Source organism: Gopherus flavomarginatus, chromosome 1 (assembly GCF_025201925.1).
Source record: "Gopherus flavomarginatus isolate rGopFla2 chromosome 1, rGopFla2.mat.asm, whole genome shotgun sequence".
NCBI lineage: Eukaryota > Metazoa > Chordata > Testudines > Testudinidae > Gopherus > Gopherus flavomarginatus.
Window position 1 is genome coordinate 322,583,081 of NC_066617.1, and position 288,358 is coordinate 322,871,438.

General features: G+C 43.0%; 2 protein-coding genes and 1 long non-coding RNA gene across 8 annotated transcripts; 2 read left to right on the plus strand and 1 right to left on the minus strand.

Annotated features, from left to right (window-relative positions):
- Window positions 1-41,156: 41,156 nt before the first annotated feature.
- Window positions 41,157-111,025, plus strand: LOC127043287 (probable tRNA methyltransferase 9B). 6 transcript variants are annotated; one of them, XM_050937274.1, is made up of 6 exons: window positions 41,175-41,239; window positions 41,896-42,035; window positions 71,053-71,139; window positions 79,973-80,169; window positions 84,165-84,338; window positions 109,677-111,025. In XM_050937274.1, exons 4-6 carry the CDS (start codon window positions 80,016-80,018, stop codon window positions 110,708-110,710), a joined length of 1,362 nt encoding a protein of 453 aa, XP_050793231.1. In that variant the 5' UTR covers window positions 41,175-41,239; window positions 41,896-42,035; window positions 71,053-71,139; window positions 79,973-80,015; the 3' UTR covers window positions 110,711-111,025. The 6 variants fall into 6 exon arrangements, with proteins under 6 accessions (XP_050793228.1, XP_050793231.1, XP_050793229.1 ...); XM_050937270.1 differs by lacking the exons at window positions 41,175-41,239; window positions 41,896-42,035 and adding exons at window positions 43,580-43,615; window positions 44,780-44,811; XM_050937272.1 differs by lacking the exon at window positions 71,053-71,139.
- A 4,167-nt stretch (window positions 111,026-115,192) lies between these two features.
- On the plus strand, window positions 115,193-154,198 carry LOC127043351 (uncharacterized). Its single transcript, XR_007772214.1, has 4 exons — window positions 115,193-115,300; window positions 139,232-139,357; window positions 140,910-141,038; window positions 154,104-154,198. It is a non-coding gene; the product is annotated as an uncharacterized LOC127043351 (long non-coding RNA).
- Window positions 142,660-160,624, minus strand: RFC3 (replication factor C subunit 3). Its single transcript, XM_050937300.1, has 9 exons — window positions 160,347-160,624; window positions 157,633-157,770; window positions 155,537-155,604; window positions 152,051-152,148; window positions 150,113-150,294; window positions 149,388-149,524; window positions 149,190-149,288; window positions 145,775-145,844; window positions 142,660-142,981 (listed from the first exon to the last, which is right to left on the minus strand). The coding sequence occupies exons 1-9, from the start codon at window positions 160,431-160,433 to the stop codon at window positions 142,790-142,792; spliced, it is 1,071 nt and encodes a 356-aa protein (XP_050793257.1). The 5' UTR covers window positions 160,434-160,624; the 3' UTR covers window positions 142,660-142,789.
- Between the last annotated feature and the right edge of the window lie 127,734 nt (window positions 160,625-288,358).

Sequence of the window (288,358 nt, forward strand, 5' to 3'; positions counted from 1 at the left end):
TCGGCATTGATGACTTCTCATCTGCTCTCAGGTCCTGGATTTTCCCCAAAGCATTTGCTTTCATTTCTTGTGATTGAAAACTTGCGTTTTATGGGATTAACAAACATGAGGCTGTTTATAGAGAGGTCATCCAAGGATCAGTTCTTGGTCCAATGCTATTTAATATATATTTTAATCAACAATTTAGATAATGCTATAAAATCATTATTGGTAAAATCTGCAGATCAGACAAAGATTAGTGAGGTAGTAAATAATGAGGACAGCTCACACTGTCCTCATACTGTTATAGAGTGATCTGAATCACTTGGTTAAATGGTCACAATTCAACAAAATGCACTTTAATACAGCCAAATGCAAGATAATACATCTGGGCACAAGAATGCAGGTTATATGTACAGGATGGTGAATTGTGTCTCGGACAGCAGTTCTCAGAAAAGGACGTAGGCATCATCATAGACAATTGCTTCCACATGAGATATGTTGCAAAAAAGGATCATGTGATCCTTGGATTTATAAAAAGGGGAAAATCAAGTAGAAGGAGAAAGTGATCTTGCCTCTGTACACTGCACTGTTAAGACCATTACTAGAAAACTGTGTCCACTTCTGGGGTCCACACTTCAAGGAGGATGTAGAAATACTAGAGACAGTTCAAAGAAAGGCCACAAAAATGGAGAACCAGCCAATAAATGTGAGGCTTAAGGAGCTCGACTTATTAATGTTACTGAAGAGAAGACTGAAAGATGATTTGACCATTGTGTATAGGTACTTACACATGGAAAAGATATCAGATAGTGGTGCCTTTTCAGTCTTGCTGACAAAGGCATAACAAAATCCAGTGGCTGAAAGTTTAAGTTAGATAAATTGAGTTGTGAAAAACAAAATCCTATCTGTGAGAGTAATTAAACATCAGAACATCATACCAGGGGAGATGCAGAATTCACTATCACTTGGAGTCTTTCAAATGAGATTAGCTGTCTTTTTAGAAAATATGTTTTAATCTAGCTTCTGGGACAAGTCTTGCAGCCCATGTATGCAGGAGACTGCAGAGGCTGGATAGTCATAGAGGTCTCTTTTGGTCTTGGAATTTGTATATCTATGAATCCCCCTGTTCATTCCCTTCCATCATAGACTATGGGGAGAACAGGATTGCCTGTATTGCCCCCAACATGCTCATCACTCTTGCAGCTCTGCATTAAGATAATGACTACAATCAAATCTCATGCTTCAGGACCTGCAGGGGTCAGGAAGGAATTTTTTCCTTAACACACAATTGGCTGGCTATAACATGGGTTTGTATTTTTCACCTACTTCTGAAGCAATAGAGATGGACCACAGCCTGGAGACAGGATGCAAGATGGGGCAGGCAAGTGCTCTGAGGTGGTACAGAGAATCCTCTTTCTAGATTCAGAGGGGTAGCCGTGTTAGTCTGGGTCTGTAAAAGCAGCAAAGAATCCTGTGGCACCTTATAGACTAACAGACGTTTTGAAGCAAGCTCATGCTCCAAAACGTCTGTTAGTCTATAAGGTGCCACAGGATTCTTTGCTGCTCTTTCTAGATGCTTGACTAGTGTGTCTTGCTCACATGCTTGGGTCATACTGATCACCAGATTTGGGGTTGGGAAGGAATTTTGCCTGAGGTCAGATTGGCAGGGACCTTGGGGGACAATTACTTTCCTCTGTAGTATGGCGTATGGATTGCTTGCTGGGATCATCTAGGCATATCTCACCTAATTGATTCCCTACTATTGCAGAGGACTCTGGTATTGTTGGCACCTCAGTCTTTTCAGTTTTCTGCCTGTGGCATATAGATTAGTCTCCTGAGGAATTAAATGCTTTGATCTGACTAAAGTCTTTGGGCTTAATAATGAGATATCTGGGTGAAATATAATGGCTTGTGATATATGGGAAGTCTGCTTAGATGACTTGATGGTGGTCCCTTCTGGCTTTAACCTCTATGAAATTATGAAAGGTCTTTTCCACAGTGTGGTTATTTAGAAAGGAATAAAATATAGTACTGTTTTATATAGTAACTTTTTATATGCAAAAAAAACACAGCACAAAATTACAATGTAAACAAAGAACTGTGCTTTGCAAATATTTTTGAATGCATTTCTAGGATTCTAATTCTATAAGGCACCTTCAAAATATCAAGCCAAACTAAGTAGCAGCTATCGAGATTCTATTTAAATTCTAAGAATGACTTTGCACTGCAGATTTTGTTTTGATACTAGAATAAAACTGCACTATGTAATTTTATTTTTTTCTTTTCTAATTGCCCTATTGCTTTTGAGAATAATGGCACTCTATTACAGCATGTGAGCTGCATTCATTTTGTTACATTATCTAAATTTGTGCAGATAGTATAAGGCCTCATGCAACTTACAAAGGGACAAAATGTTCATATTTCTTTCAATTACATGAATTTGAATGTAATAGTCACAAATGAAGACATTTGCACTTTTCTTTTTTCTAATTAGAAAATGTACAATTAATTATGTGGTTTAAATTATGATGTATTTTGTTAACATACTTCTATGATTTAATTATCAGCACCATAGATTACTTTTTTTTCTACTCTAACGTATTCAAAAGACAAATGTATAATATACATATATAAGACCCATCCTATAACATCTGTTTTTTATTGTGGTTGCTAATTTAGACCCAGATTGTCACAGAAATACAAGTCTTCTTGTACCCTCCAAGGCACCCCCACTTTTGATAGCACCCCTACTGGGGGTCTGAGCCAAAGCCCATGCAAGTTTTTTCCGTTAATTTCAATGAGCATTGGATCAGGCTTCAAGTTCAGAACCTCCCTCATGTGCCTGTGCAATTCCGTACAGCACAGCTACATATGCTTGAAACCTTGACTTGCATGTGTGCATCAATTTCTATGCTTACACTGGGCATGTGCAGGAGTGCTGCGAGGGTATGCTCTTTCATGGCACGATGATTGGTCATGAACTTCTTGAGCATGGTAGATTGCAGGGCTACTACTAGCTGGTCAGATTCTGGTACCAGATATGGACTGGCTACAGAGCTTTCTTTAGAAAGAGATATACCAGATGTGTCCTACATAAAATCCTTTAATGTACTATTGGCTATAGCTCTTACAAGCTCAGGTCAGGTATGTTGCACACAGCACCACCTAGAGGCTGAACTTGATAGTATAGGTTAAGCATTCCATCACTTCTCACCCTTTAAGTTGTAAACGTACCATTTACAAAATGTACATTATCATGCTATCTTTAAAGTTCAGTACAGCTCAGCCTAAGTGTGTCTGAATCATATTGGTTTTCTAATTACACAATCCAAATATGTAACTGTCACAGAGTTTGGGGGAGACAAGGCCCTACACCCCCGGCTTCCTGCGATTCACCATGACTCCCAGCCAGTAAAACAGAAGGTTTATTTAGACAACAAGAACACAGTCCAAGAGAGGTCTTGCAGGTACAGACAACAGGACCCCCTCATTTAGGTTAATCTTGGGGAGGCCCCAGGGAGGCCAGAGCCCCGTCTGGGCTCCCTTCCATTTTCCCAGTCAGCTCCAAACTGAGACTCTCCAACCCCTCCTCTCTGGCCTTTGTCTCTTTCCTGGGCCAGGAGGTCACCTGATCTCTTTGTTCTCTAACACCTTCAGTTGGCACCTTTGCAAAGGAGGGGCCAAGGCCATTAGTTGCCAGGAGACAGAGTGCCAGCCATTCTCTGTGCAGACAGTATCACAGGGCCTTCTTGGGCTCTGCAACAGTCATACACCCTGATCCCTCCACCTAGATACCTAAGAAATGCATAAGGGAAACTGAGGCACCTACACAGTATTCAGAGAAAACATTAAGAACATTCCCACTTCATCACATTAACAACTTGGTCATCTGACTCTCCATTAGTTACAATGACCGTCTTTGGTTGGTTTGGAATCTTTGAGTCCTCTTCTTGTACTGCACCCACCAACTACAGAGTTTGCTCTGTTGATTGTTCTTTCTGAGGAACAAACTGTAGATTATGATGTTTTCTCTCTGCTGTCGGTCTCAATCACATGTGAGCTGGAGCATAAATATTTTTTCTGTAGAAGAGATGGAGTTCTCCATCCTTTTGTCCATCCAGTTTGATGCAAACAGAGTCACCAGGTTCTAAACCTGGCAGTTCTCTAACTGAGTGATGTCTGTTATAAAAGTGTTTGTAAGCTCCTTATGCCTTTTTATCCAATTTGGCTACTCTCTTCATGTCTAGCCATTTTTGAGATAGGTTCTTTTCCAAAGTGAGAACAACAGTTCTGAGTTATCTTCTCATTTTTGCTGATGCCTGGCCACCACATTGACTGATTGGCCTGTTCACAGCGTTTTGTTAGTCCTTGATCTCCATCATGGATGAGACAGAATTTCTTCTCTCATTGCATTTGGAATTATTTTAATCATGAGTCCATTTGACTCGTTAATTGTCCACGTACCACAAAGTAGTGTTGTATGGTGTGCGGTTGCTTGTGAGTATTTGCTTCAAGTTGGGAGGCTGTCTATAAGTGAGGACTGGTCTGTCTCCCAAGATCTGTGAGGGTGAGGGATCATCTTTAAGGATAGGTTGTAGATCAAATACTCACCAGCAACCGCACACCATACAACATAAACACTAACCCAGGAACCTATCCTTGCAACAAAGCCCGATGCCAGCTCTGTCCACATATCTATTCAAGTGACACCATCATAGGACCTAATCACATCAGCCATGCCATCAGGGGCTTGTTCACCTGAACATCTACCAATGTGATAAATGCCATCATGTGCCAGCAATGCTCGTCTGCAATGTACATTGGCCAAACCGGACAGTCTCTACGCAAAAGAATAAATGGACACAAATCTGACATCAGGAATCATAACATTCAAAAACCAGTGGGAGAACACTTCAGCCTCTCTAACCACTCAGTGACAGACTTGAAGGTGGCAATTTGCAACAAAAAAACTTCAAAAACAGACTCCAAAGACAGACTGCTGAACTCAAATTAATATGCAAATTAGACACAATTAACACAGGCTTAAACAGAGACTGGGAATGGTTGGGTCATTACACTAATTGAATCTATTTCCCTATGTTAAGTTCTCCTCACATCTACTATGGGTCATCTCAATTATCACTTCAAAAGTTTTTTTTTTCTCCTGCTGATGATAGCTCATCTCAATTGATTAGACTCTTCCTGTTGGTATGTACTTCCACCTTTTCATGTTCTCTGTACGTATAAATATCTCCTGTCTGTGTGTTCCATTCTATGCATCCGAAGAAGTGAGCTGTAGCTCATGAAAGCTCATGCTGAAATAAATTTGTTAGTCTCTAAGGTGCCACAAGTACTCCTGTTCTTTTTGCGGATACAGACTAACAAGGTTGCTAATCTGAAACCTGTCAACTTCGCATTCACAGGTAGTTGAGTGCTATGCTGGGCTTCACAAGAGTGTGTCCGCTACTACCAGATTTTTCCCAGGAAAGTATTTAGCCATTGGGTTAAATCTCATTAACATTATCAATAGATGTTGGCATCTCAGTGTGAGATTTGATTCAGGTCTTATCTGTTGATGAGAGTTTATTCTCTGTTGTCAGTGTAAAAAAAATCCAGTCCACATAGATATCTGTAAAAACTCTCACATGCCCATAAGCTTGCCAGGCATTCCTTTCCAATCTGTGCGAGTGTGAGAACCAAATACAACTGGCTTCCTTTCAGAGCCATGTTGCTGCAACAGCACATCCCCTAGGCCATAGCTGCTTGCATCCACATTCACCTTTGTGATTTTGTTCACATCATAGTACTTGAGAACTGGAACTGTTGAGATCATTTCTTCTACTTTTTTGAAGGCAATTTCTTGATTTGGCCTCCATAGCCATGATGTGTAGGGCTTTAATGGTTCATTCAGTGGTTTTGTCACTGTAAAAAGATCTTGAAAGTATTGATCAAGGTTATTCAACATCCCCAGTACGTGTCTTGGTTCTATTACATTTGTTGGTACATTCAGTTCTCAAATTGCTTTTACTTTCTCAGGGTTAGGACTGATTCCATCTTTGTTTACTGTCTGTCTCATAAACTCAATTTGGTGTAGATGGAAAATGCACTTTTCCTTGTTTAGCTTCAGTCTGGACTGACAGACTAATTTTAGAACTTGTTGAGGGTTTGTTATGTTCTTTCATTGAAAACCCACATATCAAAATAATGTCCATAAACACTACAACTCCAATTGTTTTCATTAACAGTTTTGCCATCTTTCTTTGGAAAATTTCAGGTGCACTAGTAATCCCTAAAAGTAATCTTTGAAATCAAAATCTCCCAAAAGGTGTGATAAATGTCATCGGTCAAGCACTCTCTTTGGCTAAAAGAATTTGCCTGAATTTACCTGAGGCATCCAGCTCAGAGACCATGATAGCTCCTTTCACTTTGGGAAGGAAGTCATCCAGTGCTAGGATGGTTCATCATTGTCTCTCAAGGTCATTTCTACTGGATCTCCTTTCAAAAGCCAAGTATCACCATCGAGTTATTTCACCTTTCTCACTATGACCATCATGGCTGCCACACTGAGACTGAAAAGGTTGTTGGTCTTTGATCATTTGATCATATGCACTCTGAATGCATAGCTTTTGTCTTCATAAATGGTTTCTGTGATGAACTGGCCCATGAAGGTCAGAACACCTTTAGGGCTAGTCAAGGCTGTGTTAGATGATTTCAGCTCTGAGAGGGGTTGAAGGTGATTTTAAGTCCCTTCTGATATAACTGTCACATCTGCTCCTGAGTAAATTTTAAAGTCATCATTCTTTCCATGAATATTCAGTTTCACTCTCCAGGCATGCTCTGTTTCATCACATGTGATACATCCCAGAAACGATGGCTCCCTAACTGCCTTAACGCAGCAAACAGCCGCAAAATGTCCATATTTTGTGCATTTGTTACATCTCACACTTTGGGCTGGACATATGTCTCTTGGGCTACGAATTTTTCCACATCTTGTGCATTTAGTCTGAAAGGCTTTGTAGTCAGCCTCGAATTTGTCCCTCCTTGCCTCAGAGGCTTTATAATATTCACATTTAGCACTCATGTTGTGTCTGGTTTCTGTTTTTCTAGGTTTGTCTTCCTGCTTCACAAGTCAGACTGCTTTGCTATTTGAGTAGCTGTGTGTAGATTTAAATCTGTCTTTAATTGTAGCTGTTGTCACAGATTCTTTTCTGTAAAGCCAACAACCAATTCTCTGGGGAAAGTACACCCTTTCATAAACCACTTTTCTTGAGGTATAAAGTATGCATCAAACATAGTCAGAACTCTGTCACAGTAATCTGTGTGACTGTCTTCAGCAAAAGAAAAGGATTTAACGATATGCTCTTCCTGCTTTCCCATAGCATAAATTATGTGAGTGTCTCCAGTTTCCTTTATAGCAATGTGAAATCTTGCAAAATCCTGCTTTCAGTCTGTCCATTCTGAAGCTGAAGTTCTCTGGGGCACTACATTTTGATGAGATCCTGCAACCTTTGTTGCTTTTTTTCCCTCTTCTGTTTGCATCTTTTGTTGCTGCTTTTCTTCTGTTTCTGTTCTTCTCTGGCACCCATTAGGCTGCTACTAGCATGTCAGGCTCCTGTACCTGGACAGGCTACAGAGCTTCCTTTATAGAGAAATATGTTTTTCATAAGATCCTTCAATGCACTGCTGGCTATAGCTATTACCATTTTAGGTAAGATATCTTATACAAGGCACCACCTAATGGTTGAATATAACACAGTTTAAGCATTCCATCACAATGACATATTGCAATAAAGGACATAGCTCATAGAATATGTGGGTCTTTACCTCCTCAGTATTCTACAAAGGTACAGTGATAAACTAGACCAAGAAACACACAGGCCTGATTCTCCACTGCCTTGCACTTTGTTTACTCATTTATACCTGTATAAAATGAGCTTGTTTCTAGCCCCAAAGCATCTGCTTTGCACTTGAAGACTTCTGCAAAGCAACCACAAACCCAGATTTACCAGCTAGCTTGAGGATTCCCCTAGCATGGGTCAACACAGTGGCTCCTATTGTGCCTAGCACAAAGGAGTCTCATGCTTGACTGAAGCTTCTAGGTGCTACTGCAATACAAATAATAAATACCACCACCATACATGGTAAGAGGCCAGTAAATGTTCCGAGTTTAACCTTGGAATGAAATTTTAAACCTACTTTTTGACCCCTCAGAAACTGGTGTAAAATGGAAATGTTGGGAGGTTCTAAACTTCAGTGGTGCTGATTCTGAATCCTTCCCATACTGTCAAATACCCTTTAGGGCATCAACAATGCTCTGCCATCCCTGTCACTCCTGCGCCACTTTTTGCATGGTCTCTATGCTGTTAAGTCACCGAAGTTTTCCCTTGCTAAGTAGTGTTCAATGGAGGGATTCTTTGGGTTGGCCCGTTTTTGGTGTGTTCCTCCCACCACCCAATGGCACACCTCTGGCTTCATTCTTAACACATATCCCACATACTTACATCTGCTTTTCTGGATAACTTTAGAGAAAAAGGGTTGTTGAATTCTCTGACGAATCTCAGGATTTGTTATAAATTAATTCCATTTAATAGCTCATATTTTTCTAAGGAATTTGTTTTCAGAGGCATTTAGATTTCTGTTTGTACCTTTGGTGGACTTCCTGCTTTCACATCCATATGTTAACATGGAAATAACATTTGAGTTGAAGAGTCAAAATTTGGTCTTTCAATTTTAGTTTTTTGATGACTAAATGTTGTTAAAGCTGGTGAATGCAGCTACCGCCTTGCCAATTCATAACATTATTTCCTTCTGGGGCATTTTATCATTAGCTTCCCAAAAAGGGGAAAGCTGGCATCCCATATGGTGTACATTATGGACAAAATTCTGTCTGTCTTGGCATAGGAGCACTAGATAACAAAAAAGGTGCATGAGGCCAGACACAGTAAAGATCTAATTGCTAGACTTTGGGGCCAGCTGGTTCATCCTGCAGTGCTCCACGGTCCCAAAGAGACACTTGCAGCTAGCGTACATCTGGCAGCAGAAACTGGGGGCCAGACACAATGCTGTTTTCAAAAGGAGGAGCCAGGCATATAACAGAGCACACCTCCTTTCAGCTACTGCAGCTCAGCAACGCTGCCTCCAGAGCACTCCAGAGAAAAACAAGTTCATGGTCTGACTTGACTGTATTTTTTGTTTTTGATTTTTTTACACTATTTACCCAAACCTACCATTTATTTTCAAAATGGAGATTAACAGCAACTAAGTGATTATTGACATTAGCAATCATGAGACGCTGAATAGTTCCACCCATATGCACACTTTGAAAGGCTACAAAATTAATGTCTGCACACAGAAATTTAAATCTGAATTTAAATCATAGTAAAATACAGTCTTGCCCTGAAGCAGTTTAAATAGACAAGACTGCCAAAGGGCAAGAGAAAGGAAGACCTTACGTGTTGTCTTGGTTTCTTCATGTCTACAAATCATTTTGCATATTTCACCCAGGGAGACTTTTTAAAAAGAACACAGAAATCAATCCTTTCCCAGTTGGGAGGATGTGAGCTTGTGGCAGATTTCAGTTCATACGTATTGCAAATATCTTTCCCTGATAAACTTGATCATCAGGCAAACATAATTCCACTTCCGATTATATTAAGTAGAAATATACTGACCATCAAGACTAAAGTTATAGATTTATCCCTACTTTAGTGTACTTAAGGAGAAGGTGGAATACAAGGTAGATTTAAAAAAAAAGCCTAAGTTTTCAGTGGTGGTTTGAGTTATGATTGCATCGTCTGTTAGGCAAATCTCTTATCAGGATATTGACTTACTTTCCTAGTGTCTCAGGCCAACCAGCCTGATGATATATCATTTGAAAGTATATCTGATGAGTTTATTTCTTTCGCCAAAGAGTGAATGAGCAGGAAAAAAATGAGAAAGGTTAAAATATTAGTTATTGATTTTTGGCAGGAAAAATTAATAGATGTTTTTCCTCCTCTCTAGTTAAACCTATGCTCCAGCTATAGACCTTCCTCCATTTGGAAAGTGAAAGGAACATGTACAAGTCCTTAGGATTGCTTCTTTGTGTGAACCAATTAAATCAAAATATTATTCTTCATAGGAGGTTGACTTGGTATTTGGGCTGCTGGTCTAAAATGTTTCATTTCATTTATTCTATCAGGGAACTCCTGGCCCAGCTAACAACAAACTTTTCTTAGCTTGGGTTTCCAGAGTTTCACAGCTTAGCTTGATTAGAGTAGACAAATCATGATTGCATAAGAATCCAAAATAAGCTGTATATATTTTAATATGTAGCAAAAATGAAACTCAGTTATCTAGGATCCAGTCATTTTAAAACAAGTGAAATTTCCATAACCTGAACATTTCTGATTTCCTACGGGCCTAATGTGACTATTGACAGGTACAGAAAAAGCCTTTAGGAAAAAGCTTCTAAAATCTTTTTCAGATTTTTTTTCTGGCCCTGTGTGCACACATAACAAAGACGGTGCAATATAACTACTCTTTACTTACAATATTAAATTCAACTTCATTTTTCTGAGTCATAATAATGAATCACTATTAGCCTTCCATGCCTACTCAGGTGAGACCCTTTTCTTTACTTACCGGATCAGTTCATGACATGGTATTGCATTTCTTTTCTTCTCCCTAATTATTGGTTTTATATTTTTTTTAAAAAGCAGCATCAAAACAATCACCATCTAAGATCTCAAAGTCCATGCATTCCTACCTGCTGCAAAGTTTATTTTAATAGGTTTTCCTCTATAAACAAGATATTACACCTTCTAGGTTGTTCCGGTGTGTTTTTTTTTACCACAGTTTCTGTTATTATTCCCCATGTGGTTTTTTGTTTGTATTTTCAGTAATTCAAATATTTTGGGTCCAATTCACTGGTTCATTAATGTTGCTTTGCACTGCCCTAAAGTCTAGTCCATCATGATTTTGTGACTGGTATTTCCTTCACAGCCTTATGAAAAGTCTTTGTTCTGGGCCCCAATACCTCATTGCATCCTGTCTTTTTTGGTTTTAGAGTAAAAGTATTTTAAGTCACTCTTAAGGTTGTAACCAGATTCCATTACATAAGATCTATGTTTAGCCCCTCTTCCTACCCTCCATATCTTTGACTAGCAACATTGAATTGACCTGAAAACTGCTGCTTTATTCTAAAGACTAAGTAGATTTTTTCAGCAAAGATTGAGGAAAATTTTTCAGACTGTTTTTTGAGTGGCAGATCCTTTAAGATAGTCTTATTTCTCATGTTTCTTTGTGTCCCTCTATCTTAAAAAGTCTATACTAGCCCCAAAGTGGCCTTTATGCCATCTGTGAATTGTGGGAGCACAGCCTTCTGAGCTGGGTGGGCTGGAAGGGGTAAATGCTGTAGAGATAGCTTTGATGGTTCTATTCCAGCCATAAGTTTCCCCATACCAGGAGACTCTCTACAGCCTAATTAGAATAGCTTTAAGCTAGATCTGTGTTTACAAAACAGTGCCTTCTCAGTAGGGTTGCCAACCCTCCAGGATGGGTCTGTAGTCTTCAGGAATTAAAGATTAATCTTTAATTAAAGATTATGCCATGTGATTAAATCTCCAGGAATACGTCCAACCAAAATTGGTAACCCTGCTTCTCAGAGGCCACAATCTAGCCCTATATATTACATTCAAATGATAATACAGAGACAATGAAGACCTTTCATGGAGAGCTCCATTTACATGTAATGCAGTTTAAATACCTTACAAGTATAGAAGCTGATCCTGCAGTCTTTATTTACCCAAAGCTTTCACGGAAGTCAGTAGGAGTTTTGCCTTTGCAAGGACTGCAGCACTGTGCCCTTGAAAAGAAAAAAAAGTCATGAAAAAATGACCCAAGAGTAGTCAATAATACAACATACAAAACAAGAGGAAATGAAAAGCTTGGTTCTATAGGCAGGGCCGGCTCCAGGGTTTTTGCCGTCCCAAGCAGCAGAAAAAAAAAAAAAAAAAAGTGATCGTGATCAGCTCTGCTGCCACCGCTTCAGTCTTTGGTGGCAATTTGGCGGCTGGTCCGTCGCTCCGAGAGGGACTGAGGGACCGTCTGCCATATTGCTGCCAAAGAGCTGGATATGCCGCCCCTCTCCATTGGCCACCCCAAGCTGGGCTGGTGCCTGGAGCTGGCCCTGTCTACAGGGGAAGGAGTCTTCATTAAGACCATCAGAAATGCAAAAGAAATGGCAAAATTGCAACCTATTTATCTTTCATAGAAATTATACCAAACTGGAAATTGATTTTATCTTTTCCTATAAGAAAGAAAAGTTACAAAAAATGTAGAAAGCTACCATCTCATTAGCCTGCTGTTCTCAAAAACAGTTACAAGCTTTTTGTGAAGAAGCTAACCAATAGCATCAGTTATGGAGAATTTGATATAAGTACCTTGTATTTGGCAGAATTCACTCAATTTCCCATTGTCATCTTGTATATCAAACCATAGTCTTGCAGACCTTGTGTACCCAAACTCCCCTGACTCAATGGGCATTTTGGATGCAGAATGTCTACAGGATGAGACCCCTAACAAAAGAAAAGTGTTGAAGATCAAATAAGATAATTTGCCTTAGCTTTGTGTACTCATTAATACTCAAGGCTATGTTGGAAGTAGTACAAGAACAAAAAGTGGAAAGCAGGCATACCTGAATTCATAGATGTAAAGGCCAGAATGAACCATTGTGATAATTTAGTATGACCTGTATAATACAGGGCATAGAATTTCACCCAGTAATTCCTGCATCAAGCCCATTAATTTGTTGTTGAAGTAGAGCATATTTTACCATATCAACAATTCTAAAGATAGCAACAACAAAGTATTAAAAAGACATTAGAGAATAGAGGTGGAGAAAGGAGTTTGCTAATACAACTCCATCTTATCCACATTTTTCTATGCGTGCTTAGAGAAATTTTTCAGAAGGTTATAGTGCAGTAAGATTAGAGTGAGAATAAATGAAGAGTACCTATGCAGTGTGCATATGAAAATGAATTTCTTGTGTATCTAGAGGCTATATAAAGAGAGTAATAAATTACCTTTGTGCAGCAAGCAAGGAATGCAAAGCTAAAATAAATATGAAGAAAACTAAAAGTGACAAAAAACATTTATGCACAAGACAAAATAATCTTGGTAAATGGAAAGTAATAAAAAAGCTGAAATATACATTTACCTTGAGCAGCTTTTCAGTTTAGATGCTTCCGACGAAGTGGGTATTCACCCACGAAAGCTCATGCTCCAAAACGTCTCTTAGTCTATAAGGTGCCACAGGATTCTTTGCTGCTTTTACAGATCCAGACTAACACGGCTACCCCTCTGATACTTGGCTAGATGGAGAGCATTTGAAAGGATTAATTTGGTTCCGCAAAGCAAGCAAAATATCGTTTATAAAGGAAGTTATTGAATCAAGATATATTTAGCTCTCACAATGACATATGGAGGAGAGGGAAAGACGGAGGAAATAATGCAGAAGTTGAACATAGACAGAAAAAAGTATGTTACATGTTATACAGTGGAACAGAGAGACAAACACATGGATCAGAGAAAGAGTAGACGACATCACTGGGATAAATCCTGATGTGCTTGTTTAGTTTTTACCAGCAAAATACCACATCTTTTTAATTGAGTGATCAAGATACACAGGCCCAGATCCAAAAAGGCATTAGGCATATAAATACCTTTGAAGACTTGGCATCAGAGTTAACCATGTGATCTCATTGCTATTGCATTGTCCTTCCTCACCCGTTCTCCTCATTATTTATTACCATTTTTACCACTTGTGTGATGTCTGAAACTAGAGTGTAAGCACATTGGCTCAAGGTCAGGGATGATGCCTTTCTGCTTTTCCTGTGACGCAAACATCTAGTATGCTTCTGGATGCTGTAATAATAATATAAAATTAGAAGGGAACATTCAAGTCGTACCTAACTGACCAAAGAAAGGATCTCTTAAAATAAGGAATAAAATTAAGGATGAGCAGGGAAGTGAAAGAAATTAACTGAATGAATGCTTTGGTAAAAGTAACTATAGCGCCCCTCTCCACCTGGTTACCTCCTTTAATGTCAATTTGCTTACAGGTTTTGATGGACTGGTCTGGGTTCTTTCGGATCTCGCCAGCCACTCAGAAGGGTATATCTTCTTTCTTTTTTTCCTATGAAATTATTTGGCGGTGCCTCCACCTTCCTTGCTCCTTTCTGGCAGGGTCACCAGGGCAGCTTGGGCAGAAAATTCTACCTACAGAATAATCCTCACTTACTTGGCAGGTAGTTGGAGACTTCCAAGAAATAACACAAACACTACACATATGTTCAACACAATAATTATGTTAAACAGGAGACAAATACAACAGGGTGAAACGCCATTTTTAAGGTCACCGGTGCCCACACTGAAAATACCCGTGACTTGATGTAACAACTGTAAAATTAGTGTCCTGTTGGTATGCATACTTTGCTAGGGCCCTTGATAACCTATAAAATTCTCCTTTGCAGTGGTTTAGCAGTGTGGCTGACTGGCTTCTGTACAGTTCAAAGCACTCACAAGTGGGAGGAGGTGGTAAATCCCTCCACAGGTATAATATGCAGCAGGTTACAAACTCCTCAAACCCTTACTCCCTGGCTTGAGGACACAGTTCAGGGAGTAGGGGGTCCCCAAAACAAATTCCCTGATTAACTTACTAAAAGATGGTGCACTCACAAACTCCATGAATGATCCTCAGCTTCTAAGATGACATGGGACTCCTCAGTCACTGCAGAGGGGCTGCTGTCAGGGATCCTCCTCAAGCAGGAATCAGGCGGCGTCAGTCCCAGGATTTCCCCTCACCGCAAAGGGGTGCAGGGCTCAAGGTGTAGGTTATACAACTACCCTAACATCCAACTGTCGTCTCCTAGCCCAGCCTCCAGTCACACACTCTGCAGGCAGCTTCCCTGGACTAGCAGCCAGAGCAGAGCTAACCATGTGACTAGTCTCACCTAGGAAGCTGGAAGTCTGGCTGGGGAAGGAAAAACCCAGCTGAGGAATGTGCTGTCAGGTTCCTAGAAGCCAGTTCTCAGGCGGAACCCTGCCTGCAGGCCTGAGACTCACCAGCTCCCCACACAGCCAGTCCTGCGCTTGCGCTGGTTGGCTCCAGACAGACTCCAAAATGGCTTCTCCCTGGGAGGGCCTGTCACTCCCTATATGGTTGCCAGGCAGATTCTGAGTCTGCCTTGGCTCCCCCTCCCTACCAGGGACAGTGCATCTCCCTGAGCTGTCAGCAGACAGAGTCCCAAGAATCTATGTCATCTCCTTGGGGGTTACATAACTTGTAGATGAGATTCTACTAAAATCAGCTGTGAAGTACTAACTTTAGAATGATGCCATCATGAGACAGAATGGCAGCAAATTAATGATGATGAAACAATTATGCATGTTAATTGTATTTCAAACAACTTATTAGCTTTACCTAAAATTACCACATAATCTTTTATCATATGAGTACTGTCTGAGTAGATGCCACTAATATATCAAATGTCTCTGTAAGCTCAACTGCATTCTAATGAAGAATATTTTTTTCTGTTTTTCTTAAGACTCTTAGCAATAGATATTTGAATAAAATTAAGACAGCATCATTCCAATAAATGACTATAGGAAAAGTATGTGTGTGGAGTGTGGAAGGGAGGCAGGGGACCATGAGTTATTAATCATTGTCACTTAATTTAACTTTCAAAAAAAAATTGAGAGCCTCCAGGAATATGGGTATGATTCAATCCTCATTAAATCAATGGAGTTTTATCACTGACTTTAATAGTAGAGGGATCAAGTCTTGTTTGCCACCATAATCACTGTTATCACAACAACAATACTATAAACTACTTATTATTACTTTATTTTTATTGTAGTGGCACCAAGCGGCCTCAGTCTATTTGTGCTAAGTTTTGAACACGCACAGAATACAAAGATGGTCCCTGCCCCAAAGAGCTTAAATTATATTCTTTAAACAGGCAAACACTTAAAATATGAAGTAAAAAGCATATTTTCCACTGGTTTCTTTCAGTGTTTCTGTAATTTGATTTCCCAGCATCACCCCTTCTTTCAGTGCTGGTGAGAAGAAAAACATTGGATGACAGATTTTATAGCTAGAAGATCAACTGGCTACCAGATAACATTATTCCAATTTATTACGTGGTTCTAATGTCTTGTCATCCTCCCCCCCGAAAAATCTTCTCAAGGCAAAGATGTATTTTTTCCTTTCTTTACCACTAGATGGTAGTAATAGGTAGCTGCTTGCCTTTTTTTTCCTTCCTCTTTGTTTACTGTCTTTGAGCAGTGACTGAAACACTGATTCCATTTAGAATGTTTGCTGCATTTTATTCAATGATCAAATCATTATCCAGGTACTACAAATCTAATATAATTGTTGGCAAAATATCCTTTACTAGTCGTTACTAATACCTTTGTCTATATTCCTACATTCTCATTTACTGTACGTGTATCGTGAGGTGTTTTAGAGCAAAGACAAGGCCTGATCATGCCACCAGGACTCATGGGAGTAAACCTTTCTTGTCTGTGTAATCCCATTGACGATTTCCTCGTGTGAGTAAGTATGGCAGATTGAGCTCACAATCTGTAATGAATATTTCAGTACTGATGTGTTGTTTTGGCAATGGCAGTGGGTCCCTCCCTTGATCATCAGTCCCTCATTCAAGCACAAGGCCAGCGAGCCTCACTTCTTCAAGCAGTAATTTAGAAGTAAGTCCTCGTTCTCCTAGCATTTAAGGTCTGACTCTAGCTTGTCTTTCAAATTTACCACCCCCCACCGCCCCCGGCCCATACACACACACACACACACTTTTGTTTTCATTTTTTTCTCATTGGAACATAGTCAACTACAATTACCCCTTTTTGATTCTTCAAGGAAAGGCAGCCCAACCCTATGCAATTTGTAGCATGAATGAGCCAAAAGAGGGTGCCCAAGAAGTAGATCAACATTCAACACCAGATAATGAACACATCCGTTCTGTGGCCCTGTTCCTCCACTTTTGGGCAGGGCCTGAAGTCACTCAGGCCCAGATCCACAAAGGCAGTAAGGTGCCTAAGTCCAGAGTTTTAGGCTCTACGGAGATAAACTGCTGTCTCATGCTAGGCACTCAGATGCCTGTCTCTCCTAAACCCCAGTGTGATCCAGGGGAAGATAGGCATTTGCTCACCTATCTTGGGTGGAGGGCGCCATCTGGTAGGCAAGCTCGTAAGCCACTTACCAGACTGGGTCCCATTTAAAATCTGTCCAGAGGAAGAGCAGGAAGAAGTGGTTTCCACCTTGTAACTTTTAGCCCAGTTGTTGAACTCCCCTGGGGGGTGGGATATCCAGGCTCAATTCCCCACACACCTGAGGGGGAGAAAGGATTTGAACAGGGGTCTCACTTTTTAAGAGCATGCACAAACTGCTGACAATGGGATATTCTGACATGGAGCTTCTTCAGGCTCTCCTGTTGAAGGTGTTCCACTGTGGATAAATAATTAAAGAGTGAGTAGAGCAGGGGGACTGGACCTTGGGTCTCCCATGTGGGCATGCTAACCAACAGGTGACAGAGTCATTCTCGCTCTCTCTGGCTCAAGGAAATAATTGACAAGTACCTCTATAAATCACAATAGGAAAAAAATACAATAAATTATACTATACAGTACATGTAACAAAACTCCCATTGGCTTCAACAGGGCTTTGGAGAAGACTTGTATTGCACTAACTTGGGCAAGCGACATGGTCCTTGCACGCTCAGCTAGCATACTGATTCAGCATTGTCGGGCTGTCATTAAACCCATATTATGGCTCAGATCTTCATGTCTCCTACACCCAAAACTGTCAGTGATTTTTAGTGGGAGTTCAGGTGTAAGGAATGCCAAAGTGGATCCAAAGTCTGCTGTGGTGTAAACTGGCACAATTCCATTGAAGCCAGCAGAGTTACTCTATCTAACACCAGGACATAAAACTTCAGAACAGTTTTAGTTTCTAAAAGTATGTATAGGGACACTTTAGGCTCAATTTTAAGGTATGTCTCAGCTGAGCTTCATGCAAGTGAGGGCAAAGGTGCTGTCAAACTACCTTTCTACCATCTGGCATTCTCTGGCCCACTACAAACCAATTAAACCAATGGTGTAAATTAGAGCAGCTTCAGGAACCCACCACCCTGAAAGAGCTTATGTCAATTACATCCCTGCAGCTCTAACTTGCACTGGCGCTAGGTGGCTCAGACTCAGAGAGCTGCAATCCATCTTCCTCCTCTGCACATGAATGGACCTCACGCAGTTTGGAGAATCTGCCCCTAAATATTCAACCCTAACTTCTGTATTTCCTGACTTCTGATTGTTAATCTGTTCAACCTTAACATTGCAGTTTGTCTCAATGAAGTAAAAATTTTACCTTAAAGACACTGTCACTCAAATAAAACTGTATATCATTTCAAACTCTTATCTTCTGAGCACTCTGTCTCAAGTGTAATATTGCTGCAGGAATAACAATTTCATTTTGGTGCAGCCAAGAATTTTACTGAAAATTAGAGAAAAAGAAATCATAAATTTTCAGTGGCTTCAAATGCAGGAGCAGCTGCATGATTTTTAAATCGGGCATGTTTTGCTCTGGAGATGAAGCATTAATAAAACATTTTTTTAAATTGTAAAATTTTCAACATCCTCATCAACATGCATGGTACTGAATGTGTTTGACACAAACACCATCTCTTAGAAATGAGAGGAAATACAGACAACTTCAGCTGTCTCAACCCTAATTTTATTCTTTCCTATTGATAAAGTATAACTAGAGTAGAGTTCAGTGAGCTCTTGGTCACAGTTAAATATTGAAGAGGTGTTTTCATAATAATTTCTATTTTATAAACTGACTATATCAGATTAAATAACACACACTGTAATAAACATGAAGGCTCCTCTAATCCTTTGAACATATGTGCATGTACAACTTCACTCATGAGAGTAGTCCCAGTGACTCCAAGAGGCCTATACATGTGAATAAAATGTGCATACTATTGGGGCTTAAATTACATAGCCATAGAAACTAACATCAAATATCTAATTGGGCATAATTAAAATAATGGTACCTAGAGAAGATCAATAATCTTTAATTATAGAACTAATTTTTTAAATCCTATCAGTAAAACTAATGTCAAAATCACATGCCATTTCTATCCATCAGAGTATGACTGAGTACGCAGATCGTCCAAAGCTGAATTCTGATTCATTGTTTGGAGCTTTTTGATTATGTCACAGGTATACACTAGACAATAAGTATATTTCTACATGTATTGGTGTTGAAAAGGAATTAAGCCCTCACAATCGCTACCTCTGTGTTTTCAGTGAAGTCAATGGAGCTACACCAATATATACCAGCTGCAGAGCTGAGCCCACAGGGTTTCAGAGCTTCAGATGACTAAACAGAAAATCAGAAGTGACGGGCAGGCAGCCTTTAAACAGCCCTACAGTTTTAAATGAAAAGAGGTTTCAAATATTAGTATTTTTTGTAAACTTCTCACCTCTATCCCACATATACCAATGTTATCCATGTAGCAATTTACATACTTCATTACCATCTCCAAGTATATTCAGGAGATTGTAATTAGCCATGAAGTGTGCTGTGATATTTTTGCATTGATGCAAAACAAAAATAATCTTTATTAGAGAAGATAGTATGATCTTGTGTTTAAGGCATTTGCACTAGGATTCAGGAGATTTGGGCTCAATTCCTGGCTTTACCATAGGCTTCTGGGTGACCCTGGGCAAATAACTTAAGGCCTGATCTTGCTCCCATTCAAATCAATGGGACAATTCACATTCACTTTAATGGTGCAGCATCAAGCCCTTAACCTTGCCTTAGTTCTTCATCTGTAAAATGGGGACAACACTTACTTTCTCCCACAATGCCTGTCTTGTTTATTTAGATTTGTACAGCACTTAGCACAATGGGGCACTGATCTCAGATAAAGCTAGAGCTAGTCATGATTGTTAATCTTCCATCAGAATTTTTTTTAATGGAAAATACAGCTTCTACAAAACCAAAAATTTCTGCAGAAAAAAATAGATTTTGCTAAAATATTTCCTTGGAGGAGAGTTTGAACCTAATAAAAATATTTTGCTTTGCCTGAACTGGCCCCAAAATGTTTAATTTCAAGACAGTTTGACTTTAACCTGTGTTTCCCTACTGTGGTGCACTGCATCCTGGGAGTTGTAATTTGGGGCCTCGTTCTCTCCTATGGGCTGAGCTTCCTGGCTAAACTACATATCCCATAGTGCAGTACAGTCTTTCCTCTGACTAAGCAGCATGGTGCTTCATGAGAGTTACATATTTGCAGGTGCATGTAGTCCTGTCAGGGCACCTGGCCCATGTGGGAGAATGGCAGCATCAGGCAACTTGAAGAACAACTTCATGAGGCTATGTGCCAACATAGGAAAATGCAGTTTAATGTTGTATTGACTCGAAACAAAAGGTTTATCAGAATTTCCTGTGGGACGCAAATTTTGCTTTTCACTCAGTTATAGCTGGCGCCTCTAGATACTATTCTAATACAAATAACACTATATTGTTTTAAATTAATAAAATAAAAACACTTTTTAGCAGGCAATCATAGTCAATTTAATTGTCATTTGTTCAATAACATTAATACTTTTTCACTAACATTCTTATTTCTTATTAAAAATAAATTTATACTAGAATATAAAAGGAAACCAAAACTCTAAGACTGAAAATGGCCAAGTCTTCTCTGCTGACTGTGTTACATTTCAGTGCATGTTACATTTTGTCTTTGCCTGATAGGATTTTCAATGTGAATTGTTCTGTATATTGTAGGGTTGAAGTCTGCTCTCAGTTACAGCGATACAACCCCATTGACTTCACTGTCAACCCTTGAGCCTTGAATTCCATTCCAGTGACTGTGTATGTGCACAGGCTGAAGTGAAACATGGCTTCTATTGCTCTCCTTTGGGACATAATTTCAGGAGTCAGTCACAATGCCTAAAAAGGGAAATTGCAGTTGTTGTTCAATATGGTTTGCTCCAGACAATTGTCATCATTAATCAAAATTCTTGCTTTCACTGCCAGTGCGGTTACTTCTTCTGAATTGTTATTTCAGCAAGATAGAGGACAAAGAAAAGAAAAGATCATTTTAAAAAATAAATTCCAGGAAAGGTTATTATACCATGTTGTGCTATTGCTTGGAGTGCTTTAAAATTGGCAACCAGCTGATGTTTCGGATTCAGATTGCTGTGCTACCTCTTCAGAGGGTAATGATTTCACAATATAGTAAGTATAGCCTGAGGACATAATAAAAGATAATGAATCAATGTGTTCTTACCGGCAACCAGGTTTTTTCCTTCACACTGATTATGAGAGGATGCATTTTCTAAAAGGCACAGACTACTTGTAGCTTTGTGATTTATTCAATTGTTCAAGTTCTAATATCTACCTGTATGCAGCATTATCAATCATGAGGGCAGATTTTTAAAAGCCTTTTTTTTTTTTAATCTTTGATTTGTTGAAATTTGGGTCAGATAACTGACTGCAATACTAGAATACTACTAAAATAAAAAAATCAAACAATGTTTTTCACAAGCAGTGACTTTTCTTTTTTATGCCTAGGAACTTCACAGTATGAGAGATCCTACCAAGCAATCAGGCTGGCAGTTTAAAAATCAATGGATTTATCAAATGATGGAAAATATAGTAAGAAGGTAATTGGAGATATCTCCGGCCACTATGGTGTCAAAGGACTCTGTTATAGCAACAGAAAGCAGTGAAAAAGCTCTAGTGAGGAAAAGCTCGTCCTGATATTGAAATCCTGTCCCTGCTATTTTAGCAATGTGAGTTGCTTTTGCTTGCTCATTTCACATTGTTAGCTATCACACTGAAGGCAAATTGCTAATAAATGGATAAAGCTTTTAGCATCTCAAGGGTCTTATGTTTCACCTTTTCTCTAATATTATGTGTTTTGAGCTAACTGAATTGTGTATCAGGAAAAAGGAAATGGTGCTAATAACAGCTTCTACTATAAACATGAATCTGTTTATATATAAATCACAAGATAGATCTAAGATCTACAGATTTTCTGGCGGGATTGTACTCAGTGACGAAGATGCTCCCAAATCAATTTACTCATGTATTCATCCCCTGAAAATATTATACAGTCCTGTTACTGATAAGGTCACGCTTGCTTGCAGGGACACATTTTATGATTAAATCTGAGCCAATGGATCGTTGACAAACTTTGCATCTTGCCCATTGAGCTATTTGTAATAAGTTTTATTGCAATCAAGAGGATCTGAAATGTAAGAAAGATATAAACATTGAGCTTATCAATCAAAGGTGGAAAAGCTGCGCTGGATTTAGCGAGGTACTTGCAAATTTTCAGTTTCTTTATCTAACAAATTCCATACAAAAAAACTACATTAAAAGAATGTTACAGTTGCAAAGTTAGGAGATGATAAAGTGAAGGTCACCTGATGAAGGGACAAGAACCAGAAAACAGTCATGCAAAGCAAGGGAAGGCAAGATTCTGTGAGTTAGGGTAGGAGTGTCAAAAGCAACAGAGAGGGCTACATAGACTGAGGTCCACGAGCCCTGAGATTTAGCCAAGATAGGTTGTTTGAGATCTCAGTGAGAGCAGTTGTAGTGGACGGAAGGGGGAAGAAGTCAAACTGAAAGGGAACTATGATGGAGAGGGAAGATGAGAACTCAAAACAATAACTGTAAAAAATACGTTTGATAAGTTCAGAGAAGAAGTGAGCTGAGGCAGCAATTCAGGTCAAAGGTGGGTTTTGGAAGAGGGGGAGACCACAGAATTGTATTTTGAGGGTAACGGGACAGAAGATAGAGTGTTTCAGGAAAAGGGAGAGGGAAGTGGGGGGGCACAAAGGGTAGTAGATGAGTTTGTCTGTATTTGATGTGGCAGGCAGTGAGATGGAGGCAGAGAGCAGGAGAGAAGCTTTGGCCTCAGTAACATGGGCAAATGATGAATTTCTCCTCACAATTCTCCCAGGAGGCCAGGAATTGTTATCTCAGTGTCACAGATGTGGAAATGAAGCACCAAGAGATGTATTTCACCCAAAGTCACTCTGGAAGTATGTGGCAGAATCAGGGGAAAAAGCTTAGATCTTTTAGGAGCCAGAGAATGCCTTACACACAAAACTATTCATCTTTTTCTATTCGACCCCTGCCTCATTCACTACACACCACAATAATTTCATGAGAACGAGATAGCGAGTCCTTTGACACCAGCCTTATTAATGAGATAACATACAGTTATTAGTGTGGCAAATTGTTAATGATGATGCAGAAAAGGCAGAAGTGTTCAATAAATATTTCTGTTCTGTATTTGGAAAGCAGGATGATGTACTTGTATCACACAATAACGAACTACTTTCCAGTCCATTAGTAACTAAAGAGCATGGTAAGCAGAATCTAGTAGGGATAAACATTTCAAAATCAGCACACCCCGATAAATTGCACCCAAGAGTCCTAAAAGTGTTTGCTGAGATCTCTGGCCTGCTGATGATAATTTTTTAAAAGATCTTAGAATTCTGGGAAAATTCCAAAAGAGTGCTAATTTGGGCTAATATTCAAGAAGGATAAGCAGGATTACTTGAGTAATTATAGGCCAGTTACCCTGACATCAATCCAGGGCAAAATAATGGTAAAATGTACATGGGATATCAATCAATAAATGTATGGTGTGGCTGGAGCAGTGTCCCCTTGTGGACCTTCTGGGCACACTAATTCAAGTTGGGGTCTCCTGAGGATGGGGGAGGAAGTATCTATCAGCAGAGTCCACTGAGGCAAAGTCCAGCCCACTGGCTAATTGTCTCTTCAGTCAGATCCCCTTCCAGGCAGAGTTGAGGGGCTCAGCTGCAAAAATTTCTACAACACAAAAGCACACATAACTTACTAAAGGGCCATCCCCCAGTCTTCTGTGGGGAGGAGGGGCATTCCTGCCCTTTCCTTTAGGCTTGGTTCCCAAACAGTCTCTGCTTCAAGGTGTCTCACTCCTTAGAGTATCGCTGTTCCTCCCCAGTGGCTGCTCTGGCTAACAGAACTATCTCTGCAACTCCACAAGTGAAGCTCCCTTCAGGCAGAGAGGTGTAGTAAGAGGAGGCCCTGAGATACAAACCTTGGTATCAAGGCCCAGTATGAGACCTAAGGCCTCAACTAAAGTAATGGTCAAGACTTTGCTAACATAAAGCAAAGTTAAGCTGTGAGCCAGAGGCAGGCCCTGCTCACAGAAGCTGGCAAGGAAAGGGCTGATGCTGCAAAAAGAGACGTACCTAAAAGGTACTGGACAGCAGATATCAGAACATTCGCATACTTGTACACTCCACAAAGATAACAAGGAACAGGCTGACCCATCCCAATGACAGGGCCAAAAGGGTAATATGATAGATAGAGTTGTTTTGTTTGAACCAATATGTACAAGGTGAGAGGCGGCACCTTACTACATAGAGGGGTTGTACTTTGCTATGTAGAGGGGTTGCACCTCAATACGTCAGGAGTGATGTGTAACTTGTTGTACCTGTGTATAAGAATGCATCCCTGGGGCGGTGTCTTTGTCCAGCCGAGGGGGCAGTGGAAAGTCCTGCCACCGACTGAGCTGAGTCCATTGCCAGGGGGCACATACTCGTAGTATGTACTGTAGAGTAAAATCTAGAGGGAACTATCATTGTGCTTCGTTTGACAATAAACCTGGCCGAAGTGCCTTCGTACCTTACTAGACTCTGTGGTCATTGGGGGTTTTCTCGGGATCTGCTGTGTCAGCTATCTTCGAAGAGCTGGAGCAGCACACAGAGGGAACACATGCACGCAGCCGAGTGATATCAACACTGAACAGAGCAGAGCACCACACTGGTAGCATCTGACAACAAGAGGCAGAGTTCTGTCCTCTTTCTTGGCCAGTCAGCAGTCCTGAGGAGCTAGGCTCTCGCCTTTTATTCCCTCTCCAGGCTTAGCATTGGCTGGAGGTATAGTGGGGCAGCATTAGGTGGGCCCAAGGCTCTCCTTAACTCCTTCTTGGCTAGTGTGGGGCTGCTCTGCCGCATCATGCATCCCCCTCCTGACCCCATTATGGCTTTCCCCATTCCCCCTCAAAAATCAGCATTCAGGTAGGCTTTTCTGGCCCTGCACTAAACACAGAAGGAGAAAGGCTGTCGGGACAGATACCGCCTTATACATTGGGGGTTGGTGTCCTTCATGGCATGGAGACAATGGAATAGGGCATGGGCAGTGACTAAGGTAAAATAATTGCCAAGAAGATAGTATCAGAGGAAGTCCATCGCCCACTTCACAGCCAACACTTTTTCGATTACAGAGTGAGCCTTCTCCCTTGGCAATAATTTTCTAAACAGGTGGAGGATGGGGTGTTATTTATCTTCCACTACCTGTGATAAAGCAGCCCCTAATCTCACCACCGAGGCATCAGTCTGTAGCAGGAATTCACTGGTGACATTGGAGCTATACAACACTGGTTCTCAGCAGAGGTGTGCCTTAAGGGTTTGAAAGGCCTCTTCACAAGCATTGGTCCACTAGATCTTCTTCGGTCTACTGTTTTTAAGGAGATCTGTAGGAGGGGCCACAATGGTTCAGAAGCTTGGAATAAACCGTTGGTTGTATCTGGCCAGTCCTAAGAAGCAGCATACCTATTTCTTTGAAGCTGGCAACTTATCCAGCAAAGGTCACACCTTGCCCTTCCCCAGAGTGTACCTGAGGTAGGTCGTCTCATTTTTGCTCAGCAGGTATTTAGTGGGGCATGTCATTAGGCTAGCTGTCTTGAATAACTAGAGTATGGTAGTTACATGTTTTAAAGGGTCTTCCCAGATTTGCCTATGGATTATAACATCTCCTAGGTATGCCACGACCTACCCACTATGGGGCCAGAGAACCTGGTCCATCAGTCCCTGGAATGTGGCTGCGACCCCACGTAATCCAAACAGCATTGTCTGAAATTGAAGAAAACCAAAAGGGGTGGCAAAGGCTGTTTTCTCCCAGGATGCAAGTGTGAGGAAGATCTGCCAATACCCCTTGGTCTGATCTAGAGTGGTAACATACTCTGCCTCACGTAGCTGGTCAAGTAATTCATCAACACAGAGTAGAGTATGCATCAAATTTCAATATAGCATTCTTCTTTCGTATGGCTTGGGTAAGTAGCAACGACTACAAATTTATATCTAGATTTGATAGCCAGCACATTGCCGCAGCAGTGAGCTGATGAATGTACTTCAGGCCCCTGGCAAAAGAACGAAGGGGACACTCAGATATGATGTGCTCCATCGTTTGTGCCTGGTGACCATGGTTGCATACAACTGTTTACCTCATTTTCCATTAAAGAGGGTTTGTCCACATCTCCCATGAGATGTCCTGATGTGATTCAATCTGCATCAGTCTTTCTGACATAAATCAAAACCTGGTGGTTCCTTGGCAGGGTCAATGACGGGCTGTTTGTTTTGAGTGGTCAAAACACTCCATGTGACTCTCCAATGAGCCTCAGCATCGAAGCTGGATGTTAAAGTCTTGGTGCCATTTCATAGAGGGTTGCAGGATTTTAACCTTGTCTTTGACAGGTTCTGCAGGTCATCATGCAGCGGGATCCTTGCGTTTGCATTGACGTGGTTAAGAAAGCAAGCTGTCTGAGCAGATATTCTAATCTGTGGAGGCTGGATGTGTGATAGGACCAGGAGCCAGACAACTGGAGCCAATTTGAGCGACCCTGACACTATGCACACAGCGTTATTGAGTTGAGTGTCAAGGAGTTTAATGTGATTGCTGTCAGACCACACTGGAACACGATATTCAGCTGCAGAATATACCAAGGCAATTGTTGCAGTTTGTAAGGTCAGTGGACTGGAGCCCCATGATGTTCCAGACAATTTTCTGATAAGCGTGACATGAGATCTGACCTTACTGCAGGTGTTCTCGAGGTGTTGCCGAAAGGTCAAACTCCAGTTCAGAGTAACACCAAGATACTTTGGGTTAACCATGTGGCTGACGCTCTCACCGCATAACTGCACATCAAGTTTGGGATTAAATATTTTATTGTTCAGATGGAAAGCAGTTACCATGGGTTTTTTTCAGGTTAGGCCTAAGTTTCCAGCATTGGAAGTAATCACCCATTGTGCTAAAGATATCCGGTTCAGGTGCAGCTGATGGTATGGAGGCTTGTATGCTGAACAGGTAGGGCAATGTCATCCACACACATGAATTTCCTTGACTCCGTCACTGGTATAACTATAGTGCATAGATTAAAAAGTATCAGGGCCAGGATGGAGCCCTGAGGGATGCCCGAGTTAAGTTCTTGGTCTACTGATCTGGCCATTAAGATGTACCTTAAAATGGCAGTTCCTGGTCATCGCACCAAGACACAGATCATTCGCTGGCAGTGAATGACGCGGGAGATCTTGAGGAGGCGGCCCTGTCTTCAGATGGTGTCATATGCTGCAGACAGATTGTCAAGGTTCCTCCCCCACTCTGAACTTTAGGGTACAGATGTGGGGACCTGCATGGACACTTCTAAGCTTAATTATTATCTTAGATCTGGTAACACTGCCACCATCCAGAAATTTCAGTGTCTGGATCACTTCCTGTTCCCCCAAAACCTACCCCTCCCTGGGCAGCCTTGAGAGGCTTTTTCACCAAGTTCCTGGTGAACACCTTGGATCTTAACACAAGGAGAATTTAACCATCCCCCCCCTTCTTTCCCCCACCAATTCCTGGTGAGTCCAGATCCAATCCCCTTGGATCTTAAAACAAGGAAAAATCAATCAGATTCTTAAAAAGAAAGCTTTTAATTAAAGAAAGAAAGGTAAAAATCATCTCTGTAAAATCAGGATGGAAAATACTTTACAGGGTAATCAGATTCATATAACCCAGAGGAACCCCCTCTAGCCTTAGGTTCAAAGTTACAGCAAACAGAGGTAAAATCCTCTCAGAAAAAAGGAACATTTACAAGTTGAGAAAACAAAAATAAGACTAAAATGCCCTGCCTGGCTGTTACTTACAAGTTTGAAACATGAGAGACTGATTCAGAAAGATTTGGAGAGCCTGGATTGATGTCTGGTCCCTCTTAGTCCCAAGAGTGAACAACCCCCAAAACAAAGAGCACAAACAAAAGAATTCCACCCACCAAGATTTGAAAGTATCTTGTCCCCTTATTGGTCCTCTGGTCAGGTGTCAGCCAGGTTTACTGAGCTTCTTAACCCTTTACGGGTAAAAGAGGCATTAACCCTTAACTATCTGTTTATGACACGCTCCCCAAATCTCAGTGTGGAACCACACTGGCGGTGATTTCTTCCTAGAACTTTAGAATAAACAGATTAATAAAACACATGCACCTTTACATATACTACTAATTATGTAAAACTACAAGATTTTTCACATTTCAAGGACAATTTTTAACCAGTTGATTCTGGGAAACTTTCACGGGAGAGTGCATCAACTACTTTGTTAGAAGCTCCTGAAATGTGTTGAATTTTGAAATGAAAATCTTGGAGAGCTAAACTCCATCGAATAAGTTTTTTGTTGTTTCCCTTGGCAGTATGAAGCCACTTTAGGGCAGCATGGTCGGTTTGTAGCTGGAACCGCCGTCCCAAAACATATGGGCGTAGCTTTTCCAGGGCATACACAATGGCATAGCATTCTTTTTCACTGATTGACCAGTGGCTTTCCCTCTCAGACAGTTTCTTGCTGAGAAACACGACAGGATGAAATTCTTGATCCGGTTCTTCCTCCATTAAAACTGCTCCTACACCACGCTCAGATGCATCTGTGGTTCCTAGGAATGGTTTGTCAAAGTCTGGGGCCCTTAGCACAGGGTCAGACATGAGTGTTGCCTTAAGCTGGGTAAAGGCCTTCTGACACTTATCAGTCCACTTAACTGCAATTGGCTGTGTCTTTCTGGTCAGGTCTGTTAGTGGGGCAGCGATTTGGCTGTAGTGTGGTACAAATCGCCTGTAATATCCGGCCAAGCCTAAGAAGGATTGGACCTGTTTCTTTGACTTTGGGACAGGCCACTTTTGGATAGCATCCACCTTGGCCTGTAGGGGATTTATCGTTCCTTGACCCACCTGGTGTCCAAGGTAAGTCACTCTGTTTTGGCCTATTTGACACTTTTTAGCCTTAACAGTTTGTCCTGCCTGCCTGATGCGCTCAAAGACTTTTTTCAGGTGCTCCAGGTGTTCCGCCTATGAATCAGAAAAAATGGCCACATCATCGAGGTAGGCAACTGCAGATTCTCCCAGTCCTGCTAGGAGACCATCTACAAGTCTTTGGAAGGTGGCGGGTGCATTTTGCAGCCCGAAAGGAAGCACATTAAATTTATGCACCTCTGCATGGGTGATGAAGGCTGACCTTTCTTTGGCGGGTTCATCTAGCGGTACTTGCCAGTACCCCTTGGTTAAGTCTAATGTAGAGATGAACTGGGCACATCTCAATTTCTCCAATAGTTCATCGGTGCGTGGCATTGGATAGTTGTCGGGACAAGTTACAGCATTTAGCTTACGGTAGTCCATGCAAAAGCGTATTTCCCCATCTGGTTTGGGAACTAGAACCACTGGAGATGCCTATGCACTGTTAGAGGGGCGGATTATACCCATCTGTAGCATGCTTTGGATCTCCCGATCTATAGCAGCTTGGGCATGAGGAGACACCCTGTAGAGTGGGGTTCTAACTGGGTGAGCATTACCTGTGTCAATGGAGTGGTATGCCCGTTCGGTCCGCCGTGGGGTGGCTGAGAACATTGGCGCAAAGCTAGTGCACAGCTCTTTGATCTGCTGTCGCTGCAGACGTCCAAGGGTCGCAGAGAGGGTCACCTCTTCCATGCCACCGTCACTTTTTCCGTCGTAGTAGACACCTTCAGGCCATTCAGCGTCATCTCCTCCCTGGGCTGTAAACTGACAAAGCTTTAAGTCTCTGGAATAAAAGGGCTTTAGAGAATTAACATGGTACACTTTAGGCTTTAGGGTTGAGGTGGGGAATGCTATGAGATAGTTGACAGCTGCCAGGCGCTCTTGGACCATGAATGGCCCTTCCCATGAGGCTTCCATCTTATAGGCCTGTAGCACCTTTAAGACCATAACCTGGTCACCTACTTTGAAGGAACACTCTCTGGTATGTTTATCATACCAGGCCTTTTGCTCTTCCTCAGCATCCTTTAGGTTTTCTTTAGCAAGGGCTAAAGAGCGTTGGAGGGTGCCTTGTAGGTTGCTTACAAAGTCTAGAATGTTAGTTCCTGAAGAAGACGTAAACCCCTCCGATTGCTGCTTCACCAACTGTAATGGCCTCTTAACCTCATGGCCATAAACAAGTTCGAATGGTGAAAACCCTAAACTGGGATGCGGTACAGCCCTGTAGGGAAAAAGCAACTGCTGCAAAACTAGGTCCCAATCATTGGAGTGTTCATTTATGAATTTACATATCATGGCCCCCAAAGTTCCACTAAACCTCTCCACCAGGCCATTGGTTTGATGGTGGTAAGGGGCGGCAATCAAGTGATTCACCCCATGAGCTTCCCACAGATTTTTCACGGTCCCTGCCAGGAAATTAGTTCCTGAATCTGTAAGGATGTCGGAGGGCCAACCTACCCTGGCAAAAATGTCTGCTAAGGTCTGGCACACAGTTTTAGCCCTGGTGTTGCTTAGAGCTACTGCTTCCAGCCATCGGGTAGCAAAGTCCATGAAAGTCAGTATGTACTGCTTTCCTCTGGGGGTCTTTTTTGGGAAAGGACCCAGAATATCCACAGCTACTCGCTGAAACGGGACCTCAATTATGGGGAGTGGCTGGAGAGGGGCTTTGACCTGGTCTTGGGGCTTTCCCACTCATTGGCACACCTCACAAGATCGCACATAATTAGCAACATCCTTGCCCATTCCCTCCCAGTGGAAGGACTTCCCCAAATGGTCTTTGGTCTATTCACCCCAGAATGGCCACTGGGATGATCATGAGCTAAGCTCAAGAGCTTTACCCGGTACTTAGTTGGAACTACCAACTGTCTTTGAGGACGCCAGTCTTCCTGGTGTCCACCAGAAAGAGTCTCCTTGTATAAAAGTCCTTGTTCTACAAAAAACCGCCTCTTCCCGTCTGATTCCTTGATCCTCTCCCCTTACCTCAGGGTTAAAGTTCTCAGGTCCTCTGTCTCCCAGCTTAAGTAATTGCAGCCAGAACCAAACTCTGGCTATCCCTTGAGTTACTTTGGACAGAGAGGAGCATTCTTCCATGAACCTCTGGTCTTAATCAGGAACTAACCTGCTAAGCTTCTGAAGCTCCTGTGATCTGAGCCTACTGGCTTCTGATTGGCTACTTTGAGAACTCTCTAGGAAGGTCCAGAGGACCCACCTTCACTGCTCCTTGCCTGGGATGGGGAATAGCAGGGCAGTGGGGCCTCCGTTAGGGAGCCGAAAAGGCCAGGTTCACCCCATCACGCATACACACCTTTACAGACTATATTGCACAGTCCTCTACTTAGTCTGATATTGCCCTCCACCTTTTTGTGTTTACATGTTCATGTCTAATAGAATCCTAAAACATCTATTCAGTGGAAATTTTCACTCAATTTATATACTCATACATGTGTTGTTCCATGAAAAGCTAGAAGATGGTTTTATTCATTTAACATAGTCTTAAGTGCCAATGCACAAAATATGTTATTTAAACCTTTACAAACTAGCCAAATCAAATCTGATTTTCACTAGACAAACAAATGGCAAATCCATGCTCCAGGGAGAATGTCCCTGCCAAAAAAAAAGTTCAGCACCTTCCATTGAGCTGCTAGTGCTGTTCAAATAAAGACTGGGGAAAAAAATTCAGTAGCAAACTGTTTCCGGCTCCCCCCACTCCTTCCAAGCTAGAAAATGGCTTAACACTTCTTTTTTGTGGAACCTTCAGGAAAAAAAATACTGATCGCTATCTAGGAACAAGGATATTAAATTTCAGCTGAAAAGGTAAAACTTTGAAAAAATTATTCATAAGCAACTGAACATTACCCTTTGTATTGAAAACATTTAGGTAACTTTAATGGTAGGTATCAGTGCATATTGTCACCGATCACAACAAAATATCTAGATTTATAGTGGCAACAGTTAGATGTGGGCAAATCCTCTAATGGCAGCACCAACTACTGGTCATCTAGTAATGTAATATTAATTGATTCGTGGGACTAACTGGGCATCTATTCCAGTTATCTTGTTTTAAGTAAAAATAATGAGTAAGATTCTCTGCTGGCCTAAACTTGTATAACTTTATTGAAGTCAATGGAGCTAGCATGTCTTATGTCATCCAAGAATCTGGCCCTGTATTTGACGTTATTATTCTACAATCTGTGTTGTTGTTGTGATCTTCCTGAGTCCTTATACTGATAACCAATAGGAATGACACAACCTATTTCAATCTGGTTTCTTGAGATCAAAATATGTGCATATTATACAATAAACACTAACTGTCTTTCCCATTACAGTATATAATGCAATGTGAGAACAAAAAGAGGGATCTATCCTGCAAACAGCTGAATGCTTTCACCTCTCACTCTTACTGACTGCAGTGGGAGCTGAGGGTGCTCAGCACCACACAGGGCAAGAAATTGCTGCTCCCTGATAACGTTCTATGTACAATACAAAAGATTTTTATACCCTGATTCAAAGCTCAATGAAATTAATGGGAGTCCTTCAATTGTCTACAATAGGCTTTGGATTGGGCCCTTATCAGATAAGCAAATTCCTGTAACCATCCCCCATCATTTGATTGACTTCATCTCTCATATATACTCCTAAGAAATGAAATCCCCAGAACACTAAAAATTAGGCTCAGAAAACATATTGTACTCTTTATTTTGATAATTTTTTCAATACCTTTTGTAAGATTTACAGGCACCTTTCAAACCAGTTTTACCAGCCATGCAAGTTACACGCCTCAAATTTTTTTAATTGTGCTTCAAGCTACAAATCTATTGTTAATCATCTCTCTAGTCAAGTATCCATTCCTGGTAATTACAGTGTGCTTTTGTACAGTAGATTGAACAGTACACATCTAACAATACACTTCCACTATAAATCAAAGGATCAAAGTTAACATTGAATGCGCAGTGTCTGTTGGGTGGGGTGATAATGAGCAATGGAGGATTATATGTCAGTGGAGAAGTGACTGGATCCCCTGTTTATTTCCAGACATTCTAATGTTTTGTTTTGAATTGAAGAATTTAAGTGAAAAAAAATGTAACTGTGTCTTAAGGCATTCACTGCATTCCTTTGAAACACAGGTTCAACCTTAACTGCTTTTATTTATGAATTTCTCAAGTTTTCATATGAGCACCAATAGCATCTGACGTAAATGGGCATAGCTCCATTGACTTTAATGGAGCTGTGTCCATGTACTCTGAGAATGTGGCCTCCAAAGTTTAAGTTGGGTTGTCATATAAGGCAGGACCAGCCTCCTCTGGATGACCTTATGAGGCTCAACAAAGCAGAGCTCCATTCTTGCAGATTGGGTAAGTGCATAGGATGGGAGGGGAGGGAGTTATAATTGGGTGGGCGGTGAGGGAAGCGCATAGTGAAGGAGAACAGAGAGTGATGCTGATGCTTTTATTTACACTGAAAGCTCTTAAAGTTTTATATCAAAAAAATTGTAAGCATTTAAAATGATAAAAGACCTGACATCTACTCGGTCTTTATATTGCCCCCTGACACAAGCAGCCCAGGCGCAAGGACACAAACTTGGGACCTGATCCAGCATACTTGTACTCAGGTGAGTTGCCCTTATTCACGCAGAGTCCAAATGTAAAGGTTGAATTGTGATGACCCTACATAAGGGGTGGACAAACTACGATCCGCAGGCCGGATCCGACCCATCAGGGCTCTGGATCCAGCCCGCGGGACTGCTGGCCCTGTGGCACGGTGGGCCCTGCGCCGCTGCTGGAAGTGGCCGGCACCACATCCCTGCGGCCCCTGCGGAAGGGGGGCAAAGGCACTGCCCCCCGCAGCTACATTAGCTGGGAACAGGGAACCACGATCAATGGGACCTTTGGGGGAGGGAGTCTGCCCTAGCCCCTGTGTACACTGCTGCCACACCGGAGCTGCTCCAGATAAGCGGTGCCAGGCTGGAGCCTGCACCCCGAGCCCCTCCTGCACCCCAACTCCCTGCCCTGAGCCCCCTGCCACACACCTTCTGCACCCCTGTCCTGAGCCCCCTCTTGCACTCTGCACGCTTACCCCCTGCCCTGAGCCCTCATACACCCCACACCCTTCCTCTGCCCCAACCCCTTGCCCTGAGCCCCTTCCTGCACACCGCACCCCCTCCCACACCCCGCACTCCCTCCTACACCCTAACCCTGTACCCCAGCCCTACATTCATGGCCCTGCATGCAATTTCTCCACCCAGATGTGGCCCTCAGGCCAAAAAGCTTGCCCACTCCTGCCCTACATAAACCAAAAATGCAGTAAAAAGTGATAGGAGGGAAAAATAAAGAAAGATGAGGAGAAAAAGAAAAAAGGGACAAAGAGAGAAAAAAGAGAGAACAGGGGGAAAAGGAAGAAGGAAAAAAGGAAAAAAGAGTAGAGAGAAAGACAAAAGAAGAGAAATATACAGAGAATGAAGGACAGACAAGAACAAGGATAGAGAAGGGAAAGCGAAGTCCTTGCATGTAAGGTTAGGACTACTTACCTAGTATGAATTTGCAGTCTGAGCCCTTGTAAATTCCACATGATAGGCCAGGTCAGCCACTCAAAATTTAGCCTCCGATTCTGCAACTGCAGGGGAATCCCCTGAATTTAAACAGAACGCCATGGAAGGAAAGGGTCCCACACAGACAGATGAATTTACAAGACTAGGCCTTACTTTGTTGTCTTTGGTACAGTAGCTTTTTTTTGCCACATCATCAATAAATTAAAATTAAATATTGAAGAAATGCTGAAATTGAAACATATTTCTTTTCCTATTCTGGTATATTTGCTTGGTTGTTCTATAAAGAGGATTAAACAAAGGATTTACTGTAGGATTTGTATATTTTATGAAAAAAAGGTATATTTCCCTGGACAGTTTGCTTTGTTTCTGCAGATGCTGAGTTTCTTCAGTTTGACTTGTGGGTTGGTTTCAAAGGTTTTTTGATGCAAATGGATTGTTGGAGATAGTCTTCTGGATTTTTTTTACTGCTCTTAGTCGAAGATAATTCTTTCTTTCCCCACACCGGGTTCATGTGACTCAGATTATTTAACAAATGTACAACAATAACACTTAGGCCTGGTCTACACTATGCATTTAAACCGATTTTAGCAGCATTTAACCGATTTAATGCTGTACCCATCCACACAATGAGGCCCTTTATATCGATATAAAGAGCTCTTTAAATCGGTTTCTGTACTCCTCCCCAATGAGAGGAGTGGGTTAGTGTGGCCACAAATCGACAGTACCGGCCTCCGGGCGGTATCCCACAGTGCACCATTGTGACCGCTCTGGACAGCAATCCGAACTCGCATAAACAGGAAAAGCCCCGCGAACTTTTGAATTGCATTTCCTGTTTGCCCAGCGTGGAGCTCTGATCAGCACGGGTGGCCATGCAGTCCCAAATCCAAAAAGAGCTCCAGTGTGGACCGTACAGGAGATACTGGATCTGATCGCTGTATAGGGAGACAAATCTGTTCTATCAGAGCTCCGTTACAGAAGACGAAATGACAAAGCATTTGAAAAAAATCTCCAGGCTATGATATAGAGTTCACAGCACACTGCTGTGTGACAAGCGTAACGGAAAGCCAAAGAATCAAATGGACGCTCATGGAGGGAGGGAGGGGATACTGAGGACTCCAGCTATCCCACAGTCCCCAGCAGTCTCCGAAAAGTATTTGCGTTCTTGGCTAAGCTCCAAATGCCTGTAGGGTCAAGCACATTGTCCGGGGTGGCTCAGGGTATAGCTCGTCAATGTACCCCCTCCCCCCTCGTGAAAGAAAAGGGAAAAAAATTGTTTCTTGACTTTTTTCAATGTCACCCTATGTCTACTGAATGCTGCTGGTAGATGCGATGCTGCAGCAGTGAAGAGCAGTATCCGCTCCCCTCCCCGGTGGCAGACGGCACAATACGACTGCTATCCGTCATCATAATCAGCCCGTGAGTGCTCCTGGCTGGCCTCAGGTGAGGTTGGCCGGGGGCGCCCGGGGAAAAATAGGAATGACTCCCGGTCATTCCCAGTAGATGGTACAGAACGGCTGGCAACTGTCCTCATCATAGCAACTGGGGGCTGAGCTCCATCAGCCCCCCCACCCCTTTCATGTGTAAGGAAAGATTCTGTACTGCCTGGACTATCATAGCAGCGGGATGCTGGGCTCCTCTCCCTCACACCGCTTAATGTCCTGCCTGGACTATAATAGCAGCTGGAGGCTGCCTCCCCACCATTTTATCTCAGTAACAAGTCAGTGTTTCTTATTCCTGCATTCTTTATTACTTCATCACACAAATGGAGGGGGGACACTGCCACGGTAGCCCAGGAAGCTTGGGGGAGGACGGAAGCAACGGGTGGGGTTGCTGCAGGGACACCCCCTAGAATGCCATGCAGCTCATCATTTCTGCGGGATCTGATACGGAGCGGCTGTGCTCTCTGGTTCTCTGATACACTGGTTCTCTAGTACACTTGCCACATATTCTAGGCAGGACTGACTCTATTTTTGGATACCATAAAGGAGGGAATGACCCGAGGGGTCATTCCCATTTTTGTCTTTGCGCCCCGGCCGACCTCAGCCAGGGGCACCCATGACAGCAGCAGACGGTACAGAACGACAGATAACCATCATCTCATTGCCAATTTACAATGGCGCAGCAGACAGTACAGAATGACTGATAACCGTCTCTGCTGTCATGCAAAGGCAAATGACTGCTGCTGTGTAGCGCTGCAGTATTGCCTCTGTCAGCGGCATCCAGTACACATACGGTGACAGTAAAAAAAAGCTGAACGGGCTCCATGGTTGCCGTGCTATGGCGTCTGCCAGGGCAATCCAGAGAAAAAGGACGCGAAATGATTGTCTGCCGTTGCTTTCCGGGAGGAACGAATGGCTGACGACATTTACCCAGCACCACCCGCAACAATGATTTTTGCCTCATCAGGCACTGGGATCTCAACCCAGAATTTCAAGGGGCGGGGGAGACTGCGGGAACTATGGGATAGCTATGGAATAGCTACCCACTGTGCAACGCTCCAGAAATCAACGCTAGCCTCGGACCATGGACGCACACCGCCGAATTAATGTGCTTAGTGTGGCCGCATGCACTCGACTTTATACAATCTGTTTTACAAAACTGGTTTATGTAAAATCAGAATAATCCCGTAGTGTAGACGTACCCTTAGCTCATATGTAGCACTTTTCTTCTGCGGATCTCAAAGCAGCTTATAAAGATAATGAGTCACCAGGAGAGGTGAAATGGCTTGCAGGTCAGTGCAAAACTGAGAACTGGACTCGGGTCTCCTGGCTATCAGTTTAAGAGTCTACCCAATGGACCATTCTCCTACCAGAAAGGGACCCCTGCCAGCAGAGCAAAGAATGATGCAAAATAGTTATTTTTGTCCAACTGGACAGAGAGATAATTCTTCCTTAAGAAGAAGTCACTAGCTCGCTGGTCACTGCTCATATGCACAATGTCACTGTACTATATGCTACAGGATTTGCCAGTCATTTTTACACTGTGTAGCAATAAGGTCTGCAGTATTTTGTTTTACGGTGTTCTTTTGTTTTTCTACTTCTCCTGATTTGTACTAACTTTAACAACCTACTTCCTTTATCTTTTTAATGCATTAATTAAAATAATGATTGTGTTTCCTCATCCTCTTTTTAATACTCTATTAAAAACAATTACAGCAGTTCCTTGCCATTCTACATTAACCCTGAAAAGCAGGTGCCACAACAATAACTGCTATTGATACAATCATCACCTTTATATTCATGACTATCCTTTACAGTTTTGAGGAGAATTATCCTAATGGATGAGGAGAATGTAACTAACACTAATGGAATTTACCTATAAGGGATAATAGGCCTGATTCTCCATGGTCTTGCATCTTGTGTAGTCATTCACACACATGCAAAGTGGGTGGGAGTGCTACCAACTCAGATGGCCTGATTTGCTTCTCATTTCCACGGGTGCAAACCAGTAATGACTCCACTCAAATCAGCAGCATTACATCTGTGGAAGTAAGAAGAGACTCAGTTAAAAGTAAACAGCTACAAAAGACAGGAGAGATCTGTAAATCAGAGGGGCAAGCCCCCACTCACCAATCATCCTAACCTATCCCTTCACCACCTCAGTTTTATACTGTGTCAGTCTCACAAAACTGGCACAGAAATACTTTTTTGTGTTAGAGGTGTTATTAGCATACTCAAAACAGCTAATATTACATATAATAGAGATAGGAGAATATCTGCAAATGTTATAGGAAACTCCATGAAGGAAATGTTGCAGGTTTTTTGTTGAGGGGGGGAGCAGTGTTTGTTCTTCTGCAAAACTGACCAAATCTGCAAAAACCATAGATACACCAGATCTACAGGGATCTTCCAGAAGCCCCTGTGTAGAGGCCCTAGGCCTCTAAACTGTTTCTAGGTACCCTGACTAACCCTTGGCTCACTGAAAGCACGGCTCCAGTGGAGTGCTTCCACCAGGAACTAGCATGGGCCCCTTCCCTTAGGGATGGGCTGAACACCAAAGCGATGACTCTATTAGTATTAACTTTGGTGCTGAATCCTTGCAATGTTGTAAGTAGGATGATGCATGGAGAGTACCCATCCCCTCCCTCTCCTCTCAGACAGATTCCCATCTCTGTACAAGAGTTTACACTCAGCGTGAGGCAAGCATGGGAGTCAGCATTAGGTAAAAAAAGGAGGAGTCCTTGTGGCACTTTAGAGACTAACAAATTTATTTGGGCATAAGCTTTCATGGGCTATAACCCACTTCATCAGATGCATGGAGTAGAAAATACAGTAGGCAGGTACAAATACATAGCACATGAAAAGATGGGAGTTGCCTTACCAAGTGGGGGGTCAGTGCTAACAAGGCTAATTCAATTAGGGTGGATGTGGCTGACATAACCTTAGTCCCAGATTTGGACCTTAGCGTCCAAAATATGGGGGTTAGCATGAAAACCTCCAAGCTTAGTTACCAGCTTGGACCTGGTACCTGCTGCCACCACCCAAAAAATTAGAGTGTTTTGGGGCACTCTGGTCCCCCTGAAAAACCTTCCCTGGGACCCCAAGACCCAAATCCCTTGAGTCTCACAACAAAGGGAAATAATCCCTTTTTCCCTTCCCCCCTCCAGGTGCTCCTGGAGAGATACACAGACACAAGCTCTGTGAAACTACACAGAGAGACTCCCCCTCTCTGTTCCCAATCCTGGAAACAAAAAGTACTTTCCTATTCCCCCAGAGGGAATGCAAAATCAGGCTAGCAATCCAACACACAGATCTCCCACCAATTCCCTGGTGAGTACAGACTCAATTTCCCTGAAGTAAAGAAAAACTCCAACCGGTCTTAAAAGAAAGCTTTATATAAAAAGAAAGAAAAATACATACAAATGTTCTCTCTGTATTAAGATGATATAATACAGGGTCGATTGCTTAAAAGAATATTGAATAAACAGCCTTATTCAAAAAGAATACAAATCAAAGCACTCCAGCACTTATATTCATGCAAATAGCAAAGAAAAGAAACCATATAACTTACTATCTGATCTCTTTGTCCTTACACTTAGAAACAGAAGACTAGAAAGTAGAACTACTTCTCCAAAGCTCAGAGAAAGCAGGCAGGCAGACAAAGACTCAGACACACAATTCCCTCCACCCAAAGTTGAAAAAATCCGGTTTCCTGATTGGTCCTCTGGTCAGGTGCTTCAGGTGAAAGAGACACTAACCCTTAGCTATCTGTTTATGACAGTGGCCCATTTCCAACAGTTGACAAGAAGGGGGGTGAATATCAACAGAGGAAAATTATTTTTTGTAGTGACCCAGCCACTCCCAGTCTTTATTCCAGCCTAATTTGATGGTGTCAAGTCTGCAAATTAATTCCAGTTTCGCATTTTCTTGTTGATGTCTGTTTTTGAAGTTTTTTTGTTGAAGAATAGCCACTTTTAAGTCTGTTATTGTGTGGCCTAGGGAGACTGAAGTGCTCTCCTACTGTTTTTTTAATGTTTGCATTAGGTACAAAATGCATAAGTGGCTGCCTGGGGCACTACATTTTTAGGAGTGGCTCTATCTCAACTGTTCCTCTCCATAACTAAAACAAATTTTTTTAAAGCACCCCCCACCATGCCAGCAGCAACAGCAGGTCAGGAGTTACCATGACAGTGCAGCTCTAGCTTGGTTATCTCTGGCCAAGTACCCATGTCACACCTAGGACATCAAAACCTCAAGCATCAGCCTGTGTGGGACAGGGGGAACAATGGTGCAGAATTGACATTCTCCTCCCATCATCCTACAGCCTGGGTGGAGATTTGGGGAGTTTTGTCTTCTCTGCCCACAGCCATGTTGATTGGGTGAGCTTGGTGGCTGTCTGGAGGAAGGCATATCCTGGATCTCCCACATACCTCAGCCAAAAATTACATGCAGTTGTGGTGCTTCTGAGATCCCTGGTGCTGTGTAAAGATCGGAGGGCAGGACAGCGCAGGGAACTCTAGTGAGAGGAGACCAGTTTCTCCCACCCTTACTCCAACCCCATAGTACTCCTAGAGAAGGGGAAGGGTAGCAAAGTCTGCCCCCAAATCAGAATGAGTCAGCATGGCGGACTCAGGTCCAAGCTCCTCACAGAGACATGTACTACACTAAGGATAGCAGAAACTGGCCCAACGAGATCCTAAAGGTAAACCAACGTGCCCACGGCGTCAAATGCTGGAACTCCTCTTTGGGGACCTTCTCGTGAGACCTGAGCCCCTCTACGTCTGCCAAACCCTTCCCGGTCGGGATCACGTGTAGGGCGCCCCTGCAAGGTTCCCCCGGGTAATCCCCCTCGCAAGCACGAAGGTTGCGCCTGCGGCTCCGCTCCAGAGAGTCACAGGACAAAAGGCTCCAATAGGGACCCGAGCGAGCACGTAATCTAGCATGTGCACATTGTTTGGGGGCGGAGGAAGGGCGTCGCGCCGGCCGCGGCTCCGCTCCAGGGAGACTGGCCCTGGGAGCGAGCCCCACGTGGCCGGTGAAGCGCGCGGCGCCTCCAGGCAGCCCCCCGCCCGGGGAAGGCATTTGGCCAGGCGCGCGGCAGGAGGGAGTGGGGGTGAGTAGCCGCGCGGGGAGGGGGCCGCTGGCGCTGTGCGGGGCTGGGAAGGGGCGAGGAGAGAAGCACCACGTGAGGGGAGACGCAGCGGCGGTGCACTTGTGCAACGCGTGTGTGCGGAGAGGGGAGTTAGCCTCTGGGGCACAAGATCGGGGGCGGGCATAGCTTGGTCCAACCTGCGGGACGGTGGGGTGGACTTGCCCAGCGCTGTCCCAGCGCCGCTGGTGCACGGGAAGCTGCAGTGAGTAGTGCTGGGATGGCCAATTCTATCAGCCCCTCCAGGGTCGGAGCAGGGAGTTATGCCACAGTGGGTGGCTTGAAGTTCACCCGAGCAGACCGTTGCCTTGGGGAGTTGGAGGGAGCTAGCCCAGCCCTCCCCTCCCCTCGGCTCTTGTAGAATAATTTAAAATCACAGCTTTCGACAATGTAAATCAGTTCTCCTCTGCTCCCGCCGCTGCTGCTGGGAAAAGCGCAGAGCATCTAGCCCGCGTTAGCAGAGAAAGGTCTGCGTTTGCAAACTTCAGTTTTCTTCAGAAGCAGATCCAGAGGCCTTGATTCTCAGTGGCTCGGTTCCTGAAAGGAGGGGAAAGGTTCTTTGTAGGTGGGGTCCTCTAGAGCTCTCTCTAGTGTCAATTAGCATGTGATCTGCTTCCTAGGGCCCCCCAATGCCTTCCTGGCATGCCCTCTCTCTGCCCTTGGCCTGTCCCTGACATCCGATCCGGGAGCAGCTACAATGTAAGACTGCACAAGGGAGGGGCAAGGCGGTGGAGAATCAGTCCTGGGCAGGTCATCTGAGGTAAATTTCATTCTAAAATGTAAAAACAACGAGTGGGGTGGCGCCTTAAAGACTAACAGATTTATTTGGGCATAAGCTTTTGTGAGTAAAAAAAAAAACAAACCTACTTCTTCAGATGCATTCTAAAGTGTAAAGTGCATTAGTGTTTCAGGTTGGATACAAAATATCTGAAAGACATTATTTTGCATTTCTTATCTGACTTAAACACGCCTGTACCAATTTAAATAAAATACTAAAAACATAAATTTGTTAGTCTCTAATATGCCACAAGTACACCTTGTTCTTTTTGCTGATACAGACTAACACGGCTACCACTCTGAAACTAAGGGTATGGCTACATTTGGAATTTCAAAGCGCTGCCGCGGCAGGGCTTTGAAGTGTGAGTGTAGTCAGAGCGGCAGCGCTGGGAGAGAGCTCTCCCGGCGCTGCATGTAAACCACATCCCATACGGGTGTAACGTGCAGCGCTGGGAGCCGCGCTCCCAGCGCTGCTGCCCTGATTACACTGACGCTTTACAGCGCTGTATCTTGCAGCGCTTAGGGGGGTGTTTTTTCACACCTCAGTTGCAGCGCTGTAAAGTGTGAGTGTAGCCAAGGCCTAAAAACATAATTTGCATCTGGACTAAGAAAGCGTATGCTAAATTTAAGAAATAAGCTGTCCCAGGAATTTGCATTGAGCATGCTGTGTAATCTTATTTACTCTTTACTTTGCAGTATTGCATAGAAGCCAGCCAGGTCAGTGACCTATCGTGCTAGGTTTTGTAAAACAATATAGTAAATGGCAGTCCCTGTCCCAAAGAGCTTACAGTCTAAAGGACAAGATGTAACAGTATGTGAGACAAACAAGCGGGTCAGGGTGGAATGAGAGTAACATGAGGTAACAACAACAAAAAAATCCTACAATAGCATGTGCACCGTTCTTAGGCAGGAGCAACACACAGTTTCCCTTTTAAATGGGGGATTCAGCATTTGGTGGAGTGTGAATTGCAGGTTGGCAGGAGCAGAGCCTATGAGATTGCTGCCTACTGTGGTATCACACCTACCTCAATCCATTGGTATTTGCTTTTGCATGTAAGTCAATGCAGACAGGGTGAAACCCCCTTACTCAAGGTGTGGGGGGGAAAGGTGCGGAGAGGAAGTGGCTTGTGGGATAGCTCATGACAAGTGAAGCTGTGCTGCGAGATGGAAAGGGCAAAGGGAGTTGTGCTCTTCTTCTTATTAAGGCACAGATAGCTTGTATTTAACAGCTATGTTATTTTAAGTTAAACATTACACAGCAATGAGAGGCCGCTGTAGGCTTCAGGCTGCCACAATCTATGCTCCACCAATGGTTCAGAACTCCACTTTCCAAAATGGAGGATGACCTTTGGTGTCTGCCACTGCACCTCATATCTTTACACAACAATAAAGCTACTCCACACAGTGGTGGGGCAGGAGCTAGTGTGTAGGCACAGTGCTTCTGTGTACCTGTGCAGAGCTTCATTCTAGAGGCTGATCCTCAGAGCATTTCCACAACTTTGTCCCCTCCCTAACAGAGTAATGCTGGGGAAACAAAGTGCTAACTCCTCCTATCCTATTCATGTGAGTAGTCCAGTGGTTCTCAACCTTTGCAGATTACTCCACCCCTTTCAGGAGTCTGATTTGTTTTGCGTACCCCAAGTTTTAGCTCACTTAAAAAGCTACTTGCTTACAAAGTATCTCAGCACACTGTTACTAAGGCTACGTTTATGTCACGAGGGTCATGGAGGTTACAGAATCCATGACATCCAGAGACCTCTGTGACATTCTCTGCTTCAGCTCCAGGGGCTGTGGGACTCTGGAGCTGGTAGCCAGCGGGTCCAGGCAGGTTCCAGCGACAGGGGGCCTCCTGCAGGGTTCTGGTGATAGACTCCTGAGGGGGCCCTCCTCAGGGTTCCGGCAACAGCCTCATTCTGGGGGAGGGAGATGCCTTGGGTGAGCAGCTGGGGGTGTCACATTTTCTTTTTGGGAAATATGTTTACCCTGCAGCTCCCAGCTGCCATGGAGGGGTGGGGGTGCTGTAGCTTCCAGCTGCTGCGGGTGGATGGGGGAACCCCACAGCTCCCAGCCACCACAGTGGTGGGGAAACCATGGAGCTGCAGCAGCAAAAGTCACAGACAGGTCACGGCTTCTGGTAACTTTTGTTTATTGCCCATGATCTGTCCCTGACTTTTACTAAAAATAACCGTGAGAAAATTTTAGCCTTAACTATTACTGAAAAATTGTGTACTTTTTCATTTTACCATATGCTTATAAAATAAATCAAGTGGAATATAAATATTATACTTTTCAGGATATAGTATATAGAGCAGTATAAACAAGTCATTGTCTGTATGAAATTTTAGTTTGCACTGACTTTTCTAGTGCTTTTTATGTAGCCTGTTGTAAAACTAGACAAATATCTGGATGAGCTGATGTACCCCCTAGAAGACCTATGTGTACCCCCAGAGGTACACATATCCCTAGTTGAGAATCACTGGAGATAGAAAATAAATCAAAAAAATCTTCCCTCCAAGTCATGCACATAAGTCCCATGGACTTCAGAATTTGGCCCATTGGGTACAGTTTGGTTTTATTTCTCTGTCTGTGTTAGAGAAGCTAGAGGTTTCTCATGAATTTTAATTAAAGAAGATACAAGTAAGTGATTTATTTGAAATGGTCTCTGCAAGTAAGCTCATATAGACATAAATATTTGTACTGAATTAATTTTTTTTTAATATTGTGTAGAAAAAAGATGAAATCAGCGCTGAGCTAAAGAGGTTAGTGAAGCATGACATTTTAAATGGGGTATGGTGGTGGTTACAGTTTTCCCAAAAGCTGAAGCAGCTACAGTGTTCAGAACATTCGGGTTGGAAAAATATTGCTATGGCAACAAATTACTTTTATATTCACATAAAGCAAAAATAGATCTCTCTCTCCCCCCTCATATTTTAAAGTGCTTGAAAGATTAAAGGTGATAGGCAGAAACAGTTGCACTAATATATTTTTCATTTTTCTTCATTTTCTTTATATATATTTCTGTATGAATCTGAAATGCAGAAATAATTTAGAGCTAGAAGCATCTTACTACCAAAAAGTAGGAATTGCTTGGGGAAGGGGAAAGTATAATTCAGTCAGAACTTCTATTCTGACTGTGCTATAACATGTTGGGCTTTAATTTATTAAAAGAAATATTCCCAACAGCCATAAGATATAAAAAAAATTCTATATTTGGCAAGACTAAAATTATTACACTTCTTTTCTAGCATGAAAGACTCCACCCATTTTTTTATTCTAGATCAGCTACAGTGAATGTCAAACTAGTTGATTTTTTAGGAAGACAGAGATTCGTTCATTTCATCTTTTATTTTTCTTTTAAAAAGGTGTGTGACTTTCATTTTTCTAAATGTGAGCAGCTAGCAGTGCTTTGTGCCTGTCTCTCAAAAGGTGAGCCTGTGTGCAAGGGGCAGAGTGACTGAAGAGGAGCTGTAAAAAGCAGCAAAGAATCCTGTGGCACCTTATAGACTAACAGACGTTTTGGAGCATGAGCTTTCGTGGGTGAATACCCACTTCCTCAGAAATACCCACGGAAGCTCATGCTCCAAAACGTCTGTTAAGTCTATAAGGTGCCACAGGATTCTTTGCTGCTTTTACAGATCCAGACTAACACGGCTACCCCTCTGATACTTGAAGAGGAGTTGTGTGTCTCATTAGGAAATACCCAGTGTACAAGAGGCTCTCTGCTGGAGCCAAAGTGTTGGCTGCGTGCCTTGCCCATCCCATTGGTATACCTGTCAGAGGGGACATTCTGGGCTGGGGCAGGACAGGCCTGGGTATATTGGATACAGGAGGGGGAATAATGGGGTCTTCTCATGCCTTGGCTATTCTGCAACCATGCAATGTCTCATAGAGGCCACTGCATCAGTTATGCTGGCCCCAGCAGCTGCTGAATAGACAAGGTACAGATTGCTTCCCTTCAGTCCCTGTGCTCAGTTTGGATCTTTGTTAGCTGGCGATTGAGGCCCAATCTGGACAAGAGTTAAATAATTTTGTTTTGTTGGGGAAACAGCCAGAAGGAATGATTAAATACATAGCAACTCCTTTAATTCGCTGGGGATGGCTGCTACTTGTGAATCATGTTTGCAATATAGGATAGCTATTAGAACAGAGGCTACTGCTGGATGTGCAGGTAGCAACCACATCAAAAATACTTTTTACCATCTGTACCTGTTAAGGTGAATGGGACCTTCCATTTCATGCTTAGACCAGGTCATGCATATATGTGCCTTCGTCATCTTGAAATTATACTATTGTAATGTACCTTAACAGGGCCTAAAGTATATGAAGGTCTGTAGGAGAACAAAGAATAGACCTTATACAGCATTCAGATGGCATGAGTGGGCTGTAAAGACAGCTCATCATCCCATCAGAAATATGCCTAAAGGACAATGGAGAGTTCAAAAATTCTTCCACAGCCCTATCAACCTTCTAGTTAGTTTGCTGAAAAAGGAATCTGTTTCTTAATGACATTCGATGGAATTCTTAGGAAGATCCAACTACTATAAATATGTTGAAGTTTGCTCTGAGCAGAGTTAATTGCAGGATTAGGGCCTTTGTCATGTTTATCCATACCTTGTGCCAATCATATTCAAAGAGAAGAGATGGAAAAAGAAACCCTCTAGCCCAGTAGTCTCAAAGAACACCAAAGCAACCTCATGGTTGAGAGACTAGGCACAAAATTCTCCTCTCAGTTACGTTAGTGCAAACTCATTGACATCAAATAAAGGCCCCTGTAATCCTTTTCTCTTTTAGAGGAGCAGCCACTGGAGGGGGTGAGAGGGACTAGTCTTTTTACATTCAATGAAGCCCCTCTCCAAATTGCTGCAAGACTATTGCATTCTTACTCCTGGTTTCCCCTGATTCCTCCCCAACTTCTAGTGTGGTTGTACCATTGCCTTGAATGGGGTTCTACTGGTAGATCAAATGAGAATTTTGGCTCTGTCACTAAGGATGAGGGGGTGGCATAGGCCTCTCATACTCCTCCATCCCATGACCTTTTTCAAAGAAAGTGGGATGTAATGTAAGTTATCTTTTTCTCTTTGTGCCTTTTCTCCCCCTAGAAAAGGTGGTAGAAGAAGGCTGACGGCCCCTGCAGGACATGTACACAGGTACCTTAAAGCATAGCTAGGGCCCCTCACCCCACTTCGTAAAAAATAAGTTTCTCAGAGTGAGTTATAGACCAATCTTTGTCTATTTTTAATAAATATCCAAGTATCTTGTATTTACTAATTTTCATCCCCCCATTCCCTCTCATCTAGTTTTGAACAGTCCTTCAGGTACTGCTCGGCATTGCTTTTAGATGCTTAGGATTATGGTATTATGTATGAATATAATTCCATGGGGCTATGTTGCACTTATAGCCTCTTCTACTCTTTCTTTCAGTGTGGGACCCAAAAGAGTATGAAACGAGCATATTCTAGCAACAACTATAGCGTTGGCTCCCAGCAGTAATAGATTGGTGGATGCCTCTGCCGATGAGAATCAAATACACAGTGAATTTTCCCGTTTTTGTCAAATCCAACTGCTGTTATTTTATAATAGCAGAAATTACTATAAATTAACTGTATTACCACATTAATAATGCACCTGTGTGTGATAGATCTTCTTCTGTATTAGGCATAGATCAGTTGTACTGACAAACATGACAAAGAAAAAACATCTGCAGAGGTACCATTATAAACTGTTGTTGGGGTTATTTAATAGCATTGCTGCACAAGGATCTTTTTTTTGAGTTAAGCAGACTCGTGCAGAATATATATATCCCCAAATGCCCTTCTTCATTGCTCTACAAGAAATACAGTGGTATCTATGACCCTGTTTAGAGGAATAAAGCTTCTGTTTGTCTCCCGCTCATTCTGTCAGTATTCACACAGTGAGTTCAGTAAAAATCCCTGAGGTATTCCAGTGTCAGACCACAAAGCCATTTCTGCCTTTTAGAAAAATTACTGTGTTTCAAGGAATGGAGACTGTGGGGAATATTCCTGTGAAGTAAAGACTTGATGTAGCAGTGCAGATACAGGAACTGAAAGGTTGGTGGGGGAGGGGTAAAAGACTGAAACAAAAGCAAAGTAAAAGGAGAAAATACATATATTCTGATTTTAGTTACTCTTGAGAAAATCCAGAGTAACTCCATGAAGTCAATGAAGTTCCCTGGAGTAGCGCAGATCAGAATATGGCCTTGCATGAAGAAAAGGTGAGCAGTGATCAAGAGACACAGAAGAAACTCTGAGATGTACTGACAGCAGAGTATTTTGGGAAGAAAAATAAATGGGATCATGAAGTGTTCCTTCCTTCCTTCCTTCCCTGAATTTGGATCAAAATCAGACTTGCCTAAACAAGTACACATCGAACTGATGTAGCTTTTTTATAAACATTGCAGTAACTTCTACAGCCCCCCAAAGTGGATCAGGCCCTCTGTGTTAGGGGCTGTACCAACACGTAACAAAAAGAATGGTCCATGCTTCTAAGAGCTTACAATCGAAATATGAAAGAAGAGACAAACGAATAGATGGGGGAGCACAAGATAACAATGAGACAGAACTGGTCAGCGTGATAAGTACTGGTCACACAGTATACCAGCTGCTTAATCTTTGTCAAGTTTTTGTCAGCTTCTCAGAAGAGATGTGAGGAGGGATTTGAGGAGTAGAGAAGTTGTGCCTGCTTATAGCAGGGCTGACGTTCTCCTTTTGACCTGGATTCTATGCTGAACCCAGTTTTCACTGAGTTCTGTGAGGGGGCCACAGAGGAGTTGGTTGCAGCTCCCTGATTCTGGGGCCAGTTATATACTGGCCCTAAAGTAGATTAGAGCAGCCTGGGGACTGCGATAATCTTTACTGGTTGGTTATGGCTCCCAAAAGGAAGGTCTGCCAACTGGGGATTGCCAGAGCCCAACACACTCCAGCTACACTCTCTCTCTCTCTCTCTCTCTCTCTCTCCACCCCTGCTATACACCGTCCCTACAGATGTAGGAGTATTTAATATTTATAAAACAACTAGTTTCAGGTTGTTTTTGTTATTAATACTTACTACCCATCTAATCCCACAGCTGTAAGAAAGGATTGATACAGTGGATAGTATCAGTTCTGCCTGATTTTCCTCTTCTTTACTTCAGTGGAGTTTCTCCAGTTTTACACTGGTGTCAGTGAGAAAAGAATCAGGCCTAGATAGTACAGCTCATGTAAACAATTGTGAGGGGAAAAAACAACTTTTTTTTTCCTATAACAAAAAGGTGTTTAGATTTTCCATGCTTCATCTTCCTGAAAGGTATATTGTTGAACAATAATTTCTAATTGGTTTAGCTTGTGGGAACGGTTTTCTCTTGAAACGTCACATTCTTCATTGATTCTCTGTGACTTTTCAAAGGGGAAGGAAACTTTTAATGCTTCACATGAAGAAACCAGTGATATGATCTCATCAGGAGATGAAGGCGTTCAAAGTCCAGATTTCGAGTCCCATTGATGCAGAATGTTTACTTGTCAGATCTCGTTTGTTGTCAATGTTCAAATGCATGTAATTTCTTGCAAGGCAGGGATTTGGAATGTGAGGCCACAGCAGTAATGAAGGACATTTGCACGGTGGTTGAGCAGATAGTATGCTTTTTTAGAAATCAACTTAGTAAAATCAGCACAGTGCCAGCATTAGTATTCAGATAAAATTTAGGCTTCTATGAACAGGCAGTCATGCAGTCAAATTCTTAAGCGAAAACGTCAATGTTAGAGCATGCCTCTGGTGTCTCAAATACTTCCCAAGAAGAGCATGAGGTAGTTTTCAGTATGTTGGGAATGTTCAACCTTAGACTGAGATCCCATTTATCTGTAGAGCACACCCAGAAATACCGGTACCATTCTACTCTTTGACTCTTATCTGTTTGCAGCAAAGGTAATTGGTATATACTTCAACTATTCTTGTCTGACTGCTGTGCATATAGTTTCTTTAAGTCTTGTAGAAAGCCGGATTAGGAAATATGTTACTTAAAGCAGAACTTGAAACTAACAACTGTTAAATATGTCTACACTACAAACAGAAATGACAGGTGGAGACATACCCAAGCTAGTTAGCTCAAACAAAAATAGCAGTGAAGCATTGGCAGCATGAACTAGTCGCTCCACTGCCTATGCAGGGTCCTGGATAGGCTTATATAGCCCATGCTGCTGTGGCTTCACTGCTTTTACCATTTGAACTAGCGAGATCAAAGCTAGCTTGAGCATATCTCCATGTGTCGCAGTCACACTTCTGATTGCAGTGTAAACATACCCTTTGGCTGCTATGGACTTTGGATCAAATTCTGAAGTCCTTACTCAAGTCCCATGTTGCCCGCTGTATCTGTGAGCTTGCATCATATTTGCCCTACCTTCCAGCCCTGTGGAACTGTTCTGCAGGGTTCCAGCCATAGGTTGTCTTAACTTCTGGTCTCCCCCATGGTTTTGGTGAGAGAGAATCGGGAGGAAGACAGATGACTTGCAAGCCCTATCCTATCCTCACTGTTTGAGGAAAGGATGGGTCTGCTGAGTCATCTCACCCCTCCAGATTCCCTCTTCCCCAAGCCATGGGGGAAACCAGCAGAAGTTAAGACAACCTATGGCTTATTAATACCACGTTTTCCCCACTCCACACTGTGGAACATCTCCGCAGGTGGAAGGGCAAGAGACGCCCACATGGTTGCCTTTTGCCTCCTGAAAATCCCCCAGGATCTTTGCAAACTTCAGGGATTTGTGTGGTTTAAGTGGTTGGAACACCTCATTACATCTTTAGGGGGAAAACTTCCCTTTGTCCACTGTGAAAATTTTTTTTAGGAAACTAAATGTTAACTGTTGTGGACTTCTGTTCTAAGTTCATATTGCAAATTTCCAATTAGCCTCCTTTCTGGAGATAAGGAGACTTGGTAACACATTAAGAGACCCTACTCAGGGAAAAGAAGACTCTTCAAGTTTGGATTTTGAATTTCCTCATTATCATTCCTTTAGGAGGTGGTATTCCCCTGTGGAACTAATATGGGGCTTGCCCCCATAAACTTGCATATTTTGGTAGATCTTTGGAGACAAGGACCATCTGCACAGAAGTCTGGTGCCTCAGCACATCTTCCTCCAATAGAATTATGGCTCTTTCATGATTTATACTGCCAATGCCTCCCCCTAGTCATTTGGTGGGTATACCAGTGAGCCTTCAGCATGGAAAAAAGTAGTTCAGAAAATCTTTGCTTGGTTACAAAATATAATAGAAAGCAGCACAGCTGCTATAAATTGTGCCTCTGTAACCTATTAGAATTCTTTGAAAATATCCACAAAGTAGTGCATAAAAGAACAAATGGATGTAATTTTAGCCTTTCAAAAGGCTTTTGATAACATTCCTCACAATGCGCTATTAACGAAACTTGTTAGCCATGGGGTGATAGGTGAAGTCCTATCATAGATTAAAAACAGATGGGAATAAAGTGGAAGTAGGAATAAACTGTCCATTCTCAGCATGCATTGAAATTAATACTGAAGTGCACCAGGGAGCAGTACTACCAACAGGAGCAGTGTTTAATATATTCGTGATCTGGAAATGGCTTTGTGAAAAAGCGGATTCACCACTAGAGTGGCTGAGTGTAACATAATGGATCTCTGACTGGCACCCCCAGCTGATGACCTCTCTGGTCCACTGGTGGTCCACCTCTTCCCATGACTTTGCCCTTCAGCCAAGTCCTGATTTAAGTCTCTAACCCTTCCTAGCCTCTCAAAAATAAAAGTCGAGGCATCCTTGTATCAAGATTCCAGATCTGACTCTGAGCTCCATGGTCCTTGCACACTTCTGACGGGGCTCTCCATCAATCCTTATCCCTATCTCAGAGCTTCACACTGCTTTCTCCTGTGGCTGGTAGGGGAACCCAGGCCCTCCTACTATACTGGGTTCCAGTCCCGGGACCCTATAACTAGCAGTCAGCAACTGTTTCATCCAACTCCTTGCTGCTGATTCCCTGGGATTCTTCCTACTCACCCTTTCTCAGGCCTTCACCCCCCGTAGCCTGTCTAGGTTCACCCTTCTTCTCAGGGCTGGGACTATCAGCAAGTTAGGTAGGCAGACTCACGCTATCAGGGCTTGAGCTAGTGCACTAAAAATAGCTGTGGTACATTGTGTCTCAGGCAGAGACAGGGGCTAGCCACCAAGCTGAGACCCATGGGTCAGGTGGGCTTGAGAGCCTGAGTTGCTGTGTTCATTCTGCAATTTTAGCACACTAGCTCAAACCCCACTAGCATGAGTCTTATCTACCTGGGCTGGGAGCTTGACTCCCAATGCAGTATAGACGTACTATCAGGGCTGTCCCCTGGAATCCCCTAACAAACCCAATCCAAAGGTACAAAACAAACCAACTTCTGCTCTCCTCAGGGTTTGCCTTTCATGCCTCTGAAATTCCCATTGCTGTTCCTCCACCGAACAACCTCCAGCGCTTTCTCCCTGGAAGTCCAGATCATGCTTTTTTATCAGGGCTTACCACTGGAACCTGCTCTGCTTCCTGGGAATATCTCATCTCTGTCTTGGCCTCCTGCCTGACTTGTCTGTTCAGGAGAGGATCCCAGGGCTTACTCTCCCTGCTGGGTTTCCTCCTTGACCCTCCTAGTATCTTTATTCTCTGTAGTCTCAGACAGTAACTGTAGACTCTCCATGTAGCCCCCTGCTGCTTCTTGAGTTTTGTGGCATAGCTAACATGCTTCCTGAGTCTATGACCATTGTGCACTGTACTTTGTATTTTGTTCATGATTTACAGTCTCACACCCTTCCTGGTGGTATTAAACTTTTTAAAGAATTGCAGAAGAGCTTTTCTTGTTTTCGTTCTATTCTTGATAGATGTTACAAGGAAAATTGTTACATTAAGACCTGAGTTTTCTATATCAACACCTCCTTCACTGGTACAGTCCTTATAATTCCAAAGGATATGATCTATTGCGTCCTGGGTTATGCATAATTCATCTTTATGCTTGTTAATTAGAAATAAATTACTATTTAATCTGCAATGCTGTGTTAGAATTCTAAATAGAACCGCTTCAATCTTCCTCTCAGGGCCTTGGATTACATCACCATTTTCAACTGTTGGGCACACTTACTGGAATTTTTTCTCCTTCATTTCATTTGCTCACAGTTCTCGCCATTCCTTCCTTATCTTATTTTTTGATTAGGTATTTAAATTCCAGTTTGCTTAAGGGGATTCCTAAGTCAATTTGTTCATTATCAGTAGCATTTTTTGCCTCTTTGTCCACCAGTATGCTGCCTAGTATCCCCACATATGCCAGAATCCGTGCTATTACTATGGTTGTATCCAGTTGCACACCTGTTTGGTTGTTAGCAGCAATACTTCATTAAGAATATCATTTCTGCTGTCAGACTTACCACCATAAATTGCCTGCATCCCTGGCAAGGAATCTGACAGGGTGGCCACAGCAGGTGGCCACATATCTAAAGCTCAGTTTACTCCTAACATAATCCCTGTTAATTTTATATCTGTCTATATGACTGAGCTATTAACCTTGCAGCCTCCTTGAGTCCAATTGAGGGCACACAGAAGGCTGTTCCCACTCTTCTTGTTCCATGCCACGTGCATATACAGTATTTGGCAGTAGTGTCCCCATTTATCACAACTACATAGATTTGCTATATCTTATATATTTATTAATCTTCTCCTTTTTATTAATTTAATTATTCCATGTCTGCCTCGGGGGATGGTTTTCCAATGAAAATATTTTCCCATAGCTATAGATTTCGGTCTTTTTCAATCCTTTCTTTTCATTAAGATGCTTTATCCACTTCTATACTCTACTTATATGGGGAATTTTGATTATATATATATTTTTTGTCCTACCTGGCCTCCATTTAATTCCCAACAATCATTATATATTAGGTTCGTGTTGTTGTCTTTGCAATTGTCTAGTACTTTGGCCCAAAAAGTTAAGTCTAGGAGCTTCATTCTAAAAATGATAGGTATTTCACTGGCTGCTATCTGTAGCACACACACAGGTAACGAAGGCATCACATGCAATACACAATGCCTGTGCTTGGATATAGCTTAGTTTTCTCAGATTCCCATTCACTGTAGACGCAAAGGCCTGGTATCTGTTCTCAATAATTGGTCTAATTAGAGCTCTGTATTGCATTATACGACCATTTTCTTATCCACTCCCCAAAATGTTCCAGGGATACTTTTAGTTAATTCTACCTTTGCACTTATCTTGAATATTTTCAGTGTGGTCCCTCTAAGTGAGCATATCACACTTAAGAATTAGTAATTTTTTACTATATTTATCTGTTGGTTATATAGATATAACTTCAAATCTTTTCGATTTTTCGTTGTTGTGAAGATCATTCCCTTAGTTTTATCTATGGAGAACTTCAAGCCCCACCTGTTTACCCATTCTGCACTCCTTTTAAGTGCTTTTTTTTTTTTTAATGACACTTCCAAGGTTTCTGCTTTTGGTCCATATGGCACAGTCATCAGCAAATCATGTGATCCCTAGTCCTCTACTACTCTCCTTAGGGAGACCATTTATCATGAGGTTGAAGAGGGTTGGGCTAATTATGCTCCCCTGTGGAGTTGAATTTCCAGTTGAATATACCTTGGAAAAACCTTTCCCTATTTAGACTTCTATAGTTCTTTTGCTTAGACCTGGTCTACATTACAGAGTTAGGTCGATTGTAATGCAGCTTATGTCCATCTAATTACATCAGTGTACACATTGCAGCCTTGCTTCTGCCAATGTAAGTGCCCTAGTACACTGGCATAATAACTCCTCCTCCAGGAGAGGTGTAGGGCTTATGCCGGTGTAGCTAGGGCAGATGCAGTGTCTGTGTAGATGCTGTGGGTTACTTACTTCAGCTGTTGGCTGTCATTCTTGCCATTGTGGAGCTGTTAAATTGACAAGAAAGCCCAGTTTCCCCGCTCCCAGATGGGCAGCTGCCTAGTATCCCTGCTCCCAGCCAAGCTGCTGCCCATGCTCCTGTCATGCAGCCCAGGCTCCCCGCTCCCTGCTCAATATTGGGCTGCTGCCAGTGCTTCGTGCTCTCTGCTGGGTTGCCACCCGGGCTCCCAGCTCCCCACTCTGTTGAGCTGCTGCCTGGGCTCCCCACTGGGAGTCCTGCTGACACCTGAACTCTTGACTTCCTGCTTCCCGACAGGAGCATGGCAGGTGCCTGGGGTCCAGGCATGGAGTTCCCCATTGGGCACAGCAGGGAACAGGGAACCCAGGCTCCTGCCATGCTCTTGGTATGGGGGTGGGGGAAAATGGGCTCCTGGTGGGGAGCTGGGAGTTCGTAGGGGGCAGAGATCTGGAGCCTGGGTGACTGCTGTGCTCCCAGCAGGGGGGCAGATGGATTCTCGGTGGGGAGCCAAGAGTTGGAGGAGGGGCAGAAGCCGGGCTCCTGATGGGGAGCTGAGAGCCCGGGGCAGCCGAGGCTTTCAGTCCCCCACACTGCCCCTCTTAAGTGGCTGGGAGCACTCCTGGTGAGGACATGCACTAACAACAGAAGGGGGGTAGTGTGGACATGAACCACTGCAGTAATTACTGGGATGGCTATAAGTCAACATAACAGGTCAACTTATGTTTGTAGTATAGACATGCCCTTAAGAAGTCCCTTATCTATGGGCAGCATGTGAATGCCTGCTTGGGGAGGCTAGTCCCACCCAAGGCCATGCCCCTTCTGTATGCTCTGGAACCTAGAGCCCCCCCAACCACAGCCGCTGGACCCTGTCCCAGGCTGGCTAGTGCCCACAGTGCCCCACCGCGTCCCCCCAGCCCTGGAGCACTGGGAGTGAGAGCGCCGCTTGGTGGTGGTGCTGCTGCAGGCCCCAGCCCGGGAGCAGCGGGAAGGCGGGTGGCGTGGCCCCAGCCCTTGAAGTCCAGCAGCACCACCGAAGTGGAGCCCTGGGGGCAGAGTGTGGACGGGCCCACGCCTGGCTGTTTGGGGAGGCATAGCCTCCTCCACCTGCCTATGCTCTTATCCATCTGTACGTTCTTCCTAGAATACTCATGAAAGCCAGTTTATGTAGTAGTCCCTGTCTATAACCGATCATAGAAAAAGCCCATGTCCAGGAAGTTGTGAATTCTTTGGTTCTCAGGCTTTTTTATGCATCTGTTTCTATGCTTACAATGTGGTTAATCTCACTCCTAACTTCCTCTGAACCCATTTTGATTACTAGGAACCGGTTTCTTTTAGGTGGGTTACTAATCTCTTTACCATTGTTTTCATGGTTTTATCTAAACATGCTGTGAGTGCAATTAGTCTGCATGCCTCAGGTCTTGAGTGCAGTTTACCTGGTTTCCTAACAGGGATGATAATCATGTGTTTCCAGTCTTTAGGTGTTTCACCTTTTCTCCATATGTTACATATTTTCAGTATCACCATCAGGCTTCCTTCATTTAAGTGTGTAAGCATTTCAAAGCTTATTTTGTCCTAGCTGGTGCGTGCTTTTGCTCCTTAACTTTTTTTTCTTTTCTTTTTGGAGATCTCTCATATTAAAGGTTTCATTTAAAATAACTGCTGCTCCTCCCACCTCTTCATGATCTCATAATTATTATTAATGAACTTATTTATACTGATGTTTTGAAACATGGTGCCCAGATTTTCTGCCTTTTCTTTGTTGGAGCTTGTTACTCCATATACTGCAACTGCAAAGTTTGGTATTATGAGGTTCTTTATTCCGTTCAGTTTCCTAATTTGTTTATACATTGGTATCTTTTTTAACTTTGGGCAACTGCCTTACTTTTTAAATATTTCATTGTGTTCGCAATTTAAGGATTTTTTATTTTTTTTTTTGCAGTCTTATCTACTTTATTCCTTTCCCTAATTACCAATTCACATTTCTTGTTCCATCATCATATATTTTTCTTTGAGTATTGTTGTAATTCTAGGAATAGCTAGGCGGACTCTTTACGATTCTCTTAATACTAGTTCTACAGAATTCCTCAAGATCTTCATTTATAAATTACTCATTCATTTTGCTCGCTTCTGTTTCGAATGCATTTCCAATTTGCTTTTTTAGATTTCAGGTGGGGTTATCAGCTTCGTCTTTGGTATTTCCTTTTCCTGGATATATAATTAATGTTGGGAAATGGTCACTACCAATTCCCTCCTCTGTCAGGCCTTGGGAGGCAGGTCAGTCCTCACCCACAGACAACTCGCCAACCTTAAGCATATCCTCATCAGCAACCACACACCACACCATAGTAACTCTAACTCAGGAACCAGTCCATGCAACAAACCTCGATGCCAACTCTGCCCACATATTTACATCAACGACACCATCACAGTACCTAACCAGATCAGCCACACCATCACTGGCTCATTCACCTGCACATCCACCAATGTAATATACGCCATCATGTGCCAGCAATGCCCCTCTGCTATGTACATCGTCTAAATTGGACAGTCGCTATGTAAAAAGGATAAATGGACACAAGTCAGATATTAGGAATGGCAATATACAAAAACCTGTAGGAGAACACTTCAACCTCCCTGGACGCACAATAGCAGATTTAAAGGTAGCCATCCTGCAGCAAAAAAACTTCAGGACCAGACTTCAAAGAGAAATTGCTGAACTTCAGTTCATCTGCAAATTTGACACCATCAGCTCAGGATTAAACAAAGACTGTGAATGGCTTGCCAATTACAAAAGCAGTTTCTCCTTCCTTGGTATTCATACCTCAACTGCTAGAAGAGGGCCTCATCCTCCCTGATTGAACTAACTCGTTATCTCTAGACTGATTCTTGCCTGCATATTTATACCTGCCTCTGGAAATTTCCACTACATGTGTCTGACAGAGTGGGTATTCACCCATGAAAGCTTATGCTCCAATACATCTGTTAGTCTATAAAGTGCCACAGGACTCTTAGTCTGGATCTGTAAAAAGTGACAAACACAGCTACCCCTCTGATACAGACATATATATGCTTTATTCGGATTTGAGGAAAATAAGAACTATTTGGATTTATGCTAACTAGGATGGGGTTACAAAGTTTATCAGCCCCACTGGCTGGATATTATGGACACTCTTCCTCCCTCATTCCAGGGGATAGCAGTGCACAATTGTCTGGGTGTATCATGAGAGTTTACCCTGAATTATCTAGTATAAGCTGGAGTCAGAGACAGACTTCCAGACAAGATGGATTTTGCTCTGTTTTCATATGGCAGTTGCTTTGTTCCTAGAAATAAAACTTGCCCGCAGTAGTGTTAGAAGCCATTGATTCCATTGCAGTTTGGTGACACAGTGTGATCTAAATTAATAATTTTTTTACTTTGCCAGTTAATGATATTGTAGAATATAGTATGTCGGTAGAGAATAACTTTACTCATAAGACTTTTTTCAAGTTTCCAAATGCATAATGTAGGTTTGTAATTAAATGAAAGACATCTTCCCTTGTTATAAAATAATTTCTGTGCCTCCTGAGATGTAGGTTATAGTTAAGGCTTGACTGTAGTGTAATTTATATGCATACCATTATTTTGGACTGGATGGCATCAGAGCCATTCATCCTTATAAGCCCTATATTGGTAACAGCTAATGGAGATTCTCCTTTGGCTTAAATGGAAAGGGTCTCTACTTTGGGAAGAGTGGGGAGAAAAGTAACTATGTGTCTGCCTTTTGGCTCCCAGGGAGTTGGCCAGGACTTGGTGTAAGTTATTGTAGCCCATAGCTTCTTTAACCTGTGCTTGGCGTCAAGTCACTGAAGGGACATTCTGGCAGCTGAAGACTGCTGGGGCATACAGATACCATCTTTGCCCAAGGCATATCCTCTGTACTAGGGGCTGGGAGGTAAGTGATGAGTAAGTACAGTGGCTCTGTGCCCTTCAGTGGTTCCTTCATGCTGAAGGAAATTCTCTACCAATGTAGTTGCCTTTTTGGTTTTGTGTAGGCAATGTAGGAGGTCCAGGATCCGTCCCACTTTTACTGTTTTATTTATTAAATACAGTACCTTAAAGTACTTTAAACAAAAATGAGGTCTCTTCAGAAAATTCTAAGTACTGTTAATGCAAAAATGGTTAGGTTTTGTTTGTTTGTTTTTCTCTTTGTAACACTGTGTCCCACCTGGAACTTCCTGTACTGAATGGACTGTGAAAGTTATAGGGACTTATCCAGCTCTTACTAGGTCATGACATCAAAAATACCTGTCTTTCATATCATCAAGCCATTTTCAGTTGCCATGGTTGGATCCAATAGTTATTCTAGGATTATCACTTCTGTAAAGCAGGAAATGACTATTTTAGTAGAGGAGATGCATTTCAGATACCGGGAGGTCTTAATATCTGTCTAAGCAGCAAAGATTTTTCTTTTTTGCTTGAGAAACCTGGATTTGATGGCATACTGCATGGAACTTGCTCTTTAACTTCAAACAATTCTGAATATGTTGCTACACAAGAGGATATAAGTCCCCTTTATAAACTAGTTTGTAATTATTTCACTGTCTTTCTTTATTCCAATGAAGAAGAAAAATGAAGTTTTCTTTTGCCAATGTGCTAACTTCAGCACATAATTTTACTGAATTTCTGGCTCCGTACGTGCCATCTTACCCTGTTAGGGCAAGGGTATAGATTCTAAAATTTAGGAAAGATTGCACAGGCAGAAGAATTTACCATTCTTAGTATTGCATCTGTAGCCTTGTGTACATGGAATCTTTCCTTGCCCATTAGAAGTCTCCTTTATTTTGAATTTTAAAACTCTTTATTCCAAAAGGCCTTCATCTTCGTCTATTGTAATATTTTCATCTATTTACCATGTTTTATATAAGGGGCATAGAAGGTGATCAATAAACACACACTGAAGAAATAAATACATTTCCTGATAACTTCTTCTCCAATCCCACAAGTGACACTTGGTTTTGCAAGTGAATGTTTTATTAGAACTGATTCAGAGGCATTCACTTGTCTTGCAGACTTAACAACAATGCCAGATACAAATGAATATAATAAAATGTAACATGTAATTCTTTATTCCCCACACCTCAACTGAATCGCCAGACTTTTTTTTTTTTTTTAACAGAAATTTACAAGATCATACCAGGGTGGATTTGATTTAAATTAAATTGATTTAAATCATGATTTAAATCACTAGTCAGGAAGACTCGATTTAATCATGGATTTCTACATAAAAGTGCATTCTTTTTGGTTGTTATAACTTTAATACATATTCTTCATAACTCAGAGATAAATGTAGGTTTCATTTTTAGAAGGTACACACTGTACATTTTTAAGTGATTTATTTTGAAAACTTTTCAGGTTAGTTTTACAGCTATATCAGAAAACGAATGATTGTTTAGTTATTTCATTTACCAAAGGTAATTGAAGCAGATATTTATGAAGTCTTTGGGAGGTGAACTATCTCCAATTCAACAGATTAATCATTAATATTTGGAGGATTTTCTTGCCATGCTGTATTAAGAGGAGAACATTTAACTAAAACAACAACATTATGTATTCTGGATTTTTATCTTCAACATCAAACATATACAATTTTAACAAAACAAGCATATGAAGTTTTGAATTTAGTTAAACATACAAGTTTTTTAAAATCAGGTTTGTTTTTGTTAAAATTGTTTTTAACTAAAATAGTTAAATGAAATATTTAAAAAAACCAAAAGTTAAATCGATTACGTCAGCCAGGTCAACGTGAGAGACTTAAAATATTGGCTTCTGCAGCTAACTCAGTTGTCTTCTCCTTCATTTTCCTGTTCTTTCATAATCTGGAAAAGAAAAACAAACTTTCCTGCTTTCTCAGGTCCCAAACGATTTATCAGTTTGGAATGAATTAGTCCAAAGGAAGAAAATATTCTTTCTACACCGGCAGAAGAAGCTACTGCAGTTAAAAGTGAGATTATCACTTCAACAGTCTCTGAATCCAAGTGCTTAAGTGACTTCTACCAGTTCACTGGTGTGACTTTCTTTAAAACATCAGCAGCAAACATATATTTCTTGAATGGTTCACCCTTAGCTCTGAAGTTTATTACAGTTGGCATTATGGAGGGATGATTACTGGATGTCCATGTCATAGCCAACTCCTCCTCTTCAGCAGTTAAGGTTTGACCCTGGTACTGAGTATTGAGAATATTTGCAAGAAAATGAGCTGGAGATAGTGCTTGTCCCATTCGTTTTTTTAATGCTTGTAATTTAACTATCATTGTATGTTTCTCTCAAGATCGCACTCAGTTCCTTCCAAATTTCAACAACTTCAGCAATAAAACAGCTATTTCCCTGCATTATGTTCAAGGGTACAGAAATAGACTTCAGGGTACTCAGCATGTGTTCAACATTTCTCTTAAGCCCAGTGCTGAGAACTTTGTGACAGTGCCATCTATTTTTTCATGATTTTGTTAACAAACTGTCATCAGATTAGGCCAGTTCTTGATACAGTGCTCAAAACAGTCCACTACTGAGGTCCATCACACATCTTGTAGGAGAGTTAGCTTGGTTCCTCCCACTTTTTTTTAGAGCAGCTGCTACAAAGTGGTTGTTACGGAAGTATTTTGCAATTTCAACAACATTAGCCTTTATTTCTGGAACACTGAAGTATTTGGCTAGGAAGTGCATCCAATGAGCACTGCAACCATACGTTGTTAGCTTGGGACTCTCTTCTAAATCATTTCTTCTCATCTTGGATACATTTGCAGTATTGTCTGTGACCAAGCTGCATAATAGACATTTGGATTTTTTTTTCACAGTTTGTTATAGCTTTTACTGCTACTTCTTGTAAGTATTCTGCTGTGTGTGCATTTCCTGATGTATCAAGTGTTTCTGTAAGGAAGACATTCCCTTCTTCTGTTGTCACAGAAACACATACAACAGGATCGTTGTGGACATTGCTCCACCCATCAAGACTCGGGTTAATAATTTTACCCTCTAGACCTTTTGCATGCTGCTCAATTTCTCTTTCATACACTTTATCCAGCAATTTGCCTGCAACATCTGCTCTGTTGGGTGGACTGTATCCTGGTCTTAATGACTGAAGCATGTTAAAGAAGTGTGGGTTCTCAGTCATACAGAAAGGAGAGTTTGTTGCATAAACAAACTGGGCAATTTTTTCATCAATTACCTCTTTTTGTAATCTGCTGGTCCTTACCACAAACGTATCTATGGTGGTTTCTGGATGATGCAGATTCTTTTTTTCTTTTTGCTACAGGTCATATACTGTGGCAATGTGACATACATGGTGTGACTGAAACACTATCATTGGCAGATAACTCTGAAACTATAGAAAATGATGATCTTGAAGGTGGATAGTCTTCAGAATCCTGTATGTTGAGGATGGAATCTCCTAAACAAAATAAGTCAATGTAGTTACGTAATTATTATTACCGTACTGCTCATTTAATATTACTCATTGCATTCACGGACACTCAGTACTACTTTAAAGGTGAAATTGTAAAAGGAAGATCTGCCTGTTTCAGCTGTTTATTTTTTATCACAACTGCATCTAAAATGATAGTACCATAGAGTAACAACTATACTTTTTGCTCAAACATGAGAATTCAAGAATTGTCCAGAAGGAAAACAGGCAGTCCTTAAAGTATGAAATAAAGAAGTTTACCAACCTGAAGATCCTGCATGTTCAGACATGTTCCTTTCGGGCAACCAAGCCTTGCATTTCTTTGTTGAACTGTTTAAATTTGCACACATGCTTATGTTACCCACAGGTAGAGGAACTTCATTAAAATATTCCCAAACTGGATCTCTCTTATGGTCTGCTGCCATTATAGATTTTCCCTCCTAGTGAGAAAATGGCATGGTAGATCTCAAATCAATGAAGGCTACACTCAGAAAGACCTCAAGACTCCTGGAATATGCTGGTCAAACAGTTTCACTTTTGTTTCTACTGCCTGTCTCTCTCTTCTCACATTTATCTCCAGACTTCTTCTCCTTGTCCAGATCTATTCCACCACCAACAATCTTCTATTCACTGAACTTTTTGAAGCTTTGCAGTTTCAGAGAGAGGTAAGGGAGTGACTTTGTGTACTCAAATTTTCAGAGGGACAAATAGTGTTGAGGTCTGTTATTTCTCACCTCTATATATTTATATATTTATTTATTTATTTTATTAAAAACATTTTTGCTATTAACTAGCATGTTATCGTTGGAGACACAAATCCACAGTTTGAGAACTGCAAAATTAAGCCTCTCTGGTTTCCATAGCTATCTACTACAGGACCAGAATTCCCAATTTCCATTGGGATTGTGAATCTGTATCTTTTAGGCAGCTTTGAAAATCTTAGTCCATGAACCTAGTACTCCCATCTGTGATAGGAAAGGGTTAGAACATAGTTAAGTGGTGAATTCCCCCTTCCCAGGCTCCCCTCTACTCTGTCCTATCCCTGTCTTTTCTACTCCCGCCTCCACTTCTCCACAACAGCATTCAGGGAGCTGCAACATACTGTGGCTCTTTGCTGTGGGGAAGGGGTACGTTCCTTTTCTACAGCTGTAGCCAATCTTAGCCCTTCTCACACACCAGCATTGCAAAAGCTACTCTGCATGTGGGGCCCTCCAAACTTATGGAGGGGAGAGCAGAATTTCCCCCATCCTCACAGCTTGGATACTTTGAAGGCACAAGTAACTGCTTTTTATTTTAATTACTTTACATTTATTATGACTGTTTTTATTATGTTGAATAGCACCCTGGCAAGGGCAGAGAAATGTTTTGTGAAGCTGTTATGTGTTAAATAATATGTACAAATGGGACTGTAGCTGGTATAAATCAGTGTAGCTCCACTGAAATCAATTTATGTCAGCTGAGGACTTGGCCCATAACTTTGTGGTGAATACTTATGGCAATATCCTTATGTTAGTAATTTTTAGGAGTTCACTTACAGCTTTAAAAACCTGTAAAATAGAGGGGTGTTATGAAAATGCTGATAGACTTCTATAAAATATGTACAGTGCCAGATTCCTTGCTCAGTCATATTGGAATGAAGCCAGAGTAACTGTTGAGTTACGCTGTCAGAGATGAGAATCTAGCCCACAAATGATTGATGACCCTTAAAGCCTAAATATTGTTTTTGAAGTCTGTCTGGATTTCACTTTGAGTCTCTATCTCTCTTTGTATTGTGATTGTCTTGACTTGGCTTACTGCAATAATTCAGGGTTTATTCATGGCTCTTTCTTGTTTTTTATTTTTGTCTAAAGATAGTTCTAGAAGTTTTATTTTGTTTCTCTCAAGGCAAAAAGAAATGCTGCTATCTTTTCCTTTGTGTGGTAGAAACCAGTAGAGAAGAGCTTCCTTGCCCCAGAGATCTCTAGGGTTTAAGTTCTGTCTTTCTAAAGCTGAAAGGGTTTGCAAAATGATGATCCTCTTTGTCTGTTTTTATCCCAACAACAAGGACCTTCAGGCTATTCAAGTGAATATTTTCAGTCAGGTTAAATGTTGTGTTCTTGAGGCCTACAGAGCTAGAGCCTTGTGACTCAGCTGTCAGAGGTAATTCCTGCCACGAATATGGCAGCTTTGTAGTCAACATCTATATAGCAGCCACTTGGAATTGGCTGTGAGTGGAGGACAAAACAATAGGGCATGTAGATTGTATTATCAAAGGCAGCTGCAAGAGAGGAATCCTGCAGACTGTGTTTTTTTAGCATCTCCTGTCTGGACCATTTTGGAGCTACCGTTCAAGTTCTGATGATCCTTTTTGTGTGGCTGTAGACTGCTTTGCATCTTCTTTCACCTACTCTGTGCTAGTTTTCCCTCAAGCTCAGGTACTGGTTGTATATTAAATCCATTATGAAACTAGTTCTGTACTGAAATATTTGAAGTCCTGTTCTGCTCCCATTGGTGTCAAATGGAGTATAATTGGTCCCTAAATTTATCAGCTTTTGGCCCTGCTATATATCTTGTCAGGTTAGTAAAGATGTTGTTATTGAATTGAATACAAAGTCCCATCTCTTTTTCTATGTGCTGGTGTACGTCAGAAGATACAAAACTTTCAAGAATAATAGATGATCAATAAGTAGAGCCCTGTGTTTTTTTTACAAATGTGAAGTAACATGAAATAAAACAGAACCTATAAAATGAAGAAAAAACAAAGCTCTTGTAGCTTCCTGTCCCTCATGGCTGGGTCCAGTTTCTCATTCCGGGCATTGGGACTGGATAGCCTGTCTGTTACTGTATCATGGCAGGCTGGAAGGACATGGGGCAAAATTTGAGTGGTGGTGGTGTGTCGTGGCACACAGGGTTGCAGCACCACTCTGTCAAATTTGGCCCATCCACTCCCCCCATCATTATGGAGGGGCAGACATCCCAAACCTGAGTAGCACTGCCGCACCATGGACTAAGAAGCAACACCCAGTACGGGGAGCCAGGCCCAGCCCTGCAGGACAAGAGCCACTGCTGACAGCTGAGTGCAGGGTGGGCCTGCTCTGAAACCTACTCTCCCAACCCCATGGCTTTCCTACCCACCCCGATGCAAGACCTGACAGTTTTCCCTCCAGATCTCCCGCAATAGAAAAAAAATCCAACAAAATTCCCCCAAAATAAAATGAAAAAATATAAAAAAGAATTTCAGAGTTCTACCAGTAAGCTTATTCAAATGTGCAGTGCAACTGTGTTCTCTGTTTGCTTTTGATCTTCTCATCCTGAACAAAGCTACTCAGATTAGTCCACCTTTGATCATTTTGGCTTCAAAACTTATTTTTCACCAGTTCTTCCTGTATATTCATTTCTCCTGTTTTGGCCCAGATTCTACAAACACGTACGTGTGCAAGTAGTCCTTTTGAAGTCAATGGGGTTACTTCGTGATTTAAGTATTTCTCACATCTGAGACCCATCTTTGTATGCTGGAGTGGCTGGAAATAGTTCCCAGTTTGATATAACTTTGGTTTATTATGTACATTTGTCCCAGACACTGTTGTGAGATAGGTGTTCAATAACCAGTTGAGGACCTGATTCTGCCACTCTTATGTTAGATCAGTGTAACTCCCAGACTGCAGCGCATGAGCCCTGTAATGGTTCTTTAATGTGGCTTTTGTGGCTCTTTACAGTACATGATGCTAAAACACTGTGATTTAATTATTATTCAATAAAGATGCTTTTACTGTGTTATTAATGCAAGTTGATAACTTGGTTAAGTTATTAACTTATTTGCTCTGAGAATTGTATATATTTATATATATCTATCTATATAAAACTAAATATTTCCCCTGTCATGCTGTTTAAATATGAATTGTACTATGGTAAATTCACACTACTGTGCCTCTTTTTTGGATAATGTTGATCGCTAATTTGGCTCCTGAACCTCTGAGGTCTGAATATCGCTGTGTTAGTAACTTATTCTACAAGTAGTCTCATTACTACTGGGCATCAAGAAAGGTGGTAGAATCAGGACCTAATTAAGTAAGTAAATTAGGTGAAATCCGGTCCCCACTGAAGTTAATGGAAATTTTGCCATTGACTTTAATGGGACCAGGATTTCACCTCTAAGATGTATTTTTTTTTCTAAGCTGCAGAACTTTCTCTTTTCCGTCCTTAGATATATTAGATTTCCCATCTTTTATCTTCTAGGCATTTTCCTGTTCATCTTGTTTATATATTTCTTCATACACTTTCCTTCCCTCCCTCCCTCCCTCCCCATTTTGTCTGTTGTCAACTAGGCATACTGATCTTTGCTGCCCCTTGGCTACCTGCTCGACTTTATTTTTAGTGTGTATGGTATAAATCAATATTCTAGCAGACAGAGAGCAGAGGTGGCAAGAGAACCTTCTGTTATGGAGCTGTTTTACAAAAGATATGCTAAGATGGGCAATGGTTTCATTTTTAGACTAGCTTATATTTTTATGACAATTCAAACATAATTTAGACATCAGGTTATCGACTTCTGTTTCATGACTGATAATCTTAATTGATGTTTTGTACCTGCTTTGAGTTTCCATTTTACTATGTGCTTTTGAAAGCTGTGTAATCAAATAAGGTATGTAGTGTTGTGTTTATTTAAAACATTTTATTTCAGAAGCAAACAAATGGGCTGTTGCATTACAAAAGTAGTAACTGTCACAAATAAAATACAGCACTTGGTTTGACTAAAATTGTGCAAACCCTTTAATTATAGAGATGCTCTTTTAAAACTGGTTGTAAGTTTAATGAGGAAGGTCCATTCCCTTTCTGCCCACCTGCTCACATGGGAGAATATCAGGCAAGGAGCCCCTGTCACTCACCCATGGCTAGAGTCACAATCAGGAGGGTAGCTAGGGAGTGGGCAGCTTATTTGCTTTTACTCCTGTATAGATCAGGAAGACCAAATGCAATAACTGAAGTGTGTAATGGACTGATTTTGGTTCTGCACTAAGTACGATCTCAGTGCAGCCTTCACTATACAGTTGTCGTCTCCAGAATAACAGCTGTGATCAACCAGACATCGGAAGACACAGTTGAGATTGGGGATGATCCAATAGCATTCTAAAACTCTTGTATCCAGAAGACACAGGTGGATTTGTAAGAGGTGTCAGATCATCACACGCATGGGGTGGATTAACAAGAACAGTAAACAGTATCTGTTTGTAGCAGTAGAACAAGAACATAGCTGTATCAACAAAGGAAGGCCCTGATCCTGCATGTGTAATTATTGACGTCTGCTGCATGGTGGAGGAGAGGAAGCTGCTTACCTGGGCAGCTGGCAGTGTTTTCACATCTTGTTCACTGCCAAGTGCCTCCAGGAAGGAACTGTAGTTACTTCTGCATGAATTAGGGGCAATTTTTTTTCCCTTATGGCCGCTCTGAACCCAAGTGAGATGGCTGCAATCTAACAGTAATCTGTCTGACAGTGGCCCCTACCTGTGTATCGCCCACTCTGTCATCATTTCCCTCTTGTGTGTCTGCTTGTAATACTGAGGCGTTGCACAGAGATTGCCGCAGGGGTAGACTGTTGTCGACACCGACAGTGCCTCATAGTGAACCAGGGGCCTTATCCTGTATAGGGCTACCCATCCTCCGCACCTGTTGCACTCAGTTGGATGTGATCGAAGGCAGCATCTTTCAGGATTGAGTCCCAGCCAATGTTCCCTTAACTTTTTTACATCCATGTGCAGAATGAATTTTTTTATGTGTACCAATATGGAGGTGATGTTTGGCAGAGCTGGGGCTGAGGAGTTTGGACAGAGTGTGGGAAGGGGCTCAGGGCTAGGGCAGAGGGTTGGAATGCGGGAGGTGAGGGCTTTGGCTGGGGGTGAAGCCTTTGGGGTGGGGCCATGGATAAGGGGTTTGGAGTGTGGGAGGGGGTTCAGAGCTGGGACAGAGGGTTGGGGTGTAGGGGGTGAGGGCTCCAGCTGGGGGTGAGGGCTGCCCCAGGGCTGCAGGGGGAGACAGGTATTCCCCCAGCCCTCTCTCGGTGCAGCAGCTCGGGGTTGGGGAAGAGGCTCCTCTCCTGGGCAGCAGCAGCTCCGCCTGGATGGGGCCGGGCCAGACCAGGCGAGAGGGGTCCTCTCCCCGGCCGCCACAGCTTTGGCTGGGCTGGGGGAGGGGTGCCTCTTCCCGGCAGCTCCAGCAGGGGGGCTGGACAAGGCCAGGGGACAGGCGCCTCTCCCTGCCTGGGTGGCCCTTGATAGCCTGCTGCGTGGCTACACAGCTTAGAGGAAACACAGGTCCCAGCTAGAATTTGCATAATATCTCAAAACACTCATCTATGTCATATAAGGCAGGGCAGGATATGGTATCAACATAGCTGTCTTGGAACCCATCTGTTGTCCACCAAGGCAGCTGTGTTCATCAGCGAAGATGAAGTGATTAAGGCCTAGAGTGAAACTTTCATGAGCCAGAGGAAGAGCATTTTCAGCAGAAGATCATCATCTGTTGGACCTTCTTTTGGATGAAATCAAAATTAGCCTAATCCCTTACTGATTTCTGATCCCATTGCAAAATCCACCTTTACTCAAAAACCTTCCTACAATACCAGCACCTGTGGGGAGAGGGAAAGAAAAAAAAGAAAAATATGCCAAATCTAATCAGCTAAACCAGAATTGGAAAGTATTAGGATTTATGTTGTATACATTTCTGTTCTGTAAGTATGACCCTACATTCATTCTTCCTAGATATATACACTTACATTTAGTTGTACTAAAGTGTATATTGTTAGCTTGTGCCTCATCTACCAAGCATTCCAGATCACTCTATATCAGAGACTTGTCCTCTTCATTATTTATCACTCCCAGTTTTTCTGTCATCCACAAACTTTTATCAGTGATGATTTTGTTTTCTTCCAGGTCATTGATTAAAAATGTTAAATAGCATAGGGCCAAGAATCAAGCCATGCGGGACCCCACTGGAAACACCTGCTTGATGATGATTCCTTGTTTACAACTACAATTTGAGACCTATCAGTTAGCCGTCTTTTAATCCATTGAATGTGTGTCATGTTAATTTTATATTGTTGTAGCGATGGTGTGGGCTGTCATAAACAGATAGCTAAGGGTTAATGTCTCTTACACCTGGAAAGAAGTAATCTGAAACACCTGACCAGAGGACCAATCAGGAAACAAGACTTTTTCAAATCTGGGTGGAGGGTTTTTTGTGTGTGAGTCCTTTGTTCTTGGGTCTTCTGCCTGTACTCTCTCGGCTATGAGGAGTGAATTTTTCTATTTCCTGCTTTCTAATCTTCTGTTTCCAAGTTGTGAGTACAAAGATGGTTTGTTGTTTTGTATTTACGTGTCTATAGTTGCTGGAGTGCTTTGAATTGTATTCTTTTTGAATAAGGCTGTTTATTCAATATTCTTTTAAGCAAATGACCCTGTATTTGTCACCTTAATACAGAGAGACCATTTTTATGTATTTTTCTTTCTTTTTATATAAAGCTTTCTTTTAAGACCTGTTGGAGTTTTTCTTTAGTGGGGAACTCCAGGGAATTGAGTCTGCAGCTCACCAGGGAATTGGTGGGAGGAAGAAGTCAGGGGGAAATCTGTGTGTGTTAGATTTACTAGCCTGACTTTGCATTCCCTCTGGGTGAAGAGGGAAGTGCTTGTGTTTCCAGGACTGGAAATAGAGAGGGTGGACTCCCTCTGTTTAGATTCACGGAGTTTGCTTCTGTGTATCTCTCCAGGAACACCTGGAGGGGGGAAGGGAAAAGGTTTATTTCCCTTTGTTGTGAGACTCAAGGGATTTGGGTCTTGGGGTCCCCAGGGAAGGTTTTTGTGGGGACCAGAGTGCCCCAAAACACTCTAATTTTTTGGGTGGTGGCAGCTTTACCAGGTCCAAGCTGGTAACTAAGCTTGGAGGTTTTCATGCTAACCCCCATATTTTGGACGCTAAGGTCCAAATCTGGGACTAGGTTTATGACATGGGCACTTTTACCCACTTGCCACAAGTCACAGAACAAACTGGTTTGTAATCATTGAGTTATCTGAATTATTGCTAGAAGGAACTTTGAGTCCACATTTCTATCTGACAATGCCGTGTATTGACAAACCCTCAGAAATGTAGATTGCATTAGTCATCTCACTAAACAGAGAGCTCAGAAGATGAAAAATTCACCACATTTAGTTTCGTGATAATCTGCTCAGCCTACTTTTGTACATAGGGTTCTGTTTTGTTTTTTAGATACAGAGTTCTTTTTCAAAGGATTTTTGTATATGTCTCTGGCATCCCTTGAATTGTCTATCATGTCACATACTATTTTACTCAATTGACTAACTGTGTTTGCATCTATGCAAAAAGAGACCAGGTGGGTGGGTAATATCACTTATTGGACCAACACAGCTACAACAATACTCCAAACAATCTATAAAAAGACTCAGTCTTCAGTGGCCAGAGGCTCATCATATTATTTTCTTCCTCCTAAAGATTTTTTCCACCCACGAAACATTGAAAATGTAAATGTGGGTTCACTGGTTATTGAAATTTCTCATAAACTTTAATCTTTCAAGTATACTTCAGCTATGCAAAATGCAGATTCTGAGTAAATATTAGTGCAGTTAATGGAAATTGTGTAGTAAATGCTTAAGCACAAAGCTGAAAACGACTTCCTTTCTTTGTTCCTAACAGCACAATCCCCTTTCAATGCTTCAGGCGATGGGAGTGGTGCATGTGAGCAGGGGAAGGATGTCGGAGGATTTGGCCATAATGCAGCATGTAAAGAGAGATTTTTTTTTAAAAGAACCGTGGAAGAAAAAGGGCAAAATTCTTATGGATTACCGTTTATTATATTTAGTTTTATACTTTTTCATTTGTATAAACATGCCCATTTTATAATAGTACAAAGTAGCACTACAGCATTCAATCCAAGATAATCCAATTACTGTTTCACTCTGACATGTCTCACTGTTGTATAGGACAAAAATAAAAATCTCAAGCTTGATCATTCTATGGCTTTATATACATGTTTGATAATGTAAGTAAATTGTAGCAGTGTGTGGTGGTGCCCCCTCTATTTTCCTGTCCATCTCTTTAATGGTGTTACTGTATAAGGTTCTGTACCATCAAGAGATTATGAAATATTTCTTAAAGCTAAAAGTATTAAATGAACACACTTATTGCAAACAAATTTGTCAGTGTCTCAAACAGCTGGAACTTGACTTTCTTACAAGCGGTGTACCACTGTGCAGAGTTTAATTTAGACACTCGAGATTTTGCATGACAAAGAATTTGATTTTGTAGAAATCACATTTTGTAGAAATGCTGCAGGTCAGACTCACAGCTTGTTCTGATGGAAGTGCATTTTGGGGGTCTTATTTAGGTGAATGATGGTGCCCCCAAGACTCTGCACTAGTTGCCTTGTTTAAAATTTACAGGCCAGTTGGCATGCTGCTATCAGGCAATGTCAGAGTCTGCTATAATCTGGGTATTCATTTTTATGTCCATTTATTTGGTATTAATACTCTTATTTAGCTGTCCTACAGACTCAAAATGTGGCATTGTACTGACTATTTGGCACTTTGACATGTTTCTACCATGCACTCTGCATAGATGTACTGAAGAGGGATTTGGAGAATGGTTTGAAAGACTGTTACAGTTTCTCTGCCTGTTTGGGGGTTGGTTTGTTTTTTGTCTGCTCTTGTTATGATCTATATGTCCAGAATAGCATCAGCTTTCTCGGAAACACTAAGATTTGTTGCAGTGTCTCACAGTGAAGTTGAATTATACAAGTCCCTCTGCTGGATATATGTCTGGATCAGGCAGGCAATGAATGATTATGTATGTTTGTTGATTACCAGTGGTGGCTGCCATTATGTGTTTTATAAAAATTCTCTTTAGATGACAAATGAATTGGGCAGGACATCCTTTTTTTGTCATAATTGTAGTTAAATAAAATCAGAGCTTCCGTTTTAAGTTTTAACCATTAAACACCCGTAAACATCCCTGATACAAATGAAAATAAAATTGCCGTTCATACAATAAACCTGGGAGGGGGGGGCACACCAGAAATGGATACTTGTACCTAAGGGCTTGTGTACACAGAGCAGTAATGAGGACTATGGGATTTGATTTCTAAAGTGCACAAATGCACTGCACATTAATTGGACTGTATAGATCCTGCTGGTGGGCACTATTGGTTCCGTAGTACACTTTAACATAATGCTGTTTGAAACAGTACAATGTTAAAGTACACTAGAGAATATTACATAGAAATTACTCCTTACAATATATACAAAGGGAGCCCCCCAAAATGCCCCAATTTTTGGATATCTACATAAAACTCAAATTGCAAAAAATGAAATTAATAAACCCCCCAAAACAGAAGCCCATGTATACCAACCACATTAGCATTGTTTGCAGAGGTGACAAACCACATACACATACAAACCTCAAATCTTTCAGGCTCTGAATATATGAAACTTATTTGGAAGGAAACTGTTCCTGCATTGGAATCACTAGGGGGAGAGATGTGTTAATACTCATTCCCAAAGAGGCTGAGTTTGGGTGGCCTTGCATCAGTCCCAGTGCCTGCTGACCCAAGGAGTGAACAACCAAGGTTGGTACCAGATTTTGAGGATCTGCCACCAGCCCAGCCCCCTTTCTGTTGGAAGAAGAAGCAAAACCTGACCATTTGCTTAGTACCAGACACATGATGCGCCTTTAAAAAAAAATAAAAAAAATCCAGTCATCTTTGTACAATGATATTTTTATGCTTATTTTATCATTTTTAAGACAAGAACATTGATGGTACAGTTACCAGATAAGAAGAATAATTAAACAATCCTAAAAATCCTCTCGGTAATAATACCTGTTTAATAGAGAGCAAAAAAAATTGTCACTTTCTCTCACAAAGTAGTAAATTGGCTGTCAGAGAGATGTTTGGCTGTCTTTTTAGCTGCATTAGGCCAGCATTGCACCACTCTGCTGGTACAAAGCTACCCTAAAAACAAATTCACTTGCTGCTGGAAATTTCCCCTATGTAGCTGACTAGCAGCTGCTCTTATGCCACCTCTCTACAGTCAGCAGAGGTGGGAAGGCATCTCTGTGTCCTGTTGCTAGAATGGTTTGTTGAGACCTTAGGCAGCCAGGTCTCCTAAGATTCTGCAGACTGTTCCAAGCTTGTCTTGGAGGAGGGATGGACCAGTGCAGAGTAGCCCTAGGATGGGAGGTAGAGTTTAATGGTGGCTTTGGGCTAGTCTGTTTTTTGCCAAGATCCATATTTTTTGGTCAAGGTATAGTCAAGGTCCAGACTCCAGAGAAAATAATTATAAAATAATAATAAGTAAATAAAAACATTTCAGGGTGATTCAAAAGCATCTGCCCCAGCTTTGGCCCACAGTCCGCCTATTGACTACCCCTGCTTTTGGCTACCTTTGCACCTTCCCATTCTGAGTTGTACTAAGTGGTCTTGAGCTGCAGGTTAGGATCTTGCGCAAGATTTGCACAATCCTTGACAACATTCACTCCTGGAACTCTCTCTGTAACCACAAGCATTCAAATAGTGATAAAAATTTCAATTAACTAATCATTGTATAATGTGGAGGGGGCAGAGAGACCTAACAGGTAGCTCTGGGGCAAGTAAGAATTGGCATTTTATAAAATTTGGAAGCTGTTTCTCTAAAAGATGCCCTGTATCAAAAGGAAGCTCCCTTACACTAACAACTCCAGCCTTTACAGCCCAGATTAAGTCATAGGTTAGCTGAGTCAAATTGACATCATTGACTTCTACCCAAAGTGGAGAATTATTTCTTAAGATTGAAAAGAAAAAAATCCAGCCTTTATTTACAAATTTTTCAGGAACTCTCAGAAAAATAGAAATTGCATCACAGAGGAACAAATTCTCCTCTAGATCCAGAAGCCCAACCATGACCTGCCCACACTGGAGATGGGACAGGACTGCATTATAGCTGAGTGGATTGGTGTTTCTGTCATAGTTCCCCAGACAAAGTGATGTCACTCAGGCTTTGTGGGGGCTTTCATCTCATGAGGACTGTCGTAGGTTTCATAAAACATACATAAGAAAGAAATAAACAATCACTTTGAAGATAGCAGCTTATAATGAATCTTAAGATGTTTGATAAGCACAAATTTAATCTCATTTTCAATCAGATTGTGCCAAATTTAGCTAAAGATTGTAACAAATGATCATTCTGAACTGGTGCTGTGTGCCTCTTAATTTTACTTTTCACCCACTCCTTTAGAAGAGCATATTTTATTTTGTATAAAGGTAATAGTTTGTTTACTAAAAGTATTTACATTCCCCAAAGCCCTACTTATGAACCAGCATACAGTCCAAATATAATTATGATATTACATAATATGTACATCACAGAAGCAGTCTCTTCCTTAGTGATTGCTTAAGTTCCTACTGGTTCTCCATGTATAGGAACTTTATTCTAAGAATGACTTTCTGGATTGGGCCTTTACATTTGGCAGAGACAAGCAGCTACAGTCCTAAACTGGCTATTCTCTAAATAGATGCTGCTGCTTTCTTTCTTCCAGCTGGTAAGTACTCCTAACTCCTATTACATTTTCCTCTAATTTTCCTTTTTTTATTCCAGAGAAGAGGGCATTTTTACATGGAATACTTGTTAAATTATTTTGCCATTGAAGTTTGTCTTTTTTTTTTCTTTAAACATCTAAAGTAAGTCTTTGTGTCTCACTTTTACCTGTCATGTACCTATTTTCTTGCATTATTTTATATTTATTTTTAATGTGTCTCAAATAGGAAGCAAGTTTTAGGATGTTCATCCTTTGAAAGGAAGGTGTGCTTAGCAGGTGCAGACTTGAAAACTTAAACTCCTTTTTTTAAATCATAACATAAACAATGGCTTTCCACCACTCCCTTCGACTGATATCAGCCTACAAGTTATTTCCTCTTGTGTAATAAACCGATAGCAAACCTTTGAAATGATGTTTCAGGTTCTTCAAAGAACAGTTTCCCTTTTTATTTCTCTCTCTCTCTCCTCAATATATTTGATAGTACATGATCTTCCTCTTGAAATTACCAACAGCAGAGCATTTCAACTATTTCAGCCTGCATTTTTCTGAAGGCATTCCCACTCCTCCCCTCCCCTCCCAAGCTCCTACAGCAGTTTGGTTATGATGAAGAGTAATAATAGTAATTAAAAAAACCCTTCCCCTCCAAAGCTCCTTGCATACACTAATGCATGTGATTAATTTTAGGCCTATGAATAATCCCATTGAATTCACATTTGGCGAGATTACTCATACTGGCAGAGTTAAGCACCTGTATATGTGTTTGAAGAATGGTGACCTTAAGCCTCTGTAACAGCCAGAGAGGAACACATTGCTGCGGAAGAAGGACTAAAACAAGACAACTAAGAGTCATTACTATTTCTCTTTTTCTTTGTATGTACATTTCTAAGGTAGTCGTCATTGCATTATGTAGACACCATCACTTACATTAAAAAACAAAAAAAAACCAAAACCGAACAGTGGTCGTCCAGGATGAGAAACAAGCTCGCCACCTCCCTTCTATTCTTTAAGACGTTTTCTTGGGAACACAAGAATAACCATACTAGGTCACACCAATAATCCATCTAGCCCAGTATCCTGTCTTCCAACAGTGGCCAATGCCAGATGTTTAAGAACAGGGCACTACTGAGTGGTCCATCCCAGCATCTGGCAATTGGAGGTGTAGGGACACCTAGAGCATATGTTGCATCCTTGACCATCTTGGCTAATGGCCATTAATGACCCTGTCCTCCATAAAATCATCTAGTTCTTTTTTTTAACCAGGTTGTACTTTTGTCCTTCATAACATCCCCTGGCAACGAGTTCCACCGGTTGACTGTGCATTGTGAACAAGTACTTTTGTTTGTTTTTAAACCTGCTGCCTATTTCATTGGTGACTTCTTGTGTTATGTGAAGGGGTAAATAACGTTTCCCTATTAACTTTTTCCCCACACCATTCATGATTGTCTAGACCTTTATCGTGTCCCCTTTTTAGTTGTGTCTTTCTTTTAAAGATGAACAGTCCTAGTTCTTCCTTGTTGTTTTTGCTGATACAGACTATGGCTACCACTCTGAAACCTATTCTTTTCAGTTTTTCGTGATATGGAAACTGTTCCATACCCTTAATCATTTTTCTTGCCCTTCTCTGTACCTTTCCCAACTCTAATATATCTTTTTTTGAGATGGGGTGACGAGAACTGCATGCAGTATTCAAATTGTGGAGTACCATGGCTTTATATAGTGACATTATGTTATTTACTGTCTTCTTATCTATCCCTTTCCTAATGATTCCTAGGATTGTTAGCTTTTTGGACTTCCACTGCACATTGAGCAGCTGTTTTCAGAGAACTATCCACAATAACTCCAAGATCTTTCTTGAGTGGTAACAGCTAATTTAGACCTCATCGTTTTATATGTATGGTTGGGATCATGTTTTCCAGTGTGCATTGCTTTGCATTTATCAACATTGAATTTTATCTGCCATTTTGTTGCCCAGTCACCCAGTTTTGTGAGATCCCTTTGTAACTCTTCGCAGTCTGCTTTGGACTTGACTATCTTGAGTAATTTTCTATCATCTGCAAACTTTGCCTTCTCGCTGTTTATCCCTTTTTCCAGATCACTTATGAATATGTTGAATAGGATGTTATTCACTCCATTTAGGGCACCTTGCCTATACCGTACTGAGGGCTCAGGGTGTAAGGCACCTATCCTTACCCACGGAGCTCAGGAAGAAACCTGGTCAATATAAGTACCCACCCTTTCCCTCAGGACTCATGCCTCTATGGGTCTGTGGAACCTTTTCCTTGGAAGGAGCCTTACACAGTTATGCTCTAAACATTTATTTATTATCAACACACACAGAATGTATATACCAAGCAAATATCTTATGCTCACCGCTCCCTTTATACAGATAAATTTCATCTGTTGGCCAGTCAGGGTCCACTCATCTGGGGGTTCATGGCGATGCATCCGCACATCACAGTTGTGGGGTCAGAGTTCCAGCAGCTTGATGTTGCACTGCAGTCCGGAAATGATTCCCAAATAGCATTGTTTTTCACTTACATTATATAGGTAAAACTAGCTACCTCCTTCAATTTTACTGAACCTATGACATTATCCCACACTCCTAAATAAAAATTTTAGCCAATTACATACTGGCACTTGTGTCCTTCCTGCCCAAGTTGTGTTTTTGTTTTTGTTTTTACATTTTAACTTTCATGCCCAAATGATAACTTAGTTGTGACCTTCTCTGTTTATGCAGATAGTCAACATAAAGACACTGGTTGGAGCTTATCTTACAGAGACACTCAGTAAAAGGTATCTGGGTGTCTCTGCTTTACAACCTTGGTGGTTATAACACTCATTAGGGACCCCTGGTTGAGAACCACTGTTCTAGGTCAAGGCATAGTAATCCAAGCTAAAGGGGACAAAAGGATGGATAGCTGTGGCTCAGAAGTGCTTAGTGTGCTAGAATTGGCTCTGGGTGTCTCCTGTGGTAGTTGTAATGACTTCCATCAGCATGCAGGGATCATAGTTCAGCAATGATGTTATTAAAGGATTTTCATAGTGGTGATGGCCCTGATTTTGCCACTGTTTCTGACCTTGAAATTAACAGGACTACCCAGTATAAAATATTATTTACACAATGTGATACTCCTGAGGGAATTGTGTGCCACTGTGCACATGCACATTTCATGTGCTGTGCATATTTTAAATATCTTTTTGCAGAAAATAGCTTCTGCTGAAAAGCTGCTGCAGTTTCACCTTTTGCTCACCAAAGGGTGCGGTAGCACTAGAGCAGAGCAGCAGTTCTTGGCAAGCCCCAGCTATCATAGGCAAGAGAAAGAGCCTACCTTCTTCACAGTGCCTGTTGGGCAAGGTCAGGAGACAGAGTTTATGGGGAAACAGCGTGGCGCTGCTGGGGAGTTAGGGGCTCATAAGAGCTAGTGGGGGAGGACAGACTGGGGTAGTGACTGAATGGGAGTGGAGGTGCAGGGTCACATGGGTGGGGTGTGTGTGCAGAGCTACAGGGAGAAAGTGGATGACTGAGTAGGGTCACAGAGACACATGGTGACAGGGGCAGATGTGCCTGACTGAATGGGAGAGGCTAGGAGTCAGCCAGGGTCTGCATGGGGGTGCTCCTTAGCAATCCCTCCCCACCCCCTAAAAAGCCCTGTTCCATACTTTTCCCACCCATACCCAACAACCCTTCAAGTTCATACCCAGGCTCCTTCCCAGCAATGACTTCCCTCTCCCTCAGCTTCTCTGTTACCGCTGACTCCACACAAGCCTTTGCACTGCTTCTGAGAGATGCAGGAAATACAGTTCTGTACTGTAGTTAAATGAATTATTATTCAGAGTTCTGTATTAATATATGCCTAGTAAGGAATCTATTTGTTAAAAAAAAAAAATTCCTGAATCTTTTTTGTTGTCCGAATTGTTACATACATACTTGCTGACAACTATTATGAAATAAATTACTGAAATAATTGAAACTAGTTTGATTATATTGTGTTATTTTGACAAAGTATGCAGAATTTTGCAGAATTGTAAATATTTAGTTTTTTTAAAAAAAAACTTTATGCAGAATTCCCCCAGCAGAAATGTGAGTAAGTGTTGTTGAATTGGACACAAAATTAGCAAGTCTTAGTCATGAGGACAGGTCTTGCATGCTAAACACTTATTTATATCATACAATGTTGTATAACATGGGAAAGCAACACAGATTAAACAATGCTTTTTGTCTTAAAAATCCCAATTGTTTCTCTTTGTTTTTGATGGTAACTCATCCCAAGTAGAGATTCTAAACTAATTGCATAATACTACTGTGACAAAGTTCCTCCTCTATCTTGGTGGGTCCTGCGCTTATTGGCAGATTTGTTCGCTTCAGAAATTCACCACATGGGTCAGGGAACAGCCCAGCGACCTTCCTCTCTGGTAGAACCCACAGTCCAGGTCAATTCCTCCTGTCTAATCAGGAGTTTGGAGGAACCCAGGCCCACCCTCCGCTCTGGGTTCCAGAGGTTTAGAGTGCCTGGAACAACTGCGCAACAACGACAACTCTCTGGACTACTTCCCTATGGCCTCCTCCCAACACCTTCTTTATCTTCACCACAGGACCTTTCTCTTGGTGTCTGATAATGCTTGTATTCAATCCTCCAGCAATTCACCTTCCCACTCTCAGCTCCTAGTGCTTCTTGCTCCCAGCTCCTTGCATGCATACTACAAACTGAAGGTGAGGTTCTTTTTAAACTCAGGTGCCCTGATTAGCCAGCCTGTCCTAATTGATTCTAGCAGTTTCTTCTTAATTGGCGCCAGGTGTCCTAATTAGCCTGCCTGCCTTAATTGGTTATAGCATGTTCCTGCTTGTTCTGGAACTACCCCTGTTACCTTACCCAGAGAAAAGGGATCTACTTAATCTGGGGCTAATAGATCTGCCTTCTAACACTCTTCTGTAGCCATCTGACCTGATCCTGTCACACTACTTAAATTTTATGGCTGTATTTTGGAAAACGAGACCACACAGGTTTCAGAGATGACTTTTTGTTGTGTCTCCTTTCTGCTTCTTTAGGAGTATTGCACTGTGCTCGATGAGTTAGTGTAGCCTTTTTGTGATGGAGAAGGAGGCAAGCCAGTTGGAGAAGGACCATGTCCATAGTGTGTATGAGAAAATTGCTCCTCACTTCCATGATGCACGCTACAAGGCTTGGCCAAAGGTACAACAGTTCCTTTCAGATCAGGAACCGGGGAGCCTGATTGCTGATATTGGTAAGTTTTATCCCTGAGTATGACAACTTTTAAAAAAAATAATTAATTTTTTGAGTGTTGATAATGATCAAAGCCAGGGATGCCTCTTCTCTGTATTAAGCAGTACTTTTGGGGATGGTCAAGGTCACCTTGCCTTAGGCTGCAGGTTTGAAATGAGTGCTTATCTGCAAAATGAGTGTTTTGGAGTTGGTAGGTACTCTTTTAATCATAGCCTGGCTGCCTATCAAATTTGCCTCCTGCTGCCTGCTCTCCCTCTTTCTTCTATAATGGCCCTGCTTCCAGAGCCACCCATAGATACATACAAGACGTGTCTGTGCAACTTTTCCCATTACCTATTTGTGACAGAGTGTACCAGGCCTTTGAGGCCGCTTGCTCAATGGCTCATGGTCTTACCATACCCTGCCCCAAGAAAAGAGCAGTGAAGATGAGTCCTCCATACCTGCCTAGAGAGGCTGCAGAGAAGCAGCCAATCTGAGCCCAACAGGCTCAGCTAAAAGATGCTGCAGGGCCTGAGCAGGTCAGTAGGTCCAGAAGAGCAAGGAAGGGTGCTTCTTCCTGGTCACAGGAGCTTGAGAGAGAGTGCCAGAAGATGGGTTCTGGTGGCATTTGCATTTAATAGAATCATATAATAGGGTTGGAAAGGGACCTCAGGAGGTCTTCAAAGAAGGACCAATCCCAACTAAATCATCTCAGCCAGGACTTTGTCAAGCCTGACCTTAAAAACCTCTAAGGAAGGAGATTCCACCACCTCCCTAGGGTAAACCATTCCAGTGCTTCACCACTCTGAGTGAAAAGGTTTTTCCTAATATCCAACCTAGACCTCCCACCACTGCAACTTGAGATCATTACTCCTTGTTCTGTCATCTGGTACCACTGAGAACAGTCTAGATCCATCTGCTTTGGAACCCTCTTACAGGTAGTTGAAAGCAGCTATCAAATCCCACCTCATTCTTCTCTTCTGCAGACTAAATAATCCCAGTTCCCTCAGCCTCTCCTCATAAGTCCTTTTGTTGCCCTCTGCTGGACTCTTTCCAATTTTTCCATATCCTTGTAGTGTGGGGCCCAAAACTGGACACAGTACTCCAGATGAGGCCTCACTCATGCCGAATAGAGGGGAATGATCACGTCCCTCCATGTGCTGGCAATGCTCCTACTTATACAGCCCAAAATGCTGATGATTTGGTAAGAAGGAAGAAGGTCTGAGAACTTCAGCCGTTAGGTAAGAGTGAAGGAAAAGGGGCTATGTGGGAAAAGGCTCAGGTTAGCAGCAGCGAACTGGAGGCAACTGCTGTTGATAGTGTCTCTGGGTTGGGATTCGGAACAGTGGGTGAGCCCTGGTTCTCCCACTGGTGAAGTGATCTAAGCCCCAAGAATGGGACAAGGCTTAGAATCCCAAAGGCAGGGCGGGATTTAAAGGGCCCAGAGATGGGGCTGAAGACACTGCTGAAGGCAGGAATGTGTTGAACTCTTTGCTACCCCAAAACGGGTTCATCCATTTGACTTGTGTGAGTTGGCTGGAGTTTGACCATGTGAGTTAGCCTGGCTGCCTATCAGATTTGCTTCCTGCTGTCTGCTCTTCCTCCTTCTATAATGGACCTGTGTGAGTTGGCTGGAGAGCTGAGTCTCTGAAGAAGAAGAAGAAGAAGAAGAAGAAGAAGAAGAGAGAAAGAAAGACTGACACCCTACTGAAGGCACTAGAGGCCAGAAAGGCTTGCAGTATCACACCCAGCCATTAGGAGACACTTGGGAGGTGAATGTCCTGTCACTACTATTAAAGGAAAGTATGAAAGGACCAAATAGCTGAATTATGTTGCAAATAATTTTCCCTTTTTATTTTAAGATGATGTTAGTAGATATGGAAAGTTTAATATATAGGATAAATAACTCTGAAATTTGAAGTTTTCTATTTTTCTAAAGTTAAAGCATGGACCATCCCAGGGCAAGTTTCCCTGTACTACCATGCCAGTGTGCTTCCATGCCTCCAGGGACAACAGGTGCTGGCCAGCTGGTAGTTTTGCCACTGTTCTCCTTCATTCTTTAAGAAGTAACATTGTCTACAAGGATGCTAATAGTGATATGGACACCTCCCCATTAGAAACTGAACAGACCATGGAAGGATTTCACATTGACCACCAAACAGAAATCTGATATGGCCAGCTCATGACTGCTACTGACCTGTGCTGGATTCAAACTAAAAATAAATAGTTTCTCTATTCCTTTTTCAGTTTGCTAAAGTCATCTCTACAGCCTCTTTCTTTTTTCTTTCAAGTGTTGATGAAAGTGAAGTATCAATAACAATGGCTTGGGCCAAATGTGTAATGTCTGATGTTACACAGACTTCCCTACATTGCTCTGTGTGCGCACACTGGGCTTTCTGCTCTACATGTCTCTTTTCTTTCTGGGTGTTTTCATGAATGGTTGGGATTAATTTCATAGTGTTTTTTAGTGTATGGTGAACCGTGAAAACATAAGGGATACTATTCCTCTGGGGCCAGAGGCCTGTGGCTCGCTGGCTTATTAGCCCCACCTGCTGCACCTGAGAAAGAGTTGGAACTTAATTAACTGACTCTTGGAAAAAGAGGGCAGAAGGAAATGGAAAAGGGGATTGCAACAACCTCCAGAAAGCTGAGGGACCAAGGGCTGTTCCCTCAGTGGACTGCTATGGGAGCTACTGCACAGAGGAATTGCTCCAGGAACCACATGGACAGACGGGAGATACTGTGCAGTCCTTTTTTTGCTGAGCCTCCTTGGTAAGAGCTGGGAAATCTGGATTGTTGAAGTTTCTGGTGTGCAGGACAGACAGGGAGAAAGGACTATTTGGTCTCCACAGACTTTTTGAAGGAAGAGGCTGCAAGGCTTTTTTTTTTTTTTTTAATTGGTTTGTTAAGAACACTTAAACTCAACTAATTCTGCAGGAAACTGCGTCCTTGGATTCCTCGAGAGAGCTCACACAGAATTAATTTCGGGAGTGAGCTGACTCAGCAAGAAAAAAGCCTGGTTTGGTCGGAGGAGGGCACTATAAAATAGGCCTCACTCCTTTCACGTGAACAAATACATATGCATTATGAACCATCAAACTGAATTTTGCCTGTGACATAGAGGATTTGAACTGAAGTCTCAAGAAGTGAAAGGCTATTATATTAACACAATGCACGTCACTCCCTTTTCTTAATTTAATCTATGATTTCAATGACAGTCATTCAAGCAAGAGGTGAGAAATCACATTTGGTAACTTTTTAGATTTTCAAAATGTAAACAGTTTTTCAAACTGTCAGACTTAATAGTATAAGGATTCGGATACCTGAGATGAAAATGCTAGCAGTAAAATATTTCTAGTCTAAAGTTTTGTTACATTATTTCAACACAGAATTTTTGTAGTATGGGAAGGCTGTACATCTCCATGTCAGAAGCATATAGTTATGAAGAGGAAACTGCAGAGAGCTAACCGACAGAGAGTTCCAGTTGTCATGGCAACAACAATTAGCAGCATTATAGCAAGAAAACAATGGGTTTAACAGCTTGGTCTAATAGTGATTTAATTACTTAGCCTTCTAATTTGTCTGTTTGAATACACAGGAATAAGTCAGAGCTATACTGCTCCCATATGATGCTTTAATATAGTATTTTTGGTCTCTTACAAGCAGAAGTGCAATAGCGTCATTAACATAAATATTATTGATTCTGTGTCCCATGAGAAAGCCAAGATAAATGCTCTTTAGCAAACTCATCTCATCACTTAACGTCACACAGCAAAGAGCCCACTGTTGGACAGATAGGAACAGTCTGTGCTCATTGTGCTAAAATGATCTCAAGACACAATAAATTCCTCTATAATGTCATCCTGGTTTTTTTTTGGTTTGTTTTTTAAGTGGGCAGAGAATTTCAAATTATTGAGGTCAGACCCTGGCACATTTCTTTGCTCATGTCAGGAGTACATTCTCTCACATACAGAAACTGAATGATACTCTTTTCTCCTCCTTATTTTGCTACTTCAGGCTGTGGAAATGGCAAATACCTTCATATCAATTCTCAAACCTATAAGCTGGGCTGTGATTACTGCTTCCCTTTGGTGGAGTCAGCACGAAATGATGGCCATGAAGTAATGGTGTGTCATAGTCTGTGCCTGCCATATCGGAATGAGTGTTTTGATGCTGTCTTATCCATTGCTGGTAAGTTTTGTACATTGGCAATTTCTGTTGGCCAAAATTTCAAAGGATAATCATGTTTGGAGTTTCTAGGCTGGCTTCACAATCTCTGCCAAGTATTTTGGCAGAGGGCAAGACAAGATTTGGGTAGACCAAGGAAATTTTGCACCAATCTAGTTACACCACTGCAAACCCCTCCCCACTTTGCCAGTGCAAAAGGGGGCTTGCTGTGTTTTTAGTAACTTGATAGGGTAGGTTACACTTGTACACACACTGCCTACACCAGTGATTTGCAAAAACCCAAATATAGACCAGGCCTTTTTGGGCTTTTCCCAGTGGTACAAATGTAAAATGATGAACACCTGCCTGCAGGAAAATATGATGAAAAGCCACATAAGAGCCAGCAAAGGAGTCTCTGGTAAAACAGATTTATGTGGCAAGGAGTAGACTGGGCCCTGAGTTGCAGGGCCAGCATTCATTCAACCTCAGTAGTGAGAGGTGCTGTCACTCTACTGTACGGGGAGACTTTGGCAAACCAGTAAAGTGCCTAAAACCACTATGGCTTATTGTTAAAGGCGGCCTAGTCAGCAAGCTGTAAATTGGCCATTCAGCAATCTCAGCTTGACCAAGGCAGGAGGGGAGGGGGTTTTGGGTGCCACAGCAAGGGCAGCTTGACCCCACGTCCTTCCTGATAAGAATTGTGTTGAAGTTGCTGATACATGCATTTTAAAAGAGCAGGATGTGCCTCAGAAATGTCTGTTGGGGTCTCAAAGCTGCAGACTCTGGAAAAACCCACACATGGTTAATCAATAATCAGAAGGAGCCTTTTGCTTGCCCATTGGAACTGCTTGCTTAACAAGTTTTCTTTAAGGGACATGTCATTCTGTTACTAATGTATAAATAAGAGGGAAAAGCTTGAGATAGTTGGACTCTTTGGACTCTCCCTCTGGATACATCTTGCGATCCCCACCAGCAGACGGAAGATTTGGCCACCGGAAGCCTGCCGCAGTTTCACTTGAGAGCCACACTCAGCTTTGGTAATTAACAAGGGTTGGGGGTGTTTTACTAATCTTGTTGTGGACGTGTGTAAGTGCTTGAGACTAGTAAAGTTTAGCTTTAAGTGAAAACACTTGTGTTGTCCTGTTTGTCAGCCATCTATCAGTCGGATGGGTGCGTCTCCCCTGATTTCCTGACACCTCCTCGTGCAGAGTAAAAGTTACCAAGAGCGTTGAGTTGAAAGAACCCCAGGTAACACTACTAGCAAATGAAGGCTTGAGACCCAAAACTTGCCATTTTTTTTCTTGTTGTTGAACTCTTAAGGTTGCTGGCACAGCTTGGTAGGGAGGCAGGGGTAGAGGTATCTTGCTTTTTGGTTTGTGAGAAGGTGGAAGCCTTATCTTTTGGACATGTGGAAACCCCATATTTGTACATTCAGATCAGGTAATTACAAACTGAAGTGTATGTTTCTATATGCAGGAAGATGCACATGATAAGGGAACCCATTGGAGAGATGGCACTGATGGCTTTGTACACTTATACAGGGTTTTGGGTGAAGTTGTGGTAAAAGTGTGAACAACTGAGGCTAGGTCATTGTTTGCCAGATGAGACTGAGATGGTAGAAAGCAGGTGCGGCTATGTAAGCTCTTAGAATCGGCAAGTTATCCAAGAGTACTCCTAGACTACAGACTGAATTGACCAATTGTTGCTGCGTACCTTCATCAACAGGTGACTTCATGGCTGCAAACTCTTTTGAGTGCTTTCCTCTGCCTGCTAGTATAATCTGTTTTACTCAGGTTCAGCATCAGTCAGCTGTTAATGCACTAGGGCATCTTGGTGGGGGTAGTGTGACCGTATGTGATAACGTATAATATTGCCAACTCATGATTCATTTTTTTTATCATGCATCTCATGATATTTGAAGTTTTTTTTTTTTCAAAGCACAAGTTCTTGGAGTAATAGATTATGTGAGAATCTCAGCTTCTGGTCGTAATTTTTTTTTTTTTTAAATGAAGCTTCTAGCCCACATGGTTGCTGAGAAAAGCTTAAAAATGTGCACTTTAAAGGATCAAAAACCAAAAGACAAATAAAAAGAACTCCAGACATCTTACTTAAATCTCATGATTTCTAAGCCAGTCTCATGGGTTTTGGATCTGACTCAATTTATTTATTGTGAGCGATGGGTTTTGGCAATCCTGCAGACAGCCCCTCCCCCCCCATCTGAGTCCTGTTTGTCCCCACATAATCTTCTGAAGACAGATACACACCAGAGGTGATGGTAAACATTTGCAGGAGATTGTCTAGCAACAGGAATAAGGTCCTTCAGCAATGCTCAGGCCAAGACTAGACTAGAAACTTTTGCCAGCATAGCAATGTTGATTAGAAGTAACTTCATGATTTTTTGGCCACATTTCTATGCCAATAAAAGCCCTAATGTAGATGCAGGTAGACTGGCATAAAAGTGTTTTTGCCACTATAGCTTATTTTGCTCAGGGAACTGGTATAAACTATACCAGAAAAAGCACTTTTTGATCAGTACAAGCTGCATCTGCATTTGGAGGGTTTTGCAGTAAAGCTACACTAGCAAAACTTATAAGCATAAATAGATCTAGATTCCTTTCAAATGCTTAACTCCTAACAGATAAATCTTCCACAACTCTTTGCCTGCATTTGGAAAGGTATCCTGTACGTTTTCTTAGTTTACTCATAACACAATTTTACTCCAGTTTAAATATCGCTCACTGACAAAAACCAGCCCCTTTATCACAGTCACATATACTGATGGGGTTTTTTTGTGATTGTATGCATCATAGTGCCAACCCTGTCCCATTGAAATCATATAGAGGTTAGCCATTGACTTGAGTGACACATGGGCACCAATCCTACTATCTCCTCTTCTGTTAAGGAATTAATACTGTCTGAATCCACTTGGCATATCTGTAGCTCTTTCAAAATGGCTTTATCTCTATCCTAGTGAGATCATGCTCTTTATGAACATAAGAATGGCCACACTGGGCCATTGTGATATACCCCAGGGTACAATCTGGACTGCTGAATAGCTGTGTCCTGTCAGTTCTCCAGTCTGGGGTGCCTTTTACACTGCTTCACTGTGAAAGCAAACACTTCTGGCCTTGCTCACACACAGCCTCTAACATGTAAATTACTCCCAGCTATACTGCAAGAGTGCTTCAGCTAGCCATTTCTGAATTATATTGCAGAGTGACACCAGCAAATTCTTAGTCCTAGACTTGTCCCCAGAAATGTGCATCCTATACTGTTCATCTCCTTCCTTCTGTGCAGTACAAGCTCATAAAGTATGTCATCTCAACATGGTTTGTGCATAGTATTTTCTATTGTTATCTTAAATCTTCTTAGCGTATGTGCAACATGCCTCATTCATCACAGAATTTGGTCTACTGGTTGGCTCATTAGTTTCCCTGGCTTGAGATGGGTACTGATGGGGAGTTGGACGTGAATGCTGATCCATCCCCCCCATTGGGAAACTTCATTTCAGATAACACTTTAATCCAAATACACTCTGGTTTAGATAAAACAATAAAACAAGTTTAACTTCAGAAATGTAGATTTTAAGTGATTACAAGTAATCAGGCATAGAAGTCACAATTGGTTACAAAGAAATAAAAGGTAAAATGCAAAATAATGCCTAACTTATCAAGCTAAGTGAATTCAAAGCAAAGATTTTTTCTAATCACATGTTTATAGCTGTCCGACTGGATCCTGTTGGCCAGTACCCCTCCCCCAGTTTAATGATGCTCCTTAGTAGAGATGAGGGAAGAGAGGTAATTTTGTGTCCTCTCTTCTCCTTTTATGGCATTTCTGTTCTTTGAGAATTCTCTCCAGCTGGGGTTCAGGTGACAGCAGGTCTCTTTGCCAAGTAAATTTCTTGCTCACACCCTTCTTCCTGCCAAAGAACGGCTGCTTCATCAGGTGATAATCCATTTGATTATGCTCAGACCTGGCAGAGGCGTCGTTTTGCTTATTGTCTCTGAGGAACTGTTTTGTGCCTGCTTTTCTAAACTTGGAGCATGTCTCAGTAAAGTCATACAGTAGAATCTTATTATTTTACATACAACGTTGCCACCAGGGGTGAAAGTAACTTAAAGGACTTGCCGGTACTTCAGAGTCCTGAGGAGGGTGTGGCCTCCACCAGAAGAGGCGGAGCCTTTAAATCCCCAGGCCCTTTAAATCAGGATTTAAGGGGCGTGGGGCTAGGGCTGTGGTAGCAGCAGCTGGGAGCCCCAAGCCCTTTAAATCACCCCCTGAGCTTCCAGCTGCAGAGATGGCTGGGAGCCCTGGGGTTCAGGGGCAATTTAAAGGGGGCAATTTAAAGGACCGGGGCTCTAGCTGCTGCTACCGCAGCAGAGCCCTAGGTCCTTTAAATTTCTGACGGAGCCCCAGGGCTCCAGCAGCAGGGCCTGGGGCTCCAGCTGCTGCCACCCTCCAGGGCCCTTTAAATCATCTCCTGCTGCTGGAGCCCTGGGGTAGCAGCAGCAGGGCTCCAGTGGCTATTTAAAGGGCCCAGGGTGGTAGAGGCAGTGGGAGCCCCGAACCCTTTCAATAGCCACCAGAGCACTGCTGCCGCTACCTCAGGGCTCCGGCAGGCTACGGGGGTTATTTAAAGGGCCCAGGCCCTTTAAATTGTCCCCGGAGCCCTGGGGTAGCAGTAGTGGGGCTCCAGCGTTTTATAGGGCCCAGGGAGGTAACGGCAGCAGGAGCCCTGGGCCCTTTAAATCGCCACCTGAGCCCCTCAGCCGCTACTCCAGGGCTCTGGCGGCAATTTAAAGGGCCCTGGGCTCCAGTCCTTTAAATTGCTGCCTCAGGAAGCCGGTCCACCCCGGTATGGCGCACCAGCACTTGCGGCAGGGGTGACAGGTTTGTAGAAATTTTGGTAGTGCCCAGAACCTGCCCCTGCCCAAACTCTGCCCCCCCAAACTCCACCCCCCACCTGCCCAAGGCTCTGGGAGGGAGTTTGGGTGGGGGAGGAGGTCTGAGGTGCAGGCCCTGGGCTGGGGCAGAGGACTGGGGTGCAGGAGGGGTGCAGGGTACAGTCTCTGGGAGGGAGTTTGGGGATGGGAGGGAGTGTGGAAGGAGGGGTGCAGGTTCTGGGAGGGAGCTGGGGATAAGAGGGGGTGTGAAGGGAGGGGGTGCAGGGGTGAAGGATGTGGGGTGAGGCTGGGAGTGGATTTGGGGTGTGGCTGGGGATGAGGGGTTTGGGGTTTGGGAGGGGACTCAGGGCTGAGGCAGAGGGTTAGGGTGCAGGGGGATGAGGGCTCTGGCTGGGGCTGAAGATGAGGAGTTTGGGGTGTTGGAGAGGCTCAGGGCTAGGACAGAGGTTTGTGATGCGGGGAGATGAGGGCTCTGGCTGGGGGTGTGGGCTCTGGGGTGGAGCAGGGCTGGGGATGATTTTGGGGTGCAGGCAGGCTGCCCTGGGACTGGAGCCAGAGAGAAGGATTCCGCTCAGCCCTCTCTCTGCTGGCAGCAGCGAACTCTGGGGTAGGTACCCTCTTCTCCCCTGCGGCAGCACACTCACCCCCCCACTGTCACTGCACATGCTCCCAGGGCCCCTCTCAGGGCCAGGAATCCCCCACGCCTTCCCTGTGGTGGGTGCCATGCCGGGGGAGGGGCTGCCATCACATGTGCGCCTCCTCCCCTGCTGCTGCCCCTCACCGTAGCCTCACTGGGGCTGCCCCCTGCCCAGCGTGGGACAAGAGCAGTGACTGAAGGCAGGGGGGCAGCTTTACTGGTAGAGGGTCCCACCGGAACATGAAAGGGTCCGATGGGGAAGGGCAGCCTGCCCTGGCAGTTGTGGAGGAGGTTCACTAGGACTCGTGGCGGCAGTTAATGCAGGCAGGCAGCATGGAGCTGCAGGGGATGGGGAGAGACAAACGCTCTGCTCTGCGACCCAAGGAGGTACATGAGGGCAGCAAAGGGGGGCTGGGGCACACTCAGGGGAGGCGCAGGGGTGCAGCAGATGGGGCCAGAGGGGAGACCCATCCCCGAACATTCGTGGAGCCAGGCCCCTGGACCCTCAATATTGCTGGAGCCAGGAGGAAGGGTCAGAGAGGGAGAGAATGCTCCATTTTCTTGCCGGTAGCTACTGCTGTTTCTTACTGGGCCTCTGTACCGGCTTACTTTCACCTCTGGTTGCCACTCATATTTTACCAGGATAACAATGTTCAGCACATTGAGTTTTCAAATGATACCTCACAAGGCATACTTTGTACAAAATCCATTATAGTCTTGTAAAAGTGGTGAACATAGAGGTACAGTCTGTCACAACCATCTAAGCTGTTATCTTGTCTTCCGACAGTGGCCAATGTCAGGTGCTTCAGAGGGAGTGAACAGAACAGGCAATCATTGATTGATCCATCCCATTGGCCACTCCCAGCTTCTGGCAGTCAGAGGCTAGGGACTTCCAGAGCATGAGGTGCATCCTTGACCATATTGGCTATTAGCCATTGATGGATCTGCCCTCCATGAACTTATCAAATCCTTTTTTGAAGCCAGTTATACTTTTGGCCTTTACAGCACCCCATGACAATTAGTTCCACAGGTTGACTATGCATTATGTGAAGTACTTCCTTACGTTAGTTTTAAACATGCTGCCTTTTAATTTTGTTGAGTGACCCATGGTTCTTGTCTTTTGTGAAGCAGTAAATAACAGTTTCATTCGCTTTCTCCACACCATTCATGATTGTATAGACCTCTGTCATAGTCCACCTCAGTCATCTGTTTTCCAAACTGAAAAGTCCCTATTTTTTTACTCTCTCCTCATAGGGGAGCTGTTCTGTACCTCTAATCATTTTTGTTGTCCTTCTCTGTACCTCTTCCAATTCTAATATATATTTTTTGTGATGGGGTGACCAGAATAGCACACAGTATTCAAGGTGTGGGTATACAATGGATATATATTTTGATGAAATCTTGTTAAACTCTCCTATGTATTGAGTTCCTGGACTACTTGAGATGGGGGCAGTGGTGAGACCAAGCTTTTTCTTTTAATTAAGATATGCCATTTCTTTCCTTTGTATGTAAAGGCAAAGCCATCATATGCTGCTTCTCTCTCTCTCTCAGCCAGATACGCTGTTAATCTGGTAATAAATAGAAATTACTTTTGCTATCCGATCAGTTCTCTTGTCCCACTAGGAGGAAAGAAGCTGCTGGAATGAATAGCAAAGGGCTTTCCTTAAAGTTAATGCCATTATTTGAAAGATAACTTCAGTTTAATGTCATGTTTTTGTCAGTACAGCAAACTAAACATAGAGGGCCAGATCCTGAACTGGTGTAAGTCTACGTAGCTTCACTGAAATCAATGGAGCTATGCCAATTTGCACCAGCTGAAGACTTGGCCCAGTGTTACTAGGAAGACTCTTCTGTCCATGCTGCTTTTTTAGTTGGAGAAAGTTTTAACACTCTCTTAGCAGAAGTGGAAAGATCTGAATGTGTGAAATGAGAATAATTAGCCCCTCTTCGACAGTGAAATCAGAAGAGTATCAGTTGTGACTCATCGGGGATGTTATCTTGCAAGCCATGACACTTCACTGTATGGAAAAAATTTTTAGAAAAGGGATCACTTTTATAAAGGGCAAAATTCTTCTCTCAGATCCGCATTGCAAATACCTGTTGCCTAGAAAACCCTTGTAAAATGTGTTAGTTGTCAATACTACAATATAGAAATCTGTGCCGAGAAGTACTGCATTAATGGAATTCCATTCTGACATGTTATCACAATGAAGAATTTTTAAAAGCACTCTACTGAAGTTGAAAGGCCTAAAATTAGCTCCGCTAGCTGTGTGTGCACATCGTGTTCTCTCCTTTGCTCTAGCTGTCTATTCTGTATTTGTGAGCTTTAGAGAACAGGATTCTTTCATCACTCTGCCTCTTCACAACCAGGAAGAAGGCATGCAAGTTCTAAACAAAGTGCAGCATGCCACTTCTTGTTTCATGTGCTTGTGTTTGTGCTCATACAGAGACCTGCTGCCCTGCTGGGTGATTGTAAGACTTCCAAGGGAGAAACCTCAGCTGTCGTTGCAGCCCAGGTGGCAATGGCAGTTTAAAAACTGCAAAATTATTTAAATTACTGTGTATATTATAATATAGGTTAAATGTTATTTCTTTCAATAGTCCTTTTAATGCCTTCAGTGTTCCCTATGGCTTTCATGGGGATTCTTGCCTGAAGGGCAAGATTCTGATCCCAGTTACGTTAGTGTAAATCCATAACTAACTCCAGTAACTAATGCCAGATTTAAACCCGTATAACTAGGACCCTACCAAATTCACAGTCCATTTTGGTCAATTTCATAGTCATAGGATTTTAAAAAAATCATAAATTTCATGATTTTAGCTATTTACATCTGAAATTTCATGGTGTTGGAATTGTAGGGGTCCTGTCTTCAGAGCTGGTTGTAACTCTGTTGAACTTGTACGTTCTAGTGTCCCTGGCACTGACAAATCTTTGAAAAGAGGCAAGTTGTAAGGCATTTATGAAGCAAACTGTAAGTTTACTTCTAGTGGATATTACACAGGCAGCTCTGCCTGGTGCATCCTAGAAAGCTTGACCATGATATTAACTAGAATTGCTGCCTCCTCCTTCCTCTAGGAACTTACGTCAATGAGGAACAACCCTATCTCTAAGGTTCCCTATTCTGTTACAAGTAAGAGCATTGTAAAAGAAGTGTGAGCCCAGAATCAGGTCTTGTGTTTTTCCATGTTTCCATTGGACTGTCAGTGGCCTGTTAAGCTTTTTTCAATTTAATTATTCATTTTAGATTGTAATTGGTCATTGGGGGTCTTATTACTGCTGTCATGTTGACAATATATCTTTGTTTCAAATCTTAGTCACATGCACTTAACAATCTGTTACCTGGTTACTAGGGCTTGGCCATCTGTTCCATGTCATTAAGCTAAGTGACAGCTTGTTACTGACTGAGCAACTTGTAAATATGACGGTTGTCCTCCAATCGCTCACTGCGCAGAACACCACAACTGTGGCTTTGGAATAAGGAAAAAGTTTTCAGGTTTAAACAACCTTCACAAGATTTCTTCTCAAGTTCATAGTGTCAGTCTAGAAGCTCTAAGGAAGCCACAGCACAGAATTTTCATGGTATAACTCAATAAAATCACTGCCCTGCTGCATAAGGCACTAAAACAGCTCTAGTCTTTACTTGGGCAAAACTCCCATTGACATCGATAGCAGCTTTGTTTGAGAAAATGTGACTCTGGAGTAGGTTATGCTAACTGTAAGGAGAGGTAGAGGCAAACCAAGACAAGGGATGATTTTAAATTTTTTGAACTTTATAAGGGAAAACCCCAAAATTTGTACCAGGAACATAAATAATATAGAATATTTCCAAAGACTTACTGCTTAATGTGGTTGGATATTTGGCTCTGTGCAGGGGTGGCTCCAGGCCCCAGCACGCCAAGTGCATGCTTAGGGCGTCAAGCCGCGGGGGCGGCAGGCAGGTTGCCTCTGGCGGCTTGCCTGCGGAGGATCCGTTGGTCCTGCAGCTTCGGTGGACCTCCCACTGAAGCCGCGGGACCAGCGGACCCTCCGCAGGCAAACCGCCGGAGGCAGCCTGCCTGCTGTGCTTGGGGCGGCAAAATCCCTATAGCCGCCCCTGGCTGTGTGAGTGTGTGTGTGTTTGTGTGTGTGTGTGTTTTCTCCCTATGTGCTGTCCCAGCTCTGTGCAGACAGTTGGCACAGCAGACCTCGAGCGAACCGTCCAATGACCAAAGACCTGTTAAGGTACGAAGGCACCCAGTCAGATTTATTGTTGATAAAGCACGGTAATCGCACCTGGCAGACTCTATGAAGGTACTAAGACATGTATGCCCATGACAATGGACGCAGCTCCCTCAGTGGCAGGACTTTCAGCTGCCCCCTAGGCTGGCTGAAGATACTACCTCTGAGATGCATCTTTATACCCTGATAAAAGCAAGTTAGGTACTGTCCTCCTGACCTTATCTTCTAGGAGGGGTCAGTGTGTTCCTGTTATCCTCAGGGAATGTTTTTGTACCATTCTTGATATCAGGATGTTCTGGTACCACTTGATATCGGGATGTGTTAGCGTGAGTACTCAGGTACTTTGCACTTCTTAGGAATGTGTATTTCTGCAATATCAGCCCTGTTCTTGCCAGATTCCGTGAGCAGGTCCTGCCTCGTACCAGGCCTCTGATACAAGGGCTTATGTCTCAGACTCTCTTCCTACTACTCTTATAATAATAAACTACTACAGCTTACCAACACATTAACTGTTGTGAACACGTACATGCTGTGCAGTTAGTACCAAATGTATTATTATTAATGAGAGATCATTGCAGAGAAGAATCAGCTTTTCCTTTCTTTGGCTGTAAATCCAACTGTCCTGTTCTTTTGCTTCTCTTGGGTTTGAAGTGCTCCTTAGATTCGATGTTCTGTGGCTGTACCTTTTTTCACTGCGTTTATCCACAAATGGGTTTCTTCACCTTGTGGGCCCTCGCTTCTCCATTTAGGCACCTTTGAACTGTTTTCCATCAATATATGTTGAGAACAGTCATTCTCTCTGTTCATATACTTGAGATCCTTTGTGAATGGGCTTCTTGTTTCCTGCTTCCAGGATCTGTTTTCATCTAACAGACCTTTGTGATCAATTATCTTCATCAGCAATTTTATTTCCTTTCAGTTATTTCCCCTTAATACTCTCTTTCTGGTACAGCTATAGATTTTATTTCCCTCTACTTCCCTTCTCTAAAAGTGTCTGCTAACATACCCAGGTATATTTTTGTTTCTGCTTCTCCCGACCTGAAACCTTTCCTATTTTCCTTCTTTCCTCCTCCACACTTCCTAGTCCCCTACTTTTATTCTCCTGTTCTTCTTCTTCTTTTTTTTTAATCACCTCCCCTCCTACCCAGGATCTGGTTCATCCACCAGCTCACATCTCAATTCCTCTTCTTCTTCCCTAGCAGTTTTTTGTCGTTTTTTGGTCCAGCTGCCTGCCTCTGGTGGATTCCAAGCCCCCATCTCAGCTCAAGCTGCCCTTTCATTGGCTGTTTCTCATCCCAGGACAGTATTCTCTGCTGCTGCATCACAGGTGCTAGTGCCAGGGTGAGGGTTACTATGAAAGGACTGCAGGGTTGCACCCTGTATGGAGAGTGTCGTGAATAACATCAGAGCTCTTCCCTTCCTCACCTTATGCTCCATTTAAAATCCCAGCCCCGTCCTTGGGCCTACCAGTGAGCAACTCAAATTGCTCTCAAGTAGCCCTCTCATCCAATTAGATAGAGCAACACTGAAAGGGAGCCACAGCGGTCTGTGTTTAACTACTTACGCTAAACAATGTGTTCCACCTTGTATTTAGTTGTGACACTCTGAGTACATGTCCCAGACTTGAGGAAGAGCTCTGTGTAAGCTCAAAAGCATGTCTCTCTCACCAACAGAAGTTTGTCCAATAAAAGAAATTACTTCACCCTCCTTGTCTTTCTAATAGACTGTCTCAGGGAATGTCATTCAGGGCTCATACTTAGCAATAAGCTCTCCTTGTTAAAGAAAAGCAGTTTAATAAGAAGAAAGGACCAAAGGAAGGGAAGTGTATGTTTGTAATAGATTTACCATTTGAATCTACCGGTTGCCTCAATGGGACCAGTCCTGCAGACCTGACTGAGGCAAAATTTCAGTTGATCTCAGTGTAAATTTAGGATGACTAAAGATTATGGGATCAAACCAGTGTAAGTTCTTTGAGGATAGAATTAAGTAAAGAGAGAGATAAGAGGCTCAAAGAGGATTCTCTTCTCCCCCCCCTTGCTTTTTTTTAAACCCAAGTTGCTGATATTTTACAGTGGTTACCCTACCTCCCTGTGACCAGTCTTTTGCTGATGCTGACTTCACCTCTTTACAATTGCACTTAACTTTAACCACAGAGTAATCTCTCTGTAGCCAGTGTAGCCAGATTCTTAAAGCTAGTCACATGAGTAAGTACCTTGCTGAGTCAGGGCCTTAATAAACCGACAGTTTATAATTATAATTGTTTATATTAAGGTTCCATCCACGTATGTTAAGTGCTGTCCACAAATATAGGAAAAATCTAAGGTGGCAGGAATTTCACCCTCTAAGAAATTTGTAAATGGGTATGTTGTGAGGAAAGAAGTAGTTCTTGGGAAAATAATGAAATTTAACTAGTAAATGCTCTGCAGTAAGTTATTGGCATTTTAGTTTTATTATTTTTCTCTCACATTCTTTTAATACCATCATAAGGAGGAGAATAAAATTGCATTTTATTTGGAATCATACATACTGTATCTATTCCATGTGTTCCTATTACTGGAACTGTCAAAGATAAAGTGACATCTAAAGTATATATACAGTCTATAAAAAAAAAAAGGCTCTGAGATAGTGATTCTCTGATCCTTGAATACCTTTCAAATGCCCAAGAGATTTAACTTTAGTATAAAAAATTGACAAAGTAATTTCTGAATACACCATTTTCCTTGCAGTTTAACAAGGTTTAAATTGAATCACTGACCTAAAATACTCATTTTGAAAATTACCTCTTAAAAAAAAATCAAAGTTATGGATGTTTTCAGTTTTGTTCTTTGAAGACAGCTGAATGGCAAAAAAGTGTATCTTACATTGTCTGTCTTTTCTAAATAATCCCGATTAGTCACAGTATTAAATTAACAGAAACAGCAATTAATTGTATTTTTATGAAGCGAAGAAGAGGAGAATCTTTGAGATGCTGTTCTCTCCCTTCCCCCTTCATTTCATATCAGAATTACATTACGTATTTTTCAGATGTGGGAAATATTTTAGTCTTCAATTTAAATGAAAGTGCTGGGAATGAACAGTACCCAGTACAAAATTAATTTGGAATGACTTTTAGATCTGCTGGGAAGAGTTGACACCTGGCTGAAATTAAAAGGAAATTTAGAACAACTGTTAGTCTGCAAAGTAAGGTGCTGATCCTGCAAACAGTTGTGTTAAGCAGACCCCTGTCAATTAAGTTTCTCTTTGGCCATAGACATGTTACAATATACCCTACTTCAATGGGGCTCCTCATCGGTGCAGGTGTCCACACAAGTGCAGCTGTTCACAGGAACAGAACCTAAGTCAGGACAGAATACCTTGATCCCAAGATGACCATAACCAGAAAGTTAGGAAACTTTAGCTCACCCAAATCAAATGGTTATAGCCTGAATCCACAAAGATACTTAGGTGCTTAAATCCCAGCTTCACAGTAATCCACAAAACTCTTTTTCAGCTGCTGTCTAACCCCATAGATGTCTAAACTCACTTAGTGCCTAAAGCATTTGCAGTAAAAATTCTGTCAGTGCCTGTGTTCCTGCATTTGAGCATGTGCACTGATACCTCCCTCTAAACAGCCAGAGACCCATCTCCTGCCAAAGCACCAGAATGATATGTGTACCAGGGGAGGACAGGTGCTCCTCTGTCCATCTTGCCTGATCTGGTATTGTGTGCTCATAGGCTGCCTCACTCCCCACAGAATAGCTGGGGCAGGGGAGGATCTCCCTTATAACCTTTAGCCCACTGGTTAAGGTTTTCACTGGGGATATGGGAGACCCCTACTTCAGACCCACTGCCCCACCCCCAAATGAGGAGAAGAGATTTGAGGAGAGATCTGCTACCTCTCAGGTGAGTGACCTCACCACTGGATAATGGGATATTCCGATTTGGGGCTCCCTGTTGAAGTTGTTCCATGTTAATTGAATGAATAAATATTAATTGTGTCAGAGAAAAGGGAGACTCTCTATGGTCTGATGGTTAAAGCCCTTGCCTGGGACATAGCAGATCCCTCTTCATATCCGTTCTCCTCAGGCAAAGGGAAGGCTTGAACCCATGCTTGTCCACATCCCTGCTGAGTTCCATAACCACTAGGCTAAAGTTTATAAGGGAGAACAGCCTTCCCTACCTTCCCGAGCTGTTGTGTGTGGAGGTAGGCAGCTTCTGAGCCTGCCAGCCTGACTTAGGCACCTATCTCCAGGAAAAGGGTAGTTCTCCCATTGGCTAGCTGAGGCGGTTCCCGGCCTACTATGCTGGCTTTTTTGGATCACATTTCAAGGCACTTACCTCTCCCAATTCATTGTTCAGGGAGCCTAGGTGCCTAACTCAGGCTTTGTGGATCTCCCTATTATTCCTGTGATTTTTCTAGGTGCCTCGGAGTTAGGTGTTGCAGCAATGAGCACCACAGTGCCTAAGTCCCTTTGTGGCTCCAGGCCTTTGTATCTAGATTTCTCCTTCACATTGACTTGTTTGAGGGAATTGTAAAATTCATTGTCTTCCTCCTAGGACTACATGATGTAGGTTCCTAGCTTTAACCTTTCATACACCACCACTTCACAATGCTATCTTTTTTTCCTAAGGTGCCTGTCACAATGTTACCTAATCACTGAACACCAGTTACAGAGGGCATTGAGTGCTGCAGTAGACAAAGGACAAGATTTTCAAAAGAGGCTTGTGATTTTTGGGTACCTTAAAGGGACTTCGTGTTCCAGAAAGTTCTGAACACGTACCTTCTAAAAATCAAGTCCCTTTAACATGTCTTAAAGTTGAGCAGCCAGAAGTCACTAGTTACTTCTGAAAATCATGGCCAGAATTCTCAAAGCTTCCTCTTTTCCTGGTGTACAAGCTTTTTTGTTTTATTTTGTGTTTTTTTTCCTCTGCCTCCCTTTCTCTTTCTGTTTCCTTCTCTCCATTCTTCCCAGTTGTGGGATGCTCCTGCTTGAAGAAAAGGCCATCAGGGGATGAAGTTTAAAGCCCCTGTTGAAACTGAACGGTGTACGCCATAATGAGAACATGCTTTCTCCCAATGCATTTAGATTGTATATTGTAACTAACCCATTGCCATACAGAAACTTTGGGGCAGCTCCTTACCTGATGTAAATCCGCATAGCTCTGTTGACTGTAATAAAGCTGCACAGGCTGAGCATCTGGACGTTAGTGTATCATTGTAATATAAACCAGGGCCACTCAGATCCAGCCAGAGACATCAGCCAGCAGGAGCAGAAGTAAGCAAAGCAAAGCAGGAACTGGATGGAGGGGGAAAAAGGGGGCTAAGTGGGCTACCTCTACCCCCAGCGCCCAGAACTGTGCAGGCTTGAAAGGCTTCCCCTGCTCCACACTCTGAGGGAACTTCAGCCAGTAGGAGCAGAATCTTTTGGACACTTAGGAGCTTTCCACAGTTTTGACTGAACTTTCTCTGCTCTGTGCTGGTTGGCTGCTTGCTCTATCCCCCATCCCTCCCAGTCTCTTCACTTCAGATTCACTCCACTACCCCTCTTACTTTCTTCTCCTCTGCTCCCCCCTCATCCCCCCCTCATACCTCGTTCTTTCCATTTAGCATAACCACTCTCCACACACAAAATTGTCAGTCTTCCCCATGGGGCTTCAGCTGTCATTACTCCTCCCCTCCCCCCACCAGCTCTGCTGCCTGGTTACAGGTGCAGGTTACAGGCTCCCATGAATTTTTGTTTACTGTTTGTGTCTTGTCCATGACATTAACTAAAAGTAACCATGACAAAATCTTAACCTTCCTTATCATACTTGCTAATTGTTCATCCATCATTGATGTGCAGCAGCTTCTGAGATGGATCAGAGCAGCAAAGCTAAACAAGTTTAGAACAGAAATTGAATACCTTCTGCAGATCAGGCTATGGGGGAATTTAATTTATAATTACCCATGTTTAAATTTAACTGTGGCACTTGGAACAAAACCCCTACCTAGGAGAGAGACATACTGAATCTCTAACCCTCAAGATACTGGCTAATTCTAGAATGTAAAACACCTTCAGGACTACCCATTTACTTAAGAATTTCATGGAGTTACCATGGCATGGTGGAGTAGGGGAAAAGAACAGTGAGTGGGTTGTGGAGGAGATGAGTAAAAACCAATGATTCATAGAGTCTAGGGTTGAAGGGGACCATTGTGATCATCTAGTCAGATCTCATGTATCGCACAGGCCATACACCTTCCCCAAAATAATTCCATTTGAACTAGAATATATCTTTAAAAAAAAATCCTCTTGATTTTGATTTAAAAATTGTCAGTGATGGAGAATCCACCTAATATCTCCTCCACCAGTAATCAGGCCCTGCTTTACCCAGCTGCCCCATCTCTTGCCAGGAACCAGCAGCAGTCCAGTGACAGCAGAATAAGCTATGATGGGGAGAAGCTGGCACAAACATAAAAACGTAAGAATTGCCAGATTAGACCAGACCACTGATTCACCTCGTCCAGTATCCTGCTCATGAGCGGCTAGCATCAAGTGCTTCATGGAAAAGTGCACGGAACCCTACAGTAGGTAGTTACAGAATAAGGAGATTTGAATAGAAATTTTTGTCATAACCCACAGTGACTAGAGGTTTGCTTATGCCCTGACAAATGAGATCAGTTCCAAAACTCTTTGCTTTTGTGTTTTTAGCAGTTTTTGTAACACTGGATGCAACTTTGTACAGCTCTGTACAAGCTCTGAAGATGCAAGCAGTGGCAGGTGAGTGGGGACAGGCTAGTTCACTGAGAGAGAGGGCTCTCTTCCAGTGGTCATGGGGAAAGAGGCTACACTGAGCAGCTGAAAGGGAATGAAGGAAAGAGGGAGAAGAGACTGCTGCAAGAAGGGATACAGAGGAGGAGAGATGCATCAATATAGCTAACTCACTCCCCTCCTTCACCGTAGCACCCTAAGGATGAGCATGTATTTGAATGGTAGATGACCACAAGTGGCTGGGAACTTGAATGTATCTTTCTGAAAGAGAGCAGCTCTAGGACTGCAGCACCCTTAAGCACCATGCTGGGATGCTGGTTCAATACTGGCTGTAAAGTGCCACCTACTAAAGTGCTAGCACCACTTTTTGCAGCACCTAGATTTTGCCTTGGCAGTCTTCCATCCCAGAACATACTAGGCCCACCCTAAGTAGATTTGTGAGGTCTAGCACACAACCAATGGCTGTAGGGAATTTAGGTCCTACAATGTGTGTTTTCCTCTATTAGAGAGTACAGACAAGTTAACCAGTAACTTCTGTTCTTCTTTGAATGCTTGTTCATGTCAATTCAATCTGCATGGTAGCTGGAAGATTTTTCCCATAGCAGCATCCGTCAGGTCGGCCTGGGCGCCCCCTGGAGTCAAGCCTCCATGGTGCTCAATATAGGTCCCTGCCCACCCTCCACCTTCTCAGTTCCTTCTTACTGCCAGTGACGGTTAGCTGGAATGTCTCATAGCCCTTGCTTCAGCAAGTACCTCTGTCTTCGTCATTTGTATATAGTTGATCTGTAGTTACTGTAAGTCGTAGTTTAGAATTAGTTGGGGGGTCTCACCCCCACTTTCAAATCCCCAGAGCCATGGTATGCTGCAGTCCCCGGGATTTAAAAACTGTAAGATCTGCCTAAGTGCATGCCAAAGAGCAACCCTCACACCTCTTGTTTAAGGTGTCTAGGGGAAGGTCACCAAAAGGACCATTGTAAAATATGCCGTGAGTTGCGTTCCAGAACTCTTAAAGAAAGGGAACAGTGGCTTCAAGTTCTACTTATGGAGCCAGGTCTCCACCCCTTGTCAGATCTGGGGTCAGGGGACCCTGCTCCCGGCACATCCTTGTCGCCGCGGAGCACCTTGACGCCATCATCCCGGGAACTGGTTCCGAGAAAGGACTCTTCCTGAGACGTTTGGCACTGGCACAGTTCCTCCCACAGCCACTCGGAGGGTAGGCCCTGGTCTCAGTCACCAGTGCCTCAGAGGAAAAAAGCCAGAGAGAGTTCATTCTCCCCTGGCCAAATCCAAGGAGCTGACGACTGTGAGACCCCAGTCAGGCCACAGGACTAGATCCCAGGGCAGGGCCGTGTTGACTCCTGGCCAGGTGAGGCAGTTGACTCCAGGCTCCCTATGTTCACCTGATGCTAGTGGTCAGCAGTGGCTACTCTCCTCAACACAAGAGGCTTTTGTCGTACTGTGCCTCACAGTGCCATTCTCGCCCCCTAGGACAGAGATGATACCGGCACTGTCGACACCAACCCACTCCCAGGTGCAATCAAGAGGGAAGCTGGCAAGAAGGAAGGCGCTCTCCTCCATGGCATCCTCTGGCACCTGCTCCTCCGGCGAGAGAGTCCAGTCTGTCCCCAAGCTCCCAACGATCGGTGCCCCAAAGTACAGCTCCTCCATGGTCTTCCTTTTCAGAGACCTTAGAGTCCGACTTCTACTCCTATCGCTCAGATAGGAGCAGTAGCCAGGAGGTCCAGGTCGTGGTGGGAGAGATGGGCTTATCCAGCACCGTGGCAGCTGCAATGGAAGAATTCACCGCAGTGGCCCTTCTGGACTCCCTGGGCCTTCCACCAGAGCTGGGGTCCTGCTCGGCGGCGGTTTCAGTAGCTTCAGCCACCTTTATTCTGCCTTCAGCTAAGTGACCAGTCAGTGAGCTGACACCACCTCCGTTGATGCCACCGGCTGTGACACCAGCACTGGCTTCGGCGCCGACACCAGTAGTGGCATTAGCACCAACAGCAACTCCTGCACCATCAGCTGCAATGACAGCGGTTCCGATACTGATTTCGGCACCGAGTTTGGAGCTGACAATCCTGGCACTGAATGGCACGGCACCATCAGCATCCACACCTGCTCAGGACCCCCGAGAGTCATGGGACCCCTTGGGTGCTGACGGCAGGGAGCAGCTGCCGTTCATGGGGGCCTCCTCCTCCTCGTCGCCAGACAAGGCATTGGCAGGCACTGCCATAGCCCCAGCGCTTGAAGACAGCAGGGTGTTACAGCAGTTGCTGCACCAGGTTGCCAGGTTCTGGGCATCAAGGCAGAGGACGTAGCTGAGGATTCTCATCCCATGGTGGATATCCTCATGCCCTCTGGATGCCTTCCCGTATTGCTCTGCTGCTCATAAAAACCATCACGGATGCAACCAAGACCCTGTCCCAAAACAGGACTTTTGAAGGTGCAGTCGAGGACAGTGCACCAGATCAAGATCTGGATCCACCCCACCTTATCTTTTCATCTCGACTATCCCCTTTCTACTGTGCACAGTCCCGTATTAATTCAGACCACCAAGAGGCTTAGGCTCATCCTAGACCTGCAAGAACTCAACAGATGTGTGAAGGAACTCAAGTTCTGCATGGTCTCTCTGGCCTCCATCACCCATTCATTGGATCCAGGAGACTGGTATGCCGCCCTTAACTTGAAGGATGCATACTTTCACATAGCAATAACTCCGTCCTACAGAAAATACCTCAGGTTTGTAGTGGACAGCATCCACTACCAGTTCACAGTCCTCCTGTTCGGCCTGTCAGTGGCACCTCCAGTGTCGTGGCCACATTCCTGCGCAGGCGACAGGTACAGGTGTTCCTATACCTCAACAACTGGTTCATCAAGGGCTAATCCAGGACTCAAGTGGGGATGCAAGTCGCCTTCATAAGAGTGTCTTTCCACGAGTTGGGCCTTCTGCTGAATGAGGGGAAATCAACACTCTCCCTGGTTCAGAGGATAGAGTTCATGGGGATGGTACTAGACTCAACACAGGCCAGGGCATTTCTCCTGGAAGCAAGATTTCCAGCCCTCGGCAACATCACTCGAGGTCTCAGGCAGTTCCCCACCACCACAGCAAGGAATTGCTTGAAACTTCTAGGACACATGGCCACTTGTACCTACATAGTACAACATGCCAGACTCAGACTTCTTCAGTCATGGATAGTGTCGGTGTATGGGCCAGTCTGGGACAGCTTGGACAGGATCATAACACTGCCTCACCTGGTACTCGACTGCCTCCTGTGGTGGTTTGACCCACAGGTAGTATGTGCAGGGGTCCCCTTCAGCAGCCCTCAGCCGTGTATCTCCATAGTGACAGATGCATCAGCCTTCAGCTGGGGAGCACATTTGGGAGACCTCAGGATACAAGACCTCTGATCTCAGGCAGAACTCACTCTCCACATCAATGTCAGAGAGCTGAGAGCAGTATGCCTGGCATACCTGGCTTTCCGAGCTCAGTTGACAGGGAGATGTTTATCAGTTATGACAGACAACACCACACTATGTTTTATAACAACAAAGGGAGGGGGGGGCTCATCATCCTCTCTCCTGTGCCAGGAAGCCCTCATGCTGTGGGACTTCTGTGTAGAGCATTTGATATACCTGAAAGCATTGTACCTCCCTGGAGTACAGAACAAATTGGTGGACTGTCTCAGCAGGTCATTCCACAGCCACGAGTGGTCCCTTCACCTGGATGTTACAAACTCAATCTTCCATCAGTGGGGCTTTTCCCAGATAGACCTGTTCGCGACACAACAAAAAGTGCCAGCAGTTTTGCTCTTTCCTGAATCACAGTCCAGGCTCCATTGTGGATGCATTCCTCCTCCCATGTGGAGGTCATCTCCTATATGCGTTTCTGCCCATACCACTCGTTCACAAGGTGCTCTTGAAGGTACGGAGGGAGCAAGCTTTGGTGATATTGATAGCTCCAGCCTGGTCCTGCCAGCACTGGTACACATCACTCCTGGAAATGTCCGTGGAAGTTCCAGTCACCTTGCCGCTCTTCCTGGACTTACTAACTCAGGATCATGGCCATCTCCAACACTGGAACCTTGAGTCGCTGCACTTCACGGTGTGGAAGTTCCATGGCTGAAACCGATGGAGCTTTCTAGCTTGGATCAAGTCCTCCTTGGCAGCAGGAAACCCTCCACCAGGGCTACTTAGCTTGCCAGGTGGAAGATATTTTCAGTCTGGTGGGCACAGCACTGTTCGTCCCCGATGTTCGCCTCTGTGCCACTTATACTAGACTATCTTCTCCATCTCAAGCAGCAGAGGCTTGAGTAAGGGTCATCAGTAAGGGTCACTTGGCTGCCATCTCTGCCTTCCACCCAGGCACAAAGGGCTGCTTGGTCTTTGCTAACCCAATGGTCAGCTGTTTCCTTAAAGGTCTTGACAGGCTATAACCACACGTCCGACAGCCTGTCCTGGCTTGGGACCTCAGTCTGGTAATTTCCAGACTCATGCCCTTTGAACCTTTGGCAACATGCTTCTTGCTCTGTCTCTCTTACAATGTGGTGTTCCTGGTAGCGATAACCTCAGCCAGGAGGCGGTTAGAGCTCAAGACCCTGAGATCAGAGCCCTCGTACACCGTGTTCTATAAGGACAAGGTTCAGCTCAGGCCTCACCCTGCTTTCCTTCCGAAGGTTGTGTCACAGTTTCACATCAACCAGGACATCTTCGTCCCAGTGTTCTATCCTCAGCCGCACTCGACTGGCAGGGAGCAAAGGCTTCACTCTTTAGATGTCTGCAGAGCTCCAGCCTTCTACATCGAGAAACGAAGCCATTCCAGAAGTCCATCCAGTTATTTGAGGCAGTGGTGGACAGAATGAAAAGTCTTTCTGTCTCTTCTCAACAGATTTTGTCCTGGATCACGTCCTGTATCCTTGAGTGCTACAAGTCTGGCAGGGGTTCCCACATTCCGAATCACTGCGCACTCCACGAGGGCTCAGGCCTCTTCAGTGGCGTTCCTGGTGGAGGTTCCCACCCAGGACATCTGCAGAGCAGCGACAAGGTCCTCCATACACACTGTCACAACGCACTATGCGATCGCCCAGCAGGCCAGAGATGATGCAGCCTTTGGAAGAGCAGTGCTCCAGTCAATGGACTACTCTGACCCCACCTCCTGAACTTGGGCTTATATGTCACCTGATTGGAATTGACATGAACAAGCACTCGAAGAAGAAAAAATCATTACTCACCTTCTCGTAACTGTTGTTCTGCGAGATGTGGTGTTCATGTCCATTACAATACCCACCCTCCTTCCCCTCTGTCGGAGTAGCTGGCAAGAAGGAACTGAGGTGGTGGAGGGTCAGGAGGACCCTACATTGAGCGCCATGGAGGCTCGACTCCAGAGGCGCCCAGGTCAACCCAACAGAAGCTGCTATGGGAAAATTTTTCTGGCTACCAGGCATGTGCACATGCACACACCTGATTGGAATGGACGTGAACAACACACCTCAAGGAACAACAGTTACAAGAAGGTGAGTAACCATTTTTTCCCCTATATTGTGGGTGGTAGCTGCGCCAAGAAGGAAATGGGGTTTGATTGCAAACCCTTACTCATGTTGAAGTCAGTGGTTCTGTGACAGAATGTGCAGGACAGAACTTTTATTTTGTATATGGCAACACTTATTCTGTCTCTTCCACTTCCCCCAAGCGTTCATTATTCTTATGGTTGAGGACAAAACTGATGTTAGGTAATTTCAGCCAAGGGGGATTTTTTTTTTTTTAATTTAAGACGAAACAAACACCACTTTTCATTTAAAGTCTTGGTCACTGTCCCATTAAGACATAAATATATTTCAAGGTCATGGCAACTGGCCTAGATTCTGAGCTTTGTTAAGGCTCTTTTGTGGTGTTCTGGTGCCTTAAAACGACCTTAAAGTTGGGAGTCCCCTGGCATATAAATTCCTATGCTTCCTGGCTCTTGTGTAGAGAGTGCTGCTGGAGAGTGATTGGACCACTGCTGCACTCTGCTGATCCATGATTGTCCAACTGGCCCTTTAGGGGCTGGTGCTGCTAGTGTAACTTAAGCAGTCCTGAGGCTTTAAGAGAATGGAGAATCAGGCTCAGTGCTGTTTAATTTGGTGTTAGTGGACAGTGAAATCAGGTTCAAAATGAATATTTATATATCCTTGCTGACAAATTTAAGAAAGCAAGTAGCTCTGTCTTTGAAACAAGACCTTATTGTAAATTAACTAATATTTACTATGTAGCTTCCCGCTATAAAGATTTGAATGTATAAAGAAAAAGCTAAATGATTTTTCCCATAAGCAGCCTGCTTTATGTGAGTGAGCATGTGTTCTAATTGTGGTCCCTGACAAGCGTACCTTTGGTTAAAAAGAAAAGTGCACGATGAGTCTCATGAGGATCTGAGATTTAAGTGCAACTTGATGTTATCGTAGGAGAGCACTTTCTCTTTGCTTCCTCAGGTTATGCCTTTTTTAATGTAATGCATCATTCAGGGAATTTGAAACTTACTCCTCATTCCACGCAAATTCATTGTACCAACACTAAACTTTTTCTAAGCATCTGATGGTTTTATTAATAAACTGTAACCCTTTAAATGCTACTGGAAGCCTTTTTAATTAAAATGACCATAATGTTTCAGTGTCAGATGCTGTAGAATTTGAGCATTTTTTAAATTGATTTCTGTTCTTCTAGAACCAGTGAAATATACAGGCAGAGTAGCTGAATAACTAGATGTTGAAAGAGCCTGTTTCTTTAAAGATTAGCTTTTGATCTTCGCATTGCTGCAGAGAAGGTGAATTCTTCATTCATTTCTGGCAGAGTTTCCCTATTTTAGCTTGATTCTATGCTGTTGTTCTTTTAACTGTAGAAGTATCTCTTTCCTCTGAGGGAAAGCAGATCTGGTTGGACATTGTCACCCTGACAGATGAAGATGTGCTGAACATCTAGCTACGCTGCCAGCATTTTGTGCACATACATTTCTGCAAGGGGGAGACAGTTTTTCTCAGTGAGATGTATAATTTGCATATGGGGGCAAGCACTTCAGCACTGTGATGCAAAGTTACTTCATCACCGAAGCTTGATGTGATAGTGCATAGGAACACAGGCAGTAATTTGTGTGGGCATTTTCACTAAAGAAAATTTAGGGAAAAGGTTGGATAAAAATAGCAAGTAAAACACATTGAGCAAAACCATTTCCATCCCCAGATCTTGTGAAGATATGTAGTCATAGCTTGTGTTCAGCATCTTCCCCATCACAAATGTTCACAACCTCAGTGTTCTGTTTGACTTCTCTCTCTCTCTCTCGTCTTGCATCAATTTGGTTGCTCTATCTTGTACATCTTTAATATTAGTCCTTTTCACTCTACCACTACTGCTAAAATCCTTGAATGCTCCTTAGTTATACTTTGCCTTCAGTATAACTATAGAATTCATACCCCTATTACCAATCAATCAAATCCTGAAGTCCCTACTGTATACCAGAATCTGATATCTGTCATTGTCTACCATGGAGTTTCTCCAGTATAATTCAGATCAGTGTTCACTCAGGCAAAATGCTGTGCCAAATCCTAGCCTACGCAGGTGGTATTTCAGCAATTTTTTTATTGATGTCAGTTAAATCATGAAGTCAGTTCTGACTCAAGCAAAGCTTTTGTGACTAAAATCTTTGGGAGATTTGCCTGAGTTTTACTTCAGAATTTGGCCCATCCAGTGACAACTATGTATTGCAACATTCTGTAAATAACTATCCACCGAGACACAGCATAAAGGGGAGCCTTGTAGACATGGGAACATTTCTACTGTGCATGCTCAGTATGCAGTCTTCAAATGGTCACATCTTTGTTTAACCAAAACTAATTTGTTTTCACACTTGGCCTCAGTGAGGACTATGGCCATGTTAAGTTTCAAACTTCAGCCATTTTTTTCAGTAGTGCTGTCTGAAAGAGTGAGATGATGGGAAAATGTATGTATTTTTCATTTTCTCAGAACTTAAATGTGGCCTAATGGATTTTGGATCAAGCATAGAGAATTTCAGCTGTGGGGGTGAATGGTTCAGAAAGTTATGAACATTAAAAAAAAAGACCATATCATAATAAAATAATAATGTAGCACTTCTTATCAGTAGTTCTCAAAACACTTTATCAATGAGGTAACAAAAATCTTTATGCTGTTGTAACTACCAAGTTCTCACTATACTTTAACTATTGGTAATAGCATACATATTTTACTAAATAAAAATAGGACTGTAATTATTCAACAAGTTATCTTTAATGCTATGAACTAGCAAGACTAGATGACTGGTAATTGGCTATGGACCCTTTCACTGCTATGTCAACGGTTTAAATTCACCCAGAACTAGTAGTGACAGATTATCTTTATTGTATTAGTTGTTCGGTGGCTGTTCAATTACTTAAGCAAAATGAGTAGGTGATTTCAGTCCAGTTTTTATTTAACAGGTGTCCATGTCACAATAATTGGCATCCTTGTGTCGCTCTTATTGGAGTAAATTTATATGGACCCCTGTTCCCTTAGAAGCACTCTCTCCAGACCACAGTTGAGCCATGCTAACAGGGTAAAACATAGGGAACTACCAGTCTAGTACTTATTTCGTGACTAAGTGGAACTGTAGTTGCTGTCAGTCTGGAACTTGTCACTAGCACCAATACATGCATTTTAATTCTATTGTGTTTATAAAATAAATCTGCTCTGAGTTCCTTTCACATATGAAAGGCTGTAGCATAGTGTAGTTCAGTAGAAGACAGATGATCCTTTCCTGGGGTTCAAGCCAGTTTGTCCGAATCATTATTTTTCCCGTGTTCTAGTCATTAGTGACTTGAGGGATATTTATTCACTTCATATGTTCTGTTCCAGTGATCCACCATTTTTCAACAAAGGAGCGGCGCGTGCGAGCGATAAAGGAGATGGCTCGCACCTTGAGAGTAGGTGGCCAGATGATGATATACGTGTGGGCAATGGAGCAAAAACGGCGAAAATTTGAAAAGCAAGATGTCTTTGTTCCTTGGAATCCTTCACCACCTTCCTGGACCTTGAGTAACACTTGTTCGCATGGAATACAGAAATCAATTAATCAAAGGGACAAAAGGCTGGCTTTGGACCAACACTCCGCTAAGTTAGCTGGCACTTTAAAAGCACACGGGCAAACAAGAAGCTCATCCTTTGTGGGGAAGAAGGAAACCACACACAATTTATTTGAAAAATCTCTGAGATGGTCTCTCTTTTCAAGATCGCTTGATTCAGTATTAGACTTGAGTAATCAGTGGCGCCAAAGAGAGCTTAGCACATTTTCTATTTGCAATATTCAGCTGGATGAATTAAACAGGGGAAAGCTTTTTGAACAAATCAGGCAAGGTGGCTTCATGAAGCATATTTCCAGCTTGTCTTTGCGTTGCAGGCAGAATTCTGAAGATAATGCTTCTGAAATAGCTGTAGAACCAGGGTCACCTATGATATGTCACCCAGTGCCTTTCAAAAATTATTATTCAGAATTAGGCCAGGACACTAAGCAGCCCCCGATGTCTCCAGCTATAATTCATGACTGCAGCAGAGTGTGTTTACCTGACCTGGTTTCCCATCAAAAAGATGTCAAACAGCAACTTAAAATAGATTATCACCCAAAACAATCAGCTTTCTGCCAACTCCAAAACAGAAGCAAAACAGACAGCTCTCTACAGGATACAGATAATGATTGTTCCATGGCCATGTGGAACAAACAGCTGCAAAGGAGTCCTAATGGGGCTTGTCTTAGGTACTACCATGTTTTTAAAGAAGGGGAGTTGGTTGAACTGATAGAACGTCATGTTCCTGAGCTACATGTTATTCATTCATACTTTGACCATGCAAATTGGTGTGTGATTGCAGAAAAGATTCACATGTGGAAGATCTAGGGGAAGATTTTCAAAGGCACAAGTGCCTGGCTGCATTTGAAAGTCAATGGGAGTTCGGTGCTTGGTGCCTTTTGAAATTGTCCCGCAGGCTTTTTATCCCCATCTTGTGCTTTGACTCTGTGTGACTTTGTTTCTTTTGTTCTGTACTTGACTGTCACAGTCATATACCCTTTTAAAATCATTTTATAGAAACATTTCCTTCTATAATTGTAATTTCCGGTTGGATACATTTTAAGAGCTTTTTCCATGGCTTTTTAACAGTAGCTGTCAGTTTTGGTTTTTGTTGTTTTAGATTAGTTAAAATGCCTTTATAAATTTTCCTGTTGGGATGTTTTTATATGGATATTAAAGATGTTTGTTACTCATTTATAATAATTTATTATCTTTAATGTCTTTTCATATTTAAAATATATTGTGCGTTGGGGCTTGGAGTAATACAAGATTGATGGTACTTTGAGAAGGATTCATTATTTTATTACAGTCTGCCTGTCATTCTATATGATACCTCAAGTCACAGTAGAGAGATTCCTCATAAAAGATGTACCAGGTATATATAACCCAAGTACCAGAGACAGTAGCTGGGGTCACCCTGTCAGATAAGTTTAAGACCACTCGTCTGTTGCCCTCTAACTATCACAGTCAAGAATACAATGGACCTACTCAAGTATATATCACAATATAACCTCCCCCCCAGCACGCAGTACATGTTAAATCTGTGTATTTTCTCTGAGTTTGAATTTATGTTCAAACAAAAATCCTCTTCTCTGTCACAAAATCTGGAAGAATCAAAGAAATTCTTTATAAGCCATTTCAGTCGCTAAAATGAATGATAATACAAAAAAATGCTTGGATGACAGGTGAATGCATGGAAATAGTATTTATCAACACAGCATGCAATAGTTATGCTTTTAAGACTTTTTTTCCTCAATAGACAAGTTCTTTTACAAAGAGGTAAGTTTCATTATTCCTGTTTTACAGATAGGGAAACTTGCTCAAAGCCACATAGCAGGTCAGTGGCAAAAATCATCACTTATTGCTGTCCCTAATGGTCACCGTTTTAGGTGGTTTGTGTTTTTGTCCAAAGGTTTTCACTAGTTTCTTTTCTTTGGGTTCTGGAATCACCAAACCAAAAAGTAATCCTATTTTCTGGGGAAAGCCACTGTGATGTCCAGTGCCTTTGTAGATTCTTAATGTGTCTTACTAAGAATTTAGCCTGATGTATCTTAAAGAGTAGTAAGGAACTGTACAGTCATCTGAATGTTTTTAATGTAACTTTAATTCAGTTTGGCTGTAATATTGCTAATGAAATTTTCCCTACTTCCTGAAACAGAATTTATGTAATCTGCAGAGTACTGTGCTACATATTATATTTGCAGGGAAACAGACTGCTTAATCTAATTGGTCTCTTCCATCTATACTGTCTGTTTCCACAATACTGGGCATTTTCCCAAGTTAGTACTTTTCTGCAAATGAACGAAAAATCATTTGCTTCAAAATATAAATACAGTTATAATTATTTTATATCATTGCTCCACAGTGAAAGGATTTTAATAGTTTCCCCTACTCTCTAATGTGACTTTATAATGTATTAAGTGGCAGTGATGTCATTATACTCAGGGTCGGCTCCAGGCCACAGCGCGCCAAGCGCGAGCTTGGGGCCGCACGCCGCGGGGGTCGCTCTGCCGGTTGCCAGGAGGGCGGCAGGTGGCTCCGGTGGACCTCCCGCAGGCATGCCTGCGGAGGGTCTGCTGGTCCCGTGGCTCCGGTGGAGCATCCGCAGGCACGCCTGCAGGAGGTCCACCAGAGCCGTGGGACCACCGGACCCCCCGCAGGGAAGCCTGTGGGAGGTCCACCAGAGCTGCAAGATCGGCGAGCAGCAGAGCGCCCCCCGTGGCGCGCCACCGTGCTTGGGGCGGCGAAATTGCTAGAGCCAGCTCTGATTATACTTTACAGACTTTCATTAATGTGTCATCCATTTTCCCATTGTTTAACAGATTGTTAACCTGCAGAAAAGCTATGTATACGTGTATTTGTCTGAAGCAGCCAATCCCTCCCCGAACTCTGGTATCTCCAAAGCAGTCTGATCCATCATTCTCCTAGCAAATGTTCAGTCCTCCCAGACACCAATTAAAGTATCTCAGCTTGACTTTCTTCTCCCAGTTACAAAGTTGCACCCCACTGCTCCTAATAAATGGTACCATCCACCCCAGCAACCAGTTGTCTCCCTCCCTGCTCCAAAATGTGATATGCTACCATCTGAATTCAAATACTTCTGATCCTACAGCTGTTCCTCCTCCCCAAGACATGTGCCTGAACAGGACCCGTGTGACAGATGGTAGCCCTCTTATCTTAAAGGAATATTACCTTCTGTAGAAATACTTAGGATTCTAGCAACTTTTATTCTTTGTGTGCTTCTCAGATAAATTAGGCCCTCGCTTGAGATAGAGAAATTATCTTCATGTGCATGGTGCTACTAAGAATGTTGATTAGTCAGCCTTAGAGAAGAACAATAAATAATGACTTTTGGTCCAGTGCTGAAAAGTGGTGAGTGCCTTCGCCTCCTATGAAGTCCAGGGGCAGCTGAGGGTACATAATCCATCACAAATGATGCTCAGCACCTCACAGGATAGGGCCCTAATTATGTGAACTTTGCAGGAGAGAAAATAAAAACAGCATTAACATGGACAGAGGAAAATGGATATTGTCCTATAATATTGCCTAACATAGATGCATGTTTAGAAACACAAGCTGAAACTGCCATTTAAAAAGGAGTATGTTTTCTGTGGTTACCATTGACAAAACCCAAGAATCAGTTACCTGAGGATTTACCACTTTCTCTGTGCTCACCACAAAGCCTTGTTTATCTGGAATCCCCAGGGCCTGGTTACAGGAGTGGAGAAAGGAGGCAGTGGGAAATGCTGACCTAATATTTGGTGTTATGGTAACCATATGAAGAAGTGCTTTAGTTCTTCTGAATGATGTTTTTTCATGTGCGTGTGTCCTTTTATAGGACATCATCCCTTTGCTTTTCTGCAATGAACTTTAGAATCTAATTATTATTCAAATTCCCTCTTTTGAGACCATAGTAATAGAATTAATATATTGATTTACTTTTTTCACTCTCATCCCACAGTACTTCAATGCATCCTTACTTTGTATCAGCTGAACTATGGGATTTCACTACAAACCAAAACCTAAGAAAGAAAAAGGAAACCCAGATCTGTCCTTCTCTCAAGCTGGAATATCCCAAGGGAGTGGTCATTTGTAGCTATTGAAACCTTGTTCATACCATTTCAGATGACAACAGTGGGGGCCTTAGCATAGGCAGACCATTAGCTGCCAGTACCATTTTTAATAAGTGTGTAATCTAGTCCAGTGGCTCTCAACCTTTCCAGACTACTGTACCCCTTTCAGGAGTCTGATTTTTCTTGTCTATCCCCAAGTTTCACCTCACTTAGAAGCTACTTGCTTATAAAATTAGACCTAAAAATACAAAAGTGTCACAAGCACACTGTTACTGAAAAATTGCTTACTTTCTCATTTTACCTTATATCCACTGGAATATAGATATTGTACTCACATTTCACTGGATAGTATATAAAGCAGTATACACAAGTGTATGAAATTTTAGTTTGTACTGACTTCCGTAGTGCATTTTAAGTAGCCTATTGTAAAACTAGGCAAATATCTAGATGAGTTGATGTACCCCCGAAGACCTCTGTGTACCTTGGTTGAGAACCACTGATCTAGTCATATTCAGATGAGGTTTAATTGGCACATGATTGGCAGGCAATAGCTCCTCTACAAGAGAGTATCCAGTGTTGCTATCATTGATGAAGCTGAACAATGTTAGAAACTGGGGGTGGGGAGAGTTTGTTTGTTTGTTTTTAAATTCTCTAGCGTAGATGGGATGGATGATCGTGAGATTGCCATAAAGGACTTTTACCTGCTGGGTAAAATTCTGCCCAGTCCTAATTGTCTACAAATTGGCTAGTAGCTAATCCCACTTGATCATATCTAAAGCTTTCTTTGCATCAGTAGAAAAAGCTCAAACTACAGTATCATTCATCTTTTTTCCTCATATCCTATAATAATCAAAATTGTTCAAGTATTATGTGGTAGGAAACACCCTTGGATGATAACTTTTTGATTTGGTTAATAATTTTCTGCAAGGTTTTCTGTGATCTAGTTGGGTGTCTCTTAACCAGTATCTTACCGTCTGTCTTAATTATTATTTACTGGCCTATTGTTGTCACGTATCTTGGGGGTCGCTGCTGACTTTTCAAATTAAGATCACCAAAGGAACTGGAAATGGAAGAGACCTGTTGGGTCACTTACTCTGTCCTGCTATGTGCATTATTCATGATCTGTGTTAGGGATTCCAACTTCAGGGTAATATAGAGAACATTAAATAACATTGCAATTAATTAGTGTTTGAAATGCAAATAACATTGATGAGTATACCTCTCTTCCTTTAGGATCTGATTCTTGCTGCCTCCTATAAAGCACTTTTTTTCCCCCTTCTTTGACTGGGCTGTTAATTTCCTTTCCTTCATTCTTACCCACTTTTGGAAACTGAACATTTTCCAGGTATGTTTTTCCCAGAGACGTTCCAGCTGGAAGAAACACTAAAAGCATGCATATATATGTATGTGTGTACATAAAGTGTGTATGTATATATGTGTGTGTGTGTATATATGTATTCTTGAAATGTACACTTTATAAGTATATCTCTTCTAATTATTAGAGCTCTGTGAAATGTTCTGAGTTCACTTCCAGACAGATTCATGATTTTCTGTGTATAAGCCATTTCGCATGGGCACATATTGAACATGGAACCTAGTTTGCCTCTGGCTGAATCTCACTGCAAGCCCATATAGGGAGTCTCTTAATTCAATCAGACTGTGCCCATATACTCTGTCAATGTTCACCAGTAGTGGCTATAGGGCGCAGTTTTAATGCAGCTGCACAGCTGTAATCTTAAGAAAAAAAATCCTCCTTGGAATATACTAGGTCTCTGCATGCATTAGGACAACAGAGCTGAGGCTCTAGTTCATGACTACTGATGGTCCACTGATGAAGACTCCTTTCTTCTTGCCATCTGTAAACTATAACATTAGAAGGAAATAAAAATCCTTTCTAAATATGCATTTTCTATATAAGAAATGATAGAGTAATTCTTCAAGTGCTTGCCCATGTCCATTCCATGTTAGATGTGTGTGCTTGCCACATGCACCGGTGCTGGAAGTTTTTCTCTCAGCAGTATACATAGGGGACCGGCTCTGGTGCTCCCTGAAGTGACGCCTGCATGACGCGATATAAAGGGCGCCACTGGCTCCCCCACCCTCAGATCCCACTTGCCGCTAGTGATGGTGCTAGAACATCTGCTGCTTTGGCTAGCATTGTTTTGTTTTCTGTTCTTGTGAAGTTTGAAAACCTGTAATATAGTTGTATAGAGTTAGTAGTTACACTTAGTAGTTCTCAACTTTTCGTTAGTCCCAAACGGGACTCAGCCAGGGGATGGGGCATGCCCTGGTCCCCAGGCTATAAGCCCTGTGATCACTGCAAACGTCCTATGCCTGTCAGAGATCCACATACCAGCTATCTAAGGTGCTTAGGTGAAGGGCACATAAGTGACAAGTGACATATCTGCAAGTCCTTTAAACCTAGGATGAAGAAGGAGCGTGATACCTGTCTAAGAGCACTCCTAATGGAGTCAGCACTCACTCTGGCACTGGAGTAGTGGTCCAACTCCATGTGCAGTGCTCCCCAAGTGCCGTCCATGAGCTGGCACCGGTCTTCCTCCATGGCTTCAGTGAAGAAGCTGAAAAAATACAGGGAGGGAAAGATCTACCTCCCGTAAGGGAAAGGAGAGGGGTAAGGGTGAGCCACAACCCATGCTGGGCAGCTCAATGCCCCCATTGGGAACTCAGGCCTCAGCTCAAGTCGAGGGGTGTAGCCTATCCTATGCTTCACCTACAACCCCGAATAGCGGTGCAGGCCCTAGCCAGCTTCAGGTGCCATCGACGCTAAAAGCTCTTCGAGCAGCTCAAGAGATCCTGACGCTCCCGGTGCCGCCCACACCGGCTCCCACAGTACCCTAGTCTTGGGGAAAACCCATGTTGGGACCTATGCGTGAGTCTCCGTCTCAGCGGCACAATTCCCCATTGAGAGGGACATCCCGCCAGTGTTTGCCTGCCTCTCAGGACTGGAGAGGCAGGCTCAGTGGAGCCCTCTTTGGTCCCCGCACTGGGGGCACCAATATAGGGATTCAAGGCGTACCTTGCCGGTAGATTGGTGCAGACCCTCTGAGGCACGTGCCCACCCCCAAGAACTCCAGACCAGCCCCAACCATCTTCAGGGGCCCAGGACCTATCGGACACCAGAGACCACCAATTGCCAGGCTGTCATCACCTGTCTCCAAGAAGGAGGTTGCCCTACTCAGGACAGTACTCCCAGCAACTGGCCCGTAGTAGCTCCCAGTCCCGTTCGACATCCCAGTACTGGTCGAGTAGCATAAGGTGTGGTTCACTGGGTATCTGCCACAGATCCACCAAACGACGTCAGTCCCTGAGAGCCCGACCAAGTCAGTCTCGCTCGGACACGTCGGCTTTGGGATGCAGCAACCAGCACTGGTTGGACAAGAACCACTGCTCAGCACAATCCTGGTTGCCCAGTACTGACAGCTCTGTTGGTAGCCCTGGCTTGGAGCAAGGTTCCCTGACGGCAGGACAAGCCCCCAGTACTGGTGATACCAACTACATTATCGGTACCGAAACCTGTCCAGTGGCCCCAAGCGCAGTGACCGCTGCTATGGTATCTGTGGAACCCTTGGGGGTTCACCCAACCTTTCCAGGCTGCCTGATCAGTGTCAGGAGCCTTGGAGAGGCCAGCGGCCTCGATATCCCATCCCCCTCCGGTGCTCAAGGTTTCGGGGAGTAATACCCCACAGGTCCAGGAGAACCCAGGGGAGCAAGCTGCTGAACCACCAATGAAAGTGGAGGTTCCTCTGGCATCGTCATTGCCGGACAAGGCTATCATGGTGCTCCCTCACCCAGTTCCTCAGGATGACACCAAAGCGCACCAGGGACTTTTGAAGAGGGTCACTTCTAACCTGGGGCTTCAGGTAGAGGAACTGGAAGAGCCCTCAGACAGTCTGTTTGACATCTTTGGCTCATCCCAGGGTAGCGCTACCTCTTCATGAAGGGGTTTCTAAGATCACTGATGCCCTGTGGCAGACCCCTTCTTCCCTAGCCCCTATCTCTAAAAGGGCCAAATGCAAGTACTTTGTGCCAACCAAAGGGCACGAGTACTTATATTCCCACTCAGCCCCAATTGTCATGTGGTCGAGGTGGTTAACCAGAAGGAGAGGCAAGGACAACCCTGGGGCCACTCCAAAAATAAAGACTTGAGGAGGCTGAATCTCTTTGGACATATGGTTTATTGGTCTTCCAGCCTTCAGCTGAGAGTGGCCAACCACCAAGCTCTCCTTGGCCGATACGATTTTAATATATGGCAAGCCATGGCCAAGTTTGAAGGGTCACTCCCTGAGGCTTCCAAGAAGGAGTTCCAAGCAATCCTCAATGAGGGCAAGACTGTGGCCAGGGTGGCCCTCCAGGTGGCATTGGGTACTGCTGATACTGCTGCCCACACCATGGCTTCTGCTGTCTCTATGCGGCGAGGCTCCTGGCTGCTTCTGTCTGGATTGTTCACCAAGGCCCAGCAGTCATTGTAGGACTTGCCCTTCAACGGCAGTGCCCTATTTGCAGAGCAAACAGACAGCAAGTTTCATGGTCTCAAGGACTCCCACAGCACCCTGAGAACCCTGGGGGTCTATGTCCCAGCTCCAGTGTGTAAGTGGTTCAAACCGTAGCAGCCTGAGGGCCAAGAGAGCCAGCCGTCGCAGGATCAGCCCCACAAACGAGCCCAGGGCTACAAGCACCACCTAAACCACCTGTCTCCACCCTCTGCCCAGTAGGGATTGACCCACAACAAGCAAGGGGCCAAATGGTCATTTTGAGGGTGTGCTCGAGAGCGACCCTACCAGACTACTTTGGATCCTCCTTTCCCTTTTCTTCCCTGCTTGGACCACGGTAACTTCAGATCGCTGGGTCCTCAGCACAGTGAAGCAGGATTATATCCTACAGTTCCTTTCTACCCCCCTTTCCACCCACCTTTCCCATCCCTCTTCATGGACCTCTCCCACGAGAGCCTCCTAGCACAGGAGGTAATGGGGTTGCTCCAGCTGGGTGCAGTGGAAGAAGTTCCTGTTGAGTACAGGAACAAAGGGTTCCATTTTCAGTACTTGATCTCAAAGGCCAAGGGTGGTCTACGGCATCATCTCCGACCTGCGAGACTTCAACAAGTACTTCAAGAGTCTAAAATTCCACATGGTCTCTCTGGCTTCTATTATCCCCTCCCTGGATCCGGGAGACTGGTATGCCACCCTCGACTTGAAGGACTCATACGTCCACATAGCGATCTTTCAAGGACACAGACACTTCCTTCCAGTTTACAGTCCTCCCGTTTGGTCTGGCAATGGCACCAAATGTGTTTACCAAGTGCATGTCAGTGGCAGCAGGTTACCTCAGGCACTGGGGCTTCCAGATCTACCCATACCTTGACAACTGGCTTGTCAAGAGCAGCTCCAGGTCTCAAGTCTAAAGGGATGTTGCAGTACTTCAAGCCACGTGCCACTCTCTGGGCCTACTGGTAAATGACAAAAAGTTAACGTTAGTGCCAGTGCAGAGGATAGAGTTCATTGGAGCAGTCCTTGACTCGACCTACGCCAGAGTATTCCTGCCGTTGGAAAGGTTCCATGCATTGACGAACCTCATCGCAGAAGTCTCTGCATTTCCCTCTGACTACAGCCAGGGTCTGTCCGTGCCTGCTAAGCCACATGACAGCATGCACTTACGTGGTCTGCCATGCCAGGCTCTGGATGCAACTCCTGCAACAATAGCTGAGGATGGTCTGTTCCCAGTCCCGAGACCCCCTGGAAAAGATTTTTACCACTTCCCAGGCAATACTTACCTTGCTGCAATGGTGGACCAACCTCAGGACAGTCCTGGAGGGGGTTCCATTCAACAGCCCTCCTCACTCCATCAAGCTGATGTTGGATGCTTCGGACTTAGGCTAGGGTGCACATCTCAGCGTCCTCCAAACTATGGGGATGTGGTCCCCCAAGGAGGTGCAGTTGCAAATAAACGTCAAAGAGCTCCGAGCAGTCCAGCTGGCATGCAGTCTTCCCGCCCCACCTGTTGGGCAAGGTGGTGCGAGTCCTGACAGACAACACAGCCTTGATGTTCTACGGATGTGCTCCTCAACACTCTGCCAAGAGGCACTCCGTTTCTGGGACTTCTGCATCAGCCGCAAAATCCACCTGGATGCTTGTCACCTTCCCGGCGTCAGGAATATGCTGGCGGACCAGCTCAGCAGGCAAGTCTCCTCTCGCCATGAGTGGTCGCTCTATACAAAGGTAGTCTGCATTATCTTCCAAAGGTGGGGAACTCCCCAAGTGGACCTGTTTGCCATGAGACAGAACAGGAAATGCTACCGGTTTTCCTCTTGGCAAGGTCTGAGCAAGGGCCCGCTCTCCGATGCCTTCCTCCTGTCATGGTCAGAGAGCCTGATGTACGCGTTCTCTCTGATTCCTCTCATCAGCATGGCCCTGGCAAGGATCAAGAGAGACCAAGTGCAGGTTGTCATGATCGCCCTGGTGTGGCCTCGCCAGCATTGGTTCAGCACGCTCATGAACTTGTCAGCAGCCCCTCCCTGGGCCCCGCCCAACTGACTGGACTTGCTGTCACAGGACCACGGTCGGCTCTTACACCCCAACCTCGGCTCCCTCCACCTCTCCGCGTGGATGCTACGTGGCTGAACCTGGAGGAGTGGACCTGTTTTGGAAGGGGGGTCCAACAGGTCCTCCTGGAGAGTAGGAATCCCTCAACTAGACTGACTTACCTGGCAAAGTGGAGAAGGTTTTCCCACTGGGTGTGCAAATGGGGCGTCTCTCCCTCGCGTTCCTCCATACAGGCTGTCCTGGACTACCTGCTCCATTTGAGGAACCAGGGCCTGGCATACTCTGCCATTAGAGTGCATCTTGTGGCCATCTCCACTTTTCACCCACCGATCCAAGGCCAGACGGTGTTTTCTCATGACATGGGTCAGATTCTTGAGAGGACCTGAGAGGCTTTTCCCATAGGTACGAGCTCCCGTCCCACAGTGGGGTCTTAACTTAGTCCTCTCTAGGCTCACTGGCTCACCCTTTGAACCACTGGCTTCCTGCTCCCTTTCTCACTTGTCATGGAAGGTCGCATTCCTGGTGGAGTTGACATTGGTGAAACGGATCTCTGACATTAAAGCTTTGACCTCAGAGCCTCCATATGTGGTCTTCTGCAACGATAAGGTTCAGCTGCAGCCCTACCTGGCCTTTCTGCCAAAGGTGGTCTCCACCTTCCATATGAACCAGGACATCTTTCTCCTGGGGTTCTGTCCCAAAGTGCACAAGACCAGTGAAGAGAGGTGTCTTCACGCCCTGGATATCCGGAGGGCCTTGGCTTTTTACTTGGAGCATATGTGCCTTTCCATAAATTGACCCAATTCGGAGAGGATGAAGGGTTACCCTGTGTCCTCGCAGAAGATTTCCAATTGGATTACCTTGTGTATAAGGACCTTTTATGACCTGGTGGGGGTTCTGTTGCCACCAATTATCAGAGCCCGCTTGAAAGCGCAAGTGTTTTCGGTGGCCTTCCTCACGTGCATCCCTATCCAGGACACCTGTGGAGCTGCAACGTGGTCCTCTGTCCACACACTTAGCACTCATTATGCCATCACTCACAGGCCAGGGCGACACTGGAATCTGCAGAGCTGTGTTGCAATCTACACGTCCGTGAACTCCTACCCACCTCCGGGGGTACTGCTTAGGAGTCACCTAATATAGAATGGACATGAGCAAGCACTCAAAGAAGAAAAGACGGTTACCTTTTCTGTAACTGGTGTTCTTCAAGTTGTGTTGCTCATGTCCATTCCACAACCCACCCTCCTTCCCCACTGTCAGAGTTTCCAGCAAGAAGGAACTGATAGTGGGAGGAGCTGGCGGCGCCCCTTTCACCGCACCATGCGGGCTCCTCTCCAGGGGGTGCTAGAGCCGGTCCTCTATATACATACTGCTGAGAGAAAAGCTTCCGGCACTGGTTCATGTGGGGAGCGCACACACCTAATATGGAATGGACATGAGCAACACCTCTTGAAGAACACCAGTTATGGAAAAGGTAACTGTCTTTTACTCCAGGGCTGTCTAATATCACTAGAAAGAAGGGAAATGCTCATGAGAGAAGCAATCTGCTAAAAGGTCGGTATTTTTTTCTACATTTTTCCCAGCTGGATCAAGAGAGCTCCAGACAACTTTTCTACAATGCTAATTGAAAATGGTTTTTATTGCACAATGGCATATGACCTTTCTTAACAGAAACCAGCTTGAACTGCACAGTGAACAGCAGCCTGATGAGCGTCAGAAATAGCTACAAAGCTGTGATTCCCAGCCTTTTGGAGTTGGAGCCTCCCACTAATTGCAGTGAATTGGCCTGTGACTGCCCCTCCCATCAACATGTTTCTATCCCTGCTTCTATTTTTTCCCCTCCCGTTTGGTGCTTGCTGTCCATGAAACCATCTGCTCTTGCTCCCTGTTCCCATTTACTGACGATCAATAAAAACATTTAAAGTTCAGTTGTAAAGCAGCTGGGGGTCATGCTCTCCTGCAGCTAGCTAGTCACTAGAATTGGGTGGCACAGAAACATTTTGAAGTGACCCTCAATAGAGCCCAGCATATGTAGTAAAACTTCAATACTAATGCTAGGAACTATTATCAGAGCAATTATAATCACAGTGGGAATTTCATGAATAACATAGCAAAGGTAATAATTATAATAAAATTAATTGAATTAGGCTAGTTTTAGATGCTACTGTGAGTTGTTATTGAGTGTGAGAGAATGACCCTATAGCTTGGGCCCTTATCTGGGAGGTGTAGGATCCACGACATTGGTTCCAATTGCTCTTTAATTATTTATCCAAACTGGAACAGCTTCAACAGGAGAGAATGAGGGAGCCTTACATTAGACGAACCCATAGCTCAGTGGTTAGAGCATGCTCTGTGCTCCTCACTGGTGAGGGATGCCCTGTTCAAATCTGTTTTTCCCCAATCAGGCAGAGGGGGGTATTGAACCAATGTCTTCCACAGCCTGGGTGAGCCTGCAAAACACTGGGATAAAAGTTATAAGGTGGGTACCACCTCCTCTGGCTGTTCAGCAAGGAGTGAGGCAGAGCCTAACTCATTCTTATAAGAAATGTCTTAGGTCCCTAGGTCACCTGACACCAGGAAAGGGGCTCCCAGTTGTGGCTTGCTAGCAGAGACAGGCACCTAACTGAGAGGGGTGACACTCACCCCTATCATTAGCATCTCTCAGTGTCCAACTTAGGTGGCTGCCCACCTAGCATGCTGGCTTCTGGATTGCATTCCTAGGCACCTAGCTCTCCCCTTTTGTTGTATAGGGAGTGTAACTCAGGCTTTGTAACACACATTGTTCCAATGATTTTCTAGGCACCTGAAAATCAGATGGCACAACATTGTGCTGCAAAACCCAGGTCCCTGTGTGGATCCAGGCCTAAGTGCTTACAGCTATTAAAATGAGGAACTGAGACACTTACAGCTCATTAAGCGTCTTTCTAATGTTTTGGGGTGTCATGGTATAAATCCCCACTCTGAACCTTAGTATCCAAAAGAGGGGTACCATCATGAATTCCTCTAAGCTCAATTACCAGCTTAGAACCTGTAGCGCTGCCACCAACCAGGAATTCCAGTGCCTGGTACACTCTGGTCCCCCCAAAACCTTGCCTGGGGACCCCCAAGACCCAGACCCTCTGGAACTTAACATAAGGAAAGTAAACCCTTTCCCTCACCATTGCCTCTCCTAGGCTTCCCCTCCCTGGGTTACCCTGGAAGATTACTGTGATTCAAATTCCTTGAATCTTAAAACAAGAGAGGAAAATTCACCTTCCCCCCTCCTTTTCTCTCCCCCTCTGACTCTCCCTGAGAGAGAAAGTAATCCTAACACAGAGAGAAATTAACCTTTCTCTCCCCCTTCCCTCCTTTCTCCCCACCAATTCCCTGGTGAATCCAGACCCTGTCCCCTGGGGTCTCACACCAGAATAAAAAAACAATCAGGTTCTTAAACAAGAAAAGCTTTTAATTAAAGGAAGAACAAAAGTAAAAATTATCTTTGTAAATTTAAGATGGAATATGTTACAGTGTTTTTTAGCTATAGACGCTGGGAACACCCTCCCAGCCTAAGTATACAAGTACAAATTAAAATCTTTTCAGCAAAATACAAATTTGAACTCCTTCCAGCCAAATATACATTTGAACTCCTCCCTGCCAAATACACATTTGCAAATAAAGAGAACAAACATAAGCCTAACTCGCCTTATCTACCTAGTACTCACTATTCTGAACTTATAAGAGCCTGTATCGGAGAGATTGGAGAGAAACCTTGTTGCACGTCTGGTCCCTCTGAGCCCCAGAGTGAACAACAACCAAATTCTAACAGCACACACAAAAACTTCCCTCCCTCAAGATTTGAAAGTATCCTGTCCCCTGATTGGTCCTCTGGTCAGGTGACAGGCTGGCTCACTGATCTTGTTAACCCTTTACAGGCAAAAGAGATATGAAGCACTTCTGTTCTATTAACTCTTACTTATCTGTTTATGACACAGGGCAGAAGTTCCCCTGGTGAGGAAGAATGGAGACACTTCTCTGAGCTGCAGATGGCTCCCTTTTGTCAAAGTAGGCAACTATAGATGCATTGGTACCTGCCTACCCAGGGCCGATGCAAGGATATTTTGTGCCCTAGGCGAAACTTCCACCTTGCGCCCCACCTCCCTCTCCCCTCCCCCTGGAGCATTGATTATATACTTTTTCAAAAATGAATACTGCATAATGTGGCATTGTTCATTAGAATTAATACAAGGGGGTCAGAGGAGATTATCACAACGGTTCCTTCCATACCGGGGGAAGCTATGAGCAAGGATAAGGCTGAGAATGCCCCCAGCTCGCAGGATCTCGAAACATTCCCAGGCTCTGAGTACTTTGCCCTCTGAGGGAGAGCCAGGGGCAAGGAGGGCAGAGCTGGGCCCTCGCAGGGAGCAGGTGAGGTTCTCCCTGGGAATCAATGCTGGCTCCCCACATTGGCACAGTGCCACAGGGGGGGTCAGTGTTTGGAAGTGGCACCTGTGCCAGCCCTTTCCCCTCCATCACACTGCGGGGTTTAGTTTCACTTTCTCTCACCCCAGGTGCGGCGCATTGGAGGGCGAAGCTCACCTGAGCTCAGGACCACTTCCTGCCTCCCTCGATGGCTCCATCCCTTAGCTGCGCTGGTCGCCGCACCCGGCTGTCTGTCTCCTCCTTGCTCCACCACAAGCTCCCACTGACCATCCTGTGCGGTGCCTTTCGCTGCGGGGGCACGTTTGTCATGGAGGCCTCGCTCCCCACCCTGCCCCGCTCAGCTGACTCCCATAATGCCAGAAACCACTTTTTGGCACCCCCAAATCTTGGCAGCCTAGTTCGCCTAGTGGTTACATCGGCCCTGTCCCTACCAGACCTAAGAGTGAGTCTGATTGACCTCAGCAGCGTGACTGGAACAATGACTTTGACAACAGCAACAGCTCAGAGATACAGGAGTTAGTTGGTTGTGGTAGGAAATGCTCACCGCAGCACAGCAGATACAGAGAAACAGTGGTACCCAGTGCTTTTGAACAAGGAACTTGTTATTAGAGCCCTACAGCAGGCCTGGGATCCCCAGGGAGCCCTCAGGACCTGCTGCCATAATAGCAGGAGTGGGTGGGAGCAGGATTAAAGAATAATTCCATCCAGGGCTCTACCTGAAAGTTTTGAAACTGTTTTCCTACATTTTAGGGACCAGCAGAGCTACAACGCTTGTTACAGCTTTGCACTCCCTGCCTTGTGCTCTCTTCAGGGGCTTGATCCTGCAAGATGCTGAGGACTCTTAACTTGTATTGCAATCAGTGAGCATTGAGAGTACTGGGCACCTTACAGGAGCGTTGAGCACTTTCAAATCTCAAGCATAAGATCATACCTTTCTGTAAATAAAGTAGTTTAGGTGACACAGCATCCTGTATCTACATCATCCCATTTGCCTCTCACCACATTAAAAACATGCAGCTCTTCCTGATCACTCTTTAAGAGTTCAACAGATACACTGCATGTAAATGTGGTACAAGCAAATCTGATGAAGGCCTGTCTAATTGCAAATAGGCTAATTCTGCAGCCATGGAAAGCAAAGTGCTAAAAAAAAAAATGCTGATTGGCTTAGGGCTCTGAGTAACCTGGCTAATTGAAAGAAAATCCTTTCAATTTAATCACAGGACAGAAAACTCTCTGCATGATTTCCAAGCCCCATTGAAGTAAATGGCAAACCTCCTTTATCTTAGTCTTTTTGGAGACATATGACCAAATTATCATATGTTACACTGGGAAATATGTACAATATATTGCTGATAATCTTATGGGACATACCCAATAGTGGAAGGCTAATTCCTTGTTGCATGCTATTACACTTGTTTCTTTCTACCCACATTAACAAAATGTTCAAAATCAAGAGTGAAATGTTTAGAATTTCTGACATTTAATTATCAGTTTTTATTTTGTGAACTGCAACATTAGGGTCTTATGCAGGGCCGGTGCAAGGATGTTTCGTGCCCTAGGTAAAACTTCCACCTTGTGCCACCCCCTCCACGCCCCGCCCCTGAGCACCCCCCTCACGGCAGCTCCCCCCTCCACCCTGAGGCACACCCCTTGCAGCAGCTCCCCACCCCTCACCCTCTACCCTGAAGCACCCCCCCCCGGCCCCAGCTCACCCCTGTTCCACGCACGAGCACAAGCACCCCAAGCTGCTTCACTTCTCCTGCTTCCCAGGCTTGTGGCACCTAAGCTGATTGGTGCCACCAACCTGGGAGGCGGGAGAAGTGAAGCGGTTCACCCATGCCCCACCTCCCTGAGCACGCCGTGGCCGCTTCACTTCTGCCTCCCAGGCTTGCAGCGCCAATCAGCTTAGGAGCCGCAAGCCTGGGAGGCGGGAGAAAAGACGGTTACTCACCTTTGTAACTGTTGTTCTTTGAGATGTGTTGCTCCTATCCATTCCAGTTAGGTGTGCGCGCACTGCGTGCACGTTCGTCGGAGATTTTTACCCTAGCAACACTCGGTGGGCCGGCAGGGCGCCCCCTGGAGTGGCGCTGCTATGGTGCCGGATGTATACCCCTGCTGGCCCCTCCGCTCCTCAGTTCCTTCTTGCCGGCTACTCCGACAGTGGGGAAGGAGGGCGGGTGTGGAATGGATATGAGCAACACATCTCGAAGAACAACAGTTGCAAAGGTGAGTAACCGTCTTTTTTTCTTCGAGTGCTTGCTCATATCCATTCCAGTTAGGTGATTCACAAGCCTTACCTAGGCGGTGGGGTCGGAGCGAGACATTGCAGAATGTAAGATCACTGAGCGAAAGGCGGGATCGTCTCTAGACTGCTTGACCAGTGCATAGTGGGATGCAAAAGTACGGACGGAAGACCAGGTAGCAGCGCGACATATTTCCTGGATGGGAACATGGGCCATGAAAGCGGCGGACGAGGCATGAACCCGAGTAGAGTGGGCAGTGAGATGGCCAATTGGGATGCGGGCCAAGTCGTAGCACATCTGGATACAGGATGTTACCCATGATGATAGCCTCTGGGAAGAGATAGGCATGCCTTTCATACGCTCCGCGACTGCTATAAATAGCTGAGGCGAACGTCTGAACGGTTTAGTTCTCTGAATGTAAAAGGCAAGAGTCCGGCGGACATCCAAGGTATGCAGCTGTTGTTCCTGGCGTGATGCGAGCGGCTTCGGGAAGATCGGTAGAAAAATGTCTTGATTGGTGTGGAAGGCAGAGACCACCTTGGGGAGGAAAGCCGGGTGCGGTCGCAGCTGTACCTTGTCCTTGTGGAAGATCGTGTACGGGAGGTCCACCATCAAAGCACGAAGCTCCGATACTTGTCTGGCCGAGGTGATAGCGACGAGGAAGGCTGTCTTCCAGGACAGGTACAGCAGCGAACAAGTGGCTAACGGCTCAAAGGGAGGGGCCGTGAGCCTAGCTAAAACAAGGTTGAGATCCCAGGTAGGGGAAAAGACGGTTACTCACCTTTGTAACTGTTGTTCTTCGAGATGTGTTGCTCATATCCATTCCAGTTAGGTTCGGAACACGCTGGCGGACCATCTGAGCAGTTCCTTCCTTTCCCACGAGTGGTCCCTTCGCCCGGACGTTGCCCTTTCGCTCTTCCAGAGGTGGGGATGTCCCCGGATGGACCTCTTCGCGTCCCGAGGGAACAGGAAGTGCCAGATGTTCTGCTCCTTTCAAGGCTGGGAACAAGGTTCGATAGCAGATGTCTGCCTTATCCCCTGGACAACGCATCTGTTCTACGCGTTCCCTCCGTTCCCGCTCATCCACAAGGTCCTTCTGAAGGTGCGCAGGGACAGGGCCCGCTTGATCATGATAGCTCCAGCGTGGCCCAGGCAGCATTGGTACTCCATGTTGCTGGACCTGTCTCTAGCCGACCCTGTCCCCCTGCCCCTTCACCTAGACCTGATCACTCAGGACCACGGCAGGCTACGTCACCCAGACCTGCAGTCCCTGCACCTCACGGCGTGGCTCCTGAGTGGCTGACCCGGTCCGAGCTCCGTTGCTCTACCCCAGTATGGCAGGTGCTCCTGGGCAGCAGGAAGCCTTCCACCAGAGCGACTTATTCAGCGAAATGGAAGCGCTTCACCTGCGGAACGCAGTCTCCTCCCCGCTCAGGTCTCTATTGCCATTATCTTGGACTACATCTGGTCCCTTAAGGAACACGGCCTGGCGATATCATCTCTTTGGGTTCATCTGGCGGCCATCTCCACCTTTCACCCAGGGGAGGATGGCCGATCAGTGTTCTCTCACCCTATGGTGATGAGATTCACTAAGGGATTGGAGCGTCTATACCCCCAGGTTCGACACCCTTCCCCTACCTGGGACCTGAACCTAGTGCTCACCCGGCTCATGTCCCTCCGTTTGAGCCATTAGCGACTTGCTCCCTGCTTTATCTCTCCTGGAAGACTGCCTTCCTGGTGGCCATCACCTCAGCCAGAAGGGTGTTGGAACTCTGGGCTCTCACCGTAGATCCCCCCTATACGGTGTTCCGCAGGGACAAGGTCCAGCTGAGACCGCACCCAGCCTTTCTCCCCAAGGTGGTCTGAGCCTTTCATGTCAACCAGGACATCTTTCTCCCTGTCTTTTTCCCAAAACCCCACTCGTCCCACAGGGAACAGCAGCTTCACTCGCTGGACGTCCGTCGAGTGCTTGCGTTTTATATAGAGAGAACCAAGCCGTTCCGCAGAACCCCCCAACTCTTTGTGGCGGTAGCGGAACGGGCCAAGGGGTTACCTGTTTCCTCTCAAAGAATCTCCTCGTGGGTAACGTCTTGTATCCGAGCCTGCTATGACTTAGCTCGTACTTCTCCGGGTCATGTGACTGCGCACTCTACCAGGGCTCAGGCGTTATCAACAGTTTTCCTTGCCCATGTGCCCATCCAGGAGATCTGTAGGGCAGCGACCTGGTCCTCTGTTCATACCTTTGCTTCCCATTATGCCCTGGTCCAGCAGTCCAGGGTAGAGCCGCTCCAAGCCCTTAAGGAACCTGGAAACTACCGGGTGAGAGAAGATCGAACTGCCGGATTCCCCAGGATGGAAGGTGGAAGTCGCGGCTAGATGCACCCTTATCGAAGACAGCGCCAGGCCTTGCTCCTTGAGGTACCCTAAGTAGTCTAAGGTACACCTGTGGGAGCAAGGTTACACTGGGCGCACCAATAGGAGAAGCGCTTCCACTTGGCGAGATATGTCGCACACGTGGAAGGCTTTCTGCTTCCCAGGAGGACCTGTTGCACCGGGGTGGAACAGTGCAATTCGGATTGGTTTAGCCAGACAGCAGCCATGCTGTCAGGTGGAGGGACTGCAGGTCCGGGTGGTGAAGTCTGCCCAAGTCCTGTGTTAACAGGTCCGGGTAGAGTGGCAGAGGTATCGGGTTCGCCAGAGATAGGTCGAGCAGCATGGTGTACCAGTGCTGCCTCGGCCATGCCGGAGCGATCAGGATTAGCCTGTCCCTGTCCCTGCGGAGCTTGAGCAGGACTCTGTGAACAAAGGGAAAGGGCAGAAAGGCATAAAGTAGACGACCTTCCCAGGGAATTAGGAAGGCGTCTGAGAGGGAGCCTGGGGAGCGACCCTGCAGGGAGCAGAACACCTGGCATTTCCTGCTCTCCCTGGAGGCAAAAAGGTCTATCTGGGGAAAGCCCCACTTCCGGAATACAGAAAAGAGGACGTCCGGACGGATGGACCATTCGTGGGACAAGGAAGGATCTGCTCAGGTGATCCACGAGAGAGTTCCGGACTCCCGGGAGAAAGGAGGCTACCAGTTTTATCGAGTGGGCTATACAGAAGTCCCACAGTTGCATCGCCTCTAGACAAAGGGGGGAAGACCGTGTCCCTCCTTGCTTGTTTATGTAATACATGGCCGTTGTGTTCTCTGTGAAGACTGCAACACAACGGCCCTGTAGGTGTTGCCAGAAGGTCTGGCACGCCAGTCGGACCGTCTCAGCTCTCGGACATTGATGTGAAGCCCCAGCTCCTGAGAGGACCAAAGGCCCTGGGTACGAAGTTGCCCTAAGTGTGCACCCCAGCCGAGAGAGGAAGCGTCTGTTGTCAGAGACACTGAGGGCTGTGCCGGGTGGAACGGACGACCGGCACACACCAGGGAGGGCATCAGACACCAGTTGAGGGAATCCAGAACACTTGGTGGAACCGTAATTATCATGTCTAGGGCATCTCTGCGAGGACGATAGGCTGAGGCGAGCCAAGTCTGAAGAGGACGCATGCGCAGTCTTCCGTGCTTTGTAACGAAAGTGCACGCAGCCATGTGCCCGAGGAGGATGAGACAGTATGGCAGAGGTAGTTGGGAAGCTTTGTAGTCGCTGTATGAGGGAGACTATAGCCTGAAACTGCTCTGGGGGTAAGCTGGCAGTTGCAAGATTGGAGTCCAGCAAGGCCCCTATGAATTCTATCCTCTGCGTAGGAAGCAGAATGGATTTGTCCAGGTTGATAATCAGGCCTAAACGGGTAAATAGGTCCTTGATGACGTTCACATGGGCGGTGACCTGAGCCTCGGAGGTCCCTCGAATGAGCCAGTCGTCGAGGTATGGGAAGACATGTACTCGATGACGGCGGATGGAGACGGTGACTACTGCCATACATTTCGTGAACACCTGAGGGGCCGAGGAGAGGCCAAAGGGAAGGACCACTAATTGATAATGTTGACGATTCACCACAAAGCGTAGGTACCTTCTGTGCGGAGGGTAAATCGTGATGTGGAAATATGCGTCCCTCATGTCGAGAGCAGCGTACCAATCTCCGGGATCCAGGGAAGGGATGATGGTTCCCAGGAACACCATGCAGAACTTGAACTTTCTCATGAATTTGTTCAGTCCTCGCAGGTCCAGGATAGGCCGGAGACTCCTTTTCGACTTGGGAATTAGGAAATATCTGGAATAGAACCCTTTGCCCCTTAACTCCTCTGGAACCTCCTCTATAGCTCCCATGGCAAGGAGCCTCAACACCTCCTGCAGAAGGAGTTGCTCGTGAGAGGGGTCCCTGAAGAGGGACGAGGAGGAAGGGTGGGCAGGAGGGGTTGGAATAAACTGAAGACAGTAGCCACACTCCACCATGCGGAGGACCCAACAGTCCAAAGTCTGCTGGGACCATGCAGGGAGGAATGCGGCAAGGCGGTTGGCGAACTGAAAAGGATCCTGAGAGGTAATCGGTACGGTGCTCTTGGGCGCACCCTCAAAAGTTTGGCTTCGCTCCCACCGGTGGCTTGGTAGGACCGGAGTTGTTACCCCCCTGAGGTCCAGACTGTCGTCTGCGAGAGGTACGACCTTGCCTTTTGGTGAAGTCCTGCCTTGGTCGAGGTGGGGGGTAGGGGCGCTGAGGTTGCGACCGGAAAGATTGTCTCTGAGTCTGTGGCGTATGCATTCCCAGCAAACGCATAATTACACGATTGTCCTTCAGACTCTGGAGGCGAGGGTCCGTCTTCTGGGAGAAGAGGCCCTGACCATCAAAGGGTAGGTCCTGTATAGGGTACTGGAGTTCAGGTGGCAGGCCTGACGCCTGCAGCCACGATATACGCTGCATGGCAATCCCTGAGGCGACGGTTCTAGCTGCCGAATCGGCGGCATCCAGCGAGGCCTGGAGGGAGGTCCGTGCAACTTTCTTCCCTTCCTCCAGGAGAGCTGTGAATTCCTGGTGGGAGTCCTGCGGGACGAGCTCAGCAAACGTCCCTACTGCCTCCCAGGTGTTATCGTTGTACCGACTCAGGAGGGCTTGCTGGTTCGCCACCCTGAGTTGGAGGCCTCCCGTGGAATAGATCTTCCTACCCAGCAAATCCATGCGCCTGGCCTCCCTTGATTTAGGCGCAGGGGCTTGCTGGCCATGGCGCTCCCGTTCATTGATGGACTGTACCACCAATGAACAAGGAGGAGGGTGTACATACAGGTACTCGTACCCTTTGGATGGTACCATATATTTGCATTCAACCCCTTTGGCTGTGGGTGGTACGGATGCCAGGGATTGCCAGATGGTATCTGCTCGCGCCTGTATTGAGCGGATGAAGGGGAGGGCCACCCTGGTTGGAGCCTCTGCTGACAATATGCTTACAACCGGGTCGTCCACCTCAGGAACTTCCTCAACGGGTAAGTTAATGTTGAGGGCGACGCGACGCAAGAGGTCCTGGTGCGACCTGAGGTCGATGGGGGGCAGTCCAGATGTAGCCGTCCCCGCCACCGCTTCATCCGGTGAAGAAGAGGATGAAACCCCGGGGACCAGCAGGTCTTGGAGCGACTCCTGGTCTTGGGGGATGTCCTGCGGATCTTGTGGGTCTGGTACATGGGTTGTAGATTCCTCCGTACCCGCCGGGGGAGGTCTGCTCACAGTGGATTCTGGTGCCCGATGTTCAGAAGGGGCGGAGCGCGGTGGAATATGCGGATCACCTTGGTTCTGATGGTAGGCCCAAGGTGTCCAAAAAGCCCACTGATGAGGACCCTGGTGGTTATCCGAATCCCTGTATGATGCAGATTCTGCATGAGAGGAGATCGACGGATGGCGAGACGGCCACAGTGGGACGGAGACCATCTGATGCGGGTCTCTGCATCAGTTCGGACCGTCTCTACGCGGTGCCGGAGAACGGTGCCAAGAGTCGTGATGGTGCCGGGAGTGGGACCGGGACCTGTGACCAGCATGGTGCCGGGAGGTTGACCGGTGCCTGGAATCGCCGTGCCGAGATCAGCTGCGAGAAGCACGGTGCCGCGAGTGGTGTCGAGATCTGGAGTGGTGCCGGTAGTATTTGGACGGCGACTGGGACCTCGAGCGGTACCGCGAGTACGACCGGTACCTCGATGGAGAACGGTACCAGGACTGCGAGCAGCTGCGGGACTGAGATTGATGGCGGGACCGGGAGCGTCTGCGGGACCTGGACTGGGACCGGCGAAGCTCTGTGGCACTGGACGAAGAAGGTCTCACGAGGGCCAGCTTGCCTATAGACTGAGGGACCTGCATCGGCGGTGCCGGGGGTCGAGGCAGCTCAGGCTCCATCAGGGCAATCAAGTCTCGTGCCACGGAGAACGTCTCCAGAGTGGATGGCACGGTAAGCTCAACCACGGTGCGTGCCGGGGAGCTGGTAAGCACCGGACTCAACGGCTCTTGCGAGGCCGGAATCAATGGTGCGGAGGACGTTGGTGCCGCGGCAGTTGACGGTGCCGGGCGCTCCGACTTGGCTAAGTGCTCGGACTGTGGTGTGGATATAGACGCCGCAGGAGACTTGTGCTTCTTGCTCCTTGGTGAGAGCGAACGGTGCCAGGTGGGAGCTTGGGCCGATGATGGCTGATGTCAAGGAGCATTGGTGTGCACTCCGGTGCCGAGGAGGTACTTGTTCCCGGTGCCACTGACGGTGCTGAGGACTGGGGAGTCAACGCTGCCTCCATCAGCAGTTGCTTTAGGCGAATGTCCCGCTCTTATTTAGTCCGGGGCTTGAACACCCTACAGATGCGGCACTTGTCTGTAAGATGAGACTCACCCAAGCACCTAAGACAGGAGTTGTGCGGGTCTCCTGTGGGCATCGGCCTATGGCAGGCTGAGCACGGTTTGAAGCCCAGTGAGCTGGGCATGAGCCCCGGTACTGGGGAAGGGGCTAATCCCCAATCCCTCCAAACTATCTACAATAACTATTACAGAACTAATAACTAACACTAACTATACTTAAAGAAATCGAACTATATACACAATTAGAAGAGAAACGAGCGAATCGCTAGGGAGGTGGAGATCAGGCAAACTGCACTCCACTGTTCCAACGACCGACACGGGCGGTAAGAAGGAACTGAGGAGCGGAAGGGCCGGCAGGGGTATATATCTGGCACCATAGCGGCGCCACTCCAGGGGGCGCCCTGCCGGCCCACTGAGTGTTGCTAGGGTAAAAATCTCCGAACGTGCACGCGGCGCGCGCACACCTAACTGGAATGGATATGAGCAAGCACTCGAAGAAGTGAAGCGGCCACGGTGTGCTTCGGGAGGAGGCAGGGTGGGGTGAGCTGGGGCGGGGAGTTCCTCTGCAGGCCGCCCCCCCTTTACTTGCTGCAGGCGGCCCTCCCCGTGCTCCCTTGCCCAGCTCCCTCCGCCTAAATGCCGGTGGCAACCGGTGTGGCCGAAGATCCGGCCGCCATGGTCGCTGCCGAAGAAAATGGTGCCCCCCAAATCCTAGTGGCCTAGGCGACCGCCTAGGTTGCCTAAATGGTTGCACCGGCCCTGGTCTTATGGGTCACTGACTGCAATAATTTTGTGCAGCACTGATAGTTAGTGCAGGCAAAAAACTGTTCAGCACAAAGGATTAAGGATTGCTGAAGCATACTGGAGCACTATCCAACAAGATGAATTACACCTATTACTTTATGTCAATGAACTGTAATAATCTTGAATTTCCTGCACTGGAAAGAAAATTTGTGATAATGAACTCTTCTCACATCCACCTGGCCTTCTAATCTATAGTAATTAGGCTGCTTGTTTTATAAAGAAGAGGACATATCTCACATCAGTCTTGGTCATATTAATTATTTAATAAACTACATTTTAAAATCAAACTCTTCCAAACGATTAGTGTCCTGTATTATAGAATCATAGGACTGGAAGGGACCTCAAGAGGTCATCTAGTTCAGTCTCCTGCACTCAAAGCAGAACTAAGTATTATCTAGACCATCCCTGACAGGTGTTTGTCTAACCTGCTCTTAAAAATCTCCAATGACAGAGATTTCACAACCTCCCTAGGCAATTTATTCCAGTGCTTAACCACCCTGACAGGAAGTTTTTCCTGATGTCCAACCTAAACCTCCATTGCTGCAATTTAAGCCCATTGCTTCTTGTGCTATCAGACATTAACAAGACTAATTTATCTCCTTCCTCCTTGTAACATTTAAATCTCTGTTATATCTCTCCCTACCCCCTCCTCCCCATCGTCTTTTCTGCAGACTAAATAAACCCATTTTTTTTCAATCTTCCCTCATGTTTTCTATATCTTCCATCATTTGGTTGCTCTTCTCTGGACCTTCTCCAATTTGTCCACATCTTTCCTGAATGTGGCACCTAGGACTGGACACAGTACTCCAGCTGAGGTCAGTGCAGAGTAGAGCAGAAGAATTACATCTTGTGTCTTGCTTACAACACTCTTGCTAATACATCCCAGAATGATGCTTTCCTTTTTTTCAACTGTGTTACACTGTAGACTCATATTTAGCTTGTGATCCATTATGACACCCAGATCCCTTTCCACAGTACTCCTTCTTATGCAGTCATTTCCCATTTTGTATGTGTGCAACTGATTGTTCCTTCCTAAGTGGAGTACTTTGCATTTGTCTTTATTGAATTTCATCCTATTTACTTCAGACTATTTCTCCAGTTTGTCCAGATCATTTTGAATCATAGAGCTGTCAATCGCAGTTAACTCATGCAATTAACTAAAAAACATTAATTGTGATTGCCATTTTAATCACACTGTTAAACAATAGAATATCAGTTGAAATGTATTAACTATTCGTTTTTTCTGTTTTCAAATATATTCATTTAAATTACAACACAGAATACAAAGTGCACAGTGCTCACTTTATATTATTTTTATTATATTTGCCCTGTAAAAATGACAAACAAAATAAATATTATTTTTCAATTCACCTCATACAAGTACTGTAGTGCAACTTCTTTATCATGAAAGTGCAACTTACACAGATTTTTTTTGTTACATAACTGCACTCAAAAACAAAACTATGTAAAACTTTAGAGCCTAGAAGTCCACTCAGTCGTACTTCTTGTTCAGCCAATCATTAAGATGTTTAAACAAGTTCGTTTACATTTATGATAATGTTGCCCACTTCTTATTTACAATGTCACCTGAAAGTGAGAACAGGCATTCACATGGCACTGTTGTAGCCAGCGTCGCAAGATATTTACATGCCAGATGTGATAAAGATTCATATGTCCCTTCATGCTTCAACCACCATCCCAGAGGACATGCTTCCATGCTAATAACACTTTTGTTTTTTTTTTTTAAAAGTGTTAATTAAATTTGTGACTGAACTTCTTGGAGGAGAATTGCATGTCTCCTGCTCTGCTTTACTCACATTCTGCCATATCTTTCATATTATAGCAGTCTTGGGTGATAACCCAGCACATGTTGTTCTTTTTAAGAACAATGCAAAGAAGGTACCAATGTGAGATTTCTAAAGATAGGCTACAGCACTCGACCCAGCGTTTAAGATAATCTCAGGTGCCTTCCAGAATCTGAGATGGACGAGGTGTGGAGCATGCTTTCAGAAGTCTTAAAAGAGCAACACAGAGATGCAGGAACTATAGAACTCAAGCCATCAAAAAAGAAAATCAACTTTCTGCTAGTGACATCTGACTCAGGTGATGAAAATGAACATGCATTGGTCCACACTGCTTTGGATCATTATCAAGCAGAAGCTATCATCAGCATGGACACATGTCCTCTGGAATGGTGGTTGAAGCATGAAGGGACATGTGAATCTTTAGTGCATCTGATACGTAAATATCTTGTGACACCGGCTATAATAGTGCCATGCGAATGCCTCTTCTCACTCTCAGGTGACATTATAAACAAGAAGCAGGCAGCATTATCTCTTGCAAATTTAAACAAACAAGACTGAGTGGACTTGTAGGCACTAAAGTTTTACGTTTTATTTTTGAATGCAGTTATTTTTTGTACATAATTCTACATTTGTAAGTTCAACTTTCATGATAGAAATTGCACTACAGTACTTGTACTTGTAATAGGTGAATTGTAAAATACTATTTATTTTGGTTTTTTACAGTGCAAATACTTGTAATCAAAAATAAAGTGAGCACTGTACATTTTGTATTGTGTTGTAACTGAAATCAATATATTTGAAAAATGTAAAAAATCCAGAAATATTTAAAGAAATAGTATTCTATTGTTTAACAGCCTGATTAATCTGGATTAATTTTTTTAATCACACGATTAATTGTGATTAATTTTTTTTAATCACTTGACAGTCCTAATTTTAATCCTATCCTCCAAAGCACTTGTAACCCCTCCCACCTTGGTATTATCCACAAATTTTATAAGTGTACCCTCTATTCCATTATCTAAATCATTGATGAAGATATTAAACAGAACCAGACCTAGAACTGATCCTTGCAGGACCCCACTCGATATACTCTTCCAGCTTGACTGTGAACCACTGCTGATTACTCTTTGGGAATGGTTTTCCAATTAGCTATGCACCTAACCTTACAGTAGCTCCATCTAGGTTGTATTTCCCTAGTTTGTTTATGAGAAGGTCATGCAAGACAGTATTTTAAAAGCGATGAACAGGTAAAAGATTCTCCATTGATTGTGCAACTTTTATTTTCCTCTGAGTCCAATTTTGCAGAAAGCATGATGTTCCCAATAAATTACATTTCCTGGCGCTATACTTTTATCAACTACAAGCTTTGTGGCAGGATGCTCTTGAGCAGCTCTTCTGTAGTCAGGACACTAAGTATAGTCCCATTCTCAGTAGTTTGGTTAAAAATAGGACCTGTAAATAGGCAGGTTTTTGGGCCAGACATTGGCAAGGAGAGATTTTTTTTAGCAGAGTTAATTCTGTTTGAAAATTGTGGTACCTGAATGCAATTATGTTAATATATCAACAATAGTGCTCAGCATTCTTTCAAAGAACAGTGAGGTAAGTAAAAGCACAGCTAGAATGGTTTGTGAGTGAAATCCACATGTGTCCAAATTAACCAATGCACACACAACCTAGTAGACAATAACGTTTATTAGAGCTAACCTTGCATGGATTTTGGAAATTTTAAAACAATGTGATGCTCGTTCACTTACTACATCATATCCTATCACATCACTGCCTCTTTTTTAAAAAAAAGTGGCAGAAGCAGTTATAATTAGGCCAAAAGAAAAAAGCTCATGAGAGTAGCAGCAATGTGCACTGTAGCTATGCCATGCAGCACGGAAGGAGATGCATATTTACATCTAAGTACGTCTACACTGCAATTAAAACCCATGGCTGGCCTGTGAAAGCGGACTCGGGCTTGCAGGGCTCGGGTAAGGGACTCTTTAATTGCAGGGTAGATGTTTGGGCTCGGGCTGGAACCTGGGCTCTAGCATCCTGTGAGGCTGCAGCTTGAGCCCAACAAACATCAACACGGCAATTAAATAGCCCCTTAACCTGAGCCCCGCAAACTCAAGTCAGCTGTCCTGGGCCAGCCATGCATGTCTAATTGCATTGTAGACTTACCCTAAGACTCCATTTGAGCATGGCAATGCTCACTAGGGCACAGGTGCAAGATGTGCAATACACAGCTGTATAGCCCTCTGAGAAGTACAGGAGCATTTTTGAAATGGAGAAGTCCTGGGTATAGCCTTCACAGATTCACTTCAGTCTCATGTCCAGGATGGCTTTCAGCAGAAAAAGTGAGATCAAGAATCCTAACCTCATCACAGCTGAGTCTGTCTCAGGAAGTGGGGTTCTTTTGCCCCCTTTTTTGTTTTTGCCTCAACCTAGCCACCAATTGCCGAAGTACTTGTAGACACCTGAACAAGCAGCTCTTGCATGATCACCCTTTTTAACAATGCCATTGTTCCTGAGCACAACCTGTTGAGCCACACTGGTCAGGAAGAGGCAGGTCCAGATGCAACCTGGGCCCAGCATCTTGTAAGTCTTGAACATTAGGACTAGAACCTGGGATTTGATATGATATTCAGTGAGGAGCCAGTGGCATTTAGTGCATGAGGGCAACAGACTCATATCATCCTGTGTTGTTTTGCAGGTCTGTTGCTGTACTTGCAACTAGCCAACTCTTTTATGAATTAGGCATTCACAAAGATGTGCAGCAGTAGTGAGCATGGAGGCCAGGAATGCCTGGCTTCCTGTGGCCAACTTGGCATCTGATAAGGTAAACATTTGTGACAAGAAATGGATGAAAGATGGTGTAACTTTGCTGTTGTTTTACTATCCTGTCTTTGCTAATGGGGAATACAGTGGCAGTTAAGAGTCGATGAAGAACCAAATGCTGCAACTAGCCATGAGACAAGAAACCTTCTTAGCTTAGAGTGGTATGATTTTTGGATAGGAGGATTGTATCATGGTTTTGAAGATTTCCTGAGAGCATGTTATTCCATAACTGCCTACAGTGCTGTGTTTGCTGCACCTTTCTCTGAAGAAGCTACAACGTCCACTACCAGAGCCTGGATGCAGAACTGGACTGATCCAGTATGTGATTAATTTCAATTCTGAATACAATAATACAAATTAAATCTGATGTTCTACACCCTGTTCTGTGCAGAAGTTAAAGGGTTTTTTGGATTTAAATATGCACAATGAAACTGACTGATTTCTGAAAAAGCCATGATGTATTAGCACCAATATTAATTATCGTACTGTTTTCCTCATGCTCTACTTGTCCCTGGAGTAGAAAACAGTTGAAATGTTCATTTTCACAGTATCTATCTGTGTTGGATTAATCTAATTCAGTATTGACAACAATGATAAAGTGACGGTTCAGTGGCTACTGCAGTCATCCTACAAGAAATGAAACACCTTGCACCATGACAAATGGCCAGTGCTGTAAATCTGCAAAATAATTTCCACCTCCTAAATTTATTTTCAGCCAAAGTAACTGAAATAAAATAGAACTCCTTCAGATGGCTAAGTGGCTGCTCCTTCACTAGCCAGCTATTTTTCCTACATCTCTTCCTTCCGTTGTTTAAAATAGTTCAGTGACAGGTTAACAGCATGCACAAAGATAATCAAAGTAACAAGAATAGATCAGAGTGAAGACTAACTGTACAAATGTGATTCATACTGCTTCTTCAGATTTGTAAAACAGGCTTGTACAGATATTAACTACTTGATTGTTTCCAAACACCAATTGTTAGAGAAGGGTCAGAACTGGAGCATAGGATCCAAACACCGCACAGCATTAGATAAACTTAGACCTGACTCAATCCAAAATTCATCACTCAGAAGCATTCCTAATTAGAAAGAGCAATGTGAAAACAACAGAAATAATTATTTTCATCAGGTGTTTGCTTTTTAATAGTTCACATTATGAGAACTGTTATCTTATTTAAAAAAAAGTAAAGTGAGTCTAAACCACTGCAGTGAAACTAGCATATATTGTTTTGAACATTATTTTAGCTTACTATAGTGTGCAATTATTTGCTCAGTTAATGTAAATTGGTGTAGCTACTTTGCCTTCAATGGAGCCATGTGGAATTATATTGCCTGTGAGTCTGGCCCCATCTTTTCTTTTTTTAAATCAGGCCTTATGAATACATGGTTAACCTACATGTTTGACTCCTTTAAAAGCATATGGAAGTGTAATTTAATGCCCTTGGAAGTCTATTCCTGAGCTTAGTTACCCTTATAGTTAGAAAGTTTTTCCTAATCTAACCTAAATCTCACTTGCTGCAGATTAAGCCCATTACTTCTTGTTTTACCTTCAGCTGACATGAACAACAGTTGATCACCATCCTCTGTATAACAGCCCTTAAAATGTGAAGACTTACCAGGTGCCCCCTCAATCTTCTTTTCTCAAGATGAAACTTGCCCAGCTTTTTAACCTGTCCTCACAGGTGAGGTTTTCATAACTGTTTATCATTTTTATATATGCTCTTCTCTGGACACTTGCCAGTTTATCCACATCTATCCCAAGGTGTGACACCTAGAATTAGACACAGTACTTCAGCTGAGGCTTTAGCAGGCTGAGTAGAGTGGGACAATTACGTCCTTTGTCTTACATACAACACTCTGTTAATACACCTCAGAATTATATTAACCTTTTTTAAATGGCATAACATTGTTAACTCATTCAACTTTGTCATCCACTATATTCCCCAAGATCCTTTTCTGCAGTACTACCACCTCGTTAGTTATTCCCCATTTGTTTGTGACAAATCCATGCTGGCTAGTCCTTAGAAACCTGTTATCTTAAAGGTGTTTAAAATTGATTGATAATTTGTTCCAGTATCTTTCCAGCTATTTAAGTTAGGCTGACTGGTCTATAATTCCTGTGTCCTTTGTGTTCCAAGGGAGGGTGTGGAATCCCCATTATTGGAGGTTTTTAAACCACATGTTGGATAAACAGCTGTCCATGGATGGTCTAGGTTTACTTGGTCGTGCTTCAGCAGCGGGCTGGGATTGATAACCTCTTGAGGTCCAGTCCAGACCCACATTTCTATCATTATTCATCCACCATTTCAATGCAGCTGCCTTCAAATAAAATGCAAAAGATATTCTGTGCCAGTAACTTTCAGAAGAGGAAGAATAACTTAAATTCCTCTGGTAGTTGTAGTAGACAATATAGTTACTTGAGTTGGAATTGGCCAGGACACTGGAGCAAACCTCTCTTATGCAAAACAGTCATTGGTGCTTCAGTGAACACAAGTGGCAAGGACCCATTTTAAAGCATGCTTCTATTCTGAAAAAGAACTGAAGAAATGGCATTGTGGGATTTTTTATTTCTCTCTCACTGACTGTTATCAAATTTTCCAGCCCAGTAAACTGAGTGTGGGACCTGAAAGTCTAGCTTCACATAAATCCTTACATAAAGCCAACTGCAATAAAAAAAATGAATCCTTTAATTGGCTTCAGCTCCAGCTCATGTATTACCAACAAAAGAGATGCTGCAAGCCAAGTTATGCTCCCAGTTACATTTCTGCAATCCCAATGGAATCATAGTTTAACCACCAACATCTTTATTACTGGTGATGGCACATGAGGAAAGAATCCAACTGGATTTTCAGATCCGAGGATAAGTTTTGCAGATGTGACAGTTAGAAAAGCCACCTCTTAATTTATAAACTGACAAAAACTACATATGGAGCTATTAAGGGACAGCATACATGGGATCCCCCCATAAGGCCTTTTTACAGTACATTTTCAGATAACATCTTTGAGGGTCTTCTGAGAGTATGCACCTATGCACTATCCTTGGACACTGGAAAAAAACAACTTCATTTCATGGAGCACCTGGATTTCTCTCTGTAAGCCAGGTACTGGCTAGACTGAATACTGCTGAGCTTAGAATGTGATCTTGACAGATATCCCCAAAGTCTATTACTGTCTTTCTGGAAAGCTTACATGCTTTCTAGTTAGCTAAAGACAACTAGGCTCCCTTGAAGACTTAGTGTTCAGAATAAACAAAGTTCTGCTCTTATTTGGCTATTATTACCAAATGCAATGATCATAATGTAATGAAGTAAATGAGATTTTATTGACTTTGACCTATAGCTTGTACAACATAAGTCTCATAGGAGTAGACTATGTTATCAGCAGAACTTTCAATGTTGTGACATATATTATAGTATGTAAGTTCAGTGATGTCTTAGAACATCATGTCTTCTAGTCCATCTTCCATAAACTTCTTATAAAGTGCCATAAACTTTGCCACAAATGCTTCAAGATGATAAATGGCTTTGCTGCCCAGTTGTAGTCGGTGCTCATAGAAGGCTGCCATCTGTGCAACCTCTCCTTTTAGTTGCCCATCACAATTATTTAGAAGTTCTGACAAAAGGCCCTAGAAGAGAAACATATGGCAGTTTTTAAAAAGGATGAACTATTTCAAAAGCAGGGTAGCATGGCAGATACTATTGTTAGGCATGGCATATACGACATTCACTAGTATTACACGTGGTATATGTATAGGTATTGGGAAATTATGTTAACTGAATATATTATGTTCTTCCCACAATTCTGTTCACCCAAGTCAAGTACCCTACAAAACCTTGCAAAGCTGAATTCAGTCAGCTTTGGGATTAGAAAATAGGAAACCAATCAAAGACAAGATACGTTAGTGCTCTGCCCTAGGTACAAGTTCAGGGGGTGCCTTCATGCCTATTAGTACCTAAAATGCTGTATCCAAAACAAAAAGAAAAGGTGTATGCGATGGTACCAGAAAACAAGTTGAAATTGATGGGTGGAATCTTAGATGATGTTAGAGACTTTTAGCTTGTGAATAACCCCATTATATATAGACGTAGTACAGCGGTGTATTTTGCGAACATGCCTTCCTTGTAAGCTGAATTGAACATGCTGCAAAAACAGAAGTCCCGGAAGGACTGGTGGTGTATTAACTTTCTTTCCTGTATCATACTGTTTTGTTTGTAAACAATAAATTGTCTGAGCTTGGTTATTTGATCTTGAACATTTTTAATACTGAACCATAACTGTAACCAAAATCAACTGGCTATGCTATTAATCAACACCATCAGTTTCCTAGAAATAGCTGAGCAAGTAACATCATGATTTTGAACTCACTCAGTGATCCAGCAGAGCAGAAGTTTTCAAGAGCTATCTCATCATCTGTCCAATAGAACTAACTTTGAATTGCATAAACACCTGTGGAACATTGTCTTTCCAGAAACTTCTCTCTCAGAATAAATTCCTCATCCTATAAAATCAGGTGACAACGATGCAACTGAACAATTTCTACCTCACTAACAATAACAATAGATTAACAAACTGCGCACCCCCTACTGATGTCATTGGAAACTGCAAGTAAGTGTATAGCCTTGAGGATTCTTCATTTGACAAGGGAAGTGAATCTGAATAGCATTCATCAGGAATGGATGTAAAGCTCATCCCAACAGAATGACTACTTAAAAAAAAAAAAAAACCCATGAGAGAGACAACGGCAATAGGTTACCTCAAAAACTACAAAGGTCTTGATATTAAAATTTTATATTTGAGGAAGATAGGGCTAAAGCCATTGCAGAAGCAGCTCTAATGCAATAAAAAGTGTAAGAGACAAGGTCAGTGAGCACCAACACATCTACAGGTGGACTCCGTACTAAGAGTTAGTTAAGGGCTTAAGGACACTGTCAAATATTGGTGTCTTCAAAACACGTTAATAACAGGTATTTGAATTTATCTTTAACACAGAGAGCACTTGCACAGCAAGACAACTCAAGCTCTCAGTGGCATCTACCCACAGTAGGGCAAAAAGAACAAGGAAAAGCATAACTGAACAGAATACGTCAGGAACACAAGTCAGTTGACATGTCAAGGATTTTACCATAATTTAATCAGAGCTGTGTTTTGTCACTAGAAATAGAGGTTAATGCTGCTGTTACATTTTCCAGATATCTTTAATCTCAACTCTGCCTTCATTTCCTCCAGTATCCTTTCATGCTGTCTACAATCCACAACTCCTGCTTGGTTGCTCCATTTGTTTCCATCTCCCATAGCAACTTCTATGCTTGAACGACTGTCCCTTCCTTAAAATGTCACACTTCCTTCATGAGGCCTTTCAATACCATTGACACTTACAAAAAAGCACTCACTCTTGAAGTTGATTCCCAACCTGTGTATTACATCTGTTTAGATTTAATGTCTGCCTCTGTTTTAGACAGCGAGCTCTTTGGAAGCAGGGACCATGTCTTCCAATATGTTTTCTCAGCTCTGAGCATACCGTTGGTACTCAAAGAATGATCTTGTTTTAATAAGATGTTACCTCCCTCTTTCCCAATAAAAAATGTCCCTTGCCTCCCATTTCAGTCTTTTACCTTTGCTATTTCAGACAACCATCCATGTACCATATAGGCTGGGACCCTATCCTCCAGGGCAAGTCCAGGTGTTTCAATGCTGACCCTGTAGATGTTCCTCAGTCTTTGTTGTGAGCTGGTGGCTGCCACCTCTAAAATGCTGTGGCAAGACCACCATGAATTATGGAGCTTCCTCAATAACACCCCATAATCAATAGCATATCAGCTGCCAGCAATTCAAAAAACACAGGGATGCCTTCGAGCATGCAACTACCAGGTAAAGTAAAAGAGTCCTGTATTTTTTGTTGTGTTCAGCTGAGCAAAATGCAGATTGCCTTGTAAACTAAGTAAACACACTCAGCATTCTGAATTAGTCCAGCTTTAAACCCACTCACCCAGTCCCCAAAACTTGGATAATTCAATCTAACAAAGGCAATCAAGCTGTCACTAGCTTGGGCACACAGACATTATGCAACTAAAAACATTTGTTAAATAAAAGGATTTGAACTAGATAGAGTACCAAAGAATTCTGACTCACAGACAATCTGATCTGCGTCTTGTAAAAGGTGGACCTAATTGTTACTGATAAATTATTTAGATTACAGTTGAACCATGCCTTGTGCTAGATATTTTCCAAAACAAAGCATAAAATCTTGGCCCCCTGATCTTGCAAACACTTATGAACATGCTTAACTTTAAGCACTTGAGCAGTCCCTTTGATGATCCTGAAAACTTTTAAAAATATAATTTTAATCCTTTTGCCCCAAGTTTGGATTCTCCTAGCTCTGGTTGAGGTGAACAGAGTAAGTGCCGAGGAGTTAAATTACCTTCATTATTATCTCAGGAGGAATGCAGTGGGTTAAGAGTTCATAAAGCCGTCCACGAACTTCAAGTAACCTGTTGGAATGAAATCACGAGTATTACAGTAATGTCCACCAAGCCTATTTTATATTTCTAAAAAACATTTGTTCTATTATTAAACAATGTTATTGAAACCCCAGACACGGACTGCCAAGCATAATTAAGTTCCCTTAGCCTGAAACCTTCCTCTAATATTAAGCAACCTGCAGTACTCCCATGATGTAAAGTCAGTCTCAACATGCACGTTACATAACTCAGAAGTGAGGAGGGTGTTGATAAACAAGTTTTGGACAGTAGTTATGACATGCTCAGGCTGAATCTGGAAGATACAAGGCTCCAGAACGAGCTGTTCTTGCTCCCCCAACCCCCCCTTAAAAAAAAAAAACAAAAAAATCCTCTTAATGTGACTTTTGTCCAAGTTCAATGAGAAGTTGCCACAAAATGATTAGAAATCAGGATTCATTTTTATGTTGCTGGTTTATACCTTTCAGTCATCTTGCCCACATTACTGAAGAATCACCAGTGATTAATTCCCACCAAATTCACCTCTGGCAATAACTGCCTCAATAACAAAGTGATAGCCACTTTGTCCTATCTTATCCGAAGTCTGATACCCAGAAGTGTTAGCACTTACTGTGGGTGATTGCTGTTCCCCCCCATCATACAGCAATGATACAGATCACAGAGGGGGAAAAAGCTACAAAAGGGGGAAGAGGAATGTGAACAGGTAGAGGAAATGACAGAAGCAGCTTGTCCTTTTCAAAGAAAATGTATTAGGGACAATTTGATCTTACAACAGTTACAGTGCCTTGGCATCTGTTATTTTTACCTTTATGTCACTTGTGTGTGTTCTCAGCCTTGTGAATTTTTTTTTGTTTTTTTTTTTTAAATATAGTTGTGACTCCATTCCAATTACTGTGGATATCTAACTTATGAGTCAGACTCTTAGGCGACAACACAAGAGCTTTCTTCCTTAAAAATTACACCATAAAAAAGAAAAAAAAGAAAGGATTCTTCTCCGAAGATTTTAGGGAGGGCTTGGAGGAAGTTTTCCATTGGTCTCTATGTTCCAACAACTTACAGATGTGAATTTAAAAAAAAAAATACACAGATAAAACGGAATACATTAATTTAGGCAAGTTAAATGAGGTGCAGGGAGAAGGCTAGACACTCGAGTTTAAATGGAATCATAGGGAGCATGCCTCCCATTAGGGCTTCAAAATAGTGCAATTGTATTTCTGCCAGCACTATATATTTAAAAAATGGGCAGTTGTTTCCTGTGACCATAAATGCACCAGAGCAACAGAAAACTAGTGCCAACGCTACTGCTCTTCACAGTTAAAGAGGAAATTTTCTTAGTACTATGGAAAAAACAACCACCTCCATCATTTTCAGCTGGAAATAGAAGTGCTGTGAATAAGCCAGTTTGTCACCTGATACAATGTTACAAAGAGCTGTTCAGCCACTAAAAATCACATCTACCATGCTGCCTCACTAGACAGATAGATACACACACACACACACTGAAATGATTCTAGATCAAGCAAAGCCAAAAACAAGTATCTACAATTCCATTATTCAACTCATTTCTTCTGTAATCCCCAGTGAGCCAATACTATTGAAAAAAAAACCAAACTTTAATTGCATGTATCCAACTCAAAGGGAGCCACAAAGGATCCAGTTACCACTTTTTGTTATTGTGCTTGCTGGTGGATTCATTAATATGTCTGCAGTTGATGATTTTCACCATGTAGGCTAGGTTACTACGCAAGCCAGAGCACCGAGATGATGTTTGAAAATCATAATTTGGTACAAATTACAGAAATTGAGCCGGTGATGATGCAGCCCAAATTAGAGACATTCTGAAGAAGATTAACATACAAAAATTTGTGGATACATTGCATTTGGTGATAGATTTAATTGCCAAGGTAACTGAAGTGTCAAATTTTTCAAGGAGAAGATCTGGTTTGATACTTTGCAAAGAAGTAGAAAATTATATGCTGGAACTCTCAGCAACAAAAGACAATCTTTGTTGCTTATGTCTGAAGAAAAACTTGCCTTAGAGATGACAGATTTGAAGAGGTAAATGTTTTTGGATCTTTACAGACAATACACAGAAAAATCACATCTGTATGCTAGAAACTGCTATTTAATAGATCAGTGCCAGATTCCCCAGGCTATATGGCTTCCACCATTCATATGGTTTCAATGCTTTGACTCCACACAATGGCTTGATGAAAGAAAAATAATTGGCTCATTATTGCAATATACCAGTTTAAATCTTATAGATGACTCAATGCTTGTATAAAGTTATGGGGGGAAAAGGAGAGTACCCTGTGTCAGTGACGGCATCTAAAATTTCACATCAGTATCAAATACACAATAGTACAGGTATATGATCAAAACATCTTTTAGCTACCAGGCCTTCCAGCCTTTCAGACTATATTGCAGTTAATGGAAATACTGTCATTGTCCTACAACACTGCAGTGGTAGAATATGGGTTTTACCCACCAACTTATTTAAAACAAGCCAAAGGAAGTAAAGCACACTCCAGAACTTGAGGCGTGTGTTAATGGCTCAAGTAAAGATGCTTTCTGGCTCCATCATGATACTATCTATTGACTTGAAGGGAGACTAGGAAACAAAACATTCATAGACAAAGCAACATCAGGCAGCACTAGATGTTTTCAGACTGCCACTGGTAGTGGCATTTTAATGCATACTAAGTAGAGGACAAACTGAATGGAGCATAAGACCAAGTGAGGGTCAGAACAATTTGAAACACTGGCCCAATAATCCAAAAGAGAATAAGGAAAATACAGAGAAATTATGTTAGATAAATCACAGTAGCAACAATGTTTTATTTCACTTTAACTAAAAAATGAGACCACATCCAGAAACTAGGACAACTTTATTGTCTAACTCAATTTTGAAATCTTATATGCCTGTGGGCAAATTATCAGAATACTTTTCCCCTACAAAGCTACAAAGCTCAGTCATGATTTAAATACCACGAGGTAAGTAACTTTTAGCTTGTTTACCACTTTATCATTTAGAGCAAAACAGACCAGAACTGGCTTCCAAATTCAGACTAATGCTACGAAACTCCAGGGTACCTGGTCTGTGTTTATAATGGATATATACATTCAGCACAATCACAGCATAACAGTATGTCCTGCTTACTTATTCTGTGACAGAGGCTAACTTGGCTAGATTAGATTTCAGAAACTAGTAATTTCCTGTAGGCTTTAAACCCATTTACTTTGGATGCAAAGCACAGGCAATCCAGTACAAAGCTATTAAAATGCCACAAAACATTTAATATAAAACAACTCTGATAACCTAATAGTTTACAGTTAGAAGCAAATAGTTCCACGTACCTCTGGGGAGTCTGCTGACTGACAATAGCACTTGCAGTCTCTCTCAGATATACCTCCCAGTCTGTCTCAGGGATGTCCTGATCTGAAGTGAAAGGATACCTGCACAACAAGTAATCTCTCATATTTTAGCAACAAGCTTAGAGCAAATGTGTATTTTTCTACAAAGAGTAACCTACATTAGTTTCTCCAGTGACTTACTGCTGGACTCTGCAAGCCTCACACATAAGAAGTGCCTTCCGAAGATTCCTGCCAGACTTTTCTGCTAGCCTACGAGCCAGATCGTGAGGAAGAGTCAGCCCCTCCTTCTTGCACACACTGGACAACACATGACAGATCTAGATGGAAAAGATGTACCATGATGATACAGAAGCTTCCTGACTTACGCAAGCACTCCGTTCCAGAATGCCTTGCATAAGTTGAATTTTGCGTAAGTTGGGAAAGTATCTCCAACAAATACGTGCAAAAAAAAAAAAAAATCCCTTACGGAACTTACGGAATTTTTTCCGTAAGTCCAGATTTCTGTAAGTCAGGTTTGCGTAACCCAGGGAGCATCTGTAGAACTAACATAGGCATTGTAGTTGTAGCCGTCAGTCCCTGGATATTAGAGAGACAAGGTGGATAAGGTCCAAGAAAAGATACTAGCTCATCCATCTTGTCTCTCTTTAGTGAAACAGTTCATAGCCCAAAGACTGTTTTCAGGCTTAAGCATCTCTAGAACAGCCACTGCTTTTTTGCAGAGGTCAGCCAGGTATAAGGGAGCAGCTCTAGTTTGCCCACTCAATGGATATTGTGCATACTGATCAAAGGCAAGTCCTGGACTACAGACAGAGACAGGTCATTTTCTGTAATATACTTTACATATACACAGTAAAAATTGGCTGATGAAGTTTCTACTGGAGGCTCATTTTTGCTTCCAAACCTACATCTTCAATACTGGGAGCAGGAACTCGCACTGCCAGACATCTGCTTTGAATAGGTGCAATGATTTTTGAAATGGAATTGCAACACAGGATCAGTCTGCAGGTGGCCATATACTTTTCCATGGTTCTTCGCAACGCATGCTGAGCGTCTTTAGTAAGTTTATCAACTTCTGTCAGCAGCACCACTGCCAGAGGGAAAAAAAAAGCTTAAATTATCTTTATTAGAAGAGTTTCACAGTAAATTGAAAAGTAATTTTTTGTTTAAGTTTTAGGAAGATAATGAAGCAAGGCGCACAGCAAGCAAGATGCAATGTGGTCCCATGGACAATGTGCTGGGAGAAGAACTGGGTTCTTTTTTCAGCTGTCACTGAAATGAGGAGATACCTTGATCAAGCCACTTCACCTTCTACATCTGTTTAACTCCTACTCTTCATCAGTCTTGCCTATTTACATTTTGCTCTCTTCAAGGCAAGGACTGTAGGTGCTACTGTGATGCAAATAATCAAATTAGGTTTGAAGGCCAAGGCAGTCACTGTACTGCTTATACTATGGCTAATACAGTAACTAGCAGTGTTTTCTCAAGAATTTTAAGAAAGGGTTGCAGCTGAATTTTCTGAGAACCTATGGTGTAAGGCAGAGGTCCCCAACGCGGCGCATGTGGGGACATCTAAATTCAGCCGCATCCTGGCCGGCGGTGGAGCATCCGCCGAAATGCCGCTGAATTTCTGCGGCGTTTTGGCAGTGACGCCTCTCCATGACATCACTTGTTGGCAGCAAGTGACATCATCGAGAGGTGTCACCGCCGAAACGCTGCAGAAATTTGGCGACGCCTCTCGATGACGTCACTTGCCGCCGACAAGCGACATCATCGAGAGGCATCGCCGCCGAAATGCAGCAGAAATTCGACGGCATTTCGGCGGGTGCTCCACTGCCACCACGGTCCTTTGTCTGGCGCCTGCCAGATGAAAAGGTTGGGGACCACCGGTGTAAGGAAGTATTAAAGCGAATAGTTTATCAGTACACTTCTTTGATTACAAACTCCTATTTTAATGTAATGAGTGGAGGAAGTAGAAAACCCCTTGTGCTGAACGCTGGAGGCCATTTATGCACATTGCTCTGCATGTTTATCCAAAGATGTTTCAAAGCAGTTAGTGGGCATATTTTACTGGATTGCAGCAGATTGCTAAAGTTTGGTAAAAGCTCAAATTTAATGTTTCCCTGAGAACTGTTAAGAAAATGGTATGGCATATCAAAGCTAGAACCACTAGTATATTATTTCTACTCTACTGTTTTCTCTCATCTTTCTTGGGTTTGTTTGATTTTTCTTTTTGCATTTATCTCTGGTTTTGGGGTTTCTTGGTTTCAGTAAATTATATTTGGAAACAGTGAAGAGGAAAACTGGTATCTTTTAGATTAGCAGTCACTTTCCCTCTGTAGTTCTTCCATGTATGAAGTGCTTCTGCACTGAACACTTCATACAGAGTTGGACAGCATAAAGAAACTGAAAGTGACAAATATATATGAAGGACACTCAGTCCTGCTTCATTTCCCTCTGCTATCAATGCCACATGAAATAGGCTGCTACTGATGGGCTGTCTATCAACCATCATACATACATCCATAATGACCACCAGTCTCTGACAAAGAAGCATGAAAAGTGACCAAGTTTTGGGAAGGCTGATATGAGGCTCACCGTAACAATAAGCAAATCAAGAGCTGCATCTATGCGACGTCAACATCTTTTGCTACAATCACAGAAATACTCTTCACTGTCAAATACAAACTAATGCCATAAAGAGAGAAATGTCTGAGGCAACTGGTGAAGATACAAGGCGGAAGAGACATGTTTACTTCTTAAGTACATCTTCAGACCCGGTCAAAACAGTCACAGAGGTTTTTCTCCTCCAAAGTTTTGGCCCACGTTTAACCTGTTTTACTAACCTTTAAAATCTCTTTGAGTACTTGTCTCAAGCTGTTGGGATTGTGCTACTGTCTTCAACAGCTCCTGAATTACCACACGGTCACTGTTTCCTGCATCACTGTACAAAGAGTTCAGATAACAATTGATTTTGTTGTAACACTTATTTCTTTTAAAAGTGCCCAGGCCATATCTACAGTACATTCTTCTACGTAGCAACTGAAGCAGTTATTTTTTTAAAAGCCCAAAATGTAGCTTTTTAAATAAAGAACACAAGATGGACTGAGTTTCGAATTCATTTAATCTTTAATATGTACATTAAGTGGCTATTGACAAGCTATTGTCCTAATGTTTTGAAACTCATACCCTGCATAGACTTGCATTTTATATGTATGTGAGGAGGGAGACCAGTTAAGAACTGCAGCAAATTATGTTTGTAATGTAACGGTATGAGAAATCAGCTTTTAACATCTCTTCTTACCAGCAATAGAAATACAGTATTTCTTGCTTCTCAACTTTCTAAAAGGCTTTTTTGTCTTTGGCAAAAATTCTAAATCAGCCAGTAGGACACATGGCTTTCACTGAATACAAACACTGATTCCAGCATTATGAAGTCCTCCATGTGCCCATGGAAAGGGCTAGAGTTATAAGTGGAAATCTTGTTCAAAGAACTTGCAGGTTTAGTGTCAGCTTGACAGTTTCTGAAGCATGCCTCCTCAGCCCCCAACATTGCCTGTTTTCTTTTTCTCTGAAATTGTTATAAGAAGGTAGCCCCTTCTCTTTTTACCCTGTGTGATGATTTGCCTCTTATAGCAGAATTTGTGGGCATGTTTATTTTCTAAATTATTTCAATGTAACCCACACTAAAAGTGTGGCTCTCTGTCCTCATCTAGCTGCTACACCACCCATAGGAGCTTACGATTCTGCTACTGGCTTCAAGCTACTGGATGCTTTTAGATCCAAAGGTCCCAAGTTCAGTCACCCCGGAGATGTACCCTTCAGGGGTGTCATTACAAGGAGAGGGGAAACTCACAAAGCATTAAGATGTAGGAGAAAAATGGATTTTCTCCTACATCTTAATGTAGGAAAAATGGATTCTCCAGCAATGGGAAGTTCACCAGTGTCACCACTGTCACGGACGGCTATTTCAGCTGTAGGACTGAAGCCAACTCTCCCCCACAACCAAAAAACTTAGTGTTCTTACAGAAGAAAACCGTGCATTCTCTGCAATGGCTTTTTAGACCCTTCTGACCGCATAACTGAGCGGTTGATCCAAATGCCATGCAACATTCAGTGGTAAGTCCAAAGAATGTATGGATTCCCAACCTGGGTGCCAAACAACAAGTGATAGAACTAATATCACGACTAAGTAAGATGAAGTACAGAGGCTTCCCAGGGCCATACACTTTCAGTGACTCACAGATGCAATACATTTAAAAAGCCTACCTCTGTGGCTACAACCAATAAAAAAGTGATTTTCATTTTAAAACTAGCTTTTTCTTTGGAACTGGGGACATCCAAATTTCACAATGGAAGTTTTTCATCACTTAATATGCAAGTTATGAATCAAATTTGACTCCATGTGACATCTTAATTTGCATGTTTTGGCATTTAAGTGTGATTTTAAGATGATAGAGTTGCTACTCCTTGAAATGATGTATGTGTGTCATCACAGATATATCAGTGGTTTGACAGCTGACAGAATGATCAGTTGTCCCAAGGTTCTTTAGGTCTTTCAAGAGTTTTCAGGACAAAAGGCACTTTCAATGAGAAAAATCTTATGTTCTAACAGGTTTAGTATCAATAGGCTTCATCAATATCTCATACAGAAAATTTAGTGCAGGAATAAAAAATTTAACTAATGACTCAGTTTTCGAAGGTTCTTAGTGATTAAGCTAGTTATTTTAATATAGGCACCTCTCTGCTATAAGAGAGAGTCTGGTTAATAATTTAGTGGGCGAAGGGGTAGGCTAAGCTTGACATTATTTTACTGTTTCAAACATTTCAGTGTGAAGATGTTAGGCAAAGCAGAGTTATAATTCAAGCATATGTTCTGTTTTCTCCTTCTCCATACAGGGGACTCCATTTAACAGCATCTGCCCATGGCAAGTTACGTAACCAGCAGGCAACATCCTGATTGTCACAGATGAAATCTGTATAACAGTTTGGAGGAAATAAAATCGCTTTAACAAACGTTTATAATAGATTTAACACCTGTATGTTTCCACCCCCTTTTCTTTAAGTTCTTTTCTCTCCGCTGACCTTTTACTGTGCTCCATATTACTTAAATGTACCATACTACTTCACTGAAATGGAGTGATAATTCAATCAGAATTCTATAGGTGGTACTGATACTGACATTCATGAACATTAGTAGAACACAGATTTATATGTTGTTTGTTCAGGTACATACAAATGGAAAGATACATATGTCCAATTCAAGACGTAATTATTCAAACTGTTAGGTTTTAACTCCTATCAATAAAGCACAAGGGTAAAGAACACTGATACTAACCAAAAAACACTAAAGTAGACACTGGTATTGTATACATTTAATAGGTTGTTAGTCTACATTTTAGCATATTTGCATTTGGAGTAGAATATTTAAATTCTGTATATCTACAAGTAGTTTCTAAAACATTAGGAGAAAGTCAACTTGTACTATCAGAAGTCCTGGGACCTGTGTTATACAGGAGTTTGGACTAGATGATCACAATAGTCCTTCTGACTATATAATCATAACTCTATGAATTGGCAAAATCGTCAGAGGAACACTAAAATTCTCCGTATTTTAGACCAGAAACACACCTTGCTTTTCTTTTTTTATTACAAAATACTTTGTACACCACGCATATTTTAAACATTAGTTTTTGCATTCTTATTAAAGGGGAACTAAACAAAAATCATTCAGGGCCATGTTTTCAAAATTGCCTTGACCTCTGAATTTGCAGATCCACTTCTTTGTAAGACCTAACACTCACATTTTGTGCACAATCTGCTGGTAAAACAGCAAACTACTAAATCAGTGATCCCCAACCTTTTCGTCTGGCAGGCACCAGACGAAGGACCGTAGCAGTGGTGGAGCATCTGCCGAAATGCCGCCGAATTTCTGCGGCTTTTTGGCGGTGATGCCTCTCGATGACGTCACTTGTCGGTGGCAAGTGGCGTCATCAAGAGGCGTCACCACCGAATTTCTGTGACTTTTCGGCGGCGACGCCTCTCGATGACACCACTTGCCGCCAACAAGTGATGTCATCGAGAGGCGTCGCTGCCAAATTTCTGCAGGCACCGCGTTGGGGACCCTTGTACTAAATGAACATAGGAAATCCAAATTTTTCCTCATCCAAAATCATGTATTTCAAAAACCCGGTCTGCACATTTAGGAAAACAAAAGGTTTTCTTCAAAGGAACTACTTGCGTGAGTAAGAAGTTGAATCCTTAGAAAACAAGGCTTTTTGGTCATTCAAGTATAATATCCTAATTAAATACTCTTTTTATTATGAACTTACCTTGGATTAACTTCCAGATGATAATTGCTTGCAATGGTGCTAATTTCAATTTTCTTTTTAGAGGGTGTCTGTTTAGAAAATAAAAAAGTTAGATTTCAAAGCATCTTATTTTAATATAAAAAAGTCAATTTTTGGATTTGAAGAATTATAATTGGCAGATCTGGTAGCTTAGCAGCAGCATTACGACAAAAGACCTGGATTTGGGGTCAGGTTCATACATCTTTCTCTCCATGTGATTGGAGGTCAGGAGGATTAGGATGTGGCCAAACCTCTAAAAAGATAATGATGGCTGTTTACTACAAGAGTTGATCTACTATCAGAATTAATAGAGATTCTGGACATGATAACGTGCTGTCTCTTTCAAACAGTCATTTTAGAGAAATAGTTTTTGGACATCAGGAAGGTTTCCTCTCCGTGAATTTTTGGAGGGAAGTAGGGGGACATGGGAGGAAGTTCCTTTCTCTCAGTATGTAATTACAAATCTGTTACTGGTATAATTTATATGAACATTTATGTTGCCTCTGAATTTGGATCCAAACTGGTATATTTCTGCCACTAACAGGATACATTGTACAGAACAGTGTTTAAGTGTATTTCTTCCTATTATGGTGAATTGGAGGAGATTCATTATCAAGTGACTTATTAAAAGATTTTTCTAGGCCTAATGATATGGATTTTTTCCTCTATAAACATCACAATCTGTTTCTCTTTTCTCACTGAGTCACAAAAAAGTAGTGCGGATGGTGCGCCTTTCCTCACACCAATACCCAGAACATTCCACTAGTTTGTTTCCACTGTCATATGCCTGTTCCCTGTACTAACACAGAAGGAAATGAGTAGTCAAGCAAGGATACTATGGATGCAATGGTTACTAAATTATTTCCTTTAAGTAACAGCAATGAATAAGAACAACTATCTTATAATAAGATGTCAGAATCAGCGATAATGCTCTACCTACCATACCAAATACGATATTCAGACCACTGCTGAAGGAATTAAAAAGAAATAACGGGAGAAATTCTATTTACAATACTATGAAATGTTAGTGTTCCTCTGATGATTTTGCTGATTCATAGATTCATTATTATGTAGTCAGGACTACTGTGATCATCTAGTATGACCTTCTGTATAACATAGGCCACAATCTCTGAATTAATTCCTGTTTGAATGCTTTTCTAAAAGACATGCTTTAGAGTTCACTCAATTTAAAATTTGCCAGTGGTGAAGAATCCACAACCACCACTGGTAAGTTGTTCCCATGATTAATTACCCTCATTGTTAAACATTTGTGCCTTATTTCTAGTCTGAACGTTTCTAGCTTCAATTTCCAGCCACTGGATCTTCTTATACCTTTGTCTGCTAGATTGACAAGATCTTTATTATCAAATATCGGTTTCCCAAGTAAGTACTTAGACTGATCCAGTCATCCCTTAAAACTCTGTCCTTCCCAGTAAGGACTTTTAATTGATAACACAGCATCTTAAACAACAGATTTCAAGTGGCTGCCTTGTTCCCCAGGCAGCTAATTACTGAAACAGATCTCTTCTCCTGTTGAAACTGTCACTATGGGAATGATTAGATAACAAATTATGACAAACATAAATGGGAGAAAGATAACATTAATGGTTTATAAGTAAGGGCCACAACATAGATTAACTCTCAATTGATAGATTTGAGTTAACTTGAAGCAAAAATTCAAGCGCTGGGCCCAATTCTGATCTCAAATACACAAGTACATTTACAGTAATGCCAATAAAAGCAACATGAAAGAAATCAACATCAGAATCTGGTCCTCAGTACTTAATGCTAAGAACATACCCTGCAGTGCAGCCTGGCCACAAAGTGCAAGTGTGAGGGAGACTGAAACTAAAATTCACTTGGTCAGAGGAAAATGTTCAAGTGACGAATTTTATAAGTGAGCTTGAACCTTCTACCGAGGTGAAGAAATCTGAACATTTTGGAATTAAATTGGACTTTCGTTTTACTATTGTGGACATCTCTATAGGAATACATACTCAGCATTCTAGTATATGAAAGAGAGGATGTATATATACACAATTATTTTCTTTAAAAAATGCACATGATAAATTTCTTACTGTTATGTTCTGATGTTCAATTCTCAGTTTCTCCACTCCTGCACCATACAGCTCCCTTAACAAACACATTATCCTGGTCTTTTTTCCAGCTCCAGATGGTCCATACACTAATAAATGAGGGAAGTCACCACACTGAACCTGCAAACAGTGCAATAAAACTAATTAATGTTTCCCCTATGCTAGGAAATTAAACTGCATCAGATGAGGACTTTCCTTACATTACTAAAGTAATTTTTCACATACAATTCTACAGTAATTCAATTTAAAAATATAGCCCAGAATTAGTGGCTCTTTGAATTTCTTTCTTCCAGGTATACTTCCATCACATACGCTGTGTGCCTCTGAAAATTAAAGATGGTGCTTTGTTTTGGATTTTTTTGAGAAAGTTTGAAGTATTTTCAGGTATTACATTTGCTTCTGAGACTTCTGCCAATTTTTGTGGTTACACAGTCACTTTCATCTTTTTAAAAAGATGTTTCCATCCTGCTTGTTGCTAAGTGAAAAGCTCTCACAAAATGAGAAACAGACTGACACAGGGAAACAGCAAAACTATCCACAAAATAAACTAAAAATAGAGAAAACTGTGTCTCTGCTCTTTTTCAGCTACAATAAACTATGAGTATTACCTGTAACAATATAAAGATATTCAAACAAAAGCATAATTTTTAATCTGAGTGTCTCTTTAAAATGACAAAATCAGTTTTTGTTTCTGAGAGCACCAGTAGCCGGTTTAAAATATATATTTCACTAAAACCTAGCTTCAAAGCTAGTTTTAGTTAGATAAACCAAGAAGTACAGAATTCAAAGAGTGAATCTAGGGGTTAGACAATCTGGATAAGACTCAGGATATCTGGGGACTTGAACAGTTTTGTACCCAGGGGTTTTATTCCCATCTTTGACCTTAATCCCTGTGACCTTGATCAAGTCATTTATGATCTGATGGTTTCAGAAGTGCTGGACGCCAACAGCTTCCATAGAAGTCAATGTATGATATGGGTGCTCTGCATTTCTGAAAATCATGCTAATAAATCTCTTTGTGACTCTTTCCTCTCCCATCTGCTTAATGGTAATAGTGATAGTGTGAGGCTTAATTCAATAACACAAGTAAAATGCTTGCAAACCTTTGCATGGAGTGCATTCTACAGAAGAGAAAAGTTTTTCCCCCCTACATGTCAGGGCTTATCTTCACTGCAAGTTAGTTTGAGTTATTACATATGAGTTGCTAGCCTAGGTCAATGTGGGTATGTCTATAGTACTACGGAGCCTATGTCAGCATAGGTATGTGAACACAGCCCTGTGCTGTAGATGCAGCCTACACCTACAGGAGTAGGTCAGTGTAGGAACATCTCCTCCACAAACAATGTTATGAATGTTGACAGAATCCCTCTTCCACCAACATAGCTACACTGGAGGTTTTGTTGGCATAACTATGTTGGCCGGGATATGGGTATTTTTTCCAGATCTCGGACCAGTGTAGCTATGCTGACATAACTTAAGCGTAGACCAAGCCTGAGAGTGATCACACAGTGAAACAACACTCAAACTAGCAGGGCAATTTGATCAGCAAAATGCTGACTGGATTAGTAGCTTCATTGGATAAACATCTGATGAGTTGTAACTCACTGCTCATCCCCACTGCATTACTAAAGCACAGGAACATCAAACACCCATCCCCATCCCATATCACCCACATCAGACAAGCCAGTTAGAACTCAAGCTAGAGATATTTGTGTGTAGAAAGGAAGCTGGGCAAAACTCCAGTAATACCTTGAGCTAACACTGCTGTGGGACAACACTGCAAGGTGCCATCCTGGGTCAAAGAACAGGTGTCATTTTAAGTCTGGCTATCAGCTGTTACATTTAATTGTTTATAAAGCACACTGAAGATGAAAAGAGTTCTATTTATTGTTTGTGGCAGGGATTGAATGGTCACAGTGAGGTCCAGGAAAATACTATTTGGACTGTAAGTAAATTATTTCCTCATTATCAGTTTTCATATTGGCAGGATATACATTTCCAATAGGGTGACTGTATTACAGTGCACAGTTTCTTCCTAGACTGTTATTTTTATTCAGTTATTGCACTTTTCATTTTGTATTGTAACAGAGATAAATATGCAGTATTGAAGGGCAGGTGGGTGTGATGTTACCATCCTGCTACCTGAGACAGATGTAACACAAACTGCAGCTCTACCCCCTGCTTTAATAAAACAAAGTCACATGCACAAAGAGAGTTTGCAAAACTTCATCTCCTTATTCTCCTCCCTAAGCAAAGCAAGCAGGAACTTAGCACCAATAACTAGAGGGCTGAGTCTGCTCTGTTGGCAGCCGTGCGCGACTGGCAACAGACCCAGACTCTAAGCCAGCACTTAGGGGACTGCAGCCCCTCACCAGTAAAGCTGTGGTGCTGGCCCAGCCCCAGGAGACCCCTGACAGTGCTACGGGGGTGGGGGAGGCATTTGTTTTGTTTAAAGAGCGCGCGCCCTGCTGCCCCGGGGGATGGGGGCGGGGGGGGCGAGGAGACAGCACAGGGCTAGGGGGAGATGCGGGTAGCAAGGAGGCAGTGGCACCAGATGGGCCGCTGTCCTGAGGCGGTACCAGAGAGAAGGGGGGGAGGGGTTGTTACCGGAATGGGCAGCGATCGGGGGGGGGGGGGTAGCAGGGGCTCCCCTCGCGGCCCGGGGTGGGGGGCAGAGGGCGGGGCTGGTCCCTCACCAGGTTGCGGAGCTGGGCCGCCTGCTCGCGGTGATAATCCACCCTGCCGAGGGCGCAGGGCCGGTACTTGTCCGCCCAGAGACTCATCGCTGCGGGCCCTGGCAGAGCGGGGTTCAAAAGCGCGCGCCGCTTCGGCCCTCAAACCCCGCCGAGAACAGCCCTTACTACGGAGGCCGCCTCGGGACAGACCTAACCGACATGCGGAGCCAGCGTAACGCGCGCACGCAGGCCGCGAGGGCGGGGGAGGAGAGCGAAGGCGCCAGGGGCTCGGAGGGGAGGGGGGGCTCGCTCCGTGCCCAGCGCCCGGCCTTTCCCTCAGGAGGACACACCCCCAGCAGCCGGAGATGTCACAGCTCGGTGACCTTCCCCCTCTCCCGGCCAGCGTCCTAATGCCGCGAGAGCGCAGCCGCGCAACGCCCTGAGCCACCGCCGCAGCCGGCCTGCCTGCAGCCTGGGCCTTGTCCAGCCCACTGCAACGCAGCATAACGCCCGGCGCCATTTCACGCTGCGTCTGACAGGCCAAGCCCTCACAGCGCCACTGTGTGACACTCCTCTTAGCATCATGTGCCGGGTACCGTGTCATCTCATCTCAATCCCGACCACTGTGCAACACTGTGTCTCCTAGCAGCTAGCGCACCTAATGCCCAACAGCACCGTGCCCTGCAGCAGTCCAGGCAACCCAGCACCTCACAGCATCACTATGCAGCATGACACTCAGTGCCACCCCAGTGCGGTGCCAGCTTACCACAATGCCCTACAAGCATCACAGCATAACGCCTTGTCAAGCATAGTGCCCCTCCGTACTTCAAAGTGGCCCAGCACCGCAACAAAAGCTCATGCAGCACAACACCCTGTTGCCCCACAATGTGACAAATTGCAGCACTTCAACACAACATCCCAGTTCTGTGATATCACAACACTACAGCATGGCATGCTGCACCACTGCACAACATGCCGCACCTCCAAAATGGTGCCTCCATATCACAACTGGAAAACACCTGCAAACCAGTGCCCTGACCCACTACCACAGCCTGATGTCCCACAGCAGCTCCACCTAGATCTAGCACTATGCAGGTATCAGGAAATGTTCTCGCTGTTTCATAAAGTGGTCAATGAATCTCTTACCATTATTCACAATTGGTTTCCATTTCTGGGTAAATTCAAGTCATTCCCATGTAACACTATTTTTAAAAACCACCCCATTGTCTCTGCAGTATATACTTCATTTGTTTTGTGCTGGAAATATTAAGAGCACAAAATCCATTTGAAGCACCTACTACTGAGAATATAGTACTTGTGCATCCACCATCTTTGGAATTATGTACTTGTTTGTGGTATGAACTGCTTCACAATTCCATATGTGACTGTTATTCTCATTAGTTGTATGCAGTGTAGTTGTAATCTCGTCCTGAAGCCTTTTCCCCTCTCCAGCTAGCTGTCACGGGAGAGCTCATTCAGACCCTGCTTACATTAATATCACGTTATTGTAAGATAATCTCATGATTTTTGAGGCTGACTAATGAATTTTGAACTCAGGGCTGGCAATGCTGGGTGTGTGTGTGTGACCCCATGCTGGTCTCCCCAGATGATAGAGAGAAGAAAGAAATAAGACTGTGAGAGTCACTAGATGTGTGGGCAGCGACAGCCTACTAGATCCGGTGGTGGTGGACAGCCGAAGAGTGAAACAGCATGGGAAAAAACTGGGGAAGGATAAAACAGAAAAGGAGCCTGCAGGGAGGCATGCTCACTTCTTCCTGCCAGTGACTAGACTAGTAAGAATGTATGCTATCTCTTGACCTCTGCAGATGGCCAGTAGGAAAGAAACTAATTTTCTGTGGAAAGGGAACATATGGTCCTTGGGTTCTTTGTTTCACTCCAGTCTCAGTGTTGCAGAATAATTATGAGTCAATGAGTCTCTTATAATCCCAATCTCACCCCTTGAATCTGTAAACCCAGTCTTGGTGTGTGGCCTCATCTGTGACAAAAGTAATAAAGAAATTTATATTATTAATTACTTTAGCAATTGTACATAGGGTGACGAGATGTCCCAATTTTATAGGGCCAGTCCCGATATACGGGGCTTTGTTGTATATAAGCACCTATTACCTCCACCCCATCCCAATTTTTCACACTTGCTGTTTGGTCACCCTAATTGTGCAGCGTCTTATACCACAACACTTATAAATAGAGCTTCATGAATGACAACAAAATCATTTGGAAATAATATTTTTTAAAGTAATAAAATTTGTAGAAATTCATGAATATCCCCAAATTATCCATGTAGTTCTATCAACTGGGGGAATAATTAAGAAAAAAAATCAAATACATTATGTGAAAAATAACACAAAATTAGATAAATATGTTATTCAGCTAATAGTTTACCAAATCCACTTATCTAGCACATCACATCTTCAAAGTGCTGCAATCTACACAACCACCTAAATCACTACCTTAGTTATCTAAGTTTTCCTCCAAAGCTATCTAAACTAAGTGGGGGCAGGGATTGTTTGGATTGGTCAGCAATATAGTTTTATCCATCTAAAATAGTTATGTGTATCATATTTATTCTTGAATCTGTTCTAGTTGCATAGTTTGCTATGAATTAGAAAATTCACCCTGCACTGCTTTTCTGCATTGTCACTACAGAAGTCTGAGATTGTGGAGACAGATGCATCAGTATCCTGTACAGTGCTTTATTCTTCAGTCCCTTTAGTTATGCACAGCCCTACAAAGTAACCAATTTTGTGCCATGTTCCATGTTTGCATTCTTGGTTCAGCAGTTATTCTCATGTGGGGGCACTATCACACATCACTACCTGCTGCTTTTACCAAGTTCCATTATGATTTGGCTTTGCATGTTTGTTTTGCTTATGCACTTTTCTTGGATAGCAGTATTTATCAGAGCCCTTTGATCAGTTACCTGACTTTTTAATAATTTCTAAGTAATGTGCCATTTCTCTTGCATATGTCAGTGTCATGTCAGATTTATAATTGCAAATTCTTGTTGTATCAACCAGGCAAGGTACTAACAAACTTGAACAGGACTTTATTTTTAAAGTGGAAACCTCTTTACCAAGCTCCTGTTGCACCCTCTATAACTCTCACTCTGCCTCCTCAACTCCTCCCCCCTCCTTCCTATTTCCTGTTCTTTCAGACTCCCAACAGCCAGTGCTCCCAGTTCTAATAATAACAAGCAACATCTAAACACCACAGTTCTGTAGTAATTCCTCATCGGAAATACCAGTTAGTGTTGTCCCAAATCTATTCACTATTCCCAGTGCAAAGATACTGCTTTGACAGATTCCTCAGGCTTCAGAAAGTACTCATGAAAACAAAACTTTTATGAATGAGGTTAGTCTTAAGTATCTAGGGCTCAATCCTGGGAGATAATGTGTCCTATGTGAGAGGTGCTGTGTGTGCGTGATGCCCACGGAAATCAAGGAGAACTGAAGAGATTCAGCAGCTCTCAGCACCTTGCAGGATCAGATCATTATCAAACTTCTTTAGGACTATATTAAAGTCTTTCCTAAGAAGAAGATGGTGGCATTCATACCCTGATTCAGCAAAGCACTTAAGCATGTACTTAATTTTAAGCATGTGCTTAAGTCTGTGATGAGTTACACAAACCCCACACTGGAAGGAGTTAAAAGACTATACTGGGCCCAGCCAGCCCCACCCTTTCAACCCTGCAGAGCATGCTCCAACTGAGACAGGGTTGAAAAGGGAGCAAGCAGCCCTGATCAGAAGGAGGAGGAGTGCAGCCCTGCCCTGAAAGGCACCTGCCAAAGGGGCTGGAGAAGACTCCCTGAAGGAACAGAACTGTATGTGGAACCCAGCTGTGGCTGGTAGTTTGGTTTCCTTTTCCTTTTCTCTTTATCTGTGACCAGAAGTGGAGGGAGAAAAGCAGTGGTAGGAAGCAACCTACGGAAGGTAGCTCAGAGCCCACCGCTACCCCGAGGCCAAACACCGCTTATCCTCCAAGGGCTCTGGATCAGAGCCCGGTGAAGTGGGCGGACCCAGGCTCCTCTATCACTGCCTCATGACCAAGTGGACACTAGGCCCCTTGGCCCATTGAGGACCCTATTACAAAGTCCATCCTTTTGCAAAGCCGTTAAGCATATGCTTGAAGTTGTATATGTTGGATAAACAATGCAAGGAGAAGGAATTAGAGGTTAACAATGGACAAAGAATAAACTCATAAATGGCCTTGTAAATAACTAGGGTTGCCAACCCTCCCAGTTTCACCAGGAGTCTCCCAGAACTGGACTCTATCTCCCAGAGGCTACTGAAGTCAAACCGGGAGATTTCTAAGGAAGCCTGCCTTATCCCCACTGTGCCGCCAACAGGGAGCCACCCAAGGTAAATGCTGCCTGGCCGGAGCCCACACCCCTGACCCCTGCCGCACTCCAGTCCCCTGTCCGAGCCTAGTGAAAGTGAGTGAGGGTGGGGAAGAGTGAGTGATGAAGGGAGAGGGGATGGAGTGAGCGGGGCAGGGCCTTGGGGAAGGAGTGGGGAAGTGGGCAGGGCAAGGTGTTTGGGTTTGTGTGATTAAACAGTTGTCAACCGTATAAATAACATGTAATTAATAGATAATGAAATAGTAAGAAGAGTGATGTATGATAAGCTTGCTGGAGCTTTGCTTACTAACATACTTTGCAGCTCATGGACAGTTCATTATCTGTACAGGGATTGATTATAAAAATTAGTAGACCAATCATAAATAATATTAAGTAAAAGTGTGTACATAAGCATATTCATGATTATATACATTGGATGTGTGGTATACCCTGTGCTCATTCCCTACACTTGAGCCTGATCAACTGAAGTGTAGTTTGATTGTATGCCAATAAACTTCATTGATGAGTTTGGAGATAAACTGATTCACTGGATTCCAAAGAACTGGACAAAGTTGTTAGAGAGGTTATTCCTTCACTCTCCCACTTCCCTGGTCCTTCTTGCATGAATAGAGAGCAGCAATACCCAAAGTCCGAAGGTGCAAACAATTCGGTGTTTATTGGGATGAGCTTCCAGCAAGCTTAAATCCAAGTTCCTTTTTCCTTATTTTTGAATCCCAACTTACTTCCTGTTTGCCCCTAATTTATATAGTAATATTCTTAGCTATACCTTAACCAATCATTCTACTAAAATTTACCTAACCAATCCTAACATATTGTAACATGATTAGCTAACTAATTATATCCGACCACCTTAATTGGTTTACACCCAACAAAATTAATTATACAGCAGACAGAAACAATCACAGAACCAGACAGAGATTATACAGACAAACAATAGGGAAGTGGAGACTACAGTGATAGAACAGTACAGAAATGAGGATTTCACATCCCAGCTATTGATAAGTGAGTTCTTGTCAGACAGGATGCTATCAAACTAAGTTTCCTTTTACATCTAGGCTCTTCCCTTTCTCTGGAGGTGATAGGAATATTAGGACAGGATTGTATTCCTAACAGCCCAATAGCACCTTATTTCAATGTGATAGTTTGGAATGTGAGGATCTGATCATACAATCCCAGTTTATGGCAGGCCTCTGCTGCTTAGCCGAAGGCCTTTGCCTAAGAACCAGACGGTCACAGTAAGAGAAGGCCCTTACACAGACAGACAGTGATTTTTATTCTTTCTAACTAGCTAAGTGATGAGAATACACCTACATTCTTAAAGTATAGGCCTTTCCAGACAGGCCTTGTCATGGTATAATTCCCCACTCTGAACCTTAGCATCCAAAAGATGGGGTACCAGCATGAATTCCTCTAAGCTTAATTACCAGCTTAGAACCTGTAGTGCTGCCACCAACCGGGAATTCCAGTGCCTGGTACACTCTGGTCCCCCCAAAACCTTGCCCAGGGACCCCCAAGACCCAGACCCTCTGGATCTTAACACAAGGAAAGTAAACCCTTTCCCCCACTGTTGCCTCTCCCAGGTTTCCCCTCCCTGGGTTACCCTGGAAGATCACTGTGATTCAAACTCCTTGAATCTTAAACAGAGAGGAAAATTCACCTTTCCCCCTCCTTCTAAATCCCCCTCCCAGACTCTCCCTGAGAGAGAAAGTAATCCTAACACAGAGAGAAATTAATCTTTCTCTCCTCCTTCCCTCCTTTCTCCCCACCAATTCCCTGGTGAATCCAGACCCCGTCCCCTGGGGTCTCACACCAGAAAAAAAAAACCATCAGGTTCTTAAACAAGAAAAGCTTTTAATTAAAGAAAGGAAAAAAACAGTAAAAATTATCTTTGTAAATTTAAAATGTAATAGGTACAAGGTCTTTCAGCTATAGACACTGGGAATACCCTCCCAGCCTAAGTATACAAGTACAAATTAAAATCTTTTCAGCAAAATACAAATTTGAACTCCTTCCAGCCAAATACACATTTGAACTCCTCCCTGCCAAATACACATTTGCAAATAAAGAAAACAAACATAAGCCTAACTCGCCTTATCACCTAGTACTTACTATTTTGAATCTATAAGAATCTGTATCAGGGAGATTGGAGAGAAACCTGGTCGCACATCTGGTCACTCTCAGAACCCAGAGAGAACAACAACCAAATACTAACAGCACACACAAAAGCTTCCCTCCCTCAAGATTTGAAAGTATCCTGTCCCCTGATTGGTCCTCTGGTCAGGTGACAGCCAGGCTCACTGATCTTGTTAATCCTTTAAGGGCAAAAGAGATATGAAGTACTTTTGTTCTATATACTCCTACTTATCTGTTTATGACAGGCCTGAATGTCTATATCTTAACAAAAGTGTTCTCCCAGAACTGGATGAGCTGTTCTGGATAAGCCAAGTGAAAAAGGTCTCGGAGAGAATCCTAACAAAAGTTTTGTGTGTTTAAATGGTTTGCTAAATTGGGGCCTCAGCACTTTTAGGATTGAACCTGCAATTTGGCACCCATTCACCAAAGACTCTTAAGCAAAGTTAGCTGTTGGGTTGGGAAGGTTCTCTCATGGATCAGTAACTGGTTAAAAAATAGGAAACAAAGGATAGGAATAAATGGTCCATTTTCACAATGGAGAGTGGTAAATAGCATGGTCCCCTCAGGATCTGTAACTGGCACCAATACTATTCAATATATTTGTAAATGATCTGGAAAAGGGGCTAAACAGTGAGATGGCAAAGTTTGTAGATTATACAAAATTATTTAAGATAGTTACATCTGAAGCTGATTATGAAGAGTTACAAAGGGATCTCACAAAAGTGAATAACTGGGCAAAAAATGATAGATGAAATTCAGTGATGATAAATGCAAAGTAATGAACATTGGAAAACACAATCCCAACTATACATACAACATGATGGGGTCTAAATTAGCGGTTAGCACTCAAGAAAGAGATCTTGGAATCATTGTGGATAATTTTCTGAAAACATCTGCTCAATGTGCAGTGGTAGTCAAAAAGTCTAACAGACTATTAGGAACTATTAGGAAAAGAATAGCTAATAAGACAGAAAATACCACAATGTCCCTATACAATGCCCACGTCTTGAATACTGCATACAGTCTGGTTGTCCTATCTCAAAAAAAGATGTATTCAAATTGGAAAAAGTACAGAGAAGGGCAGCAAAATGATTAGGGGTATGAAACAGCTTCCATATGAAGAGAGATTAAAAATACTGTGACTGTTAAGCTTAGAAAAGAGACTAAGGTGGGATATGATAGAGGTCTATAAAATCATAAATGGTTTGGAGAAAATGAATAAGGAAGTGTTATTTGCCCCTTCATATAACACAAGAATAAGGGGTCACTCAATGAAATTACTAGGCAGCAGGTTTAAAAACAAATATAACAAAGTACTTCTTCACACAGTGCACAGTCAACCTTTGAAACTCATTGCCAGGGGATAGTGTGAAGAGCAAAAGTATAACTAGATTCAAAAAAGAATTAGAAAAGTTCATGGAGGATAGCTATTGATGGACTTATTAGCCAAGATGGTGAAGAACACAGTCCCATGCTCTGAGCATCCCTAAACATTTGACTGCCAGAGCTGGGGCTGGGACTGGACAATGGGATGGATCACTTCATAAATTGTCCAGTTCTGTTCATTCTCCATGATAAATCTGGCACCGGCCCCTGTCAGAAGACAGGATAATGGGACAGATAGACCATTGGTCTGATCCACTATGACCATTTTTATGTTCTTATTCTAAAGGGTATGAAGCATTGTGTGGTTTGTGTCTTATTAGTCTCTGTGTCATATTTAAGTGATTTTCAACCTTTCTTCATTTGCAAACCCCTACAAAATGTCAAATGGAGGTATGGACCCCTTTGGAAATCAGGAGTAGTCTGCGGATCCCAGAGGTCCACAGATCACAGATTGAAAACCACTGTACTAGAAAGACATAGTTTGCCACCAGATCTTTTTTATTGACATCTCCTGTTCCGATTCCAGTGTAAGTCTAAATAAAAAGGAGAATTGTGTAGCATGGAATGGTTCAAGCGTGTGTATTGTAAGCCAACAAAAATGCTAGAAAGATACGTAGTACGGGTCTGTCGCATCTTACGCGCATTTAGCTTTTCAGCTTTACGCGGCTGGCAAAAATAAAAACAAAAGAGAAAAATAACAATTTAAATACTGTTTCTGTCGTGCGGACGATTCCGCCCACCATTCAACTCAATGTAATTTTGACTATATGCGGTTTTCGCTTTATGCGCTAACTGTGGAACGGAACCCCCGCGTAAGATGAGACAGACCTGTACTTTCTATTACCATCAGAACTCACTCCAGTATAAATGCCTGTTAAAATAAATCTTCACCTATTTTGCTCAACCCAGCAGAAAGTTCAAGAAGGTAAAATGTTCTTCTCTGCATGATTAAACTGTGGAATGTATTTGAAAATAAAGATTTTAATTAGAAATGGCATTTCTGAACCTCCTGCTGCTGCCAACCATGTTGCTGAAAAGTGACAAGTCATGCAGCGTGAAAAAAAGTCTCCATCCTACTGTCACAGAATTATAAAAATAAAAAAGTCATGTTCAATTTTTTACACTTTTTAAACAATTTTTTCTCCTTATTGTTAAAATAATGTTAAAGCAAATTAGAATCTTGTCACTCTAAACTCCCAAATACCTTTTCAGCAGGATGACTGTCACCGGCAAGAGGCCCAAGGACTGTCTTGCTGAAAAGTGGCCTTATTTCTTCATATAGAAGATTGTGTAGTACTTTTTGATCTTTCAGACTGCTCAGCTGAGCAGAATGGATTTTCCTTTCAAGTTCAATCAAATATTATAGTGGATTGTTGCCATTCTGTCAGCTGTCACTCTAAGTTATGTCACCCTGTCCCCACCGCAGTGGCAGTATGGCTGCAAGTGTATTGTAGTGTGCCTAAGAGCAGTTGGGCCACTAATTACACAGCACAAAGTTAGCCTAATAAACTGACAGCTGTTCTGGCGGTCTGCTGATGTCATTCAGATTGAATGTGACAGTGAAAAGAGCAACATTCGTGGTGCTAGCCAAATAAAAGTGTAAAAACAGCAGCAACAAAAATATTTTGTCCAAAAAGGCAGCTCTTGAAGCAGCACCTGCTCTTTAAGGGCTTAAAAACCAAGAGTTCCTCTTTCACTCTCCATTTGGATAGGTTACCTCACGTCCCTTCACTTAATCATGTAAAGTAAAACAATAAGAATAACAAAGAAAAAAGTACATTTCTGTGCAATGCCAAGGGATACAAAAGGAGAGAATTTGCAAAGTGATGTCCTCACAGCTGGTGGAGAGAGCATGTGTCCAGGCAGCAATTTACAACAGAATTTTCTGTCATTTGAGTGGAACATCAAGCCATACCATTTCCTGCACATTTGTCTGCACTGAAGGAGCTTTCTAGGTGCATTGGTTGACATGGAAAAGATTAAGAGTAGCCCTTTGTTAAAAAGTGTTGGCGGAGAGGGGATTCAAAAAATACGTCCCTGTGTAAAGAAGAGGCAAAGCACTCGGAAATAGGAAAAAATAGGACAATTTTGCTTCCCTATTCCGGACAACTGGCAATCTTACAAAATATTCTGATTTAATGAGTACTTCTTTGTGTTCCAACTCCCCATTAATAAGAGTCAGGACCTGTTCAGGTTCTCCATTCTCTAGTGTGCCTGGAAAGTGAGAAGAAATGGAAATGGGATATGTTTCACTGCTATCAGTAGGCCATGGCCTCAATTGTGTGTGCCTGTGCAAAGCAAGGGTCTTTTCTTCTACCATTAGGGACTGTCAGACTATCTGTTTAAGTAGGATTTACTGCAGCACAGTTAATCAGAATAGAAAAATGTAAGGTGACAGTTTAAATTTTGTAAATGTTCCAAACATAAATCGAAACATATCTTTTTAGAACATTAAGAGTTACAAAGCCTTTCTTCAGATGGACTGCAGTTATGTTGACTAAGTGCTTATTTTCTACTTAAGGTTTTGATGAAAACCATAGGATATTTTGATTCTTAATTTAGATTGTCTCCCCAGAGATCTTCAAGGTCAGTGAGTAAAAGATACAGTCGCATTCTTTTATTTCCTTGCAACCTGCACTTGATAGTAACAGAAGAAGGACAAAGGAAGCTGTGTCCACTCAAAAGGACTGTAGGACAGGAAATACAAGTATTCTCCATACCTTAAGAATTGTTCAGTCCTCTTTTCTACCACACTCCCACGTATCCCAAATAAGACATCCAGGTTCTGTAAGGAAATAAATCAGGAGTCCCTTTGCGAGAATTCAGTAACTGATGCAGGACTCTGTGATATTCTGAATGATGTAACTCAGATAGTAGGCTTTTGCTGGATTTGTAGAGTATGTGATATTTTTAAGCTTCTCTGTAGATGATTTACCCAATTCCTTTAAAAATTAGAGATTAACAACTGACACTTAAAGATTGAAATGCAAACACTTTTGACTGCATCTTGGTGTATTTCCGAAGACGAAAGTATAATGTATGACATAAAAATGAATCCTCTCTTCCAGTCTTAAGAAGTATAGTACTGTTGTCTTGATTTTCCTTCAAGTTTCAACCATACTGTATGATTGGCAGAATACAATGGTATTCCCTGATTATGATCTCCATACATTTACTAAAATCTGAATGTTTTATGATATCTAATACATTTTATAAACTCACCAAAAATTCAAGGATTAACTACCTTAATTCCATTTTCCTGTAAAATTTACTATTCCTAGTGCAGGCCAATTATATTAGCAGGGTCTCTTCTCTTTGGGCCATGATACTCTTTCATGTCTCCTACTTTGTCTTTTCTCTTGAGGAGTGATTACATTTTTGTTGGATCAACTGACAGATAGAAGCTTTCGAATTTCCACAGTTTCTCCTGAAATCCTTCTCCATTCACGAGAGATTCATGTTCAAAAAGAGGTTTCATCTCAAGTTCAGGGGCAGTTTTAGAAAAATTCACTTTTCTTTCAAGTTCTGACATTTTCTTCAGCATGCTTGATACTAGAGGTTCCAATCCTGCTTTTATTAAAGTCAGTGGCAAACTCCAGTAGACTTAAGTGGGCAGCAGGAGCAGACCATTGAAATCTCAACGTGAAGTTATGCAAGGTGTTATTCTAATCACAATTTGTACTCATAATTTCTTTTTTTAGTTAGAAGCTGTAAAACCTCACACTTTTAATAAAAAATATATATTTGTGTTGTAAATATATGCAAAACTGACTAATGTGATAGATTATACTGCTGTCACATATGTAATGCATATTGCTTGTTCATAATAGTAATGGAAGTCCAGTATGTAATAAAAACTGAACAAACAAAATAATTTTGGAAAATATTTACTAGAGACATATCTAGCTTTGAACTTCATAACCAATATAGGTCAGTACATAGCACTAATATGTAATTGTTGGGAAATTATCACAAAATTATAGATAGCACGAAGAGTAATAGTAATATCAATACTAATATGGCTTTTCTTACAGTTATGTTACTATTGATTAGAAGTGGAATGAACCACAGTCCCAGGGCTCCTAATGTTGAGAAGCTTTACTAGCTGAACTACTAGTCTAGATGATTAAATGAATTTCTCACTTCTGATGTTGTAAATCTCTAGCGATTAATCTGTATTACTACTAAGAAAATTCTTATTTCTACTGCCAGAAAAAAAGGATCCTATGTCAGAAGGTTGTCAAATAACTCCTGAAGGTTCCCATCCTGCAGCTCTTACTTAGGTAAAACTCATTTTGAAATTAATCAGAGTTTTTCCTGACTGAGGAAAGCAGGAGCAGGCACTAAGTGTTGATAGTACGTTTGTCACTACAGACATGTACTACTCTGCTGTAACACTGAAATTAAGGAAATCTTTAACCAACATAGCCCTTTGTATTTAATAACCAGGGCTAAGGGAATGTGATAAGTATCACTGTCTTATTTCTTTTTGTGCTCCTTTTTTCCACTTTACCTCAAGGTTGTCCTAATTTAGGTTTCTCAGACTATACTGGAGATTTGGTACACTGGAATCATTCAATACTGAACCTCATTTGAGAGTCTCCTATTGATTTTAATGAGTTGGATCAAGCACTCACAAATAGTTTGCTGGAATCATGGTGAACATTTCTCAGTTCTTTTTTCACCCCAAATTTCAGTGATTAGAATGATTCAGCTAAAAATATTATGATATTTAGGCCCTTAGGGACCCATTTGGGCTTCAGATATGCAGCAGTTAACATTTAGGGTTTTGTTTTCAAAGTGCACATGTGGAAAACTGTACTGGCTGGGTAATAATATGAGAGGGCTCCATGTGTCTCAAACTAAACAGGCTCTTTATTAAGAGAACTATAGAGATGCTACAACTGTAGCTAGCATTCTAGCCATGTGCAAACAGACTCACTTCCTAGTGCCTCCTCCAAACTCTTCCCTCCTGCAATCTGTGCTCCTTCTCCAAGTAGTTTTCTACTCTTTCCTATTAGCAGTTGTTGTTGGGTCTTTTATGCAAACATTTGCTTACTTGCTGGGGCCAAAGGTTACTAGTACGTAGTGCACTCTAGGGACATGGGCTTTACCATGAGCCTATTAGGCCTGTAACTGGGTTGACTAAGCAGTACCTCCTTCTGACCTATCAGGGCACAACCTACCTAGCCATGGGTCTCTGACAATCTGCTGATGCCTCTCTCTGGTCCAGTGTAGTAGTGCTTGAGCCCTGGAGGTGGGCTACTTGAATACAACCTCTTCTGGTTTATTGAAGTCCAAGAAAAACAAAGGCAAATTGTGAACTCAAAACTCAGGGTCATCTGAGGAATCTTTGGTGAGACCCTAGCCTTCTTCTCAGGGTTTGTGCAGCCAGTCTCTTTTCAGATGCATCTGATGAAGTGGATATTCACCCACGAAAACTTATGCTCCAATACGTCTGTTAGTCTATAAGGTGCCACAGGACTCTTTGTCACTTTTTACAGATCCAGACGAACACAGCTACCCCTTCGATACTCTCTCTTTGACTGTCTCCCTGGATCCATTTATCCCCTTCATTGGGAGGCTCCTCCAGGTAGCAGTTCTTCTCAAGTTTTGGGCTGGACCCAGGCTTCTCTACAGGTAGCAAGCTGTTTCAAGCTTCAGGTTCAAACCAGACTTCCTTCTCTGAGAGTAATATAGAGCTCTGCTCTCCTCCCTGGTCAGCCCTGAACTGAGGTAGGCCTCCAGCTTTTATCTTCCCTCTTCATGGCTTAAATTGGCTGCAGATGTAGCTGGATGGGATCAGCTGGGTCCAGAGTTCTCTTTTTAACCTTCTTGTCCCTAGAGTGTGGCCTGCTCACAGGCCTCGTGGTCCTTCAGATACGCTGGCTTTGAAATCATTTTCTCATTTCTTGTTTGTGTTTTTCTATTTATGCGGTTTTGGGAAAAGGGCAGGCCTACAGCTGCTCTTAGGTAAAGGCCCTCTCCCTTAGCCGGAGGGGAGAGGCCAGTGAATCCAGGCTGTAACTGAATACTGGGGAAAACAAATGAAAAAACAGGGACAGGAGTGAAGGTCGTAGGGCAAAAATCAGGTAACCAGAAGGGACACTGAGCAGAGAACTCCTGACAGTGCCCACTTCTCAAAGATGTTTAAGGAGTCAGTGGACATTGCCCAGAGGAGCTGCGCTCAGAGGCATGACTGACCAAGGGAACCAAAATAGGCCCTGCAGTCTCAGAGTACCTGCTTATGACCCCACCCCCCCATTCAGCTTCCTCCTTCAGGTATGATGGATGGCCATCTTGGCTAGCACCGGAGGAGGTTGATGAGGAGATCCCATGACTTTGTGGTGCCATGGTTGGGGTGTGCCAGGATCAGGAAGTGCAAGGAGAAGTGCAGCCAGAACCTCAGTAAGAGGTTCTTGAGGAACTGGAAGAGGGTCTTCCTGTTTGTGTTATTGCTCTTGGTGGGGGACTTGTTTCCATCTTATTGCTGCCTTCATTCTACTGGTCGGTGTCCCAGTGGTCCTCTATGTAGCCTATATACCTTGTTTCTTCTGACTCCTACATCAGGCCAGCTGATGGCTGAGGCTTTTTCTAAGTTCTCCTGGTCCTTGCTCTTGGCCTTGTCTGTCTAGATGTGTGTGCTGTCTGATGTTACTCTGCAGCTATCTTAGGTTGCATCTCCATCACTGACTTGAGTCTATAGCTACTTCATATGCTCTGTGTCCCACTGCAGTTTGGATGGCTGCCTTTTGCCATTGCTTTGTGTGCCTATGTGATGGTTGGATCCAGACTTGCTCACCTGTGAACAGCAACACTTGTGTTGTAGTGTGCTGCCTGTCTAACCTGGTGTTCTTTTAATGTTTCTGTGTCCTATCCATCATTCCTCCACTGGGCCGGAAAGTCAAGTCTTGTTTCTGTCACGGAAAGCAGAGTTTTGTTTCTTCTCCCCAGAGATCCTGTGCTGGGCTACTTGTATTTATTCCCTGGGAGGATGTATTGCAATGGTCCAACATCACCAGGCAGGGATCCCTTCATGTCTGTTTTGCCCTTAGCATCAGTTTCTTGACTATCTTTATTGCTGACAATGCCTTCCTGTTGCTTTTGTGGTACCCACAGGAAAACATCTTGTGCTCAAATTTCCAAATGATTCAGTGCTCATTTGATTACTGCTGCAGTGTTCTGTGGCCCATTATCTGAGAGCCTAGACCTTTAGACCTTCAGTTTCCAGGTTCTCGTTCTTGATTTAGTGTCCTCCAGATACTACTTCAGTTTCTCAGACATGTACTAATCTACTGTGACTAAGTAATTCCTGTCATTAAAAGTGAACAAGTTTGTTCTGGAGTCAGGCTGGGAATTCATGATACAGTGGATTCTCCATATGTTGTTGATCACTACTCTCTGTACACAGCTCACACTGAACCATGTATGTTCTCAGCTGGACAGTCACGCCTGATCAGTAGATACTCTCATTGGCTAGTCCCACGTATGTCTCTGTCTCCGGCTGCAAAACATGTATCCATCTGGTCACGTCAGCTCTTAAATCTTCTGGTAATGCTGCTCAGTCCCCTTTAAACAAAAGTTCCTATAGACAGACACCCATCCCAGTCAGGAAAGGCTTAAAGAGCTCCTCTGGGCACACTCAGCCTCAACCAAACCATCTGTGAGGCTTGTCAAGCTTGGAGATGGGCTGGTCTTTAAAGGGAAGGATCCCGTGCAGGGTAGGCTCTGAAGGAGCCAGACTGCAACTCAGAGCACCCTAGCTTCTGGACGCAAGGGTTGCTGACCAGGGAAATGGTTTGATAGCTTTGGCCATCCAGTTCCTCTTAAAGGGGCAGGTACTTTTCTTTATTTTCCTCTTTGGCTTCCCAGAGGCCTAGAACCCTGATTTTTATGGGCTGCGGAAACATACTGTCTTTTTGTTTCAACTACTTTAACTTGCTGCCCACCACACAAGGGGGTCGACACCTTGAATAGCTTATATGAAAAGCTGTGCCCCAGACTCAAACAGCAGCAGTGCCCACCATCTCCCCAAGAGGGCACTAGAGAGATATAGCCTACTACCAGGGGTATAAGTGAGGGAATTTTCCCCACCACTCTGTCCCAAGCTATGGACTGGCTAGAGAATCTACTGCGGTATCTCACAGGGTAATACACCTCTACCCTCGATATAACGCTGTCCTCGGGAACCAAAAAATCTTACCGCGTTATAGGTGAAACTGTGTTATCGAACTTGCTTTGATCCACCAGAGTCCGCAGCCCCGCCCCTCCGGAGCACTGCTTTACCGCATTATATCCGAATTCATGTTATATTGGGTCACGTTATATCGAGGTAGAAGTGTATATCTATAGGAGTAGATCCTCCAGCAGCCCTGCCCCTTGACATTCACAAACTATGTGTGGTTCCATCACCACCAACCTGGGCAATCTTTGCATGCACCCCTGGAATCCTTAAAATCCATGTGCCTTTCCCTTGCCCAGTGGAACTACACTGATTCCAGTGTCAGGGAAGCCTTTGCACCATGGGAGGAAGAAGCAGGATTTAGCGGTATGAAAATTATGAAGTAACAGTTTATATACCGTAGTTTTGAAAAACTGCTGATATGTACAGTCTTGGGACAAATTAAAATCTCAGCAGGAGTAATACCATGCTCTGTGAATAGTTTGCAGCTGATGGTGCTATTTTTTTCCTTGTCAGCATTTGAGAGACAGGAGAATATACACCTGACATTTAAGAAAAGTGCATTGTAAACCCTATGAATTTGTGCAGTAAACTGATGGTTGCAGAGTCCCTGATTTTAAAAAGGGAAAAGTTACACTGTATGTGGCTTTAAAGCATGGAATGGTGTTTTTAATATAAAGTGACACTCCCACCTCTTTTACCAACTCTGTTTCATAAACAGGAATATACTTAAACTCTTGTAATGTATTTGACTTAGAACCACATGACATTCTGATTAAAAAATTATCGCATTATACAACATCAATAAAGCACATGTTAAATGCATTAAGAACAGGCTAACTGACAGATCTCAAAAGTAGTTATCAATGGGGAATCATCATCGAATGAGGGGTTTTCTAGTGAGGTTCTGCAGGGATCAGTACTAGATCCAGACTCAACACTTTAATCAATGATCTAGAAATACATATAAAATCACTGCTGATGAAATTTGGAGATTACACAAAAACCGGAAGACTGGTTAATAAGAATGAGGACAGTGTAGTCCAGGGGTGGGCAAACATTTTGGTCTGAGGGTCACATTGGGGAATTAGAAATTATATGGTGGGTCATGAATGCTCACAAAATTAGGAGTGGGGGTGAGGGCTCTGGTTGAGGCTGAGGATGAGGAATTTGGTGTGCAGGACAGTGCTCCAGGCTGGGATTGAGGGGTTTGGAGAGCAGGAGGGGGACCTGGGCTGGGGCAGAGGGTTGGGGCATGGGGAGAGGCTCAGGGGGTGCAGGCTCTGAGCAGCACTTACCTCAAGCGGCTCCCAGAAGCAGTGGCATGTCTATTCTCCGGCTCCTACACGGAAGCGCGGCCAGGCAGCTCTGCAAGCTGCTCCATCCACAGGCACTGCTCCTGCAGCTCCCATTGGAGCACCGGAGGGTGCTACTGGAGCGCATAGGACCCAGAGCGGGGCCATTCTGCGGCTTCTGGGAGCTGCGTGAAGTGGCCACCGACCCTGCACCTTGGCTGGAGCACTGGAGCAGGGCCATGCGGCTGCTGGGAGCCGCATGGTGCAGCCCCGGACTCAGTGCCCCAGCCGGAGCGGCCCCCAACCCAGTGCCCCGGCTGCAGCGGCCCCCGACCCACTGCCCCGGCCGAAGTGCCAGAATGGGACAAGCCCCAGACCCTGCTCCCCAGCAGGAGCTCACGGGCTGTCTTTAAACGGCTCATGGGCCAGATTCAGCCCATTGACCATGGTTTGCCCACCCCTGGTGTAGTCAGACAAAGTGATCTGGATCATTTGAGAAGCTGGGCTCATTCAAATAAAATGTATTTTGGTACATGATGCACCAGGCAAGGTTATACATCTAGGAACAAGGAATGTAGGCCACACTACAGAATGAGGAACTGCATCATGGAAAGCAGCAACTCTGAAAATCAGGGCTTAAATTCAGCCTCAGCCAAAGGCAACTGGAGGAAAGCTGAAGCCCTGAGCCCCAGCTCACCCACTAAAGCTGAAGCCCCGAGCCCTGGTGCCTCCTGCTGAGGAGAAGCCCAGAGCCACGGGAGTCCAGGAAATACTCAGGGAGAATTTAAGCACTGCTGTAAAGGATCTAGGATTCAGAGTGGATCTAGGACTAGTAGTGCACAAGCAACTCAGCATGAGCTCCTAGAGTGATACTGTGGCAAAAAGGGCTAATGCAATCCTGTGTTACATAAACAAGGGAGTAATTAGTAAGAGCAAGGTGGTGATTTTATCTCCATATAGGGCGTTGATGAGATCAGTACTAGAATATCACATGCAGTTCTGATGTCCATATATTAAGAAGGATGTTGAAAAATTGGAGGGAGTGCAGAAAAAAGCCACCAACATGATTTGAATGCTGGAGACGACTTACAGAAAGAGACTTAGAGTGAAATCTGTTTAGTTTGTCAAAAAAGATTGAAGACTTGATTACAGTGGATGGTATGATTTAATTGGGGTTGGTCCTGCTTTGAGCAGGGGGTTGGACTAAATGGCCTCCTGAGGTCTCTTCCAACCCTAATCTTCCATGATTCTGTGTATATGGAAAGAGGAGCAAGCTGTATTGCACACTGCACCTAGGAGCTCTCAAGGTGGGACTGTGTCTTAGAGGCATAGTCTCTCACCCCCAGTTCCCACTAGAACAGCAAATATTCTCCCTAGCTCCTGTGCAGGGCTGTGGCCTGAGGCTCCACAGATGTGGTTTTCATTTAACTAATGTCTTAGCGATGAGGAGTCTGTACCCCATTACCTAAAGTGAAATTGGCCACAATGTCACTGTGAACTGGTGGGATGACTAAGCAGAAAAAAACATACCAGTAAATTCTGTGCAGCAGGAAAGAACCTTTATAGATACAAATCAGACATAAACAAAGAGTGACATAAACAAACAAGGGGATATAAACAAAGAGAGGAACAAATGTAAACTTCCCTAGCATGGGGATCAACCAGCCCACAGAGCCCTGCTAGGATGTCTGGGAAAGGCAGCGCTCCCTATCACTATCCCTTTGTTATCGGACATCTGTATTAAACAATGAAGATGTAATGACAGGTTCAATTAATTGCCAAAATAGGTGCTGTAGCTTCAAATGCATGCACATTTCATCTATATAATCAGTTGCTAGAGAAGATCTTTAACTTTCTGCCATATCACCTGAGTACTCTACTCTGCCTGCCATAAATGTAGTGTTAAATAATAGTTTGGTGCCCCTGATTTGTGCTACTGCACTGATATTCCCCCTCCCCCCACCTCACAATTATCTCACAACTCTGCTAACATCAAGAGGATATTATAAAAATAAATAACAATTTAAAGAAATGTCAGACAAAGGCTGCTGTGTGTCTGTAGTTTCCCACCTGAATGTGGGTGGGTAGCTGTGGGGGATAGCCCACTGGTTTGAGCATTGGCCTGCTAAACCCAGGGTTGTGAGTTTAATCCTTAAAGGGGCCACCCAGGAATCTGGGGCAAAAATCAGTACTTGGTCCTGCTAGTGAAGGCATGGGGCTGGACTCAATGACCTTTCAAGGTCCCTTCCAGTTCTAGGAGAATAATATATCTCCAATTATTATTTTAAAAATTATTAAGCTATTTTAAATAAACAATTCGTTTACTGAAAAAGTTGAGCACGGATAAAGGAGGCAATAACTTAGGTTACATAAACACAAATCTAAATGCTTCTGTAACAACACTTCCATTCAGCTCTTTTTGTGCCCATGGAAGCACCCTTCTGTAACACTGCTCCTGAGGGAAACTGCAGCTTTCTCTGGACTTTTAACCCAGTTCATAGGTTGTGCCATTGGTCTTGCTCTGCCTGCTTTCACAAGACAGAGATAACATTCTCTTTACAGTCATCAGCAAGCAATCCAGATCTAAACCAATTCAGTTTAATTTAAGCAGAGTAATATGGTGGCATTTTTACAGAACAGAAAGCAGATAGAAATTTAGGCTCTAATTCAGCAAACCACTTCAGCCCATGTTTAAGTCCATCATTATTCTGCAAAGTACTTGTGCATGTTTTACCATGTGCTTTAAGCTAAGCATGTGCTTAAGTGTTTAATTGAACAGGGGCCTACGGTACCTTTAGAATTATTATACGCTTTAAATTACACACAAATGCAAGATTACCTAGTTTTATCAAGATATAGAAATCCATCTGGCCTTTGGCCCTTGTCAGAAAAACTGCAAGTTAACACACTCCTCAGAGAATGTACTGATTTAGCAAAAAGCCTCCTCAGTTACAGTGAATGGAGATCATTGATCTCTGCAGGGACACATTATTACAAGAGGTGAGAGAACAGCATATAATTACATCAGTTTTTGGACCACAGACAAATTAGAATTACATTTGTTTTACCTACCTATCTCTCTTAGGGATTTATACTGCTACCCATTAACTGTAGTTATCTGAGCATCGTCTACATAAAATCAATAGTAATAGCAAAATCCCTGGTGGACTCATGGAGTCTCTGGCACATCTCCCTTTTCAGTAGATGTGATTAAGTTATCCTCTGAAATCATTCCTTTTACAAAAATACACGTCTTTGTTCCTAGTACATTAAAATATATTATGATATGTGTGTTTCTAGCCCTTTAAGGGGAGAGATGCCTTACCCCTATCTATGACACAATTAACTAGTAGGAAAAATGGCCTTTGGGTTAACTAAGGAAGATGCCTGGATAGCAGGAGAGAGAAAGAAAGATTCCAGAGAAAGAAGCAAGCCCTGGGAGTTGCTGCTCAGAGCCCCAAAGAAGCCCAAGGGGCTGATGGGAAGAGGATGAAAAGAGTCTGGGAAAGGCTGAAAGTACAAGCACCAGGAAGGAGGGCGGGGGACTCATGTGTCAAGGAATGGACTATTGCTTGCCTTGGACTATCCCACAGGCCCTGGGAAAGAGGCCTGTAGGACTCCTGATCCAGTGAGACAAAGGGCTGTTTCCCAGGGCCTGTAGGATAGTCCAAACAAGAGTCCATTCCTTGACCCAGAAATTCCCCTGGTCTCCTTCCTGGTGCTGGTACTTTCAGCCTTTCCCATTGTGCTGAGCCCACACACAGAAAAGAGACAATTCTTGCTTTAGAGACAAGCCACTTGTCTTCACAGACTGTAAGTTCTTTGGGAGCATATATAAGGTATGCCTGTGTATAAGTTGCAAGAGGCAGGAATGATTGTATTGCTTGTTTCCTTTGTGACAAAGGAACTTGTATTTACTACATTTAATTTTGGTATGGGATGGGAAGATGAGTGGTAGTTAGGTATATGTTGCACATTTCAATTGGAAATATCACAGCTTCTAATATACCTTGTTTTTATTACAGTAGCAGTAGTGTTACTGACACAAAATTCCAACTATATTTAGTGGTTCAACGGTGGTTCAACATGATTATGTTAAATAAAATGCTTCTGTAGATATACAAGGGCTCTAACATATATGACTTCAGTTTTATTGATTTTTACTTCTTTTAAAATTTTCTTTGTTCTTCCTACCATATCCATTCCTAGGTTCTCATCTGCAAGAAGGCAGATGACCACAAGGTGGCATAGTTTATCATAGCGTATCTGTCTTGCTGCAAAACCACTGTTTAGCAAGCACAGAGTTACCTTCCTCCTAAGTCTTCCGGTTACTGATTAATTAAAAAGTGTAGCTTCCTCTTTTGCACATAACTCATAGTTTCCTTAAACTAACAATGGAAAAATATTTGGACAAATATAGGGGTGGGGACATGTTTTTGATACAGCCTTTGACTCAAAGACTTTTCTTTAAACAAAATAGGACTTGTGCATAATTTTAAGTGTTTACCTAATCATATTTTCAAACTAGTTAAACAAAATGGAATTTGTTTAACCACATTTAACATTTGCCTGAAACCTGTTCAGTCCCAATAGCATCAATAAATGCAAAAATTTTCAAATTGTTCAGCTTTAGAATACATACAGTGGTTTTCTGGAAACATTTTACAAAGTAAAGCTATTTGTCGTTTAGATATTACTGTATTTCCCCCTGCTCCCCATGCAAAGGCTGTATCTGTGGATTAGTTTATCTAATTTGAGCAATACAAAGGTAACTGAATGTGACTGAATTTGAGTGTTCCTTTCTGTTTTTACAACTTACAGGCATTATGGGATATCAGTACACAGATTTGACTAAAATAATTCTAAATTAAAGTTAAAGAGTGTTACTGTAGTAGGAGTGCAATATACATGCTAAGTCTGTAGATCCCAATAAGAAGGCTGAACAGGAGAGTTATTTAGAGAGATTAAATGATGTGGAACAAAGCCTCCAAAAGCTGTAATTGAAAGTGACAGAAACATTAGTTTAGAAACAAGTAACATTTAATCACACAGAAGCATAATTTTGTATGTTGTTTTCTTCAGTAGAATTTGCATTTTAATCTGTTGAGACAGCTCATCACTTTTGGCTGCCTAGTTCCACCAGCCTGTCAGAATATGCAAATAGAACAACTGATGTAAAAAGTGGTACTGGTTCTTTCAAAAACTGGTCTCTGTTTGATGCATGCATAAAATTGAAATTGCACATACTTGCACCTGCATTTTGCAGATGTAAATGCCTGCAGGTCCACCAACACTTGCGCACGCCATAATCAAACATCCGAGCCAGCACAAGCATTTGCACCTGCAAAACCATGCCAACATTTGTGTAATAACAGGCCTAAGAATGTTATGGGTGCATGATGTGTTAGAAAGAGTTTGCAGAAGCAACATGCAAAAACAAATGTATACGTATGTATATATATATAAACTGAGGCTGAGATGAGGATGGGCTGACCATTTTTGAAATACAGTTTCATTTTAGCCTGTCACCAGATAGGCAGGAAAAAAACAAATAGGATAAAATTACAGTTAATGAACATAGAAGAGGAACTGATTATTACAAGTGAACGATTGTTGCAAGTAGATAGATTACCCAGGGCAGACAGAGTAAACATCAATATAACATAATGGGTCAAGGTACATAATGGGTCTTGTTACTGCCTTGAGCTCTTTAAAACTGGGAGTTGTAGTTGCAGAATAGATGATGAGGAGCAAGAATGTGACATCAAGGAAGTCAGATCTGGAGCTTCCTTAGTAGCAGACAGGAGAAACTTGGGTTCAAATGTCAGGTTAGCCCTAAGGTGGGTGTATTCACTGTAGCTAAGAAGGGATAGATGGTATGGTGGAAACTGGAAATGTCTTGGGCTGTTAGCATCCAGTGTTTTGAGTTTATTTGCCCTTGTTTTGGAGTTCTTGTTTGAAAATAAAGCCAGTCCTAGGAAAGAGTCTTGCACTGAATGGTGGTTGGGGGCTTTATTCTAACTTTCCCCAGACAGTGTCTTTGCCCACCAGTTTACAGGTACAAAGAATTATACTACAAATGCAACCCTCCCTTTGAAGTCTATGTCAGTTAAGGATGCTTTGCACCTTGCAGGAAGTTCATATCAACAAGTTAGCAAGATCAGATTCTAAGACAATACAGTGTTCTGGAGGCCAAGGAAATAAATTTACCTTATGGTGAAGGCATTAAATAAGAGCAGGTTTCAGGAGTGGAGCTTACTAGAATTAAGACTAGAAATTGAACAGTGAAGCCAAAATGAGAGTGAAACAGCATGATTATGGCTTTAACATCACTCTCTGGAAGCAACCAGACAACTGATCTGATGAGGTGGAACTTGAAAAAGAGGGTTTATTTCAGGACAGGATTCAGCAAAAGTAAGAGAGGAAGAAATAAAAAATCCCAGTAGAATGAGATCTAGCAAAAGTTAATAAGGATCCAGTATAGTATAATCCAATAGGAGTGAAAGGAGAGAAAAAGGATGCAAGATGAGTTATTTTGTCTGTATCTGACATAGATTACAATCTCTTTAGAGCAAGTCTCTCCTCATTTGTTTGTATAATTCCAAGCACACTGTCCCTTTATCCATGATAAGTAATAATGATGCAGTGGAAGGGTAAATAGGGGACCTCCTCCCAGGCGCTTGTGGTCTCAAGGCAGCGTGCAAGTGCTTAGTTGCCTTAGTTTCTCTGTTGATTCCTCAAATGAGGCTAATTTATTACTAAGAGTCCCACTACCATAAACCAGAATCTTCCCTCCTCCTCCTACCACAGTCTAAATAGAATATATTCGCCCAGAAGTTCTACCACCAGATACAGCTCTGGCATCTCTTACCATGCCTCTTCTCAGCTCTCAGGTACTTTTCAGGGGTCTCTCACCACCCCTCTCCTCAGCTCTCAAGTGCAGTTCCCGATGTCTCTCACCACACCTCTCCTTAGCTCTCAGGTGCTGCTCCAGCATCTCTAGCTGGCATGTTTCTCTGTCCTGTTTCCTTCTTAGGTAGTGTTCCAGCTCTTGCCAGGAGACATCAGCAGGTTCATTTCTCCATCATTCCCCAGACATCAGCTTTCTCTGCCCCTCTGGATCCAGCTCACAGAGCCAGCAGGCATCTCCCCCTGCTGTTCTCATCCTGCCCTGCTTCTCCGGCCTGGGGAAGTTTGTAGGTGACCCCCACCCTTGACTGCCTTCCAGGGAACTCTCGCTGCTCCCTCCTGCGTTGTGCCCTCCCTGAAGATCTCATCCCAGCCCTGCCCTTCTTCTGAGCAATCTTTATTCTCAGGACTCTAGACTCTCTCCCCTTCTAAACTCTGGGTTCTAAATTCCCCTCTTCTGGACTCTCATTTATAACTCTCCCCTCATTACACCAAACTCGGGCACACCAGGACTGGAACAGGAGCGCTGAGCCCAATTTCCTTTAAGGGGCCAGCTACCTTTTATAGGAAGGAAATGAATTGCCAACCTAAAGGAACAAGCAAAAGAGATTAAACTAGCAGACCTAGCTTTTAATGATGATATTATCACCGAGTAAGACAAATACTTGGCAAATATGGTTTATATTAATAATATGTCTATTAAAGTGTCAGTACAGGACCTGCAATGGTGCTAATGCAAATTGCTTCAATGTTGTACTCTGAGTAATGCACACACCGTAATGACTTGATAAGGTTATTTAAAAATTATATCAGAGGGAGGCAAAAAGGTACAGTCCTGGATTCTGCTGTGCATTCCTGTTTCTTTGTGCTTCTCTGGTAGCGCATAGCTGCCTGAAAACTGTTTTGAGTGGCTACTGGAGATCCTACTTCTGTAAGGGGAATCCACTGGTGGAAAAAAGCCAAGCACAGCCTCACTCTGCTCTAAGTTGTCACAGGGCATAGCCTAGCCCTAGCTCAGACCTCACTCACCCAGGTTCAAGAAACTGCAAAGGTGGTGAAAAGCTGTCTCCTAAATCAAGTCCTGTGCTGAGCATAAACGTGGCAGTATCCAGCAGTTGTGCCCACAGTGTCCCAGGCTGATTCTTTCTGATACCATTGATACAGAAGTTTGGTTGATTTGTAATAAGACTCTATCAGGGTGGGTAAAATTGTTCCTGAGCAGCTCCACCCTTACCTTTCTGACATAATCCAGATGGTTTGTGGGGGGTAATTGTTTCTTTGCTTCAAGGGTTCTCTCCTGTTGTTCCACGATTATCTGAGGCCGCTGTGGTTGGTGGCTAGTGAGACAACATGGGATGTGGTGTGTACAATATGCTGATTGTGTCAGAGTAATGGAACAAAGAAACCAGTGCATTTGGGATTTGGATGAGGGTTAGTCTGTGACTTAATGCAGACAAGACTGAAATAATGTTAGTGGCTTGGGCAAGCAACTGGGAGAGTTGGTGAAATTAGTACTGGTTTCTCTTAGAGTAACCACCATCTATACAGGGGTGCACAATCTAGGTGTTATGAGATCCTGGGCTACTCTTGGATGCTCAGGTGCCAGCTGTGGCCAATGACACTTTTTTATCTGTACCTTGTGTGCAGATGTGTGACACTTTCTCTCCAGTTTGGGCCTTGCCACAATCATCCTCTATTTTGTCACCCCAAATATGGATTATTGTAAAGTATTTTACATGGAAACATTCTATTGTCCGGACATGTGGGTAAAAGATAAGAAGCAACTGATGTGGTTTAATTAGGCTACATCATTACTCACTAAAAGATCTGGGAACACCTGGCAATAAATTGTACAGTGATCTCTCTCCTGCCATCCATCTCCATCTTCTGATGAACAGAGGCTAGGGACACTGTTCTTTACCCTTCCTGGCTAATAGCCGTTTATGGACTTAGCCATCATTAATTTATCCAGTTTCCTTTCAAACATTGTTATAGTTCCAGCCTTCACAACCTCCTCAGGTAAGGAGTTCCACAAGTTGACTGTGCAATGCGTGAAGAAGATCTTCCTTTTATTTGTTTTAAACCTGCTACCTATTAATTTTGTTTGGTGACCCCTAGTTCTTGTATTATGGGAATAAGTAAATAACTTTTCCTTATCCACTTTCTCCACACCACTCATGATTTTATATACCTCTATCATATCCTCCCTTAGTCTCCTCTTTTCCAAGCTGAAGAGGCCTAGCCTCTTTAATCTTTCCTCGTATGGGACCCTCTCCAAACCCCTAATCATTTTAGTTGCCCTTTTCTGAACCCTTTCTAGTGCTAGAATATCTTTTCTGAGGTAAGGAGACCACATCTGTACACAGTATTCGAGATGTGGGTGTACCATGGATTTATATAAGGGCAATAATATATTCTCAGTCTTATTCTCTATCCCCTTTTTAATGATTCCTAACATCCTTTTGGCTTTTTTGACCGCCTCTGCGCGCTGCGTGGACATGTTCAGAGAACTGTCCACGATAACGCCAAGATCTTTTTCCTGACTCGTTGTAGCTAAATTAGCCCCCATCATATTGTATGTATAGTTGGGGTTATTTTTTCCAATGTGCATTACTTTACATTTATCCACATTAAATTTCATTTGCCATTTTGTTGCCCAATCACTTAGTTTTGTGAGATCTTTTTGAAGTTCTTCACAATCTGCTTTGGTCTTAACTATCTTGAGTAGTTTAGTATCATCTGTAAACTTTGCCACCTCACTGTTTACCCCTTTCTCCAGATCATTTATGAATAAATTAAATAGGATTGGTCCTAGGACTGACCCTTGGGGAACACCACTAGTTACCCGTCTCCATTCGGAGAATTTACCATTAATTCCTACCCTTTGTTCCCTGTCTTTTAACCAGTTCTCAATCCATGAAAGGACCTTCCCTTTTATCCCATGACAGCTTAATTTACGTAAGAGCTTTTGGTGAGGGACCTTGTCAAAGGCTTTCTAGAAATCTAAGTACACTATGTCCACTGGATCCCCCTTGTCCACGTTTGTTGACCCCTTCAAAGAACTTTAATAGATTAGTAAGACACGATTTCCCTTTACAGAAACCATGTTGACTATTGCTCAACAGTTTATGTTTTTCTATGTGTCTGACAATTTTATTCTTAACTATTGTTTTGACTAATTTACCCGGTACTGACATAAGACTTACTGGTCTGTAATTGCCGGGATAACCTCTAGAGCTCTTTTTAAATATTGGCGTTACATTAGGTCATAATCATTTCCTTAATCATTTCCACATAATCCCCAGCCTGGTCCCCGCCAATCCATGGCAGAGACCCTGCCTCCCTCCCCTCCTGAGGTAAGAAAGGACTATAAAAGGAGTGAGGTTGGCTCCCCACTGTACCAGACATGGCAGCCCCAAGACCCCTTCCTCCATTCCCTAAAGGGTTGCTTTCCTTTAAATCCTTTCCCCATCCATTTTATCCAAAGACTGTACCTTTCCATAATGAATACCTGCACTGGATACCACAGAGCTGACACATTATAACCCAACTCCCAAGATCCAGGTCCCAGACCAGCTGTGGGGAAGGCAGAAACCCCCACACTGCCTAGGCCAATCTGCAATGAGGTAAAAATTTGTTCCCAGCACCCAAGGGAAAAAAGGGGAACTAGCATAATGCCTGAAGCAGGTCCTGAGGAAATCATGCCCTGCTGCACATTTCATAGGTAAATGGGTGCTGCTCGCATGTTCCAGGTAAAAGAGGGCTTTTTTGGGGTTGCACACACACACACACACTCTTCCAGTCAGGAATGGCAGTGTCCCTTCCCTGACCTGGCCAGCTTCTCCCTGCTCTTCCCTGCTCTGTCCTTGTAAACTTTCTTGTCCTCTGCTGTTCTTTGTAGGTGGGAGTCCTTAATAGGGCAACAACCCTTGTCTTCTGTCAGCTGGCAAGGACCCACCACATCAAGCTGCAGTGAGCATATTCAGTCAAGATTCTTAAACAGTCCTCATCACTGAAAGAAGAGCAGTAGGGGCCTCACCTGAAGACCACTCAGAAACATAAGCTAGCACAGAATGGAGCACTTTACACACATGCCTCTAAGAACTGTATTAAATGCCTGTAAACTCCTGGGTGGAATTTAAGGTGCTGGTTTTAATCTATAAGGCCCTATATGTTTTGGGACTGGCTTCCTTGAGAAATCACCTCTCCCACCGTGTCACATGGCCACATGGGGTACTTGAGCTACAGTTTTCTTGTTATGAACAGAAGGAAGCTGCTGGCAGGGTCTTACTTGTGAGCAATCCTCAGTTTTGGAATTGATTTCTGTGACGCTTCCTGGGGATACCTGGGGTGTGATACATGTCACTACCACCTGCCCACAGTGTAAGGAGGCCTCGTCTGTGCCTGCCAGGGGTAAGTGTCCCAACCTCACGATCCACAGACAACACAGGCACTCCCCTTGAGGCCTAAGCAGGCCCTGCCCTCTCTTTACAGGTTAGCTGCGGTCAGGATACCCAAGGCTGTGAGGCATGGTGTCACTATCTGCCCTTATCCTGAGGAAATCTTGTCTGTGTCTGCTGCAGGCCAGCTTCCCAAAGTCTTTTCAGCCTGTTCCAGCCTGGTTGGCTATGTTGCTCCTTTCATAGGACAGAACAAACTGATAGGGGGTATCCTTGGTGAATTGTGGAGAACACAGGAACAGCCATACTGGGTCAGACCAAAAGTCCATGTAGCTCAGTATCGGAAGACAGGATACTGGGCTAGATGGACCTTTGTATGTACAGATGATATTTCATGAGTTGAATATCTATATTGAAAACTACGTTCTTAAAATATTGTCAGGACCAGGACATGGGCAATCTGACATAGTGGTCAAAGCTTAGAGTGATAATGTCTACTGTTAGCAAAGTTCATCATGTCAACTGAAGACCATTTCCCTAGACCTTTATTAACTCATTTGAGAATTCCAGAAAGAAAGAGTAGATCCACAGGGATGGATTCTCAGCTGATATAAATTGGTATAACTCCATTAGTTGAGGATCTGTGCCTTAATTTTTAGTTTATTAATTTCACATCCAAAAATATTGTTAGACTGATTTCCCTATAAAGATATAGCTAGAAGGGAAATCTAGACCATGGTCTGGAACAGGGATTCTCAGGACAAATTATTTGGTGGCCTTTATATTTATTTATTTATGTCTAGATCACAATTTCTCAAATGTGTCCACTGTGATCTAGACATAAGTAAATAAAAATAAATCTTTTTTGCTGTAAAATCACTTTATATACTCCTTCAAAAGCTGCTATCCAGCAAATTCCCCAGCTGTCTTCTTATATCTTAGTAATTAAATTGTAGTGTGTGAGCTGTCTTTTCTTCTAAGTTTTCAGGAAATGCATCTTTGTTCTTGTCTTGCACACTTCAAACAGTCCCGCTGTTTTATTTATTGATTCTTTAGAATTTGTGACTGCTTTCAAAAGAAATCTAGTTTCCTCCTTTGACCTCTTTCAAACTGAGCAGAGCAAGACACAATAATAATTTGAGAACTGCTTCTAAGGCGTTTCATGGGGATGTCAGAGTTGGAGCAGGAGCTACTATTTCTCAGTAGCTAGTTATTTCTTGCAGTATCACCTTATAAACGAAAAATTTTCTTGCACTTTAACTATAGAACATGTGCCCCATTACAAAGTCCCATTCATGTACTGTATCATAGTGGTTAAATTAACAATAAAATCTCCCCTGTACAAAATATATACTGACCCCCTACCTAAACCCTCAGGTAAGAGCAACAGGGGAAAGTCAACAGAGTTGGTATCTTTTGGATCAGTCCAAAAATTAATCCCAGAATCTAATGAAAAAATAGTGCCTCCAGCCCCTTGATGTTCAAATCTAGGGACTATTAGTGACAGCTCCCTACCTCACCTCACTGTCAGAGCAGCACCTAGGGAGCAGGGCAATCTCTTAAATAGCCTGGGCTTAGAGACTGTATAAGGCCTTATAAATCAGTCTGCACCTTGAACAGCACCCATAGGTAGCAGGGAAGGCAATGCAGTCTTCAGACAGCTCTTGCAATTTCAGCTCAACAGGCCGGCAGGGCATTTTGGTCCATCTAGCTACCTTTTGCATGATCCGCTGAGAGAATGGTCACCACTTACCATGGCCCAACCAGATGTAGATTAGAAAAGGTGCTTTTGGCCATTAATGGCACCTGGAACTCCAGAAGCAGTCAAGGGTCCAAAACACACAAATTGTGAACCCTGTGGACAAACTGCTTCAGGTCTCACCCTACTTTCCAGCTCCTTTCCCCAGACCATTAAAATCACCTCAGGCTTGTCTGAATTGAGCTTCCACTTAATATATGGAGACATATCCATCTCATAGAACTGGAAGAGACCCTGAAAGGTCATTGAGCCTTAACTAGCAGGGCCAAGTACTGATTTTGCCCTCAATCCCTAAGTGGCCACTCCCCCAGGATTGAGCCCCGGGTTTAGCAGACTAATGCTCAAACCACTGAGCTATCACTCCCCCCACTTCAGACTTTGCCCTGCTGTGAACCCCAGACTCTGGTTCATCCCGATCCTGCTACCTGTCTCCTGTCTGCATTTTGGTGCCTGATCCTGACCCTGCTACTTTGTTTTGACTGAAGCTTGGTAACTGACCTGTGCATGCAGGTCATCAGTGGCCCAGCCCTGACAGTTTGCTCAGGCTCCCTTCGCACCCACCTCCCCGAAACCAAACCCTTCACAGAAGATGGAAGAGGCTGGCTGCCTTCCAACCAGGACTAAGTTACCCATCTGCAGCTGGAGAACCTTACACTACAAACCCAAACTGCATAGTTTTCAACCAAAGCACAGACCCTACATGAGCAGCTAACCCACTCACAGACAGAAGCAGCTATACTGTGTGCTGGAGCAGACCACCCAATGCCCAAACAGGCTCCTGCAGTGTGGCTACCCAAATGGTTGATAGGAACCATCAGAAATTCTTCAAGTTCCTGCTCTGCCCCAGAATGTACCCTACAGACCATACAAAGTTGGGACTCAGAGTCAGCCTTCTCATTAGCTAAGTGTTCAATTGGGCTTCCCCCCAATTGGACCAGAACAGCCCTGTGCTTTCTGACTGAGATGCCTTCCTGTAAGCTTTCTAGACCATCTTTGAGGACCCACATTGCATCAGCTCTGCAGAGGCAAGGACCAGCCACCTCTTCTGCTGCTTGCTTCCAACATTTTGTGGCTGATGTTGAATGGAATGAGGCAGCTCAATACATCAATTCAGTGAGGAGGAAAAGATGCACTAGCCCAGACTGAAAACTCTAGAGGCCTTTATTGATCTCACCCTGCGCATGAACTCTTTGTTGCAGAAGTGAAGGAGGGAAAAAGGGGAAGACCTATGCCGAAGTCTGTAAACCAAGTCCAGAACCCATGCAGGTTGAACTCATCCTAGGGTACTTAAAGAACTAGCTGAAGCAATCTCAGTGTCCTTAGTAATCATCTTTGAGAACTCATGGAGGATGAATGAGGTCCCAGAGAAGGGGAAGGGCAAACATAGTACCTATCTTTAAAAAGGGGCACAAAGAGGACACGGGAAATTATAGACCATCAGCCTAACTTGGATATCTGGAAAGATACTGGAACAAATTATTAAACAATGAATTTGTGAGCACCTAGAGGATAATACGGTTATAAGGAATAGCCAGCATGAATTTGTCAAGAATAAATCATGCCAAACAAACCTAATTTCTTTCTTTGACAGGGTTATAGGTCTAGTGGATAGATGGGAAGCTGTAGATGCGATATAGCTTGCTTTTTAGTAAGGTTTTTAACACAGTCCCACATAATATTCTTATAAACAAACTAGGGAAATGTAGTCTCAATGAAATTACTATAAGGAGTGCACAACTGGTTGGAAGACCATACTCAAAGAGTGGTTATCAGTGGTTTGCTGTCAAACTCGGAGGGTGTATCTAGTGGCATTCCACAGGGGTCAGTCCTGGGCCTGGTACAAGTCAATATTTTAATTAATGACTTGGAAAATGGCCTGGAGATTACACGTATAAAATTTGCAGGTGAAACCAAGCTGGGAGGGGTTTCAAGCACTTTAGAGGATGGAATTAGATGCAAAATAACCGTAACAAGTTGGAGAATTGATCTGAAATAAACAAGATTAATTACAATAAAGACAAGTGCAAAGTACTACACTTAGGAAGCAAAAAAAATCAAATGCACAACTACAAAATGGAGAGTAACTGGCTAAACAATAGTACTGCAGAAAAGGATTGAGGGGGGTTAAAGTGGATCATAAATTGAAGATGAGCCAACAATGTGATGCATTTGAGAAAAAGACAAACATCATTCTGAACTGTATTAATGTGATTGTCATATCTAAGACATGGTAGGTAATTGTCCTTCTCTATTTGGCACGGGTAAGGGCTCAGCTGGAGTACTGTGCCCAGTTCTGAGTGCCACAGTTTTGGAAAGATGTGGACAAACTGGAGAGACTCCAGAGGAGAGCAACAAAAATGACAAAGGGTTTAGAAAACCTGACCTATGAGGAAAGGTTAAAAAAACTGGGCATGTTTAGTCTTGAGAAAAGGAAACTGAGGGAGGACCTGATAAGTCTTCAGATATGTTAAGGGCTGTTATAACGAGGACTTCTGATCAATTGTTTTCCATGTCCTCTGAAGGTAGGACAAGAAGTGATTGGCCTAATCTGCAGCAAAGACGATTTTAGGTTAGATATTAGGGAAAAAATTCTAAGTATAAGTTAAGTTCTGGACCAGGCTTCCAAGGGAGGTTGTGGAATACCCATCATTGAAAGTTTTTAAAACAGGTTGGACAAATACCTGTCAGGGATGGTCTAGGTATTCTTGGTCCTGCCGCAGCGGAGGGGGCTCGACTTAATGCCCTCTTAAGGTCCCTTCTAGCCCTACATTTCTATGATTCTATAATTTATTGTATTTATTTTAAATACTTTTTATTATGTGTCCAAACAAAGATAGTTTGTGACCATGTGTTATCATGAATGTCTCATATAAAAGAGCTATTGTGTTATATCTCATCATATTTCATGCTATTCTGCTTTTTCCAGGCTGCTGTACATTTTCCTTTCTAATTATGCTCTCTTTTGTATTTAGTGATTTCTTACAAGATGGAAAAATGTACTTTTATGTTGATAAACCCCTAAGTCATTTGGCTGAATTTTGATTGTTTATACAGCTGCATCCTCTGCAAGAAACCCCTTAGACATGACACAAAAAAGTTGAATGTGCACTTTGCACAAAGAAGTTAAATGCGCAGATAATACTAAACTGTTTAGAACTGGTAAGCTCAGTTTGTTCTTTTCTAATTCAATGGTGATAGTAAATTTTCTGATTTTATTAGAGTGATCAGTAGGTGGAATCTAGAAATCTTGACAGATGCTTCTATTATTTCTACCATATCACCATATCATCATATCTAACTTCTATATTTCTCAGAAACGTTGAAGGCACAGACCTTTCTAGCACCGCTGAGAATTTCACATAGATTACAGTATAAAATTGATTTACATCATTAAGACAATTAACTACATTTGTTGTTTCTGTTTATCATTTAAAATGCTCAAACATTCTTTAAAATGTGACAATGTGTTAAATTTGATTCTCTCTTAACAAATCCCAGAAGTTTTGTTCCATTCTTCTTGTTTGCAGTCTGATGAATCAAAGGCTTGCAACAGCCAATTTAATACATGTTACCGTGAGTTATATTGCAATGAACTTTTCTATATATTACAAATTCGGACATGTACTAGAATAAGAATTATTAGCATAATTTTACATTTTCTGGCTTCCTAGATGGACTACAGTCGTAATCTTGAAAATAGAACATGAACAGGCACAGCAAAATTAATTTAAAGATTTTTCTGTACCCTGAGTGCCTACATTTCTTTCACTAAGGAAATGATCTGTGGACCCATTTTAAAAGTTAAATATTAAGCTCAAAATGCTTTGAAGAAAGTAGCAAACATTTTCTCAATCTACAGTAAGAACCAAAATGAGTTCATCTTTATTTCCAAGAATGGAAATTTCAGTTATTTTTTGGTTTATAGAGTTTCTCTGAAAATAAAGGTTGGCCTGAATAGGCTATTGTTACTAACAGGACTTTGCTTCATCAGTTCAGTAAATAGTTGAGCTGTTATATCATATAGCTTCAGTTTGTGTATTGTACATCTGTTAAAGTCTTGGCAGACAGAGAGTAGCCATTTAGATAGTTCAAATGCTAACATTTGCTAGCTAATGATTTCATTCTCTGCTAATACTAGAAGAGGAATGTAGCACCAACAGTTAAAGGAGGGGAAAAATCGTTATGAGATTAGTCAGGCTAACCACAGATGTTTAGTATCACAGACTTATCTAAAAAATGTGAATAACACCGAATGTTGGAAACAAAACATCCTGATCTCACTGCAGCTGCCTTAATATCGTTGTCAAAGCTAACCTTATGAAATACAAGAGATAGTGTAATTCCATCAAGTGGATTTCACCTGATTGTCAGCACCATTTGCTTCCCTTGATCCATGTATATAATACTGATTAACATCACATTGGAATTTACTGAATATCAAAATGTGACCCAAAGAACAGAAAAAAGGACCTGGAAAATGTCAAACTAGGAAGTGAATAAATATTTAGTTACATCTGTGCTATATTATAAAATCACATCTTTTTCCAGAAACCCTGCCCCCCTGAACATTTTGGAGTGCTTTCTTTGTTTGCTTTAATGAGGCTGAAATATAATTTACACTGAATAGTTCATATAGATTTTTACTTCATCAATTGAACTGAAATTTCTGATCGTTTAATCATGTTTTATATATTTATCTTTGCAATATTTATGATGTTGTAGCCATGTTGGTCCCAGAATATGAGAGAAACAAGGTAAAATCTTTTATTTGACCAACTTATGTTGGTGGAAGAGACAAGCTTTTCAACACCTTGCATTTAGTTTGGCCATCCTAGTTTCATCCTCCAGACCTGAAGAAGAGCTCTGTAAAGCTTGAAAGCTTGTCCCTTCCATCAACAAAAGTTGGCCCAAGAAAAGATATTATCTCACCCACCTTGTCTTGCTTAAATATTTATGATTAATAGTAAGGGCAGTGGAAACATGGAAACCCACAGAGTTATGATCAGCATAATATTTATAGTATACATTGGATGCCTTACTGAGCACCAAGTTCAGTGGGCACAGTAGATCTTAACTGAATTCCATTTAGGGCCTCGATATCCGCACTTGTAAAGGATTCTTTTTAAGGCTATCTTACAACAGTAACCTGAGAACACTAGTACTACTGGTAGGATAAGTCATTAGTATATGAGCGGTAACAAGGGTGAAGTGAGCAGCTGCTAGAGCTCTGCAAACAGAATAGTGCTGGATTGTTCCTGTGTGTAAACCTGGATTTATTTTACACAGGACAAAATAATCCAAAACACTGAGAGAAGGTTATATAATAACCAGCAGTGTCATATGCTGAAAGAGATCTAGGGGTGAGAGTAGACAGCAAGTTGTACATGATCTTGAAATGCAGTAAGGTGGCCCAAAAAAGCGAAGATAATTTTGGGTTACATGCCCAGAGGCATCACCTCAAGGACAAGGGAGGTGATTGTTCCTCTTCGGATGGCTCCCAAGAGACTGCATGTGGTATTCTATAGGTAGTTCCCGAAACCTCAGTATGACAAATGGGCCTGAGTTAAAACTCCGGCTGGATATTATATGAATGAAAAGGAATTTAATAGAATGCCTCAACCAGGATCTGGCCCTGAATTTTTCTGCTGCTCCCCCTCATTCTAATGAACTGAGCCAAAATCCTGATTCTGAAAAAAACATATTTTGATGGGTTCAAAATATTGATCCAGATGTAGATCTAAATTTTGCAGCATGGGGACATTGCTTTTCTGTACCAGCTGAGCACCAAGCCTTTGGTGAGTAAGGTACTGGAAAGAACAAGTCATTACATAAAAAGATTAAAACTTGTATCTGTATAGCTTGGCTAGCAGATTACTGAGGAGAATATAACTTGCTGCAAGTACTGACAAAATCTGAATACCAAGGAGGAAGAGAAATTTGGGAACCTTGGTTAACTAGCAGAAATGGGAAGAAATACAGCAAAGGAAGATTTGGGAAGATATCCTCATTGTGAGAACTAATGGCTAGATTCACAAAAGGACTTTGATGCCCATCTTAGGCACAAAGTCCAAAATTTAGACATCACTGATATACTCCAAATTCCCACTCATCTGCTGCCAAACTCTGTAGGCACTCTGGCCAAAAGAGCTAATGTGATCCTGGCATGCATAAACAGGGTAATCTTGAATAGGAGTAAAGAGGTTATTTTACCTCTATATTTGAAACTGGTGCAACCACTACTAGAATACTGTGTCCAGTTCTCATGTCCACAGTTCATGAAGGATGTTGATAATTTGAGTGGGTTTAGAGAAAAGCCCTGAGAATGACTAAAGGATTAGAAAATATGCCTTATAATGATAAGACTCAAGGAGCTCAATCTATTTAGTTTCACAAAGAGAAGGTAGGGGGTGACTTGATTACTCTCTATAAGTACCTATATGGGGAACAAATATTTAATAATGAACTCTTCAGTCTAGAAGAGAAGATCTAACACCTGAAAGTTGAAGCTTGAAAAATTCAGACTGAAAATAATGCATACATTTTTAACAGTGAGAATAATTAATCACTGAAACAACTGACCAAGATGTGGAGAAATTGGGAGAGGGTCCAGAGAAGAGCAACAAGAATGATTAAAGGTCTTGAGAACATGACCTATGAAGGAAGGATGAAAGAATTGGGTTTATTTAGTTTGGAAAAGAGAAGACTGAGAGGGGACATGATAGCAGTTTTCAGGTATCTAAAAGGGTGTCATCAGGAGGAGGGGGAAAACTTGTTCACCTTAGCCTCTAAGGATAGAAGAAGAAGCAATGGGTTTAAACTGCAGCAAGGGAGATTTAGGTTGGACATTAGGAAAAAGTTCCTAACTGTCAGGGTGGTTAAACACTGGAATAAATTGCCTAGGGAGGTTGTGGAATCTCCATCTCTGGAGATATTTAAGAGTAGGTTAGATAAATGTCTATCCGGGATGGTCTAGACAGTATTTGGTCCTGCCATGAGGGCAGGGGACTGGACTCGATGACCTCTCGAGGTCCCTTCCAGTCCTAGAGTCTATGAGTCTATAAGCATTGTGGTGGATTTTTCATCACTGACCATTTTAAAATCAGTCCCTGTCCCACCCCTCCTCCATCCCCTTGGCAGGCCACACAGAAATCTGAGGGGGGCACTTGACCCCACATGCCCCCCCCATGTTACCTAGGCAACCTGTGTACCTAGGGTATTTGCACCCTCATTCCTTTCCGGTCAGCCCTAGTAAAATGCCCTTTCATTTGGCCATGTATCTGGGTGGTTATTGGTATCCACCAGAGTGAGCACCTTCAAGACCTAGCTGCTGAAGCACCTACCGTGCCTGCCTCCGAGCTGTGGTACAGCTGGCATGCTACTGGCACCTGAAAGGTTTGGTGTACTTCTTTTAGTCCCTTTGCAAAAGGAAAGGCCAAAGAATGAGAGAGATTACGAAGGGAGATGTGGTAGTCAGATTTCTTTCACTCCAGTTGGTTTTGGCAGGATTTCATTTGTCCTTTCTGACAGAATTGTCAGTTTCTTTTCAAGTGCTAGGGAAAAGAAGACATGTTAAGAAGGGAATAGCTGTTTTTATTTTTTTATCCTTTGTGGTGGCCATTTGTTGTATTGAGCTGCCTTAAATTCAGGATGATGCTGATATCATATCTGGATCTTTTCTTTTTCCTATCAATATAAAAAACTGTAAACAGTTTTCTGGAAAATTAGTCCAAAAATAGAATCCTATTTGGGGAAGGTTTTACCTCCCTGGTCCCCAACATTAAAATATATGCACGTGGCCGTCATTGAAGCATGATACTGACACAGACTTGAGAGTTCCCATTCTTTTGTGATCAATCTTATCTCTACTAGACTTCTGCAATTATGGTACTCAGAGGGCAGACGTGCTTCTCTGAGGTGGATATCTGTGGCTTATTGGAGCAGCTGCAAGAGCTTTCAGCACAATGAAATAAATCAGCACTTCTCTGATATTGCATGTCGAAGCTTCACCGTCATGGGAAATAATTGCTCCAAGTTCACTCCTAAACCTGCCACAGTGCTGAACTACAAATAGACTCCAGTTTATATTCCCATACCAGCTTTCCTAGAGCTTCAGCCATCTCATTCTGTGTTGCCTTGTTCTTTCAGGCCTGTTTACTTGCAGGGCTGTCCATATTATTAATTGTCTCTCTCTTCTGATACCACCTTTCCTGTCTTCTTCCATCACTCCCTCCACTCTCTAAAACCCTCTTTCTTACCTCCATGTCTTCTGCACCTAGTCACACATTGTTAGCTTCACTGCCTGTAATTCCCAACACTGATGCCCCACTAATAACTTGCACTTAGAGCGTGCGCCTTAAGAGTTTCCTTTCATATCTTCCCTATTAGGAATGATTTTACCAGGATTCCCCATACTAAGTATAGGGAACACTGTTCAGACTGGCAAAACCTTACCTTATGGGAAAAAAGGTAAGAGAATTTAAGGGTGTCCATCATACCAATATATAGATTTCATCTGTAGATCCTGAAACACTTTACAGAGGTGGGTGCATATAAGAACTGGTTGACAATGGGAAATTGTTCACAAAACATATATGATCCGTTTTATCTAAATTTAAAATGTTGCCTATTTGTTGAGGGGTCAGTATTTTGACTAGTTCTATACCGAGTTCAAAAATAGGATTATTTTTTCCCCTAAAAATGTTTTTTTGTTGAAATTTTGAAAACAATTTTGTGTAATCATCGAAATTTAGAAAACCTCATCCAGCTCACATCATTATCCCTATTTTACAGATCTGAGTATTTATGCTGTGCTTATCCGCATGGTAGTTTAGCAGAGAGGAGTTAAAAACCTGGTTATTCAGAGGTTCTGAGCCCACTTTGGAGAGTAAGGTTCTGAGCCCTTACTAGTCCACTTGAAATGAGTGGGTAGCTGCAAGTGCTCAGCACCTCTGAAAATGAGGTCCTAAATAGTTTATCTAAGGTCATACAGCAAATGGAACAGAGCTGGAACTAAGAGCCAGGGCTCATGACTTATGCCCTCTCTCCCTCCCTAAATGCAATTCCCATACTCACGCTGATGATGCTTTCCTGGCCAGGAAGTGCAGATTATTTTCACTGGCATCTAGAAGATGATGTGATGAAGCTGTCCCAGTGCTGCTGTGATATTTTAAACAGTTGCATTTGTAGAACAGGGACCTTTTAAAGTTTTCAGTTCTACGACCACATTTTGAACTCGGAAGTTAGAAATTTCAAATTTGTTCTCCAATCCTAGATGATTTTTGTCCTAAAATGAACACACTCAGTAAATTTTTGACAGATCACTCCTTGGAAGATGAAAACTGAAGCCAGTGTAAGTTAGAAGGAAAATGAGCCCCTATTTAAAGTGCTGTTAAAAGTAAGCTGTTGTATCTAGCACTAGCATTGTTGTGAGCGACTGTGAAAAGGAGGCAATAAGGGGACAAAAGTCTAAAATATGTCAATGAATAAAATTAATAAAATAAAGTTACAATTTGCAAATTAATACAATTTTTATCACTATTAATAAAATTTGCATTATGTTAGCACATAACAGAGGGTGGGGCCTGATTGTGCTTTGTTCTTGGCCTGAAGAGCTTACAGCCTATATAGGCAAGACAGAGAAAGGGTGGGAGAATGGAAATATTATTTCCACTTTACAACTGGAGAAATGAGGCTCAGAGAGATTAAGTGATTTACTCAAAATCACAGAAAGAGTATGTGGCAGAGCCAGGAATTAAACCCACATCTCCCGAGTCCCAGTATAGTTAGTACTCTAACTATAAGGCCATCTTTCCTCTTGCACATGTTTAGAATATGGCCAACATGCTAGAACAGCTAAGAAATAGAATAGTTTTGTTTTCTGTGTACTGAACCTTTTTAATTTTAGAGGACTCTATCTTCTGTACAGGTTGCTGGGGAGAAAAAAACGTAAGAACATAAGAATGACCATAATGGGTCAGATCAATGGTCGATCTAGCCCACTGTCTGCTGATAGTGGACAATGCCAGAGGCTTCAGAGGGAATGAACAGATCAAGTGATCCATCCCTGTTGTCCACTCCCCATGTCTGACTGTAAGAGGCTTAGGGACACCCAGAGCCTGGGGTTGTGCCCCTGACCATCTTGACAAATAGCCATTGAGAGACCTATCCTGCATGAACTTAGATAATTCTTCTTTGAACCCAGTTATACTTTTAGCTTTCACAATATCCCATGGCAATGAGTTCCACAGGTTGACAGCATTATGTGAAGAAGTACTTCTTCTTGTTTTAAACCTGCTGTCTATTAATTTCATTGGGTAACCCTAGGTTCTTGTGTTATGTGAAGGCACAAATAACACTTATCTATTTGTTGTCTTAACACCATTCATGACTTTATAGAGCTCTTGCATACCCCCCTGAATTGTCTCTTTTCCAGACTGAACAGTCTCAGCCTTTTTAATCTCTTCTCATATGGAAGTTGTTCCATACCCCTAATCATTTTTGTTGCCCTTCTCTGTCTGTACCTTTTCCAATTATCTTTTTTGAGACTGGGTGACCAGAACTGCACATAATATCCAAGGTGTGGGTGTACCATGGATTTCTATAGTGGCATTATGATATTTACTGTTTAATTAGCATCTCTTTTCTAATGGTTCCTAACAGTCTGTTCACTTTTTTGACTGCTGCTGCATGTTGAGTGGATGTTTTCAGAGAATTATCCACAATGACCCCAAATTCTCTTTCTTGAGTAGTAGGAGTTAATTTAGATCCTATCATTTTGTATGTATAGTTGGAATTATGTTTTCCAATGTGCATTACTTTGCAGTTATCAGCATTGAATTTCATCTGTCATTGAGTTGCCCAGTCTCCCAGTTTTGTGAGATCCCTTTGTAACTCTTTGCAGTCTGCTTCGAAGTTAACTATCTTGACTAATTTTGTATCATCTGCAAACTTTGCCATCTCACTGACTATCCCTTTTTCCAGATCATTTATGAATATGTTGAACAGCTCTGGTTCTATATCCCCGCCTTTATTTTCATTTGGTGAAAGGAGATATGCAGTAGTGTAATCTAAGGACAGTAAACCTTAAAGTATACCGAATAACTAATGTTTGAATTTTCTTAAAAATTAGTTCTTGTTCTAAAAGTTACATAACTCTTTCTTCAGTAAAAACATTATAAAGCCTACTCTTCACTAGAGCTGGTCGGGAATTTTCTGTTGGAATGATTTTCTGATAGAAAATACAGTTTCCAGAAAATCAAAAATTTCCATTTTTTGAACTGACCCAAAACATTTCATTTTGAATCAGCTTAACAAAACATAAATGGCATTTTGCTATGATGCATTGCCTTATGGGAGATGTAATTTGGGTTTCCAGTTCTCTCCTCTGGACCATGCTCCCCAGAGGACTACAGCTCCCATAATTCCCTCTGACTGAGCTGCTATTTCAACATGGAAGTTGCATAACAAGATGCATTATGGGAGATGTAGTCCATCCAGGAAACCTCCCATAAAGCAATGTGCCTATATAAGAAAAATGCAGTTTAATATTGAACTGAACCAGCCAGAAGTGTTTGTTTCAGGTCAATTCAATAAAGTGAAATGGCTGAAACAAAATGTTTTGACACTTCTAAATTGAAATTTTGTAGTATTTCCATCAACGAAAGACTTCAACTTTTCAGTCCCAATTGGGGATGAAAACAAATGTTTAAATGTTGGAATTTCCCATGGGACGGAAAGTCAGAATTTTACTCACCTCTACTCTTTAGGAATTAGATGGAATTATATGTTTCAATACTCATTTATGTTATAAGATCTACTTGTTTTGAGACCATGCAAGTAATTTTAAAAAGAGATAGCTCTTCAGTCCAGAAATGATTTTGGCACACATGCTTTTGATTCAGTTAACAGGTGGCATATGGTATTTATGAGCACAGTTGTTAACTGCTTTATAATGTGAGTCATAAACTGATAGCTGGCTGTTGAAAGAAACTGAAAGACACTATCATGTTTGAAATGTTGTTGACCTGAAGAGAGGACATTGTTCAACTAACCTCATATTTTCTGTTTTATGTAACCGATTGCAGCCAGCAATCCTCTTTAAAAATATTTAGTGTCCAACAGAATACTAATCATGGGACCACATCCTGCTCACTTTAATCGCTCACCCCGGTAGTATCTCAGAAAGCATTGTTGCATGTGAGGTTAACTGCATTTGGCCCTTAGTTCCTGAAGAAATTATAGCTTTATAATTGAGTTTACTTGCCAAACAAAAAACAAACACAGTCCCTGTGTAACTGCTAGAATTAAGGTTCTTTTCTAGTCTGAGTTTGGTGCAATTCCTAGTTAATAACTGCAAATATCTGGGGGGAAATGCAACATAACACTTGTTTATAATGTTGGCAGTGGTGTATTAAGTGGTAACTAGAAATCAGATCACTTAAATGGTGTTTTGGCTTCTTGGTGGTATGAATTTGGGTGAATTTTAGACAGACAGGAGAATGCTTGTTCTCATTCATAGTCTATTTAGAAAGTTTAATAGAACAAGGTGGTAAGTAAAACTTGGTTATTATTTTTAGCAGTTAACTATGTTTTTGAGAAGATTTATTATGATGGTTTTTAGAGGGAGTACTGTATATGTCTTCCATAGTTATATTCACGTTCTTTATGAATTGGAGGAACTATTGAAAGTATGCATCACACACCTTATGAAATCATAGGGATTATAAATCATTCCTACTTTAATGGAGTCTATAAATGAATAGCCTACTGCAAAAATGCCGAACAATGTGAAATGACTGCTAAGTCATCTATGTTCATACCTTTGCTCTGTAGGTTTGTTTCAACAAGTTAATATTTATGTTCTCTTTTGTGTTTTTAAAATGGTAATGCAAGCCTAATTAAAAGCTTTCCACCAACATTGCATCTGGCTCAATTTAGTCAGACAGCTAAAGTGACATCAGTAGAGTATTACAGGTTGCTGTAATTCTTTAAAATAAAATTTGGGCCTAATATGGCCAGTATTAAACCATTGGTCACATTCACTCTAGGTTTTTGCCGGCTTCTACATACTGTGCCCCAATGTGAATAATCCCTGATAGGGCAAGGAAGTGTAGGGTGTGAGTGTCAATTCCTCCCTTCTGATTTTTGCCATGGAGGGACTAGATATAGCAGAAAACCACAAATGCAGCTGCCTCTCTTTCCCCTGGCCCTGGCCCTTTAGATGTCTTTGTGTCAACTCTGAAAATTTGAACTTTTTTTGGCTTTAAGGGAAAGAGACTGAGTGGGAAGAGACCATGACCATATTTACTAGCAGCAGCCCCCAGCAAACCCAGGAGGAATTAATATTCCTCTATTAAGCGACAAAGAGTCCTGTGACACCTTATAGACTAACAGAAGTATTGGAACATAAGCTTTCATGGGTGAATACCCAGTTCATCAGACGCATGTCATGTCATGGGTCTAACAAAGTGGGTATTCACCCACAAAAGCTTATGTTCCAATACGTCTGTTAGTCTATAAGGTGCCACATGACTCTTTGTCACTTTTTACAGATCCAGACTAACACGGCTACCCCTCTGATACTATTACTCAGTCAATGTTTGTTTGATTTTTTTTTAATTCAGCTGCCCTCTCAAGCTTACCAGGTGTGATGGGATTTCAATGGGACACTTACAGGGTAAAGTACTACATGTGATGTAAGTAGCTAAGCCATGCCTGATTGCAAAGGTTGGGGAAAGACAAATAATGGAGACAACACTGGAAGTGTTGCCACATGCATTCTATTTACTCAGAAGCCATTTTATTTTGTCGGTGAAAGGCCAGAGGACAAAGTACTGGAGAGCTAGAGGCAGAAAAACGTTATTGAATATACTGCACCGCTCAACCTGAGTAATGACATTGGAATTTGGTGCTAAATTACTTAGTATTTATTTGTATTTCAGTACAAGGAGGTCAGAAGCCTTGCTGTGCTAGGAGCTATACAAACATATAGGGAGACATGGTCCCCACCCTGAAAAGCTTAGACTCTCAAACTTTGACTGAGCAAACACTTATGCACATGTTTAACTTTACTTGTGTGAGTAGTCTCTCTGAAGTCAATGGATTTCTCATGGGGCTAAAGTTATGCATGTGTAAGTATTTTGGGATTGATATTAGACAACTAATGACTGCAACAATCTTGAAGGGAACAGTAGTAAGTTGACAGTTACATAGGTTGGCTGGTGCACAACTTTATCTTAAACTTTCTTTCTGTTTTTAATGCACCTCTGCCTTTACCTGCACCCAACAACTGCCTTTCTTTGAAAAAAAAAAAGCTCTGCCTCACTCCATTTTTTTGTAAACCTCCCTCTGCCTATTTCCATAAAAAAAAAAAACAAATTGGCGCAAGTTCACAAAGAGTAACAAAGATAAAAGGGTTGGCAGTATTGACTAATGAGGAAAGACTGACAACTAACTATGTAAAGCTTGGCTAACAGGAGATGTGGTAAATCTACAAATATTTGCAAGCTATAAACACCAAGGAAGGAGAGCAATTTAGAATGATACATGAGAGCATAACTAGGGCTAATGGCAGAGGGAAAGACATATGCTGAGAAAAACTGCCTGTTTTTTGTGGCATTAAAAAAATGTCAGAAGAGGCATTATGTTAGGGAAATGATGACTAGAATGGGTGGAACAAATGTCCTATGGTGACCATCCTGAACTGGCAGGTAGATGGGCTGGTTAAGCCATCAGGCTTGCTTTATCTTTAACTGCTAAGATTTTGAGATGATTTTTTTGGATCAATTCTTTACTATGAGTGCTATGGGAAAGTCACTTTAGAATTACTTGTTACCGTGACTACAGCCTACTAACTGATTTGTTGCTGAATTACTAGAATTCACTAATACATTTACTAATAAATTACAATCACAATCTACAGTGAGGATAATACACTGTTCCTATATTGAATGTACAACTTTCTTGATTTAAAAGATTAGGCTTATTTAGGGGCAGTGTTCTCCTCAAGCCATGACCTTGATTTTTGGTTGCTAGGCATTCTGAGAACCAGTCCATGACCTAGATCCTCTACATACAAGTACGAATATCTGATCAAATAAAACCAACATAGTGGATCAGTAAAGATAACACTGAGGATGGCTTAAGAATAAGGTGACTACTAAGGCTTGTAGGTCTTGTATTTTTGCTTGGAATTAATGACTTTAGCACTGAGATGTGTTTAGTCTCTTTCCCTCTCAGCATGTTGACACTTGTAAATAAATTTACAGATGTAAACAATGTGCAGATACTTGTTCATCATACTAAAAGTTTTACAGCCTGATTTCATATGACTAATTTATTGCACTGTATTATTATTACACTTTAAATCTACATAAGCGTGTTTATATCTTTCCACTCTCTGGATATGTGGGAAGGCTTGGCAAGCAGCTAGTCTGAAACTTGCAAATCTCTGTCACTATATACATTTTTGCAAGTTATTTGAGAAATGGTTGATCTAAATATTGTCAGAGTAAACAGATGCAGAAACAAACATTACTCTTTACTAACAAACATAGAGTAAAGTTCTCTGTGGAGGGCATGGTCAAGGGTCTGGGGGAATTTAGCCTATGCTGTTGAGGGTAGGAAGAAAAGGGAGGAGATGAAGAACCTTCTTCAGATGGAGGGGAAACCTAAAAGGGACAGAGCATGGCGGAGAGCTAACAGGGAAGGGAACAGAGGAGGGGAGCGAGACTGAGCATACTGAGGGAGAAGAAACAAAGTAAGGCCCAATAAACTCCAAGTCCATATGCACAGGAAGACCTCCATTTAGTTCAGCAGAGCTCCATGCAGAACAGGGGCCTGCCCCACGTGATTTTTCAGGATCAGGGCATAAAATTAAGGACAGAAAATATAAACAGGAAAAACCCTCAAAAAATCTAAAGAAAAATACTGAAAAGGAAGATACAATGCAGCAGAAAGAGGGTGAAAAAGATAAATCTTTAAAGATTTCATAAAAAATGTATGAAAAAGGACAGAAATGAAGCAAAGCCCCAGGAGCCATGGCATTGTTTTATAAAAACTTACTTTATTGAAAGCAATGATAATGGTTTAGTTTATGCAAAGAAGCACTATTTTGCTTCCACCGGTAAAGATGGCATAACCCTTCAGCTTTCCCTTGTAGGCCTGTCTTGACATGAGTAATGAAACATGGGGGAGGCCTTGTGTTTGTCACTCTCTGCTGTTGTATGGCTAGGATGATGAGCCGTGTTCTATGGTTGCATGGGGCACTCACAGTGAAGTGGTTTGACACTAACACCAAGGTTAATTTGGCACCTCAGTCACAAAGAGCGTGTGCTGATTGTGACAGGCTCTCAGGGAGACAGCTTCCCACATGCGCTGCCCTGATCTTCCCATTGGTGTGTACAGCAAGAAGGGGTGGCCCCTTGCAAGTCATCTTGTGTGCCTCTGACAGATTATATTTTTAAGCAAGAAAACAAAACCAGGATGTCTTATGGGCTGCTTTATCTTTAAGGACAGCTTGGAGCTGCAACTGCAAGGTAAGAAGTCTCATGCCTGAACTTTAAAACTGGAAGTGTAATTAGCATGTCAGCCTTTAAACACTTTGTTGTTTAATGTGCAACTTTACATGACGTGTATATGATAAACTGTCTGTATAATAACATTTTCCTGACAAACTACTGTGATTCTTTCCCTGATAACAGTTCTTGCTTTGAAAAACTTCACAAAAGGTTAGCTGTGTTTGTTGTGATGATAAAGGTGTAGTAGGAAGAAGGGGTTTCTTTCAGTGAATGTAACCAGTCTAGATTGAAATGGCTTCGATTATCTATGCCATTTGAAAATGGGTTTATGTGCAGGGCCAGTCCTGCTGAGGGGGGAATCCCATGGGAGTTGTCAGCAAATGTCAGACTGGTCTTTGTCTTTGTCATGAGTGTCATTTGGTGCTTGCTTGTGTGTGAAGAGGGATTAGTTTAAATCCTGCTGTCACAATTGTGGGGCATTGCATTCACTTAGATGAAAAATCTGTTGGTATCAGGTGTTGGCGAGATGGCCAATTAATAATGATTGTGGCAAATTAGCTTGAGAGATTATAGCTCATTATGATGCAGATTTACATAGGTCTTTTTGTGACAAAATGATACAGAATGTTTACTAATGTGTGAGAGAATTATCCATGGCAGTTAAAAACAAATTACTGTCCCCCTCTTCCCCCCCAAAGAAATCCCTTTCTATTTATGTTTTTAAATAAATAGGAACTTTTAAATGTTTTACCTCAGTAGAGCTTTTGGGGCTGAACACCAGTTCTGCAGGATACAGGATCTGCAGGACAGGGCAAAAATTCTGAGTCCAAACTTGAGGAGTGTCAGCTTCCTACTAGAGAATAACCTGCATGGGGGTGGGCGAGGAGATATAATTTGGTCCTAAAACGTTACTATATACTTTCTCCTATGTAGTTAAAGCTAATATGTTGGATTTTTGTTTGTTTGTTTGTTTTTTGTTTACTAGGTCCTTGATAAAAGCTGAAAGTTTTATTATTAAACAAGGTTGTTTTCAATCTTTCCTTAAGTAAGTTGCTTTTCCAACTTCACCCTTCCCTTCTGCCCCTTGACATGTGCATTACACCAGTTTAGACTCTCTTAGATTCCAGCATATTTAGCAATCCAAAGTCAGAAGAGACACATAAATGGGAATAAGTAGCATCTTATTGAAAAGTGGGTGTGAGTCTAAGTGATTCTGAATCTACGCCAGTGTAAGTTCCATGCTAAGATGGCTAGATAAATGTGGAATCTACTTTAATTCATCTTTGACTTTGTCCCAAAGTGTTTCCCTCCCATTTATTTTCCACCTTCCACTGGCCACTACAGTATGAACATTTAAACTTTGGCCAAAAGGGAAAAAAATAGTGGTTTTCCATTAAGCTGAAGTTGGTATTTATGTGAAGACATTCCAGCAGGAGGTGCTGAAGAACAATAAAAAGAACACACATTTTCCAAACAGAGAAATGCCTCAGTGCAGTGTGCTGCTGTTCTGACATCGAGGCACTTTTTATTGGAAGAAGTTTCTTATTCTAAAATCCACAAGCACAAACATCTACTTAAGGGTAAATATTTAGAAATGTTTTAAACCTGTGTGTCACACAGACCACACTACATTTTAATAATGTTAAAATCAAATGTCGTTTCAGCCGTTTTCTTTCCCTTTTCTCCACTAGTAAATTAATGTAAACAGATGTATAAATAATAGAATATACGTTGATATGCTTTAAGTTATATAGCTTTTAAATGTTAATAAACAAATCCCCAAACTGAAGGGCTTCTATAAGCCTTATGTTACAGAGTGTTTCCTTTTTATATGAGTGCTCAGCTGGGTTCTTTTAGTCAATTAATTTGACAGCGTTTTCTCTGTTGGCTATTGCTATATACCAGGGGTCGACAACCTTTCAAAAGTGGTGTGCTGAGTCTTCATTTATTCACTCTAATTTAAGGTTTCGCGTGCCACTAATACATTTTAATGTTTTTAGAAGGTCTCTTTCTATAAGTCTATAATATATAACTAAACTATAGTTGTATGTCAAGCAAATAAAGTTTTTAAAATGTTTAAGAAGCTTCATTTAAAATTAAGTTAAAATGCAGAGCCCCCTGAACCGGTGGCCAGGACCCGGGCAGTGTGAGTGCCACTGAAAATCAGCTCGTGTGACGAAGGCGGCATGCGTGCCATAGGTTGCCTACCCCTGCTATATACAAACAGTGAACCAGATTCTTGGTTACACAAGTATAAATAAACAAGAACTCCCCTGAAGTCAGTGGAGTTACTCTGGATTTGTTTCAGTGTAAGTAGGATCAGTATCTGGTCTAATATTTCCAGCTGATGTATGTGCCAGGCTAGGGTATTTGGATGTGATAAACAAAACAGTACTGCAATTATAAACATTACAAATAGAAGGGCTGCCAGTTAACTACAGGGTTGTCAGTTGTTTTTCTAGTTAGAGTTTCTTCCAAAAGAAAAGATTAAATTAAGCAGCATAGTTAAAATTCTGCACAAGATCGTGTTCTCTCAGTTATTTTCCTGCGAATTTCATTTATTGTTAACAGCACTCTGCAAAATCATATTTAATTATCGTTTTACACCATGTCCATCACCATGGTATCTGTACCTCACAAATTATAAAATGTGCACATGGTTATATTTCTTTCTCTCTTCCAGTTTTCAGGGACTGACTTTGGGAGGTTTTTTTTTTTCTCTTTATTTTGTTGGTGATATTATTGTAAGAAAGCTAGAGAGTGAATTCTGAGTTTTTCTCTGTAAGTGCTGAGGTTCGTGATTTCCTAGTGCCTTCTGGAAACACCTTCCAAATTCATGGGCCAATCACAAGGAGAGCTCTGTTACCTGCTCACAGAAGTCTCATTCTTGAAGATGATAATTGCGTTATTTCATTGGCCATTCACACTGCAAGATAATCATGTGAGATATTTGTGCTAGAAAATCTTAACATGATTATTTTGCAACATGGATGGGATCTCCTAACTGTGACATTGACTTCTCAGCTTTCTGTGCAGTATGATATCCTAAAGTGCATTGCTCCACAAATTTCAGGGACAGTCTATATGCCTATCTGGGCATGCAATCCATCCCGTAGGGATATGCTGACTATGTTTCAGGTGAGGGAGGGAAGTTTATTTTTCTATTGCTGGTCATAGAAATCACCCCTGAATCCATTTCAGCTGAAAAGATTAGTTAAAAAAAATCTTAAGTATCTGCGGAGGTTTTGGGCCCTAAACCAAAGACAGCTCAGGTGGGCACTATTCCTCTCCCAATTCAGCTTCACCATTTCATGCAGTCCAGGGACCAGAAATGGAAAGGCAGATGCTGTATCACATAAAGGGGAATATTACCAAGGGAATGAGGAAACCCAGCTCAGAATCATCCCATTTCCTGAAGCCTCATAACTCATCAACACTGCAATCAGTCTAGACATAATGACACTCCTTCAGATAGCCTCTCAGGAAGATAACTCTGCCAGGGAGTCTCCACCTGAGAAGGGAATGGCTAAAATGAAACAATCTATGTAGGATGGGTTAACATACATCAACATTCCACAGGGGTGCACCCGGATAAAAGTATTACGTTTAAGCCATGATGCCCTGGATTGGCCTGGAGTCTCCCGGAATCGGCATCATTCTCCTGATGACTATTGAAAGCAATCCAGGAGATTTTAATAGGATATTTTAAGAAAATGACATGAAGTCGCGTTGGGGAAAAAAAATCTCCTGGAATAGATTCAGTCAGAGGTGGCAACCCTAGCCAGCTGGAGTCTCTAGGGTTATTATGGTACCCTCGGGCTTTACACGGGGTTGCCTTGGGGGAAAGAGGAGGGGCAGAGGCAGGTGGGCTGTGGCGAAAAGTGGATATGCCAGGCCCATCCACTTTCAAAAAGTGGGAGGGCATTGGACCCCTGGCTTACTCTATTTCAGCATCAATGCCTTAGACTCCCCAAACCTGGGAGCCATCAACTGGGTCAAGCAAATTCACCATTTCCAAGAGGAGGCTAAAGAAGCCTACAAATGGTCTGCAGACTGTTGATGCCAAGAGTGTGCAGCATTTGCTGGGGTCTAGAAGGTCTGGCTCACTGCAAAATATCTTAGGAAAAATCAGCCTTCCCAGAAGTTAAACCACCAGTTCCTTGGTCCCTTCCAAATATGCAAACAGGTCAGTGCTGTTGAGTTTAAGTTGCAATTTCCCCAGTCCCTCCACATACATCCAGTATTCCTTGTGTCACTCCTCAAGCCCAACACAGAGAGTCCCTTTCCAGCTGGGTCTCAACTCCTCTACCAGCTGGGATTCAGGGGACACAAAGAATATATAGTGCATAAGATCCTTGACTCCTGTTTTTGGCAAGGTTGTCTCCAATACCTCACACTGGGAATGTAACTGGGAACAATGCAGGGAGACTGCAACCCATGTTCACTCTCCTAAGCTAGTGAAAAAGTTTCATCAGCATCATCCTGATTAACTAGCCCCAGTATAAGGATTTGGGGAAGCAGGACTAGAACCTGGGGTTGTAAATATGCTAGATCATTGACAGACCCATGTCACCACCAAGGCAGATAGGCAAATTGCTATCTCACCATTCCTGGAAGGTCATGTCCTACAGGCAGGCCTGTCAGTGTACCCAAAGTCTGCAGACACCTGATTGGCTTGCTCCTGCTGCATAAGCCAGGAAATGAGCTGGGTGGGCTGGCTGAGAAATCGAGCAGACTTACTATTGCAGTCTGCATCTAGCCCTGTTCCTGCCTCACTTTTGCCCTTGCTCCTAGCTCCCACCTTGCTCCTCTCTGGTTCCTGCCTTTATGCTTTGCTCCTGACCATCAGCTACCATTCCTGGCTCTAACCCCCAGCTCAGACCTTTGGCTTAACCCATGTTTCTGGCATTTGGTAATTGATCACAGCTCTGATCCTCAGCTTTCATTTCCAATTCTGATTCTGGCTGTACCCCAGGCTCTGCTGTTTGGTAGGTGACTTTCATTCTGATCCTCACTTCCATTCCCTGAGCTTGATGCCTGCTCTACCCACTAGGCAATACCACCTATGTCCCAGTTCCCAACACTCATTGTGTCAATGTACTGGGGAGTTATGTGCCTGTTGGAAACACTGAGAAGTAGAGTTGCCATCTGGCTGTTCTTTGTACTGCCTTGGCAGTGGCTGGTAAATATATGCCAGAAGCCTTTTATTTTTTTCCATTGGACAGTTAAGCAGAAGTGAGCTCACTGCTCTGGAGAGAGAAATGGAAGCCCAGTAACTGGTGTTCCCCCCTCTTCCACTTTCACAGGGGGCTTCTTGAGTTCCAGATGGTCAGTCATGCTGCTGGGCAGCATTGCTTGGAGATTTGCATGTGCATTGCATCCACTACCCCCAAACACCCAGCATCTTTCTCCCTTTACTCCCCTGCATCCCTCAGACACCCAGCACCGATCAGCTCTCCTCATGTATTGATTACCCACAGCCCTTTACAGAGTTCTTGGCACCACCCATAACCTTGGGTCCTACACAGAGCCTCTTGCACATCCCTCAGCCACACTTAACTAATAATTAGTTATAGTCTGCACCAGGACCCATTTGGTTAGGAGCAGGCAGATAAGAGGTGGGCAATGGCTGTTTTTTTCTGCATCTCCAAGGTGGCAACCGAAATGAAGAGTTGGTTTTCAAGCATGGTCATGATGATGAGACAATACCAGTGCATTTTGCAGATATTTACTAGTTCTTTTGTTTAGAGGGTGTGTCAGTGCAGTTTACGGAAGAGCCTGGTAGAACCAGTATTAACACAGGAGGAAGCTCCTGTGTGAAAGTGTCCCAGTCCACATTGTTAATTTAATAACATAACCAGCTGCTGAGGAAAGTGGAAATCTGCTGATCTCCTTACCCCGCCCCCTCTCCAGCTAGGCCTGCTGCTACCCGTGCATCTGTGGTGTTATGTCAAGACCAAATTTTCCATCATTCCATCAAACAAACATTTCTAGAGTCCACTATTGCCCTTTGTTATGAACCAGCAGTTTCCACAGAAGGATTGTGCCATGGCCTGAACTACCACAAACCACTGACTCCTATTTCCAAAATAATGTTCAGGTATCACTAGTTTCAAAACACCAAAAACAGAATGAAAGTGAATCAATATATTGAGAAATGATGGGGTGTGCACCCCACACAAGGCACATCAGGTTAAATTAGGTTAATTAGCCTGTTAGACTGCTCCTGAGGGTGAGCCAGGACTTGAAAAGCTGATTGATGATGGAACCCAGCTGAGAGGGCATGGGTGAGGCTGGTATGAAGCCTGGAAGTTAGCAGTAGAAAGGTACTGTGGAGGAAGTAGTCTACAGACCCTCCATGGGAGAAGGAAGGGGGGAGTTTAAGCTGGTAAACTGGGGGGTGGGGGGAAAGCCAGAAGCCATAGGAAGGTATCTAGGGGACTAGCAACAGAGTCTGGGAGAAAACAGACCACAGTTGCTAGACATAGGGTATCTGGACTGGAATTTAAGAGTACAGGATGGTCCCAGGTTCCCCTACCAGCCACTGGGAAAGTGGCACAGTCTGGGCAATGAATGGGAAGACTGCCTGAGACAGTTTGTATGGAGAAACTTTGATACTGCACCAGGGGAGGACTATAGCGACTTGGCTGGAGGGCCAAGTCATGAAGAGAAGAACTCTGAGGTGTATAGAGAGAATGTGGCAGGGTGTGTGAACAAGCAGTGGCATGGGGTGCTGGACCTGGAAAAAGCTAATTCTCAGGGTGGCCAGAAGGAGGTGCTCTCACAGTGACCAGAGATGACACAATTGGACTGCTGGTATTGAGATGTCATCATTATAGCCAGTTAGTGCCATTCAAAGCCCTAGTCTCAGTTAGGCCCAGCAGCTGAAGTAAGTTTTCATGTGTGTCTCTTGTCAATAACAGCGGATCACTTGAAAATTGTCTGAACCAGGTTAAATGATAGTGGTCCAGTCCCACCTATCCCAATGTAATTAACATTTCAGGCCAATTTATTTATGTTATCTTGGTGGAACTCTTAGTCAAAACATTGCAAAAATGTCTAATGTTTTGGTACTAATCAACTTTTTCATCTGTCTGTGTGTAGACTAACTGCTGGCTACTTAGCTGTATGTGAGGCATGCAGATAACTGGGTAGACCTTCTGCTCACCCTGCTGGCGTGCCTGCCACAGAAAGCATGCATGTGACCAATGCCCCCTAATTAAAAAATAACCACAGAGATAACTGAATTCTGTGATAGGAGTGAACTAATAGTTTTCAGATGTTACCTGGAAATAAACTGTTAGAATAGAGTTTTCAACAAAATCTGAAACTTAAATATGTCATAAGCGGTGGCCTGAAACAATAGCAATAGAAGTGTCACTTCAAGGATTGCAACAAACTTATGTTTTTAAAAGCATGTGGCTTGACTTGCTGAGACAGCACAGTCTGTGAACAGAAAAAACAAGGATGAGGGGAACTGCCAGGCACTAATCTCATGGATGGTGTAGGTGAAGTGTAAGAATTACAAGATGCATGTACAGAGCTCTCCTTGCAGACAGAGGCAAGGAAGAGAGGTATGCTGCTTTTGGAAGCTGTTGGCAATCTATGCAAGGGCAGAAGAGAACTCACAAGAAGTTCTTGTGAACCATTTGCAGGAGGTAGTGGACGACAACAAAAAAAGGCTCATGTGGCTCAACTGTTGAAGATCAAGGAAGGCTTGGGAATTAAAGAGAGAAGCAAAAGAGCAGCATAGAGGGGAGGAACAGAGCCATAACCAGGCATTTCAGCATCCAGAGCAAGCGAGCAAATTTGTGCCCCCATAGACGCAACACCTCTGCACGTCTGGGCGCTCCCTAGGCCGGGCGGGCGGCACAGCTCTGAGCTGCGTCCCTGGCACACTCTTGCCTCTCTCTCAAAAGAACCTGGCAGTGGCCGGTGATGCCCCCTGCAGCCAGCCCCTGCCCATGGAGCCTGGCTGCCAGCAGCAGAGCTGGGAGTGCCAGGTAGCGGCAAGCGAGCACCTCAGGGAGCATCTTATGGCATCTGGGCTCTGTGAGCAGGGGGCAGCTCCAGGGAGCATGGCCAGCTGGTGCTAGGCTTCTTCACAGGAGAAGCAGGAGCACATCAGGGCACAGCTCAGAGCTGTGCTGCCTGTCCTCCTAGCAGAGCAGCAGTGGCCCACCTCCGGGAGCAATGCAGGGAGGGCTGCTGGCCAGTCAGCCAGCACTCCAACTCCCACAGCATGGAGAGCCAGGGGCTCAAGTGGGCCGGGCAGCTCCCACCAGCTTCTGATCCACTGGCTCCTAGAAGGAAGTGACGGTTTTCAGAGTGTGGGGCATGCCAACCCCCACAACTTGAAAACCTCTGCTAAATGGAAGGCTGAAATTGGGGGGAGGGGAAATAACCATGTGTGGCGCCCCCAACACCCCATTTTTCTGCCCTGCAGCTTTGCACCCTGGATAGCTACTCTGCTTGCCCTGGCATGGTTATGACCCTGGAGAGGAGAGAGAAACAGAAAAGAGGAAAGAAAGATATAGAAGCAGAGTGGCCCTGGAAAAAGGAGCCAATCCCATGTGTTTGCTACTAAACTGGAGACTTCAGACAACACACTCTCAATCACCACCATCATGAGGCACTCAGTTCCTCTCCCCTACCAACACTACAGCAGAGTACTCCAGGACAATACCTTCTAATGCTTCGCCCACATGTCAAACTTGCCCTCTCAAGCACCAGTCTGCAAAGTGCTACAGGAGAGTACAGTGATGATACACACACTTGCACACCTGTGATGACATCTCTAATTAGTGAGCTCTGATTGGACTTACTTACCTGTTTGTGTGTTGGTCTTTTGGGTGTTTTCTTGTGATCTGTTAACATTTAACATAATTTTTTAAAGACTTTGCTCCATCTTTATCAGCAGCTATTGCACAGCCTAAGTTCTATAACTGCATATAGGTTGTCATGGGATGATGGGGCAAAGTCTAGATGGTTTATTTCCAGTTATGGGACAGATTTACTTTAATTCTTCAAAGGAAATCTAGAAAGCATTTCATGCATTGTCTGTAGTGATCTGAGCTGAAACTATTTTAATTCAAATAAAAAGAAATGTATGAATTTATTGAATATAAATAAAAAATAGTCCTCCAAACCCCCCTCATCTCTTGATCACTGTTTAAAAAATAATGGCATCCCTTACACTGACTTCCTTGCTTAGAACCAGCAACTACTCAGTTTCCATCCCCTAGAGAAAGAGTTTCAGGCATGCCAGGATATGTTGTAGCAATTTCCATCCTGTTGGCAGAGATTGTGGAGCACACAGCTTTGAGTGATGGGATTTTTATTGAGGTTATTGTCATTTCAGTTAACCAGCTCCCTTCTAGTGTCACACCAAACTCCTCTCCTTCCTCCTCCCCCTTCAATGTGCTTCTGCACACATACTTATCTAGAAAAAGCTTTAATGTTTAACTCTTCAGTCATACAAACATTCGCCTGTTAATATAGCAGTATATTGTATTTCCAAGACTTTAATTTTGTTAGGATTTAAAATGATTGGTTTCTTAGATATTGGATGTTGTATTTAAAATTAGGAGAAAAGCACTGTTGTAGTGGTTAATGTACAGGACTAGTCAGATGATCTGGGTTCTCTTCCTGGCTTTCCTACAGCTTTCTTGTGTGGGCAAACCAGTAACTTCGGTGCCTCAGTATCCCCATTTCTAAGATAGGAAACACACCTGTCACACGGGGTGTTGTGGGTATTAATTCATTCATGTTTCTAAAGAGCTTTGAGTCTTTTAGGTAAGGCACTATAAAAGTGTGTGTGTGTGTGTATGACAACTGTTTGAAAAATGTTGAGTGTTTCACAAGGGGGAACAGGAGATAATCTCCCCCTGAGTTTGACAGCCAGTCTGAAAACTTTGAAAACTCCAGAATTTTAAAATGTAAGATGCACGCTTTTGCAAGGATCTTCATAATTCTTCCCCTAACATTTCAGTGATCAAAATGTTTTATTAGATATCTGAAATTTCTCTGTGTAGCAAACAGAACATGCACAAAGAAGGTTGACATTATTTAGCATAGAGTGAAAAAAGTATTGAGAGGCAGGTTTCACCCAGGATACAGTCCAGCTTATCTTTTAGTTTTAGTTAAAGCCCCAGATCCAGGAGACATGCAATTTTGAGACTGTTTATTTATTTATTTTTTAAGGTAAGATTCTAGCCTTTATGGCTGTGGAGAAAAGCTTGAAAATGTGACTTGAATGTACCCTAAAAGCTCAGATAACAGAAGGCAAATATAGATAACACCAAAGTTGGGCCTTTAACAATATATAATTGTGGTAGCCTCTTCCATCCTTAAGCACTTTACAAACTATACATAGGCCACCACCAGGAGCGGCGCCAGGGTTTCTGGCACCATCGGCAGAATTCGGGGGGCGACATTTTGTGCGCTCCCCACAGTGCGCATGGAAGCTTCCGGTTCTGCTCCCATCGTGCCACCGAAGAAGGACCCTCCGCCGAAATGCCGCAGGCGACAGCGGCAGTCATTGAGCCGCTCAATTGCCTGCCGCTGTTTTCCACGGCACATCGGCAGAAGGTCCTTCTTCGGCGGCGTGATGGGAGCGGAACCAGAAGCACCCGTGCGCCCCATGGGGAGCGCACTAAATGCTGCCCCCCGAATCCTGGCACCCTAGGGTCGCCTAATGGAAGCGCTGGCCCTGGCCACCACTTGTCCACTTCTGAAAGGCAACTATGTCTGAAGTGAACTCTGCACAGTGATTTTTTTTTTTTTTGGATTAGAAGTTACTTTCTTTCTACTTAAGATAGCCCTCTACATTATTCAGCTGAAACTGTAATTACCAGTATTAGTTTGGACAGGAGTTAGCATTTCATGTTTTACAAAGTGCATTGGAATCTTTAGTGTCCACATGTGATCAGGACCCTGGGATTATTTTACCCTAAAAATGGCATCACTGTCAAATGAACACCATATTGGGCTGTTCTTGTTGTTTTATTATCTATATTGTGGTAACACCTAGAGGTCTCAACCAGCTTAGGCCCCTGTTGTCCTAGTTGCTGTACAAACATATAGTAAATGTGGAGACCCTGCCCTAAGGAACTTAATCTCAAAGATCAAACATAAGAAGTGGATGAAACAAACCTGCAGGCAATAGGGGGTGGAGAGGGAGAATGGGATAACAGATAACAGGACATTTTAGCATAGACTAGTCATGTGAACAATTCATAGACAATCTTGCCCACGTGCTCAGATTCTAACTGATTGCCATATTTGGGATCAAGAAGGAATTTTCCCCGGATGAGGTTGGGTCCTGAGGTTTGTTGCCTTCTTCCGCAGCATGGGTAGCTTGCAGGTTTAAACTAGTGTAAATGGTGGAATCTAACTTGAAGCCTATAAATGAATTGAGGACATCAGAAACTCGGCCAGAGGTTAGGGGTCTATTACAGGAGTGAGTGGGTGAGATTCTTTGGCCTGCAATGTGCAGGAAGTCAGACTAGATCAGGGGTCGGCAACCTGTGGCACGCGGCTCGCCAGGGTAAGCACCCTGGCAGGCCAGGACAGTTTGTTTACCTGCCATGTCCGCAGGTTCGGCCTGTCATGGTTCCCACTGGCCACGGTTCGCTGCTCCAGGCCAATGGGGGTGGCGGGAAGCCACGGCCAGCACATCCCTTGGCCTGCGCTGCTTCCCGCAGCCCCCATTGCCTGGAGTGGCAAACCGCGGCCAGTGGGAGCCGTGATCAGCTGAACCTACAGTCCCCTATGACCTTAAATCTGAGTCTATTTACACCTTGGTGGTTTAGTGTTGGTTCCAAGGGAAGCATGCCTCTTGCAGAATTACCAATACAATTTCCTGCAGCACCTGTTTATTGGAAATCTCCCATCAATATCCTGCCTTTGTCCCACTAGTATGTCCTGACAAGGACATAGCACAAAATGGTAAGTTATGAAGTGGTGCATGTAGCTCAAGAAGAGTTTATACTCTGTAGTTGGGTCCACTTGTTTTTATTCTCAAGTTGTTTTCCATTAGCTTTTTGAAAAAATTCCTAAACTACCTCCTGCTTGTGAGAAGCATCCTCTTTGGGAGGTGAGATGCTGTTATGCTTTACGAATGTAAATTAACTAATCTTCCAGGGGTAATTGATAGAAAAGTAATTTCCTTTATCATGACAAACTGTTTTTCAGTATAAGAGTAATGACTTCAATTTAAAAAAACTATAAATTGTGTTTTCGGGAGCTCCAGGTCTGACTATTATTCACTGTGAAATATAAATTACACTTTTCTGCATCTAGGTGATTATAAATAACACTGCAGCTCGGATGACATTCCTTTTCTTCACTGGTTTGTTGTAATTGACAACAGGAACAAAAGATCTAGGGTTGTTTATTTTTTAATAAGCTAACATAGTGTTGCTTAGTGCACTAAATAAAGGTCAAAATGTTCTTTGTATTCTTAGACTTCACTAGATATGGGCATGAACCAAACCTAGACAAGCACAAAAGTGATGATGGTTCAAAATCCCAGAATCCATATTTCACAAGTTGAACCTATTTCTGTAATAGGCCAAGGTATTCAAAATCCTGATCTGGATCCAACTTTTTTTGCTCAGGCCCATCTCTGAACCTAATACCAGTATTCTATTTAGGGCATGAGAGGGGAAAAATAGGTGTTATTCTAAATATGTATTCTGGTGGCACCCATAATGTACGTACGCCCACACACAAAAACAGTCTTTGCTCTGAAAAGCTCAGGCTCACAAACCAACCACCATGCCATAGGTAGGACAGAGGAATGCAATCAAAAGGCACACATTTATATACTTTCATTAAAAATATCCCTGATTCCTTCAAAGTTGAACAATAATGGCTAGACTGACTTCTTGTTACAGTAGAAGTGGGCGCTGAGAGAGTAAGGAGAGGAGAGCATGAAGGTGCTTATGGGAGAAGCAGACAAACCAAGAGGTTGGCATCAGGAAATGCCGAGGAGATGTGGGCAGTGTAAAAAAGATGTTCGGGTAGTTTGTTAACTCGAGCAAATGTGGTACTTTAAATTGTAAAGATCATTCTAAATAGAGGTAAACCAGCTTCTGTGCAAATATGAGCTCTGCTATGTGTGATTTCTGGTAATGAGACACTTTCCCAGCGTAAACATTTTCACTGCAGTCTGTGAACTAAGGGATATCATAATGCAAGGGGGATATAAATGGGAACTGTGTTTTCCTAATGATCCTCATGGGGAGGGGAAAAGGTCATGGATCTAAAAGATCAGCAGCAAAATTACTGACTGAATTAGCAACAAAATAGAAAGCTGTATTTTGTGCATGCTGTGATGCTTTATAAGATCCCTGCTTTTGTCCCTAATTCTGATCCTTTGCCTTGCTTTAGACCACTGATACTCAGACTTCAGTGGTTCAGGAGCCAAATCAGCAATTTACATTCCCTAAAAGAGCCACAGTAGTGTGAATTCATTGTTTCATTTAGTTGTATATTATTGTCACAGCAAAATGACTCACCAAGTATTTTATCAACTGCAATTGGTTATAACTAACAGTAAAAGCGTCCTGACTGGTTAATAATTAAATCAGTGTTTTAATATCAGGTGCTGCAAAGAGCCACAGGAGATCCATTAAAGAGCCACTTGTGGCTCATGAGCCTCAGTCTGAGTATCACTGCTTTAGACCTATTTCTACTGCTTTGCAGCTTTAGATAAGGTGGTTTGTAGCAGTGTCCATAAACTAGAATGAGTAACAGAAACATCCTGATGCCATATATTCTCAGGGTATGTCTGCACTACGAAATTAGTTTGATTTAATAGAAGTCAATTTTTTAGAAATCGATTTGATACAGTCATTTGTGTGTTTCCCCACTAAGTGCATTAAGTCGGCGGTGTGCGTCCACAGTACCGAGGCTAGCGTCGACTTTCGGAGCGTTGCACTGTGGTAGCTATCCCACAGTTCCCGCAGTCTCCGCTGTCCATTGGGATTCTGAGTTGCGCTCCCAATGCCTGATGGGCAAAAACACTGTCGCAGGTGGTTCTGGGTATATGTCGTCAGCCAGCCCCCACCTCCTGTGAAAGCAACGGCAAAAAATCGTTTCTTGCCTTTTTTCCTGGGTTACCTGTGTAGATAACATACCATGGCAAGCATGGAGCCCGCTCAGCTCACTGTCACCGTACATCTCCTGGGTGCTGCTGACAGACGCAGAACTGCAGTGCTACACAGCAGCAGCTCCTTGCCTTTGCAAGTTGGCAAAGACGGTTACCAGTCATACTGTACCGTCTGCTGCTGTCTCCTGGTTGCTCCTGGCCGGCCTCGGTGAGGTCGGTTGGGGGTGCTTGGGCAGACATGGGTGCTCCTGGCCAGCCTTGGTGAGGTTGGTCGGGAGCACTTGGGCAGACATGGGTGCTCCTGGCCGGCCTCAGTGAGGTCGGTCGGGGTGCCTGGACAAAAATAGGAATGACTCCCCAGGTTATTCTCTTCTTTAAGTTTTGTCTAATGGAGATTCAGTTCTGCCTGGAATATCAGGCAAACCTACTAAAGAACCAGAGAGGCACATGGCCGCTCCAGGTCAGAGTCCCAGACATCCCACAGAAATGATGAGCTGCATGCCATTCTAGAGGGTACCCCTACAACTACCCCACCCTTTGCTTCCCTCGTCCCCCACCCCTCCTGGGCTACCTTTGCAGTTATCCCCCCATTTGTTTGATGAAGTAATAAAGAATGCATGAATTTGAAACAACACTGACTTTATTGCTTTTGCAAGCACAGATCAAAGGGAGGAGAGGAGGGCAGTTGGCTTACAGGGAAGTAGAGTGAACCACCATTCTGCACTTGCTCAGCCTGTAGTTGAACTGCTCCCAAGTGGTAGGCTGGGGTAGGTGTGACTGCACGGTGCTGCCGACTGGGAGAGCAGCCTGAGGCAGAAGCCTCCAGCTCGCATAATATTCCAGGCAGGACTGAATCTCCATTACACAAAACTTAGAGAGAGAATGACCTAAAGTCATTCTCATTTTTGTCCAGGTGCCCCCAACCGACCTCACCGAGGCCAGCCAGGAGCACCCATGTCTGCCCAGGCACCCCCGACCAACCTCACCGAGGCCAGCCAGGAGCACTCATGGGATGATGGTGACGGCTACCAGTCATACTGTACCATCTGCCATCCGCAAGGCAAGGCAAGGCAAGTGGATGCTGCTGTGTAGCGCTGTAGCACTGCGTCTGCTAGCAGTACCCAGGAGACATACGGTGATAGTGAAAAAAAGGTGAGAAACGATTTTTTGCCGTTGCTTTCATGGAGGGGTGGGGGGCTGATGACATGTACCCAGAACTACCTGCAACAATGTTTTTGACCTATCAGGCATTGGGAGCTCAACCCAGAATTCAAATGGTTGACGGAGACTGCGGGATCTGTGGGATAGCTACAGTCATCAGTCACCCCTCCCTCACTGAGAGCAATGGCTGAGAATTGTTTCGCGCCTTTTTTCTGCACAGATGCCATAGCATGGCAAGCATGGAGCCTGCTCAGATTGCTGCAGCAGTTATGAGCATTGTAAATATCACACGCATTATCCTGCAGTATATGCAGAACCTGCAAAGGTAGGTGAGGAGGCGACGGCAGCAACAGCAGGGCAGTCATGAGAGTGATGAGGACGTGGACACAGACATCTCTAAAAGCACTGGCCATGGCAATTTGTCTGTCCTGATGACAATGGGGCAGGCTCATGTCATGGAATGCCGATTCTGGGCTCAGGAAACAAGCACAGACTGGTGGGACCACATAGTGTTGTAGGTCTGGGATGATTCCCAGTGGCTGAAAAACTTTTGAATGCATAAGGGAACTTTCATGGAACTTTGTGACTTGCTTTCCCCTGCCCTGAAGTGCAAGAATACCAAGATGAGGGCAGCCCTCACAGTTCACAAGCGAGTGGTGATAGCCCTCTGGAAGCTTGCAACGCCAGACAGCTACTAGTCAGTCGGGAATCATTTTGGAGTGGGCAAATCTACTGTGGGGGCTGCTGTGTTCCAAGTAGCCAAAGTGATCTTTGAACTGCTGCTATCAAAGGTAGTGACTCTGGGAAACGTGCAGGCCACAGTGGATGACTTTGCTGCAATGAGATTCCTTAACTGTGGTGGGGCGGTACATGGAACGCATATCCCTATCTTGGGACTGGAGCAACAAGGCAGTGAGTACATAAACTGAAAGGGGTACTTTTCAATGGTGCTGCAAGCACTGGTGGATCACAAGGGACGTTTCACCAATATCAGTGTGGGATGGCCGGGAAAGGTACATGACTCTCACATCTTTAGGAACTCTGGTCTGTATTAACGGCTGGAGCAAGGAACTTACTTTCCAGACCAGAAAATAACCATTGGGGATGTAGAAATGCCTATAGTTATGCTTGGGGACCCAGCCTATCCCTTAATGCCATGGCTCATGGAGCCATACACAGGCAGCCTGGACAGTAGTCAGGCGCTGTTCAACTATAGGCTGAGCAAGTGCAGAATGGTGGTAGAATGCACCTTTGGACGTTTAAAAGCACGCTGGTGCAGTTTACTGACTTGGTTAGACCTCAGCGAAACCCATATTCCCATAGAACAAGAAGCAATGGGCTTAAACTGCGGCAAGGGAGGTTTAGGTTGGACATTAGGAAAAAGTTTCTATCTGTCAGGGTGGTTAAACATTGAAATACACTGCCTAGGGAAGTTGTGGAATCTCCATCTCTGGAGATATTTAAGAGTAGGTTAGATAAATGTCTATCAGGGATGGTCTAGACAGTATTTGGTCCTGCCATGAGGGCAGGGGACTGGACTCGATGACCTCTCGAGGTCCCTTCCAGTCCTAGAGTCTATGAATCTATAAATCGTTAGTGCTTGCTGTGTGCTCCACAATATCTGTGAGAGTAAGGAGGAGGCATTTATGGCGGGGTGGGAGGTTGAGGCAAATCGCCTGTCTGCTAATTACATGCAGCCAGACACCAAGGTGATTAGAAGAGCACAGCAGTGCGTGATGTGCATGAGAGAAGCTTTAAAAACCAGTTTCATGACTGGTCAGGGGGCTACCGTGTGAAAGTTCTGTTTGTTTCTCCTTGATAAAAACCTGCCCCCTTGGTTCACTCTACTTCCCTGTAAATAAACTGCCCCCCCTCCTCCTCTGCCCCCTTTGATCACCGCTTACAGAGGCAATAAAGTCATTGTTGTTCAAAATTCATGCATTCTTTATTACTTTGTCACACAAATGGATGGATAACTGCCAAAGTAGGCCAGGAGGGGTGAGGGAGAAGGGAAGGACAAGGCCATACTGCACTTCAAAACTTATTGAATGCCAGCTTTCTGTTGCTTGGGCAGTCCTCTGGGGTGAAGTGGTTGGGTGGCCAGAGGCCCCCCCACCATGTTCTTGGGCCTCTGGGTGAGGAGGCTATGGAACTTGGGGAGGAGGGCCGTTAGTCACAGAGAGGCTGCAGCGACAGTCTGTGTTCCTCCTGCTGCCTGTCCTGCTCAACAATATGCCGAAGAATGAGTTTGATCCTCGAGTAGCTTGAGCATTGCTTCCTGCCTCCTTTCATCACACTGATGCCACATCTCCTCTCGCTGGTCCCTCCTATCCTCTCACTCATCCCTCCTGTCCTCGCGTTCATTTTGTGCTTTCCTGCACTCTGACATTGTCTGACATTGTCTGCCTCCACGCATTCTTCTGGGCTCTTTCAGTGTGGGAGGACTGCATGAGCTTAGAGAAAATGTCATCGTGAGTGAGGTTTTTTCCGCCTTCTAAACTTCACTAGCCTCTGGGATGGAGACAATACAGCGAGCGTTGAAAAAAAAAAGGGAGAGTAGTATTTAAAAAGACACATTTTAGAGAACAATGGGTACACTGGTCCATGGTGAAGCAAGCTGTTAACATTACATAGCATGTGAGCTTTCTTTACAAGTTCGCATTTTGACTCTTATATTGAGGGCCTGCCAGTTTGGTGTGAGAGATCACACATGCAGGGCCGACGGGCAACATAATTTGGCTTGCAGGCAGCCATGGTAAGCCACAGTCTTTTGGCTTCTTTAACCTTCATAACATGTGGGAATGGTTTCAAACAGCAGCGCCCTCATGTCCCATATCAAGCACCCATTGGGTTGGCCATTTAAAATGGATTGGCCGTTTAAAAGGAGGCGCTGTGGTTTTCACGTTAACGTGCAGTACAAACCCAACTAAAGCCCTCCACCCCACCCTGTTCTCTGGGATGATCGCTTCACCCCGCCCCACAGCACGTGGCGCACAGCAGGGATGATTTCTGTTCAGCCACAGGCAAACAGCCCAACAGGAATGGCCACCTCTGAATGTCCCCTTAATAAAATTCCCCTATTTCAACCAGGTGACCATGAATGATATCACTCTCCTGAGGATAACACAGAGAGATAAAGAATGGATGTTGCTTGAATGCCAGCAAACACTGGGACCATACGCTGCCATAGTTTGTTATGCAATGATTCCAGACAACGTGCTACTGGCCTGGCATGTTAATGGAGGACGGAATAAGGCTGCCCTCCCCACAAACCTTTTGCAAAGGCTTTGGGAGTACATCCAGGAGAGCTTCACTGAGATGTCCCTGGAGGATTTCCTCTCCATCCCCATACACATTAACAGACTTTTCCAGTAGCTGTACTGGCCGCAAATGCATCCCAAGTCTTCAGGGCAAATTAATCATTAAACACACTTGTTTTTAAACTATGTACAATATTCACAAAGGTACACTCATCAGAGGTGCCTTCGCTGCCTTCAAGGTCCATGAGCCCGCTTTGGGTGGGTTGGGAAGCTACTGGGTCTAGGGTGATAAACAGTTCCTGGCTGTTGGGGAAAATGTTTTCTCCGCTTCCTTGCTGTGCACTAACTTCAACATCCTCCTTCTCCTCCTCTTCCTCATTCCCTAAATCTGCACCCTGTTGCATAAGAGTCCATTGACAGAGTCAAAGCACAGGGGTGCAGTAGTTGTAGGGGCACCCCCTAGAATGGCATGCAGCTCATCACAGAAGCGGCATGTCTGGGGCTCTGCCCCAAAGCGGCCATTTGCCTCTCTGGTTCTTTGGTAGGCTTGCCTCAGCTCCTTAAGTTTCAAGCGGCACTGCTGCGGGTCCCTGTTATGGCCTCTGTCCTTCATGCCCTTTGACATTTTTTTCAAATATTCCTGCATTTCGTCTTTTAGAACGGAGTCCTGATAGCATGGATTCATCCCCCCATACAGCGATCAGATCCAGTACCTCCCGTTCGGTCCATGCTGGAGCTCTTTTGCAATTCTGAGATTCCATGGTCACCTGTGCTGATGAGCTCTGCATGGTCACCTGTGCTGATCAGCTCTCCATGCTGGGCAAACAGGAGATGAAATTCAAAAGTTCATGGGGCTTTTCCTGTGTACCTGGCCAGTGCATCGGAGTTGAGAGTGCTGTCCGGAGCATTCACAATGGAGCACTCTGGGATAGCGTCTGGAGGCCAATACCGTCAAATTGCGTCCACGCTACCCCAAATTCAACCCAGCCAGGTTGATTTCAGTGCTAATGCCCTCGTCGGGTAAGAGTACCGAAATCGATTTTAAGAGCCCTTTAAGTTGACAGAAATGGCTTCGTCGCGTGGATGAGTGCAGGGTAAAATCAATCTAACGCTGCTAAATTTAACCTAAACTCATAGTGTAGACCAAGGCTCAGATGCCCAGGAAGCAACAGATGGTGATTAGGAATTTCATGGAAGAAATAGTCTCAGATGACCATTAACTTGAACAAAAGGGATATTTAGTCCAATGCAAAATTAATGGGAATTCAAAGTAAAGACTTAAAGCCAAAAAAATCAGGCAAATTTGGAAATCTCTTTTGAAGGCGGCCAAAATATTTTCTCTGAGACCAAGCATGCCGAATTTGAGCTCAGAAGAAGTATTTTGGGTCAAGTTAAAGCCTTTGTGGTAGGAGTTTATAATCAGTGCTGCCTTAGTCATTTCTTTTCAATCATTACTGTTATACTTTTTATCCACCCACTCGCCATCCTTACAAAGAGCTCAGACTTTATTAGCTATTTAATCATTTGAAATCCCATATTACCAAATGCTTTATGAGACCAATGTGTGTCAGAGCATTCAACTGTTGCTTTGTATATTTAATAACCTGTCACATTTTAGTCTCTGTAGAAATTACTAGTCAAATGTTTTTCTCCTCTTAATTAACGTGGCCAAACTAAACATTTCTTTGAAATTAACATCATTGATCCTTTGTCTACACCTGAGATCTAGTCTGCAGCCTCAAAGTCTACAGCTCAGAGACAAAGCAGTTTGTGTTCATCCAAAATAAAAGTTGTACTTTTAAGGTCCAATCCTGTTTCACATGAATTCAGTGGGAATTCCAGTAAAACCCACTTCCCCCCATTGATCTGAAGGTGGTTCATCCCTGTCTGAGACATTGTCTTGCTATGCTTGAATAGATCTCATGGTGCAATAAAATTAACAAATGATTCAGAGATTAAAAAAAAATGGTGGTGTGCTTATTAAACTCTGAAAGACATATATAGTCCTCTAATTTACAATACTGCATGTTGCTTTCTTTCCCCTCTCTCTTTTCTATATGCAATTAATGACTACAGGCTTGATTTATTGCCTAGAATCTGCTGGGGGAACAGGAAATTCGGAGGCCCACTTTGCTTTAAGTGTGTTCTTGGGCTGACAGCTGTAAAATGACTGGCCTGCTGCTGAGCCAGCTTCAGGGGCTCCCATAGCTCTAAAGGGCAAGGATACTTTCTCCTGGATCCAGGCCATACAATTCAGCTGGAAAACTAAATTGTAATAGAGCAACAGAAATATCTAAATTTGGAGGGGAAGGAGAAGCTTAACGCTTGTCTTAATTTAAAGCACAATCCTATAGAAATGAGAAATCTTGAGACATTCAAACCATCCCTCTACCAATGCAGGATAGTTCCTGTGACTCTAAGCACCCCTATATTTGCATGCTACTGCAATGGTGTTTGTACAAAATATTAGTTTCATTTGATATCTCACAAGGCATAACATGCTGGTTATTAATATAATTGTACAATGCAGGTGTTAATGTTATATGTGAAGTTTATGAATTCCCTCTGTGATGTTTCTAGAACATGTTTAAGACAAGACAGCCTAGGCAAAGGTAATAAACAAGTCTGGCCTAGACCAAGCAATGTGGATTTACCTCAACTTGTATATTAGCTCTAAAGAAAGCTATCAAGCTAAACAAGCGAAGATTATCCTGATTCTGAACTTGAGATGGAGAATCAACATGGTCCATGCACCTCTGAGAGATACTAGAGCCTTAATCCCCCTTTGGGAATATAAGGCACACGGAGACTCTATCCTTGTCCTTCACTCAGGAGATGAAGAAACCAAGCAATTTGATCTCAGTGATGGGTCCTGGACAGTAGAAAGTTGGAAAGGTGACCGGGGATAAAAGAAATCATCTTGAACAAAGATTTTATCGTGCTAGATTAAGTTTAAGACTTTAGATGCATGTTTTCACTCTTATTTGCTTGTAACCATCTCTGCCTTTATCTCTTCTACTTGGTATCACTTAAGCCCCACTCTTTTAATTAACCTGTTTTACTTGTACTGTAAACCAATTCAATGCTGTGTTTGAAGGGAAAGGTCTATTTACCCTAGTTAAATTGATAAGCTGTGATGTACTGACTCCTTAACAGAGCAGCAAACTTAATATGTTCTGTGAATGCACAGTGGTAAGGGCTGTGCATTGCAGAGAGACATCTCTGAAGAGCTTGGGGGCTGAAGCTCACTGTTACATACTAGGTGAGGTTTGGACTGGGAGAGCCTTGAGTAGTTTCCTTGTGAGGAAAACAGACTGGTGTGGGAGGGAGCTGACACAGTCTAATCACAAGCAAAACTCACTCATGAGAGGTGGACCAGTAGTACAGTGGCTCATAGCTGTGGGTATCCCCAGCAGCATGTTACAGTTCCCTGCAATACATTTTTCTGTCACAAGTTCAACCTGAATTATATAAGCCAATTTTTGAGCCTCTGTTAAATTAACTGAGAATTCAATTATTCAAAGGGATTATTAGAGAAGCTGTTAAACTCAACAGATTGGAAAAGAATAGTCAGTGTAGTTCCCACATGTTGGGACTCAGGGATCAGTAGGCCTGATTCATGTTTTTTTAGGGAAGATTCTCCAGCTGGTTGGAGGTGGGGAAAGGGAACAGTATTTTTATGTTTAAACTGTTCATGAGGAAACAGGATGGGGTTCTGCAGCTGGGAAGGCAGAGGGCAAATGGAGGACTGTTTTTTAATTGGTTCATTAGTAATGTTTGCAGCCCTCCTGGAGGCCACTGTAATGAAAACAAATAATCAGATTGGGAACTTTTGATCTAGCAGCACAAACTAGGGGGCACACATACCCCCTTGGGGGCATGATGAGGTTATCAGGAGTGTGCAAGGACCTGAAGGGGGCCATGTTTTGTCCAGCAGGGGAAGTGGATGGAGCTCTGTGCAGGCAGTCTTGGCTGCCAGGACCAGAGCCTCTGGCTGTCTTGCTCCCCCACTGTTGCAGCAATTATCCTCCTGGGCTGGCAAGGCCAGTAAGGACTCTGCAAGTGGGAACACAAAGACTGCACCCTGGGAGTATTGATCGCTTCATCCCCTCCCCCAACAGACAGGGCTGTACTGGAGTTTGGAGGGGGCTGTGTTTGATGGGGGCCAGTACTCCTGGGGTCTGGCCTGACCCCAGCCCTTCATTGTGGCTTCATTTGTTTTCCCTGTGCAGGGTGGGCAGTGAGATGAACAGGGAGCCAATTCCCAGCAGCTAAGACCACACAACTGCTGCAAGAAGCAGAAGGCTTCCTCACCTGCCACATGGTGAGTACTCCTCAGCCCCCATGGGTACGCGGGCGAGCACCTAGAACACATATATCTGAAGCTGGACTCGCCCCCCCAAAAAAAAAAATTTAAAAAAAGCTTAAAACCTCTGCCTTAGATCCATGTTTGGAGGAATCAGTGGCATTTCATCCAGTCCCTGGCTGTGTGGGACATCTGCTGAAGAGTTAGTACAGACTGTACCCATGAGTCACATGAAATAATTTATCTCTATAGTCAGTGTTTCCAACCATATTAATTATTATTGACATTATGATAGTACCTAGGAATCCCAATCAGGACCCCTTTGTGTGAAGCACGGGACAGACCAGTAATGAAGATGGTCCCTGCCCTGAAGAGTTTACAGCAGCCCAGATGATCAGCAGTATGTCTCCCACTCTTTGATTTTTATTGTGAGATTCCCTGTATTTGATGGGCTTTTTTTCTTAAAGCCCTAGCTGCTGGAAGCAAGAGATTGGATGAAAATCTCAGCTTTCATTTTTTAAAAAACAAGTTTCTAGTCTTCATGGCTGCAGAGATTTTTTTTTAAATGTGACCTAAGTGCATCCTGAAAGTTCAGAAGGCAGATATAATGACCCAGTGGATTATTTGGCTTAAAAATTGCATGTGTTGGGGTAGAGGGTCGGGTGGTGGTGGTTTTATTTGTTTTTAAATCTCATGACTTCTGGGGTCCTGACTCCTGATCAGGGCCGTAGCAACAAAGAACATGGCCCCCTCCGAACATATGTCCGGGGCCCCTTACAATGCAGAAACTGGAATGCGGTATTTATTTTATACAATATACAGGGTTCATATTATGTATACATAGGCCTACAGTGTACATGTATTCCGTATTTACGCAAAGCACTTCTTTCGAGCCTTGTTCTCCGCAAATTGGTTAATCAATGGGTCATAGTCCAGAGATCTGGCAATCTTGTTTTCGACAGAGATAACTGCAAGTGCAGAAAGCCTGTCATCTGTCATGGTTGAGCGCAGGATATTCTTGATCAGTTTCATTCTGCTGAAGCTCCTTTCAGCACCAGCGACAGTAACTGGTGTGGTCAGAAGAATTCTGATGCAAATGCAAAGATTCGGATATATCTCCTGAAGGCTGTTCTTGTATATGTACGTTAAAAAATTGTTTGCCGTGACAAGTCCTCTCTCTTTCTCGATGACATAAATAAAACGATTCAATTACATTATGAGTTCATTGGCATCAATGTCTCCCATTTTTCTTTCAAAATTTTTGCTGTGATTCTCCAGTTCATTTTCTCTGTGACACTGCTTCAGGCTGTTAGCGTTGTACAGAAATCCAAACAACTTATACCACTCCACGAGTTGGTCAAATCGCGACGAAACAGAAGATATGGCCTTGTCATAACATAATCCCAGATTTGGACCTTAGCGTCCAAAATATGGGGGTTAGCATGAAAACCTCCAAGCTTAGTTACCAGCTTGGACCTGGTAAAGCTGCCACCACCCAAAAAATTAGAGTGTTTTGGGGCACTCTGGTCCCCCCAAAAACCTTCCCTGGGGACCCCAAGACCCAAATTTCTTGAGTCTCACAACAAAGGGGAAGGAACCATTTCCCTTCCCCCCTCCAAGTGTTCCCTCCCTGGGTTCCTGGAGAGATACACAGAAGCAAGCTCTGTGAATCTAAACAGAGGGACTCCACCCTCTCCTATTTCCAGTCCTGGAAACACAAGCACTTCCCTCTTCACCCAGAGGGTATGCAAAGTCAGGCTAGTAAATCTAACACACACAGATTTCCCCCTGACTTCTTCCTCCCACCAATTCCCTGGTGAGCTACAGACTCAATTCACTGGAGTTCCCCACTAAAGAAAAACTCCAACAGGTCTTAAAAAGAAAGCTTTATGTAAAAAGAAAGAAAAATACATAAAAATGGTCTCTCTGTATTAAGGTGACAAATACAGGGTCAATTGCTTAAAAGAAATATGAATAAACAGCCTTATTCAAAAGAACACAATTCAAAACACTCCAGCAACTACACACATGTAAATACAAAAGAAAAAAACAATAACCCCTATTGTTTTATGATCTTTGTACTCACAACTTGGAAACAGAAGATTAGAAAGCAGGAGATAGAAAAATCCTTCCCATAGCCGAGAGGGAGCAGACACAAGACCAAAGAACAAAGGACTCACACACAAACTTCCCTCCACCCAGATTTGAAAAAGTCTTGTTTCCTGATTGGTCCTCTGGTCAGGTGTTTCAGGTTACTCCTTTCCAGGTAAAAGAACATTAACCCTTAGCTATCTGTTTATGACAGGCCTGATTAGTGAGAACAAGAAAGAACTGCGATTTGAATTTTTCTTCGGCAGAAAGACGACTCGAATCATCAGCACATTCGTAATCAAACATTCTCTTCTTACGTCGTACCCTGGTTTCTGGAAACACCTGCTCAATACCCATATGCTCTGCTATTTCACGTGCATTTGTGACCACAGAGTTATATCCTGTATTTCGATAGTCTTCCAAAAACTTCATTGTAGCACCGACTTCTGCCCGCAGTATGTCAATTGACACATCTGGTGACTGAATTAATTTGCTGGTTTTATTGACGTGAAATAGTATATCGTACCACGTGTACACAGTCAGAACAAAAGGCCACGTAGTAACATGGTCTAAAAGCGCACCGGCTTCTGTTGCTGTATTGCCATCTTTCTTTTCGAACGCATATTCTCGCAAAGAGGACAAAGCATTGCACAATTCTTCAAGGTGATAACGCAATGGCTTCACAGCATCAATTCTCAACTCCCAACGAGTGTCCGATAACCCTTTAACAGATATTGGCATATGTTCTTGAAGTATATCCCAACATGAAGGTGAAGAAGAAAAGATAATGTATATTCTGTTAATCAGACCGAAAAAGTCAACGGCATATTTCGATGACTTTGCCGCGTCTGAGATCACAAGATTCCAAGTGTGAGCTCCACATGGTACATACAAGGCACGGTCATTTATTTCTAGCATGCGGGCTTGAACTCCTTTATTCTTTCCTCTCATATTTGCGCCGTTATGATAAGCTTGGCCTCTCATGTCAGCAATATCTATTCCTAAGTTGTTTGCCTTTTCAAAAAACGCTTCCAATAAGCCCTCGCCAGTTGTATCATGAACATTAAGAAAACCAACAAACGCTTCACGAATATTGACACCATCTTCACCGTTGCATTCAACAAAGCGTAACACCACAGACATCTGTTCTTCATGTGACACGTCGGGAGTACAGTCCAAAATAACTGAATAATATTTTGCTTTTTTAATCTGCGCTATGTTGGCCTCTTGAATGTTACTGGTAACAAGTTGAATCAGCTCGTTTTGGATCTGTGGACTGAGGTACTGAACATGTGTCTCTGCCTTCTTAATCCTCTGTAAAAGTTCGCTGAGGACAGTATCATACTTTGCAAGCAATTCAAACAGTCCCAAAAAGTTGCCATTCGAAGGATCGCCGAGCTTTTCATTACTTCCTTGAAATGCCAAGTTTCTTTCGGACAAGAAAATAACGACATCAACCATGCATTTGACAACATTTCTCCAGAAATCTCTTTCTTTCAGAAAAGCCTGCAATTCGAGTTGGTCAATAGATGTATGGTTTACTATGCCTGACCGAAGGTCAAACCATTTCACCATACAGTCCTGATGACCTTTGCCTGTTTCATGCTGCTGAAGTCTTTTTGATAGTGCTTTCCAAGCAGATGTTCCACGACATAGCGGTATGTCGCCAGTGCCAAATAATTTACAACAAAAACAAAAAATGGCATCTTTCTGAACTGAGTACATTAACTATGAACATCTTATTTTCTCGCCATTTGCCATGGTTCGATAGAAATGAGTACTTGTGAACCTCCGTTTTTCCTCGTTAAATGGAAATTCGTAACTTTCGTTCTGCTGCGGTGGGCCACGTGCAACAACGTCACACACTTGCCTGTCCGATATTATAGACGGCTAATCTCCTGGATCATCAGTCAGTGGTTCAGATTCAGATACTTCTTTCCCGGCAGCAGCTGGAATATCTGTCACAGTTTGTTGGTAGAACAACTGGCTTCACCTTTGACCTCACTTGAAGCACTTCTGGATACTTCTGGATACGATTCGTCGCTGCTAGCGCTGTCCGCTTCATGTGCCTGTACCTGTACATTGGATTGCAGCTCAAAATACATTGACAACTTTGGAATTTTCTCAAGGTCCTTCTCAGCATTTTTTGCTGCCTTTCGTTTACTAGCTCCGCTCTTACACATTCTCTTAGACATCACAAAGCATGCTTCTGCGTTGGAAATGATAAAAAACTAAACAACTAAATTAATAACATTTATCCGCCGACCGCCATTATGAACGCAAATACACATTCTTTGAATGGGTCCAACTAAAATTTGAAACTGACCGACAGACAACTGATGTAGCCAATAGCATTATGATGTATCATAATGACTTCACGGTTTTGTCAGTTAAACCGACATGGATTGTGCAATAGCGTCAATAAATGTCACTTACCTAGTTATACCTTACATTTTTTTTGCCACTTTTAGGGGCCCCCATCCTTGCAGGGCCCCCTCCGGTCGGAGGGTACGGAGGGCGCTCGCTACACCTCTGCTCCTGATTTTCAAGCACTTGCGATTGGCAGTGCTGCTGGCAGGTGTATGAAACAGGGTGGAGGTGGGTTAGGAGGATGAGGAAACAATAAAATTAACCCAGTTGAGCAGAAAAGTAGAAGTCACTGTTCCCCACTCACATAACCAATGCCAGATGAATTGAATTGTAGATAGCTTGACAAAGGTAGATTTTTAAGAAGAGATTTAAGAAGATAATGGGTAGTTTTTTCCCCACGCACAGGATGACTGAGAGAAGCAGATAAATTGGTGCTTGATGTCTTCAATGGCAGAATGAAGGTGGGAGTAGATGGCTCAATAAACTAGAAGATTTGATACATGGGGTTAAATGGTGAAGGGGCATAATGGCAAAGACAGGGAGCTTGTGTGTGATGTGATTGGGTCAAGGGGAGCTTGTGGAAGGCTGCAGCATGGGGCCATGTGATCAAAGTGCCAGCCAGAGGTGATCCTAACAGCTGTGTTTTTGACTTGAGGGTTTTGACAGGTTTTCCCAGGGTGCAACCTGAATTGTGGGAACACTGAGCCCTCTGTCTTGCCAACTTGGGGTATCCCTCTCACACTGTGTGATGCTCTGACAAGCTACAAAGCACTTACAGACATCCACAGAGAGAGACACACCCAACTGAGTTACATAAATGCTTCTCCCAGCCACTCATGAACCAACAACAGGGAGGCTCCAGCCAATCCCCCCCTCAGCCTGGTACCCCAGAACTGTACCATCTTGCAGTGGTTAGAAGCCTGAGCAGTGTAAGTTAATTACTCAGTCTGACTCTCCCTTGATGTGAAGAAGGGACACACTACCCTTTGTAACCTGAGCTGAGATTTCCCAAGCTCTTCAACCAAACCACACTGTTTTAGATAAAATATAAAACATATTTATTAACTACTGAAAAGTGCTAAATAGTAAGAACAGAGATCAAAGTTGGTTACCTAAGAAATAAAATTAAATTCACAATGTGAGTTCTATAAGCAGGATTTGAATCAAGCAGTGTCTCACCCTGATAGTACAAACAAGTCACAGATCTTCAGTACTCAGGCTGGAACGCTCCTTCAGCCCAGGACCTCCTTCCCAGTTCAAAGTCTTTGTCCTCTAGACGTGTTTCCAGGTGTTGAGTTGTGGGGAGAGTGAGATCAAGGCATGATGTCACTCCCTTTTTATAGTTTCTTCCAGCTTGCTGGAAAGATCTTTTGCTATGACATGGATCCAGCAGCCTCCACTGTATGTGTGGTCTCTCTGAGACATCTTCACCATATACAGTTCCTGGGATAATAGTTGGGAGTGTGGATTCCCTTTAATGGGCCACCATCATATCTAGCTATTCTGTTGTTATCCTGACAGGCTGGTTGTGTGTTCCTAATCTCACAACATATTTCAGTAACACACACTGCAAAACTTCATAACTTCACATAAAGTGATAGCACATATAGTCCAAGACAGGGGTCTTCAACCTTTCAGAAGTGGTGTGCCGAGTCTTCATTTATTCACTCTGATTTAAGGTTTCACGTACCAGTAATACATTTTAATGTTTGTAGAAGGGCTCTTTCTATAAGTCTATAATATATATAACTAAACTGTTGTTGTATGTAAAGTAAATGAGGTTTTTAAAATGTTTAAGAAGCTTCATTTAAAATTAAATTAAAATGCAGAGCCCCCGGCCCGGTGGCCAGGACCCAGGCAGTGTGAGTGCCACTGAAAATCAGCTTGCGTGCCGCCTTTGGCACATGTGCCATAGGTTGCCTACCCCTGGTCCAAGAGGATATTGATGTTCAACAGATCAAGACTTTTAAAATGATACCTCACAAGGCATACTTTGTACAAAACATATAATTCTGACAGTGGTGAAATTGGGGTTCCAGAATGTCACAAGGGGGTAATGCAGTCAGAGTGGAGGAGATTACAGTAGTTGAGGGCTGGCATGAGATGACTAGGTCCTGAATGAGAGCTGTGGAAGTCTGGACAGACAGAAGAGACCAATAGAAATGTTATGCAGCTAGAAGTGTCAAGACTCGGACATTGCCTGGATGTGTGGGTCTAGAGAAAGGGCTGTTTCAAAGGGGGATAGCTAAAAACTGGAGAGGGGAAAGTTCGGTTTTAGCCATGTTGAACCTTTGTCTAACTTTGAGCACAAGAGTAGCCCCATTTACACCATGCTTAAGTGCCTTGCTGAATTGGGGCCCAAATTACTTGAATGACTTTGTACATTAAGACTGAATTCCTGCTCATTTCCAAGGTGCTGTACAACTTTGCTCCATATGTGTCTGATTTCTACCTAGCCTCCACCCTGTGATCTATAAAAGCAGGAAAGAGTCCTATGGCACCTTATAGACTAACAGACGTATTGGAGCATGAGCTTTCATGGGTGAATACCCACTTCGTCGGATGCATGTGATCTACATACTGTCAGCTCACCTCATTTTAAAAACTCCCTTTATCTTCTCCCCTTGTCCCTTTTTCCATGTGCCTAAAGCAACCTCCCTCTCTGGGGGTGCAAAGCATACTCCAGCATATGGACTATGGTATATTTTCTACATCAAATGCCTCCTTAAAACCCCCAACTATTGCCTTGTCCCTGGAAAAGTACTTCTGCTCTAGTGCTATCATATGTTTCCTAAATCTGTTCTTTAAAGGTTTAACCACAGCTGTTTCACATCTCCTTTATTTGATGTTATCTCTTTTATTTCCCTTCCTGCTTTGTTCTTGTAATTCCCTCTTTGTCTAATTTACACTGTAAACTTCCCAGGGCAAGAAGCATGGGCAGATTCTCATCCTGACTACACTGGAGTAACTTCATAAAAGTCAAAGGAGTTACTCTGGAGTTACCTTGATGTAACCAGAAGCAGAGTTTAGACACTTTTTTCCTTTCTGTAAATACATATGTAAGTAGTGTCTGGATGAGCTCTCCCCTGACATCTAGTGGTGAGCTGTGGAAAAGGACTTCAGAAGCTGATCTGGTTTGCATGGACACACCCACTCTGCCTAGCCACTCAGCATGATGGGATTGCTTGCCCAAATGTTCAGGTGTGGCTGGTGTTAGATCCCCAGTCTCCTTGTTATTGGGGAAGGAGTAATAAGGGGTTGTTTACCCTTGTGTGAACCCAAGGCAGCAGAACTGTACCTGATTTATCTATATATAGCTATTTGACTCCTTTTTTCTAGGTCTAAGTATTAGACCTACTTTGGGATAGTGTCTTTGTTGTAAGAGGCTGCCCAGTGTGCACCAGCATTGAGGCTTCCCCCCAACAGCTGAAATCACTGAGAGCTGTGTTAAGGGGGGGAGGGGGCCCTGAAGACATCTTGGTGAGCAGGCAGCAGGGAGGCTAGTGGAGAGGTGTGGCTAGCTGAGAAGCTGGTGGAGAGGGTCAGAGCAGAGCTCCACAGAGGCATGGCGATGGGGGAAATGAGTGAGTGCCTAAGCAGTCCAGTGTGTAAGGTGCCTCCTTACCCCTCCTCATCTTCCACACAGTATGGGAGGTGAACTCTGCGCATGAATTGCTGAACTCTGTGGCTGCACTGGCCAAGGACAACAACTGTGAGTAGGGTACAGAGAAAGAATGGACATGTTAAAGGGACTTTTGGGTTGCTGGGCTTAAGATGCTGAGGGGAAAAGGACACTGCCCAACTTATTTGGGAGATGGATCTTTTGCTCATGGTTTCTATGAACCCTAGTTGCAGCGTTTTCCCAAATTAATGCTGAGTTAATTCCCTCCTTTTATTAAAAGTTTTTGCTACACTCAGACTCTGTGCTTGTGAGAGGGGAAATATTGCCTCCTAGAGATGCCCAGGGAGTGGTGTGTAATTGTTCCATGTCACTGGGTGTGGGCTCAGGCTGGTTTTGTATTGTATTGTTGAAAAGGACCCCCTAGATACTGAACCCGGCCCTTGTTGCTGCTAGCTCCACCTTGCACGAGGGTTACACATAAATGTGTTATATGGCAATTAACAATATTAAGTCTGCTTCATTTAGAGTTTAACATTTAATTTAAAATCTGCAGAAGTGATGCCGATAATGAAAAATATCTTATCAGTGATAATACAGCTACCAACCTACACCAGTTTCAAGCAGGAGCAGTTAAATGATTTCAGACAGCACATTGACAACTAGAAGTCAGAGGAGAGATCTTTACTATTCAATACACTAACTTTTAAATGGAGTCTGGGGTAGGCTGGAGAAGCACATATACAATGAAGACCTCGCAATTGACTCATGCAGATTGTATCTGACTTCCTCTGGAGCCCTGTCAGCCACCTCAGTTTTTCAAAAAATATTGTTCAGATTTATCTCAGGAATATAATGGAGGCTGAGATCCCTATTATCTGGAAGAAGAGGTGAAGCTACAGGGGTACTGATCCAAGCCTTTAAATAATCAAGATCAAAATATTTATTTTCCATTATGTGATGAGCCCCACAGGGTGTACGTTGCACGGTGCTTCAGTTTCATCTGAAATTCAGCTGCTGGAGTGAGCTTGGGTTACTAAAGGTAAACTTTCTCTGCACATAGTACCCCTGATGAAAACACAGTGTGGCTTCCTTTCAGAAAAAAATGATTTTAAAAATATTTGTATGCTTTCTGAACTTGCTTTGAATGGACATAACTGCTCTTTTGTACTGTCAGCTCCTTACAACCCTGCAGGTTTCTCTTTTCTGTTATACCCCCAAACTCCTTGCCTCTGCAGATTAGGGGACATTGAAGAACGTGTAGCTCTGTCACTGTGATGGCTGCTTTTGCAACTGACTAGCACTGATGCCCAGTGATGATTGGTTTGTTTGGAAGTTTACCGGTATGCCCAGGTGTGTAAACGATTCCAAACGGAAGAACTTTATTGTATAATTTTGGTCTTACTGAATGAGTCCGATCCTATATGAAGTTCCTTGCACAAGAAAGCCACACAGCCATCTGCTATGGGGGGATAGGATGACCAGACGTCCCAATTTTTAGGCCTTTGTCCCATGTCCCAATTGATGTTTGGTTGGGATGCAATTTGTCCCGATATTTCGGACTCCTGGGGGTTTTTTTGTTTGTTTGTTTTGTTCTGCCAGCGGGACTCTGTTTTTTATTTTATTTTTTTCCCCCCTCTGCCGACAGGACTCTGGGGCTCCGTGGTTTTTTTTTTTTTTTTTTTTTTTTTTTTTTGCTCTCTCTCAATCTTTCTGCCAGCGGGACTCCATTTTTTTTCTTTCTTTCTTTTTTTTGCCTCTCTCTCTGCCGGTGGGACCCTGTTTTGTTTTTTTAATCTGCCAGTGAGACTCTGCCTTTTTTTTTTTGTTGTTGCTCCGCCGGCGGGACTCACCCTGCCTAGGCACAAGGACAAATCTTTGTCAGATAAATGGAGGAATCAAACCCATGACCCACAGGCTTTGCACAGTCTCAGAGGCTTTTCCTCTTACATTTCCAAGCATGGCCACAGCTGTATTATCAAGCAGACACAAACTGCTGCTGAGTGTATGCTTCCCCCACCCCTTTTTCCTTTTTTTTCCTTATGGCTTGTTGTTATAAATCGGCTTGGCAATGAGTCAGTGCAGGATCAAAGGGGTGAGTGAGTCACCTGATGGAGGCAATTGTGAGCAAATTTTCCAGTGCAAACTTTCAGGGCTCCTATTCTCCCTTGTCCAGAAGTAGATCCATCAAATATTCCATGGTATTTTGTCTTGCCCAGGGTCTTCCCCATGTCTCTCCTGCCAAACAATTGCAGCCTCAACATATTTGCTCCACAGAGGAGCCCTTCTTTGCAAATATTCAGGAGATACAACCACAATAGGAACAGCGAATGGGTTTGGGACAAAACTGGCTTTACTGACTTCAATAGAGATGCCCCATTTACACCAGGACTGAAGTTGGCTCACTGTGAGTTACTAGTAATATACAGTGGAGCTGGTCCAGAATTTTTTGCTGCACTTTTTTTTTCTTTGAGGGGGTGGAAAATGCTGATTTGTTAAAATCTGGCCATCACAGCACTGTATCGGTTTTAATAGGAAGACTTCACAGATCCAGGATGGAATTTCTGGTTGGAGAGAGGACGGCTGCCAGAATATCCAATAGCCCAGTAATTAGGGCACTCACCTGAGACGTAGGAGACCAAGTTCAAGTCCCTGCTATGCCTGATTCAGGCCAGAAGCTTGATGCCGAGTGTCCCACATCCTTGATGTGAGCATTGGCCAGCAGGCCATACAGTCAGTCTCTCTCTCTCTGGCCCAGTGCTTATTTAATTATTTATATAAAGCTCCACTTGGAAAGACTGACTATAGCCTGGTTATTAGGGCACTCACCTGGAACATAGGAGATGAAGGTTCAAATTACTGCTCGTAGTCAGGCAGTTGCAGGGACTTGACCCTGGGTCTCTCACATACCAGATGCAGACCCTAACCCCTGGGCCATTGGCTGTTCTCTGAAGGGTCATTTGCTTACTCATGTTTTTTCATGATAAACTTCAAAAGGTCTTATTTTGGTTTTAGTGCAGAACAAAAACAAATTGAGAAATCTCAAAGTTTTCCATAAAACAGAATTCTTGTCTGACCAGCTCCAATATACCAGTCATTAGCGTAACTCAGGTAACCCAGCTGCCTGATCTTGCAGCCTCGTCTCACATGAATATCTCTCGTTTATACAAGTAATTCAGCTGACTTTAGTGGCACTACTATGTGGATAAAGATTACTCACATGCAGCAGAGATGCAGAATAAGGCTTTGTGCAGTCTGCTGTACAGTTATATGGCAAGATTACAGTTGTAACACTGTGGAGCATTAAATGTAATTGTGTATAAAATTGCACAATAATTAAATTGTCTATAAATTGTGAGCACTCAAATCAAGCATAACCAAATCTGGCCCAACACCCAAAGTATTAACTTAATATTGGTGCCATATGGTTGGTTTTTCTGTTTCTCGTAACTGTCATTCTTCATCCTTGTCTGCTGCTCATGCAGACTTGCCAGATAATATTTGCACCATAGCCAAAAATTTCTAACAGCTGGTGTAGTACTGGTTAAACACTCTATAACACTTCAAAGTTTAATGCTCCCATATACATGTTAGAAAGCTGATTCTCAGAGCAGATGTTTAGCTTTGTTTGTGAAATTAATTTCACAACTGCTTTCTTGTCAGTTGCTGCCTCTTATGATCAGTTATGCTGCTGCATTCCAAAAGACGAATGAGCTCATCAGAATCCTGACTTTGAGATTTTTAAAGATACCTGAACTAACAGTGTAAATATCAGATTTTGTAGACGTTAGTTTAAGAACAAGGGACCTGCTCATGATCATATTGAAGTTAATTGTAAAACTCCCATTGATTTCAATAGCAGCAGGATTGGATCATAAAGACCCTGTTCCATGTAAGATACTGTATGCAGACTCTTGAGCTAAATATCTTGTGGGGGACAGGGATACCCATGTAAGGTACAAAATAAAATTAGAAGAAAAGTCTTGATACATAGCAATACAAATCTTGTATTTTGGGGGGGCGAGGGGGCAGAGAGGGATCAAGCTGAGTTAGAAGGAAACATTATCCTGCCATATCCACATATATATTTCTCACATTTCAAGAATTGCTAGTAGTATTTGCATAAGAGAAATAATTTGATTCCTGGAAAACATTATGGTGTAAAATGGATTGTGAATCATTTACCAACTTAATCTGAGGCCACCAGCTGTGTGGTTAACAAAGTGACTCTTAATGCACCCAGTCAGTCTTGTAGTGAAGGGCAGCCAGGCTTTTTGCAAAAGTTTATAGGGTCTAGAGAAGGCCTTTCCCTCTGGGGTTAGGGATCGTTTGATTAAAAACTAGTCTTTGAATTTAGTATAGCTCTGACTCTTATGTTGGTGCATTATGGCTCAAATTCTTAGCAGTAAACATGTGCAATCAAGTTAGCCATCTTGTACGAAGGTAGTCTTGGCAACTACACGCACACAACTCTAAAAATCTGGGCCCAGGGCCTGATTCTGGGCCAAACTGTGGAGGGCCTCATTTTGTGTGCTTTATGCATCCACATTCTGCCATTGGCAGAGTGCAAGGAGCTGAAAAACATTTCTGAATCTATAAACACATTTAAGATGAGGTATTAATGATTAAATTGGGAATTCTCTAGTGCCATCTTTTTGGAAATCAGCTCTAATTCTAAACATGATTAAATCTATGTACCTTTGTGATTTATACATTTAAGATTTATAGTAAGTGAGGCATATGCTCACTGATGAATTAAAGAACCGTACAATTTCATAAACAATCTGACTTTATGGATAGCATATGTAGTTCCCTTGAGGCTGTGAATTTAAAGGACTGATTTATGCCTTTGGAAGGGAGGACTCCTTGCATTTTCATCTATAGTTTCTGTCCCCGCCTCTTCATCACCCACAAAGACAAGGATTTTTCTTCTGTTTTGTCCCGGCAGATGGAGTCACCAATCCATGGATGATAGTAACCAGGAAGAAATAGTTGCATAATGTATGCTCAGTCTTTATAGTAGGAAATATATCCAGAAAGGCTGCTAAAATACCTCTCCCTCCCTCCAGACAGAAGCATTGTAGGGACAAGGTGGGGAGGACAGACCACTGGAAGCCTGTTCTCTCTTCTCCAGCAATGAATAATGCAATCCTGCTAGACTGTTTTTCCCTCCATATAAACAATGTCTCCTTATACCTCGCCAGACACAATGGGCTAAAATCCTCTCAGCTGCACCTTTGTGAATGAAAGAAATAATTTTCCGTATGTGTGTTCTCCCAAGGATAAAATCCTCATGTGATTCCACACATATGCAAAACAGACATGCACATCCCCAGGTGTGGTCTCCATTTTGTCAGTTTTATCCAGTACTCCATCAGTGAATAATTGCATTGGGTTCTGTTTTTGCATAATTCCATCCACTCTCCAAAATGAGTAATTTCCAAAGATATGCTATAAAAATATGGAAAAGAGTGCATAGAACAAGAACCATACAAGTCTACTTTCAGAGATGTGCATGCATGATTTTATTTATTTCATTTCATCTCAGTGAGTCTCCATGTGCTGTAAAACATCATCAATGCAGGGCAAAACAAGAGACATACAATCCATTATCTGAATGTCTGGTGTTTATGAATCCCACATGGCAAGACAAAGCAAGATGTATCCCATGATTTCTTTTAAATAACAGTGTCAAACAGCTGATGTAAATAATGTATAGCTTAACAACACTGATGAACTTTATATGGAAGTTAGTAACCTTCTTATGCAGCCACTCTGATGCCAGTGTCTCATGTAGGGTAGCACCCTTGCATGTATCCTATGGAAGAACAGTTGCAGGGAGAGCGCATCTACAGGAGGAAAGAGTCTGAAATGAAAGGTGAGGGGGCTTAGTGCCATAAATGTTATTTTATAACAAACTACAGTAGAACCTCAGAGTTACGGATACCTTGGGAATGGAGGTTGTTCATAACTGAACAAAACAATTCTTTCAAAAAACTGAACATTCACTTAACACGGCTTTGAAACTTTACTATGCAGAAGAAAAATGCTGCTTTTAATCATCTTAATTTAAATGAAATGAGCACAGAAACAGTTTCCTTAACTTGTCGAATCTTTTTTTAAACTTTCCCTTTATTTTTTTTATTAGACTCATAGACTCATAGACTCTAGGACTGGAAGGGACCTCGAGAGGTCATCGAGTCCAGTCCCCTGCCATCATGGCAGGACCAAATACTGTCTAGACCATCCCTGATAGACATTTATCTAACCTACTCTTAAATATCTCCAGAGATGGAGATTCCACAACTTCCCTAGGCAATCTATTCCAGTGTTTAACTACCCTGACAGTTAGGAACTTTTTCCTAATGTCCAACCTAAATCTCCCTTGCTGCAGTTTAAGCCCATTGCTTCTTGTTCTATCATTGGAGGCTAAGGTGAACAAGTTTTCTCCCTCCTCCTGATGACACCCTTTTAGATACCTGAAAACTGCTATCATGTCCCCTCTCAGTCTTCTCTTTTCCAAACTAAACAAACCCAATTGTTTCAGCCTTCCTTCATAGGTCATGTTCTCAAGACCTTTAATCATTCTTGTTGCTCTTCTCTGGACCCTCTCCAATTTCTCCACATCTTTCTTGAAATGCGGTGCCCAGAACTGGACACAATACTCCAGTTGAGGCCTAACCAGCGCAGAGTAAAGCGGAAGAATGACTTCTCGTGTCTTGTTTACAACACACCTGTTAATGCATCCCAGAATCACGTTTGCTTTTTTTGCAACAGTATCACACTGTTGACTCATATTAAGCTTGTGGTCCACTACGACCCCTAGATCTCTTTCTGCCATACTCCTTCCTAGACAGTCTCTTCCCATTCTGTATGTGTGAAACTGATTGTTCCTTCCTAAGTGGAGCACTTTGCATTTATCTTTATTGAACTTCATCCTGTTTACCTCAGACCATTTCTCCAACTTGTCCAGATCATTTTGAATTTTGACCCTGTCCTCCAAAGCAGTTGCAATCCCTCCCAGTTTGGTATCGTCCGCAAACTTAATAAGCGTACTTTCTATGCCAACATCTAAATCGTTGATGAAGATATTGAACAGAACCGGTCCCAAAACAGAACCCTGCGGAACCCCACTTGTTATACCTTTCCAGCAGGATTGGGAGCCATTAACAACTACTCTCTGAGTACGGTTATCCAGCCAATTATGCACCCACCTTATAGTAGCCCCATCTAAATTGTACTTTCCTAGCTTATCTATAAGAATATCATGCGAGACTGTATCAAATGCCTTACTGAAGTCTAGATATATCACATCCACCGCTTCTCCCTTATCCACAAGGCTCATTATCCTATCAAAGAATGTTATCAGATTAGTTTGACACGATTTGTTCTTTACAAATCCATGCTGGCTATTCCCTATCACCTTACCACCTTCCAAGTGTTTGCAGATGATTTCTTTGATTACCTGCTCCATTATCTTCCCTGGCACAGAAGTTAAACTAACTGGTCTGTAGTTTCCTGGGTTGTTTTTATTTCCCTTTTTATAGATGGGCACTATATTTTCCCCCTTCCAGTCTTCTGGAATCTCCCCCGTCTCCCATGATTTCCCAAAGATAATAGCTAGAGGCTCAGATACCTCTTCTATTAACTCCTTGAGTATTCTAGGATGCATTTCATCAGGCCCTGGTGACTTGCAGGCATCTAACTTTTCTAAGTGATATTTAACTTGCTCTTTCCTTATTTTCTCTTCTAAATCTAGCCTCTTCCCGTAAGCATTCACTATACTAGACATTCCTTCAGACTTCTCAGTGAAGACCGAAACAAAGAAGTCATTAAGCATCTCTGCCATTTCCAAGTCTCCCGTTACTGTTACCCCCTCCTCATTGAGCAGTGGGCCTACCCTGTCCTTGGTCTTCCTCTTGCTTCTAATGTATTGATAAAAAGTCTTCTTGTTTCCCTTTATTCCCATAGCTAGTTTGAGTTCATTTTGTGCCTTTGCTTTTCTAATCTTGCCTCTGCATTCCTGTGTTATTTGCCTATATTCATCCTTCGTGATCTGACCTAGTTTCCATTTTTTATATGACGCCTTTTTATTTTGTAGGTCACGCAAGATCTCAAGGGTAAGCCAAGGTGGTCTTTTGCCACATTTTCTATCTTTCCTAACCATTGGAATAACTTGCTTTTGGGCCCTTAATAGCGTCCCTTTGAAAAACTGCCAACTTTCCTCAGTTGTTTTTCCGCTCAGTCTTAATTCCCATGGGACCTTGCCTATCAGCTCTCTGAGCTTACCAAAATCCGCCTTCCTGAAATCCATTGTCTCTATTCTGCTGTACTCCCTTCTACCCTTCCTTAGAATTGCAAATTCTATGATTTCATGATCACTTTCACCCAAGCTTCCTTCTACTTTCAAATTCTCAACAAGTTCCTCCCTATTTGTTAAAATCAAGTCTAGAACAGCTTCCCCCCTAGTAGCTTTTTCAACTTTCTGAAACAAAAAGTTGTCTGCAATGCAGTCCAGGAACTTATTGGATAGTCTGTGCCCCGCGGTGTTATTGTCCCAACATATATCTGGATAGTTGAAGTCCCCCATCACCACCAAATCTTGGGCTTTGGATGATTTTGTTAGTTGTTTGAAAAAAGCCTCATCCACCTCTTCTGCCTGATTAGGTGGCCTGTAGTAGACTCCCAGCACCACATCACCTGTGTTTTTTACCCCTTTTAGCCTAACCCAGAGACTCTCCACCCTTCCGTCTCCTATGTCCATCTCCACCTCAGTCCAAGTGTGTACATTTTTAATATATAAGGCAACACCTCCTCCCTTTTTCCCCTGTCTATCCTTCCTGAGCAAACTATACCCATCCACACCAACATTCCAGTCGTGTGTATTATCCCACCAAGTTTCAGTAATGCAAATAATGTCATAGTTGTATTTATTTATTAGCACTTCCAGTTCTTCCTGCTTAGTTGTTTGAAAAAAACTCCTTAACCCGTACTCCCAGAGCCCTGTAGTCACTCTTGATCTGCTCAGCGTCACACCTCGCAGTATCATTTGTGCCCACATGGATGAGTAGCATGGGATAGTAGTCAGAAGGCCGGATAATCCTCGACAAAGCCTCTGTAACATCTCGGATACGGGCCCCTGGCAGGCAGCATACCTCCCGGGATGAACGGTCAGGGCGACAGATGGGTGTCTCCGTCCCCCTCAGCAGAGAGTCTCCAACCACCACTACCCTACGTTTCTTATCAGTGGTGGCAGCAGACCTCCCAGCCTTAGGGGTACGAGGCTTCACCCCCTTAACTGTTGGGGGTGATTTCTTCTCTCCTGTATCTTTTACCACAACAGGAGGGTTTGCAGCAGCAGTGGAGCACTGCCCGCTGCTAGAAGTAATCAGCTGGCTGTGTCCACCCTGAGCCTCCTCCTCCACTGGTGTGTCAGGTACACCCTGAGGCATCTCCTCTTCCACTGGAGTGTCAGTAGTCCTGTCAACTGGGACAGCACCATCAGCTATCTCCACATGGATACTGTCCAGGAATTGCTCATGGACATGGATGTTCCTCAGCCTGGCCACCTCCTCCTGTAGCTCTCCCACCTGTTGCCTGAGAGATTCCACCAGTAGGCACCTTTCACATTGGATGCCACCCCCAGCCTGGATATCAGTAAGTGGAAATTGCAAATTACAGTCTTTGCAAGCCCACACCAGAATCTGGGTAAAAGCATCCATGCTTTGGTGCTCTGTCTGGCTACAGGCGCAGGTGGAGGAGACAGAAGCAGTGCTGGCACAGGTGTTGCGGGTCCTCCTCACCATTGTATGCCTCCCTCTGTCAAACTCTCAAATTCCCGTCTACAGCTCTCTGTCCACTCCTCTTTGCTGTAAACAGAAAGGTTTTTGATGTGGCTCAGGTTATGAGTTCAGGGGACCAATGAGTCACAGATGAGACCGACAAGGGACGCCCCTTCCCTTCCTACTCCCCTTCCAAACTCCCTTGCAAAACTCCCTGTTAGCAGCTCCTGTTTGCTAAGCTCCCTGGTCGCTTGTGCGCAGCTTTATAAAGCCCTGGCCTGAGTGAATGCCCCGCCCACTGGTTAAGGCTCAGCGAATTACCAGAGGCTTCTAGCTTTCAAACCTTCCTAGTAGCTCCACCTCCAACTGCCAGCTACAGACTGTGGGTTTTTGTTTTGTTTTTGTCTCTGCTTCTGCCTGATTGTGTGGTTGACCAGTCATTTCATAACTTGGGTGTTGGTAACTCTGAGGTTTTATTGTAACCGGAACAGTTGGCTTAATATGTTTCCAAGTGGGCCATGTATGTTTAAGAAATGTTAAGGTCTGAGCAGTCTAGTACCATTCTACCAGAAACTAGCAACTAAAAATGAAGTACAAGGTTCTGCCACCCTGGCTCATGTTGAATAGTAACTTATTACTTGAGTAATCCCTGTAACTATTCATGTAGTTTACTACTCAGTATCAGGGTGGCAGGTTTGGCCCCTAATGGCTGGATATTCAAAAGCTCTGTACCCAGCAGTTCCTTTTGAGAACAATGGGAGCTGCTGGGTACTGCGTTCTGTAGACAATCCACTCTTAACTGGTCAATAGTAAGTACTGTTATCATCACAGCTAGGCTTTGAATATAACCTCTCAGAGAGGTAAATGGGGAACTGGTGCTGGTGGTTGTTGTTATTTCATTATTGTAGACTGTAGAATCAATGATTTAAATACAATGTTTTATAGAATATTAGAGACAGAAGATGCTGCAGAATACAGCACTCAACTGAAACTTTTAGTGTCTGCATTTCTGGTGCCTGCACATTTGGATTTTACCTATTAAATTATCTTATTGATTGGTTGAGGTGTTGCAAATCAAGGTGATGTGCTGCAGAAAAGAAAACACAAAGTGTGACATAAGTAGATTTTTACCAGTAGCAGAACATAAAGCACAATGCAGCTCATTGCTTAGTACTGTAGCAAATACACATGTGATTGCAATGCATAATTTTTACTACCCCTTGAAATAAATAGGATTGCAGCCAACCCATAGGGCTGTACAGACATCTGTGTTCTGATGCAGCAAGTTCTTTTCAGTGCAGTCCTATAGCAAATCTTTCATCTGTGGTTGTTCTGTTGTTTTTCTATTGTCAGGTTATGACAGAGAGTCATCTGGAACAAGGTTTTTCCAGTGTGTAGGTAACCAGTCAATGCTTTTGGATCAGTGCCAAGCTAAACACAGCAGGAAATCAATGTCAAACGGGAATAGTTTTGCATTTCTCGCAGGGTGATAGGCTTTGTTAAGGAAGGTGTTAAGCCTTTTGCCTTGAGAGCCTGAAGTGGACTTTCCAAACTAAGCCCCCGATCCTGCAAACTAGAAAGCACATGCTTAACTTTAAGCATCTGAGTTCTACTAACTTCAGTGGAGCTGATCGTGTGCTTATGGTCAAACATATGTATAAGGGTTTGAAAATCAGGTCCTAACTAAAAGTAGGGATGTAAATGCAGGCAGTGCTAGTGATGAAACTTGTGACTTTGATTTGTCAAAAGTTTCCTCTTTTAGGCAGCAGTCATGCCACTGGATTAATGTGGACAGACCCCATTGACTTTAGTGGAGCTCACTGTGGGCATAAGGGTCTGCTACACAGATCCAATGGCAGGATCAGGTGCCTTAGATTGTACTTAAAGTGGAAGAGTGTGTATGTATCAGCATACACAAAAAATTCTAACTAGAGGGATGAAAAAGAGAAGGACAGGAGAAATATATCACAGGTATTCTATTTGCCCATTGGTCCAATGGTTTTATACTGCTGCCCGTCATGTCTGTATCTGAGTGTCTTCCATGTAAAACAGCAATAGCTAAGTCTGTAGTGGACTTCATGGAATCTCTGGAGGTTATACGCTGCTTGGGGTAGCATTATTTTGAGGGGCAGGTTGGTTGGTAGGGTAGCAGAGAGTGTCATTCTTATGATGGAAAGGCTTTTTCGAAGAGGAAGATTTTGCAGAATTTCCTAAAGATGGTCAGATTCTGGATTTGCATGATCTCTGGAAGTTTGTACTGAACTATTTTTTTCTCTTAGAGTGTTTTCCCCATTATATATTTCATCCCCTCTTATTTTTAATATAAAATAAGTAACTTAAAATGCACTGACTAAAAACATTGAAAAATGATTCACACTTCACAAAATTATATTTTTGTTTTGATTGTACTTTAAGAAACATTTAGCTGAATCTTAACAAGGACAAAGTTGTTGTCTATTTAAATTTCATAAATAACTTGTAAAGGTTTCATTTGGCTGACACTGCTTGGCCTTGCCTTTATCTTGGGACTTTTTCTCAAGAGGTCTAGGGAACACCCACTGATAACAATGTAAAACATTCAGTGTATTTACCAAACGTTTCCACTTGCTTGATCATTAAGGCATGCTTTTACTATGAGGTCAGCAGTGTTGGGTAAGCATAGAATTTATGGGGCTATTTGTACTGTAGGGGAGTCCTGACATGTTTTTGGCAAATACCTTTAGATACCATGGACTGATGCCACTCAGAATTTTAGCTCTGGGATATAATCAGGTTCTAGCATGAATGTGTTGCATTAGAATTCAAACCCTCTGATTGCAGGGAAGATGAGAAAAAGGTTATCTAAACAATATGTGTATATATCATAGGAATTTTTTAACTGAACAAATTTTCCAGTCTGTTAAAAGATTATATAATCATAAAGCCTTTTTCTTTTAGCAAACAACAGTGAAAATGTTTTTAGAAAACTAGAGAATTTATCTAGATGAAAGGTACTGCATAAATGTAAGCTACTATTGTTACTGTGCCCTTTAGAACCCTACATGAAAGGCTAAGGGAGAACACTAAAAGACTATGGTGAAAAGAGCTGAAATAAGCACGCACACACTGTTAGTATGTGAACTAGTGGTAAATGCAGTGGACTGGAATGCAAGGTTCCTAGGTTATGTTCCTGGTTTTGCCACTGACTTGTTATATGACCATAGGCAATTCACTTAGGGCCTAATCCAAAACCCACTGAAGTCATTCTGAGTCTTCTCTTTGACTTTGGTAGGCTTTAGATTATAGCCCTGTGTCAGAGGGGTAGCCATGTTAGTATGGATCTGTAAAAGCAGCAAAGAGTCCTGTGGCATCTTATAGACTAACAGATGTATTGGAGCATGAGCTTTCGTGGGTAAATACCCACTTCGTCAGATGCATTATAGCCCTGATTAATCTGTTTGCCTTAATTTACCAGTTTTACTTATGCCATATGGGTCCTGTGAGAATTAACTAAAGTTTGCAACCCTTTGCTGAAAGCATATTGGTATATGGGCACATGCAATGCCTGCTACCATCACTGAGCTACTGTGTAACATGGGGCAAGCAACTTTACTACTGCATGTTTCTGTTTCTCTTCCAACCCTTTTGTCATGTCTATGTAGATTGTAAACTCTTTGGGGCAGGGACTGTTTCCTCACTCTGTGGTTGTACAGTGCCTAGCACAATGGGGCCTCACCTTATTTGGGGTCTGTAGGGGCTACCTGCCATGGAGCTGGGAGCCCCAGCACTAACCAGGGCTCAGCTCCTGCCTCTGCAATGGGGAGCCTGGAAAGCGAGAAATCCCCAACTTGAGACAGGGCTCTCAGGGCTTCCAGGCTCCCTACCATGTAGCCATGGAAGTCCTGCAGCTCCAGGGCAGCTCTGCCAGAGAATCATAGGACTGGAAGGGACCTCAAGAGGTCATCTATTCCAGTCCCCTGCACTCATGGCAGGACAAAGTATTATCTGAACCATCCCTGACAGGTGTTTGTCTAACCTGCTCTTAAAAAAACTCCAGTGATGGAGATTCCACAACCTCTCTAGGCAATTTATTCCACTGCTTAACCACCCTGACAGGAAGCTTTTCCTAATGTCCAACCTAAACCACCCTTGCTGCAATTTAAACCCATTGCTTCTTGCCCTATCCTCAGAGGTTAAGGAGAACGATTTTTCTCCCTCCTCTTTGTAACAAACTTTTATGTACTTGAAAACTGTTATGTCCTATCTCAGTCTTTTCTTCTCCAGACTAAATAAACCAATTTTTTTCAATCTTCCCTCATAGGCCATGTTTTCTAGACCTTTAATAATTTTTGTTGCTCTTTTCTGGACTTTATCCACTTTGTCCACATCTTTCCTGATATCTGGTGCCCAGAATTGGACACAATACTCTAGTCAAGGCCTAATCAGCTTGGAATAGAGTGGAAGAATTACTTGTTGCTTACAACACTCCTGCTAATGCATCAGAAAATGATGCAGACTGCTCTGGTGAATGGCGACCCCAGGGTTCCAGACTCTCAGGCTCGCTGCCTCCTCCTGCTACCCAATGAGTGGACAATCAAGGGGACGAGCTGGTCCAGGAGTCTGGAATCCCTGGCCTCCCTACAATGGGGCAGTCCATATGGTGGGGCTGCTCCAGAGCAGCAGAAGCTGGAAGACCATCCCAGGATTTCCAGCCTCTTGGCTCCATCATAGGGAGCCTAGAAGCCCTGAGAGTCCTGGTTGCTACTGATGGGCATGATTCTTGTTATTCCACTGCAGTAGCAATTAACACAAAGCACATCCATTTCAATCAGTTCCTTTTGGGGAGCAGAGTTCCTTCCATAAACACCATGTTTGGTGTTTCCAAAATGAACATTTTCAGAATGTTTGGTTTGCAGGTAATTTCTGAAAACTAGATGTGGTTCTGAATTGGATAAAAAAACGAATTTTGAAATGTCAACATTTCCTACAAACTGGAAATTCTGCATTTCAGCCAACTCTAATATTAATATGTAAAGAGCACTGTAAGAGTTATGTAGTTTTTTGTACAGTTCTTTGAAGCTTAGTGTATGCAGTATTTTAAACTTTGCAGAGTGGCCTTAATCCTTGGATATGCTGGTGCTATAAGAGAATATAAAAGATATTCCAAAAATATTCTATTTTTAAGTGGTCAGAAAGGGACTGAAGAACAGTATTTTCTGTTATACAGAACAACAGAATAATGTAATATTGGCATAAACCATCCTTACAGATTATTCATATTTTTCCTGTATTTGCAGCAGAGCAAATAAATGCATTCCGAAGGGCTGTATAGGGCACACATAGTATGAATTTAGACTGTCTTAAGAAATATATCTGTTTACTTTCATTAATTTGCCATGCCTTTTATTTAATTCTTTGAGTGCTTTTGTGTAATGGGATGCACAATTTCTGGTGGAACTTATTATATCTGAGTGCAATGGCTCTGAAAAATATCAGATACATGGGGACAACTTGGATGTTTGGATGCCTACCAACAGGTTGAGTAACCATTTCCACTTTCCTTCCACCCATTCTAAATAATATATTAATGAAAAAATTGTTCAGGTAAAAGGTTAGGCAAAGATTTAAATAAAAAACATTGTGAATCAATAAAGATAAACTGATTTATTCATTAGGACAATCTAAATTCATGCTGTGTGTACCCAAAGCAGCTCTCAGAATGGATTTATTACTCCACTGCAAATACAGGAAAAAACATGAGAAATACCTAGTGATTGTTTATGCCAATGCTACCTCATTGTTATTCTTCATTGCTTCTCTAGGGTTTTAGATAGGGTTACCACCTGGTCATTATCTGACCAGCTTGGGGTGGGTTTCTTATGGATTTGCCAATTTCCAGAAAAATAATTTAGTCTGCCAAGTTTTTTTTTAACATGGTTCTAAGGATTTGCATTATCACAAAACACTGGTATATCTAATGTTAAAAGTTTCTGTGTCCAGCTAAAGATGCAGCAGTGTTCCCACATCTGCAGTTTAAGCGATAATAGATCAAAACTGTTGAAAATACAGCAGCTATCTGCGCACCACTAAGCCTTTGGACTGATGAGAGGAAATTGCCTAGGTGTTGAAGTAGTCAGAAGTGAGCTTTGCATTAGATGCAAACTCAGCTATTCCAGTCTGGAATTCTACAGTGTTGCCTTTAAAAATAATAAATTGCTAGAAACAACAAAATCAAATGGCAAGTACAAATTCAAGAAATAGACTTAATGGATTTTCTCTACGTATAAAGTTCTAAAATGTCCACATTCAAGTATATACTTAAAATATAGAATCAATGCAGTTTGGGAAAAAATAATCTCAGTGAAGACTGACACAAACAAAACAGCTTAGAGAAACACAACCAATGTAAGAAAATGATGTTATCAATCTTATCTCTATGTGTTCTGTCTCCAGATACTATAAGTGGCTGTAGAAAGGGGGGGTTGTGGAGTTGTCTTGTGGTTTGGGGTTGCAGCATGTTTGCTTTGTGAGGGGATGTGAACTTGAAGTAGCCCCCTACTCCCCTTTAACAATGGGGCTCTGCCCCAAAGCAGAGACACAACTTTTGGGCCCCCATGGGGTCAACGACAGAGTCCTCCTGCGCTGTTGTCTTCCCCTGCAGCGGGAGGGGTTGGGGATGCAATTTCTCCCCCTCCTCCCCGCATCACCCCGGCAACCCTTCTCCATCAGACAGTGGGATGAGGGGAGACAACAGCAGTCCCCAGCAGCCAGTTAGAGGGCAGGAGACAGCCTGGCAGACTGCAAGCAGTCTCTAGCCCGTGCAGAACCCCAGTTGCATGGGAAAGCAAGAGGGAGGCTAGGAATAGCGCCACACTCCCTCCACGTAGGTGACCAGATAGCAAGTGTGAAAAATCGGGATGGCATGGGGGGTAATAGGTGCCTATACAAGAAAAAGCCCCAAATATCAGGACTATCGCTATAAAATTGGGACATCTAGTCACCCTACCGCCACGTGGCAGAAATGAGCTGAGGAGTGGAGGGGAGAGATTTCCCTGCAGCCTGCCAGCATTACAACCTGCTAGCACCTGGCCTGCTTGTGACCTCAGCTTGCAGAAAAGCCTCAGGAGGAGGCAATTCACTGCTCCTGCCTGCAGCCTGCTAGCAACAGGAGGAGATGGCCCATCTCTCCAGCCCCTCACTGCCTGCAGCCTGCCTGCCCTGCTGCCAGCCAACAGCAGATCTGGGATTTTGGATCCAGAGACCTGACCTGCTTACACGCAAACTTGTGGGTTCCAAGCTTTACAGACCGCCAGTGCCATTCCAGGAGGGAGTGGGTGGTTAGTCCCTCCCAGCCATCCCCAGGGAGGATCTGCTTGCCTGCATCTGTCTCCTGACCACTCTTCCAGAAAAGGAACCTGAATGAGTACACTGTATTATAGTTAGGTAGGTAGTTAGGGATTAATTTTGCACCATTAAGGCACATTGCACCTGTAGAAGGGCTTTCATCTACCTGGAGCATCAAGACCAGCACTGCCAATTCCCAGTAGAATAGTGTTTTTCTAACAGCATCTCCTTATAGGCCTGCAACCTGTCCCAACATGCATCACCCAGGTAGCTCAGACATAGGGGACAGACAGAACTGAGCAGGGAGACACTTGTATTTAGAAACACTGGGGAAGTGTGTGGTCACGTGACCTAGTATGCTAACCAGCATAGCCTTTAGTAATTAAAAAGCATTAACATGATTAGAGATATCAATAATCATTTACTGTTTTTACTGGTTGTATATTTCTCTAGTCAAATCCATACAGGAAGTTTATTGTTATGGAATAAAAATCCTATAACATTGGAGAAGAACTGATTCTTCCAGCTGCTGTAGAAATGTGTGAAATGATGTTAAGTGAAGCTGCAGTGAAGAAACATAAGGCCATACCACTTTCTGATGACACAGTAGGAGAATTGAAGAGCTTTCAAATGATGTAAAATGCCAACTAACTGAAAGCCTACATGCATGTGAACAGTTTGGATTTCATCTTGATGAGACAACTGTTGTTGGTAATGCAGCACAATGATTAGGTTTTGTTTCTTACGTTTGGCTGGGGTTAATTCTGGAAGATTCTTTTTTGTCAAGTTACCAGAACGGAAAACAGGTCAGAAAATATTCAAATTACTGGATGATTTCATGAAAGCTGAATCGCTTTGAAGTCTGTTGCCGTTTGCATGAACGGTGCTGCTGCTATGACAGGCAATAGGAGTGTTATTGTAGCAAGAATATGAGCCATAAACCTGCAGGAAATTGTAACACACTGTATGTTGCATTGCCAGGCCCTTGCATCAAAGAAAATGGAACCCGAGTATCATGATGTGAGCTGTCAGGCTGGAGGGAGGTTACTAGTGGAGTTCCTCAGGGATTGGTTTTGGGACCAATCTTATTTAATCTTTTTATTACTGACCTTGCAACAAAAAGTGGAAGTGTGCTAATAAAGTTTGCAGATGAGACAAAGCTGGGAGGTATTGCTAATACAGAAAAGGACCGGGATATCATACAGGAAGATTTGGATGACCTTGTGAACTGGAGTAATAGTAGTAGGATGAAATGTAATAGTGAAAAGTGCAAGGTCATGCATTTAGGGATTAATAAGAAGAATTTTTGGTATAAGCTGGGGACTCATCAGTTGGAAGTAACAGAGGAGGAGAAGGACCTCGGAATATTTGATTGATCACAGGATGACTATGAGCGGCCAGTGTGATATAGCCGTGAAAAAAGCGAATGTGGTCTTGGGATGCATCAGGTGAGGTATTTACAGTAGAAATAAGGAGGTGTTAGTACCGTTATACAAGGCATTGGTGAGACCTTATCTAGAATACTGTGGGCAGTTCTGGTCTCCCATATTTAAGAAGGATGAATTCAAACTGGAACAGGTACAGAGAAGGGCTACTAGGATGATCTGAGGAATGGAAAACCTGTCTTATGAAAGGAGACTCAAAGAGCTTGGCTTGTTTAGCCTAAGCTAAAGAAGGCTGAGGGGAGATATGATTGCTCTTTAGAAATATATCAGAGGGATAAATACCAGGGAGGGAGAGGAATTATTTAAGCTCAGTAACAATGTGGACACAAGAACAAATAGATATAAACTGGCCATCAGGAAGTTTTAGACTTGAAATTAGATGAAGGTTCTAACCATCAGAGGATTTAAGTTCTGGAACAGCCTTCCAAGGGCATTAGTGGGGGTAAAAGACAAATCTGGCTTCAAGACTAAGCTTGATAAGTTTATGGAGGGGATGGGATAGCCTAATTTTGGCAATTAATTGATCTTTGACTATTAGCGGTAAATATGCCCAATGATCTGTGTTGGGATGTTAGATGGGGTGGGATCTGAGTTACTACGGAGAATTCTTTCCTGGGTATCTGGCTGGTGAGTCTTGCCTACATGTTCAGGGTTTAGCTGATTGCCATATTTGGGGTCAGGACGGAATTTTCCCCCAGGGCGGATTGGCAGAGGCCCTGAGGGTTTTTCGCCTTCCTCTGCAGCGTTGGACATGGGTCACTTGCTGGAGGATTCTCTGCACCTTGAAGACTTTAAACCATGATTTGAGGACTTCAATAGCTCAGACATAGGTTAGGAGTTCGTTACAGGAGTGGGTAGGTGAGATTCTGTGGCCTGCATTGTCCAGGAGGTCAGACTAGATGATCATAGTGGTCCATTCTGACCTTAAAGCAGGGGTCAGCAACCTCTGGCATGTGGCTCACCAAGCCAGTTTGTTTACCTGCCGTGTCAGCAGGTTCGGCCAATTGTGGCTCCCACTGGCTGCGGTTTGCCATCCCAGGCCGATGGGGGTGGCGGGAAGCTGCAGCGAGCACATCCCTCACCCGCACCGCTTCTTTATTTTGAAAAATCCATAAATAAGTCTACATTGGCAGACTGAGACTGTGTATTTACAATCCAGCTTGGACAACAGACATTTCAGCATTTAATTTTAGGAAAGCACAAGTTAATTTGGGATGCCATCGCCGTTAATAAGCAGTTGAACAAATTCAGTACTTGTGGGGAAGTTTACTCTTAATAATTAAAAAATCATGTTTATGAAATGAGGAGTCTGACTCTAAGGATTTGTGCCTTAAGGCTGATGTAAAATTTAATTCCAGCAGCTTTTTGTAATTAGTGCCAAGCTGGGAGGAAGATGCCAAACTGTCCTGAACACTGTGTAAATCTCCATGCTCTTGCTTTCCTAGGAGCCCTTTGCTCCAAGAGTGTGCATACAGTATTTACTCTCATTATACTTTATGGAGCTGCAGGAAAAAGAGGCACAAATCTTGAAAATAGTCTGGAGTAGTCTGAAGTTACTTTATCAAAAGGAATGAATTTTAACTGATTTCTTGCCTTAGGCTCAATTGTTCATTAATCTTAAACATGTCAGATTGAGACCTCTGGTTATGTCACACAGAAGAAGAAATGATGAGATACCAAAGATACAGTAGAACACAGTAGGGTTGTATTAACCCATCAGCAGTTTGCAGATACTTATTTGGGATGGGAAAATTAATTCAGATAAATTAGACAACCCAAACCCTCACTGAGACACACCTGTTTGTCATAGCTTCACTATTTTCAATCAGCCAACCAACCAGTCTTCCAGTTTTATTACTAGAAATGTTCTGTTCTGTATGCTCCTATTTTTGTGCTTTTAGATCTTGATTCAACAGGCGTTTAAGCTGTGGGGGAAAGCCAGAACAGCCTAATGCATTTTTTAAAATTGAGCCCTGATATGACTATTTCACTAGTTCCCTGTGACCGACCCATCAGTACGTAGAGCCAAATTCTCCTCCTGTTGGTTAGCCAGCACTTCTACTTATTCATTATGCCAGTCAAGGTTGTTTCACTTGTCCTCGCTTGCATTTATTTGTTTTATCCACCCAGTTTATCTCATTATATGTATAGACAGTAAGCTCTTTGGGGCCAGGACTGTTTTTTGTGTTATGTGTCAACAGCACCTAGCATAATGAAGCACTGATCCTCTGTAGGAGCCTTTTGGCCCTACCGTCTGGCACTACTCCATTCACTGAGTTGAAGGAGTAGTGGAAAGGTGGAGTGTATGTGTGCACGCGTGGTGAATTTGGGCTGGTCTATACTGAAAACTTACATTGGCATAGCTTTGTCACACTCCTGAGCGATATAGTTAAGCCAACCTAACCTCCGGTGTAGACAGTGCTAGGTCGACAGAAGAATTCTTCCATTGACCTAGCTACTGCCTCTCAGGGAAGTAGATTAACTTCAGTGGCAGGAGAACCCATCCCATCACTGCAGTGTGTGTCTACACTGAAGTACTCCAACAGTGCAGCAGTATCACTGCAGCGTTTTAAGCATAGACATCCCCTTAGGCCCCTAGCAATCATAGTTCTGTAACACCTATCCTATGAGGTGGGTTTGTTTTTCTAGAGGGGTAGCAGATCTCAGGAAGTTTCTTTTGAAAATGCTAGCACCACTGTTTAAACCTCCATCTGGCTAGAATTAAGTGCATTTTGATCCTTTTTATGGATTGACATGATAGCAAAAAATATGCCTCCAGCCACTTTTTTTCTAAACCACAGACTGAAACAGTAAATCTGATGCTTTTAGTACATCGACAGAGGATGCTATAAGAGTGGCTTAAATGACTCATTTTATTCCTCTGGGCAGAGTCCCAGGTCTTCTCTGATTTACCCTGGTGCTCCCTTATCAGTAGGTGCAGAATTGTTAGTGTAGAGCATGTGGGGCTAAAGCAATTATACAGTTGTTATAGCTCTCTGGCACTGACAAATCTTCAGCTCTCTTTAGAATGGATGCTACTTATCTGTGCCAGCTAAGGCTAAAGCACTGTATGTGAGTCATCTTCACATCACATCATCTTCAGTTCTGCATTTCCAGAATCTTTTGGTTTAATAAGATTTATATATTTGTATTGGTCTTCTCACTACATTCAAGTCACTAACCCTGAAATGCGATTTCAACCGTTTTACTGTCTAAAGACAAATGGGCTTATTTCTGGTATGTTACATTCTTTTTCTTGTTCCTCACTCTCATCTTCTCTCTTTTGCAGCAGCAAAACTTGCTTTTTTTCAAAGTGTGCCTGTTCGTTATAACATTTACAGGAGTGTACAACAGAGATAAGAGAGTCATATTTTCCCCCTGGTTTTAGGGGAAGGGGTTGTTGAAGGGGTGCGGGGTAGCTGGAAGTGTTTTATTTTGTTAGTGCTTTATGGGTGAATAATCTGTAACTAATATGGGCATTTGTTTAGTTGATTCTGTTCTTCCTACCATAGGAGCCTGTAATAGTGTAACCTGTGCTCTCATTATCCTCTGGGGACAAATTTGGATTTACCCATGATAATTTATGAATACTGTATCTTAACCAGGTAATTGGGATGTTTACTAGTATACATGTAATGAGTTAATTTAATAGAAGCGTTATCAGGAAATGCACCCAGACCTGGGAAGGTGGATCCAGCCATAGCTTTTCAGCAAGCTCTTGAGACAATGGAAGAGCCCTTTGCTGTGATGCTCTGGTGCAACCCCCTGCTGAAACTGAGACAGGTTTTCCCAGGAATGACTTGGTCCCTGTGGGGACAGGGATGGTCAAAAGGCCCAGGAGAGTTAGAGATACAAATGAAGGAGAGACACAGTTGTTTGAAACTGAGAGCCCAGAGCCTGCTGAGCAGCGGTTTAGCGGAAGTTAGCCCTGCCAGCATCCCCTTCAGGATAGTTAAGTGCTAGATAAACACGCATGTAGACCTGAGAATACGAATTTAAAACAACAAAAGAAGTGCTTTGTTCCTATGGCTAATAGGTTGAAGAAGGTTGTTTTGTTTTGGGTCACTGTAATTCAGTGCTTATAGGCGCCTGAAAGGAAGAACTGCAGGTACTGATCCCATTTGGATCTGCTGGGTAAACATAGTTGACACATAGTGTACCATAAGCTAGGACCCAGTCTATGTGTGGGAGAGTTGTGTGGTTCCACCGCAAGAGAGGTGAAAGCATGAGGTCTGAGACCTGTGGGGGTTCATTCAGAGAGGGTCAGAGGTGCTGCTAACCCTGTAATTGTGAAATTTTCACCTTCTTGACAAATGTGGTTCCTAAGAATTATTACTACTACCACAAGACTGATTTCTCATGTTGGAAGTTACCATCTATCTTGCTATAGAGTAATTATACGATTAACTTCCTTCCTGGGGGAATTCTGCACCAAAAAATTAAAAGTTCTGCACACAATATTTTAAAATTCTGCACATTTTATTTGTTAAAATAACATATAATCACACCAGTTTCAATTATTTTGGTAATTTATTTCAAAATACCTGTCAGCAAGTATGTCTATAACAATACAGACAACAAAAAAAGATTCATGAAATTTTTTTTTGCAAACACATTCCTTGCTAGGCATATTAATACAGAAGTTTGAGTAATAATATTTCTTGTGCCTCTCAGAAGCAGTGCAAAGGCTTGGAGGAGTCAGGGGTAACGGAGGAGCTGAGGGAGAGGAGAGTAATTGCTGGAAAGGAGCCTGGGCATGAACTTGGAGAGTTGCTTGGGTGTGGGTGGGAAAAGTATAGAACAGAAGGGTTTTTTGTTTGTTTTTGCAGGGATGGAGGGATTGTTAGGAAGCCTCCCCCATGCAGAACCTGGCTAACCTCTAGCCTCTCTCATTCAGTCAGGCACATCTGCCCTGTGCCTGCACCCACCACTCAGCCACCCCTCTCTTCCCTGTCCCCGTGTGGCTCTGTACCCCCACTTGGCCACTTCCTCCCCCTCCCCATGTGTCCCTGCACCCTCACTCAGCCACACCCTCACCATGTGTCCCTATGGCCCCACTCAGCCCCTCTCATCTCCATGTGTCCCTACAACTCCACTCAGCCACCTATCCCCCTGTGCCCCTGCACCCCCATTCCCATTCAGCCACTGCCCCAGTCTGTTCCCCCTGTCCAACTAGCCCTTCTAAACCCCAGTCTGTGATTCCCCAGCAGCCCCATATGCTTCACATTATCCAATCCCCCATATTCTATGCCTCTTGACCTGGCCACATGGGGGCCTCTTCTCTTCCTTATCCACAGCTGGGGCTGCTCCAGCCTGGGAGTGGCTGCTCTCTGTTCTGGTGCCACAGCAGTCCCTGGTGGGCAAAAGATGTAACTGCAGCACTTCTCCAGAAGAATGTATTTTCTGCTGAGAAAAAAAATTCTGCGGAGGACATGAATTCTGCATGTGCACAGTGGCGCAGAATTCTCCCAGGAGTATGACTTGTAGCTTCTCCACTACTAATCTAAAGATAGTCCCCTACAGCAGACCTATGAAAGAAGATATGATTTAATTTACAGTTTATTCATAGACCATGTATTTTCTATTGTGTGAAATTTCTTGATAAACTGTGACAAAGTGGGAATTTTTTTGTAATTTTTTTTATTCCTACGTGTGCCTCAGTTCCCTCTTACACCTATACCATGCATGACTACCCGGCGGGGAAAATGATTGTCTGCTCTGAGTCTGAGTAGGAAACATAGATGGGCATGTGTCACCCAGCTGCCTGGGTTGTTAAAGAACAGGCTGAAACCGACACAAATCAACAGAGGATCCAGCAAGACAGAGATATTCTGCCCTCAGAGACTGAACAATCCACACAACAGCAGGAAACCTGGCAGACGGGACATGTGAACTGAACTGGAGAACAAAGGTGGGGCAATTGTTAGTTGACAGGTGTGGAAGAGCTTCCTTTAAAAGGGACTCAGGCATCTGGACCTGTGAAGACGAAGAGGGACAGGGCTAGAGAGTCAGCAACTTGGCTGGCTCATTGAGTGTACGCTTGGCTAGGAGGAAGTTTAGTATAACTTCTGCCTCCTAACCTAAGCACTATAAGATTCTGTGAACCAAGTGACTATGAATGGGTACCTTGTTCTGAAAAGGCTACCTGTGTCACTGCAAATATTCCCTGAGAGCATTGTGCCCCGAAGGGTACGAAACTCTAGCTTAGCTGGATTCGCTGCAGCGAGCCATGGAGTCAGAAAGGGTTCACTGGTGCCAAAAGCCCAGTCTTAAAGGCCACGTGACTGCTCCTGCAGAACTGTGTGAGTCCTTGCAGCCTGGCACACTAAGGGATCACTCCTGAGAGTCTGGTTTCAGGCTACCAAAGTAAGGTATTAGAGTATGTAAAGGGGAAAAATCTGACCCTTACTTTGTATGTTAATGGCATTGAGGTACTCAAATGCCAGGTACATGGTGTTTTATATATTCAAAAATGTGAATGATTACCCCAAATTTTCACCAACCTTCCTAATCTCTGGAGGTCACCTCTCACATTAGGCCTGCATGACCCTTCCCAAAAACACCTCCCTGCTTATTTCCCTCCAAATTCTAGTCCTCAGCCTCTTCCCTTTCTCCTTTATCTTTCCTCTCATCTGCATTTTAAGATGGGGAAACAATGGTTCTATAGTCTCCCCAGGGCCACTGTGTACCATACACTGCCAATTTCCCAGCACTATACGGTTTCCTCACTCCTTTGTGCCCCAGAATGTAGTTATAAGGGGAACCTCTAGAGCACGAGCAAATCTGAGACTTGTAGAACACAGGGGATCACAGGGGAGGTGAGAGAAGCAGAAGTGGGGATGAGATGTTGGGGATTGAAAGAGGGAAGAACCAGAAAAGATTTGATTTGGTGAGAGAGGAGAACTATTCTAATGGATCTGAGAAGCTAGACTTTGGTCTGGTCAGGATCTGGGGAAAATTTGAGCTAGTTCTTGTATTTTTTGAACAAGTTCACTCATCTCAAATTCTGCCTCTAATATAATTTTTTCTTGGTACCCTTAGACAGATGAATATACACCTACACATGACATAATAAAACATACTAAACCAGGGATTGGCAACCTTTGGCACGCAGCCTGACATGGTAAGCCTCCAGCGGGCCAGGCCAGTTGGTTTACCTGCTGTGCCCACAGGTTTGGCCAGTCGCAGCTCCCACTGGCCGCAGTTCGCCACCCCAGGCCAATGGGCCCATGCCACTTCCCACAGCCCCCATTGGCCTGGAGTGGCGAACCACAGCCAGTGGGAGCTGTGATTGGCCGAACCTGTGGACGCATCAGGTAAACAAACTGGCCCAGCCTGCCAGGGGGCTTACCCTGGCAGGCCGTGTGCCAAAGGTTCTGATACCTGTACTAAACATTAATATGTTATCAACATACTATAACCAAGCCAGTAATTCCTGTTGATATTAACTTCATATTTTCATCTGACAAGTGCATTTTAATACATTTCTTAATAATGTAATCAGTACTGCCCTATAACCATACTGTTGTGGACATGATCTTCTCTTAAGCAGATACCATTATTGCTAATCATGCTGAACAACAACAATAACAATAATAAAAGCAAAGCACTTCCTGAAGGCTTCAGAAGAAACATCTGTCTATTATGAATTTGCATTCATTGTAAACAGAATCTGCAGTTCAAGGTCTCCTCCTAACCTATTATACAGGTAAAAGTTTCTAGTAACAAATGATAATGTGTACAGAATATACATTTAAATAACTGTCTGATTTATTCTCTTCCTTCCCAGTCACTTTCTTTAGAAGTAACTTTCTTATTGTCAGGATCTTAAATTACATTGTGAACTATAAGATAGTTACAATTCCCACGTCTACTGACTATGCCAGGTACTGAACTGCAGTCTCTCCAGCCCAGTAAGATTAATAGATCAGAGGCGCTTTGTATTATACATCTCGTTTGAAGTGTAATAGAAAAGGCTGCAGTGTTATAACTTAATTAGATAAATGCATTGCAAAGAACAGAAGGTTTTTAGGCTTGGCAGAGATTACGAAAAATGACAACATAAATTAAGTTCTAAAACAAAACATTTTGGGTCAGGTGTGGAGGCGACTTTTTAACTTCTGCTTCAGAGATCAATGTCGTATTTTGGATGTTCTGGGTATTTAGAAACAAGCTTCTAGATTTGAGGGGTTTAGCACTGGTATGAAGATGGGGAGCTCTGAGGCTGATACAGAGACCAAAGGTGAGGTTGGGCTTATTGCATATTAGAGAATCCAAACTTTTTAAAGTCTGTGGAAGTTGAACTTTGCACCCACCTGGCAGAGTGGTACTCAGCCCCGGCTGTCTCCAATCACAGGAACCCACTCAGACTTCATTAGGTGGCTAGCCACACTGAGCAGTTTATTTTAGATCCCTCCACCAATGCCTTTACAGTGTTGTACAACAATATTACGTACATTGTCTCTTGTATCCTCAGCCTTTTTCCCAGAACCCAAGAGATCTCCCTTCCTGGCAGTCTCCTCTGTGCCACTAGCTCACTCCTTCCCTACGCCCCTACTTCCTTCGCCCCTTTTTTATTACTATAGAGCTGATGGGCTAATTGGCTCTTCAGCTCACTGAGCCTCACCATCTGATTAGAAATTAACTTCAGTTACCCCAACGGACCCTCTCCTGGGAACTCACGAGTGATCAGAGTGCAGGTTCACTCTTAACTCCCTGCATTGTGTCACAACCCAGTTTAATACAACAGAAATAAATGATGAGCAACAATCACCTCTGTTAGGATATAGATATTCAGGCCTGTCTGCAAAGGCCTATCCTTTAAGAATGTAGGTGTATTCTTATCACTTATCTAGTTATAGATGTGACTGGTTGAATCACAGAAACCCTCTTGGGAGCTGCCACTTGATGTGCCAAAACTACTTCTACCCCTGCTTTCTCTGCCAGCTCAGGACTCCAGCACCCTGTCTTGCTGAGCCAGACGTTCCTGTCTGCTCCAACAAAGACCCAGGATCTGAATTACTTGTCCCAAAGCTGCAGGTTTACCTGAAAACAGCTCACAGAAGTGTTCCTGTCTTTAACACTCAGATGTCCAACTCCCAGTGAGGTCTAAACCCAAATAAATCTGTTTTACCCTGTATAAAGATTATGCAGGGTAAACTCATAAATTGTTCACCCTCTATAACATTGATAGAGAAACATGCACAGTTGTTTGCTCCCCCAAGTATTAATGCATACTCTGAGTTAATTAATTAAGTAAAAAGTGATTTTATTAAATACAGAAAGTAGGATTTAAGTGGTTCCAAGTAGTAACAGACAGAATAAAGTAAATCATCAAGCAAAATAAAATAAAATGTGCAAATCTGTATCTAATCAAACTGAATACAGATAAGATCCTCACCAGTTCCAGAATGCTTCCTTTTACAGACTAATCTCTTTTTAGCCTGGGTCCAGCAATCACTCACGCCCCTTGCAGTCACTGTTCTTTGTTCCAATTTATTTCAGATATCCTGGCGGGGTGGGGGTGGAGACGCTCTTTAGCCAGCTGAAGACCAAATGGAGGGGTCTCCCAGAGGTTTAAATAGACTTTCTCTTGTGGGTGAAGACCTCCTTCTCACTCCTATGCAAAGTCCAGCTTCAAGATGGAGTTTAGGAGTCACCTGGGCAAGTCACATGTCCATGCATGACTCACAGCTTTTACAGGTAGCATCCATTGTTTACATGCTACCTTGAACATCCTCAAGTAGACTTCTTATGTGGATTGGAGCATTCCAAGATCCATTGTCCTCTAAGTGTTTCTTGATTAGGTACTTAATTTCAATATTCCTTTCTCCAGGAACTGACCAAATGCTGTACCAAGGTTATTTAGAAATCAAGCCAGTACACAGCCAACATTCATAACATTCATAATTTTGAATACAAAAAAGATACTTGCATACAAAGAGGATTAATACATTCAGTAGATCATAATCTTTGAGATATGTTACATGGCATATATAGCAGAAAACACATTCTAAGCATATTTCCATAAAGCCTTATGGGAGGTACCGTCACAATAGAGGTATAAAACAAGAATCAAAATCAGTCTGCCTGTTTATAGGCCTTCTCCCACTATGATAGTCTAAGGCCTTGTTCTTAGGCTAAGGCCTTTGGCTAAACAGCAGGGGCAGCCATAAGCTGGGAAGCGAATGGTCATGTCCTCACCAATCACAGTGAAATAAGGCCGTTTTGGGCTGTTAAAAAGGTGGTTCTCAAACTAAGTCTGCCACTTGTTCAGGGAAAGCCCTTGGCGGGCCGGGCCAGTTTGTTTACCTGCTGCGTCTGCAGTTTTGTCCAATCGCAGCTCCTGCTGGCCGTGGTTCACCGCTCCAGGCCAATGGGGGCTGCAGGAAGGGGGACAGCATGTCCCTCGGCCCACACCGCTTCCTGCAGCCCCCATTGGCCTGGAGCAGGGAACCGTGGCCAGTGGGAGCTGCGATCGGCCGAACCTGCAGATGCGGCAGGTAAACAAACCGGCCCGGTCCACCAGGGGCTTTCCCTGAACAAGCAGCGAACCAGCTTTGGGAACCACTGGCCTAGAAGATTTAAAGAAAACTTAGTTTGATAGCATCCTAACTGGCAAGAACTCACTTATCAATAGCTGGGGTGTGAAATTCTCATTTCTTTGTTCTATCACTGTAGTCCCCACTTCCCTGGCCACACTATAGCAGACCTTAAGGTGGCCATCCTGCAGCAAAAAAACTTCAGGACCAGACTTCAAAGAGAAACTGCTGAGCTTCAGTTCATCTGCAAATTTGACACCATCAGCTCAGGATTGAACAAAGACTGTGAATGGCTTGCCAATTACAGAACCAGTTTCTCCTCTCTTGGTTTTCACACCTCAACTGCTAGAACAGGGCCTCATCCTCCCTGATTGAACTGACCTCGTTATCTCTAGCTTGCTTGCTAGCACACATGTATATACCTGCCCCTGGATATTTCCATTACATGCATCTGAGGAAGTGGGTATTCACCCACGAAAGCTCATGCTCCAAAACGTCTGTTAGTCTATAAGGTGCCACAGGATTCTTTGCTGCTTTTACAGATCCAGACTAACACGGCTACCCTCTGACACTTCCCTATTGTTTGTCTGTATAATCTCTGTCTGGTTCTGTGATTGTTTCTGTCTGCTGTATAGTTAATTTTGTTGGGTGTAAACCAATTAAGGTGGTGGGATATAATTGGTTAGATAATCATGTTACAATATGCTAGGATTGTTTAGTTAAGTTTCAATAAAATGATTGGTTAAGGTATAGATAAGCAGAACTTAAGTTTTACTATATAGTCTGCAGTCAATCAGGAAGTAATGGGGGGGAATTGGAAGCATGTTTTGCTAAGGGGGAGAATGGGAACAGGGACATAGGCAAGGCTCTGTGACATTGCTGGGAAGGGGGACACTGAGGAAGGAAATTGGAATCATTGCTTGCTGGAAGTTCACCCCAGTAAACATCAAATTGTTTGCACCTTCAGACTTCGGGTATTGCTGCTTTCTGTTCACACGAGAAGGACCAGAGAATGGGAGGGTGAAGGGATAAACCCTCTAACAACCTCCCCAAAAAACTGATTTCCTTCTGCTGGCTTGTACGGTTAAACTGAGAGATACTAGTGACTGTATGAATCACAGACCTCTGGCTCGCTGTGAACACACCCTTCTGTTAACATAGCTAAAATAAGTTGATCACAACTGCTCACCTAAGACAAAAGGAGTGTTGAACTGAATGGCTGGAAGTTGCTGCAATTTGAGAGCCATGGGTGGCAATTTCATTTTGGAGGGAATGTAATCAAAGTATTTGGGGAGAAAAAAGGAGATGTGAGTGCTTCTGGGGAGCAGAGGGAGAGAGCGTTAAACAGGAATGGGTAGTAGGGGAGGTGAGAGAAGTTGGGTCATCCCAACCCCTCTGCACCCTTCAGCTCTGTCAGTGCGCCCCAACTTCCCTGCATCTCAACCTCTGTGCACCCCTGGTTCTGCTAGTACACCCCCACTTTCCTTCACCCCAACCCCCATGCAAGCCCAGTTCTCCCAGTTCACTGCAACTCCCTCATCTCCAACCCCCTGCACGCCACAGCTCGTCCAGTGCACCTCAAACTCCATCTCCCATCTCTGCTGTTACACCCCAACCATCCTGTACTCCACACCCCCAGTTCTGCCCATGGATCACAACTACCCTGTACCCCAACCTCCTGTATATCCCACCTGTACCAGTGCACCCCAACCTGTATGCACTCCATCCTGCATGCACTCCTCACTCTGCCAGTGTACTCCAACCACCCTGTACCTCAGCTCTGCCAATACACTCCAACCCTGAATCCCAACTCCCTACATGCTCCATCTCTGTCAGTGCATCCCAGCTACCCTGCATCCCACCTTTCCGGCACTGCATACCTCTGCCAATGCACCCCAACACTGCATAAAAGCTATTTAATAAGTGTTGGAAGAACATTAATTGTGGAATTGAAGGATTCGTCGCTGATGGAAGAAGTACAATGTGGCATTACAAACTCTGACAACTCAGTGTTTCTTGGAGATGGGGTATATCTATTGGTCAGAGGATCTTTCTCGCAGACATAAAACAGTCAGTATTTTGGAACAGAAACCCTGTCTGTGATTTCTTTTGCTGACCCTTCCACATACTCCATACTCCAACCATTGTGAAACACAACCAGGAACACCATTTCACTGTGACATAGTTGTCCTTCATTCCAGGTGCTACAAGTGATTCGGGTTATAGGAAGGGGGAAGTAACAGCAATAAAATGGCAATAAATGAAGACTTCAGAGATGTGTTCCCTGCTTGTGGGAGGAAAGTCTGGGTGGAGTAGTGGGGAGAGCCCAGGTTGGAGGAGGGAACACGTTATATGGATCAGGGGTCAGGGCATGGCTGGAGAGGTGTGCCAAAGCAGGGCTGGTAGGGCACAGCTGATGTCTGGGGAGGGAGTGAGGTAGTTGGCTGGATAGCTCAGTATGCTTATTTGCGGGACATGAGATGTACAACTGTCTAAATGACTACTAAATCCTACCAACAAGATCTCTGTTCCTTTAAAAAAATTTTTTTGCCATTTGATTTCACAGTTTTTTATGTTAGTGCAGAGTTAAGGTTGATTGGTGGTGTGTTGTCCCTTTGCAGAGTGCTGAGTTGAGCAAAACTTCAACTTCTGAAAAACCAGGAAATGCATAGTTAAGGTTGCCTATGCAACCTTAACTCTGCCCTCTTTCAGCAATGCCTCAATATGCCCTGTCATCACACATGCCTTTCTTCTGCCAGTCAAGAGGGGATGGAAGGCATGGGGAACGCTGACATTTTTATTTTGAACTTCCTTAGACACTGTAGATTTGAAAATTTGTATAGAAGTTTAATATTATTTTGGGCTCATATTCTGTTTAGCAGAGAGTATTTCAGGAGAAGCAGAGAGAAAAATCTGAATCTGCAAGATGCACATGGCTCATCATCTCTTATTGTTGTAGCCCTGATTCCATATCTCTTTGTTCTTTGTCAGCACTTGCCCTGTTTTATGACTAATATCGAATTGTAAACTCCCTGAGGGACCGGTCACATTATTTGTCTATAAAATGCCATATACGTATTTAAATAATTGTGATAAAAGTCAGTGGGAGCTTGAGTGTGCAAGAAATGTAGGGTCAGACCTTCAGTCTTCCAGTATGATACATCTAAGCATGGATCTTGAGTATTATATGGGTTTTTGTGATGCATTGAAGAAGAATCAGTCCATTCGGACTATGAATTAAATTCCACTTTTAGATATTAATAGTAGGTTTCAGATAAGAGGTTTAATCAAAGTGTTTGGCTTTATAATTAGTATATTTAGTACTGCTGCTGGATAGACATGGAGTCTTCCATGATAGAGCAGACCAGATAGGCCAAAAAAACAGAGGGGGTTAGCATGATGCCCTAGTAAAACAGATTTTTCTGTCCAGTCACAGGTTTGATTGAAGGCCAGTTCAGAGGAATTATTGCAGCCTGTATGTGGAAAAACTGACAGGAAGCAACCTCCTTAGATATGTTGCTGTTGGGAAGATAGCGTATAGTTGTTTCACCACAAGCATAAAAGTCCTTCAGATATCACTACTCATGGTTATGATCATCTGTATATTTTCCAGTAAGAGAAGAAATAAGGAGACACTTTTGTGTTTCAAATCTAGAACAAGGCAAAAACACATGTTTAAATCTAGCCCCAGCTCTAAGGCAAGCTCTTGGTTACATAATGACCATGTGTTGTAGCAGTGCTGATTTAGAAACCCCTGTCACAGTGATGCTGACACAGAAAAATCTGCATTGCAGACTAGACGTTATTTTATTTGATTGCCACTGCCAGATGTGAGCAGAGTCTGCAGACAGTTGGCAGACTTGCTCAGGTATTTTCCCAACCCTAGAATTTCACCCTAAAAATAGAATATTCTCATACAATGTGCATTTAAAGATCAAATTTAAGGAACACCTGGAGTGCTCCTTTGACTGACATAAACTGTACACATAGAATAATAGAATATCAGGGTTGGAAGGGACCTCAAGAGGTCATCTACTCTAACCTCCTGCACAAAGCAGGACCAGTCCCCAACTAAATCATCCCAGCCAGGGCTTTGTCAAGCCTGACCTTAAAACCTCTAAGGAAGGAGATTCCACCACCTCCCTAGGTAACCCATTCCAGTGCTTCACCACACTCTGAGTGAAAAAGTTTTTCCTAATATCCAGCCTAAACTTCCCCCACTGCAACTTGAGACCATTGCTCCTTGTTCTGTCATCTGGTACCACTGAGAACAGTCTAGATCCATCCTCTTTGGAACCCCCTTTCAGGTAGTTGAAAGCAGCTATCAAATCCTCCCTCATTCTTCTCTTCTGCAGACTAAATAATCCCAGTTCCCTCAGTCTCCTCATAAGTCATATGCTCTATCCCCCTAATCATTTTTGTTGTCCTCTGCTGGACTCTTACCAATTTTTTCACATCATTCTTGCAGTGTGGGGCCCAAAACTGGACACACTACTCCAGATGAGGCCTCACCAATGTCGAATAGAGGGGAATGATCACGTCCCACAACCCTAACAAGAGGAGGAGAGGCTAAAAAGATAAGAGCTGTTCAGCTTAGAAAAGATGATTAAGAGGAGATATGATAGAGGGCAATAAAATCACGAATGGTGTGGAACAAGTGAATAGAGAAGTGTTATTTACATTCTTCCACAATACAAAAGCCATGCATCACCCACTTAAATTAATAGGCAACAGCTTTAATACAAACAAGAGGAAGTACGTTTTTACACAAGGCACAATTAACCTGTGGAACTTGTTGCCATGGGAAGCTGTAAAAGCCCAAATTATAACTGAGTCAAATAAAGATCTAGATAAGTTTATGGAGGATAGGTCCATCACTGGCTATTAGCCAAGACGTCAGAGATGCAATCCCATGCTTGGAGTGACCCTAAACTTCTGACTACCAGAAGCTGGAAGGGGAAGATGGGTGGATTTCTCCAGAATTGCCCTGTTCTGTAGACTCCTCCTAAAGCTTTGGGACTGGCCACTGATGGAGACAGGGTACTGGGCTAGTTGGATATTGGTCTGACCCAGTAGGGCACTTCTTATGTTCAGCATTGCCTAATAGATAGGGCACTGAGATAGGACTCAGAAGACGTGGGTTCAGTTCTGGCTCTGCCACTGGCCTGCTGGGTGACTTTAAGCAAGTCACTTTAACCTCACTGTGCCTCGATTTCCCTACCTGGAAAATGACAATAATGATAGTGACCTCCTTTGTAAAGCACTATGAATATTTTCTAATAAAAAGTACTTTATAAATGTTAGGTATTATTATTGCCATTATATTCCCTGAAAATGAAGAATGCACAAACAATTATAAAACAATGCTTATTATCCTACAATGAAATGCTAACTCTGACTTACGGTGCACTAAATTCTGGAAGTAAATTGGCCAGCCTATTATCTTAGTTACATATGTGTAAATTCAGTAAGTGACATTATTCTGGATTTACACCACTGTAGTGGAGATCAGAATCTAGGAGAATGGAACTTTTTGCCTGAGTAGAAAATGTCTTTAATGAATGAGTACTTTATATGACACATCGTTAGCTAATTTAAATGGGAACTAATCTATGTATGCTCATTTGATTTATTGGATTTATGATCTGTATTAAAAATGAGAAGCATCCAGAATCTAATTGAAATTAAAAGAAACGTCATTTTAGACATTAAGTTTTCTTTATTACACCCACAGGGCTTCTAAATGTATCTCTTTTGAGTAGAATTTAAAGGTTCTTTTGTGTATAATCGCTTTTTGAAATTGTGCAAATTATCTGCTGATTAAGAACATTATGACTTGAAAATAAAAAGTTTCATTTCATCAGCTCTTAGATCATGACAGGGTTACATAAAAATACTTAGTACAATGTACTGGTTTGTATGTATGCTAGGCCATACCAGTCTGAGCCCTATGAAACTCAAGACCAGAGGCATGCCTGTCTGTAAATACCTTCCTCCCACCAACCCACCTGCTGATTTTTGGAACTCTCTTCATGCTAATCTCAGCTTTCGTTTATTTCGTAGCTATTTTCATTGTGCAGGTAGCCTTGAAAATGTAAGGCAATTACTAGGGCTCAAAGTGTAACTTGATCACTTTTCCTAAAAGTCCCATAAAACCCATTTCTGGTGGGGAATCAGACCAATTAACAGATAGCCAGGGGGTCGTTTGGGCTGCTGCTTCTGGTGCTAGGGCAACAACAATCTCCCTTCCCAGCCCCTGGACAACTGCCTGAGACAGTCCTGGACTACACCTAAAACTTAGATCAACATTGCTCAGGGGTGTGAAAAATTCACAATCCTCAGAGTCAAAGTTAAGCCAACCTAAGCTCCAGTATAGACACTGCTAGGTTGATGGAAGCCGCCTCTCAGAAAGGGGGATTAATTATAGGAATGGGAACACCCCTTCCATCTCTGTAGCAATTGTCCATACTACAGCATTATAGCTGTATCTCTGTAGTATAGGCAGCCTGAATTACTTTCTCTGCTGAGAGCCCCGTTTGACCTTCTGGCCACTAGTGGAGGAATAACGAGACAGAGTAAGATACTGCTGCTTTCTGATACTTTCTCTGATAACTCTGATTCCCTCTGTCACATGGATCACCTAACCTTTTGTCCTATTAAAAGGTAAGGACATTCAAAACCTCTTGCTAACAAAATATACAAATTGAAATTGGGTAATTGATCTGAGTAACATCAATGAGCAAATATGTTAAAAGTTAATAAAGAAAATTAACCAGAGCACTCAATTAAATTTTACTGAAAAATATAATCTGACCTTATATTCTTAAGGAGTAATGAAAAAAAATAGATATGGTGTTTTGGCCGACCGGAGGCTTTGCAAAGGAGCATTTACAAATCCTGGAAAAACTATATGAATAACTAAAACCCTCCATCTCAGTTAACAGTCCCCAGCCTTTTTAATTATGTGTTCAAAGTTTCTTATATTCAATTAAATCACAATGTGTGTCTTTGAAAAAAGACTGGATTTACATTCTAAAAGTAATATCTATCAAGTGAAAATAAATAATTTTAAACTCCTTTCCACTATATCCTGGAGTGACAGTGGAAAAAAAGCAAGCTATACTAAAGCTTTCTACTATGAACCAATATAATATTCACCAATAGTCTAAGAGTTCCCAAATTTCTGGGAAATAGATTCATAAACAGAAGCCAGTTAATGTTGCATGGGAGAATTGTTTTGCAGGCCCAAAATGCTAAAGCTAGCTCTGACTCCATGATCGTTAGCTCCAAGACTGTGAAGAAGGCAAATGAGATCCTAGGATGTATGAGGCAAGGTATTTCCATAGGAAAGTACTAATACCATTGTACAATGTACTGGTGAGACCTCATCTGGAATACTATGTATAATTCTGGTGGCACATGTTCGAGAAAGATGAATTCAAACTGGAACAGGTGCAGAGAAGAGCTGCTAGGATGATCAGGGGACTGGAGAGCCTTTCTTATAAGATTAGATTAAAAGAGCTTGATTTGTTTAGCCTGAGTGGGGATGTGATTGCTCTCTATAAATACATCAGGGGGTAAATACCAGGGAGGAGAAGAGCTGTTTAAGCTAAAGGAGAGTGTTGGCACAAGAAAAAATGGGTATAAGATGGCCTTGGATATATTTAGGCTGTAAATTAGAAGATTTCTAACCTTTTGGGGGCAGGGAGGGGAGATTCTGGAACAGTGGGGGTAAACAACTAATTTTAAGATGGAGCTTCATACGTTTACAAAAGGGATTATATGATGTGGTTGCCTTTGATAGCAGGGGACTGGACTCAGAGATCCAGGATGTCCCTTCTAGTCCTTTGTTCTTATTATCACTTCAGTGTTGTTTCATATTAATGGCTTATGGGCAGTGTTGTTCTACCATGTTTTCTCTTTGGGTATGGAAATTGATGGCGGTGCTGGTATTGGCATAGGATCTTCTCCTGTATCTTTTGATATTGTTTCTATGTGTTAACATTCTTTTCTGAAGTTATAGTTCCAATACTTTCTCATAAAATTCTGCACTCAGACTGAAATTCAGGTTACCCAGGTTAAAAACTCATTAGAAATATGACGCCAACAATTGTAGTATTAACATCACTAAAATAACTCAGGCATTGGCACTATTACTTAGTTTTATAGATAGATAGTTTTTATGTATGATATATCTATGTTAAAAGAACGTTGTTTAAGTTGCATAGTCCAGCACTGACATTTAGGAACTAGATAGATTTCCAGTTGCCCTGTACTCTTAATTCTGCCTCCCTCCTGCATAATATGTGATCATGTAATTATAGACTGTATCATAATGTGTATATATACAAGGGGGCCAAATAAAGGTTGCATGAACAACCATATATCTGACATTTTATAAGAATCCTTTATAGTGGAACATTTTAGGTAACCTAAATATAGGGGTTATTACTAGCTCCTGAATAATTTAGGTGGGTGATGAAAATAATGCATTACACCAGACTGGCAGATGTACTGTAAACCTAGATTTCATAATAACAGTTTCTATCTGTTTGCTAATACTGTGTCTTATCTATAGTTCCTATTTAAAAAACAATCAAAAAGGAAAGGAAGGTGTTAAAATAGAGCTGGGGAGACCTGCTAACATTTTTGTTTTAAATCATAAATGCAAGTCCTTAATTCCTATTGAACTGTAAGCAGTGGGGGCAGGGATTGTCATTTCCTATATGTTTGTACAGAGCCTAGCACAATGAGGCCCTGTCTTGGTTGGTGTTTTGGTGCTACTGCAGCAGAAATGCTAATTAACTCATCCCCTTATGCCTAGGAATTTTCAGGCTTCAGTTCTGTGTACAGGCTACTTGATAGCACAATACATTTATTTCTTTACTTAGCCACAACATAATGAGTTCCTACATGGGTCCCTAGTGTTCCTCAGAGAGCCCTGAGAGTAACCGCTTTTTTCACTTCCTGGGGCCTTCCCAGCCTGTGGATCAGGGTTGGAGTCATGCAATTTGGGGTTTTATTCGCATCATAACATAAGGGCTCCTGTGGTTCTATTCCAGTGTTATGGCCCCCCACACACTTGAAGTGGTGCTAGCAGAGAGATAGGGCAGTGATATGTCCCTCTCTCCCCCCAAGCTCTCAAGTGGAACGTGTCTCCCGTTAGGAGCAACAGTGTTCATAGAATCATAGAAGATTAGGTTTGGAAGAGACCTCAGGATGTCATCTAGTCCAACCCACTGCTCAAAGCAGGACCAACCCCAAATAAATCATCCCAGCCAGGGTTTTATCAAGTCGAGCCTTAAAAACCTCTGAGGATGGAGATTCCACCACTAACCTAGGTAACCCATTCCAGTGCTTCACCACCCTTCAAGTGAAATAGTGTTTCCTAATATCCAACCTAAATCTCCCCCACTGCAACTTGAGACCATTGCTCCTTGTTCTGTCATCTACCACCACTGAGAACAGCCTAGCTCCATCCTCTCTGGAACCCCCCTTCAGGTAGTTGAAGGCTGCTATCAAATCCCCCTGTCACTCTTCTCTTCTGCAGACTAAATAACCCCAGTTCCCTCAGCCTCTCCTCGTAAGTCTTGTGCCCCAGCCCTCTGATCATTTTTGTTACCCTCTGCTGGACTCTCGCCAATTTGTCCATATCATTTCTGTAGTGAGGGGCCCAAAACTGGACACAGTACTCCAGATGTGGCCTCACCAGTGCCAAATAGAGGGGAATAATCACTTCCCTCAATATGCTGACAGTGCTCCTACTAATGCAGCCCAGTATGCTGTTAGTTTTCTTGGCAACAAGGGCACACTGTTGACTTTCATCCAGCTTCTCATCCACTGTAATCCCCAGGTCCTTTTCTGCAGAACTGCTACTTAGCCAGTCAGTCTCCAGCCTGTAGCGGTGCATGGGATTCTTCCTTCCTAAGTGCAGGACTCTGCACTTGTACTTGTTAAACCTCATCAGATTTCTTTTGGACCAATCCTCCAATTTGTCTAGGTCACTCTGGACCCTATCTCTACCCTCCAGTGTATCTAATTTTCACCCATTTAGCATCCTCTGTGAACTTGCTGAGGGTGCAATCCATCCCATCATCCAGATCGTTAATGAAGATGTTGAACAAAACTGGTTCCAGGACCGACCCCTGAGCTGGGTGCATAACTGGTTAGCAAACCGTTCCCAGGGAGTAGTTATCAGTGGTTCACAGTCAAGCTGGAAGGGCATAACGAGTGAGATCCCTGAGGGGTCAGTCCTGGGTCTGGTTCTCTTCAATATCTTCATACATTGTTGAGATAATGGCATAGAGAGCACACTTATAAAGTTTGCGGACTACACCAAGCTAGGAGGGGTTGCAAGTGCTTTGGAGGATAGGATTAACATTCAAAATGATCTGGATAAACTGGAGAAATGGTCTGAAGTAAATAGAATGAAATTTAATAAGGACAAATGCAAAGTGCTCCACTTAGAAAGTGGTTGGACATTAGGAAAAACTTCCTAACTGATAGGGTAGTTAAGCACTGGAAGAAATTATGGAATCTCCATCATTGGAGGTATTTCAGACCAGGTGAGACAAACACCTGTCAGGAATGGTTTAGTTATTATTTAGTCCTACCTTGAATGCAGGGGACTGGACTAGATGACCAATTGAGGTCTCTTCCAGTCTCAATTTCTGTGATTCTCTGAATTTTACCCTCATCGTGTTCATAGAACCCTCTCCCATCATGCAGTGGGCTCAGTGTAAAACCTTGGAAGGGCTCTCACTTTTTATCCAGAGCCCCACTAACGAAACACAGTGGAAGTCTCCAGAATGTTATGCTCTTGCTGTTCCCCTGGAGCAGCTATTTCAGTCTCCTGTGCATTGAAAGGTTAAAAAATCTTTGTCTGGACATTTTCATTTAAAGAGAAGTTAGTAAACTACAAACATGTCATAGCGCAGTGTGTGCCATGAGCCCTCTGTTAGCGTGATTCTATCTCTGCTCTTCCTGCCCTTCTGATTCTCTGCATTTCAGCTCACAAATGTGCGCGGTGCTTAGCATTCAAAAGGAGCGTGGCTAACTAAAAATATGTGCTATCAGACAGTAATGGAATAAGCACAATACAGTCCCACCGTTCTCTTTCCTCTCTGATTCTTTCAGCAGCCTTTGTGTTGCTCTGTTCTTCCCAGCACTTCAATTACTCATTCTCTGCTCCCCTGGTGTTACTCTGTATAAAGTCAAAGAAATAGAAATGTAAGTCCCTATTCCACAAACCAAACACAGCATGGGTTAAAACAGAGCTTCCCCATGCTGCTCCATCAGCAAGCCTGACTTTCAGAGGAGCATTTGCAGGAAGAAGGGTTAAATTCCCATGTGCAGTCCTTCTCTCCCTGGGCTGAGAGAAGGAGACCTCTTGGGACTGATGTTGGTTTTGTGATGCTAATGCATTGGGAAATGGACTGAAACCACCAACTCATTTTATAAAGACTACCAACTGGCAGTAACTTCATCTCTAGCTCACTACTAACCTGGGGTGGAATTAAACCAGTGACCTTTCCTCTCTGTTGATTGGCTATTTGTTGAGACTTTCTTCTGCTTCTCTCACTCGTAATCCCTCCCCCCTCCAAAATCCTCTCCAGGTGCCACCACTCCCTTTATCTTCTCTTCCTCTCCCTCTAACATTTGCCTTTACTTCCTTTTCCTAAAGCCATGCTCCTATGATGCATTCTCTCTACTACTCCCAGAACATATTATACATTGGTATGAAAAGCCGGGGCTGGTGCTTCCATTAGGCGACCCTAGGCGGTCGCCTAGGGCGCCAGGATTCAGGGGGCAGCATTTTATGTGCTCCCCATGGGGCGCACGGGAGCTTCCAGTTCTGCTCCTGTCGTGCCGCCGAAGAAGGACCTTCTGCCAATGTGCCGCGGAAAACAGCGGCAGGCAATTGAGCAGCTCAATGATTGCCGCTGTTGCCTGCGGCATTTCGGCGGAGGGTCCTTCTTCAGCGGCACGATGGGAGCGGAATCGGAAGCTCCCGCACGCCCAGTGGGGAGCGCACAAAATGCCGCCTCCCGAATTCTGCCTAGGGCGCCGGAAACTCTGGCGCCACTCCTGTGAAAAGCTCCATATTTAAGGCTGAAGCTAGCTCCCTTGTAAAAGCCTGATTTTCAAACAGCCCCCTTCTCCCTAATTTCTCCAGAAAGAATCCAATTCTCCTGAAATGTTGCATGCTGCATCTCACCCTAAGATATAAGGTGTTTTTTTTTCCTGAGAAATGTAGTAAAATTTTGACAGAGTGCTAAAGTTAAGGTATTGTGAATATTTAGCTGTACTTCGCTTTTAGAAATTATTCTAATGCTGTTTGGGCTCATCATATCTCATAAATGGCTGGGCCTAGAAATCTTAAATATGATTTGGTTTTGTAGACCATGCTGAGATGACCTTTTAGTCCTTTGGGGAGGGGGAATGAGGAGGCATTTAAAATCTAAAGAGTTGTTTTAAAGTATATAAATGTCGGTATGTGTAAACTGAGTATCTGACCTCAGCTACTGGCCTGAGCCAGAGATGATTGGTGGGGTGGGGAATGGGTGGGAGACGAAGGAAATATATCAGAAGCCTGGGAATGGGCATGGAGTAGTGGCCTGGAGTCAGGGTTAGGGGACTGAAAGGGGCATGGATGGTTAGGTCCAAGGAAAAGTGGCATAAAATCATGCCTCCCAGTCTCAGAATGGTAGGGGCATGTGTGGAGTCAGGAGAAGAGGGCAGAACACTTAACGGGCATGAAGGGAGGTACAGGTGACCTCAGCAGCATAAAGAAGGCGGGCGTGGAAAGTAGTTGCAAAAAACTAGCGTAAATGTAGAGGGAACTTGGGGAGATATAGAATAGGGGTCAGCAACCTTTCAGAAGTGGTGTGCCGAGTCTTTATTTATTCACTCTGATTTAAGGTTTTGCGTGCCGGTAATACATTTTAACATTTTTAGAAGATCTCTTTCTATAAGTCTATAAAATGTAACTAAACTATTGTTGTATGTAAAGTAAATAAGGTTTTTAAAATATTTAAGAAGCTTCATTTAAAATTAAATACAAAGCCCCCCTGGACCGGTGGCCAGGACCCGGGCAGTGTGAGTGCCACTGAAAATCAGCTTGCGTGCCGCCTTTGGCACGCATGCTATAGGTTGCCTACCCCTGATATAGAAGAAGACAAGAAAAGGCTTAAAGGATTTCCATGTGGATAAAAGTTTCCATTTCTTACTTTATTCCCATCAACCATCCACTGTCACCATATCCCATGCAGGTATAGCCCCTGCCACTACATACCACATTAGATTAAACAATGCCTGGATGAGGGGAGTCTTGCTTTGAGGGCATCATAATATATGTTGGTCCACTTCTGCAGACCCTCTGTGGAGGTCCTCTTGCATTTGGGAGCTCATTTTTTTAAAATGGACATTTATAAACAAAAAACTTCGATAGTAAAAAGTTGAGGTTGAAAATGGGGCTCCAAGGGACCCCAGCTATCACCCAAACACTACTATTAAACTTTATTGATAAAAATAAATAATAATTGGAGATATACCAATCTCCTAGAACTGGAAGGGACCTCAAAAGGTCATCAAGCCCAGCCCTCTGCCTTCACTAGCAGGACCAAGTACTGATTTTTGCCCCAGATCCTTAAGTGGCCCCCTAAAGGACTGAACTCACAATCCTGCATTTAGAAGACCAATGCTCAAACCACTGAGCTACTCCAGTGTTCAACACATCAAAAAAAATACCCAAAACAAAACAAAAAGCCCTACAAAGTCTGGAAATGAACAAATAAGGGATACAGTTTATTTCCCACTGCTATACAATCCTTCATTATTATTTTGATCTTTCTACAGCTTCCCTATGATCAGCAAATCCTTCGTTATGTAGCTCTAAAATAAACTTCTGATAAAGGTTTAGTGGATTAGAAATACAGTAGAATGCTACTTGGACATAGTACACATTGATGCAATATTAAAAAAATACATGTTGAATGCTCAGTGATATTTTTTTCAACTCAGATCAGGTCAAGAATTTCAAAAGTGATTGGTGATTTTTGGTGAGATGCCTTAAAGAGGTCTGATTATTCAAAATGTGGGTCCTCAGCAGTTTCTTATGAGGCTTCTTTAAGGTATCTCAAGTTGAGGACCCAACAAGTTGCTTTTGAAAATTTTGGCCTTTATCTGTGCAAAGCTACTAGCAAACCAAAAACAAACAAACAAAAAGTTGTAATCTGAGAATGCTTTCCCATTTGTTTGGCCCAAAAGCTAATGAAAATGTCAAAATTCTACCCATTTATCTGCTTTTTAACTAAAAATGACTTAAGTGATCTTTATTCCTTTTAGTTAAAAAAAGTCTGTATATAGGATGACAAATACATTCAAAGGTTTCAGCCTGATTTGATTTACAATAGCTAAGTTATACATCCATTAAAAAAACTGGTTTACTTGCAAATTGTTAACTCAGTGTGGTGGTGCTGGCGGGCATGCTATCCTATAAGAGCAGGTGCATATAATAAGCCTGTAAAATATACAGACAAACACACTAGGATTTTTAATGAATGAAGACTGCATCTGGATTCTTGACACTTCTCAGGCTGGGTCAGGACTTGAAACCATGCAGCTAATCTTTTTTTTTTTTTTTTTTTTTTATCTCCAGGGAAGAAATTAATTATTTTTTGCCCTGCTCTGATGTCAACACAGAATTAATGACTCTCAACTGCAGGGCTCTGATGTAAGGAATATCTCTAATGCTAGTACAGCACACTGTGTAGTTGCAATAGAAAGATGAAGGGAATCATTTTTCTCAGTGGTAATTTAATACAGTTAGATAGAGCTGCCAAAGCGGTTGGCTGGTGAAAGAAGAATGGTGGCTTTTATATTTAATGATGGTGGATAGGCTGTACTTATGGGAACAACCATTTTTTTCTTTCCAGGACTCACATAATTGGTGTCAGTAATTAAATGCATACCAAAATCTGTATGTCCATAGTGTTTGCTGTACATGACTGTCATGTTGATGTCAATGGGAGTTAGGCACCTAAATACCTTTTGAGGATTGGTCCGACTTGCCTAAGTGCTTTCTGCTCCATATTATAGTGAACATGTTGAGAAGCCAAAGATAATGTTGCTCTGCATGGAGTCATGCTGCCAGGGGTCAGGAGGAGGCCAAGAAGAATCATGGGGTGGGGAGTCAGTCATATTGAAAAGTAGGAAGGGGTTCAGAGAAGAGCTCCAAAAATTTATTTGATGTCTAGAAAACATGCCTTACATTGAGAGACTTAAAGAGCTAGATCTTTTTTGTTTATCAAAGAGAAAGTTAAAGGGTGAATTGATAACAGTCTAAGTGCTCCTTGCAGAGAAAGAAATTTGATTCCATGAGGCTCTTTAATCTAGCAAACCAAAGGCATAACAAGTTCCAATGACTGAAAGTTAAAGCTAAAAAATTCAAACTGGAAATAAGATGCCAGAGTTTAACACTGGGGGTGATTAATCATTGGAACAGCTAGTAAGGATTGAAATAAATTCTCCATCGCTTGAAGGAATTAAAATTAAAGAATCGAGTTTGAATATTTTTCTAAAAGACAGGCTCTGAATAACCACAAGTTATTGGGATCAGTGCAAGAATGACTGAATTAAATCCTGTGGCCTGTGTTGAGCAAGGAGATCAGACTGGATGATCATAATAGAGTCTTCTGGCCTTAAAATATACAAAATATTGTGTATGCAGCTGGTTTAGGTGTGGAGGTTGTAGATGCATAGATGGAAGCCATGATGAGGCTGTGATGAGGTATATCAACCCCACACTGGCAATGCAGTGGTGAGCAAAGTGCTTTGGGCCCTAGAGGCATGCCCTTGCTGGGCATGTTCCCAGTGGAGGGAGCATACAAAAGGAAGCAGCTCAGCTCAGTCTGGGTTGGCTGAGAAGGACAGTGGTTATGTGCAGCAGGCTTCTGCCAAGAAGCTGCCAGAACTCCAAACCACTGAGGCCGAGCACCCTGTGCCACGGGAAGCCAGGCAACCAAAGGGAGTGAAGGGGACAATGTGCTGCAACTGGTGAAGGAGCTACCAGAGATGGAATGAAGGGCAGGCAGCGACCCAGGGGATGCGCTTGGGGATAGGGAGACCTGAGCCCTGTAATAAGGTAACGGGTTTTGAAGGGCCCTGAGTCAGAATCCAGTGAAGTAGGGTGAACCTGGGTTCCCCTACTCTCCCTGCACTTGCTACTGGGCACTACAGTTGCTAGAGAGAGCAGCCCCTGTTTGACTCTCACCAATGGATGCTACAGCCACAAGAGAGAGCAGACCCCAGTGGACTTCTGCCACCAAGCGATATTGCCACTAGAGAGAGTGGCGCCTTGTACTTTAGCTACTTACTCCTTCCAAAGGAAGCACCCTCTTAGACTCTCACTGCTGGGCACTACTGCCCTTAAGCAAAGCAGCACCTTGGACAACCGCTGGCCCCCTGACAGAAGCCCATTTGAAAACTTGGCCCTACAAGTCAGCAGACACTTTGAAAATGAGGCTCAATAACTAGACACATACTAAAGCATCTCTCAGTAAAGTATGGTTACATGTCACCAATTTGTGTGGGGGAGATCTCCGGGAAAAGTTGGTAGAAGACATAGGATCAGAGTTAAGCAACGGTTATCCACTTACTAAGAGCTGTATTTAAGCATTTCAGAGAGATCCCCCTCCAAAGACTGTCAACTGGGGAGAAGAAGGGGTAAATGAAGGACCATGGGATCCAGGGTGATCCAGGGAGCCCATTCCCTCCCACAAATTGGTGGAGAATGCAGGCAGTTTACCGTCTGATACAAGGAGTCTAAAAACAAAACAAACAAAAAGACTTGGAGGTAACAGAACTCAGCTGCTCCATACAAGATGGAGCCAGAGCAGTTGCAGGTTGTGGAGATGCAGCAGCAGCAACAAGCTGCACAACAGCAGCAGCAGTTTCAACAGCAGTTCCTGCAGCAGTGGGTTCAGATCACCCAACGGTAACAGCTTCTGAGGGAGCTGATGACCCAGGAGCAAGAGTTCTGAAAGGAAATGCTCCAGCAAATTGTATTGGCCCTATGCTTGCAGGGAGTGCCAGAGGATCACGCTTACACTGGAGGGGTACCTCTGTCTATACCAGTGAAGCTCACCAAGATGGGACTGGAGGATGACCCTGAAGCCTTTTTAGTCACATTTGAGAAACAGAACTGGTATGCCGCCCAGAGGCCCCCCCGGAACAATGGGCCTTAATCCTAGCCCTGTGCCTAACAGGTCTGGCACAGACCACCTACCGTGATCAAGATTTGGAATGAGTAAAGGATTAAAAAGAAGTTAAGTCTACCATCGTAGACTGCCTGGATATTTCAGATGAGATCTACCACCAATGGTTTAGGCCTGAGAGATACCCCAAGGGGGCATAATCCCGCATGATAGCACAGCAGTTGAAGGAGCACTGCTAGAAGTCGTTCCACCCAGAACGCTCAGGAACCGAAGTGGCTGAGACCATTGTTACAGAGTAATTTATAAAGATATTGCCTGTGGAAGGCAAGGTAGTACAGCATTTCTCAGGGACACGATCAGAAGCTGTCAGATTAATGGAAGACTTCGTAGAAGATGAAGGGTCACTCAAGGCAGAGTCACTCTGAACATCAGCAGAGCAATGGGTCCGGGGAGGAGGGGCGGTGAGCTAGCACCTACAGCAGACCTCTACAAGGGACTGGTCCAAAATGGGTCCTCCCAGGCAGGCAGACTGGCCTTTAAGACTGAGACAGGCCTAGGAGGGAAAGGAGGCTGAGCATGGGGGGTCACACAGCCCATGGAATCGCCCATCACCCCAAACGATGGAGGCAGGCTCACAGATGGAGGTCCGGCCAGCATCCTGCCATTGGGTCTCCCTATACCTAGGGAACAGGCTGGGGACCCCAACCCAATAACATGCTAATTTTGTGGGCTGACAGGGCACATAAGAGAGAATGCCCGCTGATGGAATGTGGGTATGCCCAGGGCTGGACAGTGGAAAACCGGGCCTGGAAAACATCTCCCCCTAAGTTGATCATACTGACGACTGTCCAGGGGAAGCTGGTTCAGGGACTTTTGGACTCTGGGTGCAGCCAGGTGGTGGTCCAGGCCTCCATGGTGGGAAATGATGCCACTCCCAACACGATCCAGCTTCAGTGTATCCATGGTGGTGTGAAGACCTACCCTAGCCAGCAGTTACAGCTGTCGGTGGAAGCCCATTCTGTGATTGTAGGCTGAGACTGGCTTTTTTTTCTGGCAGGTCACTAATAGCCAGATTGAGACTGCAAACAAGACCAGGGTCCAGGTGGCGAACCCAGCTCCCTGGAGCTTGGTAAACCTTGGAGAAGCCAAAGACCCTGGGGAAGGGATGTCCTAAGCAATGCAGACACAGACCCCCTAGGGGAGGAAGAGGCAGACCATCGGAACCAGGAAGCCCTCCTTTGGGACAGGAATTTTGTTGTCGAATAAAGAAGTGACCCTACATTAAGCCATGCATATGAGCAACTGGACCCCGTAGACGGAAAAGTGACAGTGTGTCAGGAAGGTGATCTGTACCCTCACTTTGCACTCAAGAAGGACCACTTGTATCATATCAAGAATCATCATCATCCAGGGGTGATGTGGAACCAGCTGCTAGTTCTGCACTGCTACTGCTGAGTTGTGTTGACAACCCCAGTGGGATACGTGGGGAGAGAAAAGACGTTGGCTTGGATATTAGCCTGATTCCACTGGCCAGGCATATACCATGAAATGAGAGAATATAGTTCCTCCTGCCCAGAATGTCAACTAGCTAGCAGCAGAGGGATATTAAGGTACCCTTGGTCCCCCTGCCCTTGATCAAGACCCCTTTAGAAAGAATTGGGTTGGACATGATTGGACCTCTAGGGAAAAAAATGCAGCGGGGCACCAGTATATATTAGTGATTGTAGACTACGCAGCGAGGTATCCAGAAGCTGTTCCTCTCTGCTCCCCAAAAGCGACAGCTATATCTCCAGTACCCTTAAAGCTCTTCTCACACATAGGATTTCCCCATGAAAGATTGATGGACCAAAGGACTAACTTCACTTTCTATCTGATGCAGGAATTATGCTCCCTTCTGAAGGTCAAGTCTCCAAAAATCTTGGTGTACCACCTACAGACCAACAGTCTAGAAGAACAGTTTAACAAGACCCTGAAAGGATGTTGAAGTGCTTTGTTAGTGACAATCCTAAGCAGTGGGACCAGCTACTCTCACCACTCATATTTGCCACAAGGAAGGTCCCACAAGACTCTATGGGATTGTCCCCATTTGAGTTGTTCTATGGTCACCAATCACAGGGCATCTTGAACCTGCTGCAAGAAGGGTGGGAAGAGCAAGATGTGGGGGGCCTTAAGTGCAACCCAATATATCCTGCAGTTAAGGGAGTAACTCAAAAACGTGGGGGTATCCACCAGGGAGAATTTGAAGAAGGCCAAGCACACCCAGGAACTGAATTACAATAAGGGAGCATGGCTACAAACTGTACAGCTAGGTCACCATGTTCTTCTACTAATGAACTCAGCTGAGTCTAAATTAATGGTCTGATAGCAGGGACCATTTGAAGTGGTGTGGTAGATAGGGGCTGTGGACTATGAAATCATACTACTCGGGAAAAGGAAGGAAACCAAGGTCTACCACATGAACCTTCTGAAATCTTGGAGGACATGAAAGGTCCTGCTGCTAACTCCTATTTTGGCAGAATCCAAACTGGGGCCCCAGGTGCCTAGCGGCAAGATCCCAGCAACAGTACCATGGGCTAAGGGCTCTCCCCTGCACAAAAGAAACAACTCCTCCAAATAATTGGGGACTTTGTGATTGTATTCTCCAACTTCCTGGGAAGGATGCAGTTGGTCCAACATCACCTAGAGACTACTCCTGGCCAAGTAGTCCAAGAGAACCCTAGACCTTACCCTGAACGATGCTGGAGATGGGGATATGATTATAGAATCCAAAAGGGAATGGAAGAGGCCCATACTTCTCATTCCCAAACCAGATGGTACAGATCTATTCTGCATCAACCTCAGGAAGGTCAATGTCATCACAAAATTCAACCTCTACCAAATGCCAAGGGTGGAGAAATTGTTAGAATGATTGGGACCAGCAAAATACTTAAGCACTATTGACCTGACAAAAGGTTACTGGCAGATTCCCTTATCCCCTTCCTCGGGAGAGAAAACTGCTTCTCCACCCCTTTTCGGCACTTCCAATTTAAGACCTGCCTTTCTTCTCCACGGAGCTGATGCTACCACCCAATGACTTATGAATAAGATCCTGAACCCCCACTATCAGTATGCTATGGCCTACATCGATGTCATCATCTATAGTCCCACCTGGGAAGACCACTTACAGTATTTAAGGGAGATGCTAAAAGCCTTAAAGGAGACAGGACTTACAGGCAACCTGGCGAAGTGTAAGGTGGCTCTGAGCAAAGTGACCTACTTGGGGTACTGCTCAGGAAGTGGTCTTGTGAAGGCAGTGGTCTTGTGAAGGCAGTGGTCAGTAAGGTTCAGGCCCTCACAGCATGTTGTGTTGCATCCCCCAGATGAAGAGGGAAGTCAGACGTTTTCTTGGTCTAGCAGGATATTACTGGTGGTTTATCTCCGGCTTCACCTCAGTTGTGGTCCCAATTATGGACCTAAGTCAACAGTCCTAAGAAGATCCATTGGGATAGGAAGTGTGAGAAAGCATTCAGAGAACTGAAAGCATGACTATGCCTGGCAACCGTACTGTTCAGCCCCGATTTCTCTCTGGAATTCATATTGCACTCTTGCACTTGGATGTCGGGTTTGGCACTGTTCTTTCACAAGACTTCAAGAGGAAGAACACCTGGTCCTTTATCTAAGTAGAAAACTATTCCCACGGGAAAAGTTGTACTCCTAATGCATACCTCTTTTTGTGGAAGACAACCTAACCCCGGACAGTCTTCTCATCTTGAGGGGTGGGGTATGTGAAAGGATACGCCCTCGCTCTGGTATGAAGGAGGCTAACAGGCTCCTCTGGGCCTGTTCCAGGCTAAGGAGGCACAT

Coding starts and splice junctions, on each gene's coding strand:
- LOC127043287 (XM_050937271.1), top strand. CDS start 80,016: ATGGAGAAGGAGGCAAGCCAGTTGGAGAAGGACCATGTCCATAGTGTG. Junction 80,170..84,164: donor GAGCCTGATTGCTGATATTG/GTAAGTTTTATC, acceptor TTGCTACTTCAG/GCTGTGGAAATGGCAAATAC. Junction 84,339..109,676: donor TGCTGTCTTATCCATTGCTG/GTAAGTTTTGTA, acceptor GTTCTGTTCCAG/TGATCCACCATTTTTCAACA.
- RFC3 (XM_050937300.1), bottom strand. CDS start 160,433: ATGAGTCTCTGGGCGGACAAGTACCGGCCCTGCGCCCTCGGCAGGGTG. Junction 157,771..160,346: donor CGGCCCAGCTCCGCAACCTG/GTGAGGGACCAG, acceptor CACTGTTTGCAG/GTTCAGTGTGGTGACTTCCC. Junction 150,295..152,050: donor TACTCAAAGAGATTTTAAAG/GTTAGTAAAACA, acceptor TCCCTCTGGCAG/TGGTGCTGCTGACAGAAGTT.